The 237,662-nt window shown below is 34.1% G+C and overlaps 2 protein-coding genes across 3 annotated transcripts; one reads left to right on the top strand and one right to left on the bottom strand.

The window, feature by feature from the left end:
• Positions 1 to 99,580: 99,580 nt before the first annotated feature.
• Positions 99,581 to 219,332, bottom strand: Mcm3 (minichromosome maintenance 3). Of its 2 annotated transcripts, none has more exons than XM_085813616.1 (18): positions 219,194 to 219,332; positions 190,193 to 190,305; positions 187,480 to 187,602; positions 187,170 to 187,255; positions 165,125 to 165,255; positions 161,511 to 161,749; positions 158,083 to 158,185; positions 155,656 to 155,786; positions 141,677 to 141,831; positions 137,222 to 137,430; positions 137,022 to 137,111; positions 136,818 to 136,902; positions 126,599 to 126,725; positions 121,853 to 122,003; positions 110,534 to 110,757; positions 109,581 to 109,660; positions 106,249 to 106,336; positions 99,581 to 100,010 (listed from the first exon to the last, which is right to left on the bottom strand). In XM_085813616.1, exons 2-18 carry the CDS (start codon positions 190,267 to 190,269, stop codon positions 99,809 to 99,811), a joined length of 2,301 nt encoding a protein of 766 aa, XP_085669742.1. In that variant the 5' UTR covers positions 190,270 to 190,305; positions 219,194 to 219,332; the 3' UTR covers positions 99,581 to 99,808. The 2 variants fall into 2 exon arrangements, with proteins under 2 accessions (XP_085669742.1, XP_035210983.1); XM_035355092.2 differs by lacking the exon at positions 219,194 to 219,332 and adding an exon at positions 190,513 to 190,690.
• Positions 190,917 to 236,470, top strand: LOC118196495 (uncharacterized). The gene is made up of 7 exons (XM_085813617.1): positions 190,917 to 191,105; positions 201,521 to 201,699; positions 223,272 to 223,955; positions 225,750 to 225,868; positions 228,925 to 229,079; positions 230,392 to 230,570; positions 236,194 to 236,470. The coding sequence occupies exons 1-7, from the start codon at positions 191,002 to 191,004 to the stop codon at positions 236,367 to 236,369; spliced, it is 1,596 nt and encodes a 531-aa protein (XP_085669743.1). The 5' UTR covers positions 190,917 to 191,001; the 3' UTR covers positions 236,370 to 236,470.
• Positions 236,471 to 237,662: the final 1,192 nt, after the last annotated feature.

The following is a 237,662-nucleotide window of genomic DNA, read 5'->3' on the forward strand; positions in this document are numbered from 1 at the left end:
TCTAAACAAATTTCCTACATGCATGCATTTTATGTGTGAATATGCATAAAATATAATCTTAAAAGTTAAAGTAGTCTAAAGAATTCACTAGGCATTTTTATAAGGCATATTTTTAACGTCTAAAGAAATAGCATGCATGCATAAAATATAAAAGAATCTAAAAATTCCACCATGCGTTTTTACAAGTTATCTTTTTTTTTTTTAACATCAAAGCTAATTGCTTACATGCATAAAATATAAAGTTAATCTAACAATTTAAAGTAATCTAAAAGTAAAGATCCACGTTATATTTTAAACTTCTAAACGAAAAACTTTTCTCTAAAAATAAATTCCAAAATCGAACAATTTAGAAAAAGAAAACATTCAGTTTTCCCCTATTATATTTTTAACGTAATAACTAATTAAAAGTATTCTGAAAAGTTAAAGTTCTCTAAAAATGAAAATTCACCATGCGTTCAGTTTTCATCCTTTACATTTTAACATAGAGAAACAAATTGTATGCATGCATGCATTTTATGCGAACATTCATAAAACATAAAGTTAATCTAAATATTTAGTGCAATCTAAAATTGCGCCATGCATTTTTACAAGATATATTTTTAACATGGAAACAAAGTGATAATAAACTATGAAGGTAGCTACTCTCAATTTTTTTTTCAGTTCATTAATATTGAAAACTTTTTAAAATTTTTACCATGTAGCCACAAATTATAAAAGAACTAAAACTAAGTTACGGTTTTCAAAACATGCAAAAATTTTAGATAAGTATGAACATTTAAAACAAATTTGAAGACAGACATATATTTTAATTGAGACAAAAATAATCACTTACCCGGTTCAAATTATCCGAAGAAAAGACTGCAATTTGCACATTCAGATGGTCTTCAAATATGGCGATTTCTGAAAATGTGCAAGGGCCTAGAGGCACATTCGCAGCCATATGAAGTTCTTTAGCCCGTTTCACAAGGGCTGGTCGGCGACGATTTTTCATGGCATTGATGGCAGTCGTGTCCTTTTTCAAATGCGCCAAGGCATAAACAATCGCTTTAGCACAACACAGGCCTTCGTCGTCATAGGGAATAGCCAAAATGGATTTCTTATCCAGTCTATCCATGGAGATATTCACCACTCTCCTGTTTCGTCCAGTACTCACAGGTCGTTTGATAGTAATCACATCCACGGAGAACCCTGTGTCTAGCTCAATTTTGTCTTTCGACTGCAACACTTTCATCACGGCAGCCAGAATCTTTTCCACTGTTAAAGTCGAAACTGTCATGAGGGAAGTACTTATCGGCTTATCCAGCCCTTCTGCTTGGATACAAAATCGGATGAGGTCAGAGGGACCCAGATTAGTTGTCGTTTGGCGAATGAGCTGCTCAAACAGTTCCCGGACGGTGTCCGGAATTCGGACCATCGGGATGCCTTGTACGTTCTGAGGCAGCCGTTCCATATCTATACTAGCTCGGAAGGTAATCTCCTCGGCCTGATATTTATGGTTTCGGCGACGAGACTTTTCTTCGAGCACAATCGCCTCATCGATCTAAAAGAAAAATAAGTTTTCAGTAATAATCAAACATTTTCAAAAAGACAGTATCATTGAAAAATCATGCAAAAAGTAAAAAATACACACCAAACGTTCATCGGAACCAGCCATATACATAGGGCCACGAGCTGATGCGGAAGAAGTCTAAAAATAAACACATTCATTTTTAATACTGAGAAAAAGTATTCTAATAGAATCTAAAAGTAAAGAAAATACTGAAATATTTACCTCAAATCCGGAACCCACTTGGTAATACAAGGGTAAAACCAAAGGATTTTCTAGAAATATTTGATCCACTTCATCTAATAACTATCCAAATAAAAAAAAAGAATGAGTTTAAAATACGATCAAACAGAAAAATACATAACGAAAATACGTGTAAAATAATTTATACTTACATCGTCATCCGAATCACGGAAAGGACAATCAGAATCTTCAAATAACACCTAACAATTAAAAATTAGAATAAATAGCATATTCAAAAAAATTCGCTTTCAAAAATGGTAATCTAAAAATAAAGTAGAAGCAAAAAATATACTTACATTAGATGCAGAAAAAACTCGTTTAGCAGACATCGTACAGATAAAATGAAAATGGCGCAAAAGAAAATCACAGAAAGGCAAGAAAACGTTCGCTCAGCAACAACCACAGTACAAATGGTTGCAATCGTGAAAGCGAGCGAACATATAGGCGATGTACAATGAAAGAGAAACGCTGATTGGCTGAAATAAGATAGATATTGTTAGCGAGAATCTGATTGGTTGTTAAGATTGTATACGTTCGCCAGGGCGGATGTAGAAAGCGTGAAGCGGTTTCGGCATGCTGCAACGCGTAAGAGATGACGTTTGCATGTTTTCCCCAGCCTAGTGACGTCATGGTTGTTTATCGCTCCAAACGGAAAAATAACAGGTTTGATAATGTGAAGGCCTTAGCCGAGCGGTAAAGCGCTAGACCTCCCATCGCTAGAGATAGCGAGTTCGAATCTTGGCCGTGGAGTTATTTTTAAAATTCATTAAAAATGGATTAAAATATAATGGAGTAGATTAAATAATTAAAAAGGATGATTCATAATAAAATAATGAAACATAATTAAAAAAGAATGAATAAAAAAGATTAAATAACTAAAATAATAAAGGAAAAAAATTGGTAAATAAGAAAATAATAAAGTTGACGTCATGTGGTTTAGGCGACCATTGCCACAAGCATAAAAAATAAAAACTTTGAAACATAAAATCGTTGCCACAGAATCAAAACGAAACTTTGACGATGTCGTTCCATCACGTGATACAAGATGGCGCTGGTGTCGTCACTTCCGGGGAAATTCAAAGTGGCGAAGGCCACGCCCCTTTTCTGTGACGTCACTTCCGTCACCCGAGTACGGCTGCTTATTACTAACAGTAAATCCCTTTGAGAAAAAATAACTTAGTAAAAATGTATGAGGCCTTACAGCTGAGAATAAATGAAAGTACTTTTTTATTCTAGTTTATTTCTTATAGAGTTATCAGAGGCATTTTCCCCTGTATACATACAACTATATTTCTAGAAATTTTATTTCTTTGACAGAATTAAATATAGAATAAAATGAAAATAATATATTAGTAAATATCTATAAAAATTATTCATCTGGAATTGTATTTGACTACAAATTGTACATACTTCCTACTTACAGTTTAAAATTAATGTAACAAACACATCTGTTTCAATTAAAATAAGATTAGAAAATTTCAAGATATTGATTTAAAAATATAAACGAAAGTAATATTAATTGACAAAGTATCTTATCTTCAAAAATGAATATTTCTTTAGTTTATGATGAAAAAGCTTAGTATATTATATAACAGACCTTCGAGCTTTAGCACTTTTCTATGATAATTGCAAATATTTCCCTTTTTTTGTGTGTGTATGCGTGCATGCATTTTAGAATAGGTGGCAAAGACTTCACAACACAAATAGAAAAAGCACTTTTTTATTCAACATATACACATTCTGCAGAAAATATTCATTTAAAAAAATGGATTACAAGTCTGAAAATATTAAGAAAAATAGGTTAGTTTCACTCTCTTATGTTGTACCTTAAACACATAACATATTTCATTTCTGCTACATACATAAACTATTTTTTAATGTTTTCAATTTCCGTTGCTTAAATAAATTATTGCTTAGAAGATTATCATTTAACCTTTTGCAGTAATTATTTAGAAATATATTTGTTGATGATTGTATGATATTTTTCAAAATAATCTGAGGGTTGTGAAGGCAAAGTGGAGAGACGACTTTCGTGACGTCAGAGCGTTCAAGCAACTCTAGAGCCTTGGCTTTGTATGTAGGAGGTACTGGCTGTGTTCCGGTTGTCTCCAATATTTCCCTGATTTCTATGAAGAGAAAGGAAATCATGTTCACAAGTAATGAAAAGTCAGAAATGCATTCCAACTGGGAAATAAGGTCCAAATCAGTTGTGCTTTTATTCAAGGAATCAAACCTACTGCAGCCAAAAGTTAATTGTTAAATAAATGTAGGCAGAAAGTAACTTGAGAAATAAAAGCGCTTGTTCTTTAAAAACTGTTCACGATTTTCTTTAAATCCATTCCGTTTTAAGTAAGTCACTGAATATATGCAAAAAGTCTTTCAATATAGCTGTTACCTCGCTGATTGAAAAACTGAGCCTTACATAATAACTCTCGAAACCGTTTCTCTTTACTCTGTGAGTGACAGGCCATTATATCCGTATATACAATTAATAAAAATAGACTAATGAAATATGGTGAATTTTTGCGCCGAATTTATTTCTGACATGGAGCGTAACTGTAGTCAATTTAGCTTACTATTAGCTATGTGTTATCTGAAAAGAGAAAAATTTCTTTATTTAAATTCTGCCATCTTGCATACCTACTAATCAGCTAGTTTTATCTGATGAAAAATGAAAGATGCATGCACTGCAACATTTGAAAGTCGCCTAGACTTGGCAACACTTATTTCGTCAAATTCAACCCCCCATGAGGAGAAAGTGCATTTAATCTTTAAAGAGTGCACAAATATTGTAACGTCAAAGAATAGGAATAAATTTCTTCCACCAACGGAAGATCGTGAGCATATAGTAAAGGCTTTTGCTGCTCTTCAGACCCTCGCTTTGCAAGGCCCCGCATATAGAACATTGCTACTACCATCAGTTGAAGTAGTAGCTGTAAATACAGATTTTTTTACTTACAAACAAAGTCTGCAACAGCTACCACAAACAGTCTGCCACCAGAGCACATGCCCAAATCATTTGCGGACGTATTACGGCGACCAAAGAAACCAAGTTTAGTTTTAGTCATTTAGCCTCATGGTGAAGTCGCTGAAGAAGAGCTAAGAAACCAACTTAATTCAAAGGTTCCACTAGCGCAGCTACGTGTGTGGCAGTGGGAAACATTACATCCACTAGAAGGGGGTACACTTCAAAACAGCGGAAGATGTCCTCAGACTTGAAGAGTGACTTCAGCAAGCCAAAGTTTCAGCTGACATCAAGAGACCAGCAAGGCGGAAACCACGCTGCGTCATTCACGATGTCGCGGAATGTATTAAGCCAGAAGAAATCATTGATGAACTCTGTGCAATTACAAGAATGCTAAGAAGCTCCTATAAGCCCCTTTTTCGCCTCAAAGAAAGGAGGAATGGCCAAGTCAAGTGGGTCATTGAATGTGACTGCATCAGCTTCGCAGCAGCACTCAGAGTACAAAAAGTGTACACGGAATGGACAGCGCATGGTATCAAAGAATATCTCAGTATCGTGCGGTGTTTCAGGTGCCAGCACTATGGCCACACGCAAGAAGTTTGCCGTTAAAGTTACTGTTTGAGTAAAAGTAATACTATGGATACTACGGGGGAAATCATGCAACAAGAGAGTGCATGGCCAATACTGCAGAATGTATCAACTGTGGGGAGGCCAATCACAAATACGGCACTCATTGCAACTACAAGCACGCAGCATATCATCCAAGCTGCCCTGAATTCCAGGGGAGCATTCGTTACGTCCTCAGTACAGTGGTCACAGAGCTCAATTCCTCGGCAATCCAGACGACTGACACGTACTCAGGTAACAGAGCATCAGATAAGAATCTTGAACGTATATCTCAAGAGTTCACATCTTCCATAACTCACGAAAGCAATTTCGCTTTTATGCCAATAAATAAAAACATCTTCGAGCATGATGAGATAAGATACTCCAGATAAATTTGCAAAGAGCCAGAGCTGCAACTGCCCAGATAGTGCAACAAGCGATGAAAGCGGAAGTAGACTTTTCTTGCTCAGGAGCCGTACCTGCAAGCGAACAATGTAGCTGGCCTCCCTCTAATGTGGACCATCATCCAGTTACATGATGGAGAAGGCCCAAGGGTAGCTATTATTTTCTGTAATCAAAAATGGGCACCCACTATCATCAAAGCCACCAGAAATGCAGCAACAATGGCGATTGAGGCAAAAAATTTTAGAATACTAGTTACTAACATCTACATCCCTCCCCCGGCAGAGATTTCTGAATCACTAGATCTACAACAAAGAGTTCTGGTTGATTACCCCAACGAGCAGCACCTTCTAACGGGGGACTTTAATGAAATCTGGGGATATCCACGTACGGATCTGAGAGGACGTGCAGTTGAAGACTTTGTGGCAAGTAATGATCTGTCCATTCATAATGAGCCTGAATGCCCGCCGACGTATGAAACCTTTAATGGCAAACGGTGGCCGAATTTAACGTTCTCATCTGCAGCCCTGACCCCAAAGATAAAAAATTAGACAGTTGAAGATTCCATTACCAAATCAGATCATAGGCACATTACCTACAGTATAAGCCAACAGCATGAAAGGCCAGTAATGAAGCGCTATAAGCTTGTCAGAAGTAAACCTACTCAATTTTCTAGAAAAGTACGCCCAATCCTAAATAGATTATTAATGGAGCTGCCAAACACCATAACAGTCAAGGACGCAGAAGAATGGACCAATAATTTGATCAGTGACCTCCAAATTATCTGTGACAGCACCTTTGCACTCAAAACACCCAAAATGCTACACGCTGCAAACTGGTGGACCAGGACCTCAGAATACAGCATAGTCGTACCAGAGCTATGCGCAGGCGCATGAAAGCAGAGAGAGATCAGGAGGCTAGACAATAATTATGCATAGAATATAATGAAGCGCAGGCCAAGTATAAAAGGGCCATATTACGGGCTAAACTTGAAAGCTGGAAAAACTTCTGCACTGATCATAGAGATACCTATGGGATTCTGCACCAAATAACCAGCGACAAAGTTTTTAAACCGACTCTACATCACACTTTTCATGGCCATACCTATGGAAAGTCAGGTATTATGGAAGCAACCATAAAAAACTCCTAGATGCGATTTTTCCCCTCATATGAAAATGACACCTCAGACTTGCAATTGCATCCGGCGTTCTCGCTTATTTCAGGCACTCCAAATGATGTACCTTATACCGATTCAGAAGTAAATGCAATTATGCGAAATCTGCCGAAGAAGAAAGTTCCAAATCCCGACTCTCTAGATTACGATATCATTAGAGCGGTGCACAGAGCGATTATTATTTAGCGAATTTATCGTCATTTACTTCAAGAAGCTCCTCTCTCTGCAATACTTTCCTAAGTACTTTAAGATGGGGCAAGTGGTCCTATTTCAGAAATCCGGAAGAGACAAAGAAGATCCTTCTTCCTTCCGCCCCATCTGTTTTCTTTCGGCTTTAGGCAAAATTTATGAAAAGCTGACAATACTCAGGATCAAGCATCATCTAACATTAACTGGCCACATCTCAGAGGCACAGTTTAGCTTTAGGGAGAAACGTTCCACTCTTAACGCTTTTGACATTGTTTAAGATGAAATTCAAAAGATTAAAGCAGATAACCAGCATGCGGCGGTCCTCAGCCTTGACTTACTGAGTGCGTTTGACTCCCTGTGGTGGCCTGCCATCATTGAAGCTCTGCATGCGGCAAGCGTGCCTAATAATCCTCTACAAATAATTAAAAGTTATCTCAGCGACCACACTTTTACCGTGGTCTATAATAAATGAAGAAAAAGCAAAAACGAAGATGTCCACAAGGGTCATGTGCTGGATCAGATCTTTGGAATGTCACATTTAATTCCATACTGAATGCGCGTTGGCCGCCGCATACAAAGACAGATTTGCAGATGATGCCACTTTTATGCGATTTCAACAAATCAAAAAGCTGCAAAAGCGCAATTAAGACCAAAGAAGTCGTCGTTTTAGAAGAAAGAACGTCATTTTATAGCGAATATTTATTCTGAAAGATTTTGTTGTAACTCACCTTTATGCAAAATTTTGGAAGAATATTTTTGTTTCTTTTAATTCATTGCCAAAAATAATCGCAGAGTTTGAACAGCTTTCTCTCTTCTTTTAAATACAGTATTAGCTTCCTTCATGCAAAGATCTGAGATCGTAAATATTTTTCAATTATTTCTTTTAAATTCTTCTTTTTAAATCTTAAAATTTTTTGCTTTATTATATTTCGGGAGATGACAAGGTCCACTCGCCCTCCCACCTGTACAAGTAACTCCTTCGGGAATAGGGGTAATAAAGATTGATGATTTCGCGGAAACAGGAAAGTTTTTGACAACCGCGGAAACAGGAATGGCGGAAAGAGGAAGACACCTAAATAACGGTAAAATGCCCTAGAGTCTTATTGCTTAACAACCTTGAGACAAGAATTTAAAATTAAACATTTCAAGCCCCAGCTACTAACAATTATAATTGCCTCTGTCACACTGTACTGATTTTAGGTATTGGCCGAGTACAAATTCGAGAAAGCAAACTACACATAAAAAAGTTTTCTCATCATTTATATTTGCAAAGATAGAAACTAAAACATTTAACACGCATTCAACAGCAACTAAGGCAAAAGGAATAATAATATTGGTATACACAAAAGCGTTAAAGGAATTTTCTATACTTTGTTGCATTTAAGTCATGCTTTTTCACCGCTCATTTTGCTTGGTTTTCGGAAATTTTACCACCCTCGTATTTAAAATCAACGTGCTTACTTATCAAATTCTATTTTTGGTGATGAGAAATCTAAATGACAGATACATTCGGCGAATGCTTAACGTCCGGAGCATTGTAAGAGGTTCGCTCTACACACCAATAAGGACAGGCAGGTCTGAAATGGTGAGGGTTCCAATATTATTTATATAATTTTCTGAGTTCCAAATTTAACAAATAAGGAAATATCGCTGTGTTTGCTCCCGTATGATAAGTGATCACCACAATCTGTTAGTAAATGAAAAATGCATAGTTCCATCCCAGGCTAAGCCACAGATAATTTTTCGTGTTTTAGTCTTCGAAGAAAATCCTAAGTCTGTACGCAAACTTCGAAATAAAAAGTAGTCAACGGTGATTCATCACAACTTTATTTTCGATGATTGCTTCTGGTGTTTCTCTCCAGACACATTTAAGTGGTAAGGATAGGGGAAATGGAGGCATGCCTCTGTGCGTGCTCTCGGGTGTAATCGGTCGCCTGTCCAGTTAGAACCTTGAAGATACAGGGTTCGACTCCCAGCGAGGCCACAACTGACTTTTTTGTTTCTGTCTTCGCCGAACGATAAAAAGTACGTATGTCCGTATAACGTAATAATAAAGAGTATTTGAAGATCGTTTGGCAAACAACGATGAGCTTAAACTAATGTCCTTGTAGTATAATATAGGGACCTGGGACCTACACTGAAAATACTTATTATAGGTTCTAAAACATATTAAGACTAATCCAAAGAAAATTTTAAATTTTGCAACTTATATTTGAGAAAATCTATTTGTTTCCTTTACTGAATTTCTGCTTAATTTCGATTGCACTTCTTTACGTACGAAATATAACTTTAGAAAAATAATTTTTTAAAAAATTTTTAACATTTACCGAATATAATGTTCACATCTTTCAATGACGTGTGTGCATGATATTTTATGTTTATATTTTATTTTTATGGCAAGGAGAAAATTTTTCAGGCCAGAAATTTTCAGGAAGTTTTTTTGTGGCAACGAATATTTTCCATTTTCGTGAATTCTTCTTTAATCAAGAGTTTAAATATCATCAATTTTAATCAATACTTCTTTATTATTCGAATGATTTGATCAGTCGTTATTTTAATAATATAGACTTTTTTTATTTATTTAATCTTTTAATTATTTATTTAATAACTGATTTTCTTAATTTAAACTTTTCAATGACTTTTAGAACGCTGGTATTCTAAGCTGCCATCTCTGGCATGGGAGACGTACAGCATAGCAGAAAGCCCCGGTTTGTCTCTTGAAACCTGTTGTTTATAACTATTGCGCATGCGCGAAGCATAAGCCCTGCTAAAGCTAGACGCTACTCTTTCGAGCTTGTGTTAAGCAGGTTGTAGTTCATTGATCGAGATTATTTATCTCGCGTTTCCAATTTAAAGCTTCAGCATGGTATGGTTTACATATTATATTTTATTAGTAAAAAATATATGCATGTGTAGAAATTTTCTTTAGCTTGGAGTATACAAATATGAGTTTTGCTTATGTTTATTAGTGTCTTTATTATTTAGTCCTGATGTCTTTACTTGCCAAGCGAATTTATAGAGTTCACTTATCCTTTCTTATGAAATAGACTAGTTAATTGTGAAGAATTAAATAATTAACATTTTCTTGTCCGATTAGTTTTATTTGTTGGATTTTAAAAATGAAAAGTTATGATAAATAAGATACATGATAGACTGGTAAGCAAATAGAGTATTATATTACCAATGTCTGAGTGCGAGAAAGCCAAGCTTCTTAAAAATGTATTTCAGCGTACAATTAGCTCACTATGTATTAAATTAAATTAAAAATATTAAGCAATTTGAGAAGGGAATTAGGAGCTTTTTTCGAAGGTTTTTTTTTTTTTTTTTTTTTAAACGCGACTTTTTACAAATATCTACTTTTGATGCTTTTAAAATATCGGCCGAAAACTGAAGTGGAATAAATTACGTGTTTTGTAGAAAATTGCGTGGTATTTTAATTTTTGATTTAAACGGTAAATGAAAACAAGATTCGTAGAATTCTTGAAAAATGTCTAAAATTTTCTACATCTTTCTCTTGAATTTAAAATTTAAGTTTAATCCTAAAATTTCAGTTATAGTGCAATACTTGGAAAGGAATTTAAAGAAATAAATACAAAGAAAATAATCCATAATTTGAAAATATAAAAATAATAAATTAAAGAAAAAGTAAAATTTATAAGTTTTCTAAGTACATTGATTTGATTTTCTTCAAAATTTCCAAACCAAATTGAAACTAATTGCCAAAATTAAATTTTAACAAAATGTTAGGAAATATCGTCTAGCAGTTCAAGCGAAATACCCTCATATGCGGTCAGGTCGTAAATTTAGAACCCCTTTTATCATGGGGGGGGGGCTGAAAAGGAGGGATAATCTTGCTCGTGCTCTTGAGAAAATGTGGGGGTCGTTTAAACATCTAACTTCTCTACATTCAGTTTTATACAGAGGAAAATACAAATTGAATTCTTCGGATGAATGCAACTTTGTTCAATGAAAATGTATTACTTAACGATAAACTGTAAGATAAATAACATCTTTTTTTAAAGCCATAGTTGAAAAAGACAGATATTTGTTACACGAATGAATTTGTAGTAAATATTGAGTGTTTCATTTCGAATGCTATGTTCCATGTATGCGAAGTAGCTGAGTATGTGAGATAATAGTCATAACCGAATGGCTTTCAACCTTTTCACGGCTAAGGACTGTTTCTCAATTACATTTATTTCTCAATTACTTTTTGGTTAATTTTCTAATGGCATATAAACAATAATTGTTTTTATTTGAGTCTTATGAATAAAATAACGCAAACTAGACTGCAGAAAATTCTTAAGAATGAAGTTGAATAATACTGAAAAATACATTATTGATGCACTTTTGTGTTTTATATATAGTAGTATTAACTACTATTACAATCCTTAATTGGAATCCTTAAATTATATATCTATGTATAGGTATATATAATGTATAAATATCTATGTATAGGTATATATAAATGGAACCAAATATAGAACAATGTATAAAATATCTTTATTATACAATGTTCATTACCATACGTATATTTATGTAATATCAATATAAATAGTTAGTTAGGTTTCGTACATATATAAATTTTTTTTAATATTTTGTATTAGATTCAGTATTGTATACGTATCTGAAGTTTAATTTGTTCTCTTTTTGGTTTACGACTTTAAGTGAGAAAGAATTGTTAGGGCCTTCATAGGGATTACATTATATACAATCATTTAGGATCCGACTATTCCTTTCTTTTAATCATTATATATATTGGAATACTACTTGATAAGTATACATAAAATATAGCAGTTTTTAAGCTACTTATTTATATATCTATTGTTTGGTCTGGTTTGTTTGATTATAGCAAAGCATTCGACGGTTATTTGTCTAAGGATAAGGGTGCCTCGTGGAGAACTTTCTAAGCAAAACTGACTCTTATGCACGTTACACGTGGGGAAAACCTCGAAAACGCCAATACAGCCATCCCCGTCGATCCGGATTTGAACCCCGGATCGACCTGCCACAGTTCAACGACTTTACAGCTCAGCCGCTAGTGAACCACACACACACACACACACACATCCACACATATACATTAAATAGTATTTACATGTCGTTTATAAAGTATAATTGAGTGCAATTTAATCATAAAGAGTTAGAAAATATTCTACGGAATTACTTCACTTCGTAGACTTTTTGTTAAGCTTCACCATATTTCTTAAAGAGAATCTCAATGCTAGTTCCATTTCCAAGCTGTTTATGTACCTTATTTTTCATGCTTTGAATTATATTTAGAAAATTAATTTCACTTGGTTATAGCTGAAAATGCAGTTTTTTTATTGAAGAATTTAAGGGTAAGAAGAGAATTATGCTCTTTTCTAATCATTCTTGAAGCATTTAAATTTTTTTAAAAAAAGCGCACATTAATACGGATCACTGAACTAAAGTGCTCGATACAGGACAGATTAATTAGCTACAAATTTTGATTTTCGTTGAGTAAAAATGAATTCATCTGCACTCTATAAGAAAGTAAATATTCAAAAAGTGTTTTTTTCCCATTCTCGCAGTCACTATATTTTTCTTAAATATTCAGCTAATTCATATTCAAATATTCCAATCCATTACAATAAGTAATAAATCGATACAGTAAATAAATTGCCCTATTGCATACATTAGAAATACTTATTCTCATAATAAAAGATACGTATGTGTTATTCTCGTCGTAATTTTCAGTATATATATTTATATTTATAATTAAGAAATCTTTTGCATCTAATTGTAAATTTTCATGTTTCCCTGTCCATGATGATTTTAATATCGACAGAGGTCCCTGAGGTGTCCTGCCGTACATGAGTTAAAATGGAGCCACCCTAGTTGTTGAGTTGGGTACTTCTCTATAGGCCCACAACACATAAGGAATTTGCAAATGCCACCCTCTACCTTCTTCTCTGATGAAAATGATGCAACATTCTTTTTAAAGTACCATTAAACCGTTCAACTAATCCATTAGCTTGAGGATATCCAGGGGTCGAAAACTTATGACTGACCCCTATTCGTCTCTCAAATTCTTGAGTCAAATCTGCTTTAAAATTTGTTCCATTGTCACATGCAATTACATTTGGAATACCCGTTCTTGAAAAAATATGTAATAACTCCTCACAAGTCGACTTGGCGGAGAGGCTAGTTAGAGGTATTGCTTCTGCCCATCTGGTATGCTGATCAACTAAGCATAACATATACTTATGACCATAACATAACTGGGAGGATCAATCGGACCTATCACATCAATGTTTACAATTTGGAAGGGCAGATCTGGCCTCGTTACTGAGGTGATTGGTGTCCTATCAACAGTTTTAATTGGTCTAGTCAACTGGCACTCTTTACATGCCTCGCAAAATTTCAGAACGTCTAACCTCAGACCTTCCCAATAAAAAGAGTATCTAATTCTCTCCAAAGTTTTCTTTACCCCCGTGTGGCCAGTAAACACCGAGCAATGTGCTAACTGCAAGACTTCCTGTCTTCGACTCTTAGGTACAACTAATTGGCCCACACTTTCCCCAAGAATTTTGTCCTTATGAAAGAGAAAGTTATTCACTGTATAATAATTCCCCTTTCTTTTCTGAGCATTCTCCAATGCTCCTACCAGAGATTCACAAGTCTCCTGCTCTCTTCTAAATACATCCGCTGTACATAGTCTTCCTGGCTGAGGTTTTTGGCTTTCACTTGATTCCACCTTCCTTTCCTCATTGAGATTCCTTCCCATACCAGCGTTTCCTTCTAGTTTCCCTGTGTTTACCTTTACAGACTTTTCCTTTCTGCTAACCTCTGGGATGTTTGTGGTATCTTCAGGTAAGTTTTCCACCTCTTCACCTGTGTCATATAACCGACCTCCTAACATGGTGAATACTTCCGGAGGAAGCAACACATCCTCTGCCAGCGATTCTGCAACTGCACACAAAATCTCTTGATGTGTAACACTAGCACTTTCTCCTACAGTAATACTCAGTGGAATGCTTACCAAAGGGCATTTAACAGCTGGACCAAATATACCTTTCAAATATATACTAGATCCTTTCTTCAGTTGGAGACTTTTGGTTAACTCTTTCTTAACCACCGTAATTTCTGTTCCTGAATCAACGAGGGCCTTCCCTATTGTTCCATTCACACTAATAGGAACCCTTTTCAACTCGCACAGCTTATAGTCGTTTACATCCCCTGACTTCCTCAAAGGATCCACTCGAGCTACCACAACTTTGTCCTCTAGGATATCATTATCCTGATCTTTCTTTACCCAGTTTACCCTGGCTTTATCCTTTTCCTCATTTCTGTTATACTGCCTAGAACCTTTAAGCTGAGGACAGTGCGCCTTTTAAAATGTGAAGCTGAACCACATACAAAGCATGTTAAACCTTTAACGTTCCCTGTGGTTTTCCCTATGGTTTCTGACCTATGCAGACTGCCTCGTCTTTCTTCGACCTTAGGATTCTCACCTACTGCCTGATTTAAAATCTTAGTTTCACAAGCTTCCCTACGTACGTTGTAGGACTTCCCTTTAGCGGCAAAGAATATGTCACACTCCTTTCCAAGCTCTCTTGGCTTGAACCACGAGTCTTCCTGCCTTATACCTATGTGTACTGCAGTTTCCGTATCAAGGGTCTGGTAGATTTTGTCAGCTACCACCAACTGATTAAGATCTTCAAAGTCTGTCACCCCCCTTGATTTCACATAATTTTCCCACATGGCAGTAACTAAGTAGAAAACTGGCCAAAGGTCTCTTCTGAACTTCGTCTTGCCTTTCTGAAATTCTCCAGGCATACCTGAGGTGAAGGTTTAAATTCTTTCAATACAGTTTCCTTTATTTCCTCATAAGTCCCATACTTATCCTCGCTTATCAATGTTAATAAATTTGCCGCTTTATCTCCCAAAAGGTAAATCAAAATTTTGGCCTTATGCTCATCAGGGACACTTTCATTGACATAAGCTCTTTCTAAACTGGAGAAGAAATAGTCCCAGCCATCTGCTTTACTTGGAACCTTTACTGTCAATAATCTGATTGTCCTCGTTAACTCTTCTACTGATCTTTCCTTCCCATTCTCCCCCCCTTCGGGTGTAGTATCCTATTCGAGTAACGATCCTGGCAATCTACCTTATACTTCTCAATGGCAATCCGCTCCTCTGTCTCTAACTTTAGTTTATATTCCCTTTCCTGCTTTTCCTTCTCCTCCTTTGCCTCCCTATCTGTAATGATAACACTCAGAAGATCCTTTGCTACCTGCTACTCATAGCTTTCACTAGCAAGAATCGTTTCCCTCAAGTCCAAAATCCTAAATGTAGGCAACACTTCAACACCAAACTCTTGTGCAAGGGCGACTAGATCAGCCTTTCTAGTCTTTCTTTTGGCCAAAAATGACATTGTGCGACTTTATGTTCAACTTAATTAAAATAACAGAAAATTAAAACTAAATTTCCTTACATAAAATTATACATTAAGTTAAATCCTTAACTTCTGTTGAATCATAAACACACGGTACCTGCATTAAATATGCACAACATCCAAATACTCAATAAATAAAAAAACGTATGTTTATATATAAGCATTTGAAAATTAATGTAATCATATCTCATAAATAAAACACAAGCATTACTTAAATTAATGATCATTCACTCAGATAATAAAAGATAAATGCACTTGCAAGGTAATTCAAGTCTCATATGATAATCACACTGATAATTTTTGTCTTATAAAATACTTGTTAAAGTGTACCTTTACATTAACAGCAAATTTTTCATAAACACAAAACATAAATAAATCACTTAACAAAAGAACCTGGTAGAAGATAACTTTTCCACTTAATAAGCTTCGCAGCATTCGTAAGGAATTCACTTGAGCTTTTTCTTAGTCGACAAATATACATCCGACCAGCTGCCACCACCGTCATAAATCGATCCTTTGATCAATTCATCTTTGTCGGTTCGTTTTCCATCCACTTATGAATGTTATTAGTCAACTCTATTTGCAGGAAATAAACTGGGACACTTATTCAGGTTTAACAATAACATAAGCTATATTTTAATTTTGTAAATACACATTAACTTTTCACAAAGTATTGATTTTATTCACATTTACATCAAACGCACAAGTAATACATTGCATCTCTCCGTTCTTAACAACAAAAAAGAAAACAAACTCTACTCTCGGAATACAGCCAAACTAATTTTTAAATTTTTTCTCACGAGCATGCCGTCCTTCTTGAATCAAGCACGTTTCTTCTTCCCGTTGCCAGATATTTTCCCCTCTCCGTTCAGATAAACTGTTTTTTTCACACGAGCATGCCGTCCTTCTCGCATCAAGCACGCTTCTTCTCGTTGCCAGATTTTCTCCTCTCTCCTTTCAGCTATAAGTCGTTGGCTTAACTGTTCTTCCGCTAAGCTTGGTTGGTAGCATCACCTTACCGAGTATGTGCATGACACTCGGAATCCCTCATTTTCTACGATACTTATTGGTTGTAAATCCTTATATACCATTTTGATCAGTGCGTGATCGATTACTTTTTTTTATGTACATCCATCGTATTTCTCTGGGCAAACTGCATTTTGCTGGACTGGGATTTTTGTGAAAATACATCAACAATATCACAAGCACTGTTGTCTACCGTAAGTTGTGTAGTCTGCTGGGATGTGCATGGTTGCCCACCATCTGCAGGGCTAGTGACGACAGAACGGGCTGGAGCGGCATCAATATCATCAACATCTTGATTCGGCAAAGCGCGTTTCTCGTGCAGATTTACACAAGGATGCTTGCTTTGCAAATGTTTTATTAAATTTCCTGTTGAACCACCTTTGATGGATAAAAGGTCTTTATAAATGTCACACATAACTTTTTCGTCTTCATTAGTATAGGAAAAGTGCTGCCAAACCAATCTGAATTTGCTTTTCTTTCTAGACATTTTGTAATTCGATTTTTTTTTCTGAGGCGTTAGAAACTGATAGAGACTAAGCAATTCTATAACGTACCGATACTCACCAGTATGAGACGAGAATGAATCTTATGGGGAAAAGTGACGAAGTTGGGAGATGGTCATCAGCATCGTCAGACAAGAATAAAAAAAAATTCTATTAACGACTTCCGCTGTTCAATCCAGCTGCAAATTCTAAAATCAGCACTACGCTGTGAAAGGGGTATCAGGTTCAGTGTTCCGCCTTACTTGCTTTGGGAACATTGAAGAACCTGACTCGGAACAGGGAGCTTACTAAAGCTATGTTCAATAAATGTGGGAAGTAGACAAGATACACAGGAAGGGTATACGAAACCCTTTATTTTTCACTCTTTACAATGGTTTCCGGACTTCGGAATACAGAGAGCAACCACTTGTGGTCTGAACGCAAGAATATAAAAATATTAACTTAACTTTGGAATAATAAACAAGGGCCTAAGTGGAAGATTGGCCGTATATTAACAGGAAGCCGTATGTAGTACAGAGAACTGTTAACACTACAATACGTTTAAAATTATTAAGAGAATTAAACCTCTGGCCTGGAAGGCAACCAGCAACCGAGTAAAAACTGCTAAGGCAAGCGGCCTGCTTCTACTAACTCCTTCCTCTCTCTCGCTTGGCAAAAAGCCACAACTTAAGTACTTGGCGTTCGCCAGACAAATTTGCATAAATAAGTTAAAGCTTTTAATTCTGGCCGGAAGTAGAAAATAAGAAGTGATAGTAAAGATTTCAAATAAAATAAACGTTAGTAAAACTTGAGATCCTTACATACTTCCCGCCAGAGTTAATTAGTTTGAAACTGAGGTCTAAAACGACCTTGTTGAAAACTTTTAGCTCTAGAATCTAACGCGAGGCCAATCTTTTACAAACATTTCTCACTAGAAACTAGAAATTTAAAAAAATTTGTTTTTACATTATCAGCTCCATGGATAATTACTTTTCATCTGTACTGCATCTAAACAGGAGCTTTTAGTTGAACTCTGGTTCCTTCCAGAGATCTGGAAGGAAAACTAGTTTAATGAAATGTTACACAATTCAATGGCAAGTAACATGAATATTTATATTTCTCTTAACATTCTTATTTCATTCATTTACTTATTTCATTCATTTACTTATCTTTGTGATATTCGGACATTCTTTTCTCTGCCCAGTCCTGGAAGGTAGCGAAGATTCGTGTTTGATTTATCCTCCTTCTTGTGCGGGCTCGCCCTTCAGTTTCTTCCTCTAGAAGCTTTCTTTTCCCTCCAGTTCGGTCACCCTTGAATACCTTCTTTTTCGCCTCTGCCTGTGGTCTTGGCCGTTTGATGGCCGCTGGTCTTGGCGGAACCGGGACACTTCTCTCTCGTTCCTGCTTGGATCTCGTTGCTGGCCGTTCAAATTTTCCTTGTATCTTTTCCTCCGCCGCTGGTGGTTCTTCCGCAATTCGGCGACATTTGCTGCGTATAATCCTGTCCGATGAGTAGATCTTCCGTTTGGGAGCCGGGTTATAGTTGCCGTTGTTTCTCCTGGCTCTCTTTGCATTCGTCATACTTCTCCCTTCTTCATTCTGGGGGTGGTCGTGCGCTCTCTTTTGTGGTCGGTGGAACGGCTTCTTTTTCTTGTTACCTTCAATTTTCCAACGGGGAAACTTTCTTTTCAATTGCTCCTGCCTCCTAATGGCTTGTCCTTGTGCTTGTTGTTGTTCCACCTCTGGAGCTTGTGCCTGCCGTGCCGGATCCTGCAAAAAATTTTTAAATATTTGCATTTTATTACGGTCATAGTAGGGTTTTATCTGGTTAATATTTGCGGAGCATGTTTCACCATTCCTGGCTTTTAACACCACTACAGCCTGAGTTATTTTTTCTATGACATATGGTCCTTCAAATCGTGGGAAAAATTTGGCGGTTTTATCTTCTGGTGCTGAAGGAAGTAAATGCTTAATTTTTAATACTTCATCTCCTACTTTATAAGTTACTCCCCGTCGTTTCAAATCATAATAGAGCTTCTGTTTTCTTTGTGCTACTTCAGTGTTCTTTTTTGCTTCTTTAATTAATTTTTCTATATCACCCATTTTAAATTCTGGGGCTCTTTGTTGAACATAAAATAATTTATCTAACGGCGTTATAATCTTTCTGCCTAAAAATAACTCAGCAGGAGTTTTGCCCGTTGTATCATGTTTTGCGGTCCTAAGGGCGAAAGCAAATTCATTGACATAGTTATCCCAGCTTTTATGAAAAATTTTAACATAACTATGGATAATTTTCACTATATTTCTATTGACCCGTTCCGCTTAATTTGATTGCGGCCGATACGGGACCATTTTTAAATGACGTAGGCCCAGTTTTTGGCACATGTCTTCAAATATATTACTTACAAATTGAGGACCATTATCCGATATCACTTTTAGTGGCGCCCCGTATTTTAAAATATATTTATTTAAAAAAGAATCAGTAACTAATTTCGCGGAGGCTCGTTTTAAGGGAACAATTTCGGTCCACTTACTAAAATGATCAACCATAACAAGGAGATAGCCACTTTTATTTAACTGGCTTTTTGGGAAAGGGCCCAATAAATCGATGCCAATTATTTCATTTGGAAATTCGGATTTAATACTATTTAGAAACCCAGCCGGGCGGAAATTAATATAATTAACTGCTTGACATGTTGGGCAGGACTGGACATACGCCTTTGTTAACTTTTGCAGTTCAGGAAAATAGACTGCCTCGCGTACGCGTTGGATAGTTTTTCGAATACCAGCATGAGAAGCTAAAGGGCTGTCATGGAGCTCCTGCAGGATATTTAATCTAAGACTAGCTGGGATAACAGGTCGAAATTCGTTGTTGGAATTTGTAGTTTTTGTATAGAATAATAGACCATCTATTAGTTCGTAATGGGCCGCCCTATTTCTTATCGCCACAATATCTTGGTGGCTAAAATTTTCAGGATCCTTTAAATACTCATAAATGTTCCTAAATTCAGGACCCTTACCCAGTTCTGTTATTACAGTTTCTCGGGAATTTATTGTACATGCTGTGAGCATTGCCACGTTTACAGTATTACCTTCTTCATCTATTTTTATTCTGGATAGGGCATCTGCTACGATATTTTCCTTTCCGGGGGTATGCTTGATTACCAGATTATATTCTTGTAGCATCTTACTAACCCTGGGGATAAGTTTTTCCCTGAGTACAATCTAGTTACCGCCGCATGATCAGAATACACTGTTATTGGCGCTCTTCCAAAATAGACTCGGAACTTTTGCGCTGCTAACAGAACTGCAAGTGCCTCTCTCTCGGTCGCGGAATAATTTCTTTGTGTTTGATTTAAAGTTCGACTAAAAAATGCCACGGGCTGCTGATTTTGCGAAAGTACCGCTCCTACCGCATAATCCGAAGCATCCGCTGAAATTTCTAAATTCTCATCCTTTTCAGGAAATTTCAACACAGGGGCTTGTGTTAATGCTTGCTTTAATTTTTCGAAAGCACTATTGGCTTCGGCCGTCCACGAGAATCTTGCCTTTTTCCTTTTTAATTTTAACAATGGTTCAGCAATAGCTGCAAAATCTTTTATAAAGGACCTATAATATGAACAAAGTCCTAGAAAAGAAGAGAGCTTCTTCGCCGTATTTGGCGGCGGATACTTTTGCACAGCGATTATTTTTGATTCGTCTGCCTCGATTCCTTTCTGAGATATTTTGTAACCTAAGTATTTTAATTCAGGGGCTGCAAATTTGCACTTTTCGACATTAACTTTTAGACCGGCCTCATTTAATAATGAAAACACCTGTCTTAAATCCTGTACATGTTGGTCCAGATTATCACTAGTAATAATGATATCATCTAAATAGATAAATGTGGACTTTCCAAGAACAGGCCTTAGCACAATGTCCATACATCGCTGAAATGTTGCCGGTGCCCCTGAAAGGCCAAACGGCATATGCAGGAATGCATAAGTGCTAGACTTGGTTATAAAAGCAGTCTTAGGCACGTCTTCTGGTCTAACCCCTATTTGAAAATAACCAGTCGTTAAGTCTAAAGTCGACATGTATTTGGTAGACGTTATGTTCCTTAGAATTTCTTCAATAATAGGTAACGGATATACCGGATATTTAGTTATGGAGTTTAATTTACGATAGTCATTCACGAAACGCCACCTTTTTGGATGTGTTAATGGATTGTCATTGTTTTTCTTACATAAAACCACCGGGCTAGCATAACTACTTGAGATGGGCGTTATGATCTTTTTTCGTAACATATCTCTAATGTGCCATTCTATAATTTTTTCTTTATTCTTATCATACCGGTATGCTTTGTGGCGAACTGGCATTGAATCTCCGGTGTCGATTCTATGGTTAGTAACTTGAGTAAATCCTGGAATATCACTAAATAACGAAGCAAATTCACTTACCACTTGTTGGATTCTTTGTTGCTCTTCCTTAGGCAGGTGGTCAAGGTTAAACATTGGCGGTTCCGTTTTTACTTCTCGAACTGGTTTCATCGTCAGCTTAAGGAACACTTCATTAAAATCCAGCGTTGCTTCTGCCTCTGAAAGAAAATCTATCCCTAAAATAATATGTGCTTGCAGATTCTTTACTATAAAAAACACAACCTTTACTTGTTCGTCCTTAATAAGGACGTATAGCGGTAATTTACCTCTGCACTTGCATCTTTCTCCTTGCGCAGCTAACACTGTCGTATTATCCGAATTATATATGCGATATTTCCGAAAATACTTCCTAAAAAATCTTCTGCCACACAGGAACACTGCGCGCTTGTATCCAGGAGTGCGGTGGCTGGGATGTTATTCACCAACACTTCAATCTTTGGAAGAGTCAAATTTTTCACCATTACTGTATTTAACTTGGAGGAAGAGGGGTTTTCTTGGCCTTCGGATTTCCGCACTCTCCGGTCAGCAGAAATCCGTTTTAGTTTAAATCTTTTCTTCTTTCCATGCTTTCCTTCTTTTTCCACTGGCCCTGAGACTTTTTTCCTGGATTGCTATTGAACTGTCGACGTTCGCCGGCTGTTTTTGGATGCTCGGGTTTCCTTGCCCACTGATTCGCTTTGCTTACGTAGCCATGTGCTTGACTTAGCTGTGGTCTTGGCTCACCAAATTGGTTTCGTTGTTGATATTGGCGTCTTCTTTCAATGTCCGCCGTTCTTCTACTTTCAAACTGGATTGCTAGCTCAAATAACTTTTCCAGTGTAGTCGTATTCCTTAATTCAATAAAGTCTTGTACTTGGGGAAGTAACCTCGGCAAAATCACTTGAATTATCTCAGGATCCGGACGCTTTCCATACAAGAGTTTGAAGACGTGAAATTTTCTTAAAATAAAGCTTGAGAGATTTTCAATTGGTTTCTGGTATATGCTGAAAAGTTCCGTTTCTAATTTCGCACGATCCCTTACGACAGGGAAGGCTTTTACTAAGGCAGTCTTGAAATTTTCGTAAGTATAGGTGGGACTTCCTGCTTGACCCAAGAGACTTCTGCCTATACATTTGAACCAATTAAGCGCTTGGCCCCTCAAAGCGCTGGTAGCTAATGTGACTTTCTGGAACTCGTGCACGGGAGTTTATAGTTTTTCCAAAAAACTGGTTACCGTTGAGTTTCCATTAAATATTGCTTCTGGTTTCATCGCGGCGCGCATGGTCTGGACGATGTAACCAAATCCTTCCAGGGCGGCAGCTGGCATTTCTGGATTCTGAGCCGCTTCTGCAGGCAGCACAGGTTCTTCTTGAAACTCGGCCATGGTTATTCTTCTTCGTCGGGCGCCACTATCAGGTTCAGTGTTCCGCCTTACTTGCTTTGGGAACATTGAAGAACCTGACTCGGAACAGGGAGCTTACTAAAGCTATGTTCAATAAATGTGGGAAGTAGACAAGATACACAGGAAGGGTATACGAAACCCTTTATTTTTTACTCTTTACAATGGTTTCCGGACTTCGGAATACAGAGACCAACCACTTGTGGTCTGAACGTAAGTGTATAAAAATATTAACTAAACTCTAACTTAAATTTGGAATAATAAACAAGGGCCTACGTGGAAGATTGGCCGTATGTTAACAAGAAGCCGTACGTAGTACAGAGAACTGTTAACACTACAATACGTTTAAAATTATCAAGAGGATTAAACCTCTGGCCTGGAAAGGCAACCAGCAACCGAGTAAAAACTGCTAAGGCAAGCGGCCTGCTTCTACTAACTCCTTCCTTTCTCTCGCTTGGCAAAAAGCCACAACTTAAGTACTTGGCGTTCGCCAGACAAATTTGCATAAATAAGTTAAAGCTTTTAATTCTGGCCGGAAGTAGAAAATAAGAAGTGATAGTAAAGATTTAAAATAAAATAAACGTTAGTAAAACTTAAGATCCTTACAGGTGTAAGTGCAATATCGCCTAATGATTCTATTAATCAGGCATGAAAGAGCAAAAAATGCAAAGGAAAAAAAGGGAGGGACATGTATGTTTACATAAACATGTCCGGATAATTTCCGGTGTTCCATTCGATAGTTTTTCCTCCCTCAAATAAGCTCCAGAGGGAGTAAAAAAAAAAAAGAAAAAGATTCGGACTTCAAGGTCAAAGTTCACCTCTCTTCCTATCGGAGGAGCGTCGTCACGTCCTGGGGGTAAAGCAGGCGTTGACAATCCTGCGTTAGGCACGTGACCTGGGTTTAGTTTTTGGCGAGATGAAAATCTGTTTTCAGAAGGGGAAAAAATTATCATAAGTGGGTCAGTTATCTTTGTTCTTTCATTAGAAAAGTTTAAAATTGCGTCTGTATTTTATGTTGATTGGCTTAGTGATCCACTAGATGCTGTGACATTTTCTGAAGTAGGTACAGCGGGATAAAAAAGGCTCATATTTATTTAAAAAGGATCATATGATTTACGTTGCCCTATTAAACAAGCAAACGAAAAATATTTTTCATGATTTATGCTAAAAATATGTTGAGGAAAAGGAAGTAATCTAGTTGGTAGTTGATTCTATTCACCAATCCAACAACAGCAACTTACCAAAATCAATCATTTCAGATTCACGCAGTTTTTCTCCTACAAACGATGAAAAATTAAAACATGCACAATTCGGATTGCAAATCATCTAGCGCTCCCCTCCCTTTCCCTCCTGACTATACCGACTCCAATCACAAGCGAGAAATGCCGGCGACAGTGACTCCAACTGCTACTATTTCCCCCACAACGAACACAACGAACGGCCTTTCGAAAAATTTCCACTATTTCACACTCGTCCTCCCGCGCACACAAAGGCAATTAATTATACTACCTCAAACTCTAGTCTCCGTGACGAACGGAACGGAAGTTCCCCTCTTTCACGTTTGCCATTCCATGCCCTATTTCAAGGTCATTCATGGACACAAGGAGCGCATATCACCATTTCGCAAATACAACCAGATACTACTGTCCTCGTATCAAAACCGAAGTGAGCTGAACCCTCATCGATCCTCCAGTAACGAATACCGAAATACCGAGAAGAGACGCATATTTTCGTTACAAAGTAGCGAATACCGAAAAGCACCCGTTTCGGTACAGAAGTAACGAATACCGAAAAGTACCCGTTTCGGTACAGAAGTAACGAATACCGAAAAGTACCCGTTTCGGTACAGAAGTAACGAATACCGAAAAGTGCCCGTTTCGGTACAGAAGTAACGAATACCGAAAAGTATCCGTTTCGGTCCAGAAGTAACGAATACCGAAAAGTACTGATTTAGGTACTGAAGTAACGGGTACTTGGATGTACCGATTTTCAGTACCCGTTACAACTAAGTACCCGTTACAAAATACCCGGTTCGGTAGTACCGACTCATCACTACCCCTTATGATCCCTGACACAGCCGTTTATACTTTCCCCTTCCGTAATTAACGTCAGTCTCCTGCTCTTGACCGCATTTGCCAAGCCACCGTTCAAGCTATAGAACGTAAAATCACGTATTTAAAAAGGTCTTAAAACAATAATTGGAAACTTCAAAATACGCTGTTCCGTTCTATTGTAAATTCACGCAACCTGGAAATACTTGTCGTTATTTAATTAGGGAAAATTTAATCATTTTTAGGTGCATTAATTTCTCTGCTATAGTTTCACATAAAATTTGTAAAAATGTTTCCGTCTAGAGAAAGATATTTTTCTTGCTTTGATAAGGAATCGTATTGATGAAAACATTAACCGAAATTTCAAGGTATTAAAAAAGATGGGGGGTTCTCGTGCACTGAAATGTAGGTATGAAATAAACACGTGTTTTGGACTTTGTCATACGTACCACGTTGTTTGGTATAAATTATTACTGTCAATTGCAACCTAATATATGTAATTTATTTTCATACGTAATTTATGTGTTACTGATAACATTAGTAAAATAATTCGTAGAATGTATGTGCGGTATAAAATTGGGACTGATACTTTTATATATTGCATACCTTTAAATTTACGCTTGTTTGGAAAATTTCGTATATAGTTGGTGGAGAGAAATAATTTCTTTTTCTTATAGCAATATTATTAGCAATGATTTTTATGCTGCAAGCCATGTCTGCCTGCAAGAAAGTGACATTCATGGACGAAGAATCCATGTTATCCGAAATATGTTGCAGCAATACTTGGGTTAATGTCAATTATTTTTGTCGGTTTTAAATTACAATGCATAGCTTATTTTTCTATTCTTGATACTGTTAAGAAATAATGGCTAGTTATTGACTATTTATAAATTTAAGATTTGCAAATGTATTGTTTTAATGTTTAGGAATGCTTCTTTTGGAAGTTTTTGAGAGACAGCATGATATTCGATAAAGAGTTATGGAGATAGGTAGTAAATTTCTTTCGTGGAGGCATTTTATTTTCGTTAACAAATAACCTGTCAAGCCCCAAAAAAAAATTTCCAAACCGCATTTCTTTCCTCCTGAAATTCAAATTGTGATTAAAAATGTTAAAATTCGTTTTCAGTAGAACGCACTTTTGTCAAATATTTTGTCCGATAACTTAGTTAAATAATTACTAATATTGATTGGCGAAATTTCTAGTACACACCATTAAACCTGCAATGTAATTTTGGTAAAAGATAATTTTCTGGAATAAAAATAACTAACTGAAAACACTGTTCATCGAGCTGAAATCCTGCGTCGCTTCAACTCTCTTGCAAGCAATGGTCTGTATAACGAGTTGAGTTTCCTTTGCACTATTCGGAATTCCATTATGAAGTTTTCATGCTAAGGCCATCTCAGTGAAAACCCCAAGATAATCTATTTTTCTTTCATGCTTTAATGTAAAATTTAATGTTTTCTTAAGTATGGTTGAAAAATACAAGACATTTGTTTACCCTGGGATAAACAAGCAACAAAAAAGCACGTGGGGTTTCCGCCTTCGAAAAAAAAATTAATAACGAGCTAACGCAAACCTCCTACCGTTCACCACTGACGACTCAGGCGAACGCAGTTCCCAATAAACGGGCCCCCGCGCGGTTGCGCTATCCCAGAGTAACATGTGATGGCGATTTTCGAGCTTCTGATATACCATAGCATTGGTAGTTCCTAAAAGAGAGAACAGTGTATGATAAAAGAAACAAGAGTAGCATGGGTAGGGGGCAAATAACATGCCCAGACAAAAAATGCATAGCTGAAAATGTTTTCTGGAATAAGTCACGGAGGAAAAGTTATCCGCCAACCAGTAGCCGCGGTGATCCGGAAAGGACGAATAGAGAACGAGGTGGGCGGAGCATGGGAGAGTTCTCAGGTGGTCACCCACCCAAGTCCTGTCCCTGCTGCTTAACTTATCGGCGCCAACGCCGCAATAAGGCTTCATGGTCCTGGAGAAATAAAGAGTTGTACGGTGAAAAATTAGTCGCTTGGAAGTTGAAAGATGTTCATCAGAATTAATAGTTTTTCGGGGTTGCTAGGGGCTGCTTGAAGGTGTTGATGATTTTCTTTGAAAGCTGCAACAAACTTTCTAATGCAGTCATTACTGAAAATTTCTTGGATCTGTTTGAAAATGTTCATAAGGTCCAATATGGATTTAAAATCATTTTCTTTCTCAGGGTAACAGATGTCTTGAATCTGTTGAGGCTGGGTATCATCAGTTTCTTTGGGAGTTAGAGGCACAGGGGGAGTTTGTGATTTAGCCGCGGCAGCATAACTCACGCCTGGTCTGTGAAGGATGGGGTTTTTTCGTGAATTTCCGAAAATACTCGCAACCACGATAGGAACTAACGTGGTTTTTTGAGCAGTTGCTGCAGGTAGGTTCGTCAGTCTTTTTACGATCACACTCCGCAGAGATGTGGTTTTTAGCACATTTCACACACTTGGGGGGGGAGCTTGCAGGTATCAGAAGAATGTCCAATTTTTTGGCAGTTGTAACATTGATATACAGAGAATCTTGGCTTATACTTCTCGATCTGTACGGCAAATCGAAGGAGGTGCTGAATATCATAGACTTCATCAATATTCAGAGTATGGCGCAGTTGAACTTGGAAAATAGGCAGGGGGGCTTTCGTACGAAAATTTCTGAGGCGTGCAATTTTACACACTTGAAAGTTCAAATCCGTCAGAGCTTGCTTAATTTTATCAGCATCGGTATTAATCGGCAGTCCTTTTATCACGATTTTTCTGTGTCTGTCATTTTTGTGTTTTACCAGGAAAAATCCAATAGAACGTTGATTTAAAAATTTTGCAATGTGGTTGTAATCTTCCAAAGTTTCAGGAATAACACGGAGACAGTCATGATGGAATTTGCCTATTTGGCTTCGGTATTTTCACTGATGTCTGTGAGAATTTGGTGGTGCTCATCCGTAGTAGTTATCATAACGTGAGGGACGTTGCTCAGGCTATTAGTGATAATAGGGTTTTCAGTATTGTCGGCAGCGTTCGTATCCATGTTCTCTTCACTTGCTAAGGCATTAAATTGGTTGCTTAACTCCGGCTGCGGGATGGGTTCAGGGCTCTTGAGGCGTGCGATCTTCTTAGGTGTAATGAACGTGTTTTCCTTGGCGGCGTCCGTAGACTCACAGGGTTCTTGAATGCTAGGGAGGGTGAGAACAGGAAATGGTGTTTTACGTTTTCTGAAAAGACACGCTTCTGGGTGGTCTATACTGGAGAGAAAAGTTTCACATTTTCCTTGGATTGAGGTAACATCATCCTTGAATTTGTCGCGAATATTAAAGATTTCCGCAAGGCCGAGTTCCACGAGTTTCAAGTGGTGTGGATGGAGTGACTTGATCAGGGGAATTGCTGCATTCAGATGGTCACGTGCTTCTTCAATAAGTGGAATAGCTTGGATGGCAGCTTCATAGTCCGTTGTATCTCGGATATTGAAAGAACGACAAAGTGGGAGTAATAACTCGCTTCCATATTGAGTACCATTTGAGAGTGTCAGCTTAGGAGGGAAAGTGATTAGTCCATTTTGAGAAATTTGCAGTCTGGATTCTGGTCGTCTCGCCTCTTCTAAGAAGAATCGAATAACTTGCTTCACCGCATAGTCGCTTTGAGGATTAGTTATCAGTTTGTAAACGAGATCAAATAGTTCAGCTTGTATCCGTGATTTTTTAACTTCCTTGGTAGTTTCTTGATATTTTTGCCGTAAGTGAGTAATAGTTGTGACTGTTCCGCCAGGAACAGGTACATCAGAAATTCCGTTGGCTTCAGCAGTTTGGATGATTCGCTTAAGCTCATCCAGTCGACAGTTACAGGTATCGTAAGCCTTACGAAAGCACGAAGCATCGCGCTTTCCAGTCACAATTATATGGTAGGGACTCCTCAGTGCAGGAGGTAAAGTTTCTTCCGACATCTTTCTCAACGTCGACGATACAAGGGACTTACTGTACCTGATTTAATATTGCAAAAGCCTTATATTACTAGTAATAAGATTCGGCTAAAATGGATTTTACTTGTATATATCAGAACTACATCTCAAGAACATTTAGAGAAATTTAAGACACTATCAGCTCAGAGTAATTGTCAAATAGGTTCTTCCCATTGTAGAACTGATGGTGATGAAAAAGCTGATTACCTCAGAAAGAAGGAGAAAACCTGATGAGAACATAAGTTTCCCCTTCTCAAGCTTTTGAAAATTTTCATTTGTAGATTTTCCATGCAGATTCATTGCAAATGTGTATTAAAACAACCTGGAACGCTGTTTCTTTGGACGAATCTACCTTTGATCCCAGACTATTAAAAACATATATTTGCCTCAAAGTTTCAAATTTTGGCAGGGCATGAATTTAAATGTTAAAACAAATTAAAAAAAGCCCAGACTGATGCAGAATTTGAATATCTGCACCGTTTGGAGGGTTATATGATTTAGGCGCTTTAAAAGCATGGAAATAAAAACGATTTTCAATTTTGTTATTGAAGAAAAAGGATCTATATCCGTTAAATCTTAAAACTTACAAGATTTTAAGCTAAGCTGTAATTTTAGGTTACTTTAATTTTACATGCCTTTGTCAGCTACGTTTGCGATTCCGTTTATGTGCTGTTGAATGTTCACAATATCAAAGCTTTCAGACCACGGGATGTATCAAAATAAATTATTTGGGATGTAGATTTAGGTAGGGTAAGTTTGTTTCCCAGAAGATTCATAAGCATGTTTCACAGAAATTTAAATTCTAATAGTATTGGAAGTCTATAACTTTAAAATATACACCTAAAAGTGTTTGATATGTGCATATTTTGCTATATGATACCCATTCTCATACTACTTGATAGAGAACTTTAATTGATCTGCTTTTGTAATGCCTACAAGACAAAAAACAATTTCACTGGCATGTTGGTCTCCAGAGCCCCAGTAATTGTGTTTTGCAAAGATCAGGGATAGTATTGGGTAGCTATGACACAAATACTTTATTTTTCATATACATTTCAATACTACATTCTTAACATTTTATGGGGACAAAATGTGTCAAAAACACATTTGCTAAGATTTAAAACTCACTATCAGTATTCAGCAGTCTTACTACTCATGGGCCTCTTTTTCACATGATTATGAACTGCATATATATTATACATAGCACATTATAAAGAATGCTTTCGCATTTTACTTTCCTCGTGTTATGCTACCGATATTTTTCTTAATATCTATTTTATAAGTGCATTAACCCTTCACAAACGTTATGTTTGTAAACGTATTGCACATAGACTACTGTGAGAATTTATTATTGCAGAAATCAAATATAAATTCGGTATTTTAATTACACAAGGTACAAATATAAAAATTGGAAGACAACAGGAAGTATTATGTGAATGTGTGGAAATTTGGAGAGATTTCCAAATGCTATCAGATAATAAACAAATATTACAAATTTACATATTGCCCTTTGCAAAATTACAGTACACTTGAGATTACTACTATCAATTTTATTCAATCAATTTTATTCAGACCCAAACATGGCAAGAAAATGCAATACATTTAGAAATTTTAAAAAATAAAATGGCAGTTTGTTAGTATTGGGGAAACTTCTGGAAAAAAATGTAAGCTTGTCGGATTTGAGTCTCTAAATTTTGATACCTAATATTAAATAAATAAAGAAAGAAAAAACAAAAGCAACATGCGTTCTGCACAGTAAAACTTGAGAAAGACCTTTACATGTGCATTTGTTATCTGATAATAATAATAAAAAAAAAGAAAAAAAAAAAAAATGCTTTCTGTTATTTTCAGTGCTATAAAATGAAGAAGAATTTCCTATACAGCGAATAAATTTTGGTTTTTGAGATACAACACCGTAAAAAGGACGTGATAATTCACTAGTACACTTTTCTGGGCTTAAATGTTGATTGCACATTTCACACGAGAATCCTTCGAATTTTCCGTATTCACGTATGTTGCCATTTATAACGTAAAAGAAAATTATTACGGTGCTACTTTGGTAGACGGTTGCACGGATTTTGGCGATTGTTTGGCGAGTTTTCTTTCGGCGAGTAATACAACTTATGGTAAACCCATTGCTGATTAAGTTATTTATGGTAACCGATACTTTGTTGTCATTTTATTAAAAAAATAATGCGTTTTATTATGCATAACTTCCGTGTTTTAAATATTATTTATGGCTTCTAAATATTAAAAATCAATTTAATTTTACATTTTTATTTGAAATAAAAATTTTGTTGTTTATAATATTTTATATAATTTTATGTTGTTGATGATGTAATCAATGACGTCACCTTACTTAAAAAGTAATTGGTTTTATTAATATCTATAAATTTAATCTAATGTTTTAAACATTATTTATGGCTGTTAAATATTAAAATACAATTTAATTTTGCATTTGTTTTAAAAATGATTTTATTATGAATGATTATTTAAATAATTTTAATTCTATGCGTGATGTAATCAGCTCCCTGATTGGTTACTGAGTATTTGTGCATTACCGCGCCATTTTAAAATTTTATTATTCATCTCTTCGAATTCGTCAGATTTCAAATGGAATGAATATCTTCGTTTCGAAGATGAATGTTGTTATTGGTAATTACCAAGAATTATTGGTATTGGAATAAAAAAATTGCCCTTTGAGAGCTTATTTTGGCCAACCTGTCTTTCCTAATCAAAGATTTATATAGAAATTGTTAATAGCGTCAGAGGAAATTTATTTTAAATTTTTTGAGGAAACCGCGCTAATTGTTTCTTCAATGAAGTGCGAGATACGTGGATAACAGATGAAGATAGTTAAAAGAGCCAATTCAATTATGATTTCGATTTTTTTGTGGTACTTATCAATAAACAAGAGGTTAAATTACTCAAAAAATGCAAGTACATATTTTTCTTTTATTTTATAATTGTATACTTCAATTTTTGTTAAAAAAATTAACACACTATTTTCAAAAATTGCTGAGATAATTATTGTCACATATGTTTTAATGTTAATTATATTTTATATAATGTGTTTTAAAGTATTTGAATTTAATAATATTCTAATTCTTTTAAATGTTGGTAGGATGGTTTTTAATTCGATATTCAATTTCAGTAATATTTTAATGTAATTAAACGTTGACACAATGTTTTTATAGCGGTGTTTTTATTCTTTTTTTCGCTATATGAAAGTAATAATAGCTTTACTTTAGTATTTTATACTCATAGTAAATGTATTTATTTACACTTGCCTGCCATCTTAAAAAACAACATTTTCAACAAAAAATTAATCCATTACTTTTAAAGATATTTTTTTTTTTTTTTTAAGTTTCGAATACTTTACTATGCGTAGAAGCAGCGTTTTTCAAGATGGCTGATGATTGTAAAAATCGCGCCAACAATTGCGCCAACGTAAATCGCCAAAAATTGGTGCAACCGTCTACCAAAGTAGCACCGAATAAATTAAAGAAAATAACTTAATAGCAATATTACTATGTTCTTTACCAAATTCATACAACTCCTTAATAACTGCAATAGAAGTAAATCGGAAGCTGAATTATCGCTAGAATATGTTAAAAACAAACTAATAGATGAGTATTGTAGACGTGTGGAAACTAAGAAAGTTCAAAAATACGATTCAGTTGCTTTAAAAAGTAAAAGCGAAAAATATGTTACACAATATTGTAATTATTGTAAGAGAAATAACCATACGATAAATGACTGTTTTCATTTAAAACGCAACGCTAGAACTTCCCCGAAAGCAAATGTAAATAACAGTAAAGTAAGAAATTATTCTCAAAATTATAAAAGTAATGCATGCCAAATAGCAAATACGCAAAAAGTAGAAAACATAACAAAACTTAAAGAAAATAAGTATCTTAAAAATATTGAAACTGAATATTCGCAGATTCAGTTTAAACAAGTTCTAAAAGTGGAAAATAAACATGAAAACACGCAAACGCAAGAATGGGTTTTCGACTCAGGAGCCTCAACTCATATGACGAGTGATAAGAATTTTCTCTCAGTTAAATGACTCTAATAAACAAATATTAACTGTAGCCAATGGTGCTAAATTAAATTCTTATGGTATCGGTGAAGGTTATTTTAAAATTCAAAACTTAAAGGGTCAGGTTACACAAATAAATTGGAAAATGTATTGTATGTACCAGGTTTAGATAGTAATTTACTTTCTGTTCAATCTGTTACGAATAAAGGTTGCATTGTTACATTTGATAGTAATAAGTGTTACATAAAGCGTAACAATGTACTCGTAGCCGACGGCAACGCTCAGCAAGGCTTATATAAATTGACCGTAAGCTCAATTGACGAGAAAGCATACTTAGTTAATGATATTTCATGTTCTAATACGAACTGTATACTAAAATGACATCAAAGATTAGGCCACAGAAATATAGATGCCATGAAAACACTTGAGAAAAATGATTTGGCAGACGGCATTAAACTTGGCAAATGCACTCATAGTGTGGAATGTTCTATTTGTGTAAAAGCGAAACTAACTGAAAAACCTTATCCCAAAACTAGTTTCAGATCTAAAAGTCCACTGGATTTAGTGCACACAGATGTGTGTGGGCCAATTGAAGTCAACAGCTTAGGAGGGAAAAGATATTTCGTAACTTTCATTGATGACTATTCGCGTTATACTCAAATTTATTTTATTACTTCAAAAGATGAAGTATTCGACAAACTTAAACAGTATGTTGCACCGACAACAAATAAATTTAGGAAGAAATTCAAGGTTCTCAGATCCGACAACGGTAGAGAATACTGTAGCGAAACTACTGAAAATTATTTAAAGAAACTCGGCATTTTCCATGAAACTTGGGTTCCTTATTGTCCGGCACAGAACAGCGTCGCAGAAAGGAAAAATCGCTCTTTAATAGAAATGACAAAAGCTATGCTAATAAACTCTAAATTACCGAAAGGATTTTGGGCTGAAGCAGCAGCTACTTCTGCATATCTTCAAAATAGGTTACCAACTAAAGCCACAGATAGAGCACCATATGAATTGTGGAATGGTAGAAAACCAAACTTAAGTCACTTACGAGTATTTGGATGTAAAGCATTTTATTATGTGAATAAACAAAAACGGCGTAAATTCGACAACAGAGCTGAAGACGGAATATTCGTAGGATACGATTTACGAAGTAAGGGATACAGGATTTATGTAGGTGGAAGGAAAATAATAGTAAGTAGAACTGTTAGATTTTCAGAAAACGCGTCTTTATCTGACAAACATGCAGAATATAATGCTGAAGATTTAGAATTAATTCACTTCAATAACTCGCAAGAAGATGAAGAAAATAATGAAGAAACATCTCTTGGCGATGATTTTACAGAAGATTCAAAAAGTTCTGAAGAGTTAATTAAATGTGAAGAAAATGTAGAAAGAAGAGTTTCTGGCAGATCAACCAAAGGGGTCCCACCGGAAAGATTCTCTTATAAAGCAGAAGACGAAGAATCAATCTTACCTAAAAATAAAGATTCAGAAAGCTTTGAAGAAATTCTAAACTTACCAAAACGTGAACAAGAAGCTTGGATCAAGGCTATGCAAGAAGAAATACATTCTCTAAAAGAAAATGAAACCTATAGACTTACAGAGTTACCTTACACTTACAGAGTTACCTATACACTTACAGAGTTAATATGCATTAGGCAGCAAATGGGTGTTTAAGACAAAATATGATGAAACTGGTAAAAATATAAAATACAAAGCACGCTTAGTAGCCAAAGGATTTATTCAAAAATACGGCAGTGATTATGATGAAACATTTTCACCAGTAGTGAAACACACTACGATAAGAGTTTTCTTAGCATGGGCAGCGTATAATAATGCCAAGGTACATCAACTAGATGTTAAAACAGCCTTTCTGTATGGCAACTTAAATGAAGAAATATATATGGAACAACCAGAAGGATTCGTGGTTCCGGAAGAAAGACATAAAGTTTGTAAATTACAGAAGTCGATTTATGGTTTTAAACAAGCAGCTAGGTGCTGGAATGCAGAAATTGAAAATACATTGAAGAATCTTGGGTTCAGTCAAAGCAAAGCAGATCCGTGTCTTTTCACAAAAGTGGTTCGTGATAAAAGAATTAATTTAACAGTGTATGTTGATGACATCCTAATAAGTTCTACAGAAGAAGGACTAATTCTTCAAACAATTAGTGATTTAAAGAAACTTTACCAAATAACGCATCTTGGTGAAGCTAAATATTTCTTAGGCATGGAAATAAATCGTAAGGAAGATGGAAGTTATCTCTTATCACAGAAAAATAAAATAAATCAACTTGTCAAGCAATTTCAACTTGAAGAAGCGAAACCCGCTAGCACACCGATGGAAACAAACTATTATAATCTAAACAAGGAAGAAAATCTCCTAACTTCAAATGATAAATTTCGCCAAGCTATTGGAAGTCTTTTGTGTATATCGTCTATCACAAGACCAGATATCACAGCTTCAACTCACATACTCAGCAGAAGGTGTAATAATCCACGTCAAAAGGACTGGAATGCTGTTAAAAGAATCATTAGATACTTAAATACGACAAAGAATCTATCCTTACAAATTTCGTCGAGTGAAGAACCTAATATTACAGTTTATTTAGATGCTGATTGGGGACAAGATATTGAAGATAGAAAATCTACATCAGGAAGTGTTATTTTATTAGGAAGAAACTGTATTTCGTGGTTTTCAAGAAAACAAACTTGTGTTTCTTTATCCTCAGCAGAAGCTGAATATGTTGCACTATAGCAAGCTACGCAAGAACTATTATGGCTATTAAAATTAACAGAAGATTTCAATCTACCCCAAACTCTACCGATAAAGGTATTTGAAGATAATCAGTCTACTATAGGACTTGTAGAATCTGAAAAATTCAGTTCGCGCACAAAACATATTGATACAAAAGTTCATCATATACGCGACTTGAATAACAAAAGAATAGTAAAACTTGCTTATCTTTCAACAGAGCAAATGGTTGCTGATATTATGACTAAACCAATTCCTAAAGCTAAATTTCAGTTTTGCAGGAATGAATTGCAATTGATATGAGTTTCATTAGCAAAACAGGGGCATTGTTAGAACAAATTTAGGTATTTTGCATAATGAAACTCGAAAGGCATACGAAACGAACGTGCGCCAAGATATATATTGGCAAGAGAAAGTAAAGTTCGTGTGCAATACAAAGCATTCGATTCTCACCTAGCTACTTGTACCTGGCCAAAGGTCTAATCTAGTAGTACTTTCTTCTCTTTCAGGTACGATGGCAAAGCATGTTCTTCTTTCTTATTGCCTAATATAGGTAAGCCTGGTGATTTAGGACTGAGGATGATTCTATGTAAGTTATCGCCTTTTCAATACTTCAGTGTTTTAATGTCCGTGAAGATTATTACTTTATTGTTATGCTTAAGTTAAGCAGAATTATCCTATTTTATTAAATAAAGATTTCGTAGTTAAAATTTTTGACTTATGATTCTTTAATTCTGTGCTTGAGGAAACGTACTCATTACGCCTTCAGTGCTAATGCACAATCCAACAGAAGTATATGTGTCTTTTAAAATCAATAAGACTTACTTAAATGATAAAAAGAAACAATGCAATTAGACTCTAATAGCGATCTGAGACATACACAACAAAGAATCTTTAGGAGAAGAATAAAAGTTTCCGTAGGTACAATGTAAACATGTTTGATCGCGAAGCCGCTATTTACTGAAACAGTAGCTCAAGGTGGAATTAAAATTGAGCAGTCGGAGGAAATTTTAAAGTTTTCTTTTTATTATTATTTTCGAATGTTTAAAAACTTCGGATGTTCATACATTTCCAGAGACGGATGAGCAAAACTATGTTAGTTAATACACATTTGGAGACATTATATGGTTTCGAAATCTGTATTGAAATTGTTAAATGAAAAGTATGAATTTAAATTTGCTAATAATAGAAATTCTTCCCAATTTTGGATTTTATTTTAAAGAACAAGCACGATGTAAGAGAAAATTTAAGTTAAATTAATTTCTTAACATTTATTTGGAAGTCTTTGCTAAGTAATCTGTGTAGAATGGGGTCCCAACCTTTAAATTCTGCAGGCGTTTCCCATGAAATATCCTAAAGTTTAGATTTGGGAAAAAAATTGTATTACTTTATTGTTTAATCCCTGCTCCTTTTTGTGTGAATCTATTTAATTGTTTTCCATTTGATCTAATATTCAGATTTAAATTAACATCATAATTACTGCCTAAAACAGTAACTACTGTGAAATGAACAAATGAGCATTTTTAATGTTTAATTAATCAGCGATCAATTGTGTAAATGTTTTTTAATTCTTTTCTTATTGAGCATAATACTAAATATTAAAAACCTCGCAAGAACAACACATTTTATGTAAATGAGAATATATACTCTGCAGTTTATATATAAACAAAATGATTTTAGATATCTTCAAAAATAGTAAATTCTACTTTTTTCTAATCATAATTTTTCAGACATTTGTTCTACATGTTTTTTAAACCAACAGTATTTAAATTAACTGATATAAAATTACATTTTAAATTTTTGTTTAAGAATTACACATAAATTATTAAAGTGCTTTATTTTACTCTTTGGATTTTATAAAATATTCAATACTTAAATATATATTAAAATTTTTTTATACATTTTTTTAAAATTACCATTATTAAAGCCAAGAGCCAAAATCATTGCCTTTAAAATTACCAGTTAAAAATATGCGATAAAAGGCTTATCTTGGGAATCAAATCAATAGCCATAATCAAAACCTGAGAAGAAAAACAAACATTAATCTTCTAAATAATTCATTGAATCATACTGTTATAAATCAAACGGACGAAGATTATTTCGGATTATCAACTTAAACTTTGAAAATAAAAATTACAAAAACGAATATATTTTAACTTTATTACACAAGTTGTAAAAATTCAACTTGGATTTTTCAAAAGTTAAAATTTGCAAAGTATCTACTTTGGAATATTTTATCCGTAATAATGTAATCAATGACAACCTATAGTTACGTAATGAAAGACATGCACCGTAATTTTAGGAAGTCCTCCACGAAGGCCAGTTCCCCTTTTGGTACACAGCCTTCGAGTGCCTTGCATATAATAAATAAAGTGTCTTTCTGTGTGTGTGTCTTTCGTTCGTGCTTGCGCGTAAGCCAATACACCCAAACCTACGAAATTTGGTACGTATAGGTGCATCTATGATAGATAAGAACCAGTGCACCTCGAAGCGATCTTTTCAAAATTCGAATCATATTGTTTTTTAGTTTATCTCTTTTGAAGAAATCGCATCATTTTGAATAGTTTCATTCTTTTAGAAATGCGGTTTTGGCAACAGTTTTCCATCCAATGCTTTGTATACTGGACTGCTGACTGTTGAAAATATGAGATAAAATATTGCTTATTTCATGCTGCTTATTTCCTTTTGATTTTTGGACACGCAACACCCACATCGCAACTTCTTATTTTCACGCCCATGTGTCTCACGAGGCATAACAGAAACAATTTCCTTTTTTTTCTCTTTCTCTTTCTTTAATAGCTAACGGCAAAGAGGTTTTGTATATTTTGAATTATGTCATCCACAAAGCTCAAATTTGATTGGTTATTTCTTTTTGATGATAGTTTTATTCTTATAGAAATGTGGTCTTTTTTCATTCATTGCTTTTTATACTAGACTGCTGACTGCTTTCTTTTGAAAATATGAGATTTATTGCTTATTTCATTGTAATTCATTATATTATATTTTAATTAATATATAATTTTAATTATATACAAAATTTTGCATATTTGGTTTTAGGAAACACAGTTCTTAACTCCCTTTATACCATTTGAATTCTGACGATTTTGCAACGGGAAGTTGGTTAATTTATTTATTAGGATAATTAATATTTGTATTAGGATATTGCTCGTTTCATTGTAATTTTTTTTAATATGTGATACATTCTTATTGAATTTTTTTTAAAAGTTGTTGCAGAGTAAAATTCTGTGTAGGTTTTAAATTAATGTTTGATGTTCCCTTTAAGCATTTTTACGGTAGATTTAAAAGCCAGACGAAGGCTGGGCGCGTAGTGGCTAGTAATTAAATAAAACAACAAAATTGCAGCTTAAAAAAGAAAAAAAATCACATGATATACAGTGAATAATGAATTTTAAGCATATCCATATTTACAATTTTATAGTTAAAATGAAAATAAAAATGAACTAAACACAAAAACTGAACAACTGAAAAATAATGACATTTATGTGTCATCCCGTCAATTGGAAACAGTCGACAAGGAGTGAAATTTAGCACCAGTTATGAGTAAGCGTGATGTTACAACACACTCATAACATCTGCAATTTCATTTTTAAGTAAACCTAACTAATTCTGAATAAGTTTCGTTTTCATTAAGAAAAGGATATTTAACGGCAGTAATTAATTAGTATAATTACTACTGTTACATTTTTTTCATGCAGTTTGAATTTTTTTTTTTTTCTTAATATGAAAGGTTTCAGAGTTTATACTGCGCCAAAAGGGCCCATTTTTCTTCTCACTTACACACACATACACGTTTCGAGACCATTTGGGCTAATGTCCCTTTAAGTTAAATGTATTTAAAAACAACATAACTACATCATTTCTGATAGAGGGTCTCGCGCGCTAAAGATAAAAATGTTTTATTCGCTATAATGATGCAAATACTCCCTTTGAAATTGTAGAGTTTTTAATTAAAAATTAGTTAATATTGTATAGAATATGAAATAAACAATAAAACAAATTCCAAATTCGGACTTCCAGGTAAATGAGTTCGGGTGGAGGACTATGTTCTTCAAAATGTAATGAATCTAAGTACCGCTTTTTTTCACAATGCGAGAAACATGCATGCATTCATGCAGATTCTTCATTAGTTAGAGTCTTTAACTATAATACAGGGGAATAATATTCGATGGTGCAATTAATAGATTTAACGCAAAATGCAGTTTCGCGATTTATAGATCTTCTGAGCCACCGCTTCTTTAGGCTTAACAAAAAAGAGAAGAAGGAAACAAGATTGAAATTTTAGACTTATATGCTGTAGAACAGCAAGCAGTGGATTTTTTCAATGTTATGGATCCTCGATCAAAAAGTGTGTATGAATGGACAAGATATGGTCAGCTGAATATGGACGAAAAATAATAAAACAGGATGTTTCATAGTGCATAGGACAAAAGGATATTGTAGAACAGTGGTCACCAAGCGTATGAAGCTTCTGAACTACAATACCGTTTATGAATCCTACTGTAAGCTACCAACCAAAAGAACTAAGAACATTTTTTTAAAAAAAACTTACCTTTGCTTATTTCCTATAAATTTACATTTCTTGCAAATATGAAATCAATTTTAATTAAAGTGTATATGACAAAAAGAAACTGAAACTAATTTCTACATAGGAAAGAAACTGAAGCGCAGTTAGTGATAAATAACAAGTGTAGTAACAGATCTTTTTTGCCCAACTTATAAATTTTAACGACATGGATGGAACGCTTTTTTTGTCGTCAACAATTTTTAGTGTTGGAAGATAAGGTAGTGGCAGTTATCCAAGTGTTCATCGGTGATGTCTTCGAGAAAAGTAAAATCCTGCAGCCAAACCGAATCTTCCATTTTACGGAATTATTAGCCTCGTTCAAAAATTCTACTAGGGCAGGAAGCAACTCTTGGAAACGTTGTATTAAACTCTACCTCTGTTCAAAGAACAAACTTTCGTACGAAGCAGTAGATTACCAGACTGGTAATATCAGTTAGTGCTCTGAACAAATGTCTCTGTGTTGCACGTGCTCTTACTTTGTTCACTATTTTTATGACCGTTTCCATTACATTGTTCATACTTAAAATCTTTCCATACAGTGACTCCTGGTGTATTACACGAAGACAGAAGTATACTCCTGGTGTATTACCAGGAGACAATAGTAAGATAGAAATTTCGGAAGCTGTTGTAACTATGACACAAGGTTAGAAATCCCTTCTCTCTGCCAAAAATGGTGGGAGTATCATCAGTTTCTAAGACTACCAATTTATTTATAAGAACTTAAACTAAAAAATCTCAGTGGCGTAATACCCCTAATGGACCAAGACCTGCAGTCCCCGAAATCTGCTTTCTTGACCGTGGGCCCCGGGTAGCTTAAGCATATTCCCTGAAGAAGTGGTCAGTTTGTCGCAGGAACCCCAGTGTTTAGTCCCCAAGTGAACTTGGTACTCATTTTATTGACCCAAGAGTTGGATACCAAAGGATGAAACGCTGAGTCTACCTTCCCTAGCCCGCGAATCGAACCCCGGACCTGTGGTGCTGCTGCGCTAGCCACTGCGTCACCGGGTCGTTTATAAGAACTTATTTATAGGAATATTTTCATAGTTGATAAGATCTTTTAACTGCTAAAACTCTGCTCTGTCCTGTAGTGCATCCTGTTAATGATATAATCTTTACCAGCTCCTAACTAATTTCGAAATTATCAAACACCATTCTTGCAACAACGGCCAAACGAGCCGTACAAACTATATCATTTGATTCAAGGAGAAATAGCCGCAGCAATCAAAGTCAGCTGTAACTTGTGATGTAACCTCAGAATACATAACTTTAATCCTTCTTACTACTATATTTTCAGAAAGCTGTACAGATATCATAGCAGACATTATCTCAGTTTTATTTTTGAAACTATCAAAAAATGCATCTGCAACTTCAAGAAATGCAGTTTTCATTATTTCCCCGTCTTCGTATGGTTCCTTATTCTGTGCAATAATATTTAAAACTCGGAATGACGCTCAGCTGCTGCTTTATTTTTGTTCATTGGCTTTAAAAAAGCTTCAACTGATATCCTTACATAGCACAGTAAACGCACACGTTTGTCCTTTTCCTGGGTAAGAAGTAATCGGTTTCCTATTCCGAATGAAAATGATAAGTTTTTTGCTTCAACATGCCACCTTTAGAACAGACTTAGCTTAGTACCAATGCGTAAATCAAAATCCAAGTTAGCAATTGTCTAATATACACACAAAGAACATAACGTGCACGAGCTCACGCGTATACAGTCAACTATGAGATGAGGCTTATAATGACATTTCCGCGGGACAAACAAACAGTTGTCATGAGCGTCAACTCAGCGGAGGAATCAAGGTAGCCAAACGGAGCGTTAACGCGTTCTACCGAAAATGTCGCGGTGAGTTACTAGTAGCTCATGATCGACGGTTTGGAGACGACCGGTGTAGAGCAAATTCTCTAATTGCGTTATCCAGCCGACACAAACTAATTCTGAAGTTAGAGTTGTATAAGCTTTATTTGGCAATAGTGAAAAATCTTTCGGTTATGAAATCTTTGCTAGAGGCACTGTTACTCAAAATAGCGCCATCCATGTAGAAGAAAGCGTATTGTGTTTTGGATAACGGCAAAACATCAGCGCTTATCGCCGTTCAATGATATTTTCGCACAATATTTGGTAAGGAAACACATCATTGTCGCAATCCAACTGTGGTGGAGGCAGTTTCAGGACATGGGCTGCTTGTGTAAGGAAACCAACCAGGTCTACTGGCAGCCCAAACTGAAGTAGTTGAAAAAAACGCTGTAATTTAGTGCAACAAAATCAGGACCACCATCGGCCGAGCAGGAAGGTCGCTAAACACTGTTCGTTCGGTCTGGGGTTCCGGTCTCGGCGAACGGCCTGTCCGCATGAGCGTTTTCATTGTTTCTCTCATGTGAAACGGTATAACATCAATTTCCTTCAAAAAGTCCTTCACGAATTAAATAAACCAAACGAAACCCACAAATTATCAACGCGTTGTACTAGTTCTGAATTCATTGTGCCTGAGGTAACGGTGTGCCGTGTTTTCTGGAAACGCCTAGAATTCTGGCCGTACAGCCTTCAGATGGTAGGCGATTGAGCCTTGCGACAAACCGTTGTTTGTGTGAATTTATAAGATAATTTGGAGGTAGAGCGTTTTGCAAAGAGTGTTTACGGAAGAAACCACTTTTCATGTTTCTTGCAAAATTAATTGCTATAATTTAGAGTCTTGGAACACAGCATTATATAAAGGACAACAGAGTGATCCTTCAAAGATGAAAGTTTTCTGCAGCATTTTCTACATTTGTATTTTTGTAGCTGTTTTCATCGTGGAAAAAACGATTAACGCGTACATTTACGAAGTTGCCCCACCGCAATGACATAAAAACGCACGCCAGTACCTTCACGTTACTATATTCCATCAATTGACTGACCGTGCAGGGTCAGAAAATAAGTCATTGTTTTTTGGTCACCTAGATCCCCAGATCAAACGACTTGAGATTTTTTCTACGGGTTTTTGTTAAAGTGTTTGTGCCTCCATTTCCCCGGGACTAACAGTGAACAGCAACGGATAACGAAAGTGTTCAAATTATAAGAAAAGACATTCTTCCACCTTTGCGGCAGTAACTGGAATATCGCATTTATATTTGCTCGGTCACCGGAAGGACTGCATATAAAACATCTATATAAACTTGGATAACTAAAGTTTCACTATAAGTTTGAATGATCAAAATTAAGTTCTCGTAATTACAGCGTTCAGTCATGTTTTTTTTCTGTCCTAGTGAATATGAAATACCCTGTATATTGCAGCAGTTGCTTACGAAATGTTTGTATTCAATGCTTTCTTAACAAAGCTCGAGTAAAACAGGAGGGCCTAACAAAACAACAGAATTCAACAAAAGTGTTTTACGAAAAGCAGGTCGAATACTGATTGTTTATTAAATAAACAGGCGTCAAATCTTTAAAAGTTCAGCGGGAACAAAAGATGAACTTTGAGGGGATCTCCACTAGCTTTCATACTTCGATGCAGATCTAGGAGGAGGGCAAGCCAATGTCAGAGCTCTGATCGGCAAACATGGACTCGGCGCTGGATCGTATTTGGAATTTTGTGTAATTTTTTTTCAATATTAGTAATTTTAAGACCAGGTTTAAAAACCTCTTTTAAGGAGATTTGTAATAGATACCAAGAATACCTTTTTAGAAAAAAACATTTAAAAGAGTTTAAGTATAGTCAGTTGCGACTGCAATGATAAGATCAGAGGAAAATAAAGGGACTCCAGGTGTTACTGACTAGATTAAACTGATCTTTGACACACTGCGCTTGCCTGCGTCACCCCAGCATTTCCTATATGCGTGAGTTAAGACTAGACTAGGGGGGTTGGTAGTGACCAATGACACTTGCTTTTTGACATGAACCTTATAAGAAATAGACCAACCGAAATGGCTTTTCTCCCTCTTCTGACGCATTCCCGGCTGTCACCTTGACCATATCCGGAGGAGCAGGGACGACTTGCAGAAATTTGCAATTGCTGGCTATTGCAGTGTGTATAATTGTCAAGAAAAAGTTGGTTGTAGCGCCTCATTTCACTAATTAGAAATCTTAGATATTTTTATTTTTGAAACTGAGATTGATTTTTAAAAATTTAGCACATTTATCAAGCATAATTAACGTTCCAAATAATTATAAAGCTGTGTCATGGTTTCAGGCCTAGGTATTTTTTTAGATATTCCTATGCTGTAAGGAAATTTGTAACTACTTCTTTTAGAAAATAATATTTTAAATCTAAACTAGAGGAAAATTTCAAACAAAGAATTTTCTCTTGTAATTTTTATGCTTTTTAATTAGTGTAAATAAGTATAAAATACCTAAAAATGAATTTTTGAACGTTTTTGCTTAAAATTTTAAGTTGTGCTGCTTTTTTAAGATTAGATGAATATTATAGAATGTTTTTTATGAAGGAGTTTTATTTGAATTATATTTCACAATACATCATAGTAATAAACACTTTTAACACATTAATAATTTTTATACATTTATTGTAATGCCAAAATTGTAAATTGTAACAATTGATTATGCGAACATTTTATAGTGATTATTATTTTTTTTTTTTAATTCTAGTTCTGCATAAGATGTTTTTAGTTACTGTGAATTTAATTTATTAGCCCAAAGGGGTTGTAGCCCATAAAGGCTACTAGTTTCGAAACAGCATTTTGCGCTGTTTCATGATAAATGCCCGTTTCACTTTGCAAATTGTTGCCGCCAAATACCATCACCTTGTATTATATTTAAAGAAATTTAATAATGAATAATCTACATGAATACATGTATGTTTCTCGCACTGTGAAAAAATGACGGTATCTAGAGCCATCAAATTTTGAAAAACGTAATCTTCCATCCGAACAGCTGAATTTCGAATTTGTTTTAGTCCATTTCATATTTTGTAAAACTTTAACGAATTTTTGATTAAGAAACTCAACGAGTTCAAAGCGAGGAATGGCAACACTGTACGGAAAATAACATTTTTATCTCCAGCGCAGAAATTCTAAAGATATGCTGTTTTCAAATATTTTGTGATACTGCTGTTGAATTGAATTTTGTCTGGTTTACGTGCGAAGAACATGATATTAAATAAATAGAGGTAACAGACAAAGGGTTAAAGACATCCCTTTCAGAGTAACATAAAATCTGAGTGCTTCCAGATTTATTTATTTATTTATTTTCATCAAACTGAGAAAAGTTAATATGATGTTAATAATTAATGATCTATGATCAGATAAATGATCGTCTTGCAATGTTATAATAATTTTAAAAACCACTGCCTGAAAACGCTCATAAAATTTAAAATATCTATCAGATCTTATTTAATTTTACTTTATTTGTACTTAAAAGTAAATTAATAAATTTTGTGTTTAGAGTTTTTACCAAATTAAAGATGTTTATACAAGAATTACGCGTAAAAAGAATGGACAAAATGCAGTAAAAAGTGCTTTAAAAAGAAATATTAAATCTTATTTGAAAAATATATGACTTTCATAATCTCATCACTTATACAACGTATTACATTTAATAATTAAAAGCAATTATGTGATTCAAACGCCATAGTTTCAGTGTTAAAGTAAACCAGATCGTCCCTTCTCTTTCTTGGGGACATGTGGGTGACGCCCATGCTTTTTGACTATCGTTCGCGATTCCCGCCAGAGGGCATAATTGCCCCTTTCATGCAAGCTCCCTTCAGGAGGTCTTGCTCTTGTCAACAACGGACTCCTTATCTAATTCTTTGTTATATCCCTAATAATGGTCTTCTTATCAGCCTCTTTTTGCTATTGCTTCCCTTATTTATTTCACTTTTTCATTTCCAGAAGGTAATTGTAATTTTGTTACAAAGGTATTCCATTGAGAGAAAATCCTATGGAATATTGGATAGAAGAGTAAAAAAACAGTAGCCGAGAAAATTGAAGTTGAACCTTTTCTGACAAATAAACGAATTCTAAAGGGCAGAAATCAATTCGATGAAATGCTTGAGGATGAATCACAAACACTTTAAACTGTTCAGGTATATTTTAAAGCGCCTTTAGCCTAAGAAACACAAAAACAAAAACAACAAAAATAAATAAATAAATAAATAAATAGAACAAAAAGAATAGCGTAGGAGAATTTCTGTAGCTGCATTATTAAGCAATCAAATACGAATATACACGTTTTATCTGGCAGCAGCGAAAACTCTTCAGGTTAAGAACCTGCAACACATCTACACTTATTTTCAGGATGTCTTATACAATATTTGTATTACAGTGGAAATTTACGACCACATCGACAAGCCGTGAGCGAAGATTTAGTAAATTGAAAGTTATTAAAAACTGTCTGCGATCATATATAAACCAAGAGCGTTTATCAAATCTTGCGATTCTAGCAATCTAAAATCAAACTACACGGCAAATTAATTATGATGCTTCCATAGACTTATCTGCATAACAAAAAAAGATTCGCAGACTAGAATTTTAATTTTTACTACTAATTCATTAATATGTTAATAGCGTTAGACCACATGTAAGTAATCAAACTTATTAATGAAATAGGAATTATGAATGTCCGTATTCTCGCTCTGTAGAGATAATGAATGCTACGCTAATGAAAGTTAGTTAGATAATTATTCATTCCATCTATTGTTCCAAGTCGTGTAATCCATTTTTTGTAACCGAAGATTATTTTTAATATGAATGAGTATTTGATACTAAATAGAAAATAATTTATACGATAAAAATTAATTAAAATGTAAGCATCAAGTAACCCATGAACACAATGATAAATGCAATCACGAAATAATCTAGTAATTCTGCTAGAAGCAGATTAAAAAATTACAAATTGCTGCTTAAATACGCATTAAATGTCAACTATACAAAATTTTGTATTTTAATGATGGTACCAAATGTTCGTGCGATGCTTGCGACTTTTAAGTGACTTCACAGTTTTAGAGGATTTTATTATGAATTTTTCCCTGATTAAATAGCGACAAGAATTTCCACGTGGTAGGACGATTATATTTACGATTAAATGGAGCAGCATACTTTGCAATGTTTCCAATTATTGTTTTAAGACCGTTTTAAATTACATGGCTTTACATTCTATAGCTTGAATTGCTAAATGATATTCTTTTTAAGCGAAAATAGTTATAGCAAACATTTATTTAAAATTCACTTTTGGCAATTAGTGTCAATTTGGATTGGAAATTTTGAAGAAAATCAAAACAATATATATACTTAAAAATTTCGAATTTTACTTTTTCCTTAATTTATTATTTTTATACTTTCAAATTATTAATTATTTTGTTTGCATTTTTAATTTAAAATCTTTTCAAAGTATTACACTACTGAAATTTTTGGGTTTAAACTTAACTTTTAAATTCAAGAGAAAAATTTAGAAAACTTTAGACACATTTCAAGAATCCTACCAACCTTATCTTCTTATTAACAACCTTTACAGTTTAAATCAAAATTAAAATACCTGGCAATTTACTGCAAAAACACGCAATTTATTCCATTTCAAGTTTCGGCCGATAATTTAAAAGTATCAAAATGAGATATTTGTAAAAATTAGCTTTTTGCGAAAATAAAAGCCAAAAATAAATAAATAAAAAATATAAATATAAAAATGGACAATTCTATACCTCCCGCTCTACTGTGTCCATTGACGAAATTCAAATTACGTTTTCCATGTCTTGAAAGCGTGACTTAGGATATATATTACATAAAGTCTAGCATTGCTCTAACATAAGTGTTTCGACACAAAATCGGAAATGTTCTGAAATAACATATAAAGTTTTTCCATATTTCAAGTGTACGACTCAAATTATGCCTAGATATTAAATTTTGTAATATTTGGTGAGAAATTTAAAAATTTATCTTGGCGCATTTTTCAGCTTGAGTTAAGAATTATTCACTTAAAGAACATCTTAATTTATACCAACCTATTTTTCTTTTCTTTTTTCAATCGTCCAGAAGCGAAAAAAGGTCATCTTTCATACTTTCAAATAATTTTTTAAAATTTTTCGCTTATAATAAATACGTCAAATACGTCGGAGATTTTGAATAAAAAAACTCTAATTTTTTTGCAGGTATGCTTAGAAATACATTTACTTTAATATCATGGCAAAAATTTCATAAGTTATAATTCAAACTTTTTTCGAAAAATTTATAAAAATTAATTTAAAACACAATTTTTAAAAATAAATCATAAAAATAGGAGAATTTTATTGGGATTAACACCTAAATTTGGAAATATGAAAGGAAGAATCAAATAAGTTTAATAAAAAAAGAGATATTAATAAATATGTATCAAATTCCCATTAACATTGAGGAGCTAAAATTTTGAGAGCTAATATTTTAAAAACTACTCATGCTATTGTTACAAAACCTAGGCAATTTGGCATACTTTGAGTCTCAGAATCGAAATATGGAAAAAACTTTTCATGTCATTTCAGAAAAAGTCCGATTTTGCGCCAAAATACCTATATTAGAACAATAATATATGTAAATCTAATACATATGGTAATCGCGCTTTCGAAACATGAAAAACGCAAATTGAATTTCCTTAATCGGCCCAGCAGAAAGGGAGATAGTAGAACTGTAACTTTTTTTCCGCAGTGTACAATGAAAAGTATAAAAAATTAGAAGTATAAAAGGTAATGATGATGGAGTTACATACATTATAATCTAAGACACTAAGAAAAAATAAGCACATAGATTTACTTAATCACACCAGTAACTAAGTCGTTTACAATTTGTTCTACTTGTACTGTTTATCTTCTCAACGGAAACAGCATACATTTTGCGTTAGTTGATTTTTGCACAACAAAGCTTTCACCCCTGTATGGCATACTTTGAGTCGCAGAATCGAAATATGGAAAAAACTTTTCATGTCGCCTTGAACGAAAGGTTCGTTGCAATGGGCGCCTGGACTGGAGTCCTATCCCAATCGATGTTATGGCACTTTTCGATCATTATTTTCATAAGGTGCGTAAAGGCATATCGTAATGAAAAGCAATAATTAAAGGCAATAGTCTTTGATAAGCAATTGACTGTACAGATGACACAAGCAATTGTAAGTCCACAACCGGAGGGTCGAAACGTAGCATCAGGAAGAATACTTGCAGGCAATGCGTGATGAGAGAAGTAACGTCTAACATTGAAGTCATCGCTGCTGGAACTGGGCGGAGAAGAGGCTGAACTACCTAGAGCTGAGGAAGGTCATGTGACACTGGAGCGTCCAATGAAGAACAATGAGAAGGAGTTACAATTTCAGAGGCTGAGGGAGGTCACATGCAAGCCGTGATTTTTGTAAATTTAAGGTGTATTAATTAACTTGAAAAGTTAAATCACTTAGATGATAGATAAGCTTACTAAGTTCCCTAAATTTATTAAGGCACTCAAGACTGAAAGAAACCGGTTACGCAGAAGCTACAATACTACCTGGGATCCGAACACGAAAGCCGAGCTCAATAGAATAAGTAAAAGACTCAGGAAGGAAATACAGGATTTCAGGCAAGAAAACTGGAATGACAAAATCTTGAGATGGATTGCGATGCTTTCTGGCGCTTCACTAAAATGCTTAAGCGCACGCACCAATGCGACAGGTCTGTAGTAGCAAATGGTATGACAGCCTACACTGATAATGATAAATGTAAGATTTTCGCAGATCACGTAAAGAAGCAATTTAGTCCCAACATAACACCATGCAATAATTCGTTTGCACAGCAAGTTCAAAATGAAGTAAATGAATGGCTGAAGATGCCTACTGCACTTAATGCTGGCGGGCTCACTACTCCGAAGGAGGTTACGAAGATAGTCTCTAAACTTAATCTAAAGAAGGCGGCAGGCATTGACGGGATCACGAATCTCATGATCAGGAATTTACCTAAAAGTGGCATTACAAGACTCACAGGCATCTTTAACGCTTGTATTACGTGTTGCTACTTCCCAGAAAGCTGGAAATGTGCGAAAATATTTTTGCTTCCCAAACCCGCTAAAGACATCACTAAAGTAGGAAATCGCAGGCCGATTAGTCTTTTATCCAATCTTGCCAAGATATTTGAAAGGATTATCTTACAGAAATTTCAGCCCTACTTGCAATTCCTACCTGATGAACAGTATGGATTTAGGAGTGAGCTGTCTACTGCGAAACAACTAATTAGACTTGTTGAGTTCATTGGATCTGCACTCCATCATAAAAGCTGCACAGCACTGCTCATGCTAGACGTGGCCAAAGCATCTGACCGCGTCTGGCATGAGGGTCTAATCTACAAACTAATCAAGTTTAATATTCCCAGAGAGCTTATCTTACTGACACATTCTTATATCACAAACAGATTCTTCACTGTGAGCTGCAGACAGAGTCATTCTGGCTACAAGATGATGTCAGCAGGGGTCCTGTTTGGGGCCAATTCTTTATTTATTCTATGCGGCGGATTTTCCAAGGGACAAATTAAATTCGAACACGCTACTCGCCTGCTATGCGGATGATACGGCGTTAGCAGTTAAATCGGTAAATCCTAACAGAGCCATTAGCGTTTTCCAATCTATTGTCCTTGATATTGAAGAATGGTGCTCCAAGATATTTTCCTTGATATTGAGGATTTCTATTAATGCTTATAAGTCTCAACTGCTTATCGTACGCAGGAAGAAATTAAAAGTTGTTATTCAGCCACTGTACCTATTCGGCCAGCGGGTACCCACAGTTGACAAGGCCAAATATCTAGGAGTTTATCTAAATCAAAGGCTAACGTGGAACACCCATATCAACTATGTAGCTAACAAAACTAAAAGGGTTGCGCAGCAGCTGAATTTTTTACTTGGTAGGTGTTTTAAATTGGACTTACACAGGAAGCGACAAATTTATCTTTCCATTTTGCGACCTATCATGTGTTACGCCTCGCCAGTTTGGGCTACGGCAAAGAGCAATGAACTGCACAAATTACAAGTTGTACAATATAAAATCTTGCGCACCATTCTAAACGCACATTTCTATATTAGGAACAAACTAGTGCATGATGATTTGAAAGTAGAATACATTACCTCCATAGATTAAACAGTAAATTTTATGATAAGGGTTTAAAATGCACGGCGGGAAATTTTAATGCTTCTTTAAACTACATATGCGTCCCAGAAGATGTCACACTAAGGCCTTTTACTGCTCACAGAATGCAAGACCATAATTTCGTCACTTAGGCATACACTTTACTACATTTCTCATTGTAAATATCATTAATTTACACTTTATTTGTTCATTTTTCTGCAACTTGATATCGCTACATTTGCACATGTATGTTTTGGTTACGAATTTTTCTCACAACCTCCTCGATAAGTGGTAGTTATGTAACGATTATCTTATACGCTTCGCGGCTAACGGGCCCTCTTTCCTACCTTGATCCGTTTCCCGGCTGGGATTTAGTTGATAGTTTACACTGTGATGTTCCCTAGGGATTAAAAGAACAGAGCTTATAAAAGCCGCATGGCTACATAAGCATATGCAATTCGCATTTGAAAAGTTTTCAACATTTTTTTTTAAAGACAAGTATTAGTTCAATATGTTTGCTTCTTCATATATATTGAAGAGTAGGAATAGCTTTTAGTAGTGGGAAACGGAGAGTTCAGCAACAGGAGGCGGAGTACGCAGTGCAAATTCAGAGGCGGTGCAAGCGGAGGCGCGAACCACGTGGTTTTCGTCCGCCATTTTGGAACACGTGGTCTTTCATCCTCCATCTTGAATGACTCCCGCCATGCTTTAGTCGCCGCCATGTTGGATTATTTTTTAATCTAATTTTCTTTCTAATTACTTATTAAATTGATTTTGAATCATCTTCGAGTAGCCGCCATTTTGAATCACGTGGTTTTATTTTTTGCTGGAGAATGCAGATTCAGAAATTACCAGCCAGGCCCGAACCCACGATGTCGGGATCTGCTGCCACGCGCTTTAACGGTGGCTTGGCAAATGCGGTCGAGAGCAGGAGACTGGCGTTAATTACGGAAGGGGAAAGTAAACGGCTGTGTCAGGGATCATAAGGGGTGATATATTTTAAAAAAAAGTGTTTTTAGGTCTCATTCAGTATCAGTATATCAGAAATAAGTGATGTACATGGTATCAAAATGGAGACAAATTACATAAGATAGGAAAAGTTATATTTATTTGTTTATTAACATTTCATTATTACATTGTTTTCGTTCAAGAATTTCCTTCCACCCTCCTCTGAGCAATACAAACAGGTACATGTAAGTCGGCTGAAAAGCACTGCTATAAACAAATAATCCAACCCAATTCCAGTTGAACAGCGCTTATTAATACTAATTGTTTACGGAAAGCATCCTAGTTTTTGAAAAGCTTCGTATCATCTAACATAAAATTAATTAATTAATCATCTTAAGAATGATTTTGTGTTGAATATGGCAAAACATATGAGGGTTGGCTAGGCATGATTTCATGGAGAATTTTCTAAGCAAAATGGGCTCATATTTACATACCTTAAGATTACATGCCTTAAGTATTGATTAACATTTCCTATAACTACTTCTAATTGAGGCTTTCTAAGAGCAACCCCCTTAATTTTGACTCGCAGCTTTTAATTTTAGACTAAGATATGAGCATAGAATCTACCTTTAAACAATGGGATTTGTTTCTAAACACTGTGACATGAGAGTGCCTAGTAATAATAGTTTTAGCGTCGCTAAGAATCATTTTCTGGATCTCATATTGATTTTTTTCCAAAAGATATTAAAAGCTGCAATTGACAAGTATGAGCAATGCATAATACATCCATATATAACGTAAGCATACCATTAAGAAAAATGAACCCCCAACAAAAGCTGATCGACTACTATTGAACTCTAAAGAGGGGTTTATCAGAGGGAAAATGGCAATTAAAATCAATTAAAATTCCATTTAATTGATTTCAATTATTTATTTACTGTATCGATATATTACTTATTGTAATGGATTGGAATATTTGAATATGAATTAGCTGAATATTTAAGAAAAATATTATGACTGCGAGAATAGGAAAAAAAACATTTTTTGAATATCTGCTTTCATATAGAATGCAGATGAATTCCTTTTTACTCAACGAAAATCAAAATTTAGTAGCTAATTAATCTGTCCTGTATCGACCACTTTAGTTCAGTGATTCGTATTAATGTGCGCTTTTTTAAAAAAAATTTAAATGCTTCAAAAATAATTAATTAGAAAAAGGCATAATTCTCTTCTTACCCTTAAATTCTTCAATAAAAAAACTGCATTTTCAGTTATAACCAAGTGAAATAATTTTCTAAATATAATTCAAAGCATGAAAAATAAGGTACATAAACAGCTTGGAAATGGAACTAGCATTGAGATTCTCTTTAAGAAATATGGTGAAGCTTAACAAAAAGTCTACGAAGTGAAGTAATTCCGTAGAATATTTTCTAACTCTTTATGATTAAATTGCACTCAATTATACTTTATAAACGACATGTAAATACTATTTAATGTATATGTGTGGATGTGTGTGGATGTGTGTGGATGTGTGTGTGTGTGTGTGTGTGGCTCACTAGCGTCTGAGCTGTAAAGTCGTTGAACTCTGGCAGGTCGATCTGGGGTTCGAATCCTGATCGACGGGGATGGCTGTATTGGCGTTTTCGAGGTTTTCCCCACGTGTAACGTGCATAAGAGTCAGTTTTGCTTAGAAAGTTCTCCACGAGGCACCCTTACCCTTAGGTAAATAACCGTCGAATGCTTTGCTATAATCAAACAAACCAGTATATAAACAATAGATATATAAATAAGTAGCTATTGTTAAATAAGTAACAATAGATATATAAATAAGTAGCTTAAAAACTGCTATATTTTATCTAAGACAAAAAATACAAAATATAAAAATAAATTATATATGTACGAAACCTAACTAACTATTTATATTGATATTACGTAAATATACGTATGGTAATGAATATTGTATAATAAAGATATTTTATACCTTATTCTATATTTGGTTCCATTTATTACCTATACATAGATATATATAATTTAAGGTTTCCGTTTAAGGATTATAGTAGTAGTTAATACTACTACATATAAAATACAAAAGTGCATCAATAATGTATTTTTCAGTATTATTTAAATTCATTCTTAGGAATTTTCTGCAGTCTAGTTTGCGTTATTTTATTCATAAGACTCAAATAAAAACAATTATTGTTTATATGCCATTAGAAAATTAACCAAAAAGTAATTGAGAAATAAATGTAATTGAGAAACAGTCCTTAGCCGTGAAAAGGTTGAAAGCCATTCGGTTATGACTATTATCTCACATACTCAGCTACTTCGCATACATGGAACATAGCATTCGAAATGAAAAACTCAATATTTACTACAAATTCATTCGTGTAACAAATATCTGTCTTTTTCAACTATGGCTTTAAAAAAAGATGTTATTTATCTTACAGTTTATCGTTAAGTAATACATTTTCATTGTACAAAATTGCATTCATTCGAAGAATTCAATTTGTATTTTCCTGTGTATAAAACTGAAAGTAGAGAAGTTAGATGTTTAAACAACCCCCGCATTTTCTCAAGATCCCTAGCGAGATTGTCTGCTCCTTGTCAGCTCTCCCTCTGAAAAAAGGGATTGTAAATTTATGACCTGACCGCAAATGAGGGTATTTCGCTTTAGCCATTGAGCCACGGTTTACTTAGCGACGAGGTATAAAAATGGGTACTTTTCGGTTTACTGTCCGTGAAAATTTCAGTAAAAGCCTTTATCACATCTTCTCCTCGCTTCTGTTTGAGCGGAATCGCCCAAGCAAATTTTGATAAAATGTCTATACAGGTTAAAATGTATCGGAAACCCTCATTATGCTTACGTAAATGCGACACATCCACTAAGTCAGCTTGCCATTGGCTATCTTTACTATAGACTATGACGCGATTCGTGGGAAATCTGTGGCGAAGGGGTTTGTGAAGTGTGTAAGTATCTACTCCTTCCAACCACTTCTGGATCGTTTTCTTCGATATTTTGCCTTGTGCAGCACGACATAAGGCATCCAAACCTCCATAAATTGCTACTTGTTCCAGATCTTGATACGTTTTCTTCATTGCAGCAGGAAATACGATTATTCGACACAGTAATACGAATCGGCATGATCACGGCAATGTGTTATTTATAGTTTTCTCAAAATATACCTCAAAATCACGCAAATACTTTGATTCCCCGGTTAAAATATATATGACACCTAATAAACCACATATTAACACATATAAACTTATCACATAAAAAAATCCAACCTCCTTCGGTGACGTCATCTTATCCACTAAATCAAGAATCCCGAAACATTCCTACTTATCTGCTGCGCCTCATCTTGCATCGCCTCTGAATTTGAACCGCCTCTGAATTTCAATTCATTTTTGCTGGGACAGCGGGTTCGATTCCCCGTGGAAAGAAAATATATATTACTTCTTCATTTTTTTAAACCATTCTGTTAACTTTAGTAGATGTTATGTACACTAGATGGCGCCAGCAGCAACATGTATTTAAGAAAATCCAATAATGTTTTAAAAAATACCGTTTTTAACTCATTCGCTGCAAATAATAAAATGATTTTGAAAAATTCTTCCCATTAGAAATGAAATCGCCCGCTTAGAAAAATATATTAGAAAAATGTATTGAAAAAAAAATAATTAATTTTCTAATTTAAAAAATATTCATTAAGGAAAATTAAAACTCCAAATGAACAAAAATAAATTAACACATAGAAAAAGAAAAAAATAAATAAAAGGGATGTGAAACATATCAAATGGTCGAAGAAATATTTATCTTCGTCTTTTTATTTTTTTTAATTTTTTCAGAAAGATTGCCATGTTTGAAAATTAAGATGGAAATATATATTATCATCCGTATTAATACTGTTCGTTTAAAAGAACCCCTTTCTATCCATAAACACTTTGAACGCTTTGTGACTTTTTTTTTTTTTTTTTTTTTTTTTTTTTTTTTTTTTTTTTTTTTTTACAAGTACCCATTTTTATACCTCGTCGCTAAGTAAACCGTGGCTCAATGGCTAAAGCGAAATACCCTCATTTGCGGTCAGGTCATAAATTTACAATCCCTTTTTTCAGAGGGAGAGCTGACAAGGAGCAGACAATCTCGCTAGGGATCTTGAGAAAATGCGGGGGTTGTTTAAACATCTAACTTCTCTACTTTCAGTTTTATACACAGGAAAATACAAATTGAATTCTTCGAATGAATGCAATTTTGTACAATGAAAATGTATTACTTAACGATAAACTGTAAGATAAATAACATCTTTTTTTAAAGCCATAGGTGTAGAAAGACAGATATTTGTTACACGAATTTGCAAACAGATCAGGAAACAGAATTTAAAAATTTGAGATTTCAAAGATTTTTTAAAGAACATAATGTACGATTTTTCACAACGTTTAATTCTACAAAAGCTTCCGCAGTGGAAAGATTTAACCGCACTTTAAAAACTAAAATGTGGAAGTACTTTACAAGTCACAATACTCTCAAATATATCGATGTGTTAGATAAATTAATGAAAAGTTATAATAACACTTATCATTCGAATATTAAAAGAGCTCCTGGAGAGGTGAATGATGAAAATGAGTCAGAGGTATGGTTTACATTGTACAAAAACTTGGAAGAAGCGAAATCCGCACACTGTGTTTTCAATGTAGGAGATGTTGTTCGCGTCTCGAAACGTAAATTATTATTTGAGAAAGGGTATGAAACTAACTGGACTGAAGAACTGTTTATAGTGACGGAATGTATAAAAAGACGAAACCCATTTGTTTATAAAATTAAAGATTTATTAGGAGAACCGATACAAGGTACGTTTTATGCTCAAGAACTTCAAAAAGTGAAACTGAAAGAGAAATTTCCCTTGGAGAAAATTTTAAAGAAGCGTACACGGAGAGATTATGTAGAGTATTTAGTTAAATTTGGCGGCTATCCGTCTAAATTTGATGATTGGCTCCCTGCATCTAACTTATTCCCAATATAAAAAGCGAAAGCCTGTGTATATCCCACTCAGTTTTCGCCATGAGTTTCTACGTGACGTTGCCGAGCGATAGCTCTATGAGTTATTTTCCTGAAAACAAAATATCTCATTATATTACTCGCTTGCCTGTACCCATTGAATTGCAGGGAGAGTGGGAAGTTTCTGTAGTTGAATTCCTTTACCCTCACACTTATTATAATATAAATGCCAGTAATAATTTAATTGGATTTGATTTAAATGACGGTAAAATAATCGGGAGAAGGATCCCTCCAGGTTTTTATGACAAAGTAGAAGACATTTTAAAGGCGATTCAAATTGATGAAATGTTGAATAAAATTTCATTTACTTTCAATACTGTAACAAAGCATGTTAGTGTAAGAGTTAAAAATGGAGCTTGCCTACTATTACAGGATGAATTATGTCAAATGCTAGGTTTTGAGCCTATGATCAGATCTTCTACGGAAGCGGATGCTGATGTAACGGTAGTTAGTCCTTACATCCTTACATAGCTGACCCATGTTGTACTTAGCGCGTTTTGTTTCTTTATACAGATGTTGTGAAACCACAGATCATGGATGATGTTTTAGCCCCTCTCCTTCGAATCGTCAAAGTCACAGGAAATGATGGAGAAGTCGTGTGTGAACAATATGATAGACCTCACTACTTACCTGTCAACCGAAAAATTATAGAGACGATTGAAATTGTTATAAGAACGCACGCAGACGAATTGACGCCATTTGAGCGCGGACGTTCATACGTGAAACTTCACTTTCGCCAAAAGTACTTGTCATAATGTATGTACCGTACCAGTGTTGTCAGAAATCTTTTGAGGATTTACAGGAGATGGACTTAATTTTTACCAAGGTGTATCTCACCAGAAGTGATATGGTTTCGGCGGCTTATTTAGATCATTTTTTCGAGCAGCAGTTCCCCTTTTCAAGTCGGGCGCTAAAGCAGTTCGTAAACAAATGCTACAAACGGGACTAAACGTATTAAATGATGTATCTCAGGGAAATAATGTGAAACATTCGGTCAATAAACGTTTCAAAGAAGCGGGGCGCGAACTTACCGACAAAGCCGCTCTAAAAGTAAAGAACATGATTGGTTCTGGAAGAAATAAAAAGAGAAGACTTGCTAGAAAATCAGTCATTTCACGTCGAACAAAAAAGGTGAGAGCATCACCCGATATTTTTTCTTAAGATGACTTCGTTTTTTCGTAAAGATTCTCCAGCTTGTGTGAAATCAGAATTGGATTTCTTTCTAATACCTCCTACACAAACGGCTATCGAAAAAGGACAGTAAGTTGAATATCACCCTCTCTCGAATATACGTGACGGTGGTCCAGTCGAATTTAACATTTCGGGTACTGGCGAAGACTATCTTGACTTAAGTTCATCGTATATTTATGTTAAAGTTAAAATCGTGAAAGCAAATGGATCAGCCTTAACAATCAAGGATTATGTATCCCCTGTGAATTTGTTTTTACATGCATTATTCTCACAAGTAGATGTGAGTTTGAACGAAAGAATCATATCGGCTTCTACGAATACGTATCCTTACCGTGCTTACATTGAAACATTACTGAACTATGGAGAAGATGCCAAGAAAAGTTTACTCACCTGTGAATGCTTCTACAAAGATACCTGTCTCACCGAAGTGAATCCATTGGCGGACAAACCGAACGAAGGTCTGAAAAAACGATTAGAACTCATCAAAGGCAGTAACACTCTGGATATGATTGGTCAACTTCACTGTGATATTTTTCAGCAAAACAGACTTTTACTCAATTTAGTAGATGTCAAGATCATCTTACAACGCAGCAAAGCACCCTTCTGTTTAGTGTCACCAGAGGAAAAAGCAGATTATAATGTTATTCTCGAACATGCTTCCATGTTTATTAGGAAAGTGAAAGTGAGTCCAGTGGTCTCTCTAGGCCATGCGAAAGCACTAGAAAAAAGTACTGCCAAATATCCCATTGACCGAGTCTTATGTAAAACATAATTCCGTTTCACAAGGAAGTTGGTCATTTCTTCAAGATAATGTTTTCTTGGGTGTTATGCCGAAACGTGTGATCATCACCTGTCTCTCCAATGCAGCTATGAACGGACAGTACAAATCCAATCCATTCGTGTTTCATCATTATAACGTGAACTTTTTATCCGTGTATATCGACGGACACCCTATACCGGGCAAACCACTGGAGCTCGATTTTGATTCGAACAATTACATAAGAGCTTATCATAGTCTGTTTTCAGGATTTAATCGAGACAGAGGGATTTACTTATCAAGAGATGATTTTTCTTCCGGTCATGCCTTATATGCATTTGATTTGACACCAGACTTGTGCAACGATTCTCATCTGAACCTACAACAACAAGGCAATTTACGAGTAGAATTAAAGTTTTCGAAAGCTCTGACTGAAACTATTTCGGTACTTATTTATGCTGAATTTGAAAACGTGATTGAGATAAACAAATCTCGGCACGTATTATGTGATTTCACAAATTAAATATGAATACAATTCAACTGCATCGCATCCTGTCCTCGAATATTTTTACGTGAGATGCCTTTTTAGGGGTGTTTCCGAGCGATCATTTACCTCATATTGTGATAATGAACTTGTAACGTTGCGCGCCTCCAGCCTGCACTCAACAAAGTGGTGACTGCTGAAACTGGAAATTAGACAGAGTCTTGAGAAGGGTTTAAGTCCCTTTTTATTCAATTTTAGAAATTACAAATGCGTGCTCTTGACGCTCACAAACTACGCCGACCCGGCGGTAAAATAAAAATAAGAAACTAAAAGGAGATAATAACAAGAGACTAACTACGAGGCTCTCTAAACGTAACTAACCTCACCGCGTTCTAAAGTACCGCTGATAATTCAGCAAACTCTGAATACCACGTTGAGAGATTAACAATTTGCCGAAGCAAGTACATAGGCCGAAACGCGTGGTTATTCAATTTCTAACTAGCCACCTCCACACTCGTGAAGCAAGAAAGCACACCTTCGAACTCGTTTCCTTTCTGATGTTGATGTATTTAATTATGGCAAAGCACACGAGGGCTATCTGCCTAAGGGGAGGGATGCCTATCGTGGAGGACTTTCTAAGGGAAACTGGCTCGTATACACGTTACACATGAGGAAAACCACGAAAACGCCCATGCAGCCAGCCCGTTCGCGGGATTCGAACCTCGGACCGAACTACCAGTGTTCAGCGACTTTACCGCTCGGCCGCTGGTGGGCCCCGTTTCCTTTCTATTTAACTCAGAATACTTCCGCTGATAATTTGAATCCTTGCGCGTTCTATTAAAATTTACATACTCTGGCATTGGCAGTTCTAGGGTAAAGTAAGGCTTGACAGGAAAGATAGTTTAAACTTAAAATAAATGTTAGTTAAAATAAACATAAACCCTACAAACTATCCATCGTGTTTCATCGCTAATGTGGATTCGACAGAAGAACCTGGAAGTCATTGGTTGGCCTTCTATATTCCATCACCCCTGCAAATGGAGTTTTTCGATTCTTATGGTCACCCTCCCTCAACATTTTTAGGAGAAATTTCGGATTTCGCCTCGAGATATGCTCAAGTGGAATATAACCCCATACCTTTACAAAGTGACGGAACAGCCGTATGTGGACATTATTGTATCTATTTCCTATATTCCAGATGTCGTGGATATTCGATGAAGAATGTATTACATCATTTTATTCCTAAAAATATATGTAACGATAGAAAAGTTTATGATTTTGTAACCAATCATTTTCGTGTACGCACTCCATTCCTTCAATAAAAATGCATTTAAATGATTAATTATGTGTCTTGTTGTCATTTACCATGGAGTTTCCAAAATTGCAGCACATTTTTACTATGGTCATCGCGGGACCCACAGGTTGTGGGAAAACATTTTTTGTGAGGGATCTGATTAAATATAAGAAGGACATGTTTTCGAGCGTGCCCGATAAAATTGTCTGGTTTTACGGAATCCACCAACCTCTTTACGAAGAAATGGAAGGTAATATTACATTCGTAGAAGGACTACCCAAGAACTTTCGCGAATTTTTAGGTGTGCATACTCTATTCATATTAGATGACTTGATGCAAGAAAGAACAAAAGATAATCGTTTAACTCAGCTGTTTAAAGAGGAAGTCATCACTTAAACTTAAGTATTATTTTTATAACACAAAATTTTTTTCATAAAGGTAAAGAAATGCGAGATGTGACTTTAAATGCACACTATTTAATACTTTGTAAAAATCGCAGAGATATGAGTCAGATATCTCAATTGGGAAAACAACTCTTTCCTAGAAACTTAAAATTTTTTCAAGAAACATATGAAGATGCGACTAAGAAACCCTATTCTTATTTGCTCATTGATCTGCGCGCCGATACACCGGAAGAATTACGTTTGCGCACAAATATTTTACCTCATCAAACGCAATATGTACATCAACCTAAGCATTATTAAACAGAGTTCATTTAAAAAGATGACAGTGACGGAAGAGCATCAAAGACAGCTGAAATTACTTCAAATTTGCCCTAAAAAATTATTGAAAGAAGTCCTGAAACGTGTTCCCTCTTCGTGTATAAAAGGCATATGTGAATGCTGCCTGAATACTTTAAAAGGAAACGTACCTCTTTCAAAGCATCAAAAGAGACATCTTCGGAAGCATAAACAGACCTTAAGAAAATTAGCGTATGAAAAATCACATATTCGGGAAAAACGCAAGTGGATTGTACAAAAAGGTGGTTTTCTCAACGTACTGATTCCTGCAGCTTTAAGTGTCATTACTGCAATCTTAAATGGAACACGTTAAAAGGTACGTTTTAATACCCGAAGAGTCTGTGACCAAACCTTCCGAAAAACATGCCAATGAATTAGATCGCGAAATGTCCCGCATTCTCAACAGTCCCTAGCAGAAGATGAAAATGTCAAGTTATATTATGAACTTTTACAAAAGAAATTAAAAATGCAGTATTTTAACCCACCTTGGATTATCGGAAAAAAGAAATTTGATGAAGAAATGAGAAAAGAAATGCAATCTCCCTCTGAGAAACGTCAAAATAAAAGCTATGAAGATATTGTGATGAATAGTGTTCCTACAAATTTACGGAAATATGCTAACAATATTCTCGACATTTTCAAGAAATTTCCTGAAGTTATCAAATGGAATGAACTGGGCGAAATATTCTACCGAGAAGAATTAGCGGAAAATTCTAATATTGTGGACTTGATGGCTATACTTTTAACAAACTCAAAAAAATCTCCGAAAGGAAAAGATAAATTTTTAACAGCTATCGAGAATTTAAATATACCATCTCATTATATTAAAAATAAAAATCTGTATGATGTGAAAAATGTAAAAATGGTATCCGAAGATACTTTAACGGATGTTTCTGATGTAAAAGAATGGTTATCTTTGGAATAAACAAATGACTTTAACTTTTGTGTGTCTCATACTTTTCAAACACATCACTCATTCGACTGACTCTTTACTATCCTACCATAGTAATGAATGTTTCCTGTTATCTGTTTATTATCCTACCATAGTAAGGAATGTTTCCTGTTATCTGTTTACAAGGATGATTTATCTGTTGATTAGATACCTTTTTATAAAATATAGTAATCCATAAACTATCATTTCCCTAATCCCATGTTTACTATTGCCTTATCTGTTTAACTTGAATTCACTCATTTCGATCAGAGGTTAGATTGATGTCACTCGTTAGTATCAAAATCTGATGATTCATGAACAAGGGTCACACGATGGTATTGAAATCAGTGATTAACGAAATCATGTGACAAATGTTCTAGAATGTTCGAAATGAAATCATTAGCATTTGATTGGTTAGAGCAAAATTACCCATAATTCCTGCGATGTGTATATAAAGTCCAGCATGCTCAGACAATCTCATAGGATTCATCTCATTCAGAAGCCAGAAGCCGTACGTGAAGGTTCTCCTTGCAGCTCTCGGTTTTTACCAAGACTACTTGATTTTTATTTCACGATCAGTTGCTAGCACACAAAAAGTTGCTCACCGGTCTTAAGTGACCACAGAGTGGTAAAAAGGCCTTCGTGAGATTTTACTGATTTTCAATTTTGCTTCTGCTTCCAAACGCAGTCACAGCAGGACGTCTGATTTTTCGCTTTTAACTAACGCGATTTTTCCGAGCTTCCCCTGCTATACCTTACGGATTTTGAGATGGCAAACATCATGAAGGCGATGTCTGACTTCATCAATCACGCCATTAAAGAATTGGAATCAACATCAAGAAGGGCTGAGCTTTTCAACTCAGACATAGAACGTCTGAACAACTTAAAGCAAATGAAAAATCTCTTCTCTGTCACCTTCCCGGACTTTAATACCAATTCTCCTGCAAAAACCCAGCAGCGGACTACCGCGCCAAATACCACATCGGCCGCATGTGGGAAACGGCCAAGAACTCTAGAACCGGAAACATATAACAAATTCGCCATTCTTGAAGAAGTATCGGATGATCCCGATCAGCCCCGTCAGGAAGAAAATTCGTTGGAGCCCCCCCCCATCATCACAAAAAATAAAAAAGAAAGCTAAAGCCAAACCAGCTACGCTACCCAAGCCCAAATCACAGGATGCAGCCCAAGAAGAGCCCAAAACACAGGAAAACATCCCAGCGCCAAAGCTCCTGCCTGCATCCACCCCGGACGCCACGCCCATAGAAACGGTACTTCCGACCAATGAAGAACCCACAAATGAAGTGCCCTGCGGTCCCACAGACACCGAGGAATTCCAGTATCCCAAAAGGAACTCAAAGATTCCCCCGATCATTTTGCAAGACCCTGACTTCACATGGAAACAATTAAATGAACTATTGGAGAAAGCCAAACTAGACTGCAAAGCCAAAATGAGAGGGGATTTCGATTTCGAACTCAAGGTCTTCGAATCTGATATACATCGGCAAATCACAAGTCTACTGGACTCTAAGAAAATTTAATACTACACACACATGCTACCAGACGAGAAACACATCAAAGCAGTAATCCGCAGCATCCCAACTTACTACGATCCTGTTGAAATCGGAGAAGCACTAACAGAGCTCGGATATCAAGTGATCCGTGTCTCTCAATTCACTCGTAATGCCCTGACATTCAGCGTATGCCACTGTTCCTGATTACACTGACCAGAAATGAACATTCCAGATCAATCTATCACTTGCAATACCTGATGTGACTGCGCATAGAAGTTGAGAGATACAGGGGCAGAAAAGGCCCCACACAATGTTTCAAATGCCAAAACTTCCATCACTTCCAAGCCCACTGCCATCTCCCTGCGCGGAGTGTAAAATGTGGTCAGGGACACGAGTGTCGCACTTGCTCAAAAGCCCCCACTGAACCTGCTACCTGTGCAAACTGTGGACTTAGTCACACAGCCTCATTTCGAGGTTGTTCCTTCTTTCCAAAAGAGAAGAACTCAGACAGAATACTCTATTCTGAACGAGTTATTACCAACACTGCACAGCCCCCCAAGGAGCATCGCTCCCAGGAACTACAGGAACTTTCAGCTAAGCTTGAAGAGGCAAAGACTCTTATTTCCACACTCACAGCTGTAATTTCCATGCTGAAAGACACCACAGCCCAATTTAGTAGTGCATCCGTACAAACATCAGCCATGCATCCCGCCATCAATCATGAATAATCTACCTCAATCATTTGTACCAATCTCAGTGGCGTTACGGAACGCACAAAACCTAACTACAAAGCTCCACGAGCTGCACGATTTCTTAGAAAATCATGACATACAAATATGCATGATTACTGAAACACATGCACTTGCCAGGCACAGCCTAAAACTGGCAAACTACCATACATACAGATGTGACAGAGTCAGACATCGCGGCGGCGGCGTGATCATCTAAGTAAAACGATCACTGAACTCTGGACTGATCTCCTCCGATAATTCAAAAGGACACGAACTTGTCTGCGTCAACGTACGCATTCCTAAATTTGGCAACACGAACCCCCCTGACAACAAAATCGATACTGCGGATATTCATGCCTACCTAGATGACCAAACTCCCATCATTATAGGTGGCAATTTTAACTCTAAGCACACTGACTGGGGATGCAATCGCTCCAACCCAAACGGACTTATAATCCGAAACTTTGTTGAAAACCACCCCATTTTCATGTACACCCCAGAGGAACCTACTTACAGACCAAATATCAACAACAGACGACCAGACATCCTGGACTTCTTTATCACAAACTACAACTTCCCTATGACTCTAGAAGTACTCATTGAACTATCTTCCGATCACGTCCCTGTAATCGCCCGATTAGGCTACAATAAACCAAAAGCAGCTCTTATCAAGAAAATTATTGACTGAGACCTCTTACATAATATTGCAATATCCACTCCCATACAATATGGAAGACTCAATTCTCCGGAAAACATTGAAAATGCAGCCATAGCTTTCACTGAAACCATTCAAAACTTCATCAAACAAGCTACTACAGAAAAGATTACTTCCTGTAATTACGGCACCCTTCCTCAGAACATCCGTAATATTTTCAACCGCACATGGGACCCTTCAATTAAAACTGAAATTAACTGCCTCACCAGAAAAATCAGTTATGAAATTAAGAAATACAGAACTGAAAAATGGAATTTAAAAATCGAAAACCTCAACTTGGAAGATAGCTCATTTTGGAACTTCATCCGAAATCTCAAAACCTTCTCCCGGCCATCCCCACCAATCCAGACACAGCATGGTTTTGTATACACCAACCAGGAAAAAGCGGATGCTTTTGCCAGTCACCTGACGGAACAGTTCACTCCAAACGACAGCCCATTCACCCTACCATCGTGGCAGCCATTACTGCCCACAACGACAGCTGGATAAACTCATCCTCTCCCCCAAATCATATCACACTGACAAGCCCCCATGAAATCAAAAATATCATAAAACATACCAAAGTCAGAAAAGCTCTAGGAAAAGATCAAATTTCAAACAAGCTTCTGAAAAACCTCCCTAACAACGTAATATGCAAACTCACAGGCATTTACAACGCTTGCCTTACACACTCATACTTCCCCGTCATCTGGAAACATGCAAGCATCTTTGTCTTACAAAAACCCAAAAAACCACCCGACAAACTCACAAGCTACAGTCTGCTCACAAGCTACAGTCACAATTAGTCTGCTCTCTTCACTTGGGAAGATCTTAGAAAAATTAATCCTAACAAGTCTCCAACCGTATCTGGGATTTCTACCAAACGAACAGTATGGTTTCCGGAGAGGACTCTCTATAGTTCACCAGTTGATCAGAATTACAGAATTCATTGGCTCTGCTATCAAAAACAAACTCAGTGTCACCTTCCTCATGCTTTGATACATTGATACTTTTGATATGCCTATTTCAGCAGGAATTATATCCCGCTATTACAGGCACCTCAAATAACCCCGGTTAGGGGAGACATAGCATACAGTGCTTCGCAGGAATACCTTACTAAGGGACTCCAGGAAGATTGTGTAGATGTAGCCCAAGGCCAGTGTAAATGAAGAAGTCAAACTTAGAAACTTCAAAAATTGGCTGGCAGAAGTTAGGAGTATTTATGGGGGATTCCGATAAATGTGGGTTGCATAGGGCCTTAAATTGATGTCAATTTCTAGGAGCTCGTACTTAAAATTGTCAGAATAATTTACTTCCGCGTTGGTGATAACTTTCTTGAAAAAATTATTATTTAATTTATTGATGAATAACGCCAGATTTTGGAGTTTATGGTCTCTGTGTAGCTGTTCATTGCGAACCAACCAGGGTGCTCCTGTGATTTTTCGTAAGTAGTTGTTTTGGAAAACCTGCAATTTATTTAATACGGAAGGGGGAACAGAGCACCATGCAGGGGAGGCATATGTAAGGATGGGTCTTAATATTGATGTGTAAATGTGCTTCTTGCGAGCAAGATCCAGTGGTGAAGAGGCATCAAGAAAGTTTCGGAGCTTCCTAGAGACACCTATGGCTTTCCCGATGGTCATGGAAATGTGAGGACCCCATGTAAGCGAGCCGTTAAAACGAACTCCCAAGTATGTAGCCTCTCTGACTTTGGGCACCGTTTCATTAAAGAGGGTCAGATCTGCATCAGTGTTTTTTCTTCTATGCCGTCCTATCAGTAATAATTTAGATTTTGTGGCATTAATGGACGTCCTCCATTTGCGACACCATTCCTCTATCTCGTGTGTGTGGTTTTGTATTCTGATGATGGCATGTCGTGAATTAAGTGAACTAGAAAGAATGGCGGTGTCGTCCGCGTAGCAGGCGGTGATGCAGTTTGTATTTTCAATCATAGGGAAGTCCTTAACATATATAAGAAAGAGGATAGGCCCAAGGATGCTTCCCTGGGGGACGCCGGCTTTAATTAATGTGTTTTCAGAATAAACATCGCCCTGCCTGACACAGAAGGATCGATCACTTAGAAAGGAGTGAAGAATCAAAATCGTTTCCCTTGGGAGATCAAGGGAAGCAAGCTTGTAGATAAGTCCGTTATGCCAGACGCGGTCAAAGGCTTTTGCCACGTCCAGCATAAGGAAAGCAGTTGTCTGGTGCTTATGAATAGCTGAGCTTAAAAACTCAATGATTCTGACAAGCTGCATTGTGTTAGACAATCCTTTACGGAATCCAAACTGCTGGTTTGGAAGCGCGTTTAGGGCTGGCTGTAGTCTTTTGCAGATAATTCTCTCTAGGATCTTTCCCAGTGCAGGAAGCAAGCTGATTGGGCGAAACCCATCTATTCTTGTATTATCTTTTCCCGGTTTGGGAATTAAGATGACAACCGCTTGTTTCCACTCAGCTGGGAAATAGCATAGGTACAGGCAGGCGTTGTAAATGCTACAGAGTTTGTTAATGAAATTACCAGGCAAATGTTTAATCATTGTATTAGAGATTTTGTCCTTCCCAGGTGCTTTTCTATTATGAAGTTTAGCTATAATAGAGCTAACTTCTGTGGGAGAGGTAAAAACAGGGAGATTTTTGACACTGGGCTGGTTCATCCAATTATCGACAAACATGTTAATGTGACTAATGAAATTTCGGTTTGAAGGGGTCTCATTTGGAGTGAACTGCTTGGCGAAGTGGGTGGCAAAGGCTTTAGCTTTGCTTTCGTTGCTGTATTTGAATCCAGTGTCGTCCTGTAGAGGTTTGTTTCTTGTTTTTGTCGACTTCATTAAACGGAGGAATTCTCCGTCTTCAGCATTTAATTTTTCAATTTTGTTATTCCAAAGTTTAGTCTGGTGGGAGTCAATTAACTTTTTAATATTGCGATTAAGCTTATTAATTTGCGATTTAATTGCTGGGTCACGTGAGTAGGCGAAGATCTTGAGGAGTCTATTTCGTGGCTAATTAATTTAATTTCTTGCGGAAGTTTGAAGTGATGCTTTTTATTAAGAATTTCTGTAGTAGAATATTGCAATGCCATATCAATGCAGGTAGTGATACTTGTGATAGCCTGGTCGATATCATGCGTATTTTTAAGTTGCTCTGTTTTGGGGAGGTGATTGTTAATTTCAGATTTGAATTTTTCCCAATCAGTAATTTTGTAAGTGGTGCTTGCTTCAGGCCTGCCAATACCAAGGTGTGCCAGAACTGGCACGTGATCTGAAGAAAGATCATTGATTACTTTCGTAGTGATCGGTAAGTTATCAGATGTGAGGAAAAGATCCAGTATGCCTAGATACTGTCTTGGGTGAGTAGGCCGGAAAGTAAAATCTTCTGGAGGGTAAATGTAGTATGGGTAATTGAACAGGAAGTTTTGAATGATATCACCGTTTTTATTTGTTTTGCGGCACTCCCAGCTAACATGCTTAGCATTAAGATCACCTCCAATTATGGTGGGAAAGGGGTTATTTAGCAAATTCTGTAAATGATGATCTTGTAGCCTAAGATCTGGAGTGTTGTAAAGGGCGCATACAAGCATATTTCCCCAATTAGGGATTCGAACGACTACCCTGACTTCTTCAAACCCGTGAGAATTGTCAGAAGCGTAGAAGCAGGAATCCAAACTCCGCTTAACATAGATTACGGCACCTCCGCCTCTATGTCTGATTCAATCACAGCGATAACTGCGATATTTAGCAATACTCAGGGAGTGCGCTGGCGTAGCGTGTGTCTCAGTGATTAGTGCAATGTCGATGCTGTAGTGTGTGAGAAAGTCCTGCAGTTCGCTAATTTTGGTGATAATGTTCTGCGCATTCCATGTCATGATCGTCACTGGGGTCATTTTTACTAAGGACCTACGATCCATACTTTATCTTAGTATCGGGCCTCACTGTAGTTTGCTTTTCTGTGTAGAAGCGCTATAAGATCAGCAAGGTTCTTCATGACCTGCTGAGCGTCCGCTATAGCTTTCTGAAATTTCCCCGCGAAAATATCAGATTGAACCGCCTGGGCGTAGGATTTATTGACAATGACCCTTTCATCAAACTTGGAGGCATTGAGTTTCTGTTTTGGGAAGGCCTCACAACCCCTCCAGTTGCTGGTATGCTTCCCGAGACAGTTACAACATTTCGGCTCAGAATCTTTAGGTTCCGGGCAATCCCGGCTTTCATGAGGGCCTGCACACTTACAGCAGCGAGGCGGGTGGTGACACGCCGCCTGCGCGTGATGGTGTCTTTGACATCGAAAGCATTGTGTCGGCTCACGCCGACCACGATATCTTTCTACTTTAATGTGCAAGTACATTAGATATTTCAGATGATATATCTCATTGTTTTTAGGGGTCTTAGAAAGAGTGACAGAAATAGGGGCATTTTAGCCCTATCTTTTCCTCTGCCCTTCATCAGTTGTTCCACTTTGAGCGCAGTGAAATCTTTTTCACGGAGTTTCTCCTGAATGTCCGTGGGTTTCGCATCAATGGGAAGATTTCTTATCACAACTTTGAGGTTCTTCTCCTCAGGGAGAAGGAACGAGTGATAAGAAAATTCTTTTTTTGTCGAAAAGGGCAGTCATGCTTCGGGATTCCTCATGCTGGACGTGGCCAAAGCTTTTGACCGCGTTTGGCATGAGGGACTTATTTACAAACTTATACAACAACAGATTCTCCGAGAGCTAATTCTTATCCTAAAATCTTTCCTTGATCACAGAACCTTCTCGGTCAAGCAAGGCGAATACACCTCAAACTCCCACCCCATCCGAGGAGGCATCGCACAAGGCAGTATCCTTGGTCCTGTTCTTTATCTAATTTACGCACATGATTTCCCTAATTTCAAAACAGACCACAACTTCCTCCTTGCCTGTTATGCGGACGACACAGCATTAATCCAAAGATCCCGCCGCCCAAACCAGGCCATCGTCAAACTTCAAGAAAAAATGTCTGCAGTTGAAACATGGTGCACCAAATGTAAAATTAATATAAGCCCTGAAAAATCTGAAATCTTACTGATACGAAAATACAAACATACAGACAGAATCACCAACTCGGTTTCCCTCTTCGGCCAACAAATCCCCATCGTAAATAAAGCTAAATACCTTGGCATTATTTTCAATAGAACCTTCACCTGGTCGAACCACATAAATGAAATCAAGAGAAAAACTTTTGGTATCATCAGAAAACTCTACTGTCTCCTATCAAACTCTTCCGGCCTCGCTCTCTCAAGGAAAAAGAAAATCTTCATTTCAATAATTCGGCCGATGCCTTCATAGGTATGGGCGAATGCCAAAATTTCAGAGATCGAAAAACTACAAATAGTACAAAATAAATTTCTCCGTTTAATTACTGGAGCACCCTTCTTCATAAGAAACAAAAACCTACACCAAGATCTCCACATCGCATACATACAGGATTATATTAACAAGCTAAACGCAAAATTCTTTAGAAAAGCTACGGCAAACACCCATGCAAACTTTTCAAACATCCTTGAATACGAAATATTTAAAGAAGATTATTTCAATAGACCATACGCTACACACATCATTAACATGATCAACGCAAACATCTAACCACACTCTTATTCACAGGAAGTCACTCTTTCAATCCCGAAAAGACTCCATTTCCCACTTGCTTTCGTATGCAGGATACATGGATCTGTGGTAAAGCACGTAGCTACTGTCCAGGAGATCCGCAGTTCGATACTCTGCCGTAAAATGTTTTGTGAAATCATCGCAACTTCCTTGCGCGCACATTAAAAGGACCTACATAAAAGTAAAAAAATTTTTATGCCACTTAAAAAATCTTTTAACCGCAATAATACACCAAAATAAATTTTTACATCTCCTGCAAATAACCCCGACTCTGTCACTCCATCCATCGCCACCAGATGGCGACACATGCTGAAATTTCGCATTGCTCCTCTCTCTCTAGCATCTTCTCACGATTTCCTGCTTCAGGATCCACTTGATTTACCCTTACTGCCAGGTTCCCTCGGGACATCTTTCATGCTACTGGGAAGTACTGCCTCAGTGCAGTAGAAACCCAGTACAATTCACTTAAGTATCTAAGTACAATCTCATATTGCATCTTGATTTGGTATTATCTATCAAGTATTTCAACTTTTAAATTAAAAAAAATGGAAAACTTCTATAACGATGTTGCTGCTGACCATGTCATCAGTTTGGTTCCTGAACATGTAAGTTTTTTTTTATTTTGTGAAAATTACTTTAGGGTGGATCACCCTTTTAAGACCTTTTATGTGAGGGAAAATTTCTTTAAATGTAAAATATAAAATTAAATATTACTCATAAAGTTTTTCAGTATTTTGCTGGGAATACTAAATGTTTCATATGAATTACACAGTGAATTTTTAGTATCGATATATGTTTTGAGCGTTTGAATTTTTAGTGTCGGTGTATGTTTTGAGTGTCTATTAGGAAAGTTTAAACTAAACTTAATTTAAAAATGTTTATACATTTTTGCATTTAAAATGTTTCAGGCATAAATTTGATAATTTTAAAGCTTGAGTGTATATGTGAGGGAAAATTTTTTAAATGTAAAATATAAAATTAAATATTACTCATAAAGTTTTTCAGTATTTTTTTAGACATGTTTTAGGTATGTTTCATATAAAGTCCGTGTTTAACATTTTTTTAGTAAAGTTTGAGTGTTTGAATTTTTAGAATCTGTTAGGAAAATTTAAACTTAGAACATCAATTCTTTATATTAAAGCGAGAATGTAAATTTTAGAAAATGAACTTAGGTAACGCTGAACTTGATAGGTTAAATTTATATTTTGAATATTATTGAATGTGTGTTAAATGTCAAAGGATTAAACTGTGTAAAAGTAACTTATTTCGTTACTGATATTTAGTTACATTTGTATATTTGTTATGTTTACATATAAAGTCATTGCGTTTTAAAAAAGGTAATGGTACGGTATCAGAAAATGTTAAGGATAAAAATCGCGATAAGCCTTCTCCGTTTAACATAGGAGAATTCCCAGTTGACCTTTGTATAGCTAGTTAAAAGCTATGAGGCGAGTTTTAAAAGCATACAATAGCTTACCCTCCTCTTTGTTTCTTTCTCAGGTGTGTCCCACTTGTAGTAAAGGGTTCACGTTAAAACGGAACTTGATTCGTCACCTTAAAACTCATTCAGGGGAAAAATCCTTTCTTTGTGATATGTGTGAAAAATCATTCAGTCTCGGCAGTGATTTGGATCGGCATAAGAAAACCCATGAAAGTGCTTCTTTGAATTGTGCAACTTGTTCGATGAAATTTACAGGAGCTGATAATTTGAGACGTCATGAATTGTCTCATTTGAGATCTTTTGTCTGTGCAGAGTGCTCTCAAATATTTAATAGACATAGCGATCTGTTACACCACATTCATGTAGAACACAGTGTTACACGAACCCATGAAAAACGCCGTAATACGGATCCTTCTGCCAGCGCTTCGAAACGGGTCAAAACGACCCGTGTTCGAGATATTTTCTCGACGGAAACCATATTCACCAACGCAGAACACAGTCAAGATGTAGACGTATTTTTCGGATATTTGAGACCTCTGATAAATGAAACATTGCAACAAAATTTAAGTGCCCATCGCAGCTTAAAATGGTACGGGGTCATCAATGTTTTGATGAGTCGTGATAATGGGGATGGTGAGAAAGAATAATGCTAGCCCCTATTTCCGAAGTAAATGTGTCCGCCTCTTAAATACACACGATGTCGATCCTCAAGTCGAAGAGGCCTTTGAAAAAATAAAAAATAACTTAGAAGAATTTTTGAAAAACGGATCAGGGTGGGTCTTGGAGAAAATTAATAAATTTGAATTAAATGTGGCTCGTTATGAGGTCTTTCCGAGTAGCAGTTACATCTCTCTGCCTAAGAAACTGGCTGATAAAAAGGCCATCTTAAATATTCAAAATTATGAGGACGATAAATGCTTTGTGTGGTGTCTAATCGCCGACAAAATGAATATTTCACGAGAAAATCAACCCCATCGCCTTTCTCACTACAAGCCTCACGAATCGAGCATTCAGTTGCGGAACGTCACTTGCCCTGTTCCTCTGCATAAAATTGCGTATTTAGAAAAGCTAAATAATCTGCGAATAAATGTGTTCGGCTATGAAGACGATGAAGTGTTCCCCCTGCACGTATCCTAAAGGTACGAATGAGAACTGTATTAATTTGCTCTTGATCAGCAAGGAATATAAGCAGCATTTACTGCCTGATTCGGAACATGTCGCGTCTTCTAGGAGACGTCAGTAAACATAATGGTTCTTATCATATCTGCTATCGATGCCTCCACTGCTTTCAGAAGGAAGAGACGTTAAAGGAACACCACAAATATTGCGCCGAGCATTCTATTCAACATGTAAAATTGCCGGAAGGAGAAAATATACTTTCCTTCACAAACATTCAGTTTCAACATCGCGTCCCCTTTATTGTATATGCGGCTTTGAATCTATAATTGTGCCGATGGACAGTGCGCAGCAGTGTGAAAGTGTTTCCTTTACTAACAAAATTGCACAACACCAGCCGTGTGGGTATGCTTATGTACTGATTGGCCCTGACAGTACCGTTTTGAAACCAGCAAGTGTATACCGAGGTGAAGATGCCACGGAACATTTTGTGCAATCCCTCATTCAAGTGAAAAAAAAAACTGGTCGGGCAGCTGACGCATGCCGCTCCCATGATCTCATGATCTTCACTGACAAAGACAAACAAAACTTTCTCTCAGCGACTCATTGTTACATTTGCAAAAACGCGTTGGGGAAAGATAGAGAGATCACTGCCATATTACTGGAGGAATACCGAGGGGTTTTGCACTCCCACTGCAATTTACAAAACCAATTGAAAAAGTGCATCCCTGTGATTTTTCATAATTTGAAGAATTACGATGCCCATCATATCCTTCAAGGGTTAAAAAACGTGAAAGATCACGAAGTAAAAGTAATCGCAACGAGTATGGAAAAATATATTTCCTTCTCGTTAGCCAATAGGGAGGATAAAGTAAGTCTACAATTTGTAGATAGTTTCCAATTTTTGAATACCCCCTTGCAAAAGCTGGTGAACAACATGAAGGACGAAAATTTTCATATTTTAACAAAACATTTTGGAAAGGAAGAATGTCAACTGCTACGCCGCAAGGGCGTGTATCCTTATGAGTACATGTCATCGTTCAAAAAATTTGAAGAAACATGTTTACCACCGAAAGAGGAAGCTTGCATATCTTCAGTCATCATCTACAATCAGGTAATTCAGATTAATCCTGTCTCTATTTTTATTTCTTTTCCCCTTTTTAATCCATTTTTCCTCGCCTGCCTTCCCTTTAACTATCTTAAAACTACTCCGTCTTTTCTACAGTTAACTTTCTTCACGGTTCTTTCCGCTTCAAAAGTTGCTCCTATTCTTCTCTCGCCACGGGCGGTAGGAGAACTTTTTCGCCTCTTGAATCCTTTTCCCCCCTTCTTTTCGTTCCACCATCCCTTGCTCCGAGCTTTAGTCGCAAGACTCTCTCCCCCCCCAGCCCATCCCCAAGGCATTAGCAACTACTGCGGTTTTCCGTATTACCTAAAATACCTTTCCCAAGCCCTGGAAAATTATGTTTCCCGGCTGATTGTCTTCCAATCTTTCCGATTCCATTAATGCAACGCATTCAGGAATTCGCCTTTATTCATCACCTCTCTCTCTTTCAACCTAGTAATACAGGTTGAAAGCAGAAAGAATTTATCGTCCACAGTGTGGACTCCTTATTCACTTCCTTCCCTGTAAACCCTTAATGGTCTCCTTCATTACCCTTCAGCCAGTGCTTTGTCTTAATCACCTCAGTTCTCCTTAATGAAGTTGTGGAGGTAATTGCATTAAGTTGCAAAGGTACTCCGGAAAATATCGCCTTGGGCCGAAAGAGGAATTTTACAGTGTTCTCGAGGAGGAACACATTTCTGATGAAGATTACTCCCATGCATTAAATGTATGGGAGACTTTTAAACTCCGTACTTTAGGAGACTATCACAATTTGTATGTTAAATCGGATGTTCTTCTTTTAGCAGATGTGTTTGAAAACTTTCGAAATTTATGTATGAAAAATTATGAGTTGGACTGTGCTCACGTTATGACGTCACCGGGGCTAGCGTGGCAGGCGTGTTTAAAAATGACTAGAATTCAATTAGAGCTTCTGACAGATCTGGACATGCACCTGTTCATCGAAAGAGATATTCGTGGAGGTATTTCCATGATATCTCACCGATGGGCAGAAGCTAACAATAAATATTTACCCCATTATGATCCAGGCAAATCATCCAATTACATTATATATCTGGATGCAAATAATTTATATGGATGGGCTATGTCTCAACCCTTGCCTTATGGAGGATTTCAATGGATCTCACAATCTGCCATTGATATAGAAGCCATTTTGTCATCCCCTGAAGATGGAGCTGTCGGCTATATTTTAGAAGTGGATATGGCATACCCTCAGGAAGTGCATGACTTACACAATGATTATCCTTTAGCTACGGAGAAGTTCTGTATAACCACTGAAGAGTTATCCCCCTATTCAGTCTCTTTATTGCAGAAGGATGGACGAAAAACCCAGGAAAAATACAGAAATTAGTGACTAATTTGAAAAAGAAGCAAAATTATGTGCTTCATTATAGAAATTTGAAATATTATTTGGAAAAAGGTTTAAAATTAACCAAAGTCCATAAAATCTTAAAATTTTTACAGAAGCCTTGGTTATCGCAATATATTGAATTTAATACCGAAGAAAGAAAAAAAGTGAATACCACATTTCAAAAAAATTTTTTCAAATTGATGAATAATTCAGTGTTTGGCAAAACAATGGAAAACGTACGAAATAGAGTGGATATAAAAATTGTTAATAATATAAGAAAGGCGCAAAGACTCGTCGCGCCTCTATCTTTCAAGGAATTTAGAATCTTTGATGAAGACTTAGTAGGCATTCAACGTATGAAAAATGTCATTACATTGAATCGGCCTATTTATGTGGGTTTTGCTATTTTGGAACTGAGCAAGCTGCAGATGTATATGTTTCATTACGAACACATGAAACAAAACTACGGATCGAAAGCTCAACTCCTTTTCACTGACACAGATTCATTGACTTATTCTCCTTTCCTTTTCCCACTATTGCCGTGTGTAGCTTGCAGATAGTAAGCTGTATACCGGCTGTCATGAATTAAAAAGTACATTGCAGGTATAGCAAATGCATGAGTGTGTCCAGAGGACAGGATGCAAAATGAAAGAGGGTGTGACTACTTTGTCACGTGAGGCTATAGCGGCGTCTGGTAGGCTGGAGAGATGCTGGTCCAAGTTTCAGGTACAGTGTGCATTTTTACAAATATTCAGTGCATAAACACATCAAAGTGCATTTTTTTCACAATTAGAAAGACTATATACAAAAATAAAATATGTATTTACAAAGTAAAATTACGCGGGGAGTCTAGCAGAAACAGTCAAAAATATCTCTTAGTAGAGGTCTTTTGATTGGCTGTTGAGACGTGTATGCGAAAATCATGAAAATTTGCTATTTACAAAATATTCAATTGCAGAGACATAAAAACATATTTTCCAGTAAACTAGAAATTAAATTAACCTTTTGTAGACGGATGGCCAATATATTGGCAGTTGTATTCCCTGTTTGAATGGACGGGGTTATCCACTTTAATGGCCATGTCTTTTCCCCCCATTTTACAGGCTGAAAAGTGGGGTGAAATGTCAAATTTGACGTCCCTGAGGTTTCAACCACTTATCTATTTCAAAGATATCCCTTTTGCGACATAGATGCACCCCTCTGAGAATCCATTAAACTATACACAAGAATCTTTGTTGCAAATAGGAGGTGATTTCTTAAAGGGGGGAAAGCATTCGGTTCAAGATTTCCCGTCTTTTGGTAGCTTTTACTGCTACCAAAGCCCCGGCCTCAAAAGGTTAAATAAAATGAAAGAAATTTGAAACCAATAGGAGCAGTGAGAGATCTACAGTAAGCAGTAGAAGACTTGAGTTCGTAGTGATTATTCGACTGCTTGCTCCTGAGCGTGAAGGTGCTCGTCCCCTCGCTCTGCGTTCTCGCTGTTCTGCAGTATTAACCCCTCGATTTTCTGAGTTTGACTATTGTGACTGAGAAACTGCCGTGCTTTCTCGATTGTGCATTCAGGTCAGCATGCAAACCACTATGTTTAGTATGCTGTAAAACGACCTGCTTTTACCCTGTGCTATTTAAGCATAGACTTTCTGCATTTCACTACTTCATCAACCGGCATCATGGAACGTTTCCTGGACTTCATTGCAGCTAAGATTACTCAGCTGGAACTCCGTCAAGAAGACAAAGGTTTCCTTACCTTTGAAGAAACAAGAGACCTGAATTTGTTCAAAAAATTCCGAGCTCTTGCTGACCAGGAATTTGTGAACTCCAGAATACAGGACGACCGTGCTGAGACCCAAACTGATGACAACCCTGGCTTCCCGCCTCTCCCAAAGATCAACGCTCGACGTGCTGAGAGTCTGGCCAGGTCGGATGAGGACTTTACAAAATACAAGGCTTTAGATGTCAGCTCTGACTCCGATGGAGAACCCAAAGGAGACAGAACCAGACGCACCAGAAAACCTGCGAAAAAAGCTGTTGTAACCCTGGCTGCTGCAACTGCTCCTGAAATTCCAAAGACTCACCCTGTTGCTGATCTCACTCCGCAACAGAATATGGACACAGACCACGTCCCAGTGCAGACACCTCCAACCAATCAGAACGCTCCGTTCAACAGTGCGAGAAAACTGCCGCCGATTATAATCAAAGACAGCAGATTCACATGGAATGACTTAAAAACGCTGTTTAATAATAAGAATTTTTCTCTGCACGATTTCTATGGAGAAAACATGAAGGACGGAATCAAGATTAAAGTGAAACTTCCCACCATTTATCGGGAAATGGTAAAGGTTCTAGAAGAAGAAGGCATCAGGTATCACTGCTATGCGCTTCCCAAATCTAAGCATCTAAAAGCTGTGATACGTAACCTCCCGTCTTACATGGACCCTGAGGAAATTATGATGGATCTAAAAGAACATGGACTCGACGTCGTGCGGGTCAACCAACTCACTATCAGGCGTAACGGAGAAGTTATTAAGCTTCCCTTGTTTCTCGTTACTCTCACCCGCAAGGAGAAAAACAAGGAGATACACCAGTTAAAATTTGTGCTGGGAATGAAGATTAGTGTTGAGAGATACCGTGGCCGTAAGGGACCCTTGCAGTGTTATCGCTGTCAAGGGTTCCATCACGCCCAATCGCACTGCAATCACGAACCACGTTGTGTTCGTTGCGGTGAACCTCATGAATCATTTAACTGTGACAAGGATAAGGCAACTCCTCCTAAATGTGCCAATTGTCATGAAATAGGTCATACAGCTAGCTAACTACAGATTATGTGTGCGTTTTCCAAAACCAAAAACCACTCCGGCTGTGAAAACGTTCTCTGATCGGGTAGTGCACAATAAAACTTATGCACAAGCTTTAAACACCGGCCTCGCTCCTGAATTTCAGTCGGATGACATACCTACCCTTGCTGCCGGGGACTTTAATGCTAAGCATATAGACTGGAACTGTCGTCGGACAAACCTAAATGGTAAAATTCTCCATGAATATATTTTACAGCATCCGGTGGCGCTACATGCCCGACCAGAATACACGCGGCTTCATAATAGAATTGAATTTTCTGATACACTAGACATTGCAGTCACTACAACGACTATCCCCGTTGCAATGGAAGTATTTCATGAATTGTCCTCTGACCACCTCCCCGTAATCGCAACATTAGGAGTGACAAAAACTTCTGAGTTCTCTACTAAGCGAATTACGAATTGGAATCTCTTCAACAATATCATGAAAAATTCACCTCCTCGACTGCAAAATCTCAATACCAAACAAGGCATAAACACCGTAATTAATGCCTTAAGTGAAAGCATTCAAGGTGCAATTAAGGAAGCCAGTACTGAAATTACTAATCGTGATAAGGCTTTCAGACTGCCCCTTAAAATACAACAGCTTATGAGAGAGCGAAATAGACTCAGGAAATGTTATAATTTAACGTGGGACCCGGCACTTAAACGTGAAATAAATCGTAAAAATAAGCAAATTCAGAAGGCCATTAAAACCTTCAAAGAAGAACTATGGGATGATAAAATGTTAAATCTGGATTCTAGAGAAGGTACGTTCTGGTCTTTAATTAAAAATTTTAAAACTACCTTTACAAGTAATCGACCCCCATCTCCAATCAGGAATAGGCAGAAATCTTCGCAGCACACCTCCAAGAACAGTTCTCGCCAAATGATTGGCCAAATGACTCTGATTTCGAATTAAAGACCCTCCTACGAGTTAGGGATTGGCTCAACGCCCCTTCAGTCAGACTTCCGATTAAATATGCCACTCCTACTGAAACGACTAATGTTATCAAACACCTGACACAAAAGAAATCTCCAGGAATTGATGAAATCAGCAATACAGCAATTAAAAATTTGCCGCCTAACATCATCTGCAGCCTAACAAGTATTTTTAATGCTTGTCTTGCTCTTTCTTACTTTCCAACACCTTGGAAAATTGCTAAAATTATTTTACTACCTAAACCGGCCAAAGATCACACCCGACCAGACGGATATCTTCCTATTAGTCTACTGCCGGGCTTAGGCAAAATTTTTGAGAGAATTATCCTGAATAGACTGAAACCATATTTTCAGCATCTTCCGCCGGAACAATTTGGGTTCCGTGCTCACCTCTCAACAACGAAGCAACTTGTCCGAATAACCGAATTCGCTGGTGCAGCTCTGCACTGCAAACTTAATGTTGCTATACTCATGCTAGACGTGGCGAAAGCATTCGACCGCGTCTGGCATGAGGACTTAATTGCTAAATTAATTGACCTTCAACTGGACACAGAACTCATTCTGCTAATCCATTCTTTTATCAGGGATCGGAGATTCAGAGTTATTCAATTAAAAACAACTGAGAGTTATGGTACTTTGATTATAGGACATGAGGTACTGTGGTTATCATTCAAGCTAAAGCATTCCATATGGCAAAGCAAGCATTGGCACAAAGTGTTGCCGTTCCTCGCTTTGAAATCGTTGAGTTTGTTAATCAAAAATTCGTTAAAGATGCCCATATTGGGTGAAAGATTACGTTGTTAAAAATTTGATGGCTCTAGGTACCTTTCTTTTATCACAATGCGACAAACATACACATTTATACAGATTCTTCATTATTTAAGTTCTTTAAATACGTATAACACGCGGCGATAGTATTTAGTAGCAGCAATTTGAAATGTGAAACGGACATTTGAAGTTTTCAACTCAAAATTCCATCAGAATTCAGAATGATACGAGCAACTCAAGAAAGTTTTTGGATATTTTCCGCTTAGATATTAAAAGAATATTACGGATTAAGTCAAATATCTCTTACAACCATATACGGAATTCTCAAAGGAAGCGGAAATTTGTCTGAAGAATCTGTCACAATTATATAGTATATATCGTTTTCACCAATTATAGTAGTAATAGTATCAGTAACATATAAATTACTTATCAAAATAAATCAGCAACTACCAACACAAATTTGTTGGAAACCACGTGGTCTGTATGACATGTTTCAGAGCACGTGGTTATTTCATGCATATATTTCAACGCACTGGCACACTTCAAAAATCTGGGTATTGCTTTCATCAGCGGGTATTCGAATCCTGGTAAAATAAAATATTTTCCTATTACACGGAAATATTTTTGCAAACTTCGTGCACAAGTGTTGCAGCGAAATCAACGCAAATGCAGCTAAGAATGACAAAAATATTCCATCATTAAATTAACGGTACGAATTTCCACGTGGCATAAATTAACGATGAAATAAACACGCGGTAAATTTTCCACTGATTCTAATTATTGTTTTTCTTAACAGCTCCTATTAAATACATGATTTTACATTCTACAACATGATTTGCTAGACTACTATGCTTACTTTAATTTCTTAAACTTCTAATCGCAAACATTTAACTAGTGTAACAACTAACTTTAATTTAAATTATTTTTGTTAATTAGTTTTAATTTCGTGTGGAAATTATGAAGAAAATAAAAAAAATATGTATGCTTTTAAAAATCCCAGGTTTTGATTTTTCTTTAGTATTCCATTAATTATTTTCTTTGTATTTGTCAATTTAAAACATTTATAAATTTCAGACTCTAACTGGAAATTTTCGATTGAAATTTAATTTTTAAATTCAAGGAAAGGAAATGGAATATTCTAGACATTTTTTAAGGATTATACCTATTATATTTTCTTATTAACAAACTCTAAAATTTAAATAACCTTGCAATTTTATTTCATTTCAGTTTTCGGATATTTTAAAACTCAAAAAATCAGATATTTGTAAAAATAGCATAGTTACAAAAAGCCTTGAACGATAGCTCGGAATTTTTCAAATATTTAATTCGTAAAATAAAACTAGAATGTTTTATAAGAAACTATAAATGAATGCTACACTTTCACGTTATAAAATGCGTTTAATAAGTAAAGTCATAAGAATTAAATAATAAATACATTATCAAACTCAAGTAAAATTTTACTCATAAAATGCAGTAAGTAAAACAACCATGCTAAACCTTTTATGAGGAAATTGTCTGTTTTGCTTGGAAGCACTCGATCTGCTACAGTCACGCTTGAAACTGGAGACACGAAATAAAACTGACTTGACCAAAACACTGCTACCTACTTCGTTCAATCCCAATAGCCAACTGAGCAGAGAATTTGTAAAGGGAGACTCCCTACAGACAAAGAATCTCTAAGGAGACATTATCTCTTAGGAGAATATACCAGGAGATATTATCTCTTAGAGATTCTTTGATCTGAGAGAATAACGTCTCCGTCCACCGTTCTGCGGGGCTTACGCTTCATGCATGCGCAGTTATATGCTTTGTTAGCGTAATAGGCCAAAGCCCCCTGAAGATAACAGTCTATTTCAGGCGGCTTTGAATAGGCTGGCATCTGCTGTATACTATTGGCGATGTAATAATAAGACGGGCGATTTAAGACATGTTGTTCTTTCTTCAAAATAGACAAATTCTTTGTTGACGTTTCCGAATTTCTTTAAATTAACACTGCAGGTTTCTGTAACGTTTAATAATCGATTCACTTAACCTTATTTCATATTTATTTCCTAATGCATTTTGCTATAAAATTTCTTTTGAAATTTATTTAAATTCATATTTTCCGCAAAGGCATCTCTCATCTATATAATTGTTGAGCGCTTTGCCATAATCAATTAACTGAACTCATTTTTCAATTTTTATATCTATCTATATATCTATATTTTCTTCTATATTATATATCTATATTTTCTGGTTGTTGATTAAAAGACATAAACTTTATTCTTCATCGATCCTGTAATGACTAGGCTTACCATAATATTTTTTGCTCAAACCAGAAGAATTTTGAGAAAATACTCGCACAGAAAATAAAGCCTGAAAAGCAACTACTAAGAAAAAAGGAATATTCCTTCTGTATGGATTTACAAGACGAAACAGGTTTCTTCAGCAGTTACTTACACTTTTCAAGGATTGAATAAAAGTAGTACCCTACAACGAATAGCAAATCTTCCAGGTGAATCACAACTGTTGTGAACAATGGGACCACATATAAATGTAAGAAGATGCTGCCTGAAGTAAAATTAACTTGAGATAAAAACTATTAGAGAGAATATTTCAAAAAATATATTAGCATTGTGTTCCAGATTAACTTCATATTAGTGCATTCCAATTAGCATTACCTATTCAAAAAGTAAGAAAAACGGTAATTACCAGAAATGGAATTATTTGTAATTTTGCGTATTTGTTGCTCTGACAATAAGCCAGCAGTCGACAGTTTGAAATCTATCAAATTTTTACATACATAATATCAGGAATTAAATTAGCGATTATGAAAGAAACATGGCACTACATGAGTTCTATTTGTATTTTAAAAAAATTAAACTATATTCAAAGCGTTTCAGATGACAAAGGATCGCAAATAGCTCGCGAGGAGCAGTTTGGCCATGTCTGGTATGGTATATCCTTCAACTGCTGTGACAATTTTTTCGGCTTAATTACTGTGAGCGGTCTTACAGATCACTTTAAAGAAATGCTTGAAAATACATACTTTTATGGCTTTTTAAGGACTGTTATAGACTTTATGCATATTTATGGAATTCTAATTCATTTAAATTAATATATTTTAAACATAAATAATTTAATTTTACACAGTTAAATTCATATAAAAAATCACTATTTCCTTTTTTTTTTTTTTTTTCTAAGTAACAAAGTTTTTATGAAACACACATGTTACTGATATACCGTACTTTGCATTCACAGAATCCTCTATTTAAAGAAATCTATCTGTGAAATATTTATGATCTCGAGAAACAGCAGAATAATGTTTATTTATTATTTTAGGCTAACTTATCAGCATTTAAATTCTGATAAGCATTTTATCGCATTTGTTAATAATTGCATTTCAATATAAACTCGATTATACGGGAAAAAAGTTGTTTTTATTATGAGGGATTTCTATCACTGCATAGTGGTAGAACTGCAGCACACTGGTAAGTCGTCACGGAGTCAAGTCCCAGCTAACAGGCTTTCATCTTAACACGCTAAGCCCGGCAGTGAACTTTTCATGTGGCCGGCGGCGTCGGTCCCTGGGGACCGGTACTGGAATTTTCATTTGGCTGGTGTCAGTCCGCGGGAACGACAGTATTTAAGTTAAAAAATAAATACAGTCTCAATGAAATGTGATCAAATGTAGTTTTAATGAAATTTATTGAACCATTCTAAACAAAAATACGGCTTAGCTTTACACATATTACAATACGTAACAACTTTTTTGGTAACATTTTGTTACCAATCTGGATTAAGTCGATTTTGTTACCAAGATAACCGCCTGAACCGAAACCAGCCGGTTACCGGCTGAACGGAAAGGACAGCAAATTCGGCGCCGGGCTCAACGTGTTAAGCAAATAACCCGCGAGTGCATTTCTATAGGTCTGCGAGTTGCAATGCTTGGTGAGATGATTTTGTTTTGCTTATTTCTTGGGGATTAATCTATACCTTTAATTAATTTTCCTTAAATCTTTGTGTAAAATGTTGAACTATTTGATTTTGAGATTTTGAGCTTGTATTTTTGTGAACTTGTGAAACTATGTATTTTTAGATAAATTAAGGAGTCTTCTTACAACAAGCGCCTGACCCCAGCCACCACCCTTTTCTTATTGGTTGCCGTTTATGACGTCAGGCTCAGATTCCATTATCTGTTTCACTTGAGTTATGTCCAGGGGAATGAATATACTACTTTGCCCTTGGTTATGTCCTGTGTTAATAAGAATTTGTGCAAATTAACAGAATATTTGCAATTAAAACAAACATAACAGTATAAGAAAATATGTCGTCAATTTTTATCTTAATTGTTAAATCATGTTAATTGGAATCGATAAAACTTTATGATCTGTAAATACCGGTTGGCTTAGCATCTGTATTCATTGAAATTCGTAGCGCTATACAGATATTTAGGAAATACGTTGTATAATATCATATAGCAGGAGACATTAACAAGGATTTGCTTCTTCAGCAATGTCAACAAATAGCATTTAACTCTTACTGTGTAGAATAAACTTGTGTGCCGCAGTTTTCATGAACTAGCTTTTTATTTTACAAAAAAAGTTTTTTTTTTACCCTTTGTTGCATACAAATAATCTAAAGAAGTTAAACGAAAATGTTTGTATTTTTTCTACTTAGAATAACCTTAGTAATAATAAAAAAATTAATTTTACTCAAATTTCGTTTTAAATAATTGCTACAGTTTGTTCACTACAGTGGACAGCATGCAAAAGGAACTGAACTCCGGTGTTTAACCACCAGGGTGCCTGGGCGCCATAGCCCTACTCCTCATCGAATAACATGATAAAAGTTTCGAATTATGAGAAATATAACTGAATGTGCTAAATAATTAAATGAGCAAGAGTTTAAACTCATAATTGCTAATAGTTAAATACATATTTTTTTCCTTAAGTACCTAATTACTAATCCATACATAATTAACTATTTTTTTTAACAACTATTTCACAGAAGAATACATGTACACACAAGAGAAACAAAATACGAAGTGCGACGCCTTAGTGCCACTAGTAAAAACAAAAAGCAATCAGGAGGAAAAAAGAACAATATACAATAAAGAATCTGAGCAACAATTTGCATAACACATATACAAAATTACACATTACTAACATTTAGGATCGCCCTTGGGCGTTTACTGAAATTGGGGTCCCTAGTATCATAACAATAGTTAACAACCACAGGATTGTCCAGAAGTTCCTGTTTATCATAAAATGCCCTAGATAGGCGGCAATAAAAATCACAAAGATCCTCTATTCTTAACTCTTTACGAATTTGGCTATTCCGAATGTACCAGCGGGCATTACATATACGCAATACTCCGTTCTGGGCAGCTTGTAACTGCCTTCTCAAACTTTTGCACGAGTATGCCCAGATGAGGCATGCATAACTAAGAATTGGACGCAACATGGTTTTGTAAATGAGCAACTTATTATCAATAGATAGAACACTGTTTCGAGCAATTAAGGGGAAGAGTGAAGCTTTATTAGCTCTAAACTTCCTGAGAATATGTGTAACGTGTGGGTTCCATGTAAGAGATTTACTGAGGATCATCCCAAGATAAGGGACCTGCTTGACCCAGGGAATGTCCATACCATACATTTGCAGGTGAGTCGGGAAATTCTTCTTAGTAGTAAACAGTATGGCATGTGTCTTGTCGACATTCCCTTTGACTTTCCATTTGGTCAGCCAAGTCTCTAGCGAGTGGATGTGGTGTTGTAGTTGTTGTATTGCTGAACTAACAAATGCACTTTGCGTAAGGATCGCTGTATCGTCTGCATACATGGCTAGTGTTGTGTTGTGTGTAGTGGGGATGTCGTTCACGCAAATATTGAATAGGGTAAGGCCCAGAACGGATCCCCGTGGAACACCAGCCCGTATAGGCCGGTTTGTGGATAATGAACCAGAAACATGAACGACAAAGTGTCTACCGGTTAGGTAGGATTTAATTATGTTTGTGATATAGCCTGGGAGTCCCAGGTTGTGTAATTTGTATATGAGGGCATCCAGCCATACTCTATCGAAGGCTTTGGCGACATCTAAGAAAAGTCCACCAGTGACACGATGTTGTTGCATCGCACTGCTTATTAACTCAGCAACTCTGTAAAGTTGATGCGTTGTCGAGTGCTTACGCCTGAACCCAAACTGATAGGGTATGAGGATCTTCTGCTCATCCAGAAAGATGTTTAGTCTATGTAGAATAACTGCTTCCACGATTTTGCTAATTGAGCTTAGCAAACTGATTGGTCGGTAACTCTCAGGAGCAGTCGCAGGCTTGTTGGGCTTTAGCAGACGGACAATCTTGGCAGTTTTCCAACAAGTTGGGAAGTATTGCCATCGTAGTATGATATTCACTAACTTGGTGAAGTAGAGTATTATCTTGACAGGGAAGTGCTTGATCATCTCATTTGTGACCCCGTCTACTCCAGGGCTCTTCCTTTTCGCAATTCGCATGATATAGAGACAGACCTCCGATGGTATGGCTGAGATAATGTTGTCTGTGCATGGCTATGTTGTAAAATTGGAATGGAAGTCAGCAATAAGCTGTTCAGTGTCTGAGTTTGAAATGTTGTTAATGCAGAACTGAGATTCCAGATGCTGAGCTAAAAGTTCTGCTTTCTCAGTTCCGGTGTAATGGATCCGTTGAGGGCCGTGAAGGGGCGGAATGGCGTTATAGCATTTTTTGTGCCTCTTCACTGCTTTCCATAAGGAGTTATCCTCTGCAGAAAGAGATCTGAGGTAGTTAGTCCAGCGATCTTGTGAGAGTTTATTTGTAAGAAACTTGACCGCTTCGCACAGGCGATTGAAGTTCCTTTTATCATCACGGTGTCTGGTACGTTGATACGCTCGTCTTGCAGCATTTCTCTCTTTAATCAATAATCTGAGCTCTTGAGGCTTGTGTTTCATACCAGGTTTAACTTCAACTTGTGCTTTCGCATAAGCATTTTGTATATTTTCAGTGAGGTCCTTGACCAAACTATCAATGTCACTCCCCTTGTGTATCGTGGGTAAAGTGTACTGGGTGTTGGAGAGGGCTTTGGCAAAGACCTGCCAGTCTGTACGAAAGGCCCTGGTGTCTGATGTAGTATATCTGCTGAGGTCCAGAATAATCCTAACAGGATTGTGACCACTTGAAAGTTCGTCCAGTACGGAAATATCCAGTGGAGAACTGGTGTTCAGCAACACGAAAAAATCAATAATTGCGGTGGACCCAGCAGCTTGCTTTATGGTCATTGCATTTGAAATCATTTCCTGCCTTGTTTGCAGTGAGCATTACCATCTTCTAAATGGTAAATCTACAACTGACATGTACATACAGATCCGCCAAAATACCTTCATTTCGTTGATTGTGATTGAATTCATTTTGCTACGGTTTTGTAAACTGTGGTGTTTTGGCTCGATAAGCAGTACGTCTGGGTTTCAATTCACTCTTTTCGGTAGATCTTTATCTACCCACTCCACAATTTTCTCAAACTGACATTGAAAATAAAATGTCTAAAATTACTAATTATGAATAAAAAATTGGCAGTATAAGAGAATGTAAGCAATATTATATAATGTTTACAATGAGAAATTGTACTAACTTGAAAATAGAAGTAGCAGCCATTTTCCAAATAGCAATGCTTTACTTAGTGATGCCTTACAGCCATCTATGATCGACAGTTGAAAGTTCTAATAACATAGAATGAATAAACACAGGAATGGAATCTGTTAAAGCATTTACAGAAGAATAAACAAATTTAAACTTTTGTCTACTAGAGTGGACATGATGCAACAAAGGGTTAAAAGCGATATAAATGAAAAAGCTAGTTATTTCTTCATAAAAATGAACTATTTGTTAAATAAATAACATTCCCTTCATTTATTAATTGTTTGTTATATAGAGATTGTTTTGACTCAAGATTGTTTGTAGTCAGATTAATTTTTTACTTTCCAAGTCTAGGCATTAATTTCTTTTCATTTACGGTTAAAAATTAAATAAAGTTATAAGATATTTTGACTTGGATCACCTTAATAATGCTTGTACAATAATAGGATTTTTATGAAGCAGGAGACATCCAAAATGAGCAAAGCCCTCGGCGGAATTCGGACCTCTGAAATGCTCATTGTGCTAACCGTTACACCACGAAGTCGTGCTGGAAGGAGGGGGAAAATACCTTTTTTTAAGGGTGTGTGGGATTGGGGAACCCAATCGCCAAATCCTGATGGCGAAAAAACATCATCCACCACCTTTTTAAGTTCGGGCACCACTGTAGAGACATTACGTTATTTTGAAACCGGAGATATGAAAAATGAGCAATCCCTTGCCGGGACTCGAACCACAGACCTCTCGAATACGCTTCGAGTGTGCTGACCACTACACCAGGAAGGCATGCTAAAACGGCAGGAGAAATACCTTATACTTTTGTTTCTCTTGATCTAGTCTCTGTACAACTGTAATTGGTGTTGTGACAGATTAAATGTAATTGATCTCATTATGTAACTTCAACCGTATCCGGCCCTCATATACCTTCCAGTAATTCTGTCTGTCTGTTGAAGAAGCAGAAGGTACTGGATACTTCTCGGTGGCCAGGGAAAAACTAATAATATCGAAGATAGTATCAGTTTCTAAGTAGTAGTTGTTTAGTTCAACGTGAGTTCGGAGCATAGAGGTATCTCCGTGTGAGATTCGCTCTTTAGAAACACTTTGGACTGCGCTGTGTTTAATGTTCTGAAGTGTAATGACTGATTGTACTCTGTGAAGGGTTGTACGAGTATTTTTCTGGAAAGTTCCAGAATAGTGAAACGTTTCGTTTGGTTAAATAAATGTTATCAAGTTCTCAACAATTCTTGTACATTCAATATGTTACGAACCTGTACGTGCGCAACAATACTGATTTTTGGCATGGTAGTCAATGATCGATAAAACATTTTTATTTAATAGTTTTGTTCGCAAAACAAGTGGATGCGTTTTTTAAATTACGCAGTAGAACAATCTCAGCAGTATAATTCCTGTTAATCGAAACGAAAATATATAAATTGATGCCCTTTTAGCTCTCTTCTCTATCGACTTTTTAAGTCCTGCTCTTTTTTTCGACAAAAATGTTGACTTTAAATAGCGTTAGTTTGCTCATTAAGAAAGCTATATTTATGTAATTTGCAATAATTTAAAAACTGGAGTTCCTTTTCTTGGAAATTTGTTATATCATTGCATATTTTAGCTACAGATATTATAAAATGAATTGAAAACAATTGTTTTCATTTAATTGCTGCGTATGAATAAATTTACATGTGACTTCGCGTTGATAATCGTGTTCGCTGGAAAAAATTCGCCTTTAAATGAATATCTGCTTTAATTGTTGTTTTAGAAAGATGTAGTCACGGAATTCTTCTAATTAATCAAATTAATGCTCTTTTTGAAAATATTTACCTACAAAATAAATATTTAGTTTAAATTTGTCTCAGAAAAGATCTTAATAATATTGTATTGAATTAAATTAAAATAAATGACGGAGAAATATTTAACTACGTGAGAGAAAACATGAGAATATGCTCATATTAATGTTCTTACTGTCAAGATTTTACTCTTTTACATTTTCCCGAGACAAACATTTTGTAGCCAAGGATATTTCTCTGACTTTAAACTTTCGGCAATTCGAAATTCTTTGAATTAGTTTCTTAATCTTTCGAAGTAAATATTGTTTTCTTCCATGGAAATTGCGCTTGCGTTTAGCAGGCGAAACAAATTACACTGAAAAGTCATTTAGAATTTTTTTGATCCCAGGACACTGAAGAAATCCGCAGTTCCCTCGCGGGATTCGAATTCCGCACCTTCCGAATATGCATCAAATGTGCTTACAGTTACACCACGTTGAACTCAAGAATGCTAAGAAATAAAATTTAACTAAAAAGATATAGCCGTAGCTATCACAATTCTACAGGAGTTGGCCACTTAACGTTCACTAAACGGCGAAGCTATCAACGGCCTGGAATACGGCCGAGCGTAGAAATAGCTTAAAGAGAGTGTAGCCTGAAAGGCAAACGCGCACTGGTCAGAATCTCTGGCTGTCTAACGAAGTCAGTAGAACTTTAAATATTTTCTTGTCCTTCATTTGCATTTAACCGCGATTCTGAAAACACATTCTGGCAGGAAATTGTAAGCTGAAATTAAGAAAGATAGGAAAGTGGCTTTAACTAAATGTTAACTGTTAAAAACTTAGGATAAACTTTACATCTTAATTATTATTTTTTTCAATGTGGGCATTAGCCGTTATAGGATGTGTTGGCCACTACTGAGGCCAAGAGCAGTGGTCATTTTATCATGGAGACACCTAACCGTTGCCTCCTATGAAGGGACAGATAGTTTACATCCGCGGCTTCTTCGGAATTCAGCCCTTCAGTATAGCAGTCAGGTGTAACTAAACACTTCTAGTCTAGGCGTCTTATATACCTTGTATTTAATGAATTTTTTATTTGGATGAAAATGGTTAATATTAACTAATAGCAACAATTGCTTCAGAGGCAATTTTGCTTAGTTTGAACGTTTTCAAAACGTCGGATAAGAAATATCTTATTGGAATTTTCTTCATAGAAAACGCTTGTAAAATTTATTTTTCATGTACAGTCAAAAGTCGTTAATTCGGACACCCATAATTCGGAATGATCTATAATCCGGACCTCAAAACTAAAAACTTTCTGCGCATGCGCATAGGCGTTTACGCGTGCGCGTAAGACCTTTTACGACTGCGCGTATGAGTGTGCGCAAGTGCAGAATACGTTTTCGCGTGCGCGTTTTATGTATAATGGACGTATAAGTTAAAATTATCTAATTATCTATTTCAGTTAATGTTGATGATTGCGTTGTTCCTTAATTTTCGAATTGGATCCGGCTTATTATTTTTTGCAGACTGTAAGAGCAATTTTATAAAAGTAAGCTTAAACTTTCGATTATATCAAATAGAATTTCCGATATATATTTGTTAATATGTAAAGGATCTAAAGCGAAAGTATGTTTTGAAATCCGAAATCTGTTTATCAATTTCACGCTGCTCGGCGGGGGGAACGCCGCGCGGCGGACGCGTAATGAATTGGAAGTTGATCTGTCAATACTATCCTTATCTTCAGGGCAGATGTTTTTATTTTATTTGGCTTATAATTGAAGATCAGATGTTTTTATTTTATTTGGCTTATAATTCCTTACCAAATGTAGTATTTCATCTCGATATGCTCCGTCTTTGATATGATTTAAAACAAGTTTCTCGTCATTATAATTCGCTTCCGATAGCGAAGAAAAGTAACAGAGGTTATTGAAAACGAAAAAATTTCGATTGACAAATTAGTCGGTGTTCTTGACACAGCAATTATAGGACTTGAACAGCGGAACTTTGTAACTGAACAAGAAATTATGTCTGTTTAATAGAATTAAAGAGAAAGTATTATCACATGAAACGAAGCAAAACTTAAACAACTTACATTGAAAGAAATGTTTATTTAAGTAAACAAATAAATATTAAGCTTTTTCTTTTTGCAAATTTTGATACCCTTTAGATCATAATTGTTCTTTATTTCATAAATTACGGTTTCATATTTTTAATTTTAGAATTTCTGCATGCCATCTTACGAGATTTAAACTGATGATCTATAATCCGGAAAAATCGATAATCCGGAATCGCCGAAGTCCCGACGAGTCCGGATTAACGACTTTTGACTGTATTATGATACCAGGTTAGTAATATCAAATGTACAATGGCAACATTCAAAATTTTTTATTTAACGAAATTCAGTTTTGTGTGATCCTTATATCGATGACATTTTCCTTAATGAAAAATGCTTAATTTATACGATAATTATAGATACAGCCAACTTGGCACATCACATCGAATAAGTTTTCTTCCCTGGAGAAATCTTAGTACATAAGTAATAACTTATTAATTCTAATTTTTAGTTTTCCTGTAAAAGTTTTGTTCAAAAAAAAAAATTGTACACTTTTAATTAAAAGTATCACGATAATCAAAAATTCCACTTCATTTCATTTATTTCTCAAACCTGATTCACGAATCTGGGATTAATCATTTAAAATGCTTTTGCTCACATAGTTTATTTTAAATAACCTGCATTATAATTTAATATGAATTTGCAGGTATTTTCAGTTAAATGTGTTTTATGTAGAGAAACTTACCCTTGAGTATTCAACTATATATCTATACTATTGATCTTATCACTTCACTTTTAGATAATTAAAGTGGTGTTCTTTCTCGCACTTCGCTTTTTAAAAGTATACGTTGTTTCAGAAAAGCAAGTGTTCGAATTACGCTGTCACATGTATCAAGCAAGATCCCTTATTGGCTCTGATTCTTCTTTTTCATGAGTCTTGTTTTCTGATCAAAGTCAAACAACTCAGGTGAGTAAGAATTTTCGAATCTGTAATAAATTAAATTTACTTTTTATTCCTTCACTTTTTTAAAGTTTAAAGAATGCAAGTTAAATTCATTTCGTACTTTTTCTTTTATTAGGAATTAAGAGACTAGAAAATGCGTAGAATCTAACACCCAACATAGCAAATTTTATTGCGTTTTTCATATAAATCTGAAACGTCATGCACAAAAATACAAATAAGATTTTAAAGCAATGTCGTATTTTTTATTACTGCAGTCATCCTCTTTATTTCAAAAGTGCAACTAAAACATTATTGAATATTTAAATGAAAACTTTCCTCAAAAGCCAAATACGTTGATATTTTGCATCAACAATTAATTTGAAATAAGTATTTACTATTTGAATTTAAATATATAAAGATTGTTTGTAGTCAGATTAATTTTTTACTTTCTAAGTCTAGGCATTAATTTCTCTTTATTTACAGTTACAAATTAGATAAAGTTATAAGATATTTTGACTTGGATCACCTTAATAATGCTCGTACAATAATAGGATTTTTATGAAGCAGGAGACATCCAAAATGAGCAAAGCCCTCGGCGGAATTCGGACCTCTGAAATGCTCATTGTGCTAACCGTTACACCACGAAGTCATGCTGGAAGGAGGGGGAAAATACCTTTTTTTAAGGGTGTGTGGGATTGGGGAACCCAATCGCCAAATCCTGATGGCGAAAAAACATCATCCACCACCTTTTTAAGTTCGGGCACCACTGTAGAGACATTACGTTATTTTGAAACCGGAGATATGAAAAATGAGCAATCCCTTGCCGGGACTCGAACCACGGACCTCTCGAATACGCTTCGAGCGTGCTGACCACTACACCACGACGGCATGCTAAAACGGCAGGAGAAATACCTTATAATTTTACTTTTGTTTCTCTTGATCTAGTCTCTGTACAACTGTAATTGGTGTTGTGACACAATAAATGTAATTGATCTCATTATGTAACTTCAACCGTATCCGGCCCTCATATACCTTCCAGTAATTTGAAGAAGCAGAAGGTACTAGATACTTCTCGGTGGCCAGGGAAAAACTAATAATGTCGAAGATAGTATCAGTGTCTAAGTAGTAGTTGTTTAGTTCAACGTGAGTTCGGAGCATAGAGGTATCTCCGTGCGAGATTCGCTCTTTAGATACAGTTTGGACTGCGCCGTGTTTAACGTTCTCGACAGTCTGAAGTGTAATGACTGATTGTACTCTGTGAAGGGTTGTATGAGTATTTTTGTGGAAAGTTCCAGAATAGTGAAATGTTTCTTTTGGTTAAATAAATGTTATCAAGTTCTCAACAATTCTGAGTACATTTAATATGTTGCGAACCAGTACCACACACACCAATACTGATTTTTGGCATGGTAATCAATGATCAATAAAGCATTTGTTTTTTTCAAAAAACAAGTAAATGCCTGTTTTAGTTCGAGTGCCACTGTAGAGTTATTAGGTTATTTTAAAGTAAGAGACATGAAAAATGAGCAATGCCCTCGCCGGGACTCGAACCTGGACCTCTCAAATATGCGTTGAGTGTGCTAACAGTTACACCCCGAAGGCATGCGGAAAGGAGGGAGAAAATACATTATAAGTTGATTTCAGCAAGAGACTGTGACATCCACAGAATTTACAAAAGCTCTTCAATATCTTGGCCTGCTAGTGCAATGTCCAACTACAATGCCAATTTCTCAATAGATAAAAATCGGTGACATAGCTGCAACTGCAAATAGAGTGTGACAACAAACACAAAGTGCTGTGACTTCTACCAAAAAATGATTCAGCTATATCCAGGAAAAGACAGCAACATTCGAGCAGTTTGGGGAAACACCACGTCAGGAGAATTATTTCGACCAAATCCAGAGAATATTCCTTCTTGAAATACCTTCATCATTGGAGTCAGATGAGAAAAATTAAACTAAGATGCAGGGTGAAGACAATTTAGTTTCAAAATTTACAAAGAATAATTTAGGTCAAGATTTATCAAAGGACTTTAAGGTTCTCATGTGACTGGATGTGACGGCAAATTAAAATCCCATCTAGATTTCTTATGTGAGCACTATTTATGTCACTTAAGTATAGAAGTTTAAGAATTTTATTTTCTTTTGATTTACTGTTTAGCCTTGATATTTGTAAGGACAGTATTTTTTATATTGATTAAATTCATATCATCAATCAAAAAAGTGGGAGTATTGTCAGAACCAAGCTTCAATTGTTGCTTTTCATTCATGGTTTGACATTGGAGAACTGGCGAGATTTTGTTTTTTCTGTAAAAGAGTGTTCTACAGACTATGACGCTTTTGAGCAGTAGTTGTAAAATTGCTCTATTTTAAGTTTATTAGGCGAAAGAAGAAAAGTTAGTTCTTGCAAGTCTCTATCAATTTCTGCCTTTATTTACCCACAACAAACGTGCGAAAAGCTCTCCTGTATCCCCAAAATTCAGCGGGAAATAATTTTCTGGTTTTCACAACCAGCTGTTATGTTATTTCTTTTGTTCAAGAGGCTGCCGTGAAAGAGAAATCTCCATTACTCTCTATGTGTATAAATATTGAAGGAAGTAGCTGCAAATAGACAGGAGCAAAACTCCTGATTCTTTTCGAATTACTAATGTTATTTAAAGATTAAACTAATCTTATTAAAGAGGGGTACATACTTTTTGCCTATCACTACTATAATAGAAGCAAAAACAAAACAGGTTGGGCATTCTACACAGGCTAAATGTAACCAACCAAATTCTTTGAAATAATATTTTTTTTCTGGTTATCAATAGAATATCACAGAAAACCATTTCATTGCTTCAGGACACTTCAAACTAGTGTATTTAATAAGATAAGAATAGTTAATGAAATATATTATTACTGTTATATTCATAAAATAAGAAGAAATTTGCTCTTCTTGATTCAAAATTCAAGAAATTCTGAAAGCTACCTTATATATATTTCCATTTAAGGATTTTTTTTAAACTACCTTCCTTTTCAGGATAAAAAAATCTCGTTCACGCAGCAATACATGCTTCGAAGAATCATGAGACTGAAGCTATTAAAAACAATTCAAGACTTTTTGTTTTAATGCTATTTGTTAGTTACAGTTTTAATATACCATCACTATTTTAAAAATATTTATAAATGCTATTATGTTTCTAAGAAAAAGAAAAACACCAAAGAAATGGCAAATATCCAGTTAAAAAATTTTGAATACAGATTGCTCTCGAAATCACCAAATTTAGAGCCACATAATAAAAGAAATCATATCTCAATAAAGGAATGGAAATTTCTGATGTAATATATTACGTACATTCTCAAAAAGGAAATAATTTCAAAATGTTAATATTTCAATTGAGGCAGGGCCTCGTGCTATATTACGAAGCAGTAAAGAATTCAAGTGATAACTCGTCAAATACATATTTGTCAATGAATCAAAAAATATTCCTCCAAAATGTTAATTCACACTCAAAGTGGCAGTCATAAAAAGCAGACAAAAATGTCAAATGAGTAAAATTAAGGACTTTTAAGGACCAAAAATCATTTCTAAAAAACCTATTTTAAGTACTTTTAAGGACCATACAAGCCTTATTTATACACTGACTACCAATAAGTATTTGGACACCTGTGATAGAAAAGAAAAACTAACTTTATTCAAAATCAATAATTGGTAGAGCCTCCACGAGAGGTAATTACAGCGTGGACCCTCCGGGCCATACTTTCCACAAGTCTTTGTATGACAGCTAGTGGTATTTTCTTCCACTCAGCTTGGAGAAGACATAGAAGTTCCTTCACCGATTTTGCACGGGTAGTGCACCCCTGAATTCGGCGATGCAACTCGTATGTTTGAGATTTATAAATAACTGTAAAGCAAACCCAGAGTTGAGAACAGACTTCATATAAGTTTCTGAGTTAAGATATGCTACTGAAGGTTTAGTAAAACTCATACAGTCAACTGAATTTCAAAGGGAAATAAAGTGCTTGAAAAACGGACAATCTATTCCACAAAATAGTAAAATATCATCTCTGAACGTATTTCTTGACAAAAATGAGGTACTGAGAGTAGGAGGAAGTGTGTGTGTGTATTTAATTATGGCAAAGCTCACTAGGGCTATCTGCCTAAGGGGGAGGGATGCCTTTGTGGAGGACTTTCAAAGGGAAACTGGCTCGTATACACAGAGTAGGAGGAAGACTGGAGTATTCTGAGTTTTCTGAATTTCAGAAACATCAGATACTCTTGCCAAAGGCTCATCATTTCACTAATTTCGTTATTGAATATTATCATAGAAAATCCTTACATTCCGGCGTACAGACTACATTATCTTTAATAAGACAGTCATATTAGATACCGTCTGGTCAAGATCGAATTAGAAGAGTAATAAATAAGTGCATGACTTGCTTTAGAACAAAGAATCAAACGGTAAGCCAGATGATGGGTAGGACAGAGTCGTGCCTTCTAGACCTTTCGAGAAGGTCGGATTAAATTTCGCAGGACCTATAATCACGAAACCTAATTTGAAAAGGTGAAAGGTGACTTTAAAGTCTTATATTGCATTAGTTATTTGTTTTTGCACTAAAGCAATGCATTTAGAAGTCGTTTCTGAGTTAACAACAGAAGCTTTTCTAGCTGTTTACGACAATTTATTGCCAGAAGATCCAAACCAGCCGTTATCTGGAGCGATAACACCACAAATTTCAAAGGTGCGAGAAATATTCTTAACGCATATAATGATATTTGAAAATCTAACCCAATTCAAGGATTTAGTGCAGAAGAAGGCATCCAATGGAAATTTATCCCACCAGCTTCTCCTCACTTTGGTGGACTGTGGGAAGCAAACATAAAATCAGTGAAACGGATTTTGTTAAGGGTAGCAAAATCAGCTATCATGAACTTTGAAGAGTTAACTACTTTAGTTACTCAGATAAAAGCAGTTCTGAATTCCCGCCCATTATCACCGCTTTCTTCCGATCCGAATGACTTACAGCCTGCTATGTTGTCCTTTCCTGAACCACATACTGCTTCGGATTCTCTTTTCTTTTCATTCCAGGTGGGAACTATTTCAGAGACTCCAAATTAATTTTGGAAGCGGTGGCATTCCGAGTATCTAAATTAACTACGTCAAATGGAAAAATCGTGTCAAATGGGGCAGTTCGCAGCCAAACATGCAGATTGGTCAACCAGTACTGCTGAAGGACTCCAACCCCAATCCTTTGCATTGGCTATTGGGTCGCATCCAACAAGTGTATCCTGGTGCTGATGGTCTGGTCAGAGTAGTTGAAGTTAAGACCTCTACAGGTGTTCTTTGGCGAGCCATCAACAAAATTATTCCTCTACCATTTAAAGACTGAAAAGACCGAATGAACTTGAAAACTTTTATTTTATATTTAATAGTTTACCAATTTAATATTTAGTTTAGTGTAATTTTAGTGACTTAGTGATTTATTCGAATATCTGGAAATTGAAATGTAAACTCCATGGGAGTTTAAGCGGGGAGAACGGTAAGACCCGCCTAACGCTAGAGGGCGCTGAGAGCGCCATTGAGTGTGTGCTGAGACTCGATGGAAGTTGCTCGATGGATGATGTGTGATTTCTGAGATTGAGATATTATTATATTTAATTAAATCAATTTATATTTTATTGATTGGTGATTATTGATTTTGTTTTATTGATATGAGATGTGATATTATGTTTTGCTGAACCACCACACTTCCGACAAACTTGGATTACCACTGAATCTCAAAACCACCAATGCGCAGGTTTGTTCTTGATAAGTCAATTAATCTCAGTTTCAATAACAATAATTTCTTTTTTCAACAGTCTTTTACAATTATTTGAATTTTTATGTTTTTACCAAGTACCTTAATTAATGCCTATTAATATGCTCTTGAACATAATTTAAATCGTTTTCCTCAATTGAAGAATACATTTTTTCTTACTAATCCTAGCCGATAATTTATATATATACTCACCCCCTTACCAGGTTTTAGTCTTTACCCAATCTTTATTTTCACAATCATTGATTGCAGTCTAATACATCCAATTACAAAGCTGTTATAAATGACAAAAATATTCATGTTTTGGCAAGTTCAAATTAAAAAAAAAATATTGTTTGGAGAACAACGAAATCTAACTCTTAATGTGTCTCCCAACTCCCATAATTTTATTTGGGAAGTTTTATACTCATTATGAAACATTAAGAATATACAAAATTTGACTTAGGTACAACAAAAATTGACTGGGGTAATTAATTTCAAAACTTGCAATTTTTATGTCATTTTTTTACTTGCCTTGAGGAATCAGTTTATTAAGTTAGAATAATTCAAGAAAATAAGCTTAAATGAAGTGCAGGAAAAGAAATGTGTATAATTTAATAGGCTGTACAAAGAAGTCATGTGATATCTATAACAGATTTTTTTAAAAAGCAAGCACACTATACATTTTACTTGGAACTTTGATGAAAAAATAGTTTTGAATGAAAGCTTCAGTACAAAATACAGAAGTTTTCAAATATCATTAAAAATATGTACACATAATATGTTACTGGTATTACACAACTTTTTCTCCCTTTATATGAGAAACACTATTTCATTTGCCACCATTACTTGATTGGCATCAGTCATTTTTTCTAGGGCAGTATTTATTTCTTCAGGAGTAAATGGTTCTTTCAGATTCTGTTCAACAAAGAAGTCAGTCAGAACATTCATCGGTACAGATTGTGCATGCCGCTCTTTAAAAAGCTTGGACAAAATGCTCCTAAATTCTTTCAACCTGAAACAGAGACAAGTTGAAAAATACATTAATCTTAACTAAAAACAAGCTTTAAACAGAATTATATATATGTAACTGCAAATGACTATCATGAACTACCAGGGAACCTATGTCATTTCTGGCATAGATAACAAATATCACTATTATCTTTTTACCCAATGCACAATGTTAAGTTTTAAAAGGAAATGTAGTCAGTTGCAAAATTCAAAAAAAATCCTGCTGAATAATACTATTTCATAAATTGCAGAGATTAATGAATTGCCACATTCTTTATGCATGTGTAATGCCTAGACTATTTATATATGAAAATGGAAAACTATCAAGCCAGTATAAAGTGAAATTGATTTAATGAAAACCATTGCACGAAAGTTTACATTCTCTAAAATAGAACAATATACCCTTCACACTTTTGAATTAAATTAATACAGAAAGATTCAGAATAATTGTGAAAATTAATATAGTGCAAATTTTAAAGTCCAGACATCCAATATTCAAAATGATCCAGAGATCTGAATCACCAGCAACGTTTTTTGTTTCAAAGTGTTTTTTGTATGTTTTATGCTTGCACATTTGATATTTTTTCATAACAAAACATGTGGAGAGATCCGATTCTTAATTTTAATTCAGCACTAAATAAAATACCTCCATATTGAAGAAATCATTTATTAGCATAAATCTATATGATCAATAATTTTGCTGCATAGCCTCCTTTTTGTTTTGCATACATCTGAAACTGAAACATTCTACATCAAAACATCATTGATTTTACAGCTACTAAATAATTTATACTGGCAAATCATTGTTTATAATTTTAAACTGCAAGACTGTCAACACACAGCAGATTGAGAAATGATTCATGCAGCAATGTCGAAACGCCCTTTTTTTAATTGTAATAATTGAATAACAAACTGCATGGTAACCTTTTATGTTGACATTACACTTGTTGATGATAAGAGACTCCAGCTAACATTGCTGTGAAGTGTTGGTTGTGTTGACGAGGAAAATTTAATAGAAGTTTCTTTCCATATGGGAAAAAAAAAAAGTTATAGGCAAAGATTATATTTAATGCTCTCTGAATTGAGAATAACTGAACTGTTATTCAGATAAGCCATGACTGTTGCTAGAGCTGGTATAGCTGCACTGGGTGGCAGAATTTTAGGAAGCCAAAAATTTTAAAATTTAGAGAAGTACTCAGCAATAAAACTAAGGGATGGCAAAATCTTTAGAACTTAGAGAAATATTTCGCAGCAGAATTTTAAACCAGCAGAAAATGCACTGGGCAACAAAATGTCTAGCACCAGTGTTGGATAAGTCTTAAGTATATGCGGGAATTTATGAGCTTCTGTGGGGAAATAGATGTAACTAAACCAAGATAATTCATGCTTAACTTTGTCAGCATATCATAGAAGTAAGACAAAATTTAGCGGAACAACATGTCTTTATTCACCAATCTCAGGATACATCATGAATACTCTTCGCAAATGCTTTCTGATGATAGCCATGAATTGGAAGGTTTTCAGATATCACAAAGAAAAAGTGAGACTCAATTAATAGAATTTATGGAGAAATGTTAATAAATCAAGATAATATACAGTACAAAGTCCGAAATCCGGACTCGTTGGGACTTCGGCGATTCTGGATAGGGAAATCTAGTACGATTCTAGTAGATGATCCAGTTTAAATCTAATAGTCTAATAATATGATCCAGTTTAAATCTAGTAAGACATGCAGAAATTATAAAATTATAAATATGAAATCGTGACTTATAAAATCATGAAGTATTTATGATCTAAAAGATATCAAAATCTTAAAAAAAAAAAAAAAAAGCTTAATATTTATTTGTTTACCTCATTAAACATTTCTTTCAATGTATTTTTTTTTTTTTTTTTTTTGGTGCTAATACTTTCTCTTTAATTCTGTAGACAGACATAATCTCTTGTCCAGTTACATTGTTGAAGTCCTGTAACTACTCTTTCCAGAATACCGACTAACTGGTCAATCGAAATTTTCTTGTTTTCGGTAACTTCTCTGTCGCTTTCTTCACTAATGGTAGCGATAATTTCTGAATCTAGAACCATACTACAGATTTTGCCATTCATTGATTGATGGATGATTGAGTAGCATTGTCATCACAATGAAAAACTTCTTTTATATCATCTTTATTTATTATTGCTTGTCAACATTTCTTTACAGAATCCATTAATTGGAAAATTTCACCTTTGTTTTGCAATATCCAAAAACCTTTAAAATTTGCAGCTATCATCATCAAATTTAACTATCCTTCACTATACATATTTGGCTATGCATCATGAGCTTGGCGACTAACGATAAGTTGTTCCGTTAAATTTTATCTTGCTTCTATTAATTAAGCCTGAATTGCATTAGTTATTTATTATTCTTATGTCTATTTCTTGCACATACTTAAGGCCTATGAGAATTATGAATAAATAAATTCCCACATATACTTAAGCCTTATTGAGGGCCAGCACTAGATATCTTACCGCAAAATGCTGACTCTGTCGGTCCTAAATTCTGCTGCGCAGTGCAGCCATATGAGCCCTAGTGCTGGTTCTGGGTTTATGTAAGTATTAAATCAGTTATTCTTAATTGAAATAACACTAAATGTAGTTTTTTGGGCTATGAGTATAATTAAAAAAAATCTATTTTTAGCATATGCCAAAAAAAAAAAAAAAATAAATAAATAAAGGTTTCCTTGTCAACATTTTTTTTAGCGGGATTAACTTAAATCCGTAATTATTGCCAAGTGTAATGTCAACATAAAAGGTTACCATACCCCTTTATTAATTAATAAAAAAATTGTTTATGGCTCATTAAATCAGTTATGGTTCCTTGGATCGTACCTTACTACTTGGATAACTGTGGCAATTCTAGAGCTAATACATGCAGCAGAGCTCCGACCCTCTGGGGACGAGCGCTTTTATTAGACCAAAACCAATCGGACCTTGTGTCCGTATCATGTGGTGACTCTGTGTAACTTTGGGCTGATCGCACGGGCTCGTCCCGGCGACGTATCTTTCAAGTGTCTGCCTTATCAACTGTCGATGGTAGGTTACGCGCCTACCATGGTCGTAACGGGTGACGGGGAATCAGGGTTCGATTCCGGAGAGGGAGCCTGAGAAACGGCTACCACATCCAAGGAAGGCAGCAGGCGCGCAAATTACCCACTCCCAGAACGGGGAGGTAGTGACGAAAAATAACAATACGGGACTCTTTTGAGACCCCGTAATTGGAATGAGTACACTCTAAATCCTTTAACGAGGATCAATTGGAGGGCAAGTCTGGTGTCAGCAGCCGCGGTTAAGCATCGCTACATGAATCATTACTCAAGTTATCATGTTTTGATAAACATGTTGTGTTGAAAGGTTATGTTATTCAATTACGGCAAAGCCTTGAGTGCTATCTGCCTAAGGGGAGGGATGCCTTCGTGGAGGACTTTCTAAGGGAAACTGGCTAGTATACACGTTACATATGGGGAAAACTACGAAAAAAACCCATGCAGCCAGCCCGTTTGCAGGATTCAAACCTAGGACCAAATTACCAGTGTTCAGCGACTTTAACGCTCGGCCGTTGGCGGGCCGGTGTTGAAAAGAAAGTATTATAAATAATGATTTGCAAGGTTGTCGTCAGATCAACAATGTATCTATATGGAATGTTTCGGTTTGAGATGTGTGCCAAAGCAGATATGCAGCAATGGAGCCAAATTACTGATCGTACAAATTTATGCTAAAATGATTGTTTCTTTAATAACAAGGTATTTTATTTAGTGTCGATGTGAAATAGCGAATCAGGACTCTCCAGATGTTTAATTATGTGCAGAGGGGTAATTGAATGCGTATGTGTAAAGCCTACGAGAAAAACAGTTTTGAGGCCGGATTTTAGTTCATTCCGGATAATGGATGGATTTCAGACTTTGTATTGTAACAAAAGTTTTTCATTGCAATAACAATGCCCCAATCATCAATCAACTAATGGATAGCGAAATCTGTAGTGCAGTTCTAAACCCTAGAAAGATCACTACCAATAATGAAGAAAGTGACAAAGAGGTTGTTAACAGCAAACATTTCGATTGACAGTTTAGTGGGAATTCTTGACATGACAATTACAGGACTTGAACAATGGAACTTAATTTCTGAGTAAAAAAATATGTCTATAAAATTAAAAGAGAAAGTATTATATATATATAAAAAAACAAAGCAACTTACATTGAAAGAAATGTTTAATAAAGCAAACAAATAAATATCGAGTTTTTAAATAAATTTTGATTCTCTTTTGAGGTCATACATGCATCTTTATTTCATAATTGATACATATTATCTTACCAGATATAAACTGATGATAAAAAATTCAGAAAAATCCCAAATCCAAACTTGCTGAAGTTCCGAAAAAAAATTTTTTTTTCAGTCCTTTCTTACTAAAGATGGCTTTACAAAACTTTTTTTTTGTCTTTTTTTAATCAACATTTTGTGTGTTGACTTTATTTATTATATATCATGTTCTTTGCCACTTACGCCACATAAAATTTGATTCAAGACCAAAATCACAAAATATTTAAAAACAGCATAACTTTAGAATTTCTGATAAGACAGTCTCATGCACTGGAGATAAAAATATTTTATTCCCTACAGTGTTGCCCAAAATTATTTTGAAATTCTTGAGTTTTTAGTCAAAAATTAGTTAAAGTTTCACAAAATATGAAATAGACAATAAGACAGATTCCGAATTTGGGATTCCAGGTGCCTATGTTCGGGTGGAGGACTATGTTATGCAAAATTGGATAACTCTAGATACTACTGTTTTTTCACAATGCAAGAAACATACAGTCATGCAGATTCTTCATTATTTAATTTCTTTAAATATAATACCAGGTGATAATATTTGGTGACAACAATTCGAAAAGTGATACAACATATTTAAGTTACTCAACGCAAAATGCTGTTTCAAGAAAAATATTTCATTTGAGATTAACGTCTGTTTCAGGCTAAATAAGTAAATAAATAAGGGTTAAACAATTTTATTCCCTTAAATATGATTCAACTGTATGACTAAACTCATCAGATTCATTACTTCCTTTTTCCATGAATAGTGAAAATTTCAAAACTTTCATCAAAGCTTCAGCTTGTTTGACAGCCCAATTAAAGATTGAATGGAAATAGAGAGATAACTTACATTCTGCAGCTTAACAGTCACATATACCCTTCACAAAGAATTCTATGTGGTGTACTATAATTTGCTTATTATGTTCTTGTTCTTTTAGACTAATTGTCATACCTGTTTCGCATAATCTTTGCTCAGAACACAGAGAAAAGTGGGGTTGAACATAAAAGAAAAGCACTGTAGGTGTTTTTCTTTATGGATGGAATGTGGATCCTAACAGCCTAAATATGGATTATTTTAAGTATCAGTATTTTTTTCATTAAATGTTGCAAAAATTCTCAATAAAATACAAAGCAAATAACACTTGCATAAGTTACCTAATTTTCAATATTGCTGAGACAACACAGTGAAATGGCACACCAAAGGTCTTACACTTTTGTTAATTGGATAATGAAACACAACTAGTGGTTTAAGATCACATTTTACATGAACTGGATTATGAACCCATAAGTTTCAAATGAAGATATAATTAATATATAATAATATATAATTTTATACCTTTGAAGTTTGCTACAGCAGTATAAATTAACATCAAGTTTATAGGAAATTGGATGTAATCAAAAGTTTTAGTTATGATGACATGAGTTTGACTGTATTCAGGAATCCAGCATCTTCCTTTTAAGACATTCTACTGGTGTTCTATAGCATTAAACCTGGCAAATGAGGAAGGGACTGTAGCTGTTTAAATACTAAGCGACGTTCCTTCAAAATTTTGTCAAGACATTTCAGACAATTACCTTAATGAAAGATTCTCTGGCTTCCAAGTTATAAGTTGTAAACAGATGCTGGTAAATTATCCTGCAATAGCTTTGGTTATTTTGATTGCCTACTGACCTTTAATGAATACTAGTTTTAACATCACCAGGCAATTAAGTTTCAGATGTCAAGGCTTTACAAAAGGAGATTTCCTCGTAGTTTTGTAACTATCGAAATGGGTACTTTTTAATAAGAATGTATTCATTTTTGCATCTGACTAAATTTTCGAATAATTAAATCTTTAGAATTCCACTGACTACTATAAGAACAAGTTTTTAACAGCTTTTGATATTTCAGTAAAACTTACCTTTCTTCAGGGATCTGACTTTCTGATTGACTATGCTCTCCAGATGTACCAGGTTGTGTTCCAGCTCGTGTAGAACCAGATTCAGGTCCTATTTTCATAAAAATAATGTATAAATAAAATATTCAAATTATAATTTTAAAATTAGACACACTATCACAAAAATAAGAGTCCTCCTTCTTAATGAATGATTTTTATTACTTGATGAATAATTTCTCAGAAAAAAAAAAAATCTTCTAAATTAACATACGTTAAACATTCTGAATGATGTCATATTATGTGATGTCTAAGTTGGATATTTTTTTAACAAATAAGCAGATGAAAATCAGGAGTGCAGTTTATTCATGTGAATGATTAAAAATAGGTATATATAAATAAGTAAGAACACAGCAGCACGTGTTTAACAAATGAGCATAAAATCCATTGCTATTGGGTGAACATTACATAGGACTGTACAAGTTAAGTTGTGGCTGCATTTTAAGTGACATGCTGTGGACAGTGGTCTTAACATATAAGGTTTTCTCTAGCAACTCCATTCCACTCTTAGAAAAGTATATCTTAAAATCAATAGTTAATGTAGATCAGTATGTTAAAGATACTTTATGTAAAGATAATTAAATGATAGTATTGTATTCTTTATTAAAAATTAATGCAATTTATTCATTAATAGCATAACCTCATGCTCTAGGTGTCACTTACCCTTGAATTATACTTAGTGGCTGTGGTGTGCTTGCATTTTTTTTACATAAACTGTCGAAGTCTGGCTTTATTGATGTAATCTGCAGCTGCTGTATTTGCTTCTGTATTCTGGTTTTGTTGTTACATGTATTGAGAAAGATTTTGGTTTTAAATATGTTGTTCCAAATGGCTTTAAAATGCTTATAGCTGCGTGAGAAACTTCTAGGTATTCAGCATGAATCTGCAACCAAAAATTGAGTAGCTGCTTTAGCTTAAATTTAGATTTTAACATCGAATCTGTTGATAATTTATTCCCTAACCTTCATTGGCAAACCTTCTGATTTATCGTAGTGCTGGAATGATTTAAAAAAAAAAAAAAAAAAAAAAAAAAAAAAAAAAAAAAAAGGTCATACTTAGTTTTTTTTTTTTTATGAAAAATTTTCACTTATAATTTTCTTCAACTGAAAAAGGTACTCAATTCAGATATCAGTATTATATAATTTTTAATACTGATATCTAATTGTAATTTATTTGCATTACAAAACTGTTTATTTTGCAAAGTATTACACATCATTCTTTTTAGCATATGATGACCACATCTTAAGTTTGAAACCTAATCTATAACTAAATGTATCTTTATACTTCTTAGTTAATAAACACTAGTCAACTAAAGTAAGTGCTTTATGATTTTCTTTTTGAATTTGTATTTTGACTTGTGAGACCTCAACGTTCTGCAGAACACTGTTTGAAGACCACTGGTCTCTGGCAAATGAATTTTGTCTGCTAATCAGTCTGCTAGCAGAGTAGTTTCTCATGTTACATGGAAGGGCAGTATTTTAGAATAAACTGCAAAAATTCAAATCTCCAGAATAAATTTCCAAAAATTGTAATACTATCATAAGCTTTTTTCACTGCTACTGTATGCCTTTTCTCTGCTGGCTGTGAGAAGAGTTTATCTAAATAAAAATCATTTAGAAAGAGTTTTAGAAAAATAAATGCTTATTTTGGATTAAAGAACTAGAAATGCTTATGCATTTAAGAAATCTTTCTTTCTTTTATGTATATATTACTATCACTGTAACATTTTTTAGATTATTTCTTTGTATATCATGAGGATGGTAAATTCAAGGACTGCCCCGGGTGGCAAAACTCTAGCTGCACCATTGACCTGTTCACAGTAAAACGATTGGAGAAAACTATTCCTCGAATTTTGGCTGCTCCATGCCACTTGTCTGTAATATGATTGGTCCCCTGAAGACTTGTCCCCTTGCAAGAGAAGTCAAATGAACCCAACTGCGCATCAACTAAGGACAACAGAATGGTTTTATCTGTAAAGTTGGAGAACTTAGATGATACCAGTTTTTTTTTTTTTTTTTTTTGAGTCAATACTGTTTGCGCTATAGTGGATGAGATCAGTGATTATGTAATAGGCCTCCGGGTAAGAGAAAATTACCCTAAAGGGCTTATTTAGAAGAGTAACAAACTACAGCAAAATTTAGCTTTAACTGCTTAAGTATGTTGATAATGATAGCCAGATTACAATAAGCATCAATGTATCAGAAATGTGGTAGTTAAAAATATTAATTTCATAGCAAACATAAAATTTAATTTTCATTTGTAAAATATACAGGCTTAAAAACTTTTTTTTTGTGTGTGTTTGTAAATGGGAAGCTATGAAAGGAGTTTCAAGTTAAAATAAACAGGACGCTCTAAAATTATCTTCACCCAACTGTCATTAAATCTGAACTAACAAGCTTCTGTTTTCCGCAGCTCAAATTTTTATTTATACTTAAACGTTTTGGTTTCAGGGGACAGTCCGTACCGCTGAATTTTTGGATAACATTTTCCGAAAATAAATGATCAAGGAAAAAGTCAATTAAATGCCAGGTAGGGTGTAAATAGTAGAATCAGCATGTAATAATACCATATCTAATTTTGGAAGATTACATGATACTAAAATATTAAAGCTGAGGCATTTGAAGCAATCAGAGATTTCTTAGCATAAGTAAATTACATTTTTTTTTGCATATGTCAATTAAATATTTATTCATTATGTCATTTTTTCCCTTACAGAACAAATTCTGCAAAACAGAATGCAGCATTCTGTATAGGGCATTTTTCTAAACAGATTAGTGGAAATTCATATTTCAAGATTAGCTGCATCAAGGGTATTTTTGAAATTCATTGATAATCAAATAAAAATTAGATTTGTTAACTGAAAATTATTTTAATTTCAAATGTGAGTATAAAGACATTCAACACTAAGGTTATCATTAATTCTGGTAATATTAACAAAACAAAATTATTATTAGCAAGATTTTTCATAATTTCTCAATAAAATGAATGAGCTGTAGCTAAACTCTACAATCAGACATAGTGCCTAAACTGGTTATAATGTGCACAGAATTTTGCTATAATGTATCAGTGAAATTAGTACATCAAAATTGTATTAAATTTATCAATAGTAATTTGCATTAAAAATAGTTTTTCAAATGTTTTAATACATTTTTAGCATATTTCAAACTCAGTTTCCTTTTTAAAATTCAAATAAATACAACTCCAGTAGTTTTTTTTAAACTCAGTTCTTCAGATGCAGCAAAAATGAAGTAAAATAATTGTGGGAAAAAACAGACAGAAAATGAATACAGCATTGCTACCTTCATCATCAAAATCATAGGGATCATAACCTTCTTCTCCTGGTTTGGGTTTAGGTTTATCAGGTTTTGCTGCAATTTTCCTAAATAAAATACACATAATTATTAATTATGTAATAATTTAACTGTGTAAAACATAAGATGCTTCAACAAATCAACACGCATGATTAATAAATATTAGCATAATAAAATGTTCCCTTTGTGTTTACTTGGAATTGCAGAGATAGCGAAAGTTAGCGCAGATATCCTCTGCTTTACTTTTGAATAAGCATCATATGCTTTCTTTTAAAAAATTTGTCACACTGAATATGTAAGTTAATATACATCAATATGAATTAATTTTTTGAGATTAATACTTTAAATAACCAGTTTGATCAAATATTCCAAAAGTAATAAATATAAAAATATAATTAACAACTTGGCAACAGTTTGACAGTCAATGAGATAATGTGCAAGTATGGAAAATCTGTCCACTAAAATAATCACACAATTTAAGAAAAAGCTGTGCAAGTTCTAAAACAAAATTTACACAGATCTCCCAGCTAATCTCAAGCAATATATAAATAACAGCCTTTTTATTTTAGCAAAAACATAGAGCATAGATGTTCCTGAAGAAAAAAGCTCAGGTGCTGAAAATATTTGATTAAAAGAAAATTTAATTTATCAGAGGCAGTGAAGAATAAATCACATCATATTAATTTCTGACACTTTTGATTAATTATTGTTTTAATATATTTCTTTTAGTTAAAAAATAAATTTTATTTAAACTTTTGGAAATTAACCCTGTTTTTTAACTAGTTCTTCGGTTTCCTTTACATGAATTTGCACAGCACATCTCTTTTAGAAGCCAAATGACAATATTATATAGGCATTTTTAATCACAGCACAGTTATCCAGTTAAATATCATAAGCAAGATTTTCTCGAATAGAAAAATTATGATTAGAATATATATTACTTCTTTTTGTGACTGTCATCATAATCATCTTCTTCACTTGAACTATCTTCATGACGTCTTCTTTTCTTTTCCTTTTCCATAACCTTCTTGAAGTATGCAAATTGTACTAAATCAATAGCTGCTTGAGCATCTTTAAGACTTACTGTGTTTGACATGCGGGCTTTAGCATGAGCAGTTGAGAGACGAATTAAAGTTTCAAGAGACCTGGGAGTGACTGGTTGGGTCTACAAAGAAAATAATTTAGAGTAAAGCATTTTATAAATACAATGAAGTTTTCCTAAGAAAATCAACCATCCACGACTCCAGATGATTTGGTCTTCCGTGGAGATGATTGCCTAACAGCAAATTTATTATGTTCAATATACAGTGAACTCTCCCCATGGAGATCTGCTCTAAATTTGACCATTATTTTTTAAACCATAATAAGCATCAAAACGGGCAATATAACATTCCCTTCTATGAAGAATAAAAAATACACTTCATTTGTGACTACCAAAGCATTTTAATTTCAGTAAATATATTTTTAAGATTTTTAATTAATTTGCAAGATATGTATCTTCAACCCCCCAAAAAATATGCGACATAAATTTTACATTTATATGCAATACAGTTTATTTTATAGTATTGTGCAGGAAATAGTTTTTTGAAAATGATTTATATCATTCCAGAACTGTTTTAACAGAATCTTTTTACAGGAAAATTTACATATAAATGTTAATGATGGGTCTGTTATTACTCAATATTCATTAAAACAGTATTCCTCAAATTGTTTTTTAAATGCAGACCATTTTTATGAATTAGAATATTCTGCCAACCACATTACACTTGCCTCCCTTCAAAAATATTTTTTTCATCTGTTACTACCAGTATACTTTTATAGTTAACTAAAATTAATTTAATTTTATATTTGTATTGAGTGCAAGAGAGACAGATAAAATAAAAGAAGCAAATTTATATTCATTTTTAAAAAATCGAGGATATTGGAGTTTAGATAATCTTTACCTTGTTAATTAAAAATGAAATAAATGTTGGTACTCACATTAATGAGATGGATTAGCCTGCCAATGCTTGCAACTCTATTCTATGTCTGGACGTATGCTTGTACAAAGTCACAGTGCTTTAAATTCTTTTTAGTTGAATAGAATGAGAAGTTCATAGATATGACAATAGTAATAAATTTAATAAAATACCAGTCTTGGAAGAAAAAATGACAAACAATTGCTATGTATAATTTTCAAACTCTTGAGCTTTTTAGCTATAGTGTGATACATGCTGTTCCGTCTTTTTGGTAGATAGGTGGCGCTCTTGATGCGCGCCGATGAAAAATATTTCACTTGACGCTTGAACACGAAGAATGACGCATGTCATATTTATTTGATGCTTGATTATGTTTCATGGCCGCTACAGGCGGAAGTAATATAAGTAATATAAGTTTATCGTTAATAAATGTTATTTCTATGTTCTGTGAACTCTTGAAATTTTGATTTGAAATTCTAATGCTCTCCCAACCTTGACTCCTGAAACGAAACGATCTTTGAATTTATGACTCATGAAGAGAGAACAACACACATTTTTCTGGTGCCGAAACCCGGGACAAGGGGAATTACCTTTTGAAAGGTAAGAAATTTGATTTATTTGTTCTTGGTATCAATCTTTGAAAACGAAACATAATGGATGATTTAGCAAAAGAGAAAAAGAAACGTGCTATTGTACGTAGTAAAGTTACTACACTTCTAAATAAACTTGAGAAATTATTATCGGAAGAATTAAGTAAAGAACATCTAGAAGATTTAAATTCATCATATGAATTGTTAATTGAATACCATGAGAAACTTAAAACTCTTGACTCAATGATCGATGCTCTCATAATTGATGAAAAAGAATATAACAAACTACTTGTATGTGAAGAATATGATGAAAAAATTATAACGTTTAAAGCTAAGATTGTTAGTAAAGTAAAGAAAATTAACAGTAATGAAGTTGTTGAAAGAAGTATAATTACAACTAGTAATAGTATTAGTAGTACTCTGAATGGTAATAATGTTGTTACAAGTAGTGCTTCAGTAAAGTTACCTAAATTAAACATTGAAAAATTTGCTGGTGATCCCAGTAAATGGCTCGAATTCTTTAATTCGTATGATAATGCTATTCATTCTAATCCAAGTTTATCTAAAATAGATAAGTTTACATATTTGAAAAGTTTATTATCTGGTTCAGCATATAATTGTGTTTCTGGTTATGCTTTATCTGAAGAAAATTATGATCTATGTATTAAAAGTTTAGAAGAGAGGTTTGGTCGTAAAGATGTTATTATATCAAAATTCATGCAGATGTTGTTACAGTTAGAACCAGTTAAAAGTTCTTCAAATGTTTTTGAGTTAAGAAAGCTCTATGATCAGTTACAAATCTGCGTTAGAAATTTAAGTAGTTTAGATGTTACTAGCGGTTCATACGGACAGTTATTGAACCCAATAATCCTTAAATTGTTACCTGAAGATTTAGCTCTTGAATTCCAAAGGAAAAGAACATCTAACCAAAATATAGAAGTAAGTGAATTAATAGAGTTCATTAAAATAGAAACTGAATGCCGAGAAGCAAGTATTTTGATTAATAGCTCAAAAGGTAATAAATACACAGGGGTTAATCCTAAACAAGGGTTCAAAAATTATAAAGTCAAATCACAAGCTTCTACTTTTAACACATCGATAAAAATGTTTTGCATATTCTGCAAATCAAACGAACATACATCTGCCGGATGTTTGAAATTTTCCGACGAACAAAAACGAAAGAAATTGAAACATGAAGGTCGCTGTTACAGATGCTTTCTAAAACATTTGTCGGCGTTTTGTCATTCAAAAATACAACCATGCGAAAATTGTAACGACAAAAATCATAATAAACTTTTCTGCCGTTTGAAATCGAAAGAAATGGAAGATGTTAACTCCGCAGATACGCAAAATAAAACTTTAGTATCTACTTCCCACTGTAACACTCTAAAACCTGAAAATAGTGTGCTTTTACAGACATGTTCTGTTATTGCTCAAAGCAAAAATAAATCGAGAATCGTAAGATTATTAATTGATTCAGGTAGTGAACGAAACTTCATCACCCACAAGTTAGCGCGCGATTTAGAATTGCAAGTCATTAGAAAAGAATTTCTAACAATTTATTCGTTTGGAAATCAGCGTGGTAACTCGCAAGAATTTGATGTATATAGTCTAAAAATAAAAAATAAAAACGATGATCGCTGCCTTGTTGTAGAAGCTATCGGGATAGAATTAATATCATCAATAAACTTCCAGGCGCCATCAACATGTCAAAACATTAAAGAATTTATGACTAAAAAGGGCTTGGAACTTTCGGATACAAGTCCCGTTAATGAGAACATAAATATTCTGCTTGGCGCGGAGCATTTCTGGTATATACAAACAGGAAGTAATTCAATGATAAATGATGGTTTGTTTATAGTACCGACCATATTTGGATACACAGTGATGGGTAAAGTAAAAAATAATAATACTCGAATTAATGCATTGTTTTTATCTGCCGTTGAAGGAAACACATTTGATTTGCAGTCATTTTGGAAATTGGATTCGCTAGGAATTGAAAATGAAACAAAACATTTTTGGAAACTGATTTGGATACTATTAAGCATTTTAACGACAGTTTAAAATTTAATAACGGCAGATACGAAACAAAACTCTTTTGGAAGGACAATAAATCACAACTCGCTGATAATTTTTTCGTTGCTAAACAACGATTTCTAGGACTAAAGCATAAATTACAGGGAAATGATTTCCTATATAATGAATATGATAATATAATTAGAGAACAAGTTGAAAGGGGGATTGTTGAACAATGTAAGTTTGTTGAAAATGAACCTAACTGTTATTATATGCCTCATAGGCCCGTTATACGTGAAGGAAAAGTAACAACAAGAATAAGAATAGTTTATGATGTCTCTTCTAAGTCTGAAGGAGCTAAATCGTTAAATGAATGTTTGGTATCAGGCCCTAATTTAAATCCTAACTTGTTGGATATAATTTTAAAATTTCGCGTACATAAAGTTGCATTTTGTGCAGACATAGAGAAGGCTTTTCACCAAATTCAAATTGATAGTGAAGATAGAAATTTTTTAAGGTTCTTGTGGTTTGACCATTCTTACGACGATAGTGACAATAGTTTAGGCTTTAAGGTTTTCCGAATGTGCCGAGTGCCGTTTGGAATGACAACAAGTCCGTTTATTTTGTCCGCCACTATCAAACATCATATTAAGGGTTATGAAAAGAAATATAGCAAAGCTGTTGACATGTTAAATAAGTCCTTATATGTTGATGACCTTATCCATGGAGCAGACTCCGTTGAAGAAGTTTTCTCATTATCAACTGATGCAGTTAAAATTCTTCAAGACGCTGGTATGAACTTAAGAAAATTTGAATCAAATTCCGTATCTTTAAAAAATCATTGGCAAGATATTGGTTTAATTAATAAGGAAGATAATTTGGATAAGAAAACGTTAAAAGTGCTGGGAATAATTTGGGATTTGGATGAGGATACATTGAAATTAGATGTACAAGAACTTTTACAACCAGTTGACTGGAAACACGTTACAAAGCGAAAGGTATTACAGATTGTGGCAAAAATTTATGACCCAGTTGGATTCATTGCACCCTTTGTTATCAGAATAAAATTCTTATTACAAGAATTATGGGAATTGGGTATTGATTGGGACACAATTTTGCCGAGTTATTTGAGTGAAAAATTTAAAACTTGGTACTTTGAAATTGAAGTTATTCTCAACTTGTGTGTTCCTAGAAAATACATATTAAATGATGAATGTGTAAATTTCGATAAAATAGAGCTTTTTGTCTTTTGTGACGCCAGCCCCAAGGGATATGGAGCTGTTGCATATTTTCGTGATCCTGATTCTTGCTGTACGTCTTTTGTTCTTTCAGAGAGCAGTGTATCCCCACTTAAAAAAAATAACCTTGCCTCGCTTAGAACTTATGGGAGCCATTATTGCCGCAAGAATAGTTAAATATTTAAGGAAATTATTTAATATCTAAGAAGATAATGTATTTTGTTTTAGTGACTCTAAAATCGTTCTTCACTGGATCAAAGGTACCGCTGATAAATGGAAACCCTTTGTTGCTAATCGTGTACGTGAAATACAAGATGTTGTATCACCTTCGCAATGGAAATACTGTAAGGGAAATGACAATCCGGCTGACATAGTTTCACGTGGATTAAGAGCTTCTGATCTAGTGGAAAATAAACTTTGGTTCAATGGACCAGTGTGGTTAAAAGAGAAAAATGTACCTTCATCACCTTTTGATTCTTTGATCGAGCCTATGGTGGAAGAGGTACAGGTAGAACAGCGTCAAACTACTGTATGTTCTGTTATTAGCCAAGAGGCTGAATTTGAATTGACATCCAGGTTTTCATCCTGGAAAAAATTGAAACGCGTAACTGCATGGTGTTTAAGATTCTGCCACAATATTAAACCTATATCTTTAAAACTCAAGGGTTTTTTAACAGTTCAAGAATTGGATAAGGCAAGCAATTTGATTTTTAAAATCATGCAAAATTCCGAATTTAGAGAAGAAATTAGACTTTTGAAAGCAGGGAAGAAATTGAATCTCAGCAGTAAAATCCTGAAATTAAATCCTTTTCTTGATAGAGAAGAAATCCTTAGAGTCGGTGGTAGACTCTGTAACTCGAATCTTTCAGAAAACACAAAGTATCCAATCATTCTTCCCAAAAGTCACCAAGTTACTGAATTGATAGTCAAACACTTTCACGAAGTGAACCTTCACGGAGGAGCCACATTAACATTATCTGCTCTGCGACAGAAATATTGGATCGTTAATGGCCGAGAAATTGTAAGAAAAATAATTTGGAAATGTATAAAATGTTTTAAAAATCGAACAAGCACATCCAGTCAGATAATGGGCGACCTACCTGCTTCTCGCATATTGCCGGATAGAACATTCTCGAATACAGGACTAGATTTTGCAGGCCCCTTTTTAATTAAAGCTAGGAAAGGAAGAGGAGGAACAAGATATAAATGTTACGTTTGCCTTTACATATGCTTCACCACAAAGGCCATTCACCTAGAAGTGGTCAGTGATCTAACAACTGAAGCATTCCTAGCATCTCTGAAAAGATTTGTGTCACGTAGAGGAAAACCCAAGAAAATCTTTTCCGATAGAGGAACCAACTTTGTTGGGGCTGATCGAGAATTAAGAAGATACAAAGCTACACTTTCCTCTAAAGAAGCATTTCAAAACTACCTGAGCGGTGAAAATATTCAATGGATCTTCAATCCTCCTGCTGCCCCTCACTTTGGAGGCCTTTGGGAGGCTGGAGTGAAACAAATGAAGATTCACTTAAAGCGGACTATTGGGACCCAGGTTCTGACATACGAAGAATTTCACACCTTAATTACACAGATCGAGGAGTGTTTGAATTCCAGGCCAATAGTTTCCATCTCATCTGACCCTGAAGATTTTAATCCTTTAACACCTGGAAATTTCCTAATTGGGACTACATTAACAGCAATTCCTGAACCTGATCTTACAAATAATAAGCTAACCCCTGCTGAAAGATGGAAATTGACACAGCAAATTTTCCAGAGCTTTTGGAAACGTTGGTCTAGAGATTATCTTTCACAATTACAAGGGCGTACCAAATGGTTGAGGGATAAACCAAATTTAGCCCTCAATGACTTAGTCTTGATAAAGGACGAAAATTTGCCTCCATTAAAGTGGCGACTTGGACGAGTAATTGAACTATATCCTGGTGCTGATGGAAAAATTCGTGTTGTGAAACTAAAAACTTTATTGGGCGAAATGAAGCGTCCTATACATAAACTTTCCCGCTTACCATTAAGTGAATAAGACTCAAAAAAAAAAAAAAAAAAAAAAAAAAAAAAAAAAAAAAAATTAATTGTATATTCATACTTTGTGTCTTTATTATTATTATTTATTCAATTATGTTTCAGATTCAGAGAATGGACCACAATTGTGGATTATGGTAATTTAGCAGTTTCATTATTTTGTTTTCCTTCTAGAGATTGTAAGTATGTTTTATTTGTAAAATTTTGTGCTAAATTTAATGTTGTTATTCAATTTAAATTTGTCATTATGCATTTTAATTTTATATGATATACTGTTGAACTTTTGGAAAACTTGTTTAAATCTAAAATTGAAGATCTTTATAATAATGTTGTAATGAACCAATGTTCAACGGGGCGGAGTATGTTCCGTCTTTTTGGTAGATAGGTGGCGCTCTTGATGCGCGCCGATGAAAAATATTTCACTTGACGCTTGAACATGAAGAATGACGCATGTCATATTTATTTGATGCTTGATTATGTTTCATGGCCGCTATAGGCGGAAGTAATATAAGTAATATAAGTTTATCGTTAATAAATGTTCTGTGAACTCCTGAAATTTTGATTTGAAATTCTAATGCTCTCCCAACCTTGACTCCTGAAACGAAACGATCTTTAAATTTATGACTCATGAAGAGAGAACAACACACATGCAGTTAATCTTAATTTTATTTTTTAAGTTTTTGGAGATCTAGGAAGACCACAAAGGCAGGCTGAGAGCACCACAGATTGAGAAATGCAACACTAAATGGTTCACGTTCAAGGGTTCAAATGTGCACGATACTAATAATATAAGGAACAGATAACGGTAATTTTGCATATTAATGCTTAGGGTGGAAAGGAAATAGATTATTCATAAAAAAATAATTCATTACAATTAAGATGTTTAAAAAGTGTTTATTTGTCTGAGTGGAATGATATGCAAATTGAAAATTCTGGTTAATGGGAGTAATTTTTTGTAAACTCAAAAATGTGATAAACATGCTAATAAATCAAACATGCAAAATCATAAAAATACGTTGGATTTATTTTTGATATTCAAACTGCTTCAGAACAGTCTTATACTATTTGTTTTACTTTAAGCCAATGAAATGTGAACTTTAAATATAGACACACAAAGCTCAATGGACATGTTTGAGAGAAAAACCCTCATAGCAATTTTTGACCCAGTGCAGGAAGAGGGAGACTGGACAGCAAGGTGTAACTTTGAACTGTATAGGCTTTATAGGCAGCCACAAATAACACAGCTCATCTGTAGAAATACATAGGCTATTCAGAAAGTAAGAAACATTTTGGAATTAAAAAGAAAATAAGTACAAGGAAAAAAATTACTATATTCATCAGAAAGAGCGACTAAAATTCTACTTTTCTGCATAGTCACCAAACAAATGGAGGCACTTATCATAGCAGTGGACAAGCTTTTTGAAATTCTTTCGTTATAGAATTCTGCCGCCTGCGATCTCAGCCACTTAGTGACGCGCACCCGTAGCTCCTTGCGTCATCAAAGCGCTGTGTTGCTAGCCAGTTCTTCATTCTTGGAAACAAATGAAAATCACTAGGTGCAAGATCAGGACTATAGGGCGGATGAGGGAAAACCTACCATTTGAATGAATTAAGGAGTTCTTGAGTGCAGTTTGCCGTGTGAGGTTGAGCATTATCGTGCAAAAACAAAATTTTGGACGTCAACTTTTCTCCATGCTAGTTTTGAACTGCTCTCTTAAGGTTGCGCAAAGTTTGACAAGTACTGCTCAGAAATTATTGTGGCACCACGTTCGAGAAAATCAATCAGAAGCCCACTTTGCCTATCCAAAAACACAGTCACCTTCTTTGGTGACAAGGTTTGCCAACATTTTTTTGGTCTTTTGAGGGAACTTGTGTGCCCCTACTGCATGGACTGTAATTTTGTATCGCAATTCACGTGTGTCACCCACATCTCGTCACCAGTTATGATTCAATTCAGTAATGAATCACCATGTCTGTCGTAGGCCTCCAGAACTGTCAAAGCTGCTCCCATTTGCTGACCTTTATGGTGGTCTGTAAGCAATTTCGGCACCCATCTCGCACAAAATTTGCGGTAGCCTAGCTTTTGTGTGACAATTTCAAACAACAAAGTCCGTGAAACTTGTGGAAAACTAAGCGAAAGCTCCATTATTGTGAAACGGAGGTTTTCATGAATATTTCATCATTTTAGTGACCAGTTCGTCAGTTACATTGCTAGGGCATCCACTCTTCTCTTCATCTTAAACGTTAGTTCGGCCATTTTTAAACTGATTGAACTTTCATTCATTACGTTGCTTCCGTACACTTCACGTATTTGCCGATAAATTTACATAGGTTTTAGGTTTTTTTGCCAACAAAAACCGTATCAGACCGCACCTCACATCTGGTGGGATTTTCAAGTGCATGCACATTTTAAATTTGAATATCGGAAAAATGGGCAGCGTGTAAATGTTCTCGTTATGATGAATGAACGCCGAGAGCATGCAGACACCAAAATATAAGTGATCGGCGTGCACCTAGCGACGTCAGACGCTACTAGTAATTAAGAAAATTAAGTACAAAATAAGTAGTTTGCTAAAACTTTTATTTTGTTGCATTATTCTTCATGAAGAATTTATACATAATAGTATTAATAAACTTATACACCGCATGTCGCCACTCGGACTGCATACCTTCATCTTACTTTCTGAATAGCCCTTGTAGATTAAGATGGCTGTGCCATATTTGAAGTAGCTCAGAAGATAATTCCACTAGGATCTTGACATTTAAAAAAACCTGAGGGATCCCGAGCTAAAGAAAGACCACCAAACAAATAAACAGATGATATTGAAAAATACTTGAAAACTTTGAAAATTAGAAATCGGATAGCAGCCAGCAAAGAAAAATCAAGTAAGCAAATTTCACTGTATGATTCATTGGTGCATTTGAAATGGCTACAAAAATTCATAATTTAAAGTTTTGTATGCTTTTTTGGTGGGAGGTTATTGGGGAATAAATCTAACTTTCATATTTAAAAATAGATTTACTTGTAGTAGTTAAGAAAATTAAGTACAAAATAAGTAGTTTGCTAAAACTTTTATGTTGTTGCATTATTCTTCATGAAGAATTTATACATGATAGTATTAATAAACTTATACACCACATGTCGCCACTCGGACTGCATAGTGTTTAGGAGAGAATATTGTGGTACCGAAGGGGCTGGGTTCAAATCATGGAGAAGGCATGGTTGTATTTGTCTGCCCCTTCATAATAGGTAATGGTGATCCACCTGTTCGGTGTTAACACAATAAAGTGGCCACCACTTCCGGCCGTAGTAGTGGCCAAACCTAAATTGGCTCAGTAACTGCCAATTTTTTTTTTTGGGGGGGGGGCACTGCACATCTACATCAGCACTTTTGTTTGAGAGACTCCAACAACATATTACATATTAACAACAACATTATTTATTATATTATTAAATTATACAACATTATACAATAAAATTATACAACATATTACAACATTATTTAGTTAGAAATATTATTGATTTACATGATAAGATGAATCTATCATGTAAATCAATAATATTTCTAACCAATAATTAGCTTCTCTAAGATGACTACCTCTATGGAAGACAAAAACTATTTGGAAATGTGGATGGTTGCCTTATACAAGACTTACTGTATTTAATTACATTCTAAGAAATATTGGTTACTTCTAAATGTGTAATTCTTAACCTTTGAAAGTGTTGAGGAATTTAAATAGATTGGCACTATAATTAATGACAAAAATAAGTTAAGAGCAGAAATTGATAGTAGAAGTAAAATGACTCATAAATGCTTCTTTGGGCTAAGAAGACAATTAAGATCTAATATTATAAGTCGCAAAACAAAGATACGAACATATAAGGCACCAATACTACTCATTTTACTTTATGGAATTGAAACGTGGACTTTAAATAAAGACATACAATGCTCAATGGCCATGTCTGAAAGAAAAGACTTTAGAGCAATTTTTGGACCAGTACTAGAAGAAAGACATTGGAGAGCAAGGTACAACTTTTAACTGTACAGGCTTTATAAGCATCTGAAAAAAAAAAAAAAAAAAAAAAAAAAAAAAAAAAAAAAAAAAAAATCATCAATAGTACTAGATTAAGATGGCTGGGACATGTATGGTGAAGCCTAGAAGATAATCTCACATCTGGACATTTAAAAAACTGAGGGAATCCGAGTTAAACAACTAGATGATTAGATGACATCAAACTTATAAACTAGACAGGAGTCGCTGCAGATTGAAGACACAGGAAGAAGTGCATGGTTGAGGCAGCCAAGGCCTGTAAGGAGCTGTTGTGCTTGTGAAGAAAAAGAAGATGTGTGACTGCTATAAAAAGTTTCATTGTATTAAATGCATTCTGAAGTTGCAATTTTTGATAATATTTTACTTACTCTAGCAATATCAGAATTCTGAGAATCAAATGCACGAAGCTTAGTATATTCTTCTGACAGACGTTCACAAGCTTCAGGAGTTAATGTAGGTTTGACAGCTTTCGCTAAATGTACGTATTTCCTCATGAATTCCATGCTTACTACTTTATCCCTTTAAAATAAAATAATTACATAAATTATTAAAAGCAGTGAAAATAAAGTGATACAGAATAGTTACTATGAAAATATTATTAAAAAAAACTTGCTTAATCAACAACATCTTTGCAGTAAAAATTACGCATAGCTTTATTTCAGGTTCAACGCCCATGCAAGACCTACCGGATGTAATGCAAATTTACAAGTTTCCCTTAATCCAATATATATAAATCCTTCAAAGTTACCACAAAAATTCCTCAAGCCAAACAGACTTTATGAACTTTATCATAATTTATAAAATACTTCAAACAAAATAAAAATGTTGAGAAATCTGCATCCCCCACTTGTGTCTACACAGTACTGAAGAGCTCAGTATTGTATATAATCCCACAGAAGCTAAGAAAAATGTGTAAAGACTGTATATAATTCTGATGTGGCCATCCGGGATATGTGTCATCCTGGTTATTGATGTGGCCTGTAGCCTCTCCAATGTGGTGGTGTGATTTGATGCATAGAAACTTGGAATATAGCTGTCAAAGACTACAGCATAAAAAGGAATTTAGAAAAGTGCCTGAACAGCATTTATATGAAGTATTGCATAGAACTGTAGTCAAATACCTGACGACCTAATGCAATGGCAAAGCAGACTCTATTGAAATAATGTAGCAGTTACCATTGTTAAATGTATACCAGTCAAGTTAATCACCAGTTATTCATCATATTTTTTTCTTACATGTCATTAGTTGATAAGCTCTGCTCATTTAGTTGTTATTTGTTAAGGTCAAGGAAAATATCATTAAAACTAATGTTTCACTTATATCAAGTATGTTTTTTAGTAGGCAACCATGTTTCCTACTACATAGTACTCTCAACACCACCAAAAACCAAAATAAATAAATAAATAAATAAAAAATAAATAAAAATGTTTTAAAAAATGAACATCAAACAGATCTTTGTATATGCATATTATTTGAGAATACATCATTCAAACACCAACAGAAATATTTTTAAATTTTCAAGAAACTACAGATACAATTAATTATTCTGGTGGTCCAAATCCACATTCATTGTAATGCAAGTGAAAGAAAAATTTTTTTTTTTTCATATCTTATTTAAATAAAGATTGCATGCCTGAGAAAAAATTTAAATTCTGGACGGGGAGTGAAATTCATTTCAGTTCAAATAAAATATAAAAATTATTTTTTTATTTTTCTAATTTTAAAACCATAAATATTACACACCTGTTTTCATATTTAGAGTGCTAAAATTAATGACTTTTTCATTTCCACAAAATAAAATCCTGAACCTATTTCTATTCAGTTAAAATTAAACCAAGACACTTTTCTAACATTGGAAAATAAAATGATAAAATTATTCCAAGATAAATAATACACAGATTAATTGAAAACCAGTTTAAAATTATTTCTCTATTAATGATTCACCATTTAACAGAATTTCATACAATATGCAACTTCTTCTCTATTAACTTCTAGATTATACAGTTATCAAACATTATAAGCCAATTAATGTACAAACTTATTTAGATTTTTAAATCAAATTTTAAATTTAAATTTTTTAAATATGTACCATACTGAAAATGAATAAATGATTAATATAATGAATGAGATACAATGACAAAAACCATACTAAAAGACAGATATAAAAAGATAACAAGTCATCTACATAATTGGAATTTTATCGTATGTACAGGGTTATCCAAATTAAACTTCCCCAACTCAGAGGCCTGTGCAGAGAGTTGTATGGGTCATAATGTGATGAAATTTTAAAAACAGACACTTCAGATCATGCGCTCGAGATTTATTAAACAAAAAAATTAGTACAAGAAGTTGCCAATAGGTGGCGCTGCAGATCAACAAGACATTCTACAGATGTACCATATGTGTGCCGTGGTTCTCTACAATTCTTTACATTCGCAAAGCAGTGTGTTCCACAGTGGAACACAGTAAGTCCACATTAATTCCACGAACATGTCGAATAATTGCGTCTTTCAGGATGTGCCAAGGTTGCTGGGTGTTCTCGGTAGACCCGATCCTTTAAGATTCCCCATAACCAAAAGTTGCATGGCGTGAGATCAGGCGAGCAGGAAGGCCAAGCTGTAGGGAAACAGCGGCTGATCACACGTGCATTGGTAAAAGTTGTCCGTAACACCTGTTGAATATCGTTGTTGTAATCTTATGTTGTTATAACACCAGAAGCCACGAAGAATATGGGGAGGTGCACCATCCTGCATAAATATCGTGTCCTGGAGGTGGCCACATTGTTGCAGTTCAGGGATCACAAACATTGTCAACATGTCCTAGTACCGTTTTCCTGTGACAGAGCAGGTTTTGAACCCTGGTGGAGTCACCTCTTCAAAAAAATAAGGCTCAATGACGAATGTTGCAGTGAAACCGCAATATACAATAACCTTTGGAGGTTTCAAGGGCACTTGATGGATTGCGCGCGGGTTTTCACTTGCCCAAATGCAGCAGTTGTGCGTATTCACTTGCCCAAATGCAGCAGTTGTGCGTATTCACTTGACCATTCAGGTGAAAATGGGCCTCATCCATTCAAAGGATGTTCCAGGGCCAAGCAGTATCGACTTTCATTCTGGCAAGGAACTGCAACACAAACGTTTCCCGAACTACAGGATCCCCATCGGACAGCTGATGACGACTATGGATTTTGTAAGGAAAATAACCGAGGATTCGACGTATCACACGCCAGACGGTCGTATAGGGCATATCAACAGCACGAGAAACAGTTGGCATACTGACAACACCATGTGGTGATTGGCTAGTGGGGTCCACGACCGCCAAAGCAATGTCTTCTTAGCGTGCAGATTCCACAACCTGTCGTCCTCTACCTGGCAAAATTCCCAGCTGTCCCGTTCTTTCAAACTTCTTCATCATGTCTCGAAGAGTGCGTGGTGTCATTGGTACTCGACGTATGATCTTCAGCCGACGGAATGCTGTTATCGCAGCACAGAAGTTCTTGTCATTCTGGCAGAAAAGTTTCACTAACAGAGCTTTGTCTTTCAAAGTCGCCATTGTGCATCAACGAGCTGGAAACAACTGCCTGTGCAAGGCCTGTCTTCCACTTTTGTAGGGCTCGTCTTTTGGATACGTTGCGCAGAAGCTTTATTTCTGCAAGTCACGTTGCTGCAATATGCCCATTACTAGTGTTACAGCGCCACCTATCGGCAACGTCTTGTACTAACTTTTTTTGTGTACTAAATCTCGAGCGCATGATCTGAAGTGTCTGTTTTTAAAATTTCATCACATTATGACCCATACAACACTCTGCACAGGCCTCTGAGTTGGGGAAGTTTAATTTGGATAACCCTGTATATTGAAAAAACCTTAACTTCATTCAAATTTCATTTCTTTCTAAAATATAATCCTGCCAAATAAAGTTTATATGGCAGCATAATATTGGAGCCTTCACTTTTCATCAGTTTCATTTAATATACACCCACCAGCGGCCGAGCGGTAAAGTAGCTGAACACTGGTAGTTCGGTCCGAGGTTCGTATCCCGCGAACGGGCTGGCTGCATGGGCGTTTTCGTGGTTTTCCCCATGTGTAACGTGTATACGAGCCAGTTTCCCTTAGAAAGTCCTCCACGAAGGCATCCCTCCTCTTAGGCAGATAGCCCTAGTGTGCTTTGCCATAATTAAATACACCAAACACACCATTTAATATACACTATTTTCTTCTATTGAAACATTTTGTATGTAACACTTTAATTCTCCATCTTTAAATTATTTTGACATATTATGTAACCTAACCTAGACTCACTTAAACAGACAACATTTCTGAACACTAGTAGTTCAATTTGGGTTCAGATCTTGCAGAATGGACTTGCAAAGTTTTTATTTTTAAATGTAGCTAGAAAAATATTTGTAAAAATAAAATACTAAGAGCAAAATTATTATTTCAAATTGAACAAACAACTAATATTAATAAAATATCCCTCCTCCCTTAGAAAGATTACAGTAATTTCATCTGCTAAAACATCATAATTTTATTCCCTTACAAAAAAATTTAAAGGTTCTTTTATTAGCAAGTGGAAGCACCTGACATAATTTGAAGTGAGGCTCGTTGCTGTCATACTAATCTGAAAGTTAAAATTAACATGAAAGATTATTTTAATTTGAACCAAACTCTTTCAGGCTATTGTAATTCTGATTTAAAACTGCAAATACTTTAAAGATTGAAATGAAAGTGTTCTTAAATAAAGATTACATTTTTTTAGTTTAACAATAAATTCATTCAAAGAAAAACTAACATTATAATTTTTTGAAGAGAGTTTGCTTTAGTTTAGTTTATGTGATTATGACAAAGTATTGAAGGCTATCTGCCAAAGGGAAAAGGATGCCTCCCTGGAGCCATTTCTAAGAGAAACTGGCTTGTATACATGTTACGCAAGGTGAAAATCATGAAAACACCCAAGCAGCCAGCCCGTCCGTGGGATTCAAACCTCGGACCGAACTGCTAGTGTTCAGCGACTTTATAGCTCGGCTGCTGATGAATGAAATTAGAAGATGAATGAATGAATGCTGATGAATTTAGAAGAATGAAAGAATTAATTTAGTTCAAAAGACATAAATACATTTTAGCTTTAGATCCATGAAGCAATGCATCAAATTTCTCATAGATGGGCGTATTTTCTTCTTGTTCCTCTTCAGCATCAGGGTCTTTGGTTGCAAGAAAATCAGCAGCAGAATGTATTGGCAGTGCTGTAAGATAATTTTTTTGCATATATATAAAAAATAATATACATTTTGAGTAATTACTAAATAAACAAAAATTTAATTTCCCTCCTTTTCAAGAAGTCCATTACATTAATACAAATATTTTTTATTACACAGCATTAATTTCATATCCGATGACTTGGTACCTGTTTTTCTAATCATTTGCATTTTAATACAACCTAAACATTTTTTGAATATTAAGTAATAATATTAAGTAAATACATAGCTTATCATAAAATTAAAATCAGCAAAGCAATAATCTTGTGTTTGGAGTTAAGACTATCGGTTTTGACGGCACACAGGTAACCAGATTTCTTTGTTTCTATGAAGAAAGACCTGCACCTGAATTGATAAAATTTTAACTAAAATCGACAAAGTTTCGACTATCGATACAATCTTGACTAAAATTATGCCAAACACAAGGCTGGCTTTGCTAGTTTTATGTTTTACTTTGGCGAGTTCTCTTCCATCTTGACATTGTTTATCAGTTATAAAATACATGTCAAATCAGAACAAGAAGTATGTAGCAGCCAGTACAGTCTTCCCATTTCAGTCCTAATAATTAGTATAAATGCAAGGACCTATTTCATTACCACCTTATGAAATGCACTGATTGGAAAGACCTTTTTTGTTTTTGTTTTTTTGCTACTTCTTGAAGCTATACATGATATTATTTTCATTGCTTTATTGTTGATTAATCTAAGATGTTAGAGTCCTTTGCATATACAAGAGAGAAAATACACTATAAATACCTGATTCAGTCTACTATATTATTATTTTATTCTATATTAGTATAATATGTTATTAAATGTAACACATCAGTTAAACTTAACTATAGTGAAATACGTTTAACGTGAAAACGCATAAGATGAAATGTCTGTTAACATGAAGTAATACAATGGTCCTGACAAATTACAATATATTTTCATGTATTTTGTTTCTCTTAAACCTAAAACAAAAATCGCTTAACACGACAACATATCCTTTCTGGGAATGAACAAAATATGGAAAACACCAGCCTCGCAGGTGAGATTAAAGAGGGGTGTGAAATGAAAGAGAGGTAGTTTCAAGTTTTGTAGAAAGGTGGCTAAAGTGGTTTTGAAATACCCTCGGAATAGCCCGTGACACGAGCCAGTTTTGTTTATCTAAACTACTTTCACCTTCTACCCCTACAAACGCCACTCAAACATCTAAAAATTCTGTGAGTATGGTTCATATGTTATCCTCTGCATGCCTCAGCAACCAGACTTGCTGCACTCGCAATCGTTTTTTTGGTCTTGGCTTTTACATCTTTAGAATGTTCATTGCACGAAGTAGAATAAATTTCAAATCCAGACCTGGCCAGTTTAACTCTCTGCTCTCCTTCTGTATCTACATATGTTGCACTCTGCATGGAATTCAGTGACTTCAAGAATGAATGAAAAGTGTTTTCGTCATGCACAATTCTCAAAAGTATCCGATTCTTTGGCGCCACAAGAAATGGAGAAGGAGGATATTGAAAGTGAGCCGACACTTCATAAAATGTTTGAGAAAGTTTCTGTATTATTGGACTGTCGTACTGTATTATGGGAAGAATTCATTGCAGTAGTTGATGATAATAACCCCAATTATGGCAAACAAAGACATGTTGGAGTTTGTTCAAAGCCCCCTAAAAAATATCATTGATGCAGATTCCGATGACGAAAATGAAATGAATAATGCAGCTCCTGTTCCCACATCATCCGAAATCATAAGATGTATGCGCAGTTATTTAGATACACATTCCAGTGGTGAAATGAATAACAAAATGAACGACATTGAACAATTTGATGCTAAAAATGACAATCAAAGAAAAATATCAGATTATTTTCCAAAAACCCAATAAATGTTTTGTTTAAAAAAAAAAAAAAAATTAAAATTTTGTATTGAATTTCATCAAGTTCTTGTGGATGTTTTTGTTTCATTGATTTTTATTAAATACATGCATATATACATATCTATGTAATAAAATACACTCTAATAAACCTAGTTTTGTTGAGTATATATATATATATATATATATATATATATTTTTTGCAGTATACTTTAACACTAAAAAATATTTCAGTCCCTCAGTTTCGTGTTAAACGATTTTCACTGTATATTATGTGGATATCACACTATGCAGTGAAACTTCAATTTCACAATTACAGTGCTGCATTTTAAAGAATTAAATGTTAGAAAAGCTTTTATTACAAAATATTAAATATAATAATTTGTAATAGCTTCTACATTGCATATATCTATCGTATTTTCTGTCTGACAATCAGCAACATAATCACAAACAAACAAACAAAAAAGGCTACAGTTGTAAACAGGGTTCGTACACATTTCTGCACACAGAAATTAAGTACTTTTAAGGACAATTAATGAAAAAAATTAAGGACCTATGGGCAAATGGGAACTGAATAAATTCAATTGAAGATATTATCTATGCCTGAATTTCACTTTTGCAATACCATCCTAAAAATAAAATAGATCCCTAAGTAGTACACATTATTACTAAAAATGAATTAATTAACATGACTGTTAATAAGTTTGAGAATAAAAAAACTTTATGCAACTTATCAAGTAGCATTAAATATTTTACACTTATGATAGTTGGTCATATTTGAAAGAACATAAGTGACATTTATGTTTTACTAACAATTAGCGTAATGTTGATTTTTTTTTTTTTTATGTCTCATTTTGTCACATACTTAGTCAGTCTAGAGCAAGGATGTCAAACTCGTGCCCCACAACAAATATTTTTGTGGCCCGGCCAGTATATCGGCAAATAATAATATATAATAATAAAATAACATATTGACGAAGAAAAAAATGAAATGTTTACTGCTAAGAAATTAACAATAATTTATTCAGTGTTGTTAGATTACTCACAGCGAGCTGACACACACACTACTTAAATTACAAATGCTCGTGAGTAGCTTGCATTCAGCTACCTTCCGCTTTTGGGGGACACGTGCACTCAGAACTTGTACGCGTCCCCCGATAACCGAATGTGGCCGAACTCATGGTCTCAGTTTTCCAATCATAGTTTTGTACGATATATTGGTGCATGCATGTGCATGCACTTTGCTTTATTATTAATTATTACTTAATTCATATCGTTACGGATTTCATAGTTATTTATTTATTTAGTTTTTTTTTATTTAGAATTGTAATTAGATTTGCTTCATGTTGCCTTAGCAACGCAGACGATTTTTGAAAAGACAGCTGCGTTGGAAGGTTAAAAATAGAACAGCGCGTGCATTTAATACCTAATAAATAAATATCTCGTGATTGCTGTTGCCATCCACAAAAATCCAGATATTTATAGATGTTTCCAGTATATTCGAGAAAAAGCTTATAAAAGCCGAGAACAAACAACTCATCTCAGTAGTAGCCGTAGTTCTAGCGAACTGTTTGTTTACTTAATGCTGTGATTGATTTGTAGCGATTTCGCTGTGAGATAGAATTAGTTTCTCTGTTTTGAATTGATTTTTGATAAACGTTTGACATTTTGTGATATTGTTAGAATATTTTTGAAGAAATATTTCAGCATTTTGATTTATCTCTTGTGGAAAGAATATATTTTTGTTAACTTTTTAACATTAACCGTGTTTATTCCAGCCCTTTGTATTCAGTAAGTCTATATCAAAACCAAGTGGTAATAAAATTAAACGAAAAATCGCTGACGAACATAGAATATTCCAAGTAAAATGGGAATTAGAATATTTTTCCTGTGAAATAAAAGATAAAATAATCTGCTTGATATGTAATAATACTATTAATGTATCAAAGTTATATAATATTAAACGTCATTACGAACAATACAAATCGAAATATAACAATTACGAAGGGTGTGTGTGTGTGTGATTATGGCAAAGCCTCAAGGGCTATCTGCCTAAGGGGAGGGATGCCTTCGTGGAGGACTTTCTAAGGGAAGCTGGCTCGTATACACGTTACACATGGGGAAAACCACGAAAACGCCCATGCAGCCAGCCCGTTCGCGGGATTCGAACCTCGGACCGAACTACCAGTGTTCAGCGACTTTACCGCTCGGCCGCTGGTGGGCACAACAATTACGAAGGATTAATGAGAGAAGAAAAGTTGAAAGAGCTCAAGTCAGGTGTGAAAAAGCAACAGTCCATGTTTAGTAAAGTATTGCAAGAAAGTGAAGCGGCGGTACATGCAAGCTACGTCTTGTCCGAGTTGACAGCTAAACATTCGAAGCCTTTTACTGACGGTGATTTCATCAAGGAATGCCTAATGAAAGCTGGAGAAATTGTTTGTCCTGGAAATGTGAAGGCTTTTCAATCAATTTCATTGTCTCAAAATAGAGTTGCGGAAAGAGTTACTTATTTAGCCACGAATTTAAGTGATCAGATCAAAGCAAAATCATCTAGTTTCGAAAGTTTCTCCATTGCCTGTGAGGAGAGCACGGACATTAGTGGCAAAGCTCAATTAGCAGTGTTTCTTCGTTCTTGTGACAAGAATTTTAACATTTTTGAGGAATTACTGGAACTAATACCGATGCCTGGTACTACCAGAGGAGAAGATATATTTACTTGTGTTTTTGGACTTCTGCAGAAATACAATCTACCTTTGGCAAAATTAAATTCTGTAGCTACAGATGGCGCACCATCAATGACCGGGAAAAACAAGGGCTTCGTAAGCATTACTAAGAAAAAAACTTAGTGAAATTCACGGTTCAAACATTCATCATATGCATTGTATTATACATCAAGAAGTTCTATGCACGAAAGTAATAAATATGGAGAATGTTTTGTCATATATAAAAAAAGTTATAAATTTTATAAGATCTCGAGGTTTAAATCAGCGTCAATTCACTGCTTTCTTAAGTGAGTTAGATAGTGAATATTCGGGTTTGTTATACTATACCGAGGTACGTTGGTTATCTTGCTCCAAGATTCTCAAACAATTTTGGGATTTGAAAGAAGAAATATGTCAGTTTTTAAAAACGAAAAATCAAGACGTAAGTTTGTTTTACGATCCAATATGGACACAAGATTTATCTTTCTTGGTTGATATAACCAAATGCTTAACCGATTTAAATTTATCGTTACAAGGAAAAGATCATATCATTACGAACATGTTTGACATAATTAAAGCATTCAAATGTCAACTAGTTCTTTGGGAAAAACAACTTAAAAATGAAGATTTGACGCACTTCCCGACGTGCAGCACGAACAAATCAAGTTTAGGTGATACTTGTTCGTATCAAAAATATGCAGAAAAAATTGCAAATTTAACAACTGAATTTGAAACGAGGTTTAATGATTTTAGTTCTCTCGAAGACAAATTTTTTTTTTTTTTTTTGTTTTCTTCGATTTTCTCAATAAGTATTGACTCAGTACCCAGCCATATGCAAACGGAGGTGATCGAAATTGAATGCAACTCAAATTTGAAAGCAAAATTCATTGAAGTAGGCGTGCCTGAATTTTACAAATATTTACCAGCCAGGTTTGAAAATACTCGAAAATTCGCATATGAAATTATTTCCATGTTTGGTAGCACTTATTGGTGCGAGCAGTTATTTTCAGTCATGAAAGGTAATAAGTCTCCCATTAGAAACTATATTAATGATGCTCACCTTGGGTCAGCGTTGAAAGTTATCACTGCAAACAAAATTTCTCCCAAAATAGGAAAGATAATAGCAGAGAAGAGATGTCAAGTATCAGGACGTAAACATTAAATTTTTCTTGTTCTTTTCTATATATATATGTTTATTATTGTATTATTCGAAATAAATCTACGCTTCTATGAATATTGATTTTTTTTTTTTTTTTGCGGCCCGCCTAAAGCTAAACCTTGCTTGTTTGGCCCAAGTGTATCTATGAGTTTGACATCCCTGGTCTAGAGGTTTAGTAAATAAGCAGGTAGAATTTTATGTCAAACTTATAGGTTAAAATAAGAAGTAAGATCATAATCAGCATGATTCATAACAAAAGACTGAATGTTGTCACCGCTGCTGCTTGTCTAGAGAGAGACCTGCTGATTAGAACGTAGGGAAGTGTTGAAAGTTAGTCAGGCTTTGTTTGATGCATTTAGTGTCGTAGCTTCATGTACAGTTCCAGGGGTTGTAACCCAGTTAATATACTTTAAGGCCATTAAAGCACCAGATGTGATATGTTGTTTTGCATTATTTTAAGTCTCAGTAGATGCATTAGAATATGTTTTACTTAAATTTTTACATTTTTATATTTTATCTTGTGACCACAGTGAGTATTAATGAAAGGCAATAACTATATTTAATATGTAGAGATAAATTTTAAGGGTAAGCAGTTAGTTATAAATAATTAAATTAGGTAGTTTGATAACCTTAGTCATTATGGATTTACATGACCACTATTAAATTTTATTTTTTAACAATACTTCAAAAAAAGCCCTATTAAAATCAAAATCTAATAAAATTTCAAAGTTTAAAATACATGTAATTTATGACACAGCTTTTTAAACGATATCAAGATAATTACACATTAAAACCTACAAAACATTTATGTTTTGTAACGTTTATATCGATTTCCTTTTCTTTTAAGCATCTTTTCTAATAATTAGAGATTTGTCTCTCCATGCAAACCAATGCTCTCGCTAGTTTCTGCGTGCTTCACCTAACTTGTCAACTTTTCCATAACGTACCTATGAGGGTTTAATTGATCGGATAAAAGTTAAATAGTCTAAAACCCTCAACAGATATGAAGCATATTACCACTATGTCTGAAATTAACTACAATATCAGACAAAGGTTTAAATAAGCCTCTTATTTAAAAGAACTTAGAACAAACATAAAGCCATGTTCTGATGGTAACAAAATCAATTACAGCTCACGGTGATGTAATTAAACAAGAACAGTCAAATTCAAACTAATAATGTGGACTAGTGGTAAAAGATTATACAATTTAAATTTAATTTAATCTGGCTCAATAACTCTATCATATGAGGAAATAGAAATGGGAAATTATAGTAAAGGTTGAAATCATAAACAATTGGGTAATTTACATAATAATAACTGCACATATCTTTGAAGAATAATTTCCTTTACCTATTCAGTTTCTTTTTTCAACACATTTCCTTTTCATTTTAGAATTGTTGGATTTAATTAAGTATTTGTTACTCGAAAAAACAGTAAATGCATTTAGAATGTACAGAAAAATCGGCTAATTTTATTTCTTTAGTTATATGAACATTCAGAAACAATATGAAATATATATAGTAAAGGCCAGTCACAGAGCTGATGTAGCAGAATTTCTAGAATTTAGTGACACACCAAACAACAAAATCTAGAAATGGCAAAACTTTTAGAATTTAGAGCAAGCATTGGAAGCAGAATTTAGAAAGGCAGTAGGCAACAGAATTTAGGATCCACAGAGATTGCATCAGGTGGGAAAATGCCTAGTGCCAGCTATGTGTATGATGCATTAAGAAATGTTAGATGAATCTTTTAAATTGTAAGTTTTCAATTTCTTTATTAATAAAAAAATCCCTTTCTATAATGCCAGCCCATGTGATAAAATCAGAAGCATTTTTGACATTTTCCATGCTTCTGTCTAGCGAAAAGTAGAGAAAATAAAGAGATGATAAACATGTTAAGATTCTAGTATCAGAAGTAATACATTCAAATATTATGTTTTCATTGTTCTTCCAGATGTTCTCCAAAACTTAAGAAATTCATTGCAAACTTTCTGTAAAATAGAGAAAATAAAGAGATGATAAACATGTTAAGATTCTAGTATCAGAAGTAATACATTCAAATATTATGTTTTCATTGTTCTTCCAGATGTTCTCCAAAACTTAAGAAATTCATTGCAAACTTTCTGTAAAATACATCCATTACGTGTTGATACCATGGAGACATTTTTCATTTTGTCACATATTTCTCGAATCTTCTAGAATCGTGGGTCTATAAATCTTGCCTTCAAATCCTTCTAAACCTTGCAAGCTGTAATGTCTAAAATCCTAAAGAAAAATTATCCCTACCAATTCTGTAACAACAAAAAGCCAGAAATATTTTGGAAATAAAAAAGGAGGGAAAAAGTGTAAAATTAATTTTATAAGGAAAACTCATGTATATTTTGAGAATTTTGAATATTCTGACTGAGACAATTACATGGGAAAAACTCTTACTTTGAAAACTATTAAAAAAATACATTTTTAATTAATTACATAGCTAATTTTGCTTTTGCTAAGAGCTGTTTCATAAATTGTGCTTTATAGCATTATACCTTGTTTATTTTTCAGATTTAAAATATTGTATAAATTGCCAAAGTGAAACTTTATAATATGACAGCGAAAAATAAGAATGTTTTACTTTAATGTTATTTTCCAAGTATAATTTCAATATATTACCATTATTTTAATGAAAATAATCAATGTTACGATGTTTTAAAAAAAATCGTCGAAAATTCTCATATTTTGGAATTAAAATATTTCTATAGAAACTAATGTTAAAATCGCCAAAATGTTGAAAAGTCGCCAAATTTAGAACCGCTTAATAAAAGAATTCGCATCCCCAAAAGCGAAAAGTTGTTTAAGAGCTCTTTACTAGAAAAAATGAATTTCAAAATGCTTATGTTTCACTTCTTGCTTAGAAACTCAAGTATCCCATCATTTATATTAGAAATAGAAACAAATTAGAACTCATGAACCCATTCAAAAGATAACCATATATATGGCAGTAAATTGCCAAAAATATTCCTCAAAATGCTAATTCACACTCAAAATAACAGTCGTAAAAACAGAGAGAAATTTCAGATGATTAAAATTAAGGACCTTCTGCTAATTTTGGCCAAAATTAAGGACCAAAAATCAATTCCAAAAAATCTAAAGCCTTTTAAGGACCGTACGAACCCTGTGTAAAGCAAACATAAATATAATGGTCATAACATAAGTTATTGATTAATAAACAGATTGTGACATACCTAAGTACTTCTATAAAAGATTATACCCTTATTTCAGTTTCAACAATTAACTATTTTTAATCTTTCCTTTTCTAACAAAACTTTTTGAAATAAAAGTCCACTCTTTCAGCTTGCTTTATATACTTAACAGCAAAATACTGATTCATTATCTAGTACTTTTGTGCAATGTGTTTATTTTTAATGTATACTTGAAAATGGCACATAGTATAACACACTTAAATGTTTCAGAAGCTAAAATACATTTCTGATTAAAAAGCACTTCAAGTATTTCAAAGATTTTTAGTTTTTGATAGTAGCCTGGCATCTAACCAGTCAAACTAACAAGGAATATCTGTACAATAATCCGAAGTCTACTTTTAGATGCTTTGTAAATCTGCCTTTTGCTACACACAAAATTGCTATATGCTGCCATTTACTACTAACATAAAAAAGATCATGTTACATATAAATGTTTCTTAATAACGAACAAAAGTAACAAAATACTATAAATTTCAGTTCCTCTAAAAGTCAATTCAATAGTGAATGCTAAAAGTATCCTATCCAATAAAGCAATGAAATTTTTTACACTTTTATGAAATAAAAAATTAAATACTAAAATATTCTTTTTTTTTTTTTTTTTTTTTACATACATGTTACGTTTGAAAAGTTCTAATTACATTTTACTGCTGTCAATTTTTTCAATGTCCATGCAAATTTTTATAGCTGAAAAGAAAATTTTAGAAAGACATTTCTTATATTTTCTTAAAAAAGAAAGTTTTTTAACCATCTGAGTGGTGTGGGTTTTTGAATCTGTCATGAAGACCTGTATTCAAATAGCCTTTATTAGCTAGTACACTTACTTATTGTAGTCACTATTTTAATAAACTTACATTTATTAAGATCACATTTATATTATTAAAGAAAGTAAGTAAGCAAAATATCTTAAGTAATAAGCTAATATACTCCAAGTGACAAAAAAATCTCATGACCAAATAAAGCCAGTCATGCACTCAGAGGGTTAAAATTATTTTTTAACTTCAGTTAAATTTGAATGGAAAAAAAAAATTGCGTATTGAATGTTGACAAGTGAAAGAGATTTTTTTAAGAATGATCACTTTACACTTCAATTTCAAAATAATATAGTACATATCTGACATACGTTCGCCATCCATTTCCCCAGGCTTTCTGTAACGATGCATTCTTACAACATGATCAGCAATCTCACGATCACTTTCTGGATCCATCTAATTAATAAAAATAAAAGCAATGTGAATTTCATCGATACCCAGACTGTCTCAATTAAATAGCAATTAACATGAAAAAAAAAAAAAAAAAAAAAAAAAAAAAAAAAAAAAAAAAAAACCTTATCTAGCATAATGAAAAGCAAATCAAATCGAGACAATAGAGAATCCTGCAGGCCAATATTTTCCATGGGTGTCTTGTACTGATCATACTATAAAATAAAATTAAACACTTCATATGTTTGCATTAAAATACTATAAAATAATATACAATTTTAATCAAATTCATTAAATCGGAGATAAATTTTACAAAGAATAATACCTTTCCATATACCGGGTTAGCAGCTGCTAGGACACTACAACGAGCATTAAGCTTTGCTTGAATGCCAGCTTTAGCTATTGTGACTCGACCCTGTTCCATAACCTCATGAATAGCTGTACGATCGATATCCGACATTTTGTCAAATTCATCAATGCACACAACACCACGATCGGCCAACACCATAGCACCAGCTTCTAGTCTTCGATCACCTGTAATTGATAATATGAAATAAAAATGTTAACAGATAATAAAATATAAATTTTACAATTAAAACACAATTTTATTATAAGGAGAGAAAACTTAGTTTAGGAGTAGTTTTATGAGATTATGATGTTAAAATAAAAATATTCATCATATTACATTTTAAGAATGAACATTTAATGATTGTTTTCAATAATGATTTCATATCGTATGATTTAAACTGTTGCTTCTTATTCTCCTGATCTTAGATCAGATCTCAGAGCTGAAGAGCTGATCTACAAATTCATCATGGCGAAAAGGAAGTGTGACACTTGCTGCTGGTTCACGTTTTTGACACCATACAAGAAACAGCCTCCGCAGTTTTAATACAGAATACCATGAGCAACAAAAATCCAAGGGTTTTGTATACCTCTTTCCTTACTACCAAACACTCATGGGGACTTTTGGCTTGACTGATTTTAAGTGGTTCCACGATTCAAATATACTATAGATTTACAAATATTTATGCATCTCTGTGTTTCAAACCCAGACTCAGTGATTATGGCAGCTCACTCTTCTAACCCCCTTATTGATCACGGCAACACACAGTCAAAGTTTTCACATACTAAAACTGAAACTATTGACTAATACTTTAAAGAATAAATTATGCAAACTGAAAAATTTCTTTTACAGTCCTTTACAATATTCCGTAATGTAATATTTTTATCACTAATTATAATAAAAATAATAGTTTTTGATGGAAATTTAGAGTTTCCTACTTTAGCAGGGTTCATACACATTTCTGTACATGGAAATTAAGTACTTTTTAGGACCATTAATGAAAACAATTAAGAAGCTATCAGCAAATGAGAACTGAAAGAAATTTAACTAAACATATCATCTATACTTTAACTTCAAAATTTACTACCATCCTAAGAATAAAATAGATCCATCAGTAGGATACATTATTATTAAACACAATTATAAAACAAATTTGAGAATAAAATCAACTTCATAAAATTTATCATGTAATTGTAAATTTATCAAGAACTGCCAAAAGTATCTAGTATTATCAACTATTATATGTGTAAAATATTTATTATCATTACATATTTTATGCATATAATAGTTGGACATATTATTTAAAGAAGATTAGTGACATTTTATTTATGATTAGTGACTTTGGCTAATTTACATCTTTAAGCATTTTTTCCATCAATTAGAAATTTCTTTCAATACACAAAGTTCCCACTAGTTTCCGTGTGTTATCTCTTAACTTGTTGATTTCTTAAAAATATACCCCCCAAAAGATGTGAAGTAAATTATTGCTATGTCTGAAAGTAACTATACAGTCAGATAAACGTTTAAATAAACCTCTTATTTAAAATAAACTTGAAACATAAAGGCACATTCTTATACTAAAAAAATCAACTACAGCTCATGGTGATGTAATTAAACAGGAACAGTCAAATTCAAACTAAAAATGTAGACAAGCAGTTAAAGACTACATAATTTAATATTAATCTAAGCTGACTCAGTAATTCTATTATTGTAACAAATTCATATGTCCACAGTGATAATACAGACAAATAATAACAAATTATCAGAGCTAGCACAAACTAGCACACCATGTAAGCGGAGAACAGAAGCATACTCTGTCTTACAATCCAAAAATCTCAGTTTAAATACTAACTGATTGGCATTCTGAAAAATAAATGGAAAGGAGAAGTGATAGCACAGGCTCAAATTATAAATAACTGGTTACATAATAATAACTGTATCATTGAAGAATAAGTTTCTTTCTCTTTATGTATTCAATTTCGTCCTTCCAAACATTTCCGCTTCATTTTAGAATGTTTGGGTTTAAATAAAGATTTCTGTTATTCTAAAAAACTAAATGCATTTAGAATGTATACGGAAAGGTACTAACTTTATTTCTTTAGTAATATGAACATTTAGAATAAACATGAAATGATACATGGTAAGGGCTGGTTACAGAGCCAATGTAGCGGAATTTTTAGAAATTATAGACATACTGAGCAACAAAATCCAGGAATGACAAAACTTTTAAAATTTAGTACAGGCACTGAGAGTAGAAGTTAGGATGGCACCAAGCAGCAAAATTTAGGATCCATAGAGATTGTTTTAGGTGAGAAAAATGCCTAGCACTAGCACTGATATGATGCAGTGAGAAATATAAGACGAATCTTTTAAATTGATAGTGTTTAATTTCTTTATTAATTGAAAAATTCTTTTCTATAAATGCCTCTCCATTGTGATAAGATCAGAAGTATTTTTGATATTTTTCATGCTTGTGCATAGTGAAAAGTAAAATAAAGAGAAGATAAACATTTTAAGAAAAAGATGTCTAATATCAGAAACAAAAAATTCAAATATTATGTTTGCATTATTCTTCCCAATATTCATTACAATAATAAAGTAAAAAAATTCATCACAAACTTTCTACAAAATACATCCTAAGTGTGAATACCACGAAGACATTTTTCATTTTGTCACATTTTCCTGGAATCTTCTAGAATCATGGATTTATAAATCTTGCCTTCAAATTTTTCTAAACTTTATAAGTTGCAATGTCTAAAATCCTGAAGAAAAATTACCCCCAATTCTGCAACAGCAAAAAAGCCAGAAATATTTTGGAAATAAAAAATATAATCAGAGGAGGAAAAGTGTAAAATTAATTCTACAGAAAACATTTATGCATATTCTGAGCTTGGGGAAAACTCTTACCATGAAAAGGTAAAAAGAAGACATTTTTAATTAATCGCAAAGGTAATTTTGCTTTTGCTAAGAATTGATTCATAAACTGCGTTTTATGGCATTTATTACCTTATTTCTCGGATACAAAATATTGTATAATAAGTTGCCAAAATAGAAAGTAATGTCACTTCATAACATGGCATGGAAAAATAAAAATGTTTTATTTTAATGTCATTTTTTAAATATAAATTCAATATATTACCATTATTTTAATAAAATTTATCAATTTTATAATTTAAAAAAAGGAAAAAAAGGGGGTTCATCAATAAATTCCCAGATGTCTGAATTAAAAATTTTCTGTCGCAACTGATCTTAAAATTGCCGAAAATGTTGATAAATCACCAAATTTAGAACCATTTAATAAAGGAATTTACATCCCCAAAAGTGAAAAGTTGTTTAAGAGCTCATGACATAATTATGAAATGCTTTTGTTTCACTTCTTGCCCAGAAACTCAAGTATCCTACCGTTTATATTAGAAATAGACACAAATTACAACCTATGAACCCATTCAAAAGATAACCAGGTTTGTCCATGAATGACTAGAAATATTTCTCCAAAATACTAGCTCACACTCAAAATGGCAGTTGTAAAAAAGAAAGTTCAGATGATTAAAATTAAGGACCTTCTGCCGATTTCGGCCAAAATTAAGTACTTTTAAGGAGTATATGAACCCTGTTTATTTCATACACAGAAGACTGTCACATTAGTTTGCCATTTCTCATGCAATACATGCAGAGAACACCACTTATACATATTGTACTAGTGTATTGTCTTAGTTTTTGCATGTTACACTTTTACAATAATGATGGCTTTTATATACCTATAAATGGATAAAATGTTGGCATATGCACTGTCTGTCAAAATCTCCTGAATAAAAGTAAAGATGAAGAAGAAAACTATTTGAACTTCAGGCAATCATACATTTTACAAATGATGATAATCAGTTAAAAGTAGTTCAAAGAGAAGCAAAATATTATGTTATAAATCCTTTTTAACTAAGGCATAAATATAATCAATTCAATTCTAAAAGTGCAGGGTAAATGTAAAATCACTTGCAGAATAAAGACTAAAATCTTATCATGCACAAAATTAACATCCTCATAACATTCAACTGACTTTTCAGCTTGTTAAAGCTTCATATAATAAACAGAAAGAGGAGAACAGCTAGAATCTTCTAGAAAAATTACTCTTAGGCTCTTAAAGTGATGTAAAGACTAAATTAGGTATAAAATATGTTTCTGATAATATGTGGAGTTGATCTTAAAAGATTTTCTCCCCTTTCTTTATTTTTAATCTGTATATACAGTTAAGTTTGTTTAATCACTGAAAATAGAGTCTTGGCACTCTACCAATGTTTTGTAACTTCAGATGTCATTCTATTTAAAGAAGAAAGCAAAACCGTACTAAAATTACTTGAAAATTAAACATAAATATGAAATTGTATTTCAAGTATTCTTTTTTCCCTTTTCAAAAATTCTCACTTTAAAACTACACACCTGTTTCTTGATCAGTGGTAACTGCTGCTGTCAAACCAACACCAGATGATCCTCTACCAGTAGTGGGAATAGCTCTAGGAGCAGTATGCAAGACATATCTCAATAACTGTGATTTGGCTACAGATGGGTCTCCAAGTAATAATACATTAATATCTCTGCAAAAGCATTAAAGCTTAGAAATCATAATATAACACAGCACTATGCAAATCAATCATAAAAAGAATCTTAACAAAATGTATTTTAGTTGACAAATTATTCTTCAAATAATAATAACATGTTTTCTTTAATTTCTGGATTATATTCAGGCTAAAAATTGAATACAAAGACTGTTTCCACATTTTTGAAACAATATTCACTGTATTTGGTGAAATAGTTCACCTAAAAGTTTTGTGTTTTAAATGTCCTACTTGATAACCTTAAAGCCTCGTTTCCACTACTGCGTACGAACGCGTTGCGTCAAGACACGCCTACGGCATCCGTACAAGCGTTTCCACTGCTGCGTATCCGTAGAATATTTTCATTTTCTGCCGCTAGGTGTCACTGTAATATTTTAGCGCCAAACAAGCAGTTCGCGAGTTACGACGCTGAACATCTGAATTTTTCCTGCTTAAGCGAGTATTGTTTGTTTTGGATTTGATATGGATCCTAACGTAAAATGCAGAAAAGTTTTGTTTACTAAATTCCATGTTATTGGAAATTTTTATTTCTGCTTATGAACTACGAAAGTAAAGTACGCTAGCAATTTTTAGATAAGTAAGATTATAATGCATATTATGAACATCACTAATTCCATAGAAGCTGAAGTAAATTTTAAAAAAATTTTTGCGTTTCTAGAAGCCTTAAATATTAATGAAATAATATATATATTGTTAAAACTAAAAGGTACTGTTAGTGAAAAATAAACAAACAAATAAATAAAATAAAAAAGTTAAAGGAATTAAAAAATAGTTGGCACTTTAAAAATACAGAGCAACTGTAAAGAAAAGTTCCCAATATTTACACAAAATTTGCTATGCTTGTATACCGCTGACTTCAGGGTCATAGCTGGATAATTTATTAGAAATCTCGTTTGTTTTAAAATGCACTATGGGCAGTTATATTTTATGCATAATCCATAAAATATTATTTTTAACTTAAACATTTTTAATCCATATCTCTTTTTATAGAAGAAGTTATAAAAATAAGATTTTTCTCTTTATATGTACACACATTAGGTAAAGAAAATGGAAATATTTAATTAATTTAATTCCTGCGCTTCTGCTGGAGAGGACTGAATTTAAAAGCAATTATTATAGTAATTTTTTGTTAAAAAATGTTTAGAGCATTAATACTGTCTTATGTTAATTGGTAATGAAAGTTTAGAGTCGTAAACATCCCAAAGTCTGAGCACATGTATATATATATATATATATATCTACAGGGTTTCAAAATAAATTAAATTTAAATAATTCTCTTGCACCATTGCTGCAAGGAATGAAATTTGAATTTAACAAACATTTTCTATTCGTAAAAAGCAATTTAAAGTTAATTAAATTTAAATGAAATTTAATGCAAACAAATAAATGATTAATTATTACTGCGAACTAATCTACAATATCATTTAAATTCTGAGAGCATATGTAAATCAAGTGCAAGTATCAAAATCCATGAATAAATATATAATTCCAAAAATTTATTTCTCCTATTATTCACTTATGCATTTTTATAATTTTTTTTAGGTTTAATAAGCTATCCTATTATTTACTTATGCATTTTTATAATTTTTTTAGGATTAATAATATACCCTACTATTCACTTATGCATTTTTATAAACTTTTTAGGATTAATAATCTATCCTATTATTCATTTATGCATTTTTATAATTTTTTTTGGATTAATAATCTTTTCTATTATTCACTTATGCATTTTTATAATTTTTTAGGATTAATAATCTATCCCATTATTCACTTTATGCATTTTTATAAATTTTTTAGGATTAATAAATTTTCGGAATTATATACTTATTCATGGATTTTGATACTTGCACTTGATTTACATATGCTCTCAGAATTTAAATGATATTGTAGATTAGTTCGAAGCAATAATTAATCATTTATATTTGCATTAAATTTCATTTAAATTTAATTAACTTTAAATTTTCCTTTTTCGAATAGAGAATGTTTGTTAAATTCAAATATATATGTACAGGGTATGCTTTAAATTAGTATTATATAATTTTCAAACTTTTTTGCAGGGGGGGGGGGAAATTTAAATAAATAAGAGCATAAATAAAACAATATATTTAACGCATATAATAATAGAAATAAATTATAAAACATGAATATAGATCAAATTGGAACAAAAACTGAGAAAGTTGCAGACAGGGTGCAAAAAGTGTATGGGATTCGAACTCACGACCCCCAAAAGTAAACATTATTACCGTCAGCTTTACCACTAAGCTAGTATCACACGGGAGTCATATGCATATTTTGGCTTTATATACGTACATTATCAAGTAAATATAATACATACATTATCAAGTAAATCAATTCTTAAAACTAAATTTTTTGGTCTTATTTCAGTGTGCTATTGTTTGAAAAATTCACCAGAGTTTGATCTTCAGCTTCTAGTACATTTTTTACAAAAAACATTATCTTTTAAAGTGGCGTTCCGATTGAAGTTAAACGGGCTGCTAAAAATACATTTCATGTGCTTACAAATATATGTTAGTCAAAAAGATATATTTATAAAGGGAAATACAAATTTAACATACTCTTTAATGCAGTGGAATATTTAAAAGGCTATCAAATTTAATTTATAATTAACGTTATTAGTTTTTACCTGTTTCAAAAGAAAAAAATAACAAATATTTTAATCATATCTAATTTGCTATAGCAGTTTGATATAATCAGATATTCATTTTCATTAAAGGTAAATTAGTATGCAGAACTAGGAATTAATTGTCAGGACAAATTTTGCTATTTCATGGACTTGGAATTATAATTTTTGCCGCTGATTTTCTTGAACGCCTGATTTTCTATGCGACCAAGTACTGTAGTTGCAGTTATTTTATTTTTCTTATTTTTAACTAAATTCAGCTGATTGCTGTCTTTTTTAGCACGCAGATTTCTTGCTATAATATTAATTCAGAAATAACTATTTTTTCGCAAAACATTCTTTTCTAAGCGAGCGTTCATCGCTACTTCTGCCGCCATTAATTTTTGGTGACAACACCTGTTTGCACCTTTTTTACCATGTGACCCTAACGCATCTGCAGACATACGGATAGAAGTTGAACATTGTTGAACTCCATCCGTACGTCATCCGTCACCGCACATCGACCGGATTGCAGAAGTGAATTTGCTCGCTGATTGGAGAAACGCATAAACACCGCAATGCACACGCAGCAGTGGAAACGAGTCTTCATTCTTTACTATATTTCTACATTGTAATTTAGAAAACAATAAAGATTTTTGTAGCATCAGAAGAGGTATTTTATCCCATTCCTCTCGAATAACTTTCTTGAAAAGCAGTCCAAGAAGCTACCAAGAAGTCCAAGCACAGTTTTAGGTCGACATTTGGAAAATTCGCAGCACAAAACCCCATGGGTTGATACATCAGACGACTTACTATCTATCTATCTATATAGAAATATTTTATCAGCTAATTCTGGATACAGAAAAGCAAGGATTTTTGTAGAAGAGAGATTTCAATTGATTTCAATGTCCCCCCCCCGATGAAGTAGCATTGAAGTTGATTGAATTCCTCTTCTCTTTTTGTTCATTTTTCTTTAAATTTTTTTGGATCGGGATTTTGCTTATTTTAAATATTTTGGTTTTAACATTTTAAAATTCTTTTTTGCAATATTTGAAATTTATTAATTATGAATTTCAGTTTTTGGCCTTCGTGAAATATCAGTTCTAAATTTCTCTCTTTATATACTATATACTTTTGTTTAAGTGGTACTAAGTTTAACAACTTATACATATATATATGCTTATACTTCATTACTTTTGCAATCATTAATCATAGTCATATACTTCCAGTTACGGAAGTGGTTAAATGACAGAATATTTATGTTTTGGCAACGTCAAAGTAAAAAAAAATTGTAATTTTTGTCAAATAACGAAATATAATGTTTAATGCGGTTTCCCAGTTCCTATACAGATTCTGTTCGCACATGTTTTAGATGATTTTCATTGCATTTACAGAAATATTTTACCTAAAATTTTAGCCTTTTAAGTGTTCTGTTTGATAACCCTAATTCTTCCATATGCTTCAACACCATAATTTCTAAGATATTTGTAGGGCATTTTGTAGGATCGGAAGAGGTACTTTATCCCATTCCTCTTGAATAGCTTTCCAAAGTCCAAGGAGAGTTATAGATCGACATTTGGACAATCCACTTTTTGTTAAGTCCAAAAGCATAAAAATCCATTGTGATACATCAAGAGATTTAGTAGGGATATGAGTGAAGGATATGGCTTTGATACTCGTTACTTGTTCCATTCTTTTTGAGAAATTAACAATGGATTTTGACATATGGCTGCTTGCCTTGTCTCGATGCAGTTCTACTGAATGATGCCACTGGGTGTAAAGAGAAGATATTTGAAAATTGGGTATAAAATATGTTTTTGATAATATGCAGAGTTCTGATAATATTAAAGTTTTTCTCCTCTTTCTTTATTTTTAATTTACAGTTATATGAAAAATCCAGCGACAATCATAAATCTCTTTGAAAAGCTTTCTTTAGATCTTTGGTGTGGTGTATTTAATTATGGCAAAGCACATTAGGGCTATCTGCCTAAGGGAAGGGGTGCTTTTGTGGAGGACTTTCTAAGGAGAACTGGCTCGTATACACGTTACATATGGGGAAACCACGAAAACGCACATGCAGCAGCCCGTTCATGGGATTCGAACTTTGGACCGAACTACCAGTGTTTAGCGACTTTACCGCTCGGTCGCTGGTGGGCCTTTAGATCTTTGAACCATGTTTTAAGATTTTTTTTCTCCTCTTTGATGATAATAAATAGATTACTTTTTATTGCAGTCATTTAAATACAGCCAACATTCATCTATTCTGACAACACTTTTATTTGGATAAATGTTCCTCAAAGAATTCTGCAATCATGTTATAGAGAAAGATGATTTTTTCTGTCCTTTAAATATTCAAACCAACAGTAATTCTCTTTGACACTGAGCATTTTTATGATTTTACAAATGTCCTTTGACTTGGCAGATTTTCTTTCAACATTAAAGATCTCACATTTGCAATATTTGAAACATTCTGTTTTTCCCTTGGATACATATTTGGAACAATTTTCCTTCTTGAAGACACACTTGAGGTTTTCCCCTTTCTTGTTGACAATATTACCTATTGTAGTTTGGAAAACCATGGCTTTTACAGTGTTTTTTAATAACTTTCCTTGGAAAGAGCACAAACATAGCTTTCCATCCATTGCTTCTTTCGAAGCGGCATTTCACATAAAAACAAAATCATAAAGTAGCAGACGGTATGTTATACTTTCAAAAACATAGCTGCAGTTAAAAAAAAAAAAAAAAAAAAAAAATTCACGCAGACACTTACCCCCTCAAAAAAAGAGGCTTATATTTATTGTTTACCTTATTAAACATTTCTTTCAATGTAAGTTGTTTAAGTTGCTTAATATTTTTACCAATAATTTCTCTTTAATTCCATAGACAGACAAAATCTCTTGTTCAGAAACATTGTTAAAATCCTGTAACTGCTGTTTTGAGAATTCCAACTAACTTGTCAATCGAAATTTTCTCGTTTTCGGTAACTTCTCTGTCACGTTTTTCACTATCGGTATCTTCTGGATCTGGAACCATACTACAGATTTCGGCATTCATTGACTGATGATTGAGAAGCACTGTCATCACAATGAGAAACTTTTTTTTTTTTCATCTCCATTTATTACCGCATTTCCATATTTCTTTAAAAAATCTGTTAATTAAACATAATTTCACCTTTATTTTGCGATATCCGAAAACCTTTAAAATTAGCGGCTATGATCATCAAATTTAGCTATCGTTCACTATACACATTTGGCTATGCATCATGAGCTTGGCGACTAACAACAAGTTGTTCTGTTAAATTTTATCTTGCTTCTATCGTGCAATGAGAAAATTAAACCTGAATTGTATTAGTTATTTATTATACTTATGTCTATTTCTTGCATATGCTTAAGGCTTATCAGAGTTCTGAATAAATAAATTCCCACATATACTTAAGCCTTATTGAGGGCCTGTGCTAGATATCTTTGGTGGTCGTGTGTGCTTAATGCATGACCTGGCAGACGGAGGGTTGCACCATATAACATTTCAGCACAAGTGCTACCAATGTCTTCTTTGAATGCTGTGCGAAGACCAAGCAAGACTAGGGGTAAGGCTTCTGTCCAGTGTGTGCTACTGTGGCACTTCAGACCTTGTTTGAGAGATCGGTGAAAGCGTTCCACCATCCCATTTCCAGATGGATGGTATGGTGTTGTGCGAATATGGCGAATGCCAAGAAGAGAGGTGAGGGATGCGAACAAGTGACATTGAAATTGTCGGCCTTGGTCAGTAGTGATGGTGGTAGGCATGCCAAATCTTTAAAGCCACTGGGAGATGAATGCTCGAGCTACAGTTTCAGCGGATATATTTTCAATAGGAATGGCTTCAGGCCATCTTGTGTACCGATCAATACAAGTGAGGAGGTAAGTGTAACCATTTGAAGGAGGCAATGGGCCAACCAAGTCTAAGTGTACATGATCAAAGCGTCTTGCTGGAAGGTTAAATTGTTGAATGGGACTGTGAGTGTGACGGGATACTTTACACCGTTGACATCTAATACATGAACGAGTCCATTCTGTGATGTCTTGATTCATCGCTGGCCAGACAAATCTGTCTGCAATCAGCTTTTTGGTGGCACGAATTCCAGGATGTGCCAAATTGTGCAAGGCATTAAACACTTCACGTCTAAAATTGACAGGAATATAGGGACGTATTCTATTGTTCTCTATGTCACAGTAAATTTTAAGCGTTGGATCAATGTGCAGCGGTTGTAACTGAAGGGAGGTTTGTGGATATGAGATTAGGTCCTTGAGTTCCTCATCATGCAATTGAGCTTTTGCAATTTCAGAGAAATCTGGGGTAGTGAGGTTGATATTGTTTACCCGAGACAAGGCATCAGCGACACAATTATCAGTACCAGAGACATATCTGATATCTGTACTAAACTGGGCGATGAAATCCAGATGTCGAAGGTGACGAGGAGAACATGAGTCAGAGTTTTTTCTAAAAGCGAAGGTTAATGGTCGATGATCAGTGAAAATTATGAAGTCGTGTCCTTCCAAGTTGTGCCGGAAGTATTTAACAGCACAGTACACAGCAAGTAGCTCTCTGTCATATGTGCTGTATTTCCTTTCTGCAGTAGTAAGTTTTCTGGAGAAGAATGCCATTGGGGAAAGTCCTTTAGTGGTATGGCCTTGAAGCACTGCTCCTATGGCCGTGTCAGATGCATCTACCATTATAGAGAGCTGATCACTAGGTGAGTGATAAGAAAGTGTGGCTGCATTTGCCAGATCGTGTTTGCATTGCACGAATGCTGCAGATGCAGATTCAGTCCAAGGGACAGCTCCTTGATCATTTTTTTTGCTATTCTTCAGGAACTCATGTAGGCAGGCTTGTGTTTTTGCGGCATTTGGCAGAAAGCATCGGTAGAAATTTAACATTGCTAGAAAACGCTTCAGTTCAGAGATGGTTTTGGGCTGGGGTAGGTCGTTAATTGCTTTGACTCTTTCCGGTAAAGGTTTAACTCCGTTCTGGGTGATAAGACATCCAAGAAAGGAAACTGAGGGTTGACCAAGTACACATTTGGATGGATTTAGTTTTAATCCATGATCTTTAAGGCGAGTGAAAATCTGACGCAGATGTTGAAAATGTTCTTCCGCATCTGTAGATGTAACCAGGATATCATCAAAATATGGGATGCAGAAATCGAGGCCAGACAGTACTTGGTGTATGAAACGCTGAAATGTTTGGCCAGCATTGCGAAGGCCAAATGGCATATATAAGTACTCAAAGAGACCAAATGGTGTAGTCACTGCGGTCTTGGGCACATCTTCAGCATGCACTGGGATCTGATGATATGCTCTGGCAAGATCGAGGGTAGAAAATATGTTTGTTCCATGAAAAAGATGGGTACAGTCTTGGATATGTGGGACTGGATATCTGTCAGGGACTGTGACGGCATTAAGTCGACGATAATCTCCACAAGGCCGCCAGTCACCATTAGACTTTTTAACCATGTGAAGTGGACTGGCCCATGGACTTTTAGATGGACGAATGGTTCCCTGTGCTAGCATGAATTCAAATTCTTTGCGAGCAGCTTTTAGCATCTCTGGAAAAAGACGACTAGGCTTGAAAAATACAGGTGGGCCATGTGTTTCAATGTGATGATACACTTCTGGCTGATGAGTATGCTGCCCTGATTTGGATGGGTTTAAAATGTCAGGGAATTCTGCTAATAACCGATGAAACCGTGTGCTGCCCGATAAAACACTTATGTTGGTAGGTACGTTTGATATGTGAGACGCTTGGCCCTGTGATGTCAGCTGAGTTGTAGCATCAATTAAGCAATTATTCTTGACATCCACTAGAAGGTGGAAATGTGTCAAGAAGTCGACACCAATAATTGCTTGAGTTACATCAGCAATAATAAAAGGCCAGTTGAAAGTCCGGCGCAAGTTTAAATCAAGTGTCAATAGTTTGGTGCCGTAGGTTGCAATTTGGGTACCATTGGCTGCATACAGTACAAGTTTATTAAGTTGGTGAGCATTTGTTTTAGTTCTCGGGAGCACTGATATGTCAGCTCCAGTATCTACTAGAAAACATAACTGAGTTGAACGATCAGCCAGTACTATTCTGTCGATGTGGCGGACATTCTGTTGGCCAGCAGAAGACCGCCCATTTAGTTTCCCGCTTGTTCAAAAGTGCATGGAGGGGCACACTTGCGAGCTTGATCTCCAAAATTCATATGATAAAAACATATGCCACTTGTGGGTTCTTTGTACTGCGTTCGAGTATTAAGACGAGATGGACTCCTGCTTCGAGCACGAAATTTATTACGTGGGCCCTGATTTGATCGATTGTATCTCCGTGAAGCATGAAGACTTGTAGAGAGTTCAGATACTTTTTTGCTCAATTCAGCCACTTTTTGTTCGAGGGATGAACTGGAAGGTGCAGCATTAGCAGCACTGACATAAGCTGGAGTAACAAGTTCATTAATTTTGTCAGCCATTGCTGCTAAACAGGTTAGATCTTCATTGGAAGCAGCAAAAATTATTTGTATGTTATTAGGGAGACGCGAAAGCCATAGTGACTTCAACAAGTCGTCACTAAAATGGCTTCCTGCCAGATCACGCATTCGTGACAGCAAGTATGAAGGTCGCTGATCTCCAAGTTCAAGTCCTTGTAGTAAAGTACGTATTTTTGAAGATTCACTTTCTGAATAGATTTCAATGAGCCGCTGTTTCAGTTTGGAGTATTTATCACAATCAGGTGGTTTGAGAATTAAGTCATGCACTGAATTCAGAATATCAGACTCAATTGCTGCAACTACATGGTTGAATTTTGTAGAATCCTCACTAATGCGAGCGATAGAAAATTGTGCTTCGATCTGAGCGAACCACAATGAAGGATTATTTTTCCAGAAAGGCGGTGGCTTCACCGCAACGCGTGTGATTTGTGGCTCTGGTGGAATATCGTCGGGCATACTGATAGATAATTTTCACTTTAATTAATAAACACTTATCAGCACAAATATTGTAGCATGAGGATACAGTATTGATATTTTACCATGATAACAATAAATATTTTACCATGCAGAAAAAATTTACGTAATGATACACACACAAATAATACAGGGTCAGCAATTATACACACAAATAATATTTTACCGAAATGCATTTGAAAAGAAACCCTTATTTGAGAAAAAATGATGCGTTAATTTTGTATTGCGCACACACAAAATCACCACTTCACACTGCTAAGGCACTTTCGAAGGAAAAAGGAAATCACTCCTGTAGCACATGGGAAAACAATTCACTACTTTCGAACACTGAGAAAAGAATTTTGCCGTAGCACGTTCCATAAAAGTTACTGATGTGGCACATTTAGCGAAAATCACTGTTGTAGCACATTTGTCACAAAAGTTGAATGATCAAAGAATTATTGCACGACGGCGAAGTCAGCGGAACGGAACAGATCACATTGATGATTTGCTGAAGCTCCTTGCGATGATATGCACGACTTTGAAAAAACACAAGCAATATATATCAATACATCTAGAAATAAGTGAAGGGGTACGTTGTAGCATACGTTTAATGTCCATATTCGTTGTTATTTTTAGTCAGTTCTTCAGAATGCCTTGGATGCACGTGGCTTAGGGTCGTTGAAAATCCATTGTCAGTAGCGTGCTCAGTCAAAAGGTCACCACTTTTGGTGGTCGTGTGTGCTTAATGCATGATATAATTAAAGAAAATAAGAGTAGACAATCTCCTATAACAAAAAAATATATTAAATACTAAATTACATTGCAGAGATCAACACAGAGCTCGGAACACAGTTCGTGCTAGCGTCGCGTACACTTGTCCGACGAGAAGTCTGAGTGAGTAAAGATGTCGCTTTGCTGCTCCGATTAAGAACTGGATTTTACACGTGGCGCCATCTCATGAATAGAAGTTGAAGTATCTGTCGGAACGCCACATATCTTACCGCCTGATGTAGTCTGTGGGTCCTAAATTCTGCGACTCCGTGCAGCCATATCAGCCCTGGCGCTGGTTCTGGGTTTATGTGAACAACAAATCAGTTATTCTTAATTCAAATAGCTCTAAATGTAATCTTTTGGTCTATGAGTATCATAAAAAAATCTATTTTTATAATACGGAAAGAAATTTTTGGTAAATTTTTCCTCGTCAACATCTTTTAGTGCATTTAACTTAAATCTGTAATCATTGCCAAGCATAATGTCAACATAAAAGATTACTATACTTCTTTATTATTCACTTACTAACATAAAAAAAAAAAAAAAAAAAAGTTTAGGCATTGCTACATGAGTCATTACTCAAGTTGTCATGTTTTGATAAACATGTGTTGATGAAAGGAAAGTATAATAAATAATGATTCGCCAGGTTGGCTTCGTATCAACAATGTACGTAGCATATTTGGAAACTAAGTACTGTTTCATTCTAGCGCTATCGCAGCGCTGTGGTAGGTGTCCCGCGCATGTGCACTAGTCTTTCTTGTTCACTGACTTTCAATTGTCGCCATTTTGGTTGCTCTATGTTGTGTTTTCAGTTTGCTGTGCACATTCAAAATGTTTAAGACAATTAGTTCTCCCGCTGACTGTGAGATTCATGCTGTGATTAAATTTTTGAGCACGAGGAATGTTAAACCGGCCGAAATTTATCGTCAAGTGACAGAAGTTTACGGTGAATATGCAATAAGTGATGGAATGGTGAGAAAGTGGGTAAGAATTTTTAATGCAGGTCGAACAAATGTCCACGCTGAGGCTCGGAGGTGTCGGCCTTCTGTTGTCACCGATGATTTGGTACGGAAAGTTGATGAAGCAATTCATGAGAACAGATGTTTCACAATGACTACTCTTTCAGAGGCATTTCCACAAATTTCACGTACTGTTTTGTTCGAAATTGTGTCTGACTGCTTGAATTACCACAAACTGTGTTCCCGATGGGTTCCAAAAATGCTCACTGATGTTTACAAAACAAAGCGACTTGGTAGTGCCCTGACATTTCTCATGCAGTACAGTGATGAGGGAGAAAACCTTTTAAACCAAATTGTGACAGGTGACAAAACTTGGGTGTGTCATTTCACACCAGAATCGAAACAACAATCGATGGAGTGGAGACACACTTATTCTCCGAACAAACAAAAGTTCAAAGTGACAATGTCATCACAAAAAATCATGTGCACTGTCTTCTGGGATAGGAAAGGCGTTTTGCTTACTGAATGTCTTCCCAGAGGTGAAACCATTAATGCGGCACGATATTGTGAGGCTTTAACAAAACTAAGGCGTGCCATTCAAAACAAACGAAGAGGAATGCTCAGTAAAGGAATTGTGTTGCTCCATGACAATGCTCAGCCCCATACTGCTGGTGTCACTCAATCGTTAATTCGACAGTTTCATTGGGAGCAGTTCAATCACCCGCCGTACAGCCCGGACTTGGCGCCGTCCGACTATCGCTTGTTCCTGCACATGAAGTGCGAGCTTGGTGGCAAGCGCTTTGGATCTGACGATGACACGAAAAATGCTGTGGAGTCGTGGTTATCGAAACTGGCGGGAATTTTCTTTGATGATGGTATACAAAAACTGGTCACCCGCTATGACAAGTGTTTGATCATTGGCGGAAACTATGTTGAAAAATAGTTTAAGACATGTATTTTCATGTAAAAATAAAATTGGATTCGAAAAAATTGTTTTACTATTTTTTTTTTTTTCAAAACGGTACTTAATTTCCGAATATGCCTCGTATCTATGTGGAACGTTTCGGTTTGAGACGCGTGCCAAAAAACAGATACACAGCAATGGAGCCAAATTACTGATTGTATGAATTTATGCTAAATTGATTGTTTCTTTAATAACAAGGTATTTTATTTAGTGTCAAAGTGAAATTAAGAATTGGGTCTCTCCATATGCTTTATTACGCGTGGAGGGAGGGAATCAAGTGCGCATGTGTAAAACCTACGAGAAAAACGTTGGTGGTTTTGAGGTCCAGATTTTAGATCTTTCCAGATGATGGATGTCCACATTTTGGACTTTGTATTGTATTAGAAATTGGTGACTAAGATCATTTTATGATTTCTGAGATGATGACATTAACTTCAGATACACAAAAACTGTATGAAAACATGAAAACTGTGATAATATGAAAAACGTTCTTTTAGGGAATATCATTAACAACAATGTTAAACACCTTTTTTTCTTGGTTCCACCACATATATGCTTTCAATTTTTCTAACTTAATAATTTCTCTGAATAAATTATGAAATCAAATATACACAACTGAAAAATTTTAAGCACTTAGGATAAAAAATAAATAAATAACACCACACAAAAATATAATTTATTGTATTAATTATTGTAATGCAAAATGAAAGAAATACATGCAGAAAATATAAATAATTATTAAAAAAGTAAATAGCCTTCTTAAAACGAAAAATCAAATTTTAAAATCTGTTCATTCTGCTAAAGAAATGTCACTGTTGCTGACATTAAAGTCTGAAAAATTGGACGTTTCTTGGTTTAAAACCATGAGTTTCTTGGAGGTTTTTACACTGTGTCATGATGCAATTTCAAAAGAATTTCATATTGACTCAAATCAACTTTATAATGCATGATGCAGGTTAATGAACTATTTATAATGCGACTCTGATGTGAAATATATTAATATTTAATCAGTTGGTCTAAATGTCATGTTTTTAAATTATTTGTGAATCTTTTCACTCTTTTAGACTGAAAATCCCGATTAGAGAAGAAAAGTTTTATTTATGCTTTATGAGTGCTTATAAATATGATGAACATAACAATTAATAGTTAATATAGATACTACTGTGGGGATAAAATTAGTATCATTTGTTGATATACAACAAAGTTAAATACAAATGCGAACTGAATAAACATTGGTTGAATCTTCATTAAAAGTTCTACATATGTTGACTATTGATTAAGACAAATTAAGTCAAATAAAATTATGGAGGAAATGACTTAGGTGGGGGAAGCTGAATTTCCAAAATTTAAGCTTCATTAATTCAATATATTTTACTCACTGATGGGAAACACTTTCATTAGTAACGGCCGAAAATTATACTGGAAGATCTAGTAATTTTTCAATCACAAAGAAAGTAGGAGGAAAAAAAGGGAGGGAGATAACTTCTGTTTACAAGATTTTCATAATAATTCAGTTTCAAATAGTTTTTACCCTCTCAACCGGGTTCCATTCGGAAGAACTTTTTCGACACCACCAAGCAGCAAACACAGAATAGCTTTCTTTATGTATTCGTTACCATGAATAGAAGGTGCAAGAGAATGAGCTAAAATTTCAAAGACATCCTAAAAAATAAATACCATAACGATCAATCAATTACATCATTGTACACAAAATGACATACCAAAAAAAAAAAAAAAAAAAAAAAAAAAAAAAAAAAAAAGAGAGAGAGAGAGAGATAAAGAGAAAATAACACGTTACTATTCTAAATACTGGAAGTTATAAAATTTAAATTTTAAGTGTAAGGATAGTAATTTTTATCAAAGAAATTATTTTTTTTCTAATATTGTACAAAGTACACTATAAAATAGATTTTTATAACAGAAAAACAGCTCATAAAAAGGCACATAAAGGAACAAACATGAGAATTCAGTGCAGCCAACCTGTTCTGCCGTCAGGAACAGAACCCATTATGAATTACCAGCCTTCAATGGTTTCTTCTATGAGACAATTAGAGGACTTATTAATCTAATAAGTTATTAGATACTCAATGACAATACTCTAAGTTAACAATTAAGTGAGAGTACTCAGTTAAAGTTATTTCAGATACATCTCAATTGAAATTCATAAAAAATATAATGGTTTACATATTCTCAGGGGGAGGGGGTTTGCTCTATACAATATTTAGGAAAAATTAATAATCTAGTTATTTCCCATTAGAAAAATGTTATTTTTACGAGGGCTATCCAGAAAGTAGATTATGTTTTGGAATAAAAAAATAAACAAAGTATAGGAAACAAATTTTATTATATACAGATGAAAGCCACACTCAAATACTACTTTTCTACATAGTCACCATACAAATTAAGGCATTTATCGTAGCGATGTACGAGCTTGGAAATTCCTTCGTCGAAAAATTCGGCCGCCTGCGCCTTCAACCACTTCGTTACCTCTTCTTGCAGCTGTGCGTCGTCATCAAAACGCTGCATAGCCAGCCACTTCTTCATTGCTGGGAATAGGTGGAAGTCGCTCGGTGCCAGGTCGGGACTGTACGGCGGATGAGGAAACAACTCCCACTTAAAAGATTCAAGAACTTTACGAGTGACATTTGCCGTGTGGGGCCGGGCGTTGTCGTGAATCAACAAGATCTTAGAGCTCAACATTCCTCTGCGCTTGTTTTGAATTGCTCTTCTGAGTTTTTGGAGAGTTTGGCAATACCTTTGAGAGTTTATTGTAGTGCCTCTTTCCAGGAAGTCCACCAAAATTACACCTTTTCTGTTCCAAAAAACAGTCGCCATCATCTTCCTTGCCGACATTGTTTGCATACATTTCTTGGGTTTTTGGGGAGAACTTGTGTGCCCCCACTGCATTGATTGCAATTTCGTTTCACAGTTCACATGTTTCACCCATGTTTCGTCACCAGTAACGATGCGATCGAGTAAAGAGTCACCATCCTTATGGTAAGCGTCCAAAAAGTTCAACGCTGCAGCCATTCGCTGATTTTTGTGGTCCTCTGTCAAGATTTTTGGAATCCATCTTGCACAAAACTTGTGGTAACCAAGCTTTTCGCTGATGATTTCGTGCAACAAACTTCGCGAAATTTGTGGAAAACTCAAAGAAAGTTCCGTTATTGTGAAATTTCGATTTTCACGGACTTTAGCATCGACTTTTTCGAGAAGTTCGGCGGTCACTATGCTGGGTCTCCCACTTCGATCTTCGTCGTGAACATTGGTTCGGCCATTTTGAAATCTTATGACCCACTGACGCACTCCACCTTCAGTGATAATGTTGTCCCCATACACTTCACAAAGCTGCCGATAGATTTCTATCGGTTTACAGTTTTTTGCAGTCAGAAACCTTATTACTGAGCGCACCTCGCGGGATTTTCAATTAACGCAGACATTTCAAACCGTCACAGTATCTGAACGGAGCACAGCACGAACCTCTCACTAGCACGGCTAGATGCAGACTGAGCTGCGCAACGCTCTGACCCCAAGATGGCCGCGCTAGCCCCGCCCCTAGCGGACACAGACGAAAACGTAATCTACTTCCTGGATGGCCCTCGTATAACAATGTTCCCCCCACCCAAAACAAAACAAAAAAATATATATTTGAGTTTCTGCTGTTACTGCACAATGTGCTTTCAGATCAGTATTTTATACTTTGTCAGCGTTAAAATCATTAATATCTGACATTAATATCAAGATGCATGAATGATAATTAAATTTATAAAGCAGATGAATGACAATAATGGAGGGAAAGAAGGGGGGACGCATAGTATAAAATTAAAGCAAAAAAGATACAGAATATGAATTTATATTATCAGTGTTACAGTTTAAATTTTAATTTCTCAAATTACAGTAACTTGCAAGTGTGGTTTGCAAATTGTTAACAACAGCATTAATAAATTAGTCTACAAACCTTTTGTTTAGAGAACTTTTTACACTTTTTAACATCTTCTACAGATATCTGAGGAGAAACTTCTTTACTTAATAACTGGATATTATTCGCAATGAGTACTGTCCTATAATAATGAAAAGGAGGAAAAGGGTAACAAGTATGCATTATGAATAATTATATAATTGCTCTGAGTTTTGAACTAAATACAGAAAATGTGAATACAGTCAAATATCGAAAATCTGCCGACCTGAAATCCGCGTTGCCTCTCGGAATATAAACATTCAGTTTATAGGTTCCGGAAACCGCAACATTGAGTACGAAATATCGAAGAAAAAAATACTTACCAAATAATGACGTCATAATTACCAAATAATAATGAGTCAAAATGGAAATATGAAATTACTGATATAAAAAAGTTTAAAAAAATAAGATAATTTTTTTCCCCTCTAATCTGCATCAAGGTAAAAAAGCAGACGATTCACTCAACTCTTTGTTCAAGTTCACGATTCAAGTTGTTGTATTTTCTGAGCTTTGTTATTTCATTTAACGAAATTGTTTAATGCTGCCTTTTTTATCCGGATATTTTGTTGATAAATTAAGAATATTTTTAATTTCAGCCCTTTTTAATACAATGACAGATAAGAAACGCACTCCTGATTTTACTGCTTGCAACGCTGAAAAACGTAAACACGTTGCGTTGACAGTAACAGTATGCGTTGACAGTATGTGATAATACAGTAACGCAAAAAGGACAAATTCTGCAAAAGATGGAAGCAGGTGCTACTCCTCGATTTATAGCAGAATGGTATGAAATTGCGACACGATTGTGTATGATAGAAGGAAAAATAAAGAAAAGCTCTTGAAATTTTACAGCATCAATGATTCTAACACCGGAATCCGAAACCAGAAATCTTTGCATGAGGCGAAATCGGCCAAACTCGATCGTGTGTACATATAATACAATAAATATTATAATCAATTTATATATGTAATAATAATTTAATGCATATAATAAATTATTGCAATAATGTATATACAGTCAAAAGGTGTTAATACGGACTCATCGGGACTTCGGCGATTCCGGATTATAGATCATCAGTTTAAATCTGGTAAGATGGCATGCAGAAATTATAAAATTAAAAATATGAAATCATGATTTATGAAATAATGAAGTATTTATGATCTAAATTATTTATCAAAATTATCAAAATATCAAAATTAAAAAAAACTCAATATTTGTTTACCTTATTAAACATTTCTTTCAGTGTAAGTTGTTCAAGTTGCTTCGTTTTATGTGATAATACTTTCTCTTTAATTCTATAAACAGACATAATTTCTTGTTCAGTTACAAAGTTACGCTGTTCAAGTCCTATAATTGCTGTGTCGACAATACCGACTAATTTGTCAATCGAAATTTTTTCGTTTTCAATAACCTCTGTGTCACTTTCTTCACTATCAGAAGCGAATTATAATGACGAGGAATTTGATTTAAATCACATCATATAAATAAGACGGATGGAGATGAAATACTACAATTAGTAAGGAATTATAAGCCAAATAAAATAAAAACATCTGCCCTGAAGATAAGCATAGTGCTGACAGATCAACTTCCAATTCATTGCGTGCTGCGGCGTTTCCCCCCTTACCCCCAACGCAGAGCAGCGTGAAATTGATAAACAGATTTCGGAATGGTTAGAGAAACGAAGGATATGCCTTTATCCATTTTTTGCAGCAATTCCAATTTTTGTTTAATGGACTTCGAAACATACTTTCACTTCGTAGATCCTTTACATATTAGTAAATATATATCGGAAATTCTATTTGAGATAATCGAAAGTTCAAGCTTACTTTTATAAAATTGCTCTAACAGTCTGCAAAAAATAAAAAGCCGGATCCAATTCGAAGATTAAGGAACAACGCAATCTGCAACCTTAACTTAATTAGATAATTTTAGCTTAGCCTATACCGTCCATTATACGCATGTGTAAACGTATTATGTGCATACGCATATTCGCAGCCGTAAAGGTCTTATGCGCATGCGTCAACACAACGCATGCACAGAAAGTTTGTAGCTTTGAAGTCCGGATTATAGATCATTCCGGATCATTGGTGTCTGAATTAACGACTTTTGACTGTTATAATTTAATTAAATGTATCTAATACACTTTATTCATTTTGCATTTTTAGTCCAAATATTATGCTTTATCTTTTCTGTCCTGAAATCCGCAAAATCACAAAATCCGCACAACCTCTGCGGATTTCTGGAATTCTATTTTATTATACACAAAAATATTGAAAACAGAACAAAGGAAACAAATAAACTAATACAAAAAATTAACATTTTGCAGGCGATGTAAAATCTTGTAGTATAGTTCCTCCAAAAAGCTACGCGAACTGAATCTATATAATATACATAAAAAGTTCCAATTTATAATATATTTAATAAAAGAATGCATATGCTTTATATTTAAAGCACCCACATCACTGTTTTAAGAAAGGTAAATAAAAGGTTTTCTTTGATATTTTGGATAATGCTCCTTATTCTACAAGTTCCATCTGGACATCATAAGATAACACATAAATAAGTCCGAGAAAAGAGAACTGTGATTTGGTTTATAAATGATGGATGCTACTAGACAATAATATATTCGAACAGTGTAATGTACATGAACTCCTTTCCAAAAGAAGAGCTGTTGTTCTATCACATCATGCCCATGCAATTTACATTTTCTCTCCCAGAAGACGTACTGATTTTCAAGTGCAAGGACAGTGAAAAATATAACAGAAATTACATTGAAGAAGAAGAAACTAAGTTCCAAAAATAGTTAGAAAAAACTCTATACCTGCTAGTGGTAATATTCTGCTTAAAAACTATCTTATTTTTAAGAAGGGTTTGTTCTTGATCTAGTAAAAATCTATGTATTTATGAACTCAATACAGGAACACATTTATCCTGCTATATAAAAACATTTAGAAGTCTACAAACAGTAACAACATGTAATAATAATAAATATTTGTTGTTGTTGCTAAATGCTCACATGTCTGACTTATTGTCAGCCCAAGCCTATGAAAATCCTCGTGGCAAGGAGTGTAAGTTTACGCCTGTCGTTGCCAACAGCCTTGAGCACCTAACAGGTGGCAGTGCAATTTAGCTCAGTTAAACCCTGGTGGGATGGGTCCGAGGGTCTCTCCCCCCTCTAGCCCTACTAGTAAACTCTCGAGAGGACTTTTGGCTTGCTGCGTATTTAGAGTAACCCCATGCTGCACGGACACTACACATTTATAAACATCCATGCCTTCTCCAGGATTCGAGCCTCGGTCCCTCGTACCACAGTCAGTGATGTAACTATACCAGTTGGACAGCCATAAGAAATATGACTTCATTTAACCTTAATATAAAAGATGAATAGAATCTTAAATAAATGAATAAAAAAAAAGCATTTTTTTACCTGAATGTGCCAGTTGTATATCCCATTTTTTTACTAGGTAAACACCGAAACATTCCAACAACCTGTACTCTGTCACCAGGCTTGCATACATCGACCAAATCATTGTCAGCTATTATATCAACAGTACGAGGTAGCTGTCCAGCTGGTGCCTTTTCTGGCATTTCTTGAATAGAGAAGGTTTGGTGGTTTTTATAAACAGATAATCCAAATTCAGTCTCTAGGAGATTACCATCTTCATCCTATAGGCAAATTCAAATAGATATATCACATATAAACTGCACAGATATATATAAATTTTTAGTTTTTATTAATGAGACCAGTTTTTTAAAATTAATACTCCTACATTTCATTCTATACTAATTCATTCTTTCAAATTATTTTTTTCTGTTATTCAGCTCTTCTTAATTAGTAGAATTGACTGATCTCAGCTTCATATTAGCTTAATTGGACTTTATTCAATGGTTCTCTAATTATCTTCTGATTATGATGAAACTGAAGAACAGTCAATTTGCTTTCTAAAAAATTTTATCCTCCTATTTTAATATTATGTTACTATTAAATACTGTAAAGTAATATTAACATTACAATGTTCAATAAGGTATCTTCATTTCTTCTTTCTTCTGTCTTGAATCTTACTCGCTCCTATAATTGTTCACTACTACTGCCTAGGCTTCAAATCATTCGGCACTGTTGGAATTGCTGTTTATGTCATCTGCTACATCTAAAACCCTGCTACCCTGTTAACTTCTTCCATCACCGTTCTTGATCCACATGGTTAAAAGCTTTATCTTGATTTCCAAAGTCATAAAAACATTGGATATCCCCATTTTCTTGAAGCTTTTAACTATTATTGTTTTATCAATCAGAGCCCATGTATCAGAAATCCAGAGCAAATCATTTACATCAATTCTGTTGATTTTTCCAGTTCTAGTAAAATTATGTGACATTGTTAAAATCTAGATGTTATAAAACTTTGGCAGATAGTTTTTGAACAGTTTAATTACCAATATGTCCAGTGGTTGGAGAAATGATTATGTAAGTCTTCCTGGAATGATAACAGGAACAGTGTACATTCTTTTTCTTTGTGTTTTATATCTTACGTGAAATGTTCCCAGATGCCATCCAATACTATTAGTGACTTCTTATCTAGAAGAGCACCAGGCTGACAGGTTTATACAATTTTGTGCTACTTTTTTACTAAATCGGACAATATCCAGCCATTCCTGTGTACCCTAACTATAATACTATTATAATGTTTCTTTTTCTTTTTTTTTTTTTTGGCTATGTCTTCTGTTTAACTCTTTGAAATCCTGACCCTTCGCTAAGCGGTATCCTCAAAATAACAGAACTGGCCGAAATATTTTTCCAGTTTCACAGCAATTTCCTCCCCTCCCCGTCCATTAACGCAGAAAATAGGTGTGAAGATTTCCAATGGCATCCTTTGTACTTTCTAACAAAGATTGCATTAGCCTTTGACCCCATTCTTTATAAAACTATTCTGAAGGTCAGATCAACAAGATTTTTCGGCTTTGTTATGATCACGACTGAGATTTTGTTTATTTCTGTTATTTTTATAGGAAGGAATAAATTGTTTAAAAATAAATAGAAGCCTTAAATTTTTAAACTGCTCTTTTATTGCTGTTTAAAGCATAAAAGCACACTGTACCACAAAAGAATTAAGAACGAAATGTCACGATCAAACAAAAGATAAAAAAATCCTCTTAGGACAAGTTGTCTGCAGTAACCTGATACAATGCATTTGGAGAAAGTGCACCTGCTAGTGGCACCTTAGGGGGAGGGAAGAAAAGAAGATTACAATCTTGGCCATTTTCGGGTGGTTCTGGTTGTTTCAATGTAGGGCCGTGTCGGGCGGATTGAATGTGAAGGAGTTAAAAATTACTTCTGTAGTTTTTAGCTACATTTTTTTAATTGAAGGGAGCTTGCTTTCTGAACATTTTGAAGAAAGGGGAAATTATATGAATATTTCAGAAATTTTCAAGGTAATAAATTTTACATGGCCCTTTCCCTATTTTAACTTTTTTACTTCATGTTTTGTTTAAAAAATTTTATCTTTTTATAATATTTTATTTTGCATTTCCTAATAAAGATGGACTAATTATTATTAGCTCTTATTTATATCTTCTTAAACATTTTCAAAGGAGCAGCTTTTATTCAAAGAAACTGTATTATAACCTAATAATTTTTCTGCATTACAACACAAGTATACATGTATATAAACAAAATAACTTAAATTCGTACCTGCCAATGAAACAGTAAAATAGGCAGAATAGTGCATTACTAAATTTGGAATCATATATGACCTCACGGCACAACTAGATTGACAACTCTATTCCCTTTCCAACAGTAAATAAAATTTTTAGCTTAGAATGCAATCACTTGTTAATTTTGGCTTACCAATGAGTAGTAAAGAAGACTGGAACTGAAGAGTGAATAATGGTTTAGACTCTGAAATCTGTTCTTTGAATCAAGAAATGCAAATTGCAAAATCATAAAATTTTTTTATTATTTTTAAAGAGGAATAAAACTGAAATATTGGCTTATTAATTCTTCTTTCTCTAACACTGCAGAACCATATTACAGCAATCTAATTTTAAGCCACGAATAATTTTACGGATTTCAAGTGGTTTAGGCCTTGCTTCCAGGTCTTCTTTAGGTAAATAAGATGGTGAGTCCTGTTCCTGAAGTTCAGGGCATCCTGCACTTTTTTCATCAACCCTTGTTATAGCTGCTGTGGTCATGAACTGTCCAGTCTGTTGATGTCCCGCAGTGCAAATATTGGGTTCCTGGTCTCTTCCCAGAAATTTTTTCCCCTCAGAGATGTGCTAAAGATAGCTAAACTAACTATATGAAACTATTAATTTACCCTGAATTAATTTGATCGGATAACTTAGTGTTACCCGATTAACTTTGCTGCTCTTTGAGATATAATTAACAAATTTAGTAGCTTAATTTATTTCATGAATTGATAAATTAGTGTAATGTTAATCTTATGTCTCACCATACCTTTTTGCTAATTCCTTGACTGTAATAAATGCATGTTTGTAGTAACTAATTTTGTGATGAACCATCTCTTATAATGCATTAGCATCCCTGAGGCTGCTGCTACTAAATAGGAATTATCACTTTACACAATGCAATGTCTTTCTTAATATTTCTTTTCTCTTTTTCTCCTTCCTTTAAGTAATTTGCAGTTTGATGTAATGTTTATTTGTTAAAATTATCAGTGTTGTTACATTATGACATCAGCTGAGTTTTACCTTGCATAAAAAAATTTATTTCCATCAGCCTCACCTGTTGCACTAGACCATTCAACTACACCATAACAAATGGTACCGTCACATATAACAATAGAAAAAAAAATGTAAAAACTAAAGCATAGTTAATGAAAATTGAAATTTAATCTCAATGATACAAACAGAATAAATGTCAAAATCAAACTGAAATATTGGCTTATTATATTAATTCTTCTTTCTCTAACACTACAGAAGCATATTACAGCAATCTAATATTAAGCTAATTCAAAAATTTAGGATTTTAATATTCAGTTTGCTTTAAATAGTACTACAATTTACAGTTAATATGGTATGCATTACTTTAGTAGGATATACAGAGCTACTTGGATATGCGTCATAAGCTGTGAGATCTGTATACCGTCTTTCAATAGTTTTAGTAGTTGCAGGACAATAATGAACACTTCTCACAACTTTTGGGCGAACAAGAGAACCTAAAAAGAAAAGAAAGAAAAAAAAAAAAAAAAAAAAAAGCGCATACAAATAAAGAAATAAAAAGTATGAAAGCTGAAAAAATTGTAAGCAAAACTAATAAGAATGAATACATACATAAACACTGAAAACTGTTGGCTATATTTTTCTAAACAGAGAAGAAAAATATTAAGATCAATTTAAATTTTTAATAATTAACATACATTTAGAAAATTATATAAACCAAAGGAAAAAAGTCATTTAGGAAATTTCTTGGAATATCACCCTTAATTGGGAAATCATATATACGAAAAGAATTTCTGAAAAAAATTGAAAAAGGAAAACAATGAGTCAACAGAATTTAAACATGCATATAAAAATGGTGGTGGGGATAAGAGGGCATTTTAAATAAAGTTTAACATTGTATTTAATAATACATAAAGAGAGTGAATTCAAATTTTTTGGTTAGAAATATACACTCACTTCCAAAAGTTAAGCACGAAGATGTAGAATGCAAAAAAATCAACAAACACTGCTTTGATTGACACAAAATTCGGCAGGAAAGTAGCATATATATTTATGCATAAAACAAGATGAATAATTATATACAGAAATGAAAACAATATTAAATTTTTATAAGTTATCAGATAATGACATACTGGAGACTTGAATAGAATTATGTATAAAGTGAAGATAAACAGCATAAAATGAAACAAAAAGACATTAATAAGGTATGTGATTCCCCCCCCCTCATCTGTATACAAAGTTTACATCTGTGGCCATGCTTTGAATTAGGTAGTCAACCACCGCAGAATTAAGCAATCACCATTCTTCTTGTAGAGCAATTTCCAGCTCAATAACAGTGGCTGGAGGTGGGAAATGTGAAGATAGAGCACGGCCGAGAGCATCCCAAAGATTTTCAATGGGATTAAGGTGGGGCGAATATGCTGTCCACGCCATATGCGCAATCCTTTCACTCTCCAGGTGTTATTGACGATGTCAGCTCTATGGTGACGTGTGTTATCGTCCATTAAAACAAAAGTAGGGCCAACTACTGCAGTGTACAATCTCACAATGGGTTCTAGGACTTCATCTCGATACCAGACAGCCGTCAGAGAACCCCGTTTAAAGACGTGCAGGTCAGTGCGGTATCCTAATGAAATCCTTGCCCACACCATAATGCTTCCACATTGGAATGCATGATGTTCGGTGATGTTTTGGGATTGATTGTGTATTCGTTGTTCACGTCATACCCTTATATGCTTGTCATCTGGCTCCAGAGCAAATCTTGATTCATCAGTAAACATGATATTGCCCCAGTCAGACACATTCCAATTGACATGTTCCCGGCACCATTGTAATCATGCCCCTCTTGATTGGATGAACAGAGGAACACAAACTTGAGGTACCCGGGCGTACAGTCCACTCATGTGTAATCTTCGGCGTACAGTAGCTGCAGATATCGCCTTACCAATGGATGCTGTAAACATAGATGTCACACGTGTGGAGGTTGCTCTGCGATTCCGCTTGGCTACAATAGCAATATATCGATCTTCCGCGGGGGTTGTAACCCTTGGGTGATCGGCTACAGGCCTTCGGACAACTGTCTGTGTCGTTTGGAATTGTTTCTATAAACCTGAAATTACAGAATGATGAATGCCGAAGAAAATGGCAACATCTGTGATCGACCGTCCTGCTTGAATGCGCCCCACAACACGCTAGCGCTCAGAATCTTCCATTCGTCTTCTGAAAGTCATAGAAACACATATGTCTTGAAAACAAATTGTACGAAAGTTTTAAACACCTTCTATCCGCACTTACAATCAACTTCTGTAACCCTTCATAAAGCTGGCTTCTTATAAGACTGCCTTTTTTTGCATATTTTTTTTACATGAAAGCGCGATTGGCTGTTACCGAAAATATTTGCATACTTCCATTTACCTCTGCAGCGAATTGCATCCTCTTCAATTCTGATTGGCTTCCGGAAATTAGCATTTTCCTCTTCGCGCTTAACTTTTGGAAGTGAGTGTATATAGTAGAAATGCAATCTCATAAAAATACTGGATTGATAGTTCTAATTACTACAAAAAGGTGATGTGATGAAAGGAGTATGTAAATTGCTGTCTTTGTTCATATTGTTCATGAATTTTGCTGGGAACAAAAGTTTGAAGTTTTTACCATCGCCAAAATCACTAAGTTTGTTTGAAATATAAACTTAATCATCCTGCCATTCGGTAGTGTATCAAACCACAAAGTATAAAATTAAAGATCCTGTACAAAATACATTCCTAACATGATATTTCAGCTGATTTTGGGCTACTGTGCCTTGAAAATCTATGACTGTCAGTAAAATTCAATATTTTTATTTAATTACATTTTAGAAATATTCTTCACTTTTCATTAATTGGAACACAGCTTCTATTTGTTTCAGTTCATTTTTATATAGGCTTTGTACACATGAAAATTAAGTACTGTTAAGGATCATTAATGGAAAAAAATTAAGGACCTATCTGCAAATGGGAGCTGCATAAATTCAATTAAAGATATTATCTATGCCATGATTACATCAGAAAAGGCGAAATTGACAATCCTTCAGTAGCTAATCATTGTTGGAAACTTAATCATAATTTAGACTTTGGGTCCGCAAAAATCCTTCAAAAAGCTTCCTGAATTTCTGAATTTGATTTTCTTGAGGCTTTTCACATTCACAAAGATTTATCTTGTTTAGTTAATGACTTTAGTCATTCCTAAAGCTTTTAAAATTAACTTACTTTTGGAATTTGGTTAATATTTTTGCCAACACATGGCCCTACCTTCCTGTTCTGCTTTGCTGTGGAATATAAATATGAACATTACGTAAAATGCTTTCCAGTCTTACAGATTTCTTTGCTTCTAATGAAGAGAGACCTGTACCTGTTTGCTCAAAGTAAATTATTAATTTGATATTTTGTATTTTTACGTAACGTAACATAATGGCGTTCACAACAGGATGCCGAGTAGCTTTAATTCAAAATTTATTACAGTGAAATAGAGACTTTTGACTTTTTATTTTAAATAGAGAGTATTACTGTTAAAATTTGAATGATTGATTTTATAATGAATATTTGTTGAACTTTAGATTATTCATTAAGAATTGGATTTACGAACAGTAATAACACTCACTACTTTTGATTTCAATTATGGAAGAACTTAAATGATTTAGAGGTTGTTTAAGAACAAATTTTACTAAGACTGCGAATAATTTAGATGAACTTTTAAAGGTCCATACATTAGATTTAGATAAGATTACAGTTCTTTTCGCTCAACTTGAAGAGAAATGGCAAAAGATAAATACTTTGGATAAACAGGTATTAGAGTTATTAAATAGTAAAGATACCAAGTGTTCTAATGAAGAATTTGAAAAAGAAATCGAAACCACTGAATCATACAATGATAAATTTATATATTTTAAAACGAAAGTAACTAGACTTGAACAGAACTTTAGTGAAAGGAAAAATATTTTACCTAACAATAAAAATGAAGCTGTTAAACAAAAATTTAAACTTTCTAAAATTGAATTAAGAAAGTTTAATGGCGAGACAAAAGAATGGTTGGGATTTTGGGGCCAGTTTAGAAAAAATTCATGAAGATCAGGAAATAGACCCCGAAGATACCATCTTTTTCTGAAAATAAGACATCCTCAGAAAATAAGCCCTATCGTGATTTTCGGAACTTTTTGTAGAATAAGACATCCCCCGAAAATAATCCCTAGTTAAAATAATGTGACAAAAAGAATTCGTTAAAAAATGCTGTTGATTTATTAAGTAATATTATGATTAGCTTTCCTAATACTCGTATTTCAGAGAAATGTTTGAAACAAAATATTCCAAGAAATTGTTTACCTCTACAGTTCGTTTCAAATTAATTCTTGGAATTTATCTTAACCAGTTCACCGTTTGCCCCGAGAGAGATACGTTCACAGGAAAGGTATTGTCATTTGTTAGCGTCGGCAGACTCTCATCGGGGTGAAATTTGGGCTGAACCGTAACCCCTGAGACACATACGACACAGCGACCTTTTTCCAGCCCCCACAGAATGAATCGAAAATCAAAAGGGGTGATTGATGGGTTACTTATCTTCTCAGTGGTGTCACATTAAAATCACAGCGTTGCTGTTTCAGGAAAGTAAAGGATGGGGACACTTTCTTCAAATAGCTACCCCCTCAACATATCTTATGAGATCCACAACAGCTTTCTCCCCTTCCATTAACGAACAAAGGGATTTGAATGCTATCTTTTCAATTCTCAGTGATTCAATTCTTCTCTTTTGTTACAGGCCATCAAGAAAATAATAAAACAAAATTCAAGGACATTTCAAATACTAGCTAATGCCCTTATTTTTACTTTATATAAAGCTTTTTCTTGACAATTAAAATTACCTTTACATTGTAATAGATCGCAATAGATTTGGGGTTGGGTGCAGGAAGTAGAAGTGGGGTTGGGTGCAAAGGGGAAAATATCTGCTCTAAGGACTACACCAGTCTTTGTGTTTTATGTTGCCCCTTAGGGGGTCGTTATTCACCATCCTTCAGTGTGACAGGTACGCTGTTCAATCTGATTTGAACAGAACTTCTAAATAGGCTTTCACAGGTAATGAAAGGGGGAAAGAAATACTCTGAGCCCAGTTCTAGACACAAAAAGTTTACCTTTGGATGCAAAAAATGGCACGAAATGTTTGCGATTTTCCTAACGCCGAACTGGTTAAAAATACAACATAAAGCAGTAGTCTACATTGAGTGACAGTGCAGGTATACAACGTTCATTCATTTCAGTCTTGTAAGTCTGATTATTTCCTCATTCATAATTTTATTTAAAAATAAAGTGAATAATTTTTAACCCCAGTTAAAATGAGTACAAAACGAAAGAGCTATTCCATTGAGTACAAAATGGGAATCGTGGAAGACTCCAGGGGTGTAAATCTTGTAGCATTCTGTAAAGAGAAGATGCTGGATCTTCGTATGGTTCGTAAATGGCGTGTAGACGACGATTACCTGGTGGACCAAGGAAATGAGAAAAAAAGCAGAGTTGGATCAGGTCGGCAGTTGTTATTTTCTGAGTTGGAAGATTGCATCTGGAATGCATTGCAGGCAGGAAAGCAATGGCTTTGGTTGTGCATAGGGCTGATATTAAAAATTTTGCCCTTGAAACAGCAACTGAATTTGATATATCCACAGAAGAATTTAAAGCATCGTCACACTGGTTGGACAACTTCCCTGAACGATATGAACTGTCTCTAAGGAGATCAACAACATTGTTTAAGCTGGAAGACAATGAAGTTGTTAAGCGTGCACTTGCATTTAAGCTTTTCGTTGATGGCATCGATTTTTCGAAATACCAACTCTCCAACATGATTGCTATGGATGAGACCACGGTATTCCTAGGCCAAGGAGCTCAAACGACAGTTCACCACAAGGCTTCTTCGTCAATTTATGTTCCTTCTACTGGTTATGATAATGCATATGTTACCTGTATTTTGGCGATTCATCTAGACGGCAAGAAAGTATTGCCATTTTTAATCAGTAAAGGTAAAAAAGACAAGATTTAACGTGTTTCAGGAATTTATGTCATTGAAAGTGAAAAAGTCTGGTGCATTCAAGCAGTTATAAGAAAGTGGGTTGATTTTATGCCGCCACCACTGTTGAGGGGTCAGGATAGAGGTTCACTAGTTTGGGATTCAGCCAGTACTCACCGCGCTAAAGACATGAAAAACTTTCTTGCTGAGAGGAAGATTGATCAAATAATGATTCTGGCATGAATGACTGGTTACCTCCAGACACTTGACATTGCAATAAACAAGCCATTCAAGGATCATTTGCGGATGGAAATCAATGAATATATTGAAAACAGAATGGTGAGAAATCATCGAAGTAATTTTGTAAAACCAGGCTTACAAGAAGTTGTGAATTGGGTAAAAAATTCATGGGACAAAATAACTGATAGTGATGTTTCCAATGCACTACGAATAGGCTATTTGGACAAGAAGTATTCATTTAACGATAGCTATATCGCAAGACATGAGAGATTCGGACCAATGATTCAACAGGAAACGGATTTGATAGAAAATCAGAATATAATTCAGAATTTTATTTATCACGATAAATTTAAGTTTCTGTATTCTGTGTATAATAAATATTAAATAAAAATATATAAATATACTTTTATTTTTGCCCTCCCCCGAAAATAAGCCCTAGCGCGTATTTTGGACCAAAAAAGAAAGTAAGATTGTCTTATTTTCGGAATAAGACGGTAAATATCAGTATTTACTTTAATGTACGGAACCTGGATCTAAAGCTAGAGATCTTGTAGAGAGTTTTCCACCTACTGAAAATTATAATAAAGCTATCGAATATTTGAAAGATAGGTTTGGAAGAGACGATCTTTTGGTTGAAGTTTATGTGAGGGAACTACTCTGCTTAGTAGTAATTATAGTAGAAAAATAGTAATTCTGCAAATAAAATTTCTGTGTTTAAACTGTATAATAAAATAGAAACACATTTATGTGCGTTAGAAAGTTTAAAGGTTACAACTGAGAAATATGCCACTATGTTGTATCCTCTTGTTGAAGCCTGTTTACCGGATTATATTTTGAGAATATGGGAAAGAAATTTAGCCTCAGCTGATAAAGGTATTTCAACAAACCAATTAGACATTTCTGAAGAAAGAAATTGAAGGTGAAGAAAGAATAACAATGGTCAGACAAGGGTTTAATGTAGAATGTTGATCACAAACGAAAGCATTTCCGAAACATAAACATGGAGGGAGGAATGAAATACCGACAGTTGTGGGACTTTTAAACAGCGAATCGACAAAAGCAAAACCTACAAAAAAGGGAAATTTTATTTTCTGTGGTGAGAACCACGACTGTGTAGAATGTAAATCCGCCAGATGTATGTCTTTAGATCAAAGAAAACAGATTTTGTTAAAGAAAGGTGTGTGTTTTACTTGTTTAACTCCAGGTCATTTATCTAAAGATTGTAGAAATTTTGTTAAGTGTACAAAGTGTTTTAGCAAACATTATTTGCTTATGTGTCCCAACGTAAGTGAGTGCAGGGAAACCGAAAATGATAAACATGATCAAAAGGCCGAAATTACACGGCATACTCTGACTAATCAACCAAGTATGCCTGAAGTACTGATGCAAACTCTGAAGGTCCGAATTCATGGAAATCAGAATCAACAGCTTATTAGAGCCCTCGCTGATACTGGGTCTCAAAGATCATATATTACGAAAGAACCGGCATCAGATACGGGACATAAATCAGTGGGTGAAGAAAAAATGAAACATAGTCTTTTTGGAAGTACAGAACTAGTGCAGGAACATAAAACATATAATAAGTAATATAGAAGGTGCTTATAAATGTAATTTTGAAGTTAATGACCAAAAGGAAATATGTGCTGCTGTAAAGAGTGTGACAAAGGAAATGTGGATGAAAGAACTTAGACGACAAGGAATATGGCTGAGTGATTACAATAAGGAGGAAGATCCTCTACTGCAACCTACAAAAATACAACTTCCTATTGGGGCAGATATTGCTGGGAAGCTGATGACTGGCAGAGTGAAGAAATTGAAATGTAGATTAACTGCAATTGAAACTTATTTAGGGTGGACAGTAATAGGAAAATTGCCAAAGGCTGTATACACATGAAGATACTGTTTCTGTTTTATCCTTGTACATTAATGAAAGTGCAGTTGCCGATCTTTGGAAGCTTGAAGCTATTGGTATCACCGATCCTCCAGAAAGCCTTCTAAAACAAGACTTGCAAGTGGCTACGTTGTATAAATTTCCCAAAACCATAAAACGAGATGAAGATGGTAGATATACAGTATCGTTGCCGTGGTTGGAAACACAACCGCCAATTTCTAATTGTCAAGAACTCTCTGAAAAAAGACTTTTGACTACTGTTCGTAAACTTGTTGCTAAAGATCAATTGATTGATTATCAAGAAGTTTTTAAGGACTGGATTCTACAAGGTATTATAGAAGAAGTTCCATTGCAAGATCAAGTCGAACTCTATTTACCGCATCATCCAGTAATAAAGCATTCTTCCACTACTAAAACCAGACCAGTATTCAACGCTTCAGCACATGAAAAGAATTTTTTTTCTCTCAATTCTTGCTTAGAAAAGGGTCCCAATCTGTTAGAACTGATACCTTCTATACTTTTACGATTTCGATTGAAAAGATACGGAGTAACAGCTCATATATGTCAAGCCTTTTTGCAGATAAATTTGAATCCACAAGATAGAGATTATTTGAGGTTCTTGTGGTATGAAGATGGCAATCCAAATAATTTAGTGATCTACAGACATTGCAAAGTACCATCCCTTTTTTATTAGGTGCTACTATAGCATATCACTTGGGTAATGTGGAGGAGGAGACTCAAGAAATGGTCAGGAAATTGAAAGAATCATTTTACGTCGATAGTTGCGTGACCAGTTTTGACAGTTTTAAAGAAGTTAAGAAATTTATGAATACGGCAAAACGGATAATGCCAGATGCTAAATCTGAACTTCGGGACTGGCAGTACAATGCACCTGAAAAAAATGGTGATCCTGGATTATTCTCAAACACTAAAACGTCTTTGAAGGCAAGCGAAAATACAACTAATTGTATTTCTGTATTGGGCCTTGTATGGGACGTAAAGGAAGATATTCTCAGCTGTGACACAAAAAAATTTCCTGCTCAAGAAGTCCCGTTAGTAACGAAAAGGAAAATTTTATCCTTAGCAAATTGACCCGATTGGATTCTCTTGTCCTTTGACACTGCTGCCGAAATTATTATTACAAGAATGTTGCAGATTAAAACTCTTGTAGGATCAAGAAGTGGAGAAGAATTTGAAGAAGTTTAACCCCTTCGTGCTGACTGTCACGTCTAAGTGCCAGCAACAAACACACTCACCTCCCGGCCGACACGCAGGCGTGCCAGAGCATTTTCCCGTTTACTACCGACTGTCACGTATTTGTGCCAGTGTCCTAAAACGATTTAGAAACTATAATTTCTGCCACAAGATAGTACTGTATGTCCATATGGTTTCAGATACATGTACATTAGACCTTCTACTCGAAATGAGAGAAGCATGACTCACATACACGTGTTTTTGATTATATAAACAAACAGGGAACTAAATGTTTCCGAATGGCGTGATTTATGACGTCTCTTTAAAACGCACTTTATTCGCACGTGGTAGTTGTTTATTGTAAGTAGAAGTTTTATATGCGCTAAAGCGTTGAGCATTTCGGTTTGCAGTTCAGTTTTTAGAAAATAATTAGATCTTGTTGGACGTGAATTCTTTCTGTTTTTACCGTTTCAATGTTGAAGCATCAAAAATGTTTAACAGAGCATGAAATAGCAGAAATGATGCAAAATATTTCAGATATTGATTCTGAAAGATTAACTGAAAGACATTTTCCAAAACTTTGTTCAGAAGAGACTGATAAGAAAATGAGACTACGATGCTTCGTTTGTTCACAGTCCTGGAAAAATCCTCCAAAACGGCAAATGAGTTATTACGAGTTCAAGGAATGTAACGTAGGACTGTGTGTAGATCCCTGTTTTCAAATTTTTCATACGAAAAGAGAATTTTAAGTAATATATTTAGTTTTCAGATGTATAATGTTAAAAGTCATAAAATGGTGAGTAATTAAAATAAAATGTGTAAAATATGCATTTAAACAAGAAATAAGGTAAATAAAGTATATATATATATAAATATCTATAAAGCATAAGCCGTTTAAATACTCTATAGAGCATTATTAAACAATGCGTTGATAATTCGGAAATTTCATGGATTTATAGGCTTGGTAGCAAAAAAGCCCCCGGCCCTGGAGAGACGCTCGCGGAAGACGCTGCTGGCCTCCGCGATAAGCGCGTGTTTTCGCTACCCGGCTCGAAGGGGTTAATTTATGGCATAGTTAAATTCTTGAATTAAAAGACATGAAAATTCCTTGTTGGACTGCAAAATGCTCTCAAATTTATGAATCTGATAAATGGAGTCTGCACGTATTCTGCAATGCCAGCAAAATGGCCTATGCTACATGCATATTTATTAGAATAGAAAATAATGAAGGCGTACATTGTCAGTTAGTGCAAGCTAAGTCCAGAATAGCTCCAATGAGAGTGACAACAAAACCTCGCTTAGAATTACAGTCAAAAGTCGTTAATCCGGACTCGTAGGGACTTCCGCGATTCCGGATTATCGATTTTTCCGGATTATAGATCATCAGTTTAAATCTGGTAAGATGACATGCAGAAATTATAAAATTAAAAATATGAAACTGTAATTTATGAAATAAAGAACAATTACGATCTAAAGGGTATCAAAATTTACAAAAAAAAAAAAAAAAAAAAAAAAAAGCTTAATATTTATTTGTTTACTTTATTAAACATTTCTTTCAATGTAAGTTGTTTAAGTTGCTTCATTTTTTATGTGATAATACATTCTCTTTAATTCTATAAACAGACACAATTTCTTGTTCAGTTACGAAGTTCCGCTGTTCAAGTCCTATAATTGCTGTGTCGAGAATACCGACTAATTTGTCAATCGAAATTTTTTCGTTTTCAATAACCTCTGTCACTTTTTTCATTATCGGAAGCGAATTATAACGATGAGGAATTTGATTTAAATCATATCAAAGACAGAGTACATCGAGATGAAATACTACATTTAGTAAGGAATTATAAGCCAAATAAAATAAAAACATCTGCCCTGAAGATAAGGATTCCTTGCGTGCCGCGGCGTTAATAATGTTCAATTCATTGTTATTCATTGTTCAATTCATTGTCATAATAATGTTCAATTCATTGCGTGTCGCGGCGTTAAAGATAAACAAAGTTTAGGTAAACAAATGTTAAAGTTTAGATAAAAAAAGGATATGTCTTTATCCATTTTTTGCAGCAATTCCACTTTTTGTTTAATGGACTTCAAAACGTACTTTCGCTTTGTAGATCCTTTACATATTGGTAAATACATATCGGAAATTCTATTTGACATAATCGAAAGTTCAAGCTTACTTTTATAAAATTGCTCTAACAGTCTGCAAAAAATAATAAGCCGAATTCAATTCGAAGATTAAGGAACAACGCAATCTGCAACATTAACTGAATTAGGTAATTTTAGATTAGCTTATACTGTCCGTTATACATTAAACGCGCATTTGTAAATGTATTTTGCGCATGCGCACACCCATATTCACAGTCAACGCGCACACGCGCAGAAAGTTTGTAGCTTTGAGGTCTGGATTATAGATTATTCCGGATTATGGGTGTCCGAATTAACGACTTTTGACTGCATTAGTTTGACTAATTGGTGCTCTACTAGCTGCAGTGGTAAGAAGAGACTTACATCTAACAGATATTAAAACTTTTTACTGGACAGATTCTAGCAATGCTCTCTGTTGGATTAAACGAGAAGCTGTTTGGGCTACATTCGTGGCCAATAGAGTAAACGGAATTAGAAAACTAAATAGCATAAATGATTTGTATCACATTCCAGGTTTGCAGATATAGCATCAAGAGTATGTACAGTATGACAATTAGTGAAGACTCAGTGGTGGAACGGGCCAGAACGGCTGGAAAACTTAAGGGTTGACACTTATTATGAACTAGTGCAACTTGACAAATCTGTAATAAATTCAAAGATAAGAAAATGTGTCATAACAGCTACCAACATTATAAATACAAGAGATTTATTCTACAACAGATATTCTTCATATAAAAATATAGTAAGGCTAATAGCTTGGATAAAACAATTTTGCAAAAATGCCAGAAATTTTCTTAAAGATTGTATTTTCGGTAACATTACTTTTGCAGAATATGAAGAAGCAGAAAATATTCTTTTAAAATTAATACAAGAAGAAAGTTTTGAATCTCATGAAGACAAAACAATCGTATTATTGCAATCTTTTGTGGATGAGAAAGGAGTGATACGAACTACGACAAAGATCTCTCAGAGAAACGACAGCAGAAATTTTCGATTTCTAATAATTCTTCCTCCCAACCATGTTATTACCAACCTGTTAATCAAGGAAAAACACGAGGAAAATTCCCATGTGGGTATTCAAGCCTTAATGGCAATTCTGAGAGAACAATTTTGGATTCTCAAATGCCGACGTACAGTTCGTCATGTAATAAAAGACTGTGGTCACTGTAGACGATTTAAGGTAACCAATTTTATTGTAAACCCCATACCATTACCAGAGGAGAGAGTAACAGACTCGGCAGTTTTCCAGATTATGGGTGTCGATTTGGCTGGACCTTTACACATTCGAAGCCAGAAGAAGACATGGATAGTGATATTTATATCCGCCGTTTATCGGCAATACGCATTGAAATTATTACTACTCTATCCACGGAAGCATTTATGCAAAGCCTGAGAAAATTCATAGCTCAGAAAGGAAGACCAAGTATTATGTATTCAGACAATGGTACTAACTTTATGGGAACTAATAACCTTTTACAGAAAATTAATTGGAAGGAAGTGGAGGGAAAAGACACGATTAAGAAAATTAAATGGAAATTTAATCCTCCTACATCGGCATGGTGGGGAGGATGGTGGGAAAGACTGATTAGAATTATAAAGGACATGTTGAGGAGTATTTTAGGCAGGGCAAGCCTAGATTACGAAGAATTACTAACTGTGTTATATGAAGTTGAAAATGTCATCAATTCCCATCCTTTGACATACATATCGGAAGACATTTAATATTTAATGAATTTAAATCCAAATATGTTTTTAAGGGACAATGTAGAAGGTTCTACGATTGAATTTGATTACATAAATGGAACAGAGCTGATAAGCGTTCAGAAACTCGGAGAAGATTTAAGAAGCTGAATACTTAAAACAACTTAAAAATTCTAAGAAAGCCTGTAAAAATCAAGGAACAAGTGAAATTAGGAGAAATAGTTTTGGTTGGGAATGAAAAGAGTAAACGGATTGATTGGCAGCTATGAAGACTAATTATGCTGTATCGAGGGAAGGATGGACGTGTTCGTGTTGTTCAAGTAAAAACAAGGAAAGGTGACATAGTAGGAACCATGCAGAATATTTATCCTTTAGAAATGGGTGAACAAGCAAACGAAATGACGGTTTTGCAATCTATTCTGGATGGAAGAGTCAAAGCAGACCTGAAATCTCACCTATTTTCAGGAGTGGGCGAATAATGCATAAGCCAAAGAGACTTGTTCTGCGATGTTGAGTACAATTCCATCGTACTCAAGGTGGGGAGATTGTTAAAAACCATGAGCTGATAGACAGATGGCGCTGATGCTTTTGAAATAAATACAGTTGAGAACTGATTAACAGAAAAAAATGGTCCCATGTAAAAACAAATGCAGAACCGTAACAAAATTATTGGTCATGTATATATTTTGTAAATAGACTGTAATAAAGTTTGTTCTAATAGCTTCACATTATTGGATTTGTGAAGATCTAATTGGCAGTCAGATTGAACGTAAGTACAAAGTAAATTTGATTTATTAATTTGATATTTTGTATTTTTATGCAACGTAACAGTTAATTTACATACTAATTGTACATATCTTTGAAGGATAATTTTCTTTCTTTTCATGTGTCCAGTTTCTTTTCTCAATAGATTTCCTCTTCATGTTAGAATTTTTTTATTTAACTAAAGATTTCTGTTATTCTCAAAATTACATGTATTTAGAATGTATAAAAAAGCTGCTAATTTTATTTCTTTAGTAATATAAAATGATATCTGGTCAGGGTCAGTTACAGAGTCGGAGGGGCAGAATTTTTAGAATTTAGTGATGCACCAAGCAAAAACATGATGAAATGAAAAAACTTTTAGAATTAGAACAGGCACTGAGAGAAGAATTTAGATGCACATACTTTGCATCAGGTAAGAAAATACCTAGTGCCAGCCCTGTATATCACACATTGAGCCATATAAAAAGAATCATTTAAATTGTTAGGTTTCAGTTCCTTTATTAAATGAAAAATTCTTTTCTTTAGATAAATTTCCATGTGACGATATTAGAAACATTTTTGATATTTCTAAAGGTTGTGTCTACTGAAAAGAGAAAATAAAGGGAAGATACAACTTTAATATAAGCCCTAATTTCACCAAATGTGGCGATATGTGTTCTGCACTGGTTTTTGGCCCGATTGCATGTTCTATGGCAACCCTGTTGACGTTGAAAAATCTTTCGCTGGAGCTCGTTGATTCGCCTCTGTGTCTGAGAAGATGGGAGGGAAAGATAAAATGGTAGTTGTTGAATTGAAGTTCGGCAAAAGGAAATATCGTTGTGGCTATCCTGTTAAGGGGTAGTGGGTATTTGAAAGTGTGGAAAGAGGGTCTGGGAGATTATTTTTAATGGCAGTGCATAATAGAAGTAGGGATTTGTGATTTTATTTATTTGTGAACCATAGTATAAATTTTCTGGATAGTGTGTCTGGCTGTCATGTAAATACGATAGTGATTACGTGGCGGCATGTTAAAAGTGGTATGAAATTTATATTTCTGCTATTCAAAAACGCATTAATTCATGGTAAGTGCATTTTATTTTATCCTTGTTCTTATTTTGTAGAACGTTATGTTCATTGGTTCTTTAGTATGAATTTCTGTCATTATTGTTGTTTTTTTTAAATTGTTTGAAATTTATTTTAGTTTATTTTGTTGTTTAGTGTCTAGACTGTGCAATTCCTAGATGTTTTTTATAGTTGAAACAGAACGCTGTGTACATGGTATTATTTGAAATTTATTGTTGTTATGTTATTTTATTAAAGCGAGGAGTGCGTAGATCGTAGATTCCTTCCTTGCCTAAATTGTGCAATTCGTAGAATTTTTTTAAAGTTTAAACAGGATGCTGTGTACATGGTATTCTTTGAAATTTATTGTTGTTATGTTAATTTATTAAAGCGAGGTGTGCATAGTTTGTAGATTCGTTCGTTGCCTACATTGTGCCATTCGTAGATGTTTCTTTAAGTTAAAACATGTCGCTGTGTACATGGATTCTTATCAAATATTTTTGGTTAGAAACTTTACGTTTTTGCTATCTAAATTTTTTGTTTTTGTTTCGGATTTTTAGCTAAATTGTATGTTGAAAACGTAGTTTTTGCATGTGCGAAAACCGCGTTTTTGGAGACATTTTAGGCTAAAAGTTTGAAATGTAGACAAAAAATTTAGATAGTAATTGTTATATATGTAACTGTAACTGTATCTATTATTATCTTTAACCATAACTGTAATATAGAATAGTAGATGGGTAATGTAGAATAAACGATGTTTGTGTACATCTTGTAATCATCACTGAGCACGTACCCAACACATATAAAATACAACACATGGCGCAGCCCGTCGTTGATTAAAATAGAAAATCTTTTTTCAAGAATCATGCAGCCTCGGTAAAGATGTTCTAAACAAAAACATCATGGGAAGTTGTTTACTGTGAAATCGAAACTTATATCGCTGGTAAGTGAGTTGTTTATTTTTATTGGAAGTGGCTCAAAATACGTATATATAAACTATTTAAAGTCCTAAATTAAATATGGATGGATTAAAGCCACCAAGTAATCTAAGTTTCAAAGGAAATTTAAGCGAAAATTGGAAGAAATGGAAACAAAAATTCCAAATTTATATGTTAGCGTCTGGTGGTATTACTAAATCACCTGAAATTAAAGTAGCTATTTTATTGCATATAATTGGTGAAGAAGCACTTGAAAAATTTAATACTTTTAATTTAAGCGAAGAAGATAAGAAGGATGTTGACAAAGTAAATGAAGCTTTCGAAAATTTTTGCATACCGAAAGCAAACGAAAGTGTTGATAGACATATATTTTTCTGTCGAACACAACATGTAGGTGAATCGTTTGATGATTTCTTAACCGATTTAAAGAAATTAAGTGGCAACTGTGGATTTGCAGAATTAAAAGATAGTTTAATAAGGGATAGAATAGTAAGTGGAATTCTAAATAAAAATCTCAAAGATAGATTATTAAGGGAAGATCAGTTAACATTGGAGAAATGTATTAAAATGTGTAAAGCTTCTGAATTAGCAGAACTTCAGCTGAAAACTTTAACTGAAGAAAATAAAATAGAAGCTATCAAACGTAATAAATTTCGACCTTCAGAGGAAAAAAGTCAGCCTTGTAAGAAAGACTTTCATGTAAAACAAAAGCAACAAAGCACTAAATCTTCTTCAAACTATCAAGGAAATAAGTACAATAATCCAAAACCATGTAGAAAATGTGGAACTTTTCATAAGTTATACAACTGTCCTGCTTATAATAAGATTTGCTTGTACTGTAAAAAGAAAAATCACTTTTCTAAAATGTGCACTTATAAAAATGTTAATGTTGTACAGAATAATTTAGAGCATGAGATACATAATAATGGTAATGAATATATTTTAGGGTCAGTAGAAGATATAAATCCATTTTCTAAAAATAAAACCGAATGGTTTGAAAAACTAAAAGTAAACACATCTAAATATTTATTTGTTAAGTTGGATACTGGAGCGCAGTGTAATGTGCTACCATTGCCTAAATTTAAACAATTAAATTTAAGAGAGAAATGTTTGACTAAATCAAAAGTCACTTTAAATAATTACAATGGTACTACAATTGATGTAGTTGGAAAATGTAAATTATTATGTGAAACATCGAAAGGGAACAAGGATGAAATAGAATTTCAAGTCGTAGCATGTGATAAAAGTGTTCCAGCTATTTTAGGTTTACCTACTTTGCAAAAATTAAACCTAATACAAAGGATTTGTACAGTAAATCCTGATTCCAATGAAAAGTTACCAGAATTTTTAAAAGGATATCAAGATTTGTTTAAAGGAACTGGGAATTTAACTGGATATACATATCATATTAAATTAAAAGCAGGAGCTGTTGGTAAAATAGAACCCTGTAGGAAAATTCCACTTAGCTTATTAAATCCATTAAAAAAGGAATTAGCAAGAATGGAAAAAGATGGTATTATAAAGAAAGTTAACCAACCAACAGAATTCGTGAATTCATTAGTGGTAGTAAGGAAAAAGGATGGAAATTTAAGAGTGTGTTTAGATCCTCAGCACCTTAACCAAAATATACTGAGAGAACATTATTACATACCAACCTTTGAAGAAATTTCATCTCAAATGACAAATGCAAAGGTCTTTAGTATTTTAGATGCAAACAAAGCATTTTGGCAAATTAAACTGTCAGATTCAAGTTGTGAATTAACTACATTTAACACTCCGTTTGGTAGATGTTGTTTTTTGAGGTTGCCATATGGACTGAGTTCATCACCAGAAGTTTTCCACAGAAGTTTTTCTGAAATTTTTAGTGATTTAGAAGGAGTTCAAATATATATAGATGACTTATTAGTTTGGGGTAAAGATAAAAAAGAACATGATTCAAGATTAAAGAAGTTGTTGGACAGAGCCAGAGAAAAGAATGTTAAATTTAATTTAAATAAATGTAAATTTGGGCTGAATGAAGTGAAATATATGGGACATATATTTTCTAAAGATGGTTTAAAACCAGATGAAGACAAAATTAAGGCTATTCTAGATACAAAACCACCAAAAAATGTGAAAGAATTAGAAACTTTCCTAGGAATGATTACATATGTTTCTAGATTTATACCTAATGTATCAGAATTGACATCATGTTTAACAGATTTGTTGAGAAAACAAGTTATCTGGAACTGGAATGCAACACATGAAAAAGCATTTAGAAGACTAAAAGATGTCTTGGTAAATAAACCAGTTTTACAGTATTATGATATAAACATGCCAGTAGTTTTATCTGTAGATGCATCTCAAGAAGGACTAGGAGCAGTCTTACTGCAGAATAATTTACCAGTGGCATATGCATCTAAGGCATTAACAGATACACAGAAGAATTATGCTCAAATTGAAAAGGAAACTTTAGCTATTGTATTTGCGTGTGAGAAATTTCACCAGTATACATTTGGAAAAAATATTACTACGGAAAGTGATCATAAACCACTGGAATCATTTTTTAAAAAGCCATTAAATACGAGGGCCATCCAGGAAGTAGATTACGTTTCCGTCTGTGTCCGCTAGGGGCGGGGCTAGCGCGGCCATCTTGGGGTCAGAGCGTTGCGCAGCTCAGTCTGCATCTAGCCGTGCTAGTGAGAGGTTCGTGTTGTGCTCCGTTCAGATACTGTGACGGTTTGAAATGTCTGCGTTAATTGAAAATCCCGCGAGCTGCGCTCAGTAATAAGGTTTCTGACTGCAAAAAACTGTAAACCGATAGAAATCTATCGGCAGCTTCGTGAAGTGTATGGGGACAACCTTATCACTGAAGGTGGAGTGCGTCAGTGGGTCATAAGATTTCAAAATGGCCGAACCAATGTTCACGACGAAGATCGAAGTGGGAGACCCAGCATAGTGACCGCCGAACTTCTCGAAAAAGTCGATGCTAAAGTCCGTGAAAATCGAAATTTCACAATAACGGAACTTTCTTTGAGTTTTCCACAAATTTCGCGAAGTTTGTTGCACGAAATCATCAGCGAAAAGCTTGGTTACCACAAGTTTTGTGCAAGATGGATTCCAAAAATCTTGACAGAGGACCACAAAAATCAGCGAATGGCTGCAGCGTTGAACTTTTTGGACGCTTACCATAAGGATGGTGACTCTTTACTCGATCGCATCGTTACTGGTGACGAAACATGGGTGAAACATGTGAACTGTGAAACGAAATTGCAATCAATGCAGTGGGGGCACACAAGTTCTTCCCCAAAACCCAAGAAATGCATGCAAACAATGTCGGCAAGGAAGATGATGGCGACTGTTTTTTGGGACAGAAAAGGTGTAATTTTGGTGGACTTCCTGGAAAGAGGCACTACAATAAACTCTCAAAGGTATTGCCAAACTCTCCAAAAACTCAGAAGAGCAATTCAAAACAAGCACAGAGGAATGTTGAGCTCTAAGATCTTGTTGATTCACGACAACGCCCGGCCCCACACGGCAAATGTCACTCGTAAAGTTCTTGAATCTTTTAAGTGGGAGTTGTTTCCTCATCCGCCGTACAGTCCCGACCTGGCACCGAGCGACTTCCACCTATTCCCAGCAATGAAGAAGTGGCTGGCTATGCAACGTTTTGATGACGACGCACAGCTGCAAGAAGAGGTAACGAAGTGGTTGAAGGCGCAGGCGGCCGAATTTTTCGACGAAGGAATTTCCAAGCTCGTACATCGCTACGATAAATGCCTTAATTTGTATGGTGACTATGTAGAAAAGTAGTATTTGAGTGTGGCTTTCATCTGTATATAATAAAATTTGTTTCCTATACTTTGTTTATTTTTTTATTCCAAAACGTAATCTACTTTCTGGATAGCCCTCGTAAATGCCCTGTAAGACTACAAAGAATGCGTATAAGATTACAGCCATATCAGTTTGAGGTAAAATATAAACCAGGAAAAGAACTTTTTATAGCGGATGCATTATCAAGATCATTCACTGATAAAGGATCTGATTTCTTTGAAGGAGAAATAGAAGCTCATGTTGGATTAGTTGTAGAATGTATACCAATGTCTAATGGTAAAATGGAAGTTTTTCAACTGAAAACAGAAAAAGATGAAGAACTACAAGTTTTAAGAAAATTAATTAAAACTGGATGGCCAGATGAAAAATGTATGGTTCCAGAACTGGCAAAACCATATTTTAACTTCAGAGAACTATCAGAAGCAAATGGATTAATATTTAAAAATTCCTGTGTTGTTGTACCAAGAAGTTTACGAAAAGATATGTTAAGCATTCATTATGGTCATTTAGGAGTAGTAAAATGCAAGATCAAAGCAAGAGAAATATTATATTGGCCAGGAATGTCCAAAGAAATTGAAGATTTGGTACTGAATTGTCAAACATGTTTAAGTTTACAAAAAGCTAATACTAAAGAACCAATGATATCTAAAGAAATACCTAATGGTCCATGGGAAGTATTGGGAACAGACCTCTTTTACTTTCAAGGAAGGGATTATCTAATAGTTATAGATTATTTTAGCAAATATGTTGAAATTGGACATTTGGAAGATTTGTCAAGTGTAGCAGTGATAAAGCAATTGAAATCAATTTTTGCAAGACATGGTATTCCGAAAATAGTATATTCAGATAATGGTCCACAATATAATTGCAGGAAATATAAAGATTTTGCAAGAAGATGGAACTTTGAAACCAGAACTTCAAGTCTAAAATACCCACAGTCTAATGGAATGGTTGAAAGACATATTCAAACTGTCAAGCGAATGTTAGAAAAAGCTGTAGTTGACAACAAGGATCCATATTTAGTTTTACTGGAATATCGTAACTCTCCTATTTCAGATGAAACTAAGTCACCTTCAGAATTGATGTTTGGAAGAAAAGTAAATGGATTGATGCCTATAAAAGAGAATTTTGTCCAAGCTAAACGATATGAAGACCATAAACAACATTTACTGAAGAGACAAACCTTACAAAAAAAGTTATGATAGGAATGCAAGACCATTAAAACCACTGAAAACAGGAGATCATGTTTACATAAAAGAGAAAGGGAAAAAACTAAATGAAAGAGGGAAAATTATAGAAGAAGCAGAAAGACCACGTTCATATAGGATTATAAGAACAGATGGAAGAATTGTAGAAAGGAACAGAAGAGACCTTCTTAAAGGAACTAATCAGGAAGAGTTTGCAATACAAAACAACTATGAGAATGAAGTTATAGATGAACCCGAGATACATGAAAATAGTAGGAGCACTACAAATTTAGATGTGCCTGTAAGTCCTTCAAAATCTAACAGAAGTGTTGTGTCACCAAATAGTGAAAGAGGTATAGTATCATCAAATTTTTGAAATGGACATAACTACGTCACTCGATCTGGTAGGACTGTTAAGAAACCTTATTATTTAAAAGAATATGTTTAATTTTACTACTTTTATTATTTTTTATAAAAAAGGGAGATGTTATATATGTAACTGTAACTGTATCTATTATTATCTTTAACCATAACTGTAATATAGAATAGTAGATGGGTAATGTAGAATAAACGATGTTTGTGTACATCTTGTAATCATCACAGAGCACGTACCCAATACATATAAAATACAACACAGTAATATGGCAGCGTGAAGTTTCTCGCCAAAAATATTTGGCGCGAAATTTGGCGACTTGAGGGCGCATATCAGAGTAGTTCCAAAGGGAAAATAATAAAGAAAAAGACTTCTGGGATCAAAAGAAAAATATTCAAATATTATATTTTCATTGTTCTTCCAAAAATTCTCCTAAAAGTAAGAAATTTATCACAAAGTTTCTGTAAAATGCATTCATTGCATGTTAATACCATAAAAACATTTTTCATTTTATCATATTTTTGGGGAATATTTTAGAATTGTGGTTCTCTAAATCTTGCTTTCAAATCCTTCTAAACTTTCCAATTTGCAATGTCTAAAATCCCAAAGCTATCTCTACCATTTCTGTAACAGCAAAAAACCAGAAATATTTTTTGGGCAAAAAAAAAAATCAAAGTAAGAAAGTGTAAAATGAATTTTATAGGGGGGGAATGCATATTCTAAACATGGGAAAAACTCTTACCATGAAAAGGTAAAAAGAAGACATTTTTAATTAATTACCTAGGTATTTTCCTTTTGCTATAAATTGTTTCGTAAATTGTGCTTTATAACATTTTATTAACTTGTTTATTTTTCAGATTCAAATTATTGTAGTAATAAATTGCCAAAATGGAAAGTAAATTTACTTTAAAATATGACATGGAAAAATAAAAAAAAAGTTTTATTTTAATGTTATTTCTTAAATATAATTTCAGTACATTATTATTATGTTGATGAAATTTGTCAGAGCAAATTATATTGCAAAAACAAATAATGATAAAAAAAATTTAAAAAGAGAGAGGGAGAAAAACATTACAAACATTACAAAAAAATTTTAACTCACATTTGGTAACAATTCCTTCAACACAAACAACATTGCTCAGATAGCTGGACACAAGAGTTCTTGGTGTCACATGTCTTGATCCAAAACTATGCGAATTAATAAAATAATTATAAAATCCAGTAAACAACTTAAAACACATAAAGCATAGATTCTTCTTTAAAAGTTAATAAAATTTTGAAAGTTGGGCAAGGGATCAAGAAAGAAATATATTAAAATGAAATACTGAGCAATAGGATTGATGAAGAATACTTGAACAGAAAAAAGAAGAAAATTATTACTTTAGTAAGGAATATCATGTTTATAAACATACCTTCCTTCCAAAGCAATAAAAAAGGCCTCTTTTTCTTTTGAATAAGTTGGATCTGCAGCAGCAACAAATTCTTTCAGTGCTCGTTGAAAGGCAACCAACTCTTCGAAAGATGCTGCTAATAAGCTGAAAATGAAAATTTTAAATATTATTTTGATAAATCTGTAATACTCAAAAGAATAAATAGGAGAATTAAAGAATTACATAAATACCTTTGAAATGACTACATTCCTAAATTTAATCACAGTTGACAAACGATTTTTCCCATTATACAATTAGTTTTAACAGAACTTAAATTTACACACTAAGATATTGAAATGAATGACAGTGCAGGAAGTCCTTGAGTGATGAACGAGATATGTTCTTGACAATATCCATACATTGCATTTGTAACTCAAGCTCCTAATAAATAGCACATTCATGTACAATAATTAGGTTTTTATCAGTGGAGGAACAACCTTGAAAAAAATCTGTGATGCCCCTCACTGATCAATGATCAATGAGGGTTCAGTTACAGGGGTCTTAGGCAAAAGAGCCTTTATCCTACATCATCAAAGATTTAAAATTTACAAATGAAGTTGAGTTCTCCAAATAGGAAAATTTTCTGCCAATTTATTTCACAATACTACTAACTAACTGCCTTCTGCAGGAAAATATCTCAAATGCAAACATCAAAAAACGGAAAATTTTATTTGAAATTTTGGGTCGAAAAGGTAAGGGCCAGTTGAAGAGATGGAAGTTCTGCATAAATAATTTTTGGTAGAAATTTTAATAGTGTGAAAATTTGTTGATCGATGATCAGTGGTGTATACATATGTGAAGAAAAGAACAGCCTATGAAGTCACTGAACTCACTAACGGTTGGATTTTTTAGGGGAAGGAGATGGTAAAACTCATTTAGTGAGTTAAGATAGAAGAGAGTTAGTAGTCAGCCAACTCTGAAGAGAAATTTGTACTCAAAAGACAAGAATTTAGTTACATTAGTAATTTAAATCCAAATTTAAAAAAAAAAAAAAAAAAAAAAAAATTTAAGAAATGAATACGAAATTTATTTAAAAGCTAAGTACAACCATTTATGACTGAACAAAAAATAATTTGCCTCTCTTCAGAGGACAAAATATCAATGCATCAATGGACTAAGCTTGATAGTGAGGGGAACTGGAACAAGGAATTTTGATTCATATGAGGCATGGTGACATTTCTTGAGAAATGAAGAAGCAATGTAGCTATTTCCAAGACTGCCTGGGGTCTTTTCTTCAGTAATGCAACTGCTGAGCTATAAACAGGTAGTTGATTCATTCAGAATAGGATTCCCAATCAGGTGCATTGTTTTTAAATGCATTAATCAAAAGTTGCTATATAAAGCAACATACTATAAGAATTTGCACACTATTATCAATGTTCTCATTCCTTATGAACTAAGAAGCTTTAAGTACCATATACAATTGTGTAATGCGCTCATGTAATGTCCACACCCAAAAAAACTAAATTTCTTACTTAGAAAAAAAAATAAAATACATATACATATTTTTATAACATTGCCTTTTTCCTTTTAGGCAATGAACATCTTTAAAGAAAGAATATGCATTAGTTTTTGTTTTAGGTAGGTGCCAGGATGGAAAGTGGAGACTTTCCTTGCATTCTGGAGCAGATGTTATTCAGTTATAACATCGGCACCAGCAGTCCACTCGGCAGACACAATAATAAATGAAGGCAGTCCAAGCAGGTTTTCACCACACTGGCTTTCAGGAAATACTATTTTGTAATGAAATTTCTTGCCCCTCCTTCCTCCTTGGAGCATTCGCATATTTCAAGCTTTCTCTTTTCATTCATAGTATCATTTGGAACTTGTGATAGTTAGCAAGTAGTGTGGTTGAAATGGGAAAATAGAGCAGCTATACAGCGGCTTTTAAACTGAAAGTTGTAGAATTTGCACAGGAAAATGGAAAAAGAGCAGCAGGAAAATATATAAGGTGGATGAAAAGTGTGCGCACAACTGGAGCAAACAGTGTGATCAACTCACGGCAAACGAACAAAACAAGACATGCATTTCATGGTTCGAAATGTAGGTTTTGAAGATTTTTTCTATATTTTAAATTGTAGAAATACATTGATAGTCATCATTATGCAACGCATTGCTCAAATTAAACTTTAAATATTAATTTATCTTGAATTCTCTTTTTTTTTCTTCTGGGACAGCTTATGTAAGCAAAATTTGAAAATGGGCCAATTTCTCTAAAAACAGAAGCTATAATTTAATTAGCAATTAATTGAAATATATGAATAATTTGCTCTCCACTTTAAGAACTCTTTTTAAAAATCTAAGTGCTTTAATCCCATTTAACTCACAGTCCCTACCAATTGAGCAAACAAAGATTAGCATCAATAAAAAAAAAAAAAATAAAATAAAATAAAAAAAAAAAAAAACGTTTTGCATTTCTAAGACAGATATGCAGCAATCACATTTCATGATATATGTATTTCTTACACAAAACTTAAATGATAAAACAGCATGGAATTAAAATACAATTATCCGTAATTGCACAAAAATGGCATTGCGCACACTCTTGACTTTATCCATGTACATGCTAAAGTCCTAGCTAGTAACCTTTACCGCCTTACCAAATTGTCGCCAAATTACCTGTTACCATATTCCAAAGATTAGCTCAATTATTAATAAGAACTTTTTAACACTTTGAAACTCAAAATGTAAATACCTCTGACAGCGAACCGAGTTCTTTCTCCTCAAATCATTGATGTTGACAACCATTCTGCAACTTTTCCGATTTATCATATCCTTCACAGCTTGGCTGTATACACCTTGGTCATCCTGTATAATAAAGCAAAAATACTACTTCAAAGAGAATAATGTATAAAGTTTACTTTTTTAAAGAAAAATGTATGTAAGAAAACAAACTTCTGCATAAAAATGTAAACAAAAAGTTTGATGTTAAAGTTAGATTCAATTAAATAAAATCATTTTTAGTATTAATTTCTCTTTACATCAGAATAAAAGAAAATGCAATAAAATTATTACATCATCATCTAAAAAGTCAAGATATTCTTTCTGAATATCCCTGAGTCGCTGATCAACATCAATATCAGCCATTTTAAATAAATGTACTTTATTAAACAGCTAACAGAACATAAACTTGCGAACTAATCGACAGCAAGCGAAACAAGAAGAGATTTCCCCGCCAAAACGGACCGCCACGTCCATGCTGAGTTGTTTCATAACTGGTTATGAAACATAGCTGGTTAAATTATTTCGGGTTGTAGCATATTAAAAAAGTACAGGGCACAAATCTTCATAAATTATACGCATAATTATGATAATTTGGAATAGTAATTATTTTAATATAAATTCATTAATGCTCGTTTCAATTTTGTACCAGCTCAATTAGAACATTTTGTAATGAAATTGGCAACAACTGAACAAATACTTGAAATAGATACAGTGATAACAATATCTGTGATTAATGTATTAGTATATCTATGGTTTTGTAAGATTTATTTAGGAATAATTATGTCTAGTGATATATCAAAAGCAGAATTTTTGAAAAGGTACTTGGAAGATGATAAAGATAAAGAAAAAAAGCGCAAAAAGAAACATAAAAGCTCCATTTCCCGGTAATACTTTTCCTTGCGTGTTCTTTACTTTTAATTATGATCGCTTGTTTTTGTTTACAGGGTTATGTATATGAGCATTCTGTTAACCTGGTGTACTGTAGTGTAGAATTGGGTGTCCCTTCGATTAGCGACAAATTTTGGCGATGAAACCTAATTTCTGGTTACCATGATAGTTTTAACTTTGTTTTAGATTCCTGATTTTTTTTTTTTTTTTAATGAAAATAGATTGATGTGTAAATGGACAAAGTTAAGGCAGAGCACAATGCCTAGTTTGTGCATTTCTCTGATGTATTTTAAGTGAAAATAGATCGATGTGTACATGGACACAGAGTTTGTGCAATTCTTTGACTTTTTATTTTGGTTTTGTGTAGCGGCCATCTTGATATTGTGCCTTCCTGGTGCCGAACTTGGCGTCAAAAAAGAATCGCCAAAAAACAAGGGGCACCCAGTTGTAAACTTGGTAAAAGTATAGTTTAGGGTACCCCTTGGCGATTTTTGGCGGTACATAGATACCGATTTTGGGTTGATCTTTACATTATGGTAACTTGGCGTTTTTTTGGCGAAAACTCTTCTACAGCAACCCTCTATTTTTTTTTTTCCCGCCGCCATTTTGTCTTCACGAAGTAAAGACATGTTTCATTTCTTTTTATCTACTGAACACTTCTTCCAACAATCTACTAGCCGAATTACACTTATGCTAGAAATTTTATCTAACAAAACTGCTTAATCATGACAAATATTCACTGCAAAATTGGGAAAAAGTGAACAATACCATACTCCTTACGCGTTTTTCAAAATAACACATACACATAAACCATGTACACGCCGACTTATTTTTACTTAAAAAAACATCCCAGAATTACACAAAAATGCCATTGTGCACACTCTTCACTATATCCATGTACACTGCTTTTTTCTCATAAATTACAGAAATTTCACGAAAATACATGACAATTTTCTGAATCTTTAAACTCGGTAAAAGAATATCTATGAAATTACATGATCGCAAAAACGTTTATACCCTTTCCAAATATGAACATTTCCACATATAAAATAAATAAAATATCCAAAAACTTTTACCTCTAAATCATCTATTACATTATACACGTCACCAACAAATTCATACCACAAGCGTTACAAATACTTAGTATCAAATATTTAAATTATTTTCATGCACGTTTACTTCAACTTAAACGTATACCAAATTCCTACAAACATAAAATTCACAAAATAACTATCATTTAATTAAAATATAATTAAATTCAAAAACACTACTTAAAATATAAATGAGCACATACATTAAATTAATAAAAATTACCTTACAATCCTAATTACTTTAAACTAAATCATTGCTAATAACAATTTTCCCAATAATACCAAATTTCTTTACTTCCACCTTACATTTAGAACAATGCATAAAAATAATATCCACAAATAATTAAAAAATACTAACTTACCTAATCTTCTTCAGAATCTTGATTACGTGTCCGATAAACTTTTCTTTAGTTACGGCCATAGGATCCAAAAATTCACGAACACTGTTTCACACAACACAGAATAAACCAAATACAAAATTTCCAGATTTTTTCCCGATTTCCCCCCTTTTCCGATTAAAGAACAGTAATTTGTTCATTAATATCACGACATATCCCATGATCTCTCGTTTCCCTCACACAAAATAATGCGTAATCGGAACTGAGTACTGCTCACATTATAACCAAAGTCCCAGGTAGTAACCTTTATCGCCTCCAAAATGTCGCCAAACTACCAGTTACCATATTGTAAAGATCAATCCGATTTTGTGCAATTCTTTGACTCTTTATTTTGGCTTGCAAAGCGGCCAAGCTACACAAAGCTAAAATAACAAGACAAACAATTGCACAAACTCAGTATCCATGTACACATCAACTTATTTTCACTTCAAAAAAAATCCCGGAATTGCACAAAAATGGCATTACGCATTCCTTTGACTTTCTCCATGTACATGTCGACCTATTTTTCACTTACAAAAAATCCCCGAATTGCACAAAAATGGCATTGCGCACTCATTTAACTTGATCCATGTACACGTCGACCTATTTTCACTTTAAAAAAAAAAAAAATCCCAGAATTGCACAAACTTGCATTGCGCACTCCCTTTATTTTGTCCATGTACATATCGATATATTTTCACTTACAAAGTCAAAGGAGCACCAAATTCTACAATATAGGCAAACAAAAATACATAATCTCAATAAAATACATTTTAAACCAAACAATAAAATAACATAAAAAAGGAAAAACACGTTATACATTTAAGCACTACCTAAAGCAAATATTCACTTACCATGATTTTCAAATTCGCTTCGTACACCCAGATCCACGTAAAAATCAAAATATCAATCATACTCAAATGACTTTTTTCAAACTAGGTACTGTTTCTGATCGAATGCTTCACATAGTGGCCATCTGAATCTTTCTTCCTACAAACCAATTCACATCCATCTAAACAGTTTTTATGTTCAACTACATGCATATCCTTCCTACATACAGGACACTTATAATGGCTACTAAGTAAACCTTCATTTACACACCAGTCAATTAAAGCTCTTTTCCCCTTTCGCTCCAAATCGTACAGAAACTTCAAATTAATCTTACTACACTCGGCCATTCTACCTTCTAAAGAATCAAACCAACACACACCACAAAAATGCTTACAACACATCCCATAATTCAAAATTTTACAGAATCATGCACCCGATTACGTCACAATAGGGTTTCCATAACATTGAACTACTCAGGCTACCATAAATGAAACAACAACATCGGCATAATACAAGGGGTACCATAAAGTCTACTCTACCTGTAAACTTTAACCAACTGATGAAAGAATCGCTAAATTTATAAAAATGTTATCAATTTAACATATTTTCTTCAATTAAAGTGTTTGTTGGGTAAAATCCTAGTATACAGTGCAGCCTTGGCGCGATTTTGAAAGTTATCGCCAACACCAAAAATGACCCAAAGAACGTTTATGTATATACTATACACTATGCACTAACAGTCAAAAGTCGTTAATCCGGACTCGTCGGGACTTCGGCGATTCCGGATTATAGATCATCAGTTTAAATAATATAAGATGGCATGCAGAAATTACAAAATTTAAAATATGAAACCGTAATTTATGAAATAGAGAACAATTATGATCTAAAGGGTATCAAAATTTACAAAAAGAAAAAGCTTAATATTTATTTGTTTAGACTAGAAGAGAAACACGTTAATGTGACAATCAAAATCGTAAAAACAACCTTTAGCGTAGGTAGGTATAATGAAACATTCAATCGAATTCGAGGGCAGCTAAAGGTCCCTCCTCATCAGGAGAAAGAAATACCTAGAAAGAAGAAAAAAAAAAAAAAAAAAAAGGAGAAGGAGTCTTAGAAACACGTGGTCCGTATCAGCACTGCACGTGGTTAAAACTGGATTTTTAATCAGAGTTGCACTGGCCGCCTACTTTTACTGAGCCAGGCTATCTGATCAAGCATAAAGGACAAGAAAAATTAGCGAAGTTAAAATAGGGAGCGAGGGGCAAATGCACCTTCACGCTCAAAATCTGAACTTAAAAAAAAAAAAAAAAAAAAAAACGCTTCATATTTTAACTTTGCTAATTTTTCTTGTCCTTTATGCTTGATCAGATAGCCTGGCTCAGTAAAAGTAGGCGGCCAGTGCAACTCTGATTAAAAATCCAGTTTTAACCACGTGCAGTGCTGATAAGGACCACATGTTTCTAAGACTCCTTCTCCTTTTTTTTTTCTTCTTTCTAGGTATTCCTTTCTCCTGATGAGGACTGACCTTTAGCTGCCCTCGAAATCGATTGAGTGTTTCATTATACCTACGCTAAATACAAGGTAGTTTTTACGATTTTGATTTACTTGTTTACTTTATTAAACATTTCTTTCAGTTGCTTCGTTTCTTGTGATAATACTCTCTTTTTAATTCTATTAAACAGATATAATTTCTTGTTTAGTTATAAAGTTCCGCTGTTCAAGTCCTATAATTGCTGTGTCGAGAATACGGACTAATTTGTCAATCGAAATTTTTTCATTTTCAATAACCTCTGTGTCACTTTCTTCACTATCGGAAGCGAATTAGGTACTTAACGTATTATCGCAACCAGGTTGGCGTAAAAAAGTATGAATAGAAAGAAAATGTACATTTATTAATTACAGATAATTTTTAATACAGTTTTTTATATTATTTTGTTTTAAAATATAAAATAGCAACTAAACCCTTCCTGTTTCGAATTTGAATAAGTTGCAGAATTATTTTTTCACCGGAAATCTTTTGGCTATTGCTTTTAGCACTGATTGAAAACCGTCTTCGCCATTAACAGCTTCAGCTTGGCGCCATATAAATTCGATAAGGTATGAGTCAAGATGATGACGGGCTGTTCCTCTCTGTTTTTTGTTACGCCATTTGGCTGAGCCCCACATGTGCTCTACATGTTGTGTGTGAACGCCCGTGTTGGGATCCACAAAGTTATATTTGTCATTAACAGTTACATGCAGAAATCCAGCATTTTCGGACTCGCTTGTGTTGTATCCTTTCCAGCAATCCGAATAAATAATGCTTCCTTCCTTGATATTTTCGCAAATTTTTTCCATGAGGCTAACGGCGCTTCTGTTAGGTACAGTAACTAAAAAAGTCTCTTTCTTTTCTTGGCAAATTCTGCCGAAAACCCATTGCTGTGGTAGTACACGCCCAGTGTTATTTTTTCTTTTTACAAATAAACTTTCGTCTATACGTAGGGTCGCCAAATGTGGCGATTTATGCGATTTTTTGGCCTGGTTGCGTTAATAGATATAATTTTGGCCTGGTTGCGTTAAACAGATATAATTTCTTGTTTAGTTATAAAGTTCCGCTGTTCAAGTCCTATAATTGCTGTGTCGAGAATACGGACTAATTTGTCAATCGAAATTTTTTCATTTTCAATAACCTCTGTGTCACTTTCTTCACTATCGGAAGCGAATTAGGTACTTAACGTATTATCGCAACCAGGTTGGCGCGATTTGTAAGTTTGAGTAAAAAAGTATGAATAGAAAGTACCACGAATTATAATTACGAGGAACTTGATTTAAATCATATCAAAGACGGAATACATTGAGATGAAATACTACATTTAGTAAGGAATTATAAGCCAAATAAAATAAAAACATCTGCCCTGCCCTGAAGATAAGGATGGTGCTGACAGATCAACTTCTAATTCATTGCGCGCCGTGGCGTTTCCCACCCACCCCCCGCCACAGAGCAGCTTGAAATTGATAAACAGATTTTGGATTTTGAAACACACTTTCGCTTTGTAGATCCTTTACATATTAGTAAATACATATCGGAAATTCTATTTGACATAATCGAAAGTTCAAGTTTACTTTTATAAAATTGCTCAGAACTACTCTGATATGCGCCCTCAAGTCGCCAAATATTTTTGGCGAGAAACTTCACGCTGCCATATTACTATCTAAATTTTTTGTCTACATTTCGAACTTTTAGCCTAAAATGTCTCCAAAAACGCGTTTTTCGCACATGCAAAAACTACGTTTTCAACATACAATTTAGCTAAAAATCCGAAAACAAAAAATTTAGATAGCAAAAACGTAAAGTTTCTAACCAAAAATATTTGACAAGAATCCATGTACACAGCGACATGTTTTAACTTAAAGAAACATCTACAAATGGCACAATGTAGGCAACGAACGAATCTACAAACTATGCACACTTCGCTTTAATAAATTAACATAACAACAATAAATTTCAAAGAATACCATGTACACAGCATCCTGTTTAAACTTAAAAAAAATTCTACGAATTGCACAATTTAGGCAAGGAAGGAATCTACGATCTACGCACTCCTCGCTTTAATAAAATAACATAACAACAATAAATTTCAAATAATACCATGTACACAGCGTTCTGTTTCAACTATAAAAAACATCTAGGAATTGCACAGTCTAGACACTAAACAACAAAATAAACTAAAATAAATTTCAAACAATTTAAAAAAAACAACAATAATGACAGAAATTCATACTAAAGAACCAATGAACATAACGTTCTACAAAATAAGAACAAGGATAGAATAAAATGCACTTACCATGAATTAATGCGTTTTTGAATAGCATAAATATAAATTTCATACCACTTTTAACATGCCGCCACGTAATCACTATCGTATTTACATGACAGCTAGACACACTATCCAGAAAATTTATACTATGGTTCACAAATAAATAAAATCACAAATCCCTACTTCTATTATGCACTGCCATTAAAAATAATCTCCCAGACCCTCTTTCCACACTTCCAAATACCCACTACCCCTCAACAGATAGCCACAATGATATTTCTTTTTGCCGAACTTCAATTCAACAACTACCATTTTATCTTTCCCTCCCATCTTCTCAGACACAGAGGCGAATCAACGAGCTCCAGCGAAAGATTTTTCAGCGTCAGCAGGGTTGCCATAGAACACGCAATTGTGCCGAAAACCAGCGCAGAACACATATCGCCACATTTGGTGAAATTAGGGTGTATATTAGAGTTGTACCAATTGCTCTAACAGTCTGCAAAAAGTAATAAGGCGGGTCCAATTCGAAGATTAAGGAACAACGCAATCTGCAACATTAACTGAATTAGATAATTTTAGCTTATACCGTCCGTTAAACATTAAACGCGCATGTGTAAACATATTATGCGCACACATATTCGCAGCCGTAAAGGTCTTACGCGCACGCATAAATGCCCATGCACATGCGTCGATGCGATGCATGCGCAGAAAGTTTGTAGCCTTGAGGTCTGTATTATGGGTGTCCGAATTAACGACTTTTGACTGTACTATGTATAACTATATATATTCTTTGAATGACCTGAAATAAGGCAATAAAGGTTACTAGCTAGGACTTTAGCAGTGTACATGGATAAAGTCAAGAGTGTGTGTAATGCCATTTTTGTGCAGTTTTGGGATGTTTATTTAAGTGAAAATAGGTCGACGTGTACATGGATAACGTGTATGTGCAATTCTTAAAAATGTGGCAAGCAGTGGCCGATTCTGCACTTTCTCCCAATTTCGCACCCTAATCTTCGTCATGATTAAGCACTTTTGTTCCATAAAAGTTCTAGCATAAGTTTAATTCAGCTAGCAGATTGTTGGAAAAAATGTCGAGTAAAAAAAAAATGCCTTTACTTCGTGTAAACAAAATGGCATCCAAAAAAAAAGAAAAAACTAGCAGGTTGCTGTAGCAGCGTTGGTCGCCAAAAAATCGTTAAGTTACCATAATTTGAAGATTAACCGAAATTTTTTTCTCAACACAGGAATTAATGAACCAGTTTAGGACCAATGTTGCATTGGTGCAACGCAATGATCCCACTCTTACCAGCCTAGCGTCGCATATGCATGACATGAAAACAGAATATTTTTTTTCTAATTTTTAAATGCGAGTAGATTGTACTAAATGGTAATGGTTTTCACATCGGTTAAGTAATATGGCTTTTGAGCTTCATGTATGAGCATCAGTTTCTGTTGTGTGCTTCTAATTTTGATAGATTTATTAGTGTAAACATGCTGGGAATCACAGCTCTTAAAGTTAAAGGGACACCGGCATATTTGTTTATTTCACTAAGAATTTTTAGTCCAAAGGGGCTTTGTCCCTGAAGGACTATTATTTTCGTTTTGTGATTTTGCATCAACTCACTACAAAAGGCAAATCATTTTTCAAACTGTTACCACAAAGTATTATCGCCCTGTGTTATATTTAAAGAAATTAAATAATGAAAAATCTGCATAACTGTATATATATTTCTCGCATTGTGATAAAACAACGGTACATGGAGCCATCAAATTTTGAATGACGTAATCCTCCTACGAATATGGGCATGTGGAAGACCAAATTTGAAATTTGGAATTTGTTTTATTGTCGATTTTCTATTTTGCAAAACGTTAACGGATTTTTGATTAACAAACTCAAGGATTTCAAAGCGAGAAATGGCAACATTGTACATAAAAAACATTTTTATCTCCAGCGTGCGAATCTTTGTATCCGAAATTCTAAAGATATGCTCATTTTAAAACTATTTTACAATATTGCTGTTAAACTGAATTTTATGGTTTAAGTGTGGAGAACATGATATTTAATAAATAAATATAACACACAAAATGTTAAAAAAAGTGCCCCTGTGGAAGTAATTTAAAATCTGAAACATTTCAGATTTTCTTTTTTTATTAATTTTGTAAGTTTTTTTTTTTTTAATTATTGTCTTTATTTTTATTCTTTGTGTTTGTCATTAGAATGCGATGAAGTGCATCCAGCTCAGTGTTTTCATTTACATTTTTTTTTTTTTTTTTTTTTGTTTGAACGGGGTGGGAAAATGCATCTTGTTAACTAGCGGGAGTATGTCGCTGAACTTCCGTGATGGAAAAACTCAGATCAGTTGCCCTTTTTTATATTGATTTTAAAACTTAACATAGAATTCCTTAGTTAATTAAAAAGTAACTTTACAGCATTATTACAGAAAGGGAAAGACATCAGATCTCCCTATGTGTGTTGCATCTTACTTATTTGCCGAAAAAAGGCATCTTTGTCCTGTGTGTCTATCCTCGTTTTGAATTATTCCACACACAGCAGAGCTATTAAATTAGAATTTAGTTACCTACAGATAAGTATTGCTTAATATTTCATACTCGTAATTTTGTTTTCATGAGTATAGTGTTTGTTTTCATGTGTATAATTGTAATTTTACTATTCCACAAGTTTCATTTTATTTGTGTTAATGTGATATTCTTTATACAGTCAAAAGTCTTTAATCCGGACTCATCGGGACTTCAGCGATTCCGGATTATAGATCATCAGTTTAAATCTGGTAAGATGGCATGCAGAAATTATAAAATTAAAAATATTAAACTGTAATTTATGAAATAAAGAGCAATTATGATCGAAAGCATATCAAAATTTAAAAAAAAAAAAAAAAAAACCTTAATATTTATTTGTTAACTTTATTAAACATTTCTTTCAACGCGCGCATGCGTAGAGCATACATTACGCATAGTCGAAATTAGAAAATTGCAACCAGAAAACTATTTGATGTGTATTCGTGATATTTATAATGACGAGGAATTTGATTTAGATCATTTCAAAGAGGGAGTACATCGAGATGAAATACTACATTTAGTAAGGAATTATAAGCCGAATAAAATAAAAACATCTGCCCTGAAGATAAGGATAGTGCTGACAGATCAACTTCCAGTTCATTGCGCGTCAGGAGGTCCCCCGCACACAGAGCAGCGTGAAATTGATAAACAGATTTTGGAATGGTTAGAGAAACAAAGGATATGCCTTTACCCGTTTTTTGCAGCAATTCCACTTTTTGTTTGATGGACATCGAAACATGCTTTCGCTTTGTAGATCCTTTGGCAGCTTCAGAATCGGAAATTCTTTTTGACATAATCGAAAATTCAAGCTTACTTTTATAAAATTGCTCTAACAGTCTGCAAGAAATAATAAGCCGGATCCAATTTGAAAACTTATACTGTCCGTTATACATTAAACGTGCATGCGTAAACGTATTATGCACATGCATAGATGCATATGCGCATGCGTCAACGCATTAATGCGTTGACGCATGCGCAGAAATTTGTAGCTTTGAGGTCCAGATTATAGATCATTCCGGATTATGGACATCCGGATTAAAGACTTTTGACTGTATTAAAAACATAGTAAGAATTAGTATATTAAGTAAGTAACTTAAAAAATTGAGGTCATTATATTAAAATGCTGGTTTTATATGAATTTTTTTGTAAAAATAGGCTTAACTGCGGAAAATACATGGGCTGGTGGTGACGTTCCATTTCAGGGGGGGGGTTCAGCTCCATGGCTGCGCCTCGTTCTCTGTGCACTAGTATTCATGGGTTCAGGGTAAGGCACCTTGTGGTATTGAAGAGGATTTGGGCTTTTCTTCTTTGACTTTCGCAAACTGGCATCAATTCATTAATGAACAAGTACTATGTCATGTTGAATTGACATCAAATAAAATTGGTGGAAGTAAACAAATAAAAATTAGTAAAAGGAAGTATAACAGAAGGCATTATTTTGAAAGTCAGTGGATTTTTCGGGTAGGTTTTGTCGGAAACCTTGATGGTAACCATTTTTCAAAACACAGTGTTTGGCATGGTTTGGCGCCCAAAAAATGCACCATATTTTCCAAGTGGGCTATATTGAAGGTGGTCCAATAGTTTTTTTATAAGCGGCTGAGTGAATAGGTATCATAAATGGAAAGTAATTGTACTGTGTATGGCAATGAATATTAGCCATTATTTAAAACTTTTTATTAAATTTTAACACCATATTATGGTTTTACTTATGTTTTGAATATTTATATTTTAATTTCAGATTAAAAATTGTACACGAAGATATTGATATCAAAGCGATACCATTTGGTGAGAAAGCTGATGAGGAAGTGGGAGATGATGCTCCTGTAGTTGCAGAAGTCATTGATGAACGACCTCTAGAAGCACAACTTGAAGAACAATATGAAAAATCAAAGTGGAAGAAACTAGCATATAATCATGGTAACTATTCTTGGAGTAACTTTTATCATTTATGACAAATTTTTATTTTTCTTGCTGTTCTTTATTTTAAGTATAATTTATATCTAATGCAGCATACCATCTTAAGACAATCATCTGTGAATGTCAGGGTAAAAAAAAATTAGTAACAGTGTTGAATGTCATCTCTTTAATCTTCCATGATAAACCAAAATAGTTTAAAGCAGTCCACGGAGGTTTTAGAGAGGGTTTATTGTATTGACAGTGCATCTTTAAAATAATTTTGAAGGAATTCATTAAGGTAAAAATATATTTGAGTTTACCCCTTGGCGAAAATTGGTAATTGACCAACAAGGCACAATTTCAAGATGGCCACTACACAAAACCAAAGTAACAAGTCAAAGAATTGCACAAACTTGGTGTCCATGTACACATCGGTCTATTTTCACTTTAAAAAACATCAGAGAATTGCACAAACTCAGCATTGTGCACTGACTTGACTTTATATATGTACACATCGCTCTATTTTCACTTCAAAGGAGCACCCAATTCTACACTAGAGCCAAACAAAAATATATAATCTCTATAAACTGCAATTTAAATCAAACGATGAAATAACGTAAAAAAGCACTATGCACTATTATTGCATCTATGCGCTACACTAAGGAAATATCCACTTACCTTATTTAGAAATTTCTGTGTCTTCAGTCTGTGGCACACAAAACTCCTTCACAGCATCCAAAAACTTTCCTCAAACTATGTTCTCTTTCTAGTGGAATGCATTACAGTCAAAAGTCGTTAAATCAGACACCCACAATCCGGAAGTCAAAGCTACAAACTTTCTGCGCATGTGTTGCATTGACACTTGCGCGTAAGACCTTTACGACTGCACATATGCATGTGCGCATGCGCATAATACGTTTATGTATGCGCGTTTAATGTACAAGGACAGTATAAGCTAAAATTATATAATTATTTTTTTCAGTTAATGTTGCAGATTGCATTTTTCCTTAATCTTTGAATTGGATCTGGCTTATTTTTTTTTGCAGACTGTTAGAGCAATTTTATAAAAGTAAGCTTGAACTTTCGTTTATGTCAAATAGAATTTCCGATGCTGGAGCTCCCAAAGGATCTACAAAGCGAAAGTATGTTTCGATGTCCATCAAACAAAAAGTGGAATTGCTGCATATAAACAAAAGCATATAAAGGATAAAGGCATATCGTTTGTTTCTCTAACCATTCCGAAATCTGTTTATCAATTTCACGCTGCTCTGCGTTGGGGGTAAGGGGGGAAACGCCGCAGCACGCAATGAATTGGAAGTTGATCTGTCAGCACTATGCTTATCTTCAGGGCAGATGTTTTTATTTTATTTGGCTTATAATTCCTTACTAATTGTAGTATTTCATCTCCATCCGTCTTATTTATATGATGTGATTTAAATCAAATTCCTCGTCATTATAATTCGCTTCTGATAGTGAAGAAAGTGACACAGAGGTTATTGAAAACGAAAAAATTTCGATTGATAAATTAGTCGGTATTCTCGACACAGCAATTATAGGACTTGAACAGCGGAACTTTGTAACTGAACAAGAAATTATGTCTCTTTATAGAATTAAAGAGAAAGTGTTATCACATAAAATGAAGCAACTTAAACAACTTACATTGAAAGAAATGTTTAATAAAGTAAACAAATAAATATTAAGCTTTTTCTTTTGTAAATTTTGATACCCTTTAGATCATAATTTATGGTTTCATATTTTTAATTTTATATTTTTTGCATGCTATCTTACCAGATTTAAACTGATGATCTATAATCCGGAAAAATCGATAATCCAGAATCGCCAAAGTCCCGACGAGTCCGGATTAACGACTTTTGACTGTATATGGTGAGCGTTTGAACCTTTCTTGTGACAAACCCATTCAAAGCCATCTGAACGATATTTACATTTGACCATATGCATTTTCCTTCTTACAAAGCACACTTATAATTCTGTTGAATTACATCCCACAAAGTTTCTTCTCTTCTGTCTTCAACCACTTAAAAAAAACACCTTCTACTCTCTCATTCTATACCACCAAACATCCAGTTTACTACCGGCAACCATTTTACAATGCAAAGCATAAGCTGCAATGCCAGAAATAAGCCCTTACAGATATTTCCCCATCAGTCAAATTTACTGTAGTCACGCAACCAGTCATGTCATAATAGTATTTTCATAACAGTTAACTACTCAGATTACCATAAATGAAACAATAACTTGGTGATAAATGAAATAACTTGCTGATAATCCAAGAGGCACCCTGAACTATAGCCTAACCTTCATTAATTTATCAGAATCATGGAATTAGTAGTGTTTTCTTTCTTTGATCTACTTAGGAAGATACTTTAGATGGATCTACTTATTCTCCTGGTCTATATTCATTTTGTAAACATCAGTGTACATTTTCTGTCTGCTACCGAGATGGGAAAGCAATTAGTGACTCTGGCTGCTATATCAAAGGGCCTGGATTTGAATCCCAGAGGAGGCATGGATGTGAATTATCTACGTCTTCATCTAGGGTAATGGTGGCTGCCTATTTGGTGTCTCCATAATAAAATAATTATCACATCTGGCCTTAGTACAGTCAAAAGTTGTTAATTCGGACACCCGTAATCCGGACCTCAAAGCTACAAACTTTCTGCGCATGCGTCGCTTTGACCTTTACGGCTGCGAATATGCGTGTGCTAAATACGTTTACGAGTGCGTGTTTAATGTATAACGGATGGTATAAGCTAAGCTGAAATTATCTAATTATCTATTTCAGTTAATGTTGCAGATTGCGTTGTTCCTTAATCTTCGAATTGGATCCGGCTTATTATTTTTTGCAGACTGTTAGAGCAATTTTATAAAAGTAAGCTTGAACTTTCGATTATGTCAAATAAAATTTCCGATATATATTTACTAATACGTAAAGGATCTACAAAGCGAAAGTACATTTCGAAATCCATTAAACAAAAAGTGGAATTGCTGCAAAAAATGGATAAAGGCATATATCCTTTGTTTATCTTTAACACTGCGGCGCCCAATCAATTGGAAGTTGATCTGTCAGCACTATCCTTATCTTCAGGGCAGATGTTTTTATTTTATTATAACTCCTTACTAAATGTAGTATTTCATCTCGATGTACTTCGTCTTTGATATGATTTAAATCAAATTCCTCGTCATTATAATCGCTTCCGATAGCGAGGTTATTGAAAACGAAAGAATTTCGATTGACAAATTAGTCGGTAGACTCAGCAATTATAGGACTTGAACAGCAGAACTTTGTAACTGAACAAGAAATTATGTCTATTTATAGAATTAAAGAGAATGTATTATCACATAAAAAACGAAGCAACTTAAACAACTTACATTGAAAGAAATGTTTAATAAAGTAAACAAATAAATATTAAGCTTTTTTTTTTGTAAATTTTGATACCCTTTAGATCATAATTGTTCTTTATTTCATAAATTATGGTTTCATATTTTTAATTTTATGATTTCTGCATGCCATCTTACCAGATTTAAACTGATGATCTGTAATCTGGAAAAATCGATAATCCGGAATCCCCGAAGTCCCGACAAGTCCGGATTAACGACTTTTGACTGTAGTAGCCAATACCTAAAATGGCTAGTGCCCGAGATTTAAAAAAAAAATCTGAAGGCCTTCAGATTTTATATTACATCCAAAGGGGCATTTTTTTAACGTTTTGTGTGTTACTTTTATTTATTAAACTGGGTTTGTACTGTCCTTAAGATTCTTTAAAAGTGCTTAGGTTTTTTGGAATCGATTTTTGGTCCTTAAAAGTCCTTAATTTTGGCCAAAATCGGCAGAAGGTTCTTAATTTTAATCATCTGAAATTTCTGTCTGTTTTTACAACTGCTATTTTGAGTGTGAATTAGTATTTTGGAAGATTTTTTTTTTTTTTTTTTGATGATTCACTGACATATATGGTTATCTTTTGAATGGATTCATGGGTTATAATTTGTTCCTATTTCTAATATAAATGGTGGGATACTAGAGTTTCTAAGCAAGAAGTGTGTTCGTGCCTTACGTAAATTATGATTTTGTTCCCTGCAAGCGCCTAACTACCTGTATATCTATTGTACGAACTTGTTCTTCACACAGTCTAATAAACGCAATAATGAACGTTTGTGTCTACTTTCCATCCGCTAGCATGGTCCGTCGTGAGCCAGTGCATATTTTTGGATGATGTGTCAAGACAATTTTTAACGTTTTAGTATAGAAGGACATTTCGTGCAGGGAAAACGGATTTATATTTTGTCTGGATTGTGAAAACAGGAATATGGAGTCGATTTTGAAGCAAAAGCGAATCATGAAGGGTAAGTCGACTCGTTTAATTTCACAAGTAAATAGTTTACAAAATCAAGAAAATTCTTTTTCTGCCATTGAAGTATACGAAAATGATGTTGGTGCATTAGGTGTTGAAGTGAACTGTTTAAACGATAACATTTTTGGTACTTGTTCTGACGCAGAGTTTGGTAAATATGAAATAGAAATGAATGAACTATTTTCCAAATTAGATGTATTAAAAATTACTTTAAAGGAAGAATCAAGAAAACTTAGTAATTCAGGCAAAGATATAATAAATGCTAATGCAAACGGCTTGAAACTTCCTCGCGTGGAATTGCCAGTGTTTACTTCTAATTATGTTGACTGGATGTCATTTAGGGATTTATTTCTTGCCAGTGTTGGAAATAATAGTACATTAAGTGACAGTCAAAAATTGCAATATCTTAAGCTTTCTGTGAAAGGTGAAGCTGCTGTTTTACTACAATCAGTTCAAATTTCAAACGCGAATTATGAAAAGGCATGGGAAGCGCTTACTGAACGTTATGAAAACGAAATAGAAATAATAAACGCAGCATTAAATAAATTAACTTCACAACCTGTTCTAAAACATGAATCAGCTTCAGGTTTGCGGAGATTAATTGATACAACACAACAGTGTATTGATACATTAAAAATCCTTAAACAGCCGGTAGAGCATTGGGATACTATGATTATTTTTCTGTTAAAAGGAAAACTTGATCATGAAACACTAAAAGAGTGGACAATAGAGCATTCGAACAAGAAAATTTCTGCTTTTGCTGAATTCAAGCGTTTTATTTTAAACAGAGCGAATGCTATTGCTTCTTTGGCGAAGTGCCAGAGGGAGAAGGCAGTTTTGCCTTCTGAAATTAAAACTCGCAGTTTAGGTAGCAGATAGGCTTTTTCGTCCCAACTTGTGGCTAATGCGTGCATTCATTGTAAGAGTAATTCTCATTCTCAGTTATTTAAATGTGATAGTTTTTTAGAACTCCCTATCAAAGAAAAATGGGATATTATTAAAAGGAATAAGTTATGTGCTAATTGTTTGAAGGATAGTAAAACGCATCCCATTTTTAAATGTCGTGCAGGCATGTGTAAAAATTGTTCGAATCCTCATAATAGAGTGTTATGTTCGAAAAATTCAAATGATGAAAAATGTCATATACCCATGGAACACGGAACTTCTGCTATTAGTAGCAATAACGCCACGGTGCCTGTTACACGAGCAGTTTTATTGCCTACTGCGATTGTTTATGTTAAAGCTATTAATGGCGATTTACAAAAATGCAGGATGCTAATTGATTCAGGTAGCCAGGGCTCATTTATTCGGGAGCACTGTGTAAATTTACTGCAGCTAAAGCGCACTAGTGCAAACATAAGTGTAAATGGCCTGAGCTCGCAAAAAATTGGAAAGGTTTCAGGTTCAGTTCAATTACAAGTAACGTCTCCATTTTATAAAAATGCAAGCATTTCAGTCAATGCATTAATTATACCCAATATCACGTGTGACCTTCCTCAATATCAAGTTGATAGATCTGTTTTGACATCTTTCAGACATTTGTGGTTGGCAGATACAAACTGTTTCCAGCCTGGCCCAATAGATATTCTTTTAGGCGCAGATGTATTTGGCGAGATAATGCTTCATGGATGTTTAACTGTTCTGGGTCATTCGTTAACAGCCTTGGAATCAATATTCGGCTGGGTCATTATCGGAAAGACTAAAAGCGTATCACAAACAATTGTCTCTAATCATGCTAGTTGTACCAATGTTCAGCTCCAGCTTGAAAAATTTTGGAAATTGGAAGAAATTTCGAAGATAAAGCATTACACAGAAGAGGAGATTGAGTGTGAAAATCATTTCAAGCGGAATTTTTCTCGTGATTCATCAGGTAGATTTGTTGTTAGGATTCCATTTCGTAGATCGGGAAATGAACTTGGGTCATCAAGGGATGTTGCTGTACATCGTTTACAAAGCATTGAACGTCAATTTATTAAGAATAAATCTCTTTCCAGTCAATATCACAGATTTATGGAGGACTATCAACAACTTGGTCATATGGAATTGATTCCAGAAAATGAAATTGATGTTCCAGCTAATTCTAGTTTTTACCTTCCGCACCATTCAGTTCCGGATAAAAATGGTGATAAATTTCAAGTCGTATTTGATGGTTCTGCAAAATCTTCTAGCGGTATTTCTCTTAATGAGCAATTGATGGTTGGTCCACAGTTACAGACTGATCTGACAACATTATTCGTTTCAGAATTCACAGAATAGCTATAACTGCAGATATAGAGAAAATGTACAGACAAATTATAATAAAGGATGCAGACTTTCAGAGAATAGTCTGGCGCGATTAACTTTATAAACCAATTCAGGATTTTCGATTAACTAGGATTGCTTACGGTACTGCATCAGCTCCGTACCTTGCGATAAGGTGTTTACAGCAGTTAGCCATAGATGAAGCAACTAATTTTCCTTTGTCTTCCAAGACGTCTTAGAGACTTCTATGTTGACGATTTGATGTCCGGAGCCAATTCAGTTACTGAAGCTATAGAATTACAAATGCAATTGAATCAGATGTTGTCACGTGCAGGATTTGTTTTAAGAAAATGGGCTTCTAACAGTAAAGTCTTGAATTCAATTAATCCAGATTTGTGCTTATCAAATGTTTCTTTGAACATAGACAATGATGATACTGTAAAAACGTTAGGTATCCTGTGGCATCCAGCTTCAGATATGTTTTTATTCAAAGTCAATTCATCATATCCTGAAGTCTTAACCAAACGAACATTACTTTCAATAATCGCAAAGACCTTTGACCCTCTTGGATGGTTGGCACCGATCACGGTTCGGTAGAAATTGATTATGCAAAGATTGTGGAAACATCAGTTGCAGTGGGATGAAAAGGTTCCTCCAGATATTGAATGTGAGTGGAAACAACTTACAGAAGATACGTTATCCATTAAAAGTATCAAATTTTCACGATTCTTGTTGGTTGAATCACATAACCAGTTTCAACTGCACGGCTTTTGTGACGCCTCAGAGAAGGCCTACGCCGCTGCAATTTATTATCGTTCTGTGTTAGATACTGGACAAATCAATGTTCAGTTGGTGATAGCCAAGACAAGAGTTGTACCACTAAAAAACATATCACTTCCCCGATTGGAACTTTGTGGAGCATTACTGTTGACTAAATTAATGGATTTCACCTGTAGGGCTTTAAATACTCCTATATCGCAAGTTTATTTTCATACTGATTCCACTATTGTATTAGCCTGGATAAGATCTCTTGCAAGCCGATGGAAGACCTTCGTCGCCAACAGAGTAGCAAAAATCCAGAATTTATCTTCTCCTGTCCAGTGGCGTCATGTGAGTGGAAATGCTAATCCTGCTGATCTTGCAACGCGTGGTGTGTCATCATCTGCACTGGTTACTTCATTGTGGCTACGTGGTCCAGATTTATTGTATAATTTATTTCCTTTTCAGCAAGCATTATCTGCACCACTACTGAATGATTCTGTGCCTGAGCAAAGATGTGCTTTTCAGTCAACAACTGCTGCCAGTCGCTTGACAGACGCTCATGATTTATTTTATAAATATTCTTCTCTCACTAAACTTAAACGTGTTGTAGCATTATGTCTGAGGTTTGTAAATAACTGTAAAAATTCAGAAGATCAGGTAAGTGGATTTTTAAAAACAAGTGAATTAACTAAAGCTATGCATGTGTTAATTAAATTAATGCAATGTGTTGTATTTAAGAATGAAATTAACACTTTAGGCAGAAATCAATCATTATCTGGTACAAGCAAAATTTTATCTTTAAATCCATTTTTAGATAAATTAGGTATTCTCAGGGTGGGCGGTCGCTTGCGACATGCAAACCTTGCATATGGTTTTAGGCATCCAATTTTGCTTCCAAAGAAGCACATTTTAACTCATCTCATTGTTAGACATTACCATGAAAGACTTTTGCATGCAGGTTCACAACTTATGCAATCTTGCATTCGAGATTAATATTGGATCATAAATGGTAAAGCTGTTATCAGAGATTTAGTTAAGAAATGTATAAAGTGTTGCAAAATTAGAGCATCTGTCACTAATCAATTGATGAGCGATTTGCCGTCTAGTCGCGTTTTGCCTGCTCCTGCGTTTTTTTCAATGTGGAGTGGATTACGCAGGTCCTTTTCAAATTAAAGCAAATAAGGGTCGAGGCTCTAGGTCATTCAAGGCATATATAGCTCTATTTGTTTGTTTTACGACAAGAGCTATTCACCTAGAATTGGTGACTGATCTTTCAGCAGATGATTTTATTGCAGCTCTTAAGAGGTTCATTTCCCGCAGAGGGAAAAGCAGTGATATATATAGCGATTGTGGTTCCAATTTTGTTGGAGCAAAACACAAACTCATGGAATTTGAAAGGCTTGCTTGGTCTGCAACTTATAACCAAAATGTTAGCAGATATTTGGTTGATAATGGCATTAAATGGCATCTAAACGTTCCAGGTGCGCCACATATGGATGGAATCTAGGAAGCTGGCATAAAATCAACAAAATATCATTTAAAACAAGTAGTTGGTGAGGCGAGATTGACATATGAAGAATTTGAAACATTTCTCACACAAATAGAAGCTTGTCTTAATTTGTGACCTTTAACAAGTTTGTCTAATGATCCAAATGACTTATCAGCATTGACGCATGGTCATTTTCTTATTGGTAGATCATTAACAAGCATTCCTGAATAAAATTACATTGAAGTTTCCCATCTCACTAGATGGCAACATATTCAAAAAATGGTTCAACAATTTTGGAAGCGTTGGCGCAAAGAATATCTGTGTCGATTGCAACAAAGAACAAAATGGCTTCTGCCAACTAAAAATCTTCAAGTTAATCATCTGTGTCTCATAAAGGAGGATAACTTACCTCCAACTAAATGGAAAATGGGTAGAATTACTCAGTTACATCCTGGTCTTGATAATATTGTTAGGGTTGTGACTATTAAGACTTCAGATGGCATGGTTAAAAGAAATATTACAAAATTATGTCCATTACCAATTTGAGTTTTAATTCATGTATTATAAATTAAGTATTATATCATGATTTTAATATTGTATTGTGTTTTAAATTTACTGAATCTTAACCACTAAATGTTGAAATAATATTTCAAGGTGGGCGGCATGTTCGTGCCTTATGTAAATTTTGATTTTGTTCCCTGCAAGAGGGCGCTTGCGAGCGCCGAACTACCTGTATATCTATTGTACGAACTTGTTCTTCACACAGTCTAATAAACGCAATAACGAACGTTTGTATCTACTTTCCATCCGCTAACAAAGTGAAACATAAGCATTTCGAAATTCATTTTTTCTAATGAAGAGCTCTTAAACAACTTTTCGCTTTTGGGGATGTGAATTCTTTTATTAAAGGGTTCTAAATTTGGTGACTTGTCAACATTCTGGTGATTTTAAGATCAGTTTCTATAGAAAATTTTTAGTTTCGAGATCTGAGAATTTTTTGACGATTTTTTTAAAAGATTGTAACAATGAAAAATTTCACTAAAATATTGGTAATATATTGAAATTATATTTAAAAAATAACATTAAAATAAAACATTTTTATTTTTCGCAGTCATATTATATTATAAAGTTTCATTTTGGCAACTTATTATACAAGATTTTGAATCAGAAAAATTAACTAGGTATAATGCTATAAAGTACAATTTATGAAACAGTTCTTATCAAAAGCAAAATTAGCTATGTGATTAATTAAAAATATCGTCTTTTTAATTTTTTTTACTCAGTGTAGTTTTTCCCAGGTAATTGTCATATGGCTTTTGACCTTCATGTATGAGCATCAGTTTCTGTTATGTGCTTCTGGTTTTGATAGATTTATTAGTGTAAACATGCTGGAAATCGCAGCTCTTTTAAGTTAAAAGGACACCGGTGAGTATGTTTATTTCATTAGGAATTTAATCTTTTTATTGTCTTCATTTTTATACTCTGCTTTCGCCATTATTAAAATGTGGGGAAGTGCATCCAGCTAAAGTGTTTACGTTTACGCCGGTTTTTTTTTTTTTGTTGTTGTTTGTTTGTTTTGTTTTGTTTTGTTTTGTTTTGTTTTGTTAGAACAGTGTGAGAAAACTAATCTAGTTGACTAGTATATTGAGAATTCTCAGAATATGCATTAATTTTCTCTATAAAATTCATTTTACACTTTTACCTCTTTTTTTTTTTTTTTTTTCCAAAATATTTTTCTTTTTTGGCTATTACAGAATTGGTAGGGATAATGTTTCTTTAGGATTTTAGCAGCTTGAAAGTTTAGAAGGATTCATAGACCCACGATTCTAGAAGATTTCAGAAATATGTGATAAAATGAAAAATCTCTCCATGGTATCAACACGTAATGGATGTATTTTACAGAAAGTTTGCCGCGAATTTCATACTTTTTGGAGAACATCTGTAAAAACAATGAAAACATAATATTTGAATGTTTTACTTCTGATACTAGAAGTCTTTTTCTTAACATGTTTATCTTCCCTTAATTTTCTCAACTTTTCACTAGACACAAGCATGGAAAACATCAAAAATGCTTCCAGTCTATCACATGGACAAGTGTTGTAGAAAGAAATTTTTTTATTAAAAAAGAAATTGAAAACTATCAATATAATCTTGCATGTCTTAATGTATCGTACACAGAGCTGGCACTAGGCATTTCCCCACTTAATGCAATCTGTAGATACTAAATTCTGCTGCCTAGTGCCCTTCTAAATTTTGCTTCCAATGCCTATTGTAAATTCTAAAAGTTTTGCCATTTCTAGATTTTGTTGCTCAGTGTGTCACTAAAATCTAAAAATTCTGCCACACCAGCTGTGTAACCGGCCCTTACCATACCTATTTCAAATTTCTTCTGAATGTTCATATTACTAAAGAAATAAAGGTACTTTTCCGTATCGCCGGTGCAAATCTTGCCAAGCAGACTTTATTGGTGACAACATACAGTATGCACATAAAAAATGTTAACAAATGTTAGTTCTAAGAATTTTTTTATTTTAAAGACATAAACATTTTAATATCATTTAAAATTTTGTAAAAAGCCAATAAATTTGTAAAATGACATTAATTAAGAATTTACTATGCTTTCATGGTTCTGCATCCTGATTCGCCGGTTCATATCACGTGACCCCAAGTGATCTCATCTTACGTAAACTACATTACAAAAGTCTGATTATCTACATTAATTTCAAGTTGAACCTTAATTTTGAATAAAAGTTTAAATGCAAGAATTATTTCAATTCATATGAATAGCATACTCAGAAATTATGTAAAACCGCAGTGCTTTACTTCGCTAGTGCATTATTGTTAGAATTGATGAATTTAATCCTTGCCTTTTCTATATTTTCAGCTTCAGGTAAGTGGTGTGATTGTATCCTAATTGACTTAATTACCATTAAAACTTCTACGTAATTGTATGCCAGTATTGAAAAAAACAGTCAATCTGATAAGAAATGGTTTTAAAAATGAGGCGTAAAAGGTAACCATCGAGGATATTCCGTTTGGCATCAGTTGTACCATTATAAGCAACTTTATCACCTGTGACGGCAAAATGGAAAAGTACCAAAATAAAATAGCAGTTATTTTCTATATATTCTAAATGCTTTTATTTTATTTATTTATTTTTTTAGAATAACAAAAATCCTTAATTGAATCTAAAAATTCTAAATTGAAAAGGAAACGTGTTGAAGAAAGAAACTAAATACATAAAGAAAATTATTCTTCAAAGATATGTACAGTTATTATTATGTAAATTACCCAGTTGTATATTATTTGAGCCTTTACTATAATTTCCCATTCCTGTTTCCGCATAGAGTTACTGAGCCAGCTTAAATTAAAATTATAGTTTTTGACCACTAGTCCACATTTTTAGTTTGAATTTGATTGTTATTTAATTACATCACCATGAGCTGTAATTTATTTTGTTAGCATCAGAACATGTGTTTATGTTCTAAGTTCATTTTAAATAAGAGGCTTATTTAAACCTTTGTCTGACAATTGTAGTTACTTTCAGACATTGAGATAATTTGCTTCAGATCTGTCAGGGGGTTTTGAACTACTTAACTTTTACCAGATCAAGTAAACCCTCGTAGGTCCGTTGTGGAAAGGTTGACAATTTAGGAGATAAAGCACACAGAAACTAGTGAAAACATTGGTTTGCATATTAAGACAAATTTCTGATTGTTAAAAAAAATGCTTAAAGAGAAGGAAATGGATATAAAATAGCCAAAATGTCTCTGAAGACTTTTGGCTCAAATTAAAAAGATGCATAAATATTTTGTTGAGTCTTGTTGTTAGTGTAATTATCCTAATATTGCTTAAGAGTCAGTGTCATAAATTACGTGTATTTTAAACAGTGAAATTTTATTAGATTGTGATTTTAATAGGGCTATTTTAACAAATATTGTTAAAAAATAAATAAAATAGTGGCCACATAAATCAATAATGACTAAGGTTATCTAACTACCTAATTTAATTATTTATAACTAACTACTTACCCTTAAAAATTATCTCTGCATATTAAAGCAATTTATTGAATTTCATTAATCCTTACTGTGGTCACAGAATAAGTGGCTTATTGAAACCTTAAGCTGCATTCAAACAATGGTATAAAGGGCATAAGTAGTTTAAACATAGCTGGCGTTGCCAGGCAACCAGTCTGTGCTGCATAACGAAATCTTGTTTAGGGCTCTTGGTATAAAGTTCAAAGTATTCAACTTTATGCCGACTTGGGATAAGCATCAACCATCAGAATGAACACGCGAAACCTGAATGGGAAAACAGACCAGGAAAGCTGTAGACACATCCACACATACGCTAATTTAGCTTCTCTAAGTGGGTGCGGCTTAGACCCTGTGTCGCAGGTGTGAAAGGAAGTCATTTTATTTCTTGTAACTATGCCTCTGTGACATTTACATCACCGTTTACGACACTAACTGCATCAGGCAGAGCCCAACTAACTTTCAAAACTTGCTACAACATAAAGCTAACTGTTAGTAAAACATAAATAAAATGTCGCTTATCTTTCAAATATGTCCAGCTATTATGAGTGTGAAATATTTAATGCTACTTGATAAATGTGATAAAATTTATTTTATTCTCAAACTTATTAATAATTATGTTAATTCATGTTTAATAATAATGCATTCTACTTATGGATCTATTTTATTTTCAGGATATTATTACAAAAGTGAAGTTCAGGCATAGATAATAATTTTAATTGAATTTATTCAGTTCCCATTTGATCATAGGTCCTTAATTTTTTCATTAATGGTCGTTAAAAGACCTTAATTTCCATGTGCAGAAAATGTGTACGAACCCTGTTAAATATCATGTTCTTCGCACTCAAACCATAAAATTCAATTCAACAGCAATATCTCAAAATAATTTTAAAATGTGTTGAGTTTCTTAATTAAAAACTCATAAATACTGTACAAAATAGAAAATTGATAACAAAACAAATTCCAAATTTGGGCTTCCAGATGCCCATATTCGGGTGGAGACATATGTTATTCAAAATGTGATGGCTCTATGTACTGTTGTTTTGTCACAATGCGAGAAACATACATACATTTATGCAGATTCTTCATTTTAATTTTTTTAATACAGGTCGCTAATATTTGGTGGCAACAATTTTAAAAGTGATTCACCATTTATAGCAAATCGAGGCAAAATGCCAAAATGAAATTAATAGCCCTTCTGGGCACATTGCCCTTTTTGGCTAAAAATTTGTCTTTTTATCAAAATTTCAGTTAGTACATTTTGCTGTTGCAAACATGTATTATAGATATTCTAATTTTAAATTATTTATAGTTGCTTTCTGTATAATGATTATTCATATACTTTGCGGAATGAAACCTCCAGCCTTTTTATTCTAGATCTCCGACGTATTAAGAAAGAGGCTGGAGGAACAGCTGTAGTCGGTCTGGTGTTCAGTGATCAGCTTTCTCATATTTCACAGGATTTATGATGTTTTAACTAGTATTGGTACTTTCCTATTAAATCAACAGTCATATAAGTATCTGCTAACATTTGAAGTATCCATAGATTATCCACCCAGAAACAGATTGGGTTATTTGATTGCTGATTAAATTCAATGGCTGCTTTTAATGTCTTCCATTTTCTTAAGCCCTATATTTATTTATTTATTTATTTTATCATAGCAGGGGTATTTGTGCTCCGGGAAAACCCCGGAATTCCGGGGATTTTGAACTTCGATACCCGGAAATTCCGGGGATCGTCGTTCAAAAGGAAGTAGGAATAATAATGAATTATTTATTTTGATCTGGGTAATTTTGTTTGCTTTGAAAGCAGAAAACGCAAGGTCAGTGTGTGTGGAGAAAGCTTTTCCTTTCTTTCTCCAAAGGCAGTGATAATGCGTGAAAAGGGGAAAAAAACTTCCCCCCCTTTTTTTGTTTGTTCTTTCCTTATTGCGAGTTATGACTCATTCCTCCGGTTCTCGGACATTCTCTTCTGGACTCTTTTTGGCAAGTAGGCGCGGCAGAAAAAAAAGGGAGAGACTTCCTTCGACCAGATGTGCGATCACGTGACTCTGGGTTCAAAGGTCTTATCTCTCCTGGACGGTTATTCTACGCTACGAGAGTCGACAGCAAGTTGTAGGCCGCCAGATGTCACTGCTAGTAAAAAACAGGTCTGCCCAACATCCTATATTCTCTGAGTACGGAAGTTGTCGAAAGCGCGTGAAAAAGTGTTGCCGCGTCGTCAATCAGGGTTGTCCAGTTGACGTACTAAGTAGACAATGGCTTTGTATGTGTTTTCGCCGCTGATTTTTTTCATATTTAAACGAAGAATACCGTCGTAGATCTCTGAATCGATGGCGAATTTATAGAAAATATGTTGATGCTTTTGCTCTGCCAAAAGATGTTTTCATTGCGTATTTCAGATTGCCAAAATTTATAGTTATTTTAATTTGGGATGAACTGAGAGAGTATTTGGAGCCACATTCAGAAAACAAGAACGCAATTTCTACTGAAAGAAAGGTTATACTATTCCTGAAATTATAGATATAAATTGTAATTGTACGCTTTAAAAATGTAGAAGATAATAAGTTTATCAAGCACATAAAGCACTTCTTCATTTAATACAAATATAGACATCCGATAAGCTTCTACTCGATTTATGTACAGCAAGAATTACGTTTACTTTAAAATCTAACAGTTGAATACCTTACGAATAATACTGTGAACACAAAAACTGTCGTTCATTATTACGCGAAATTCACACTAAAATAAAAATTTAAAATAATAATAATAATAATAATTATAAAACTATAAAATAGATTTATAATATTTTTTTCAGTAGTTGTACTACTACTAGTGTGATACTTTTAAAAATAAGTTTTAGCCCAGAGGGGCTATTAATTTCGTTTTGCCATTTTGTGGCGTTTCACGATAAATGGCGTTTCACTTTTCAAATCGTTGCCACCAAGTATTATCGCACTCTATTATATTTAAAGAAATTAAATAATGAGGAATCTGCAGAATGTATGAATGTTTCTCGCACTGTGATAAAACAACGGTACCTAGAGCCATGAAATTCTGAATAACGTAATCCTCCATCCTAATATAGGCATCTGGAGGCCCAAATTTGGAACTGGGAATTTGTATTACTATCCATTTCATATATCATATTTTGTAAAGCATTTATGAGTTTTTGATTAAGAAACCCAACGATTTCAAAGCGAGCAATGGCAAAAAACACTTTCATCTCTAGCGTGCGAGACTATGTATCGGAAATTCTAAAAATATGCTTTTTTAAAATTATATGATATTGCTGTTGAATTGAATTTTATGGTTTAAGTGCGAAAAACATGATATTTAATAAATAAAGGTAACACGCAAAACGTTAAAAAAATGGCCCTTTGGGAGTAATATAAAATCTGAAAGCTTTCAGATTTTTTTTTTTTTTTTTTTTTTGTGTGTGTGTGTGTATGTGTGTGTGTGTAATTTTAATACGTTTTAAAACTGGTTTCTAAGTGAGGACTTTCTAAGGGAAACTGGCTCGTATACACGTTACACATGGGGAAAGCCACGAAAACGCCGTCCAGCTCGTTCGCGGGATTCGAATCTCGGACCAAACTACCTGCGTTCAGCGACTCTACCGCTCGGCGGCTGGTGGGCTTGTTAGCAGAATTATACTGTATTATTATTGTATTATGCTATAAAGTAACAATGCTATAAGACTGAGGGTTTGTTCATGGAATAGTACTTTTGTAACCTATTATAGTATTAAAAAATCATTGTTCCTTTGCAAACTAAAAAAAAAAAAAAAATTAAAATACTGTTCATAGCATTCTCATTTTTATATTGTAAAAGAGATATTGATTATTATTAGTTTTCTATTTAAAATGTGTCGAAACGCTGGTTTGATAAGGACTTGAACTGCAGGAGACCTACACTGATTATTTTTACTTTAGTACTTCCATTGTGAAAATATTACTATCTTTTAATTATTTTCAAAGAACAAAATCTTTTGAGAAGGAAGAATATTTAAACTGAGCAGTTCTTATATACAAAATTAAAATAACAGCAATGTAATATTGAAAAAAAGGTATTAGTAATTGTGTGAAAAAAAATTGCAAAACGAATTAATCACACATACAGGATAGATTAGTTTAATTTTGGTTATATATTTTATATTGAAAAAATATTTTCTTTCATGTTAATTATAGAATAAATTATTTAAAATAAAGCATTTTGATGCGTGTGTGATAATTGAATGCAGCAGCAATCGGCCATACTGTAATAGCGAATGAATTTTATTTCTTTTCCTGAAAGAAATAATTTTCATAGAAAAAGAAAATAAAAAAAGGGAAGAAATATTAAGAAAGAAATATTTTCTTTCTAATTTCTTATTTAAAGAAATATTTTTCGAATAGTAACTGTAAAATAAATTACGGGAAAACAGTTTTAATGTAAACATGGGAAAAAAAGAAAAAAAACTTAGTTTGCTATTAGATTGTAATGCAAATTAATCATATTATAAATTTAAATAATTAAAATTGTTTATTTCTAAAAGGATTTGAAGTAAGCTTAATTCATTTACTCTTATCTATTTACCATTGCTTTCATGGTATCCCATATCACTCTTTATTTCTTACCTCTAAATTCCTGCGTTAACTTTCCCATTAAAAAACGAGATTTTCTTTCACATAACACAGCAGCATATTCTACTGCGTGTTGGTCATAATACTGTTTTGTGCAATTTTTTTTTTCGAACTACAAATGCAGCGAGAACTTCAGCCAGCGCGCGCTATAAATTTCGTCACTCGTCTGTACTGCGATTGGTCTAAAACTCCTTGAAGCCTTGTCCCCTTCCAGTAAAGTTAAATGGACCCACCCGCCCTCCAACTGAGGACCACAGAATGGCTTTCTCCGATAAGTTGTGATGTGGCTGTCCATACCGGTTCTTTTGAGTCAATATTGTTCGCTCAAGTTGTAGACAGATCCAGTGATCATAGAATAGGCGTCCTGGCGTGGCGCCAATAAGTAGAGAAGGGGGATTTTTCGCCGTATTAGCTATTTGTCATTGATCGCTTCTCAACTTTTTTTTCTCCGCTGTGTAAAATTTTCGTTTCATTCATTGATGCACGTGTGAATTTTTCGTTTCGTTTATTGAAATATTTTTTTATTTATGTACGCAAGAGAATTTCACTATGAAATTTCTCGATATAAATAGTGATATTATACAATTAGAAGAAGGTGTCCGGAATGCATTTAGGTGGAATTGGATTGAACGGAGAGATGGTAATGGGGATACCATCGGCACATGGTGCAAGAAAATAAATGTTGCTGGACAAGCATGTTGTGTTTTTTGTAACTCACTGCTGAAGTATGGTGGGGAAGGATTCAAGGCTTTCACAAATCATTCTAAAACTGTGACGCACATAAAATATTCAAAGTGCATTAGACATTCAATGACTTTAAGTTTAATTATGCTAATTCAAAAAATACTGATGACTTACTGGAGACTGATGCTCGGCCATTGGATATAGTGACAAGAAAAGCACGCCAAGAGGTATTAATAACTTCGTTTATCGCCGAGAATTCTCTTTCTTTCAATGTAGCTCCCAATTTAATTGATCTCTGCAAACAGTTGAGCCGCGATCAGACGGCACTAAACTCGTTGGAAATCTCCAGGACTACTGCATGTTATAAGATGAAACATGGGCTCGCAAAAACTATTAAGGAAAATATCATTAAAACTTTAAAGAAGACTCCATTTTCTCTAAATTTGGATGAAAGTACTAGCAATGCTCAAGAAAGTATACTGGCAATATTGGTGCAGTTTTATGACAACAATCAAAATGAAGTTGTAGTTCATCATTTTGCATCTCTAAAGATGGAATCTTGCAATTCAGAAGCTGTTTTTAAAGCAGTTGTTAATACTATTGAAGATAATAATATTCCATGGGCAAACTTAATTAGTGTATTAATGGACTCATGTAACACCATGCGTGGAAAAAAAAAGGGTGTTGAAACCAGACTACGATCAAACAAAGCACCCCACTTGTTAGATATTGATGGTGACACATGTCACACAGCTAATAACTGTGCAAAAAAATTTGCTTCATGTTTTGATAGATACTTAGAAGATTTGTTTGATGACATCTATTTTGATATGAAAAGCTGCAGTAAAAGAGAAAATTTTTTCAAAATCTGTGAATCCCTTCCCATTAAAAAACTTAAGCCCTTGAAGAGACCAGACCATAGGTGGATGTACATTTTATGTGTTTTAGAAAGAATCAAGATCTGTGGGATGCTCTTATTGCATTTTATTTTCACTACTTGGATAAAACTGATAAAGGGGATTATTTTTCTTATGTTGAAACTGTATACAATAAAAGAAATATTTCTGCAGCTCAGAAAAAAATTGTTGAAGGGATGTATTCTTGCTTGCATTCCCAACAACTCACAAAGGATGCTTTAGCTCGGAAAAAAAGAATACTAAATGGGTTATTTGTTATGCAAAATAAAACTTTATTGCATATGGCATTATATTCAGCAGTATTACCAGAGTTCAACACATATATTAAATTATTTGAAACAAAAAAACCAATGCTTCATTTAATACATTCCAGTATTTATAAATTGATGGCAAAATTTTTCTCATTTTTTTATGAAGCCAGAAAATGTAGAGTGCACATCTTATAATGATTTATTAAAGGTTGATGTCACAAATCCAGAATTCCATCTACCTAGCAAAGTAATATTTACTGGTGCAGAAGCTTCCACTCTCCTGAAGAAATTATCAAAAAATCATCCAATAGCAAAAGAATTCCAAATTTCTCTGATGAAAGCTTATACTAATACAGCACAGCATATGAAACAGAAATTACCCCTTAAAAATTCATATCTAATTAGTTTTACAGCATTAGATCCAGAGCTAAGAGGTAAAACCAGTACAATATTAGCTTTTGAAAAATTATCATCTTTTATGTCCCATATTTTTAGTGATAATGAAAAGTCAAAAGTAGAAGCTGAAATAAGGTTATACCAGAGTGATATTGATATCACCAAAGAAATGCTCTACACATCTGATGAAAGTGGAAATCAAGTCAAGTGTACAATTGATAAATATTGGTCTAAAGTTTTTAATTTAAAAGATGATTTCACAAATGATTATAAGTATCCTACATTGGCTAAATTGGTCAAAACCTGCCTTAGCTGTTTCCATGGCCCATTAGTGGAAAGTGCATTCAACTTAATGGATACACTTGTCACTGACTATAGAACCTCTCTTAAGATTGATTCCCTAGATGCAGTGCAGACTATTAAATATGATTTAATGGCTTCTAAAGAAACCTCATGTGAAAAATATGGCTAAAACAATCCAATGACTGATCCAATTCACAAAGATCTCTTACTGAATATGAACAGAAGTTGGAAAACATATCAAAAGGACTTAAAAACATGTATTTCAGATGAGTCACCTATAAAAGTCTCTGAAAAGCCTTCTACATTAGCAGAAAAGCAAACTGCTTCTACCTCTGCATGTGCAGTTCTCGAGGAAATTTCTTCAACTGTAAATGAGGAAAATAAAAGTCAACCTTCCTGCAATTATGAAGTTCACCACAAAAGAAAGACAAGCCCACAAACATCAGAAAAAAAAAAAAAAAAAAAAAAAAAGAAATAAATAAAAAAAATAAATAAAAAATAAATAAATAAAAAATGCAGCAGAAATTAGATAATTTTTTTTAAAGAATTAATTAAGTAATTTAAAATATTTACATAAAATGAATACAATAAAATATTACATAAAATAGTTTATATGTTTGAAAATTTATGGTTATTAATTTTGCAAAAAAGTAATTCATTGAACTTTTATAATTAGGTCATTCAATACTTTATAATTGTAATTTTTCATTTCTCCCCCCCCCTTCTCAAAACTCCAAAATGTTGGTAGTAAGTCCGTAAAAGTTTCAGGGGATGTTTTGGGGTCCCACAAACACCCCTGTCCTAGGCTAAAGTAACTAATATTTAAAATACAGTAAAAACATGTCTATTAGGTATTTCAGTATCTGGAAATCGCAAGTTACCAGCACATTTTCAAATTTTCTTTAGCTTTTAACCCTTTGAAAAATTAAGCAAATGAGAGATGTATTAAGCATGTATAGGACACTATTGCCAAATAATGTAATTTAGTGCCAATAATGGATTTCATGTTGCACTATAATTGTTCTGATAACTTCACATTGGTTAATGTAAACCTGATTAATTCTTGATAAACAGTTTAGTTTCTGTAAAGAATGATAGAAGTGAATTGCCATTTATTAATTTTTCCATTACATTTTGAAAAAAATTACTAAAATTTAGGCCTTTCCCATGCTTGTTATTATTGTAGGGTTAGCTGTGGGTAGGGTACAAAAAATGACTAGTTTTTGTGATTTTCATGATGGTTATGACTAAATCTCTTATTTTCAGGATAGAAAGTAATTCAATGTCGTAAGTGATATAAGATTACTGTGAAGATATGTTGAAGCAGTTTGTATGAAATGTTGTAGTCAGACTTGAGATGCTAATAAAACTTTTATTAATTTTTAGTTTCTGGTGGTTGGGAATTCAGACATAATTTTGATAGCAGTTATTCTTAATTTTTTATTTGAATTCTTAAAATTAGATATTTAAGTGATGTATCTGTTATATGGCTATGGTTATAAAATTCATTATCTTTTCTAGGAGAAAATTCTGAATCTCAGCAGAGTTTCTTGGATAGCCAGAATCCACATTTAAAATCAACAGAAATAATTAGTGATAGTAATATTTCATCGCCAAGGAACTTGTGTGGAAAAAAGAAAACTCTTTCTTCTGTACGTAGCAGAACTTCTGCATCAAAGAAGCATCAGCACCAAAAAACAAGGCATGATTCTAGTTCTGATAATTCTCAGCAAGAGGTACCACATCGAAAAATTAAAAGAGAACAAAATTCTGATTGTGATTACTCTCCTCCTCGGAATCGCGAGCAACATAGTATTCGGCATGATTCTGATAATGACTATTCACCACCATGCAATTACAAAAATGATGATCAGAAACGAAAAAGGCATGATTCAGATAGTGATCTTTCTCTTTTGAGAAGGGAAAATTATAGCATGATTGATTACAGTGCAGAAAAAGGTTCCGATAGATTGGGCGATAGAAAAAAGTTTTCACCTTTAAGAAGTAATGTGTCTCATGGTAAAAATAATGCACATAGAAAGAAAAGGCATGATTCTGATAGTGATTTTTCACCTGAAAGAATTAAAAGCAGATCATCACCTGTTCAGGAGCAAAAGTTGAAGAAAACTTCTATGAATAGGAGGGAATCTGACAGTGATTTTTCTCGTCCCAGACCATTTAGAAGTCAAGGGAAATCACCTTCAGGTAATTTTTTTTTTTTTTTTAACTTTTTTTAGTAGTGTACTTTTTTAATAGTAAAATTTCTAGTAATGGGATTTTTTTTTAAAAAAATTATGGCTGTCTTATTCAGTCAGCTAAAAAAAAAAATTAGGTAATTTAAAATTTAGTTATTCTTCCTTTGTTTTTTCTAAAAATTGAATCTTAGATAGAGGGGAGAGAATCCAAAAGGCTATCATTAAATTATTTTGTAACTGCAAAAAGAAATTAAATTTTTAATTACCTAAACATTTTTTAATTTAATCATATCTTATGAAGTTATTTGGGGGGAATTTTGAATTTTTGTATAATAACCTTTAGAAATTCACTGTCGAGAAGTGTGTAGGTGTTCTGTATTGTTTTTCTTTAAACAGTTCTAAGTACAATAAAGAAATTATCACTCAAGATGTGAAAGTGGTAATGGTTCTGACTGCCATACTGAAGGGTTTGGGTTTCAATCTCAGAGAAGACATGAATGAAATTGTCTGTTCCTTTACGGGAGGCAACGTTGGCCCACCTATTAAGTGCCTGCATAATAAAGTGAACATTGCTTCCAGCCTTTGTAGTGGTCAGTGCTTATAATGGCTAGTGCCTGCAATTGGCTGGGCATGTGGGGGAAGAACTTGTTACTCAACTAATTTCATACTAATTTTGCACTTAGGACATTCATATACATTTAAAATCAAACCATAATTCATGCGTCACGCACCTTTTGCTATCACATGCCTTTTGCCTTCTTGCAGTGGAATCAAATAAGTAAAATCCGTACTTTCATCAACTCTTTCAATGCCAGCCATTTTGCTCAAACAATTATCCATAAGAATCACATTTAAATGAGGACTATTCCAAGAACCTGGTTAAATATGATAAACGGTAACCGTAAGTCCTAACGGTTTTCCTAGATTGGCATAATTTCAACAAAAACAGGAGCTTGCCAGATTTAGCTAGGTTTCCCAACACTTGGGGACTTGCATGTAATCTCGAGTCTAACCTCTATATAATAAGGAAGTTTTAGAGAATCTCAAAACTGCAGTTGGAAGAAATCAGTCCCAGGAGTTAGCAATTGGATTGAACTGTGTCTCTGCTCGTTTGATTCTTTCCATCCTGATCTGAATCCACTTCCTGTTTCCGATCTTGTCGTCAGAGTTATTGTTAGTGTGTAGTTAGTTGTAAAAAATTGACAATTCACTTCAGTAAGCAAACATTTTTAATCTGATCCTATAAAAGCAGTTTTGCTCGTATAAAATGAGGAGTGCTTTCTGTGATATTGCACTTGGTACATCATCTATCCTAAACATCCACTGGCACTTGCCCAACCTTTAAATCAAATATATATTATCGTATTCTTCATTCGAGTAGTCTATCAAGCTATTCCTGAATGAAGCACATTGCATTGATGCTACTTTGTCATCAACAACCAGTAACTTCTGCCTCAGCACATGTTTTACATGATGCTGCTTATATCAGACAACATATGAATGAAATCAGCAATCTGTTGTTTGTCACCTTCCCTTTCCCCTCACTGTCAAAAGAAAAAAAGGGCAGTTAATGAATTAAATTAGTGTATGCTGTATACATAAAATAAATACTTCTTTCTGCATGGAAATTTAAATTCTGTTTGTAGTAAAAAATAAATAAATAAATTGTGTCTGTGTAGAAATCTGAATGTAATATATACAGTTCATTTTGTCATATCAAAAGCATTTAGCTTTAGCACTACGTATAAACTTGAATAAAAAATGTTCTTGCTTACTATGAAAGCTATGTATTTTTATATTTCAGATGAAAAAAACCGACCAGTGAAAACATTGTCAGGTCTTAAGGCTGGTCTTCAAAATGCAGCAATTTTAAAACAAGAAACACAAGAACTACGAGAAAGAGAGAGAAAGCAAATTAATAAGGTGGGTGTAAAAGCATGTCAGAGTGGCATATCTCGTGATTTAGGTGAGAGACTCCCAGTTAGTGACTGTACTCATGGCAGCTCGATTTGTAACATATTTCTCCTGGTGTTTCCTTTTTCCTAAAATTTTTTATCATTTTTATGTAAATTGGCATAATATTTCTCTATTTGTACCCAGAAACATAATTTTCAGCATTTGAAATTGTTTGATTTTTTCCTAGATTACATATTAAAAACAAAAAAAAAAAACAAAAAAAAAAAAAAACATTAAACAGCTACTACTATGCTTGAGTAGATGGGTCTAAAAATTAGAGTTGGCAAATTTCTTCCCCACTGAAGGGAAAAAAATCAAACTGGCTGGAATTAAGGGGTTTCTTCTGTTATAATAGAAGATACTCATTTTTAAACTTATTTCATATTTTTATTAATAAATCTATATTTATATGTAGTATTATATTAATAATTTAAATATTTTCTTATTCTGTATAATTAAACTAACCTTATTTCTTTTCTTGTAATAATATATATATATATATTTTTTTTTATGTGTATGTGCATACATACAATGCACATTTGGTAAAATTTGTAGAATTTAGCAAAGCACTGAAGAAGGAACTTTACTTTTAGAATAGCAAAATTTTTAGAATTTAGGAAGGCACTGGGCAGCAGAATTTAGGACTTGCAGGTACAATCTCTGCACAACTTCGTAACCGAAACAATTTAATTTAAAATACTTCATAATCAAAACCATATACAAAGAAACTATCAATGTGGTGAACACATTACCCAAAATTACGTGTAATTACAAAAATATTCCAATATACGAGCTTTACTCCGCAAATTTAAACAAAGTCAGCAACAACAGAGAGTAAAAAACACTTACGAAGTATATAATTAAATTAAAATTAATTTTTCAAGTTTCAAAACTACCAAAATTTAATAAAAAAGTGCTTAAAGTTTTTTTTTTTTAATTTCCGTAAACATTTTTAAAGCTGCAGCTTTAAAAAAGATTTTAAATTACTTCTCTGGAAAAAAAATGAAATCATTTTCTTAATTCTAGTTTTATAAAGAGCAAATTCTTTAAATTATAATTTTCATTTCCAATCTATAGCCAATAAATTACTGTCATTGTATTCATATTTCAAGAAATTGCATCTGACACACATAGCTGTAACACGTAAAAAAGAACTGGTTCTGGAGTTTTTTCATATTGCCATGAATTTTTAGATCATGAATGTAATAACACATACACAGCTAATTATATTATAGTTATGATTATGAAATAGATGAGAAAGTTGAAAATTGCGATATAATAAATTCCAACTTTCAAGAAATAAAAATGGTGTAAACTGCGGTCCAGCAAAATAGTCATATTACGTCATTTCACTTGTTTTTAGTTCCTTCAACATATAGTACCAATACTTGTACATTATTTAAAAAGAAAAACAAATACAAAGCTGGGAAAGTTGTGGCTGCCACAGGAGCATATCGTTAATGTATGTTTTATATAAAATGCTGAGTAATGAGAGCACATACTATTATGCCATGTATGTCCCAGTAAAACTGAAAATCTTCAACTGATCAGAGCACTCCTAGCTACCCAGTATCATATACACAACTTTTACGTATATAATAAAAATAATATAGTATTTGGAAATGGTCTCGGATTGCATGTAAACCGAATGCACAATCTGAAAACAGTGTTTTCTGAAACAGGCCAGAATTTTTTTAATTTAACAAAATGAAAATTTTTAACTAACAAACTTATTAATTATTTAAAAAGTATTATTATTTATTTATTATTTATTAATTATTTAAAAATAATTTAAATTTTAAATTTCATTTACTTTATATTTATCAAAACATATATAAGCAATAATAATCATTAAAGAAAAGAATCATAGTTAAAGAAAAAAATCAAAACTTTTTTATTTTCTATCTGAAATCTAAAGTTGAGTAAATGCAAGGCATTTTTGTTGATTGTGCCTTGTAATTCAAATATATTGATAGCATATTTTCTATTTTCTATTTGACATTTATTTTAAATAATTCTAACATGCTTAATTAATCATTAAATAAGTTAAATTGAAAATTAACAAATTATGAAAACTTATAAAGTTTACAGAGAAAATTTTCCAAATAGTACACCACTTGATAATAAATAATGACTGTCTAGTCTGTTTCTCTTATTTATAACATTTTTTGCCAATGCATAAATAAAAATACGTATGTTTGTACATAAATAATTAAAAACATCTTTATCTCATACTTCTTGATATTTGATGGCATTTCGATTGTGATAAAGTGTATATATAGCCTTGAGAAAAAATAATTAGAAATTATGTTCATTACAAATTGTAAATACTCTTTGGTCAATCTTTTCTTATTAATTTATAACTGTGAAAAACGTTTTTCATATAGAAATGCATTCCCTAATAAAGAAATTATTATTAGGCCAAAAATTCATAATTCAGTTGTTATACAATAAAAGTAAATAAAATCTTTATCTTCAAATCTTTGAATAAGATTTATATCACACTGTAAATTAACTAGTTTAATTTACTGACTTTCTGGTGTATATTCATGTTTGTTTTTAATGTTAAGAAAATAATGTGAATTCTGACTTCAAATAACTAAAATCTTGAAAGCTTTGCAACAAATACACTATTGAAATGTCTTCACTGGCCACGTAAAATTGCTTCGGCAGCCATTTTGAGGCCACTCGTGTGTAACACCTATATGGATAATTTTTGTAAACTGAACTGTTATTGAGGGGGAAAAAAAAAAAAAAAAAAAAAAAAAATCTGCACTCAAAAACAACAATTAAAACCTTTTTCAAAAAGTCTTAATTTAGGTACATAATCTTTCAATAAAATCTGTACTAGCACATGTAATCATTGAAAAAATATTATGCAAATTTGGAATCATAAAAACTATGAACAGAAGATTATCAATTGCCAGAAGCCACTGCACAGCAAAAAATTATAATGATTTATCTACTGTCCCCCTTATAAATCTAGCTATCAGTTTTTTTAATGTGTGTTTAATTTTAACCAGCTGCATGATGATATATCTGGTCGAAATGCTGAGACGATCATTAGAGATCGAAAAACTGGGAAAAAGCGTGATATTGAAGCTGAAAATCGCATCAAAGAAGAAGAAGAAAGCAAAAAGGCTGAACAACAGGAAAAGTATTCAAAGTGGGGCAAAGGGTATGCATTATTTATTCTAACAAAATTTCTCTAATTGTAAATTTGCTGTATCCTTAATGTCGAATGTAAAATATCACCAAATCTAAGGTTTAAGTTGTCTTATATTACTCTAGCCAGATATCTTTACTTAAACCTTTTCATCCTTATTGTTATATAAATCTTTGAAGAACAATTAATTCTATTCAAGCTCCTACAAGATGGCTCTACAAGCTTACAAAATGTGAGCATTATAAATTAAGATTTTAAATAAGGAAAAAATTAATTGATTGTATGCTATGTGAGATCCATAAATTATATGGGTTAGTATGATGGATTTGAATGCATGCCACTAGACCAAAATCGAGCGTTGTCTAAACTTCACTTACCAACTAGTAAGGAACCCAAACTACTAGTTCTTTATAGGCTGCCACCGAAAGTCTATTCATGCAGCTTAAACAACCATGACCAGATAAAAGTTATGTTGTGATTTTGCTTAATCAGTTACAGTTCTCTAATAATCCAGTAAGTATTTACAGGAATGCTGCCAACCACATTATGCAATATCTTCAAACCTCTATAGATGCTACATTGTCCTTTTCAAAGGACGTTGATATCCTTGGTTACAGTGGCTCGGACTGTGGAGGTGATATTGGGGATCGGAGATCACTCATTGTATGTGTTTTCCTCATTGGAGGTGATGCAGTTTCATGGTGTAGTAAGTATCAACCATCAACCTTACTACACCAGGTGGCTGTGTCTGCAGCTTTTAAAGAAGCTTTTAAAGAAACCATGTGGCTTTTAAAGAAACCATGTGGCTCAACAAAATTGTTACAAAACTTGGACTTAACTACTGCAAAACCAGTTTTCTTATAGTGTGATAACAACAGCGTTATTGATCCCAGCAAAAATAGTGTGTAGCATGGTAGATCGAAGCATATTGAACATCATTTTGTGCGAGAAGCTGTGAAACTTAAGCATATTGACGTACAAAATATGTCCACTAATGATATGATTGAGATTTTTTGACAAAAACTGTGAATAGTGCAAAACATGAAGTGTTTGTATGGATGATGGGTAGACTAATGTGATTCTTTTTTTTTTTTTTTTTTTAGATTAGACTTTTATATTAAGCCCCCCATCTTGCCAGGCAAAAAACGTCATTGAAGCTATCTTCCATAACTTTGTGCTTGTAATATTGTTAAATTTTTTACTAATAAATAATTACCACTTATGATCAACCAGAAATGTAGTGAAAACATGTTTTAAAATATTAGGTATTTTAAAATATATTGATTTCAATGCAGTTTTATTGAAATATTTTTGTGTCTTCTAGAATTGAGCAAGAAGAAATTCGAAAAAACAAATTATCAGAAGATTTATATGAGATAAGCAAGCCTCTTGCAAGATACCAGAATGATGAAGATTTAGAAGAAATGTTAAAATCTGTGATATATGATGATGACCCAATGTCAGCATATATGAAGAAAAAAAAACAAAAGACTGCTGGTCCAAGTATGTTACATAACTTTTTTTTTTTTTTAGTTTCTTTCTTTGCATTTTATTATCAGTTACAAAATTTTATTTTGGGGCAAAGTTGAAGTTTTATTGTATTAGTAACATATATTTTATTGCAAAAATTGTATGAAATTGTAACTTAAGCAATTTTTTTTCCTTATGCATTTACACTTTTGTGTACTATATTTGCACTTTTGTAATATAGAAATGCATTTCAGAAGAAGCAGGACTGAAATGCATTTCATAGGTGAACTAAATTTACCAGGCTATGTCTGCAAATATTGAAGGTAATTGCAAAATGCTTTTCACCTATTCAAGTGTTCACCACTGAAAAATTTGTGGTGATTGCTGTAAGGAACTTTGAAATCTTTCTTTTTAAGAATTCTTGAAAAGGTAATATTTATGAATGTTTTTTATTTGTTTAGTCTCCTTCTCTTTGGGCCCACCAGTAGCTGAATGGTGAAATTGTTGAATGCTGGTGGTTCAGTCCACTTTCAAATCTCAACAAATGACTAGCTGCATGGGAGTTTTTGGGTTTTTACCACCTATAATGTAAATACAAACCAGTTTCCCCAGAAAAGTCCATCATAAAAGCATCCTTTCACTTAAGCTTGTAGGCACACTTAGGCACATGATTTGTCAAAATTTAAATAATCCAATCTCCTTCTGTCTTTCTCTGAATAACTGCATCCCAGCATTTTGCAAACTAGAATTCAGAGTTCTACTTTGTTAAGGGTTGCCAGGTTACGTGGAAAACCGGGAAAAGTCAAATTTAAAAATTGACCAAAAACATCAGGGTATTGAAATATTTTAGTAAAAATCTGGAAAGTTGGGGAATTTCATACAGCTATCTCTAAAAACAGCAATTTTCGCACCAACATTGAAAGCAACCACTTTCTTGGCAAATTATGTATCACATGAGTGAGTATCATTCAAGCAGCTAGCATGGAGCCAGTTTTCACAATCAGATTGTCTTTCAGACCTCCAGAATCCATAAATTCTGCCAGAGGGTGATGTTGGTAATAAATGTGTTTTCATGGACAACAACGCAACATGTCATTGAACATTCGCCGTCCAGGAATGTAAAAAATGCAAGGATATTTAACAGCTCATATGGCCACTATGTTCTCCAGATCTGAATCACACTGAAAATATCTGGGATGCTTCAAAGAAAAGTCTTGCTGGTCAAATGGCCTTTAATAAACAAGGACGTGCACTGACAGAGGAATGGGATAAATTACCCCAACAGCTGTTGGATAATGTTGGACAAGGTATGACACAACATGGGAAATTTACATAACCCTCCATGATGACCATATCCTGAATTGACATCTTATGCCAGCATGCCTGCGAAACGTAATTGCATGTTTTTCACTTTTATGTATTCAGCACAATATGACTATTTTGTACCTTGAACTTTTTTCAAAGCTTTCTAGATTTTAGAGCACAATAATGGGAAATTTAAATCACCCTCCATTATGACCATATCCTGAATTGTCATCTTATGCCAGGATGCCTGTAAACCGTAATTGTATTTTTTTCACTTTTATGTATTCAGCACAATATGACCATTTTGTCACTTGAACTTTTTTCAAAGCTTTCTAGATTTTAGAGCACAATAAATTATCTTTATTGTTATGTCCTAGTTGTTTGGCATTATTTTATTTCACTTGGCATCCAAGTGCACTTACTCTTTAATTTGCTATATAGCTATTTGTGATTCGTCCTTAGCAATTGTCCACCAGTATATTTATTTGTTCTGAAATTGATTTTCCGTTGTTTTGGTTTTTAAATAATTTGCATTTAAAATTTTATTTTCAAGAAATAAGCAGTGGCAGAACTTTTGGCTGAATCCAGAAACAAACATGTTTTCATATTTCAAAATCTGTTTAATTTGAATATAATAGTGTGTGCATCCCTTTTTTACACACTTCTTTCAGTAAATAAAAGCAATCAATACTTTTCCCCCTTGAAATATCTGATTTTTCTCTGCCCTCCCCTCATTCCCGTACAAAACAAAATGCCTTATGGGTAATTTTGCTGTAAAATAATAATGAGTCATCAAGACTAACCATTTAATATATCTATATTCACCCAAATACTATTGATTAACTCTGTTTTAACTTTATTTATATAATTTAATGTGGCTTCTTTCTTTTAAATTTATTTATTATTAGTTAATAATACTCTAAAATTTCAGGCAATTTTCTTTGGCATGCTTGTGAAACTAATTCTAGCAGTATTACTTCAATAGTTATCAAATAATTAAACAAATTATATTTAATTTGCATTATTTATATTAAAAGTTTTTTTATCAAAAGTCTGTTGACTTTTAACAGAAAAACTGCTTTTTGACCTTTTAGAATTTGCCAAGTGTCATAATATTACTAGGGTGATTATTCAGTAAACAATAACTTCCATTCTAGTATCTTAAATATGTTAAAAACAATAAGGTTGTCATTCATTACATAATTTTGTCACAATTAATGGAAATGGTATGGTGTTGGTGTATTTAATTATGGCAAAGCACACTAGGGCTATCTGCCTAAGGGGAGGGATGCCTTTCGTGGAGGACTTTCTAAGGGAAACTGGCTCGTATACACGTTACACATGGGGAAAACCACGAAAACGCCCATGCAGCCAGCCCGTTCGCGGGATTCAAACCTCGGACCGAACTACCAGTGTTCAGCGTCTTTACCGCTCGGCCGCTGGTGGGCCACAATTAATGGAAAAAAAATCCAGTGTTAAAAAGTTCATACAAAATCACTGTTCATTCAATCACTGTAAAATCAATGAATTTCATTTCTGATTTTGTTTATTGCTTAGAGGGAATGTATTGTAAGTATTTAATTTCTTCTGTAAATGGATGTTTTTATGCATGTAAAATTTAATTTTTAAGTTATACTTTTAACTAATTACATTTGTGCTGACATTTTATTATAAATGCATTTCAATGTCTGACTGATATATTTCAGATGCATTAACAATCACTTCTGTTGATTAAAGTACTCTTTTCATGTAATTAAGAAAGAAATTTATTTGTACTTCACTATTTGTGATACACCTGCTTATTGCTGAAGAGAATGGTGTTTTAGTATGCTAATATTGTTTTCTTAGTTCGGCAAGTTATTGAGCAAAGCAGCTTCTATTATAGTTATAATAGCAATACTTGGGAGATAATGCACATATTAGTCATATGTAATTGGCAAATTTTTGTGTTTGGAAAAAAAAAAAAAAAAAAAAAGTACCATAATTAACCTTTTGAGGCCAGGGCTTTGGTGTCAGTAAAAGCTACCAAAGGATGGGGAATCTTAACTGAATGCTTTCCCTCCTTTAAGAAATTACCTCCTATTTGCAACAAAGATTCTTGTGTGTAGTTTAATGGATTCTCAGAGCGGTGCATTTATGTCACAAAAGGAAGACTTTTGAAAGATATAAGTGGTTAAAACCCTAGGGACATTAAATTTGACATTTCACCCCACTTTTCAGCCTGGAAAATGGGGGAAAAAGACATGACCACTAAAGTGGACAACCCCGTCTTTTCAAAGAGAGGACTCTATGGCCACTATAATGGCCATCCCGTCTTCAAAAGGTTAATATACTCTCAGCTTAGCCAACAGGTACTATGTGGATAAACTGGAATTTTCTTAAATAACAGGTGGAAAAGTCTGGGAATTTCATTGTCGTGTTTGAGTGGCAACTTTGTAAGCTTCATAGTTTCCTAGGTACTAACCGAAGTAAATTCGCTTAAACTAAAAATCTTGTTTCTTCATGAGAAATTGTACTTTTGTGATGCACATGTGAACATGTTGGTATATTTTAGATTTTCTCAATATATGTTTCAAAGTCTGACATACAGCTGTGGGACCATGTCCTATTATAACATTTAAGTTTTACCTTTGATCTACTTAAACAAGTGCTGTTATTCTTTTATAATGATAGAGCAAAAAACTGTGATGGTCTGTGGCATTTTCTACGTTATGCAGTTGCACTTAAAATTGCCCTTGTGTGTTGGAGAATATTCTAGAATGAAAATTATTAAATAGTCATAATATTAAACTTGGAGTTAATAAAAATGCTGCTGTGTTTTCTTTTAAAAGTTAAGTCATGTAATATATTAGCTCAATACATTTTTTAAGTCAGGCTTCGTAGAAGATTGAGTATGATTTTTAGAAGGGTATTTTGAGAAGCAAAACGGTATTTTATATTAGGACCAATACATTATCTTATTTTATACATGGTTCCTACAGTCCTTAAAAGTACTTAGGTTTTTTTGGAATCGACTTTTGGGCCTTAGAAGTTCTTAATTTCAGCCAAAATCAGAGAGAGGTCCTTAATTTTAATGTGGGAGCACGTGCGCTCATATGAGTTAATGAGTGTGTACACGCTGTCCAAAAGACCTAGTTCGTGTTATTTTGTAGAAAAAAATCAAGTCATCAGAAACAGTTTTACATCTATGCTAATAATAAATTTTTATGATCAAACTTAATATGCACATTAAAATTTTTAGTTTCTCCAAATGCTTTCATGATATAAAATTTTTTAAAGAATATAATATCGTCCAACAAGTGTCAATACAAGTGTAAAATATTTACTGTTACTTGATAAATTTTAAGTTGATTTTATTCTCAAACTTGTTTTATATTTATGTTTATTACATTATGTTTAATAATAAGATATCCTACTTACAGGTCTATTTTATTCTTAATATGGTATCACAAAAGTAAAGTTCAAGCATAGATAATATCTTTAATTGAATTTGTTTAGTTCTCATTTGCTGATAGGTCCTTAATTTTTTTCATTAATGGTCATTAAAAAGTACTTAATTTCCATTTAAAGTACTTAATTTCCATGTGCCAGAAATGTGTACCAGCCCTGCTATAATTTTATTTTTGTGTTTTATGCATTTGCTGGAGTTTCATTTAACAACTGAAAAATAGCATATTTTTTATTATTATAAGAAGCAACTGTAGTTAATATTATAGAGCTTGCATTTTTGCAACTTGTAATAGATATGATAATACCTATTTTTAAAATATAATTTTATTTATGTATTTATGTATGAATAATTTATGGTCTGGAAAATGATTTATTTCTATATACATTCTTTTCATGAAATGCATTCTGACACTTTTATAAAATAACATACTTGTCTTTGAACATAATAATGAGCAACTAATTTCTTTTTAACTAATATTAAATTGATGAAAAAAATTTCTTTTGAATTTGAAGCTTCATATTATGGCTAATATTGGAACTAATTTAGGGACTCTCATTTAATGGAAAAAGGCACATGAAAAGATCAGAGTGAAAATATTAGATTAAAAATTTAGTTTTGTATTTAAATATCATTAGAAGAAACATCATTTAAGATCTATAAACATTTATAGAAAAAAATTATGTAATGGTTACACTTTTTCTCAGTGTGCACAAACTTAAGGACTTTTCTACAATTTTATGCTTCTGTTGTACTGTAGATTTTTATATGAAATATGATGCATTTTTTTGGTTTAATAATTTATTAATTAAATTTACTATTCATTTATCTGTGAATAACAAAAAACTGCACTTTTGTAATTTTGAAGTTTATAATGATTGATGCATATTTTTCTCCGTAAAGGTATGCCTGTTTATAGTGGTCCTCCCCCACCTCCAAATCGCTTTGGCATTCAACCTGGATATAGGTGGGATGGTGTGGACCGATCAAATGGCTTTGAAAAGAAGTATTTTGAAAAGCACAATTCTACAAAAGCTATTCAAGAAGAAGCATATTTATGGAGTGTCCAAAATATGTAATGTTAAAATGTAAATTATTGTATATTTTGTAATATATTCAGATGATATGTAATTATATTTTAATAGACATGTGTGTTCAGGCATAAAACAATCCAATAATATTCAAGTTTTTCAAGAAATTCATTTATTTCTGTTTTTCTATCATATGCATTGCAACTGGCTTATCACAGTTTCACCATAAATTTTAGCTTTTTGTGAGGAAATGTGAAATGAGTATAATTTGGGTTTATAGCAGATGCCAGATATTTGTGCGATAGCCAACTTAGATGATCATGCAAACACTCAGACAAGTGAATAATGATCACTTTCATCCAGCAGAATTACATAAAACACATAGATCAAAGTTTACATAAATGTATAAAGAAGCAAACTTGCTTGGGCTAGAATAATAATGTCACAACTTAAAGCAGTACATTTTCTCTGTCGGTTTTGTAGAGGAATGTTGTATCGTAAGTGTTTATTTACATTATTTTGTTTACCTACTTTCAATCACTACGGCTTTATCTTGTAGAAAATCAGTATTTTGTTTTCAGATATCGGGAGTTCCTATATCGGACATCACACCAGCTTTCTAATTTGTATTGACATCTGCTGTGTTGTCAGTTAAAGGAACTGTGAATTCCAGGTTAAATTTCTACGAATTTAGTGGTCTTAAAGGAAACTTCCCTCCTGAGAAAGTTACTCTAACTATTACATCAAACTCATTATACTTGTCATGTCCATGAAGGGAGAGAGGAAATATAATTTTGGTTTGCAGTTATTTGCTACCACATTACCTATCCTTTTTTTCACCTATCCTTTTTTCAAACTATTTCTATCAATTACATTTTCCATCAATAACCACAACCTAGAGTACAGCACATTAGAAACAAATCTTTTCTCTCATAGAAGATATAGTATGCCTGTAAATTGCTACACAGTGATCTGCAATCCTCCTGACAGCAATCTAAATTATGGGAAAGAGGTACATAATATGTGTTCCAGCTTAGGATCATCAAAAAACTTTATGCCTTAATACTTACTATAGTTACACAGTCTCTTTTTACTATTCACAAAGACTTTGTATATCCATTCCACAAATAAGTTTTGTATTCCACATCTATTGTATTAACATTCCTTTAGACATCTGTTTTACACTGTCACAGAAAGAAAGCTCTCTAAAGAACATTTATGGCAGAGTAATAAGGAATAAAATTCGATAAACTGTATCACCTTATAGAAATTTGATGTAGACACCACATTACTTTCTTGTATGGAATATTATATTATATGCATTTTTTGTTGCATTTCATT

This window comes from Stegodyphus dumicola, chromosome 3, assembly GCF_044657685.1.
Source record: "Stegodyphus dumicola isolate Sdum_Otavi_A_Nest chromosome 3, ASM4465768v1".
NCBI lineage: Eukaryota > Metazoa > Arthropoda > Arachnida > Araneae > Eresidae > Stegodyphus > Stegodyphus dumicola.

Excerpts from the sequence above, each read along its gene's own strand:
- LOC118196495 (XM_085813617.1), top strand. The coding sequence starts at position 191,002 with ATGTCTAGTGATATATCAAAAGCAGAATTTTTGAAAAGGTACTTGGAA. Across the intron at positions 191,106-201,520 it reads CATAAAAGCTCCATTTCCCG|ATTAAAAATTGTACACGAAG; the intron begins GTAATACTTTTC and ends TTTTAATTTCAG. Across the intron at positions 225,869-228,924 it reads AGAGAAAGCAAATTAATAAG|CTGCATGATGATATATCTGG; the intron begins GTGGGTGTAAAA and ends AATTTTAACCAG.
- Mcm3 (XM_035355092.2), bottom strand. The coding sequence starts at position 190,584 with ATGGCTGATATTGATGTTGATCAGCGACTCAGGGATATTCAGAAAGAA. Across the intron at positions 126,726-136,817 it reads TGGGGAAATGGATGGCGAAC|CACTGCCAATACATTCTGCT; the intron begins GTATGTCAGATA and ends ATTATCTTACAG. Across the intron at positions 110,758-121,852 it reads AGAATTCTGATATTGCTAGA|ACCCAACCAGTCACTCCCAG; the intron begins GTAAGTAAAATA and ends TTTTCTTTGTAG.